Here is a 288358-nt window from a genome sequence, read left to right as displayed (position 1 = left end):
AACCACTGAGAATAAGTAAAGTAGGGGCCTATCTTTTTCCTGTGCACTATCCGAAATTCCCTTGGGTGTGAATAATTGAATTCATTTATATTTATAGTGCATAGCCTGTACTCATAATCATGCTAATGTATATGATTTAGTGTAATCAACTGTAAAGCTCTAATGGCTAGTTCTCTTCACAATACGGAAGGAGCCAAAGGTATTATCTTTCCACCCAATACTTTAAGGGTAAGGAAATCAGAGTCAAGATTGTAAGGCAGTGATTAATAGTTTGTTATCGCAGCTTCCCAAACTGATCTTTAATTAGTCAGAGTTATATCTATTGAAATACTGAACGATTGTCACCATTGAACACATCATTATGCATGTGTGTGTGTCTGTGGAGGGACACTAGTCCATTGTGCAGGGAGGAACACGGGGCTAGCTGAATAAATATATTATACATTATTATGTCATTACATGTTTAGATTGTAAATCACTTGTTGTTATATAACACTCCATTCCCCCAAAATAAATAGAGCTATTTCGGAGATCAGAACATAGTCCTGGGAAATTCTAGAAGGATTTCTGCCAATTTGACATGAACATAGTCGAACACTACATAGTGCGAGAGGGGAACGAGAGAGCCAGGAAGCCAGAGAGATCCAGCCTTGTTATTCGATTTGAACGTGTCAGCAATACATGAAGCAATTCCTCAGCTTCCAGGGTCAATCTTGAAAATATATTATGCTTGCCAGCATGCTACTTTCCAGGTTCTTTTGATCTCTTCAGCTCACAGCTTGCCATGGTGCTGTGAGATTAATCAAAGAAACCCTGCAGAACAAACACATAGAACAAACTTGCCTAATTTTCATCAAGGACATTTATCAGCAATTAGTAAGGCAGATATTAAATCACCATCAATGAAAAATAATCTGTTGTAGCTCTTTTAGGAGCAACGCCTTCAATCACTACAACTTCAATCACCTACTGTAATTCAAGTTTGATCATAGGTATCTATTCCCCTTTCCCGTAAGGGTCAGGGGTATCAGGGCTCTTCTTACCATCAGGAGTACATGGACATGTGTGTGAAAGTGTGCCTAAGTGAGTGTGTGTGAAAGGGGGAAGGGTTGTTAACACCTGCTGTTATTCTGGGGAGAGCATGTGCGGAAAAGCAGAGGACGGTGTGAAACTGAGGAGGATAGAGGAATGCAAATGGGGGGTAGGGTTTATTTCCTGCTGGCAGCATCTATCAGAAAGTCTCCCTCACACCAACATGCTGACGCTGCTCCGCCCAGCATTAGACCCTAACTTGACCACTGCGGACCCACTCTAATCTTATCGAAAGTCAATTTGAACAAAAACAGAAAACGGTTCAGGGTTTCATTTTATAAGGAAAGCCTGTTCAGGCTCCCGAGTGGCACAGCGGTCTAAGGCACTGCGTACCCAGATCTAGAGGCATCACTACAGACACCGTGGTTCGATTCCAGGCTGTATCACAACCGGCCATTATTGGGAGTCCAATAGCGCAGCACACAATTGGGCCAGCGTCGTCTGGGTTTGGCAGGTGTAGGCCGTCATTGTAAATAAGAATTTGTTCTTAACTGACTTGCCTAGTTAAATAAAAGTGTAAAAAAAATTGTAAATACATTTTGCCCTTCCTCTCTAAAAATGAACATATCCGGTTCCCTATGTGTTATTCTCCTTGTATTTGGCTCTCTGTTTTCCATAATTTGATAAGACTGGGAAGAGAAGGAAGGTTGAGCATACAAGCAGAGAAGAAAGTATTGGCACAGAGCAACTGTAAGCCGAAGCCATCATCAATCAAGTTCAGTACGATTATGTAATGTATTTTTTTTATGAAAGGGTCAGAAGGCAACGTAATAACAGATGGTGGATCTGAACACATTCAGTCATGGTGGGGATATGTGTCTGCTCAAACACACACACATGCATTGCACACACACACACACACACACGTGTTTTCTTCTGATAGGGTCGCGCAAAGGGTGGCTTCAGCAGTAAATGTTATTGCCAATAGACAAAGGGTAAAATAAGTCCCATTTCCTTGTATCTCTCATGCCATGTACTAAATAATTATTAGGTGTAATGGCTGTGCAGTTTACGCCCTCTGGACTAAGATCTACTTCACATCTATGACATTTAGGTCGGTCGGGACTTCATCCTGTAGGAATCACAACACGGGGAAACAGATGGAGACTTTGTTTGGACCAGGCTGGAGGAGTCATGAACTAATGCGCGAGAGGAAGTCCTTCATATCAAACAAGCCCTTTGAATGACTGCCACTGCTTTACAGAAACACATAGGAAACTCCTCAACGGTTGGAGTGTGCACATACATGTGAGAGCTTGATGGATACTATACCCACCATCTGCTTAACAAGATCAGCTTCCACATATGGCTCCCAGGTGGCAGCACTGAGGGCCACATCTAAGCACAGGAGGTTGGTGGCACCTTAGTTTGGGGAGGACAGGCTCGTGGTAATGGCTGGAGCGGAAGAAGTGGAATGGTATCAAATACGTCAAACATATGGTTTCCATGTGTTTGATGCCATTCGATTCGCATCTTTTCAGCCATTAATTATGAGCCGCCCTCCGCTCAGCAGCCTCCACTGCATCTTAGGATATGATTTAATTTGGTTTTATTACTACAGGTATCCCAAGCAGCTGAAGGGCAGACAGTGCTCAAGACGCGTCCTGGGGAAGGTTGAAAGCAACCTTCCCCTGGAGCTTCAGTGATAGTGGTGTGAATGAACACTAGTGCCCTTGTGAGATTAGGCTTTGAGGATCTTATCAGGGGAAGTGACAATTTATCTGGGCTCAGCATGAAAACGTGATGATATTTAGGCCTACAAGTGTTCACAGTGAATTTGGTCCCTACGACTAGTTTTAATAGATACAGATAGATGTAGGATTTTAATTTGAGTCTATTTGCTACAGCAGGAAAATAAACCCGCAGAAACAGGAAATGTGAATTGTTATGTGGATTATAACATAATGGCATTTTTTTGTAGGGGTTGATACATTTCTCATTAGGGCAAATCAAGTCTGACATTTTAAAGTGGAAATTACAAACTTCAGAAGCCTTTTTAAACCTTGAATACACTACAAGTTTGAATTTCCAACTGTGCAGGAAAATTCTCAGCAACAAAAGTGTGATCAAGATAAGATCAAGATCCTACATCTGTACATAAAGTAGATTACCGTAAATGGGCCTGCATTCAGTTTTTCAAGCAACATTTTTTTGTCGGCATACAGTGCATTTGGAAAGTATTCAGACCCCTTGACTTTTTCCACATTTTGTTAAATTACAGCCTTATTCTAAAATTGATTAAATAGTTGTTTTCCCTAATCAATCTACACACAATACCCCATAATGACAAAGCAAAAATGTTTTTATGAACTTTTTGTAAATGTAATATTACATTTACATAAGTATTCAGACCCATTACTCAGTACTTTGTTGAAGCACCTTTGGCAACGATTACAGCCTCGAGTCTTCTTAGGTATGAATCTACAAGCTTGGCACTCCTGTATTTGGGGAGTTTTTCCCATTCTTCTCTGCAGATCCTCTCAAGCTCTGTCAGGTTGCTGCATAGCTATTTTCAGGTTTCTCCAGAGATGTTCCATTCTTCACCGTATGGATGGTGCCAGGTTTCCTACAGACGTGACGCTTGGCATTCAGGCCAAAGAGTTCAATCTTGGTTTCATCCGACCAGAGAATCTTGTTTCTCATGGTCTGAGAGTCCTTTAGGTGCCTTTTGGCAAACTCCAAGCAGGCTGTCATGTGCCTTTGACTGAGGAGTGACTGCCCGCTAACGTAAAGGCCTGGTTGGTGGAGTGCTGCCGAGATGGTTGTCCTTCTGGAGGGTTCTCCCATCTCCACAGAGGAACTCTGGAGCTCTATCAGAGTGACCATCGGTTTCTTGGTCACCTCCCTGACCAAGGCTCTTCTACCCCGATTGCTCACTTTGTCCGGGAAGCCAGCTCTAGGAAGAGTCTTGGTGGTTCCAAACTTCTTCCATTTAAGAATGATATGATGGAGGCCACTGTGTTCTTGGGTACCTTCAATGCTACAGACATTTTTTGGTACCCTTCCCCAGATCTGTGCCTCGACACAATCCTGTCTCGGAGCTCTAAGGGCAATTCCTTCAACCTCATGGCTTGGTTTTTCCTCTGATATGCACTGTCAACTGTGGGACCCAATATAGACAGGTGTGTGCCTTTCTAAATCATGGCCAATCAATTGAATTTACCACAGGTGGAGTTGTAGAAACATCTCAAGGATGATCAATGGAAACAGGATGCACCTGAGCTCAATTTCAAGTCTCATAGCAAAGGGTCTGAATACTAAATACAGGGTCTGAATGTAAATAAGATATTTCTGTTTTATATTTTTAATAACTTTGCAGAAATTACCAAAAATCTTTTTGGCTTTGTCATTATGGGGTATTGTGTGTAGATTGATGAGGATTTTTTATTTATTTAATACATTTTAGAATAAGGCTGTAACATAACAAAATGTGGAAAATGAAGGGGTCTGAAGACTTTCCGAATGCACTGTAGATATACTTCCGAAGTATTGTGTTGGGCAATGCATTTCCACCACAAGTTATTGTGTAAATATATAACGTTTACACTTGGCAGAGTAAAAGGAATGCAAATCATGCTAAAACAGTAGGATAGAGAGTGTAGGAGAATGGTGTGGGAGAATGAACAATAAATAAATGCCTGCAACAATATCATAAATCACACTTCTGTTTCAATGGAAGTCCTTGAGTGACAGGACACCCACATGATTTCATTGGCATACAACCAGTCAGCCCATTTTCTCTTCTCATGGGTTGTGCCTATGGTGACAGTGTCAGAGATCACACACAGAGGTGCTGCAGGAGTGTTGGAGAAGAGAAAAGTGAAAGTAGCGTTGAGGCCAACAGCTGTTGGTTGTTGGGCTGGCAACAGGTGTCCAGAGACAGACAGCCCAGGCCCAGGGACATGTATTTTTAGCCCTGAGTTTCCACCATGTTGGCCAGAGGGTCTGGAAATACCTATCCTCAGGTTCAGAGAAGCTAGGACAGTCCCCTCAAAATACTCAAAATACTCATTCCAATGATCCACACCACCATTGATATAACCGTCTCATACTCCCAATGACAAATACCAAACATTTATAAGACAGGAAATTGCAATAAAACTTCACCAGTGAACAGCAGAACTGTTTGATTCTCAAGTCACAGATTTAGCGGCTTTAGCTAGAGGGGACTGTTTCCCCTTAAGGCGTCAGCATGCATCGGTTCAGCTGGCGCCTAGTTGAACTCGGCTAGGCGAACCAAACAGGTTTGCTCGCATACTCTCTTAAAACACCTCTTCAAAAACGAGATTAAAGCAGAAATAGTATTATTTGTCCATCTTGAGATGCCGTAGCCTGAAAAAAAATGTCAGAATTAATCCAAGATAACTCAAGAAATCTTTGTCGCACAACTCAAGGAGATCTTTGTCACACAATTTTGCATCTAACTAAGATGTTTGGTGCAGTATTTCTCAACTGAAAAAATGTACATGAAAACAATTCATCTCTTGTGGAATGACAGCAAACACTTTATTGGCCAATCGCAGACGCAAGGGCGTAGACTTCAGCTACCATCTTCGGCTTGTCTTGAGGAAACATTTATTGTGCATGAACAGCTGAAAGAAATGCTTGCTGAAGACCAAAACGAACAAAAACATCCTAAAATCTCCATATAATATATGCACAAACTGTTCCAAACTGTTTCGGGTGGGATGGCTTTTAGACAGCTCCAGAGTCCACAGTGACGCCCCTTAGGCCCTTCTGTGCAGTGCACGTGTGGAGTCCATATTGAACTGTATGTATGATGTCGGCATGAAGGTGTTAACGAAGTGTTGAAAACATCCCAGTTCATGCTGACGCCGGAATCACTGCCAAAAATCCTAATGCAAAAAAAAGTAGTAAAAAATGAATAAAGGGAAAACAGACGTAAAGGTAGTATTTGCACCTTACTGGTTTCGATTTAATATGACATTAAAATAAATATCAGTGGTCAACCAGGTTTCCAGTCATCTCCTAGATAGTTTGTGTGTATACATTGATATGTAGGCTACGTGAGCCTTTTTTAAAAACATATGTAGTTCTGTCCTTGAGCTGTTCTTGTCTATTGATGTTCTGTATTATGTCATTATGTTTCGTGTTTTGTGTGGACCCCAGAAAGAGTAGCTGCTGCTTTTGCAGCAGCTAATGGGGATCCTAATAAAATATCAAATACATTTCCACCTCTCAGAGGGGGCTTACACTCAACTCCATTACTACAACAAAGATTATGGGAACAATACGACAGCTACTACTACTTCTACTGCTACAAACAATACAACCATTCATTGTGTCCTTGCTACCATTACTCCCATGTTGTTTTGACAGGAATGGAAATATCTATAGAAACCATTCTTTAAAATGGATCCACATGTACATTTCAGTATGTGGCTCCTGTAAAACAGCCCTGCTGCCTGCTGTTAGACATTAGTAACTCTGTTGCAATCCACAGCCAACTGTCAGAGAAGGATTCCGCTATAATGTGGTGAGTGATACAAATACATTTTTACCTGCATGGCTGACTGAGGAATAATAAAGACATTTAGGTTTTCACTTTACAGTATGTTCTGTTTGATTCGTTATTCCATACCACCACCTAGTGGAGGAGCACACCACTCTGCAATGGGAACGTTTGGTGAAAGGTGACAGAGGAAAACATCTCAGAGCCCTGTGGAACGGTTAGTGTTGAGCATTAATCTAGGGTTGGACATGAAGTTAAGGTTAGGGTTAGGGTTGAGGCTTGAGTTAGGGTTGAGTCGAGATGTGGACATGAAGCTAGGGTTATGGTTACGTTTGAGGCCATGGTTAGGGTTGAGCTGGGTTGTGAAAATGAAGCTACAATAGGGTTTCTGGTTAGGGTAGGGTTGATGCTAGGGTTATGGTTGAGGCAGGATGCGGTCAAGAAATCAGACGCAACAGACTGAAACCTTGGTTTGGATTCTGGTTAAACTTTTAGAAAGACTGGTGAGAATTCCAGTTAGACTGGAATTACTGTAGGATGGTCTTAATATGAATATGAGTCAGAAACTAACCTAACCTTAACACTAATCCCATCTTGTCCGCATCCTGGCTCAACCATAACCCTAGCATCAAACCTAACCCTAAACCCTAGCTTCATGTTCACATCTCGACTCAACCCTAACCCTAGCCTCAACCCTAACCCTAACCTTAACTTCATGTCCAACCCTAGCTTAATGCTCAACCCTAACCCTTCCACAGGGCTCTGAGATGTAGAATCCAGACCAAGGTTTCAGTCTGTTGCATCTGATTTCCTACAGTGTTTTAGTGGAGGCTATACGCAGGTATATACCATGTACCCACTTTTTTTTCATTGGGCATTGCGCATACTCACTTTTTAAAACCAGTGGTGGACAGAGTACCCAATTGTCATACTTGAGTAAAAGTAAAGATACCTTAATAGAAAATGACTCAAGGAAAAGTGAAAGTCACCCAGTAAAATACTACATGAGTAAAAGTCCAAAAGTATTTGTTTTTAAATATACGTAAGTATCAAAAGTAAATGTAATTGATAAAATATACTTAAGTATCAAAAGTTGTATAAATAATTTCAAATTACTTATATTAAGCAAACCAGGTGGCACAATTTTCTTGTTTTTTCATTTATGGCGATCCAGGGGCACACTCCAACACTCAGACATAATTTACAAATTAGTCCGCCAGATGAGAGGCAATTGGATTGACCAAGGATGTTCTCTTGAGAAGTGTGTGAATTGGACCATTTTCCTGTCCTGTTAAGCATTGAAAATGTGTACTTTTGGATGTCAGAAAAAAATCTACGGAGTAAAAAGTACATATTTTCCTTAGGAATGTAGTGGAGTAAAAGTTAAAGTTGTAAAAATATAATATATGTACAGATACCCCCCAACTTAAGTAGTACTTTAAAGTATTTTTACTTACAGTGAGGGAAAAAAGTATTTGATCCCCTGCTGATTTTGTACGTTTGCCCACTGACAAAGAAATGATCAGTCTGGAATTTTAATGGTAGGTTTATTTGAACAGTGAGAGACAGAATAACAATGAAAAAATCCAGAAAAACGCATGTCAAAAATGTTATAAAATGATTTGCATTTTAATGAGGGAAATAAGTATTTGACCCCACTGCAAAACATGACTTAGTACTTGGTGGCAAAACCCTTGTTGGCAATCAGAGGTCAGACGTTTCTTGTAGTTGGCCACCAGGTTTGCACACATCTCAGGAGGGATTTTGTCCCACTCCCCTTTGCAGATCTTCTCCAAGTCATTAAGGTTTCGAGGCTGACGTTTGGCAACTCGAATCTTCAGCTCCCTCCACAGATTTTCTATGGGATTAATGTCTGGAGACTGGCTAGGCCACTCCAGGACCTTAATGTGCTTCTTCTTGAGCCACTCCTTTGTTGCCTTGGCCGTGTGTTCTGGGTCATTGTCATGCTGCAATAGCTATCCTCGACCCATTTTCAATGCCCTGGCTGAGGGAAGGAGGTTCTCACCCAAGATTTTACGGTACATGGCCCCGTCCATCGTCCCTTTGATGCGGTGAAGTTGTCCTGTCCCCTTAGCAGAAAAACACCCCCAAAGCATAATGTTTCCACCTCCATGATTGACGGTGGGGATGGTGTTCTTGGGGTCATAGGCAGCATTCCTCCTCCTCCAAACACGGCGAGTTGAGTTGATGCCAAAGAGCTCCATTTTGGTCTCATCTGACCACAACACTTTCACCCAGTTGTCCTCTGAATCATTCAGATGTTCATTGGCAAACTTCAGACAGGCATGTATATGTGCTTTCTTGAGCAGGGGGACCTTGCGGGCGTTGCAGGATTTCAGTCCTTCACGGCGTAGTGTGTTACCAATTGTTTTCTTGGTGACTACGGTCCCAGCTGCCTTGAGATCATTGACAAGATCCTCCCGTGTAGTTCTGGGCTGATTCCTCACCGTTCTCATGATCATTGCAACTCCACGAGGTGAGATCTTACATGAAGCCCCAGGCCGAGGGAGATTGACAGTTCTTTTGTGTTTCTTCCATTTGCGAATAATCGCACCAACTGTTGTCACCTTCTCACCAAGCTGCTTGGCGATGGTCTTGTAGCCCATTCCAGCCTTGTGTAGGTCTACAATCTTGTCCCTGACATCCTTGGAGAGCTCTTTGGTCTTGGCCATGGTGGAGAGTTTGGAATCTGATTGATTGATTGCTTCTGTGGACGGTGTCTTTTATACAGGTAAGCACTCCCTTTAAGAGTGTGCTCCTAATCTCAACTCGTTACCTGTATAAAAGACACATGGGAGCCAGAAATCTTTCTGATTGAGAGGGGGTCAAATACTTATTTCCCTCATTAAAATGCAAATCAATTTATAACATTTTTGACATGCGTTTTTGTTGTTGTTGTTGTTGTTGTTATTCTGTCTCTCACTGTTCAAATAAACCTACCATTAAAATTATAGACTGATCATTTCTTTGTCAGTGGGAAAACATACAAAATCAGCAGGGGATCAAATACCTTTTTCCCTCACTGTAACACCACTGCTAAAAACTTTACATCTTAGATGTAAAGTCCCCTGTTTTGGGGACCTGTGTGGTTCTGGTACCAGTTCTGACTGACATTTTCAGTTATAAATCGATATGTGGACACCATAGATCAAAATAGCTTCCATGAGCGGTAACCCTGATTCTCACAGACACAGGAGTACAGTGCATTTGGAAAGTATTCAGACCCCTTGACTTTTTCCACATTTTGTTACGTTACAGCCTTCTTCTAAAATTGAATACATTTCATTTTCCCTCATCAATCTACACACAATACCCCATAATTGACAAATTGATTGGCGGAGTGCTGCAGAGACGGTTGTCCTTCTGGAAGGTTCTCCCATCACCACAGAAGATCTCTGGAACTCTGTCAGAGTGATCATCGCGTTCTTGGTCACCTCCCTGACCAAGGCCTTTCTCCCCGATTGGTCAGTTTGGCCAGGCGCCCAGCTCTAGGAAGAGTCTTGGAGATTCCTGTCACGACTCCCGCCGAAGTCGGTCCCTCTCCTTGTTTGGGCAGCGTTCGGCGGTCGACGTCAACGGTCTTCTAGCTATCGCTGCTCCACCTTTCATTTTCCATTTGTTTTGTCTTGTTTTCCCGCACACCTGGTTTACATCCCCTCATTACTCTATGTGTATATTATCCTCTGTTCCCCCCATGTCTGAGTGTGGTATTGTTTGTTCGTTACGTGTGTGACGCTACAGGCTGGTTTTGCGCCGGGTATTGTTGTTTGTACCTATTTGTGTAATTTGTGCGCTATCGCTTTTTTCCTTGGGCCGGAGTGTTGTCTTGGGCCGGAGTGTTGTGACATAGTTGCATCCGGCTGTTTTCCTCTGCCTGAATAAAGTGTGCCTGTTCACTCATCTCTGCTCTCCTGCACCTGACTTCCTTCGACCAGTTGCGCACACTTTGACAAATCCAAATTTCTTCCGTTTAAAAATGATGTAGGCCACTGTGTTCTTGGGGATCTTCGATGCTGCAGAATGTTTTTGTACCCTTCCCCAGATCTGTGACTCAACACAATCCTGCCTCGGAGCTCTACAGACAATTCCTTCGACCTCATGGCTTGGTTTTTGCTCTGACATGCACTGTCAACTGTGGGACCCTATATAGACAGGTGTGTGCCTTTCCAAATCATGTCCAATCAATTGAGTTTACCACAGGTGGACTCCAATAAAGTTGTAGAAACATCTTAAGGATGATCAATGGAAACAGGATGAACGTGAGCTCAATTTCGAGTCTCATAGCAAAGGGTCTGAATACTTATGTAAATAAGGTATTTCTGTTTTTTATTTGTAATACATTTGCAAAAATGACTAAAAACCTGTTTTGGCTTTGGCATTAAGGGGTATTGTGTGTAGATTGATGAGAATTGTATTTTATTTAATCCATTTTAGAATAAGGCTGTAGCGTAACAAAATGTGGAAAAAATCAAGGGGTCTGAATACTTTCCGAATGCACTGTATGTATCTTCTGCCTGTTTGAAGCAGGATGTGAGATCTGACACCACTTGAAGTTGGTATGTCCCTCCCATAGCTGCAGGAAGTATCGGTGCACTGGGCCATTACTATCAGTAGCAGTGTGTAAGTAAAATCACTGGGGAAGCCAAGCCACCCCTGATTAAAAAAAGCCATATTACAACCTATGTGTTGTGATAATTGTGCTATTTGTTCTATAAATCTTGTTAATTCATATGCCTTGCAACCGTGATATATAGGCCTAAAGGCAGAGACAATAATAAGACACAATGGCAGAATAAATTCAACCACACCTTTGTTTTATCACAAAACCGGATAGCAACCTTTGTCCAGTGAAGCCCACAAATCATATTGCATGTAAAGAAACAGACAGTTACATTACCTACAGCATGATCAAGCAAGTTAATGTTTCCGACTAAACAACTATTGATTTAGAACCACAGAGTTACCTCAAATCGCAAAGAAAACAGGAGCTGCCTCCACTATTCCAGCAACTTCAACATTTCAACATCATCAAATCACCTCTGCTTAGTCTAATACAGTGACAACTAAAAGATACCAAAAATAATTTAGTCCAATCAACGTAAGCTTAATATGATGTGAATGTCCATGGTTCTTATTTCTGTGCGCGCGTGTGTGTGTGTGTGTGTGTGTGTGTGTGTGTGTGTGTGTGTGTGTGTGTGTGTGTGTGTGTGTGTGTGTGTGTGTGTGTGTGTGTGTGTGTGTGTGTGTGTGCGTGTGCGCATTCGTGCAAGTAGAAAAACTCACCCTACTTGTAGAGAAACGCCAATGCCATCCTCCTCTTTTTCATGTTGACAAAACGGTCTATCACTGTCATACAGTACACGCTTTTATTTTTTGTTGTCCTAGGCTACCTGGCTCAAATGCTTGCTCGCTAGCCTAACTTCCATTCATGGACAACGTTAGCTGGTTAACATTAGCCTTCTACGTCTAGCTACATATTGAACTTCCATCTCCTCAGGCCAGTGGCACAACAATGTATAAATTAATGGTTGGATCAGAATCGTCGTTATAATCATTGGCCAGTACGGAGAATTAAGTAAAACCACAAGTGCAAATCTCTATCTCCATCCACTGCTAATTTAGGTTAGGGGCCATTTTAGCTAGCTGGCTAGCTAGCCTCTTTGGGAAAGGCGTACCGCTAGTGCCCGGTCTCGACAACATCCGGTGAAATTGCAGAGCGCGAAATTCAAAAATACAAAATTCGTAATATTAAACATTCATGAAAATACAACTGTTATACATCAGTTAAAAGCTTAACTTCTTGTTCATCCAGCCGCTTTGTCAGATTTCAAAAAGGCTTTACGGTGAAAGCATACCATGTGATTATCTGAGGACAGCGCCCCGCATACAAAAGCATTACAAACATTTTCCAACCAAGCAGAGGCATCACGAAAGTCAGAAATAGCGATAAAATAAATCACTTACCTTTGAAGATCTTCCTCTGTTTGCAATCCAAAGGGTCCCAGCTACATCACAAATTGTCATTTTGTTCGATAAAGTCCTTCTTTATATTCCCAAAAAGTCACTTTAGTTGGCACGCTTCATTCAATAATCCACCGGTTTCCCTCGTTCAAAATCCATACAAAATGAATCCCAAACGTTACCAATAAACTTCGTCCAAACAAGTCAAACAACGTTTCTAATCAATCCTCAGGTACCCTAATATGTAAATAAACGATAAAATTTAAGACGGAGAATAGTATGTTCATTACCGGAGATAAATAACGCTACAGCCAAAATGGGAGCCACTTAGAAAAACTACAAATTCTAGCTAATTTTTCCAAAAACAAGCCTGAAACTCTTTCTAAAGACTGTTGACATCTACTGGAAGCCCTAGGAACTGTAATCTGGGAGGATTTTCATTGATTTCCCCATAGACAGGCATTTTAAATGGTGTCACCTCCAAAAAAAAAACAATTCTGGATGGATTCTCCTCGGGTTTTTGCCACAGACATTATTTTAACAGTTTTGGAAACTTTATAGAGTGTTTTCTATTCAATACTACCAAGTATATGCATATCCTAGCTTCTGGGCCTGAGTAACAGGCAGTTTACTTTGGGCACCTCATTCATCCAAACTTCCGAATACTGCCACCTATCCCTAAGAAGCAGGAACCAGAGGACAACAACACAACGAGATAAATCAATGCAAGTTTTTCTGTCAATGACGTATGCTCTTAATGTGATTTGATAGGACTGATGCCAAATCAAAGCTGGCTTTCCTCACACAGTTTAGCTCAACGCTGATTGGCAAAAATGTATACTTTTTTGTCAAGGGAGGGCAGATGCTCGCTGGCTTCCTTCCCTTGCTTTCTCTACGGGCGGCAACAATGTCATACTGTACTCATTTGGATCAGATAGAATCATACAGATGGCCTACACATAGATAGACAGAGGGGCACTGTTTTACTCACTCGGATGCTTTCTCCTGTGAGATACATTCAGCCTCTTGAGAATTGAAGGAAAATTATGAAACACAGAGAGACGAAAGATAAATAATTTTATGTTATAATTTTGTTTTTTTACAATTTTTGGGGGAAGCCTGGCTTCTCTTGGCATTCATGAATACACGCCACTGATTACTAGTCCTGTATTAGTGGACCGATACAGCTGTCTGTAGTGCAGACTAATGTTTAATTTTTTTATTTGTAATTATTTTTTCACAAAAGTAGTGCACTTGGCCATTACTTGTCCGGTATAACTGACTGTTATAGCTGTCTGTCGTGCAGGCAAATGTTTTCTTATTTAGATTTTTTTCACAAAGTAGTGCACTGCGCCTTTACTAGTCATGTAATGGCCCAGTGCACTACTTTGTTAAAAAATAATAACAAATAAATAAATAAACATCAGCCTGCACTACAGATGACTATATCTGTCCGCTAACACAGGACTAGTAAAGGCCCAGTGCACTACTTTTGTAAAATATTAATATTTTCATATTTTTATCATATTTGTACTGTGTACTTGAGCTTGTGTCCTCAAAAGTGACTAAACCTCGGCAATGTATAACTATTTTTATCAGAAATGTGATATTTGAGCCTTTATTGGAGTACGCAGCATTACTAGTTATTGTTTATGGCCCTCTCATGATAAATAATTACTTTTGGGGATTATGTAGATTACATTTTCGATTACATTTAGTTACATTTAAGAGGTTTTAATCCCCACTGATGTGTATCAAAGTAGTTTACTGGAGGTATACGCCATATACATTAATAAGGTTGATGGAACAGATCAGAATGTTTAGTTTAAAATGTTGATAAACAATTTCTTCACATTTGAAGCGCAGCAACGTGCACTGTAGGCCTACGCATGAATGTTACAAAATGCATTTTGTCGGAAAACCCTTTTCTAAAATGCGCACTGCACATGAAAGAAGTTTCATGGAAAGAGATGGAAATATCCATTACAAATTTAGAAAGAGGGGAGATCTAAAGATGCAACAACTATCATGGGTTGCTAATATGACTACGTGTGTTTGGCTGCTAGACAATGAAAGAAAGTCAATTTGCAAACCAATAAAACAGGAGAGCACATATGTTTATAAAAGTGTTTATAAAATATTTCCATCAACATTTCTATTTGTCGAATTTTGACTTGGCTACTTTGAAGCAAAGTAAGACATGCCTCATAACATGAAGTAAAACATCCAGGTTTAAAACAATTAAGGAACTGTAAAAATATGAGGATGCTAATGATAGGCCTAAACATCTTCTGGTAGACCGTCGAAGGAAATGCTTTCCCAAAAATCTTCTCAATGAAATGTTAGCTACAAACTAGCTACAAAGTAGCCTATAACTACCCGGAAGAATGATATCATGATTATTTGCCTCAATCCAGTTGCCATTTGATTTGCAAACTCTATCTCATGTAAGAAACACGGCTAACCCCAAAAAACAGTGCTAGGTGCCTGCTTGCTTGAATTAAAGGATAACTACACAAAAAAATCTACATTCTCCAGACCTCAAAAGTGATCTCGCATTGTTGTGGATTTAGAATGTCCAATTTGGTTGTTTTTCTATTTAAAAAGTGTGCCTTTGAGAGCGACAACCTGAAAATGTTGAATTTCTGACTTAGTTGACAGCCTCATTTATTAGTATAGCTTGGGTTGGCCTGACTGAGAAAGACCAACATGGCATTCATCATTTTAGTTCATTCAGAGTACTTGTCACTGTTTCTCATAGGGCAGCTTTACTTCGCCAGGCCCTGCCGTTTGGGATTTTGTTGTTGCTGCTATATTAGAGTATACCCACTTCTGAAGGGACCACTACAGCACTGGTTTCTTACCTTGTTCCATTTCTGATTGGGCTGGTTCAGTGTGTGACATTTCAAAGTGTCTTAAATGTGATGTCACTATATGCCTCTGTATAGTTGAGTTTCAACACTCCTTACACTAAGCATATAGGTACTGGCTACAGTGTTTGAAATCCCAAAGCTCAATAAAATATGAAAAGAGGGTTGGAAATCACTCTCCTTTAAAGGTCCAATGCAGCTGTTTTTATCTCAATATCAAATAATTTCTGGGTAATAATTAAGTACCTTACTATGATTGTTTTCAATTAAAATTGTCAGAAAGAAACAAAAATAGCTTCTAAGCAAAGATCAATTTCTCAAGCAAGAATTTTGCTAGGACTGTCTGAGAGTGGTCTGAGTTGGGAGGGGAAAACTGAAAACTAGCTGTTATTGGCAGAGAAGATTGGAAATCTCTTTCTTATTGGTCTAGTCGGTGTCATGGCTAAATTCCCAATCTGGCCCTCATAACATCATGGCCACCCAATCATCCCTAGCTTCCAATTGGCTCATTCATCCCCGCCCTCTTCCCTGTAACTATTCCCCAGGTTGTTGCTGTAAATAAGAACGTTTTCTCAGTCAACTTATTGGTAAAATAAGGGTCAAATAAATCAATAAAATAAAACGAATATAACTCCATCCCAACAAAACAGGGTGAAATTTCAGGTGGCCTTTTCAAACAGCTCTTACCCTAAAAGGGCATTATCAGCATTTACACATTTTAACAGTATTATTCCAACATCATAAGGCAAAAATGTATATAAAATACAAGAAAATCTCATTTTTGACTGCACTGGGTCTTTAAAAAAAAATTGTTGCCACTGACCATAGGAGCACTTGAGTAAATGACTTGGCACTGATGCTAGGTAAACTCAAAACGAATTCCTCTGGTGTGGGTGCAACCATTGCAATATTCATTTCTGTTCAGTCACGTTGCTTACATACGTACTTGTAGTTTACACACAAACAAATGTAGTGATTTGAGTGTTTGTTTGGTATCCGAGGGAAAGTGCTTGCTGGCTGCTGCTGTCGCCATCCTCTAAGGCAGATGAGGTCAGGCAGGCGGGTGGTATCCTAATTTGCCAACCGGGCTGAAATTTAAGACGACCCCCTCTTTAAGCCACCAGTTCTGGAGCCCCCACTCCATAGATCAGTTATTCTTGGTGTCCACTGAACTTGGTGACCATATTTTTCTGGAGCACTATCGCGGCCTCATATGCTCTTCTTTAAGAGCTTCTGCAACAACAGGTAAGAACCTTGAATATGACCGTGCTGTGTTTAGAATGACTGAATTCTAGGAGTGCTGTGTTTAGAATGACTGCATTCAGATCCACAGCATTGAAACAACAGGTCAGACAATGAGAAAATGTATAAACTTGCTAATGTAAAGAACAAATTACAAAGTACATTAATCTGAATGTAATAGATTCATTATAGTTCTGATGTTACAAGTTATTGTTATGCTTATTATTACATGAAATTGAAGACTATAATAGAATATAGTATGTTCCTCAATTAATGCATCAGTCATCAATGATATAGCCTATCTCGTTTTTAATGGCTACATATATAATGCCTTAGGCTACTGCTGTCGTCGTTGCTTCCAGAGCTACAATGTGGATGGAATTTAATTTCACTTTCGGTCACACCATCACACACCACTGTTCACTTTCTCTAATGGGCGGGGTTATGCATTACTCTACTCCTCTACTCCAATTCCGAGCCAATCAGACTCTTTTGCTGGTGTAACCATTGGTTACCAATGCACAAGTATTATGGGATGTGCACGTCAGCTTCCTGTACAATGGTATTCCCTTCAACTACACGTCAATATTTTCGCTAGGCTAAAGCTTCTTACTACTTCATAAATTTATTTGAACAAGCTTTCAGAGGTTTCTTCTTCACAATCGGGACTTGCTTTATCAAAGGGAAAATGAATGCAAAGAGTCAGCGGAATACCTGGACATAACGTCAGAGCAGTGGGGTAATCGGATTTGATTGCTACATAGCTGTCTGTTGAATCAGGGTGTAAGTAATCATTACTCCAAACAAAACCTTCTGTTTTGCAACGACAACAAGCGTTTCTATTGGACAGCTGTAGTAAACAAGGAGGTGCCTACCTAATTATGTCCAATAGAAACGCTAGTTTTCGTGGCAAAACGTAACGTTTTGCAACTGTTTAGGGTAATGATTACACCCCAGGTGGTGACGTCGTTGACAGTATAATGAATGGTTCAAGGCAGAAGTAGTAAGTCATTGTCATGCATAAACGTATGGTTGTCATCAGCCAACCGTTTTTGCTTATGCATGCTATCAAACATAAGTCACTTATCATTCGTTGGCAAGGTCTTGGCGTACTTTCTACTAAAGAGCCTCTACTACATTGTCAAAAACGCAAGGGGTCAGGTTTTATCCCACTAAGCTTTTAAGGATAGCAACGTGTTTTGGACGTCTTTTTTTTTATTTGTTCCTGCCTTCTTTTTTTTGGTGCAGTCCAGACTGGCTTTTATTTCAACGTCGTTGATGTTTGGTTCAGATTTTGTCCGGTCTGGACTAGACATCTTCACGGATCCACCAGCACCTGAATACCCGATAATTCCAACTAATGTCATGGGTCTATGTCAGATCTGATACGATTTTCACGAGTCTGGGGTATGTGTAATTTGAATTGTCTTGTCCGGTAGGGCCCATACAGATCCGAACACGATTGCTGCAGTGGAGAGAGGGAGATAAATTGTATAATTAATGCTGCTGCTCTTGTTTTTTACGAGAGTGGAGCGTGGCACGTGTAGATTGTTGTTGGCCAACAAAACGGCAGTAGGCTACATTCATAGAGCCTCTGTGTGTGTCAAAAGTTAGGAGCGTGGTTGGGGAGTAACGGATTACATGTAAGGGATTACAAAAACGGTAACTGTAGTCCGTTAGAGGCAAAACAAATATTGTAATCAGATTAGATACTAGATGATTACTTCGAGGTTTAGTTTTAAATTCAGAAAGGTTGTTTGCGAAAAAAAATATTTTATACTTCTGTTTTCTCAATGACATTCAAATCAGCATTGAAAAACGCAGCAAGTTTAAATTTATTCAACCTAAGCGAGTCTGACCATAAATCAGAGACCACCAAGTGAAAAATGCGCTCTTGCAACAGCTGCATAGTGTGGATCCCAGCCTATGGAATAAAAGTGAGGCTTTTTTTGCTCAATCTAATTCATGCTGATTTAAAAAAAATAAGAAAATCCATAAGCCTAATGGACACATGCTCAAACTCGCACACTTTTGATAGACTTAAAGGGGCAATCTGTAGTTGCTACATTCAGTTTTGGACTTATAATAGGCAGAGTTGCAAAGAAAAAGCCATATCTCAGATTGGCTGGTAAAAAGATTAAGATGGGCAAAATAACACAGACACTGGACAGAGGAACTCTGCCTAGAAGGCCAGCATCCCGGAGTCACCTCTTCACTGTTGACATTGAGACTGGTGTTTTGCAGGTACTATTTAATGAAGGACTTGTGAGACGTCAGTTTCTCAAACTAGACACTGTAATGTACTTGTCCTCTTGCTCAGTTGTGCACCAGGGCCTCCCACTCCTCTTTCTATTCTGGTTAGAGCCAGTTTGCCCTGTTCTGTGAAGGGAGTGGTACACAGCGTTGTACGAGATCTTCAGTTTCTTGGCAATTTCTCACATGGAATAGCCTTCATTTCTCAGAACAAGAATAGACTGACGAGTTTCAAAGAAAGTTATTTGTTTCTGGCCATTTTGAACCTGTAATCTAACCCACAAATGCTGATGCTCCAGATACTCAACTAATCTAAAGAAGGCCAGTTTTATTGCTTCTTTAATCAGAACAACAGTTTTCAGCTGTACTAACATAATTGGAAAATGGTTTTCTAATAATCAATTAGCCGTTTAAAATACTAAACTTGGATTAGCTAACACAACGTGCCATTGGAACACAGGAGTGATGGTTGCTGATAATGGGCCTCTGTACGCCTATATTCCATTAAAAAAAATCTACTGTGTCCAGCTACAATAGTCATTTACAACATTAACAATGTCTACACTATATTTCTGATCAATTTGATGTTATTTTACTGGACAGAAAATGTGCTTTTCTTTCAAAAACAAGGACATTTCTATGTGGCCCCAAACTTTTAAACGGTAGTGTAAGTGCATGTGGTAGATGGGAGCAATAATAAATATTCTGGTACATTCTTCAGTTGGCTCGTCTTTCCTATATTAAGAGGCTTGAAAAAATATTATTGTGATATAATGCTTACTAATTATGTGCAGTTGAAATTTGGCCATAAAAATCAATGACCGAAAATACTTATTTTCACCTGTAAATTACGTATTTTGAACATCCCGAAAATGTTTTTTCAACATCTGAAATAGACATCTTTTCAATGTTCTAAAATTGCATATTTTTCAAGTCCGGAAAATACGTATTTTTGATGTTCAGAGACTATATATTTTCGACATCCAGAAAAGTCTTTATTTTCACCTTTCTTTCACCCACTAAAATGCACATGACGTCAATGGCAGGAAAAGATGTCTAAAATAGGTATTTTCATCACGAGTTTGCTTACTGGGATGTTTCTGCAATGTTGCCGTCATGCTGGAGCGTGCCAATGTAAGACATATTACAATTTGCCCGATGTCACTGTATCTAGCAAGCAGGTTTGTTGTTGGTTTGGTGCATGATATGTAAGACTATTGATTACCTTTGTGTGGAACATGTTATCTCTCTTCAGTGTAAGACATCACATCCACCACCACCATGCCAGAAAGGGAGGTACACCAGAGGAAGGGGAAGTCCAAGAAGTCCAAGTCAAAGGGCAAGGGGAAAGGCCAAGGTGGCAGTGCCAGCCCCAAGGCAGGAACCTTAGATGGGCAAGATGAGCTGCCATTATTGCCCCCCATCCAGCCCGTCAAGAAGGCTGTGGAGGAGAAGGTGGCCGTGGCCAAGGTGGAAGAAGAGTCGTCCATTTTCATCGGGCTCCAGGTGCTGTTCCCTTACCTGCTGGCTGGGATGGGGATGGTGATGGCTGGGATGGTGCTGGACAGTGTCCAGGTGAGTGCTCCATGTTGTCTTGAACCCCGATATCCAGCCTTCTCATGTTCGAGTGAATGCATCACATGACTGTGAAGTATATACAGTAGACAGTCACTGACGTTTACTCTGTTGGATCATCTATCAAATAATAATGCCAACATCTTGGTGTATCTAATCTAATCAGTATTTGAGGACATAATCCATACTTCCAAAGGAATAAAAGTGTATTGACACTTCAATATTGATTCTTAAAACATAAATGACCTTCTATACATGCCACTCAAATTGGTTCAAATAAGTCATTTGTTTTGCTATAATGCTTTCATCAGTCCAAAGTAGATCCAGCTCGAAATGTGTTTAACCCTTCAAGACCTTGCTAAATATGCATTAGGTTTTTGACAGTTTTTGACAGTGTGTTTGGATGACAGGCAGCTGGTTACAGCTTTAGTTTCAAATCCTTTTTCTATTTCCTTGCTACCTTTGGGGAAATGCATTTTCAACTAATTTATTCAAAGGCTCAAGATGTCCACCCCAATTTGTGTCTAGTTAGACTGGCAAAGCCGTCTGATCTCGCGAGCTTACATATATGTAGCTAGCGAAACAGACTGTAAGCTTGCGAGATCAGGATGGTTTGTACGAGGCTACCGTCTAGTGCCCTAAAGCTCCAAAGTGCTCAAAAGCAAATGTCAGTCAGTGGCAGTGCAGTGAATCAGGAAGGAATCAACATGGGCTAGGTGTTTGTTTAGAAACACATGGGATTCAGGGACAAAACATATTGTTACTATGCAAGAAGTTGGCATGGTTTAGGTTATGCATTGTGTCCTTAAAGTTGGGCTGGGCAATATATCTTGTATTCAGGGTGGTTGCGAATGTGATGCGTATTTTATTAGATTGCAGCATTCCATGATTTCAACATGATTTGATTAGAAGAGTAAAGAGAAGCGTCAACAGGAGAGGGTTGGTATGCTGCTGAAGCATGGCTCATTGCACGTCTCTTTCGCTGAATCACTGCTGTGATGCTGCATGGCGCTGGCTTTGTCCTCTACTCTGCCCGTCGTCCCTGGCATTTGGCAGCCAGCTTACCCACCGGTGAGTAATCAGATGCTGGCTCTCTCTCCCTCTCTCTCCTTCTCTTTCCGTCCCTCCGCACCGTGCATGTGGTTTAGGGGTAACACAGTGGTGAGATCAGCTCTACGTATACTGCTGACGGCAGAGTGGTAGGATGCCCTGACATAAAGAGACAGTCACAGCATGCACAGGGATAGACAGAGGCAGCCTGAGCAGAGGGGCAGATACCAAGTGGTCACATGAAATGGAGTGACACTACACACAGAGAGGAGCAAAGCCAGCCCACCAGTTGGAGTAAAGAGCAGGTCCCTGACATATGTTTCTGACAGGACTTAAAACCTGTTAGTACAACCGAAGAGGAGAGACTGTGAGCTAGAATAGAGGGAAGTCGGAGGGGGGATAAACTGTGCGTTTAAGAGGGAGCATGGAGTGAGTGAGTCACGACACTAGAGAGAGAGAGAGAGAGGGAGGAATAGAGAGAGTGCGTCTCAGTCTGTAAGCCGGTCATCCTCCTGAATGACTGTGGCGCAGACAGACAGCCCTCCCCCTGCAGAGGCCTCCCTTGATGGTGAATGAGTCTCCAGGAACCTACTGCGTTGCCGTTTTCTCAGAGGGCACAGAGAACACTTCTCCTGTCAGTGAGCCAGCAAAGGGCCATCGAAAAAATCTAACAAATGGAACAGCAGCATCTAATGGGGCAGAAGGATCAACTGCACCTGCTGCCTCTTTCTTTTTTCTTTCAAGGACCGGGGATTGAGTGAAAGCCTCTTGGTATAGGTTAATTGTTTGTTTGTAAGGTAGTAAGATGGAGCCTGCAAGCTGTTGGTGTATCATATGATGGAGAGAGTGATCACTCTAGTGATGTCTGGACCCCTCACCAGGACTGCCGCATCAAAGGACTAGACTGTTGGGGTTTTTCTGAGTTTGTTCCATTCGCTCGCATTTCTTCTGGGGTAAAGGAGTATTCTAAGGTCAAGGACATGGCGAGGACCGAACAAGAACAACGTCTAACTTTAAGAGGACTTTAATCAAGTTCACCCACTTTTCAGGGTCCATTGTTACTACTTCATAGTCACCAGCTTTGTTGTCATGACCTTTCATGAATCACAGAAAGCAACATTGCAGTGAAGTCAAGCTCCCACCTGTGAGGTAAGCGGCAGAGACACTAGCTTGTGGTGCTTACTGGCGAAAGAACAAAGTACTTGTCTGTGGATCTCAGGCTGTGTCACTGTCCACCCCCGGCCCTTTATCCCTACCAGTCAAGAGTTTGAGTAATGGGGTAAGTGTGTACAATCATGGTGGTGACTCGGCTGGAACTGGAGCTGTGCTACCAGGGGAAGAAGTTGCGTGGCTTCACCTGTAAGCTGACCCGCTCTGCCCATGGCTTCCTGCCTGAGAGCTCCTGGCAGATCGCAGCCCAGGTGCTGCTGCCATACCTGGTGGCTGGACTGGGAATGGTCTCCGCTGGCATCATCATGGATATTGTTCAAGTATGGATCTATGTGATGGGCAGCCTATCTCCTACTTCTCTCTCTCTCTCTCTCTCTCTCTCTCTCTGTGTGTGTGTGTAACCTAATTATAGTCCTATTTTTATGTAGTTTGATAGGAATCAAAATGGTCAGGTCATTAAAAGGCCAGCAGGGACGGGACCACTTACAGCACTGTCTTTTAGAACATCTGAGAGAATTGTTTTGAGAATGGTTTCCCTCCTGTTGTAACCCCTCTGGGAAATAGCAATGCATTTTATTCACAGGGTCACTGGAAAGATGGTCAATGACTTAAAACAGAGGAGTCATCATGCCTATGATTTGCTTATCAGTTTTTCATGATAATCCAAATTGTGTTTCTGTTTATATCCTCTCTCTATTTTGGATATCCATTTTGAACTCTTTCTCCACCTTCCATTGCCATACAAATCAGATTTGAGGTGGGAAAGGTTGGTCTAGGGAGGCTTTCATTGAATAGAGCGAGTGAGTGGGCGGTTGGCTGAAAGAGGGAGGACTGATGAATCAGACTGGGAGTGAGAGAGAGAGGTTTGCATCCCCAAATGGCACCCTATTCCCTATGTAGTGCACTATATAAGGGATAGGGTGCCATTTTGGTCACAGACAGAGTCAGAGCTATGAGCTGGAGCTAGGGTTCTGGACCGCCGACCAGTGGTGGCAAAAGGAACTGGGACACTTCCCAAGATAGGGCCCTCGACATACGAGAAGAACTTGAGAGCGGCGTTTAAAAATAACCTACCCCACCCCCATCCTGGCAAACGCTGACTTATCTGTTTATTTATACATGCCTCTATTTTTAGATCTTCAGTAGGGGGTTTGTAGACACGTTGTCAAGAGGAACTCTTAGACACTCAATTAAGCTATTTTAATTTTCTGTCTGACAAAATAGTTGCCAATATATCACTGAGATTAAACTCAAGTAGGATTTGAGACTAATATTTCATTTTGAAGATCAGTTTACAAATAAAAGAAGGGCTGCTGGTGTTGGATGATTGTTTTAGCGTTGGGATGATGGTTGTATTTAAGGACAATATAAGTGTTGGGGTCCGGCTGAAAGGACACAGTTGATGATGATGTCTGTGTTTCAGCACTGGGAGGTGTTTAAGGTCATCACAGAGATTTTCATCCTGGTTCCAGCTCTGGTGGGACTGAAGGGCAACCTGGAGATGACCCTGGCTGCTCGCCTCTCCACCGCAGTGAGTCCACATTTATTTATTTTATTTTTTAATTTCACCTTTTATTTAACCAGGTAGGAAAGTTGAGAACAAGTTCTCATTTACAACTGCGACCTGGTCAAGAATAAAGCAAAGCAGTTTGACACATACAACAACACAGTTACATATGGAATAAACAAAACATACAGTTGAAGAAAATCTATATACAGTGTGTGAAAATGAGGTAAGAAAAGGGAGGTAAGGCAATAAATAGGCCATGGATGCAAAGTAATTACAATATACCAATTAGACACTAGTGATTGATGTGCAGAAGATGAATGTGCAAGTAGAAATACAGGGGTGCAAAGGAGCAAGATAAATAAATAAATAAATACAGTATGGGGATGAGGTAGTTGGATGGGCTATTTACAGATGGGCTATGCACAGGTGCAGTGATCTGTGAGCTGCTCAGACAGCTGGTGCTTAAAGCTAGTGATGGAGGTAAGAGTCTCCAGCAGTGATTTTTGCAAAAAATCCCAGTCATTGGCAGAAGTGCACTGGAAGGAAAGGCGGCCAAAGGAGGAATTGGCTTTGGGGGTGACTAGAGAGATATACCTGCTGGAGCGCGTGCTACGGGTGGGTGCTGCTATGGTGACCAGTGAGCTAAGGCGGGGCCTTACCTATCAGAGACTTGTAGATGACCTGAAGCCAGTGGGTTTGGCGACGAGTATGAAGCGAGAGCCAGCCAACGAGAGCGTACAGGTCGCACTGGTGGGTAGTATATGGGGCTTTGGTGACAAAATTGATGGCACTGTGATAGACTGCATCCAATTTGTTGAGTAAAGTGTTGGGGGCTATTTTGTAAATGACATCGTCGAGGATCGGTAGGATGGTCAGTTTTACGAGGGTATGTTTGGCAGCATGAGTGACAGATGCTTTGTTGCGAAATAGGAAGCCGATTCTAGATTTAATTTTGGATTGGAGATGCTTAATGTGAATCTGGAAGGAGAGTTTAGTCTAACCAGACACCTAGGTATTTGTAGTTGTCCACATATTATAAGTCAGAACTGTCCAGAGTAGTGATAGGTGTGGGCAGCGATCGGTTGAAGAGCATGCATTTGGTTTTACTTGCATTTAAGAGCAGTTGGAGGCCACGGAAGGAGAGTTGTAATGGCATTGAAGCTTGTCTGGAGGTTAGTTAAGTGTCCAAAGAAGGGCCAGCAGTATACAGAATGGCGTCGTCTGTGTAGAGGTGGATCAGAGAATCACCAGCAGCAAGAGCGACATCATTGATGTATACAGAGAAGAGAGTCGGCCCGAGGATTGAACCCTGTGGCACCCCCATAGACTGCCAGAGGTACGGACAACAGGCCCTCCGATTTGACACACTGAACTCTGTCAGAGAAGTAGTTGGTGAACCAGGCGAGGCAGTCATTTGAGAAACCAAGGCTGTTTAGTCTGCCGATGAGGATGTGGTGATTGACAGAGTCGAAAGCCTTGGCCAGGTCGATGAATACGGCTGCACAGTAATGTCTCTTATCGATGGCAGTTATGATATCGTTTAGGACCTTGATCGTGGCTGAGGTGCACTCATGACCAACTCTGAAACCAGATTGCATAGCGGAGAAGGTACGGTGGGATTCGAAATGTTCGGTAATCTGTTTAACTTGGCTTTCGAAGACCTTAGAAAGGCAGGGTAGGATAGATATAGGTCTGTAGCAGTTTGGGTCTAGAGTGTCTCCCCCTTTGAGGAGGGGGATGACCGTGGCAGCTTTCCAATCTTTGGGAATCTCAGACGATACGAAAGAGAGGTTGAACAGGCTAGTAATAGGGGTTGCAACAATTTTTGCAGATCATTTTAGAAAGAGAGGGTCCAGATTGTCTAGCCCGGCTGATTTGTAGGGGTCCAGATTTAGCAGCTCTTTCAGAACATCAGCTATCTGGATTTTGGTGAATGAGAAATGGTGGGGGCTTGGGCGGGTTGCTGTGGAGGGTGCCGGGCAGTTGACCGGGGTAGGGATGGCCAGGTGGAAAGCATGGCCAGACGTAGAGAAATGCTTATTGAAATTCTCAATTATAGTGGATTTATCGGTAGTGACAGTGTTTCCTATCCTCAGTGCAGTGGGCAGCTGGAAGGAGGTGCTCTTATTCTCCATGGACTTTACAGTGTCCCAGAACTTTTGAGTTTGTACTTCAGGATGCACATTTCTGTTTGAAAAAGCTAGCCTTTGCTTTCCTAACTGCCTGTGTATATTGGTTCCTAACTTCCCTGAAAAGTTGCATATCACAGGGGCTATTCGATGCTAATGCAGAACGCCACAGGATGTTTTTGTGCTGGTCAAGGGCAAACGGGTCTGGAGTGAACCAAGGGCTATGTCTATTCCTGGTTAAAAATGTTTTGAATGGAGCATGCTTATTTAAGATGGTGAGGAAGGCACTTTTGTAAAGAATAACCAGGCATCCTCTACTGACGGGATGAGGTCAACATCTTCAGCAACATCTTCAGCATCCTAATATAAATATAACAATATATACCATTTAGAATATGCTTTAATCCTAATAGTCATACTTGCATACATTTTACGTACGGAATCGAACCCACTATCCTGGCATTCGAAGCACCATGCTCTACCAGCTACTGAGCTACATAGGACCGCATCCTATTGTATATAGTACGTAGTATTAGCCAAAGTAGGATGGCAAAGTGGCCTGGTCTCTTTATGCTCTCTTGCTAACTCCTAGGGGCTAGTGTCAAAGTGTAAATAAACACACATTTCCCCACACATAATCGCATGCAAAACTCTTGTGGAAAAGCCAAAGTTTGATGTTGGTGTATGTTGTACTGATGATGAGCTCTCTTGTTTAGGCTAACACTGGACAGATGGATGATCCCAAGCATCAGTGGACGATGGTGTGCAGCAACCTGGCTCTCATTCAGGTAATCTCCAATTGATTTATTGGGAGACAGGCAGACCGGAAGATGGACATAAGTCTTCCACGGCACTACTTGGCCTTTTTATATTCAAATCTGAAAGACAGGCACTGTAACTGTAGCCCGAGGCTAACTTCACCTCGAGAACAGGATCACCATAAAAACAGCTGTGTTGGACTCGTCCAAGGTTAGGAAGAGGTCAAGATAGCCCTTGGTCACACATTATCCAAGGCATAATAATGAAGGTAGCCTAAGCCCATAAGGTACATTAGATGTGATGGATGGACCCAGGGGATGTGAAGTTCGATTCTCTCCACAGGTTCAGGCCACGGTGGTGGGCTTTCTGGCTGCCGTGGCAGCCATATCACTGGGGGCCATGTCTAGAGGTGGGGTGGAGCTGGATCAAGCTGCTGTGCTCTGTGCCAGCAGCATCATCACTGCATTCGTGGCAGCACTGTCTCTAGGTGAGTTCACCCTCAGGGTGTCTTTATTGGATTGAGATTCCAAATGTCTTGATCGTAGTATCTGTTAACAGTTGTGCTCACAGTCACCACTTCTCTCTCACTTCTCCATCCCTCGCTCTACCTCCCTCGCCCTCTTTCCTTCCTTCCTTTCTTCCTTTCTTTCTTTCTTCCTTTCTTCCTTTCTTCCTTCCTCCCTTCCCTCCCTCCATAGGTCTGGTAATGATTGGGGTGATCATTGGCGCCAGGAAAGTGGGCATCAACCCAGACAATGTGGCCACACCCATCGCTGCCAGTCTGGGAGATCTAATCACACTGTCCCTGCTGGCTGGAGTCAGTACTATACTCTACCAGTACCGAGGTATGGCTTTATAATAATGGAGGAAGGGTTTAATTAAACTTTTAATTAGAAATCAGTAATTAGGGCCTCCCGAGTTGTGCAGCGGTCTAAGGTACTGCATCGCAGTGTTGTGGCGTCACTACAGCCTGGGGTTCGATCCCAGGTACAATTTGCCCAGTGTCGTCCGGGTTAGGGGAGGGTTTGGCCAGGGGGGCTTTACTTGGCTCGTCACACTCTAGTGACTACTTGTGGTGGGCCGGGTGCCTGCAGGCTGACTTAGGTCGTCAGTTGAACGGTGTTTCCGCCGACACTTTGGTGCAGCTGGCTTCAGGGTTAAGCGAGTGGGTGTTTAAAAAGCTCGGTTTGGCGGGTCATGTTTCGGAGGACGCATGACTCGACCGACCTTCACCTCTCCCGAGCCCGTTGGGTAGTTGCAGCGATGAAAGAAGATTGTAATCACGAAATGTGGGTAAAAATTATAATAATAATACATTTTTAAAAATATAGCAGTAATAAAACAATTAATAGAGTCAGTAGAGTGCATGTTTCTGGGTAAATAACTATTTAAGCAAATTAAGACCTTCTCCACATTGTGGTAGTATTATTCAGAACCAGCAGAGGTCAGAAGTTACACTGAACAAACATATAAATGTCACATGTTAAGTGTTGGTTCCATGTTTCATAAGCTAAAATAAAAGATCCCAGACATTTTTCATACGCTCAAAAATATTATTTCTCTGAAATGTTATGCATATTTGTTTATATCCCTGTTAGTGAGCGTTTCTCCTTTTGCCTAGATAATCCATCCACCTGACAGGTGTGGCATATCAAGAAGCTGATTAAACAGCATGATCATTACACAGGTGCACCTTGTGCTGGGGACAATAAAAGGACAGTTTTGTCACACAACACAATGCCACAGATGTTTCAAGTTTTGAGGGAGCGTGCAATTGGCATGCTGACTGCGGGAATGTCCACCAGAGCAGTTTGTAGTTGTATTTATTATGGATCTATTTATTATGGATCTGCCAAGGCAGCAGCTAATCTTCCTGGGTTCCAGCAAAAATGAAGGCAGTAATATACATTATTACAATTTTTAAACATTAAAATTCATTTTTACAATAGATTTCACAATACATTAAGTGTGTGCAGTCCAGCCACAACTCTAATAGAACACACAATCCAGGTGTACGTGTGTGTATATTGTGCATGTTGTGTGTTTTTGTATGTGTGTTTGTACCTGTGTGTGACTCTTCATAGTCCTCGCTGTTCCATAAGGTGTATTTTTATCTGTTTTTTAAATCAGATTTTACTGCTTGCTTGAGTTACTTGATGTAGAATAGAGTTCCATGGCTCTATGTAGTACTGTGCGCCTGTTCTGGACTTGGGGACTGTGAAGAGACCTCTGGTGGCATGTCTTGTGGGGTATGCATGGGTGTCCGAGCTGGTTGCTAGCAGTTTAAACAGACAAAAACAAGTAGTTTCTCCTCTACTTTGAGCCATGAGAGATTGACATGCATATTATTAATGTTAGCTCTACGTGTACATTAAAGGGCCAGCCGTGCTGCAGTGTTTTGGGCCAGTTGTAATTTTCCCAAGTCCCTCTTTGTGGCACCTGACAACAAGCCTGGGCAGTAGTACAGGTGCGTCAAAACTAGGGCCTGTAGGACTTGCCTTGTTGGTATTGTTGTTTAGAAGGCAGAGCAGCACTTTATTATGGACAGACCTCTCCTATTTTTATCTACTGTTGCATCAATATTTTTTGACCATAACAGTTTACAATCCAGCATTACTCAAAGCAGTTTAGTCTCCTCAATTTGCTCAATTTCCACATTATTCATTACAATATTTAGTTGAGGTTTGTGGTTTAGTGAATGATTTGTCCCAAATACAATGCTAGGACTAACTGATTTCTTGCCGCAAATTCTGAAACTGACTTTTACTCTTTGAAGTTTTGCAGTGATTTCACTCACTGTAGTAGCTGACGTGTATAGTGTTGAGTCATCCGCATACATAGACACACAGGCTTTACTCAGACCCATTGGCAGGGCATTAGTAAATATTGAAAAAAGTAAGGGGCCTGGACAGCTTCCCTGTGGAATGCCTGATTTTTACCGCAATTATGTTGGAGAGGCTACCATTAAAGAACACCCTCAGTGTTCTGTTAGACAGGTAACTCTTCATCCACAATATAGCAGGGGGTGTAAAGCCAAAACACATGTTTTTCCAGCAGCAGACTATGATCAATAACGTCAAAAGCCGCACTGAAGTCTAACAAAACAGCTCCCACAATATTTTTATCATCAATTTCTCTCAGCCAGTCATCAGTAATTTGTCAAGTGCTGTGCTTGTTGAATGTCCTTCCCTACAAGAGTGCTGAAAGTTTATAGTTTGTTTGTTTACAGTGAAATAGCATTGTATCTAGTCAAACAAAATGTTTTCCAAAAGTTTACTAAAGGTTGGTAACAGGCTGATTGGTTGGCTATTTGAGCCAGTAAAGGGTGCTTTACTATTCTTGGGTAGCGGAATTACTTTTGTTTCCTCCAGGCCTGAGGGCGCACACTTTTTTTGTAAACTTAGATTGAAGAGATGGCAAATAGGAGTGGAAATATCATCCGCTATCATCCTCAGTAATTTTCCATCCAAGTTGTCAGACCCAGGTGGCTTGTCATTGTTGGTTGACAACAATATTTTTTTCACCTCTTCCACACTTACTTTACGGAATTCAAAATTACAATGCTTGTCTTTCATAATTTGGTCAGTATACTTGGATGCGTAGGTTCGGCGTTTGTTGCTGGCATGTCATGCCTAAGTCTGCTAATCTTGCCAATTAAAAAATGATTGAAGTTGTTGGCAGTATCAGAGGGTTTTGTGATGAATGAGCCATCTGATTCAGTGAATGATGGAGCTGAGTTTGCCTTTTTGCCCAACATTTTATTTAAGATGCTCCAAAGCTTTTTACTATAATACTTTATATAATTTATCTTTGTTTCCTAGATAGTTTCTGCTTCTTTTTTGTTTCTGTTTAGTGACATGATTTCTCAATAGGCAGTAGATTTGCCAATCAGTTATGCAGCCAGACTTATTGCCATTCTTTTGCATCATCCCTCTCAACCATAACATTTTTCAATTCCTCATTTAATCCATGGGGATTTAACAGTTTTTACAGTCATTTTCTTAATGGGTGCATGCTTATTAGTAACTGGAGTAAGCAATTTCATAAATGTGTCATGTGCTGTGTCTGAATGCACCCCATAACACACCACAGACCAGCAAATATTCTTTACATCATCAACTTAGGAATCACAACAAAACCTAATTGTAGGACCTCTTATACACAATATTAGGTCCAGAATTTGGAACATTGGTTTTCCTAGATATGGCTACCATATTGTGATGACTCTATCCAATGGATTTGGCTACTGCTTTACAGGAGAGTTCTGTAGCATTAGTAAATATGTGATCAATACATGTGGATTTCATTCCTGTGCTGTTTGTAAATACCCTGTTAGCTTGATTGATAACCTGAACCAGGTTGCAGGTACTGGTTACAGTTTGAAGCTTTTTCTTGAGTGGGCAGCTTGTATGTCTTGTATTCAAGATCCTAAATGGCCTGGCTCCCCCTCCACTCAGTATTTTTGTTAAACAGAAAACCCTAACATATGGCAGCAGATCCACAAGGTCTGCCATGAGAGGTGACTGTATAGTTCCCTTAAGGAAAAGCACCTTTAGTAAATCCGCTTTCTCTGTGAGAGCTTCCCATGTCTGGAATACACTGCCATCAGACACCAGATATCACACTTTCACAAAATGCACGAAGACATGGCTAAAGGTCAATCAGATTTGTGAACATAATCCCTAGCTGTGTTTTGCCACTTTCCATGTTGTCTGTAGCTTGTGAGGTGTGGAAACACTTTGTTGCTTTTATGGATTTTGTCTTGTTGCTTTTTGTTCTATGTTGCTCTGTCTGTATGCTACGTCTTGCTTGTCCTATGTTGCTCTGCGTGTGCTCACTGCTCAATGATATTAAGTATTGTAATTGTTTTTTAATAACCTGCCCAGGGACTGCGGTTGAAAATTAGCCGGCTGGCTAAAACCGGCACTTTTACTGAAATGTTGATTTAATGTGCACTGTCCCTATAAAAATAAACTCAAACTGTACAGTTAGCTACTTTTCCAAAGCCCAATTTAAACATGTAGAAGTAAAATGGCTTTAATGTTTAAATATCAAACAATTTCTAACAATTTTGGAGGTGCTCTTATGTCAGATGAATTGTGTTCTATTTGTGTGGGAGAGTGGTACCGGTGCATTGTGGACACTATTCTAACGTGTTTTCTCTGTTGTGTAGACGTTTGGTACCTGTCTCCCCTGTTGTGTGTGTTCTTCCTGGCTCTGATACCTCTGTGGGTGGTGGTGGCCCGGAAGAGCCCTCAAATCAAGGAGGTCCTCGTCTCTGGCTGGCAGCCTGTCATCGTAGCCATGTCTATCAGCAGGTAAGACACACATGACACCTTATCATACTTATCATAACCTTATCGTATGACTCAGTTGATAGAGCTTACAACGCCAAGATAGTGGGTTCGATTCCCGGGGCCACCCATACGTAAAATGTATGCACGCATGACTGTATGTCGCTTTGGATAAAAGTGTCTGATAAATGGCATTTATTATTTTTATTATATATTATTAAAAACATGTATCTGATCAGTAGATGTTTGACTGATGTTTTTCATTATGACTTTCAGTTTTGGGGGACTCATATTGGACAAGACTGTTAGCGACCCTAACTTTGAGGGGATGGCCGTCTTTACACCCGTCATAAATGGTGAGTGGACTCATCTTGGTTAAATGAAACTAGAAAGTGGTCTCTGAACACATTATACAAGGATGGAAAGGGGAGAGTTGAGTTATTAACTACCATGGGACATTCATGTGCCTTGCTCAGTCAGTTAGCTGTCTATAAATGACACATGCTGAGAGATCCTTTCAAATGAGACTGTTTAAGAGCACACGGCCAGATGTTCTTACCCACAAATGGCAGTGTCCCAGGCTGATATTGGCTGCCTGACGCTGAGCATTGGATAGCCTTTGGGCCTGTTAAATATCGCTCACAGTGGTTAGAATTTCCCTCTCCTGATATTATGACTATTACCCAGCACTTTGTGTTTTACCAATATCCCCTCAAGTCTCGTCAAGTCTGAGATACACATCTGTATTGGTGTTTGATTAGGATATGACAAAAACAGTATTTTAGTAGATGTTACCATAGATTCACGTCACACACCACACACACGCCTATACGCACACAAACACACATCTACTGTTTGTTTGCTGTTGCATTTGTGCTGTTAACAGTAGCCCCTGTCCACACAGGATTGCCAGGCTGTCATTGTAAATAATAATTTGTTCTTAATTGACTTACCTGGTTAAATAAAGGTAATATTTTTACATCAAAATAAGTAAGACAACTTTATCAATAGCAATTTGTTTCTCCATTTGGTGGCAACAGTGGCAAGACCTCAAGCAGGTTGAGGGCTGCACCTTTGGATCCAGACAGACAACTTTGGGATGAAAAGGGTTTTTGTCCCGCAGATTATTTGCAAACGGTCATCTTTCTGCTTCGTATGCATGTGCCTACGTATTGTAGGCATATTAAAAGCACGTATGTGTTCTTTCAAGCCCCTTCACACTTCACCCGTGCGTTCTGATGGTTTCACAGCCACTATCCCACTTATGACACCAGTGTAGCAAACTTAGGGGGCAGGAAGCTAACCCTGGTCTCTGGCATGAAAGGCAAACATCCTACGCATCACACCAATAGGGTTAACCCTCTTGGTGGAAATTGTAATGTGGATCATATAGCAAAGATTGTTACAATATGTGTGGTCTCAATCAAATGGAGTAGACTGCTTATGCATGGGCGGAGAATAGTGTGGCAGTTACACTGCATGACCAAAGTATGTGGACACCTGCTCGTCGAACATCTCAAAATCATGGGCATTAATATGGAGTTGGTCCCCCCTTTGCTGCTATAACAGCCTCTACTCTTCTGGGAAGGCTTTCCACTAGATGTTTGAACATTGCTGCGGGGACTTGCTTCCATTCAGCCGCAAGAGCATTAGTGAGGTCGGGGCACTGATGTTGGGCGATTAGGCCTGGCTCGCAATCGGCATTCCAATTCATCCCAAAGGTTGAGGTAAGGCCTCTGTGCAGGCCAGTCAAGTTCTTCCACACTGATCTCGACAAACCATTTCTGTATGGACTTGTGCACAAGGGCATTGTCTGAGACAAGGAAGGGCCTTTCCCAAACTGTTGCCACAAAGTTGGAAACACAGAATCATCTAGAATGTCATTGTATGCTGTATGTTAAGATTTCCCTTCACTGGAACTAAGGGGCCTAGCCCGAACCATGGAAAAACAGCCCCAGACCATTATTCCTCCTCCACCATACTTTACAGTTGGCACTATGCATTTGGGCAGGTAGTGTTCTCCTGGCATCTGTGAAACCAAGATTTGTCTATCCAGGAAACGCATTTCCACTGCTCTAGAGTCTAATGGCAGCGAGCTTTGCACCACTCCAGCCAACGCTTGGCATTGCGCATGGTGATCTTAGGCATTTGTGCGGCTGCTCTGCCATGGAAACTCATTTCATGAAGCTCCCGACAAACAGTTATTGTGCTGATGTTGCTTCCAGAGGCAGTTTGGAACTCTGTAGTGAGTGTTGCAACCGAGGACAGACGATTTTTACGAGCTTGAGCACTCAGCGGTCCTGTTCTGTGAGCTTGTGTGGCCTACCACTTATTGCTCCCAGACATTTCCGCTTCAAAATAACAGCACTTAGAGTTGACCGGAGCAGCTCTAGCAGAGCAGGAATTTGACAACTGACTTGTTGGAAAGGTGGCATCCTTTTTAAGTCACTGAGATCTTCAGTAAGGCCATTTCTACTGCCAATGCTCGATTTTTATTTTTTATTTGTAATTTTTTTTTTTTTTAATTGTTATACACCTGTCAACAACTGATGTGGCTGAAATAGCCAAATCCACTCATTTGATGGGGTGTCCACATACTTTTGGTGATGTAGTTTATCTTTCAAGGAAATTAACTTAAATATGATTAGGCTATATAGTTTAGTGTCGGTAAATAAATATTGATAATGGAAAGCAGTGGAGGGCCCTCAACCAACAAGAGTTGAGGCCTGCAAATCGTCCCGCTCTTAAAAGTTAGGCTGTATCCTAAATGCAAAACGTAGCTTGTGAGAAAGTGCAAGCGTCCAATTTCATTATTCTTGCAGCTTCAAGTGCAGTAGCGATACCTCTCCTAGTTGGGTGTGCGATATCAGGTGTGCTTGTGGTCTCAATTAAATAGAGTACGAGGCTATATCCTATGCAGAAGCACAGGCAGATATCTTTCCAAGGAAATTAACTTCCCAAATAACGTAGTTTGAAGAGAGCAGAGTTGGAGAGAGAGCGGACACTTGCACTTTCTCTTGAGCTACGTTTAGCATAGGCCCAATAGCCTACCTTTCAGGAGAGGGACGAGTTTCAGACGGACACAGTCAATATTTATTTCTAGGCAATGTAGTAAACTATAGCCTAATCATAATAGTTTACTACATTGCCTAGAAATAAAAATGTATCACCTATATTTGTGTCCGTCTGAAATTTGTCCAACTTCTGAAAGGTAGGCTATTAGGCCTATGCTAAACGTAGCTCAAGAGAAAGTGCAAGTGTCCGCTCTCTCTCCAACTCTGCTCTCTTCAAACTACGTCTAGTCTAGCATATTGGCTGATATAGCCCAGTAATACCGATATCCTGATATAATGGGCTACGTGAAAATCTCTGGTCATTTAACCTCACCTATTTCTTAGGTTATTTTAGAGCATTTTGATATTACCTTTTTAGTATAGGGCGCACACTTGCTGAAACCATGGCTGTCAAGCGAGCTGCCTGAAATAACATTGCAGGACTGCGGTTGGGTTCAAGACCAGGGAGCAGATGAGAGTCAGACAGAAAGCCAGCGGTAGTGGGCAGGTGCGGTATGAAAAGCTGCAGGATAAAGGGTGCAGGATGAAGAAATCAGTCCCGTGCAGACCTCTGCAAGCAGGGATCTGTCAATGTGGAATTGATGAATCAAATAAATGAAATAAATCAAAAATTCCTAAGAGTATATCCTCATGAAGTCAAAAGCATGTGGTGGGCAACATGTGTTTTACATATAGAGAGTCATATTTCAATGGAAAAGCACGTGATTATGTAATCGGAGGCTTGTGTGGTTGATATTCTTTCCATGCTCGGTGCTTCCCCTCAGGTGTCGGAGGAAACTTGGTGGCCATCCAGGCCAGTCGGATCTCAACCTACCTTCACTTCTGGAGCATGCCTGGAGTCTTGCCCTATAAGATGAGGCAGCACTGGCCCAGCCCCTTTACTACCTTCTTCACCTCAGGAAAGGCTCCTCCACTCTGTCTTTCTATAGAGGGTCATGGATTGCATGTAGATATGTCTGTGACAAAAAAAAAGGAAAATATGTGCCAGTTACTTCCTCTGTTTGTGATTTAGCAAATATGAACTTTACTATTTGGAACCCCTCTCTTGCCATTCCTGTTATATTTATCCTCTCTTTGTCATAGTATTTGTACAGATTTACATTTCAAACAGTGCTTCCACAGTAACTCACTAGAGAAGAAAGCTACCTACAGTATTCATTATTTGCCTTTGTCTCTCCAGGTGTGAACTCCAAGTCAGCGAGGGTGTTGTTCCTACTGGTGGTTCCGGGCCACATGGTGTTCCTCTATACCATCTCTCTGCTCCAAGGCGGCCACACTGCCCTCACTGTCACCTTCATCGTCTGCTACCTGTGTGCCGCCCTTCTCCAGGTACACCCTATCCCCTCGCCTGCTACCCCTCAGTCGCTGGTACACTCATGGAGTTTGGTAAAGTCTCATACAGACTTATAAGGACTTTTCATTATATAGTTATTGAAGTATAAGGACTAATGGACTTCTCATTCAGGTCTGCTATGTGATGGATTGTCTGTCTGTATGGGATGTTCCTCCAGGTGGGCATCCTCCTATATGTGGCTGACCTGATAGTCCGTCTGATGTGGAGGAGGAGTCTGGACCCAGACAACTTTTCCATCCCCTACCTGACAGCAATGGGAGACCTGCTGGGGACCGGCTTCCTGGCTTTGGTCTTCCGCTCCGTCTCACTCATGGAGGGGCTGGGACTCTGAAAGGGAGGGAGGTCATCGGTCTGCTATAGGCCTCTCTGTGCTGTGCCTTCCCAGACCAGGGGTCTGTATCATCTCCCTGCCTCTCCTCTGCCTTCACCACTGGAGGGAGTTACTCTGCTGGGCGTGGGGATGGCAGTGTGACTGACTGACTGCACGCACACTCACTCACTCGGCTTACAGTTCATCAGGAGGTGTGGGTCATTTAAAACCTCAGAAAGAATGGGTTGATGGGACAAACTGCAAACTCATCCAGGTCCTATTTCACACACCCCACATGTCACCTGTGAATGTGAGAATGGAAAAATCAACACACTAAATTGAACTTTTTCTGAAATTAGGGAACGGTTATTGATCAATAATGGGTGCATTGTATGTTGGTGTATGAAAATGAATTTTAACTTGTTTACAGTATTTCTGGATGTAGAGTGGGGCTTGGCAATATCCCTTTCATTATAGACATAACTCAAAAAACCTTACTTGACTGGTAACTACAGGAACATTCTGTTGTAGACCAAAGTAGAATCATCTTCATACGTCACCACCAATGCTTAACTTGAAACTACTGCACCCATTGAAATTGAAACTAGGGTGTGGGAGAGAACTGGACCTGTGAATGTATCAAGGATCGAACATATTTGAAGGATATCAGTATTATTTTGTGTTTTTTTTCTTTTCTTCTATAAGCAGTGTTAAGTTAAATATCTGCAAATGAAACTTTTAAGGGAGGCACATCTTAAACCAGAATTAAGTTACCATTGGCATGTCATCAGTAATGTGAGATGGGGTAAGGGCAAAACATTGAAACTGTTCTCAAATCTGGTCAAGGTGTAGGCGTCTTATCACATATGACAGGACGGGAAACAGTATCATAGCAAAGTGCCTGATAAAGTTTGACTAATGTTTTTCACATCTTAATATTCAGCAGCAATCTTAAATACAAAGACAAAACCTTAAAAGTACACCAGTATCTGTCAAGTCCATGTATCATGAATGTTACATATCGGGTGTGTTTTGTATAATCACATAATGTCTATTTAAAGAGAAGGTAGCTTTATTTAAAACATTGCAATGTCCCTATTCACATGCCTTCTGTACTTTACAACTGTAGTGCCCTCACTGCCAGCTCATGGTCAAGGGGCTTGAATAAGTAAAAATTAAACAAAAAAACTCAAATGTATTCTTTATTTTGCTTATCATCCTACTGTCATCAACATTTCATGAATTTGAATCACTTTAAAATGGACATAAATCCATAATTTCAAAGTTCACTACATTGAATCACACATTTTAAAGCCCATTTCATAGAGAATGTTACAATCTGGACTATACTGTATCTAGTAACTTACTTTGAAGAGATGGTCATTGGGTCAAAATCGGCATTTGGCAATTGATAGGCAAAATTCAGTGTACTTGTCTTTAACTGCCATTTCCCAAAAGTCAGACTTTTCACTGTCCAACTCATTTTTCTCAGCTTCAGAAGCATCTAAATTCACCAAAGTGTGTGTGGTTATCCTAAGATATATTCTCTGTAATTACTCAGAGGGAATTGTTGATTTGTCAGCTTGCCGTGCGGAAGCAGCGATAACAGTCTATGACTTGGGTGATTGGAGTCATTTTTTGGGCCTTCCTCTGACGCCACCTAGTATATAGGTCCTGGATGGCATGAAGCTTTGCCCCAGTGATGTACAGGGCTGTACGCACTACCCTCTGTAGCGCCTTACGGTTGGATGCCGAGCAGTTGCCACACCAGGCGGTGATGCAACCGGTCAGGATGCTCTCAATAGTGCAGCTGTAGAACATTTTGAGTATCTGGGGACCCATGCCAAATCTTTTCAGTCTCCTGAGGGGGGAAAAGGCGTTGTCGTGCACTCTTAATGACTTTCTTGGTGTGTTTGATAGTTTGGTGATGTGGACACCAAGGAACTTGAAACTCTCGACCCACTCCACTACAGCCACGTCGATGTGAATGGGGGCATGTTCGGCCCTCCTTTTCCTGTAGTCCACGATCATCTCCTTTGTCTTGCTCACGTTGAGGGAGAGGTTGTTGTCCTGGCACCACACTGCCAGGTCTCTGACCTCTTCCCTATAGGCTGGCTCATCGTTGTCAGTGAACAGGCCTACCACCATTGTGTCGTCAGCAAACTTAATGATGATGTTGGAGGCGCGCTTGGCCACGCAGTCGTGGGTGAACAGGGAGTACAGGAGGGGACTAAGCACGCACCCCTGAGGGACCCCATGTTGAGGATCAGTGTGGCAGATGTGTTGTTGGCTACCAGGATCCAGTTGCAGAAAGAGGTGTTTAGTCCCAGGGTCCATACTTACCCTAAATGAAGTGACTGAGCCACGAGTTGAGGACCAACGAAATCAGCTTCCCTCCCTGTGGCAAAGATTGCGTCATCATCCCCTTCATTTGAGGAAGATGACTGATAATATTTTATTAATGAAATGTTTTGTTAAAAGTTGTAATATTAAAATACCCATCACATTACACATTTAGTAATGACAGGATGCATTTGAAAGTTCACGCACAATACAACTTTTGTAGGACTTCATAAAATGATTTTATCGATAGAAGGTGCCTGTGCATTGACAAGCACGTAATAACATAAAAATGGCACTTGTAATATCCCATTTCACAGCATAGCCAGCTGAATTGGCAAGATAACTTTTCTTTCATGTTGATTTCGGCAAAAATGTAAATGTGGCACTGACATGCCCATGGATTGATGTTTCAGCATTGGGTCAATGAATAGTCATGCATTTGACTAGACATGCACAGTTACAAGCCTGCTAGAGTTAGCGGCAGGCAGATGAGCAATATCCACAGTCATAGTACGGATGAAGCCTGAGATGGAATGTGAAGCTAACTGAAGCTGGATAGCTTTAAAAATGCCTGAGTAGATCTAGCTTGCTTTGTAGTGTATACCACTCTGATCTCAACCCACTTGAACACTTATGGGTGATTCTGGAGCAGCGCTTGAGACAGCGTTTTCCACATAGAAATGAGAATGAATAGAACTGGCTTGGAACCTCTAACCCTGGCATTTGTGATGTAATAATTTCCATGGTAATGTATAATGTTCATTCAGATGATGCTAACTGGCTCATGCAATGGAATGAATTTTTTCAAATGTAATTTGAATTGAATCAGCAAATCACTGCACAGACTGATGGTTGGACTTCCTGCTTTTACTTCCTTCTTTGCTCTTATGGGTACACTCGCAATGGCCGCCAGTCCACCCATTATGCCATCATTCACTTGAATGGGGATGCCCGTTCTACTCATTCTTATTGCTATGGTTTTCCACCACCCCCAACAAAACACCAAATTATGACATTTCTCGGAAGAGTGGTGACAGATCCTTCTACAAATGTTCCAGACATTTGTAGAATCTATGCCAAGGTGTATTGAAGCTGTTCTGGCTCATAGTGGCCCAACGCCCTATTAAGACACTTTATGTTGATGTTTCATTTATTTTGGCAGTTACCTGTACATGTCTTTAATATTTTACAGATAACTTATGTTTTCATCTTTCTATCTATAATCTGGTCTAAGTAAATCCAGTCCTGGAGTGTCTTAACAAAATTAAACCAAAATATTTGGGCTGACTTCTTCCAGAAAAAAATGGATTTTGTGGTATATGAAAATATGTGCAAATTTAATGAGAACACATCATTTGCATGTTTTAGACAATATTTCAGAAATATTGTAATACGAAAAATTATTATATTTGTGTCTACATGTAAATGGAAAAAGTTGATTGTGATAGGGTGTGGTGCCTGGCCTTAACATGCCTTTTTCTACACAATTGCAGAACTATCATATTATTGAAATTACCTTTCATAGACATTTCAAATTATGGTATCAAATACTTCATAAATGTACAACAAGCATCAATATGTTTTCTGTGGTCTGTGGCTGTGGTCAGTCCCATTGTACTAAACACTGAACAGTATGTGACCGCATAACCTGTAATCTTTCTCTCTCAGCTCTCCCTGTGCTCCAGTCAGTCAGTCCCATCGGTTTAACACAACTGACCACTGGTCTGTATCAGTTAGTGTACATTTGTATTAAATTCACAGTTTGTTGGTAACACACGATGAGCACATAAAGTAGTGTTTAGAGCCTGTGCAAAATGTTCTCCAATTAATGAGTCATGCAGAAATTGCAGATTGGACTTTTGGACTTCTCAAAAGTGGAGAAAACTTTAATTCCTTCACAATAGTTGCATGGCCTCAAAATATATTTCTGTCACAGAACAACAGTCCTTCATAATGGAAAATAAGGACATGGAAAAAGGTATTCTATGATGGTTGATCCTATGATGGTCCTATGATGGTTGATAACCGGTAATGACTACTGTGTGCTTGGATGTTGAGAAATTAGTGTGTGAAAGTATAATTTATATTGAATGGTGGATATTGTTCCTATAAAATACAATTTGCCACTTGCAAAGTGTACAAACATAGAGGGCTCTAACATTAAACAACATGTACAGTAAAACAGCAAGACGACTGTGTAATACTGGTATAATAAATAGTGTAACTACCTGCTCATTTCTCTATAGGCTAAATTGGTAGCAGAAAATACCAGGTTTTACAGACCACTTGTCAACAGCAGTCAAATGTTGTGTCACTTCCCAGCTGAGGAGTTCATGAATGATGCAACTCTACTGAGTGCGACCTCTGTTCTCTCCAGACATTATTCACAGTCTACGGGTGTTTGTCTGAAACAGGCTGTCTGTACATAACTTGATGGTGGCTCCTTAACTCTCAGGGAGCTTCGCAAATTCATTCTAAAGTAACCTGCCTCAATGACTACTGCCCTGTCGCACTCACATTTGTAATCATGAAGTGCTTTGAAAGGCTGGTCATGGCACACATCAACTCCATTACTCCAGACACCCTGGACCAACTAAAATGTGTATGCCGCCACGACAGATCCACGGATGACACAATCTCAATTGCACTCCACACAGCCCTCTCACACCTAGACAAGAGGAATACCTATGTGAGAATGCTGTTCATTGACTACAGCTCAGTTTTCAACACCATAGTCCACTCCAAGCTCGTCCCTAAGATTGGGACCCCTTTGACTGAACACCTTCCTCTAATTGGATCCTGGACTTCTTGACAGGCCGACCCCAGGTGGTTAGGGAAGGCAACAACACCTCCGCCACGCTGACCCTCAACACGGGGGCCCCCTCAGCAGTGTGTGTTTAGCCCCCTCCTGTACTCCATTTACCCACAATTGCATGGCCACGCACGACTCCAACGCCATCATCAAGTTTGCTGACGACACGACAGTGCTGGGCCTGACCACCGACGGTGATGAGACAGCCTACAGAGAGGAAGTCAGAGACCTGGCAATGTGGTGCCAGCACAACAATCTCTTCCCTCAACGTCAGCAAGACCAAGAAGCTGATCATGGACTACAGGAAAGGGGGAGGGCTGAAGAGATTTGGCATGGCCCTTCAGATCCTGAATAACTTTTACAGGTGCACCATCGAGCGCATCTTGACTGGTTGCATCACCGCCTGGTATGTCAACTGCACCGGCCTCAACCGCAAGGCCCTACAAAGGGTGGTGCGGACGGCCCAGCACATCACTGGGGGCGAGCTTCCAGACATTCAGGGCATTCAAACCAGGTGGTACTGAGGAAGGCACGAAAAATTGCCAAAGACATCAGTCACACCAGCCATGGACTGATCTCTCTGCCACCGGCAGGCGGTACCGGAGCATCAGGTCTTTGACCAACAGGGTCCAAGAAAGCTTCTTTCCCCAAGCAATAAGATGATTGAATAGCTAAACAATGGCTGCCCTCCCTTTCCCGCGCACACACAAACATACACACACACAACTGAGCACCTAAGTACTCTTTCCAGGAACTCCCTTCCGCTAGGAATGTTCCCTCATGAGGATTATTGGCTATATCTTGAAGAGATACAACAAAAAGTCTTTCTCCAACCAATCATTTATTTCAGTGTCATTGTCACAGACATGCACTCCATGACATACCTTCCATCTTCTCCATGATGGTGCGTCGGGGAAAGGACATCACCAAGTGTCTTTAGCAGGTACAGTAAGCACAGTAGTAGTCAGTTCCACCCCCTTTAAATGACCAGCAAACTTAGGGAACCAGCATCAAGAACAGGGAAAAAGGTTGGCCATCTTCATAGGGAAATAGCACCACCCACAGTGGCAGGTGATACACAACAATGTACCCAGGCTGCTGTATGGGCTCAGGGGTAAGGGTAGCATGGGGCATGGAAGGTTTGGTCAGATGTGTTGCAGCAGCACAGCTCTCAGCAGGCAGCGGTGTAGTGGGCCATATCTCAGGGCCAGAAAACACTGGAGAGGTGTCTGCCTCTCCAACACACTCAGGATATGCATCAGGGAACATTGTGACCTCAGATTTGGAAAACTGCTCTGGTGACTCAGGCTCTGATCCCGATAGGCCAGATTCCTCCAGTGCCACTTCACCAACGGGCAGCTCCTCTGTACCTACGGCATCAGTAGCGATATCAGTAGCCGGCATCCCGTCAGATGGAACAGGACCACCCAGAGCTCCAGACCCAGTCTCCAGTAGCTCTGTGATGGGCACGGCCTGCATCTGGATCATGGAGTCTCTGTCTCAGCCCACATCTGATGGAACACACATGCAGAAAGGTCATGCCTTCGGCCAACTGGCCCAGTTGTGGTCAGTCTGCAGGCAGTAATTGCAGTAGTGATGGTCTGTGCACTGTAGATGACAGCTGCTGGGCTCATCAACTGGAAGAAGGTCAAACTCCAACAGCATCAGCAAAAACCGTTGGGCTCTGAAGAACCCTTCTTCCAGGGTCTTTGCTGGATACAGCTTCGCCCACCTTCGCCAGTCGTCAGGGAAACAGCCTTGTAGTTACTCTACCAGAAGAGTGGCGTTGTTCCAGTAGCGTTGATTGTGTAGCCACCCCCACAGGTAGTTGGCTTCCTTCTTGTCGCACCAGTTTGGTAGCATTGTGGTCAGTTCTTCACTGTCCATGGCATGGAATCCCACCGCTACCACCATATGTGAAGCAGAAACCGGATCGGACAGTGAGGAGACAGACAGGATGTTCTGGTGCTCACCTCTCTTAGAGGCGTTTATTTACAATAGTAACAGGTGCAGGACTAATTGGCCAATAAACTTTGTACAGAAAATAACAAACAGGAGGTTAACAAAGACTTGAATAAATCTAAGATATTCTCAGTGTAAACTATTCTGGCAACAACTCTTTGCCTGTAACCAAACTCAGGTATGGCTCTACTCTAGCCAACCTGTTACCTTCACAGCCTGCTCTCCCCCAGGCAAAGGCCAACTGAGCACCTAAGTACTCCTTCCAGGAACTCCCTCCTGCTAGGAATGTTCCATCATGAGAGCCCCAAAACACATTTCTACCATAAACGCGTAATTTCCCATGGCCATATATGATAAACAACAGTTTTACATAAACACACACTTCAATAACTTGTTCCATGACTGCTTATTCCCGTCAACCAATACATTTTTTCGATGACTCATAGACTAATTGCGAAATGTGTAATGCACACTGGCACTTCAACAAGGAAACAAACAAATCAGATAGGTTAAATTATATGATTATTCTCTACCAACATGTCACGACTCCTGCCGAAGTCGGCCCCTCTCCTTGTTCGGGCGGCGTTCGGCGGTCGACGTCACCGGCTTACTAGTTACCACCGATCGATGTTTCCCTGTTCGTTTGGTTTTGTCTTAATTATACACACCTGTTTTTGATTCCCTGATTATGTTCATTATTTAACCCTCTGCCTTTCCTGTTTGTCTTGTCCGTGATTGTTTCCTGTTTTGTGGTTGTTGGAGGTGTTTCTCCCAACCATGTTATTTTTCTGTGAGAAGTTTATTGGAAATTTGAGTAAACATGTTTTGTTTACACTTATCCCTGTGTCCTGCGCCTGACTCCGCTACTTCTCATAAGAAACCATTACACAACACTTCGATCGCTATTCTAAAAATATATTTCACATTTCTAGAGCATGTACGTTTAAATGGGGGGCTTTATACACGGTAGAAACATAGCTAACAAGTTACATTGTTTTAGTAACTGGCGTACACAACAAACACTCGACTTTAGGGCCTTATGTCAAAGTTTTTGTCAAACGGAATGCGCAACTCTATCCAACATTATCTTTTGTTTCAGGGTTCTTGGCTATACCTTGAAGAGATACAATAGTCTTTCTCCAACCAATAATTTGTTTCACTGTCATTGTCTATAAGTCACGGACATGCGCTCCATGACGGATACACACGCTCACAGATGCCACACACATATCACCATGCACACACCCACTCACCACTTACACTGCTGCTATATTGAGTATTATTTATCCTGCCATCAGTCACATTTTTACCGCTGTTTACATGTACATATCTACCTCAATTACTCTAGTACTCCTGCACATTGTCATTACGGTACTAGCACTGAACCTGTATATGACTTGCATTCTCATGTTTTTTTTATGTAGCTTTTCCATACTTCTCATGTGTTTTCTTACTTTATATTTGTACTGTATATTATTCCTTTATAATATTTCCACTCAACTCGATACTGAATACTGCATTGTTGGGAAAGAGCTTACATACAAGTAAGCATTTAACTGTACTGTTTTACACCTGCTATATCCTATGCATGTGACAAATACACTTTAAAACTTGAAACTCTTAGGAAAGGCTATTTCTATTTCAAGTCAGCAAATTTATTTCCAACATGGGAACATGTCCTCCACACCACTGCTACCTCAACACATAGCCTATAGCTTACGTTGATGCAAATAAATGCTGTTTGCAATATTTGCCAGCAAGGTAAATACAGTGCAACTATTCAGACCCCTTGACTTGTTCCAAATGTTATTAAGTTACAGCCCTAAAATGGATTAAATAAAAATGTTACCCATCAATCTACACACAATACCCGATAATGACAAAGCAAAAACAGGTTTTTAGAAAATTTTGCAAATGTATTAAAAATAAAAAACAGAGGGCCTTCCGAGTGGAGCAGTAGTCTAAGGCACTGCATCGCAGTGCTAGAGGCGTCACTACAGACCCGGGTTTGATCCCCGGCTGTATCACAACCGGCCGTGATCGGGAGTCCCATAGAGTGGCGCACAATTGACACAGCGTCGTACGGGTTAAGCGAGTGTTCGGCCGGGGAGGCAAACCCTCCCCTACTTGGCTCATCGTGCTCTAGCAACTCCTTGTGGTGGGCCAGGCGCCTGCAGGCTGATCTCGGTCGTCAGTTGAACGGTGTTTCCTAATACACATTGGTGCAATTGGCTTCAGGGTTAAGCGGGCAGGTGTTAAGAAGCACGATTTGGCGGGTCATGTTTCGGAGGACGCATGACTCGACCTTCGCCTCCCGCGCCCGTTGGGGAGAAAAGGAGAGTAAGATACAACAACAAAAAATATATACCTTATTTACATAAGTATTCAAACCCTTTGCTATGAGACTCGAAATTGAGATCAGATGCATCCTGTTTGCATTGATCATCCTTGAGATGTTTCTACAACTTGATTGGAGTCCACCTGTGGTAAATTCAATTGATTGGACATGATTTGGAAAGGCACACACCTGTCTATATAAGGTCCCACAGTTGACAGTGCATGTCAGAGCAAAAACCAAGCCATGAGATCTAAGGAATTATCTGTAGAGCTCCGAGACAGGATTATGTCGAGGCACAGATCTGGGGAAGGGTACCAAAACATTTCTGCAGCATTGAAGGTCCCCAAGAACACAGTGGCCTCCATCATACTTAAATGGAAGAAGTTTGGAACAACCAAGACTCTTCCTAGAGTTGGCCTCCTGGCCAAACAGCAATCGAGGGAGAAGGGCCTTGGTCAGAGAGGTGACCAAGAACCCGATGGACGCTCTGATAGAACCTTCCAGAAGGACAACCATCTCTGCAGCACTCCACCAATCAGGCCTATGGTAGAGCGGCCAGACAGAAGCCACTCCTCAGTAAAAGGCACATGACAGCCCGCTGGAGTTTGCCAAAAGCCCCCTAAAGACTCTCAGACCAGAAACAAGATTCTCTGGTCTGATGAAACCAAGATTGAACTCTTTGGCCTGAATGCCAAGCGTCATGTCTGGAGGAAACCTGGCACCATCCCTACAGTGAAGCATGGTGGTGGCAGCATCATACTGTGGGGGTGTTTTTCACCGGCAGGGACTGGGAGACGAGTCAGGACCGAGGGAAAGATGAACGGAGCAAGTACAGAGAGATCCTTGATGAAAACCTGCTCCAGAGTGCTCAGGACCTCAGACTGGGCCGAAGATTCACCTTCCAACAGGACAATGGCCCTAAGCACACAGCCAAGACAACGCAGGAGTGGCTTCGGGCAAGTATCTGAATGTCCTTGAGTGGCCCAGCCAGAGCCCGGACTTGAACCCGATTTAATATCTCTAGAGACCTGAAAATAGCAGTACAGCGATGCTCCCCATCCAACCTGACAGAGCTTAAGATGATTTGCAGAGATTAATGGGACAAACTCCCCAAATACAGGTATGCCAAGCTTGTTGGCTTCATACCCAAGAAGACTCAAGAATGTAATCGCTGCCAAAGGTGCTTCAACAAAGTACTGAGTAAAGGGTCTGAATACTTATATAAATGTGATAATTCAGTTATAATTTTTTATGCATTTGCAAAAATTTCTAAAACCTGTTTTTGCTTTGTCATTATGGGGTATTGTGTGTAGATTGATGAGGGAAAAAAACAATGGAATCTATTTTAGAATAAGGCTGTACCGTAACAAAATGTGGAAAAAGTGAAGCGGTCTGAATACTTTCAGAATGCACTGTACAGTGTACCGTTGTTATGGACAAACTTTGTTCCAAAAGGTTGCAATGAGGCATAACATCAACAGTCATGAAAACTAATTTTATTAACTGCTCTCATAGTCAAGAAAAATACTGCATGCTATAAATGTAATTTAATATTTGTCTTTTACCAGACGGCCTACCTGGTTTTAACATGTAGTGCCCCTGTAAGTAGGTAGTTAGCCCTAGGTGGCTATCCACAGTTCAACAAGGAGTGCTCTGATGAGGGGCTGCCTTGGCCCAAACCACAGCTATGCACCGTTTGCTCAGTCTAACGTGAGCTAAATAAAGAGGTGATTCTGCAAAGCTTGTGCCATTTCTGTAATTAACTCCCTATCTGCAGGCAATCTGCCTGCCAGGCTTTATACAACCAGCATACATTGTTGATCAGAACATATTTACTATCAACTGTGGCTTATGTAACGTCATGAACAGGTGGCAATCATTTTATAATGTGGGAAAAGTGTGACATGGTACAGTATGAATGATGACTTCACTGTGTATTAAAAAAAATATGCTACCATGTAAGATAAACCATTTAAACTGGTTCAATTCATATTGGGTCTGTGCAAGCCTCATACTTCTGTCATTAGAGAGTAAATTGCTTATTTTTATTGGTTTTTATTCTTTCTTTTTAATTGTGGACTATGCTTTCTTTTGTTTGGTGGTTTATGTAAGTTTTATGACACCCTTTGTCCCCAGAGGAACATGTTTGGCTACAGAAGATGTGCAAGAGCCAAAGAAACATGCTGTATGTGCAAGCAGAAAGAAATGCATGAATTAGAATGTCCTCGCCCAATTCGCTCTGTCCATGACTCAGTCTATATTCACAATAAATACTCTTACAATTGTATAAATAAAGAAGGAGGCATAGTCGAGGGATTCTGTGATACACACAACAAGTTCTTTACAACCCTCGACATATTCATTGTAAAAGAAGAACCTGCTTCTCTCTTATCTAGGCCACATGAGGAGGATTAAAGCAAATATAGCGACTCCAAGGTCAGCCACCTATGCCCATAAACGTCTTACATCTGACAATGCAGTGATTCCCCCCACTGGCAAGGCCCGTATAAATAACATCTGGAACATCAATTACAAGCTCTACGCACCCAGATTAATTACAAATTACAGAGCCAAACAGATTGATTACTAAATCTCCGGCTGACATGGAGAGAGCCACCCTCATCTAGTCTTCAAGTACTCTGGGTTGGAGTAATTGAAGAGCAGGAAGTCCATGCGGTAAAGGTTGTACAGCTTCTTTTGGTAAAAGGGGCTGATGTTTTGGAAGAACTGAGCTGCCATGTCCCCGTTGGTCCTGGTGCTCTTGCCTGAGGTAGGGAAGCGGACCTCCCCGTCAGCACCAGCCAGCCGCAGCACAGAGCGGGAGTCCTGTTCCAGAGTCTCATACTTCCCCACCACATCGTAGTGGACGAGGCAGGGGTGGCACAGTGAGTGGATCCGCTCCCAGTGCTCGTTGAAAGGCTCCTCTCTCTGTGTGCGGGGATCCACCAGGTAGTACACAAACTCCTGGAAGGAGACGTCGTTGCCCCGCTCCAGCGCATCCGGCTGGGGTTGGGGCCGGTGCCGGCGGATTATCTTGGTGCCGTAGCGCTTGTGGAAGGCCGTGTTGTAGCTGCGGGTGAACTTGTTGCGGTAGGCCGACACTAGCCTCTCGAAGGGCTCCCGCACAAAGATGAATTTCAGGTAGCTGCGCAGACGGCGGTTGATCTCAGAGGTGGAGTACTCTGACAGCGTGCGCAGGTTGCCAGCCACGTGGGCCTCGTTGGCAGGGATGGCTAGCGGCTCGTGGTAGCGTCCGTCCCCCGTCAGGACCATGAAGACACGTTTCCAGTTGGTGCAGGCCACCTTGGGGACGTAGCAGTACAGCAGGCCGTGCTTATCGTCCACGATGAGGTGGCGGAGGTCGTCTGGGGTCAACACCCGTCGCTTCTTGGTGTGGGTGAGACACGCCTCCTCCAGCAGCTCCCGCCGACCACGCAGAGACGTCTGCACTGCAGACAAATCCAACTACGGTCACAGAGAGAGGAGGGGACATACAAGGTCAACACTCACATTTACAATTAAACACTTATAAGTGATGAAATATTACATCTCTCCAAGTGATAACATCTTCATGTAGCCAATCCTCTGACTAAAACAATTGTGCCATCTGTCAGTGTTTTAATCTGTCTTGTCGGATTAGTAAAATGAACTGGAATTGGCATTGCAACATCAAGGTCATCCACTGTGTTTCCCAGTAGACAGCCTCTGGCACTAGTCACATGCAATTGACAAAGTGTTTAACGTTATAATAAAGAGAAGCAAAAGAGGTGGCTTGATTTCAGCAATGTGGAAGCAATAGAAGGATCAAGGATGGGCATGGTGCTTTGTGTTGCTGTGAATAATGAACAGAAGATAGAGGGGTTGCCAGGTGGACAGAGTCCAAGAGAAAAAGACACACAACAGATAAGATTAGTTGCATCAGCAGCACCAAACTAACTGCCCTCTGTGTGAGACAGAGCAAAAAAGAGAGAGAGAGCGAGAGATGCAGTATCACTCAGCATACACTGGATTCCTGAGATTTTGGATATTGGAGCTGAAAAAGAGAGCTTTGTCTCTCGGAGGAAGAGGGGGTACTGTTTTTATAGTAACCACTAAGGACCTGAGTCATAACTTCTAAGTCAAATCAAATGAACTCAACTCAGTCTTGCAGTAACGCTTGAGCCATAACCTCTGAGGAAAGTTAAAGAAAAAGGTGGTTGGTATGTAGTATGATGTAACAATATTTAATGTATAGCAGCAATAATTCAGTACAGCGACCAAAGGCAACCCATTTGTTGAGAAATCAAATGTGTCAGAGTGGTTCTCCAAGATCAATGCTTTGTCAAATTTAATTTCCTGTGTGTGACACATCCGGAAACAATTACACATCAACATCAGGTGACTAAACAGTACATAACCATGAGTGTTCACACACATTCAAGGCATGATAGAATGCGGCCATTCTAAAGCTAGTCACCTGGTCTCCGTTGTAGAGGGCCTGTAGTGGACTTCTCCTGGTCTTCCCTGGGGCGATGCCCTTCCCCCCAGACTGCTCCACAGCTACAGGCACAAAGACAGAGAGGGAGAAAAAGCAAAACAAATGAATCATCTGAAAAGGGTATTATTGTCTGTTTTCTTTAGTGATGAGTGACGGGTACTCGATGTTCTTTACTGGTTGAGCTGTCCTGAACTGTATCCAACTCTATCACCCTCACCTTGTCATGAAAATCTGACTGTGGCCAGTGCTGCACACTGTAGTACAGTAGCCCATTGAGTTCTCATTTCAGTATGTTTTACCTTATGGTGCATGATCTCACATGAGCACCAGCACCTCAGGGCTGGAGGCATGTCAATGTTGGGGCCCTGCTCACTAGTGAGAGGAAACGGATTGGATTTGCACATGTGCCAGTTGAATGCAGAGGATTGCTTTACATCTCACATGGAGGGAGGGAGGGAGGGACAGAGTCAGAAATAGAGAGAAAGAGAGAGAAAGAAACCATAGAAGAAAAAAACTCTAAAATGATGTGTGAGAGGATCGTAATCTTAATGAAATCTCATCAACCGTGCAAGTGACTGTGTGATCACGCTCGCTGTAGCCAATATGAGTCAGCCCTTTAAACAGGTTGACATTCACAAGGCCGCAGGGCAAGATGGATTACCAGGACGTGTACTCATAACATGTCGTCACTGACATATTCAACCTCTCCCTGACCCAGTCTGTAATACGTACATGTATCAAGCAGACCTCCACAGTCCAGTGCCCAAGAACGCCAAGGTAACCGGTTTACAGTTGAAGTCGGAAGTTTACATACACTTAGGTTGGAGTCATTAACACTAGAAGCTTATTACCTAAAATGTATCAATTGAAGGTGTGGGTTCACAGCTCCAATCTGGATGTGTTGGTCATTACTGAGACGTGGTTAAGAAAACGTGTTTTGAACACTGATGTTAACCTTTCTGGTTATAACCTTTTTCAACAAGACAGATCTTCCAAAGGTGGTGGTCCTAACTTATGTCACCATTGCCCTTGATTCTAAGAAATGTTGTGCTGTTATTTTTATTGACTTGGTCAAAGACCATTCCTTTCCTGTGGGTCAGCTAAGGAGTATTAGTGTCTCTGAGTGTCACGACTTCCGCCAAAGGCGCTTTCGAACGGCTAGATGTTCTTTACCATTCGGCCATCAGATTTGTCACCAATGCTCCTTTTAGGACACATCATTGCACTCTATACTCCTCTGTAAACTGTCCATTTCTTAATACCTGACACTAGACCCACTGTTTGATGCTTATTTATAAAACCCTCTTAGGCCTCACTCCCCCTTATCTTAGTAACCTACTGAATCCCTCATCCTCCACATAAAACACCCGTTCTGCCAGTCACATTCTGTTAAAGGTCCCCAAAGCACACACATCCCTGGGTCGCTCCTCTTTTCAGTTCGCAGCTAGCGACTGGAACAAGAATTAAAAACACTCAAACTGGACAGTTTTATCTCCATCTCTGCATTCAAAGACTCAATCACGGACACTCTTACTGATACTTGTGGCTGCTTCACGTGATGTAATGTTGTCTCTACCTTTTTGCCCTTTGTGCAGTTGTCTGTGCCTAACAATGTTTGGGCCATGTTGAGTTGCTACCATGCTCTGTCGTAATGTGTTGCTGCCATGCTATGTTGTTGTCTTTAGGTCTCTCTTTATGTAGTGTTGTGGTGTCTCTATTGTCGTGATGTGTTTTTTCCTACTTCACATTTGTTTTATATCCCAGCCCACGTCCTTGCTGTTCTTAATTGACTTGCCTAGTTAAAAAAAGGTTAAATAAAATAAAAAGCTACCTCGTACCCCTGCACATTGACTTGGTACCAGTACTCCTTGTATACAGTGCCTTCAGAAAGTATTCATACCCCTTGACAAATTTTGTTGTGTTACAGCCTGAATTCAAAATGGATTCAATTGATCATTTACATAAGTATTCACACCCCTGATTCAATACTTTGTAGAAGCCCCTTTAGCTGCGATTACATCTGTGAGTCTTTCTGGGTAAATTTCTAAGAGCTTTCCATACCTGGATTGTGCAACATTTACCCATTACTCTTAAAAAAATTATTCAATCTCTGTCAAATTGGTTGTTGATCATTGCTAGACAACCATGTGCAGGTATTGCCATAGATTTTCAAATAGATTTACGTCAAAACGGTAACTCGGACACTCAGGAACATTAACTGTCTTCTTGGTAAGCTACTACAGTGTAGATTTGGCCTTCTGTTTTAGGTTATTGTCCTGCTGAAATGTGAATTCATCTACCAGGATCTGGTGGAAAGAAGACTGAACCAGGTTTTCATCTAGGATTTTGCCTGTGCTTAGCTCCATTCATTTATTTTTTATCCTGAAAAACTACCCAGTCCTTAATGATTACAAGCATACCCATAACATGATGCAGCCACCACTATGCTTAAAAATATGGAGAGTGGTACTCAGTAATGTGTTGTATTGGATTTGCCCCAAACATACAGTAACACTTTGTATTCAGGACAAAAAGTGAATTGCTTTGCCACATTTTTTGCAGTATTACGTTAGTGCCTTGTTGCAAACAAGATGTATGTTTTGGAAAATCTGTATTCTGTACAGGCTTCCTTCTTTTCACTCTGTCACGCCCTGGCCATAGAGAGGGTTTTGTTCTCTATTTTGGTTAGGCCAGGGTGTGACTAGGGTGGGCATTCTATTTGCACTTTTCTATGTTTTGTGTATTTCTTTGTTTTGGCTGGGTATGGTTCTCAATCAGGGACAGCTGTCTATCGTTGTCTCTGATTGGGAACCATACTTAGGTAGCCTTTTCCCACAGGGTTTTTGTTGGCAGTTAATTTCTGTTTAGTGTTTGCACCTTACGGAACTGTTTCAGTATTCTCTTTGTTATTTTTGTTTTAGTGTTCAGTTATTAAAATAAGCATGAACACTTACTACGCTGCGTTTTGGTCCGATGATTCATCTTCTTCAGACGACAAATATTGTTACACACTCTGTCAATTAGGTTAGTATTGTGGAGTAACTACAATGTTGTTGATCCATTCTCAGTTTTCGCCTATCACAGCCATAAAACTCTGTAATTGTTTTAAAGTCACTATTGGCCTCATGGTGAAATCCCTGAGCGGTTTCCTTCCTCTCCGGCAACTGAGTTAGGAGGAACGCCTTTATCTTTGTAGTGACTACGTGTATTGATACACCATCCAAAGTGTACTTAATAACTTCACCATGCTCAAAGGGATATGCAATGTGTACATTTTTTAAATGTATTTTATCTACCAATAGGTGCCCTTCTTTGCGAGGCAATTGAAAACCTCCCCGGTCTTTGTGGCTGAATCTGTGTTTGAAATTCACATCTCGACTGTGAGACCTTACAGCTAATTGTATTTGTGAGGTACAGAGATGAGGTAGTTGTTCAAAAATCATGCTAAACACTATTATTGCACACAGAGTCCATGACACTTATGTGAATTGTTAAACAAATATTTACTCCTGAACTTATTTAGGCTTGCCATAACAAAGAGGTTGAATACCTATTGACTCAAAACATTTGACTCAAAATAAAACGTGGAAAGGTGCCACTGACCAATTATTTTTTGTGACTAGCATGTGACTTTGCATGTGACTCCTGCTCTGATAAAACACACTTCCCCCTCTACATCTCTATCATTTCATCTGCTCTACACATCAGCCTGCGTCACTGATTATGACTTCCGCTTTTGTGGAAGCCACATGCACCGTGCACAGAGAAGTGGGAGATTCAGTGTTGCGAAACAACGTCAAGATACCAAATTAAACCCTACCCACTGGATGAATCAACGTTGTTTCCTCGTCACTTCAATGAAATTATATTGAACCAACATGGAATAGATGTTGAATTAAACTGTGCCCAGTGGGTTATCACTACCCTATGCATTAGTCCAAAGATAAATCAGAAGATTTTTCTTTTTGAAAAGATAATCTTTTAGCTTCTCCTATCATTTTGGATATGTGGAGATCACAGGATGCAAGCTACAGTTTCACTATTCCCTGTATAGCTGTGTAGACCATAGCTGTATCTATATATATATACATATAGACCATTGCTGTATAGACCATAGCTATAGTGCCTTCGGAAAGTATTCATACCCCTTGACAAAAACAGTTTTCTTGAAATTTTAGCAAAAAATTCAATGAACGGTAACATTACATTTACATAAGTATTCAGACCCTTTACTCAGTACATTGTTGAAGCAACTTTGGCAGCGATTACAGCCTCGAGTCTTCTTGGGTATGACGCTACAAGCTTGGCACACCTGTATTTGGGGAGTTTCTCCCATTCTTCTCTGCAGATCCTCTCAAGCTTTCAGGTTGGATGGGGAGCGTCGATGCACAGCTATTTTCAGGTCTCTCCAGAAATGTTCGATCGGGTTCAAGCCCGGGCTCTGGCTGGGCCACTCAAGGACATTCAGAGAATTGTACCGAAGCCACTCCTGCATTGTCTTGGCTGTGTGCTTAGGGTTGTTGTGCTGTTGGAAGGTGAACCTTCAGCCCAGTCTGAGGTCCTGAGCACTGTGGAGCAGGTTTTCAACAAGGATCTCTCTGTACTTTGCTCCGTTCATCTTTCATCTTGCCCTTCTTTGGACACTGTGCTAACAAACCTCCAAACGAGCTTCAACGCCATACAACACTCCTTCCGTGGCCTCCAACTGCTTTTAAATGCTAAGTGCATGCTCTTCAACCGATTGCTGCCCGCACCCTCCCGCCCGACTAGCATCACTACTCTGGACGGTTCTGAATTAGAATATGTGGACAACTACAAATACCTAGGTGTCTGGTTAGAGTGTAAACTCTCCTTCCAGACTCACATTAAGCATCTCCAATCCAAAATTAAATCTAGAATCGGCTTCCTATTTCACAACAAAGCCTCCTTCACTCATGCCGCCAAACATACCCTCGTAAAACTGACTATCCTACCGATCCTTAACTTTGGCGATGTCATTTACAAAATAGCCCCCAACACTCTACTCAGCAAACTGGATGTAGTCTATCACAGTGCCATCCGTTGTGTCACCAAAGCCCCATATACCACCTACCACTGTGACCTGTATGCTCTCGTTGGCTGGCCCTCACTACATATCCATCGCCAAACCCACTGGCTCCAGGTCATCTATAAGTCTTTGCTAGGTAAAGCCCCGCCTTATCTCAGCTCACTGGTCACCATAGCAACACCCACCCGTAGCACGCGCTCCAGCAGGTACATTGCACTGGTCATCCCCAAAGCCAACACTTCCTTTGGCCGCCTTACCTTCCAGTTCTCTGCTGCAAATGACTGGAACAAATTGCAAAAATCTCTGAAGCTGGAGTCTTATATCTCCCTCTATAACTTTACGCATCAGCTGTCTGAGCAGCTTACCGATCACTGTACCTGTACACAGCCAATCTGTAAATAGCACACCCGACTACCTCATCCCCATATTATTACTTACCCTTTTGCTCTTTTGCACCCCAGTATCTTTACTTGCACATCATCATCTGCACACCTATCACTCCAGTATTAATGCTAAATTGTAATTAATTTCGCCTCTAGGGCCTATTTATTGCCTACCTCCCTGCTCTTCTACATTTGCACACAATGTACATAGATTTTTCTATTTTTCTTTTCTTTTGTGTTATTGACTGTACATTTGTTTATGTGTAACTCTGTGTTGTTGTTTTTGTCGCACTGCTTTGCTTTATCTTGGCCAGGTCGCAGTTGTAGTTGCAGTTGACACTTGAAACCCCACCTCTTTAAGGAATACCTGGGATAGGATTAAGTAATCCTTCTAACCCCCCCCCCCCCCCCAAATAAGATATAGATGTACTATTGTAAAGTGGTTGTTCCACTGGATATCATATGGTGAATGCACCAATTTGTAAGTCGCTTTGGATAAGAGCGTCTGCTAAATGACGTAAATGTAAATGTAAAAAAAATTGTAAATGAGAACTTGTTTTCAACTGGCCTATCTGGTTAAATAAAGGTGAAATAAAAATAAATAAATACAAATCTTTGCCTCGATCCTGACTAGTCTCCCAGTCCCTGCCGCTGAAAAACATCCCCACAGCATGATGCTGCCACCACCATGCTTCACCGTAGGGATGGTGCCAGATTTCCTCCAGACGTGACGCTTGGCATTCAGGCCAAAGAGTTTAATCTTGGTTTCATCAGACCAGAGAATCTTGTTTTAGGTGCCTTTTGGCAAACTCCAAGCGGGCTGTCATGTGCCTTTTACTGAGGAGTGGCATCCATCTGGCCACTCTACCATAAAGGCCTGATTGGTGGAGTGCTGCTGGAAGGTTCTCCCATCTCCACAGAGGAACTCTAGTGCTCTGTCAGAACGACCATCGGGTTCTTGGTCACCTACCTGACCAAGGCCCTTCTCTCCCGATTGCTCAGTTTGGCTGGATGGCCAGCTCTAGGAAGAGTCTTGGTGGTTCCTCCACAGTGTTCTTGGGACCTTCAATGCTGCAGAAATGTTTTGGTACCCTTCTCCAGATCTGTGCCTCGACACAATCACGTCTCGGAGCTCACCAGACAATTCATTTGACCTCATGGCTTGGTTTTTGCTCTGACATGCACTGTCAACTGTGGGACCTTATATAGACAGGTGTGTGCCTTTCCAAATCATGTCCAATCAATTGAATTTACCACAGGTGGACTCCAATCGGGTTGTAGAAACATCTCAATGATCATCAATGGAAACAGGATGCACTTGAACTCAATTTAGAGTCTCATAGCAAAGGTCTCTGAACATTATGTAAATAAGTTATCTGTTTTTCTATTTTAATACATTTCTAAAAATATTTAAAAAACTGTTTTTGGTATTGTGTGTAGATTGTTGAGGATTTTTTAATTTATTTAAAAGGGGTCTGAATAGTTTCCGAAGGCACTGTATATAGACCATAGCTATATAGACTAGCTGTATCTATATAGATAGACCATAACTGTATAGACTAGCTGTATAGACCATAGCTGTATAGACCATAGCTGTTTCTATACAGATAGACCACAGCTGCATAGCAAAAGCACCCCAGAAATGGAATAAACAGGCCAAACGTGTGTTAAAATAGTGAGCAATTTACTTTTAACGTCTCTAAATGGCTTATTCAGCAAGAACAAACACCCAGCAGGTGTGGCTTTTGACTGATTCAGCTTTCTATGGTGCCGTGGGCATGTGGCGGGATTGGGACACATGCCAGCCTTGTTTGTTGACTAGACAAGACCCACATGATGCCAACGTAGGAAGATGTTGCTTGTGTGTGATGGTAAAAGAGCATAGTAATGAAAGTGTGTGAGGGCCCAAACTAGTGAGCAAAATGTGTTTATCAACTAAAAATACTTACAGTATTTTCAACATCATTATCTCATAAGGAATACATTGCTGCTTAAAATTACTTTCTGTTGTAACTTCAGTAACTCAGTTACGCTGATGTCAGCTTTTCACAGAAGAAGAAGAATTTAGAATATAAATGATATCTGACAGTGAAGTATTTGAGGTTTAGAACAAGACCAGAAAAATGTAAATGTCGAAGAGTTGAGAAAGTCTGCTCTAGCAGACCTTTGATCATCATGTGCGTTTAAGTCCGTGGTACAGGGCTCACGACACGCTCAACCTAAAAGGATGTCATGACTTTAACTGTCAGGAGAGAGTATAGACAAACCAAATATTATCTGAAGGCTCAAAGGTCCTGTTTGAAAAGTAGACATTAACTATTTTCAAACAAAAATTCTCACATTTCACGTCATATTGAGCTGACTTGTAAAGCAGGCTTGGCGCATCTAGCACCTTTCAGTAACTGACAAGTGTGTACACCCACCCACACGTTTAGTCAGCTCTTTCTCAGACTGGACATAGTACTGCTAAGTCCGAGGTGTGAATCCTTCTGCCCACAGAGGAGACACTCACTATAGGGAAATACACAGATATGTTTATTCTGAAACAAGTTAGTTTCCACCTTTTTGAGTGCACTATGTCACCAAGCACTGATGTTTATCTTGTTGCAGATAAAAACTGTACTTTTTTAGCTTAAGTTTTCATGTGCTGAATAAATAAATAAATGGTCTCGCAGATACTGGTAGTCTTCATGATTAGATTATTATTGGTAAGAGCAAGAATATTTGTATTTGTCAAACGACAGTCAATCATCATGTCACCAGAATCCGACCCTCAATATTTATTTGAAAGGAGCATCAAGATCACTGTGCACTTTCCCCACCCTGTGACGTTCATCGTAACTTTCCCCACCCTGTGAAGTTCATCGTAACTTTCACCACCCTGTGAAGTTCATCATAACTTATTTCATGTGTAGCCTAATAAACTGCATTTCCCTAGTCGTAGTGTGAGTACCAGAAAACATATCATCGTGTGACTCCAAGTTTACTTCGATATAATGGCTATTATATTAATATTAATATTATATTAATATTTGCGCATAAAGGCATTTCCACCACCATTTCTCGCATAATACATTTTACCCGCACAAAAAGATCCCACCATGTCGAACGAAAGATTTATCTGTTAGCATTCATAAAATTGTACAGAAACTTCCTGTTTCCATCACAGCTGTTTTTTTATATGGTACAGTATGACTGTACTCGCATAAAAACTGTAGATGGTGACGTGGTTACAGATAAATATACCCAACCCCCGGCCTGTTCACCGAGCTATCATCTAGAAGACGGAGAAGGTACAGGTGCATCAAAGTTGGGACCGAGAGACTGAAGAACTGCTTCTATAGCCAGGCCTTCAGACTGTTAAATAATTACCACTAGCCGGCCTCCGCCTAGTACCCTGACCTGAACTTAGTCACTGTTACTACCCAGCTACCACCTGGTTCTCTACCCTGCACCTTAGAGACTGCTGCCCTATGTACAGTTGAAGTCGGAAGTTTACATACACCTTAGCCAAATACATTTAAACTCAGTTTTTCCCAATTCCTGACATTTAATCCTAGTAAAAATTCCCTGTCTTAGGTCAGTACGGATCACCACTTCATTTTAAGAATATGAAATGTCAGAATAATAGTAGAGGATGATTTATTTAAGCTTTTATTTCTTTCATCACATTCCCAATGGGTCAGACGTTTCCATACACTCAATTAGTATTTGGTAGCAGTGCCTTTAAAAATGTTTTACTTGGGTCAAACGTTTCGTGTAGCCTTCCACAAGCTTCCCACAATAAGTTGGGTGAATTTTGGCCCATTCCTCCTGACAGAGCTGGTGTTACTGAGTCAGGTTTGTAGGGCTCCTTGCTTGCAAACACTTCGTCAGTTCTGCCCACACATTTTCCATAGGACTGAGGTCAGGGCTTTGTGATGGCCACTCCAATACCTTGACTTTGTTGTCCTTAAATGGGCTAGGTGGGACGCTTGCGTCCCACCTACTCAACAGCCAGTGTAATCCCGTGGCGCGTTATTCAAATACCTCAAAAATGCAAAAACTTCAATTTTTCAAACATATGACTATTTTACACCATTTTAAAGACAAGACTCTCGTTAATCTAACCACACTGTCCGATTTCAAAAAGGCTTTACAACGAAAGCAAAACATTAGATTATGTCAGCAGAGTACCCAGCCAGAAATAATCAGACACCCATTTTTCAAGCTAGCATATAATGTCACATAAACCCAAACCACAGCTAAATGCAGCACTAACCTTTGATGATCTTCATCAGATGACAACCCTAGGACATTATGTTATACAATACATGCATGTTTTGTTCAATCAAGTTCATATTTATATCAAAAAACAGCTTTTTACATTAGCATGTGACTAGCATTCCCACCGAACACTGCCGGTGAATTTACTAAATTACTCACGATAAACATTCACAAAAAGCATAACAATTATTAAAAAAATTATAGATACAGAACTCCTCTATGCACTAGATATGTCCGATTTTAAAATAGCTTTTCGGTGAAAGCACATTTTGCAATATTCTCAGTAGATAGCCCGGCATCACAGGGCTAGCTATTTAGACACCCAGCAAGTTTAGCACTCACCATAGTCAGATTTACTATAATAAAAATGTTATTACCTTTGCTGTCTTCGTCAGAATGCACTCCCAGGACTTCTACTTCAATAACAAATGTTGGTTTGGTCCCAAATAATCCATTGTTATATCCAAATAGCGGCGTTTTGTTCGTGCGTTCAAGACACTATCCGAAAGGGTAAATAAGGGTGACAAGCATGGCGCAATTCGTGACAAAAAAATTCTAAATATTCCATTACCGTACTTCGAAGCATGTCAACCGCTGTTTAAAATCAATTTTTATGCCATTTTTCTCATAATTAAGCGATAATATTCCGACCGGGAATCTGCGTTTAGGTAAACAGACGAAAGAAAATAAAGCATGGGGTCGACTCGGGCACGCGCCTAAGCCCATAGTACTCTGATCGGCCACTTGCCAAACGCGATAGTGTGTTTCAGCCAGAGGCTGCCTCGATATCGTTCAGCTTTTTCCCGAGCTCTGAGAGCCTATGGGAGCCGTAGGAAGTGTCACGTTATAGCAAAGATCCTCAGTCTTCAATAAAAAGAGCCAAGATGAACAACAACTTGTCAGACAGGCCACTTCCTGCATGGAATCTTCTCAGGTTTTGGCCTGCCATATGAGTTCTGTTATACTCACAGACACCATTCAAACAGTTTTAGAAACTTTAGGGTGTTTTCTATCCAAAGCCAATAATTATATGCATATTCTAGTTACTGGGCAGGAGTAGTAACCAGATTAAATCGGGTACGTTTTTTATCCGGCCGTGTCAATACTGCCCCCTAGCCCTAACAGGTTAAGCCATTTTGCCACAACTTTGGAAGTATGCTTGGGGCCATTGTCCATTTGGAAGACCCATTTGCGACCAAGCTTTAACTTCCTGACTGATGTCTTGAGATGTTGCTTCACTATATCCATGTCATTTTCCTTATGATGCTCATGATGCCATCGATTTTGTGAAGTGCACCAGTCCCTCCTGCAGCAAAGCACCCCCACAACATGATGCTGCCACCCCCGTGCTTCACGGTTGGGATGGTGTTCTTCGGCTTGCAAGCCTCCCCCTTTTTCCTCCAAACATAACGACGTTCATTATGGCCAAACAGTTCTATTTTTGTTTCATCAGACCAGAGGACATTTCTCCAAAAAGTACAATCTTTGTCCCCATGTGCAGTTGCAAACCATAGTCTGGCTTTTTTATGGCTGTTTTGAAGCAGTGGCTTCTTCCTTGTTTTACTGTGGATATAGATACTTTTGTACCTGTTTCCTCCAGCATCTTCACAAGGTCCTTTGCTGTTGTTCTGGGATTGATTTGCACTTTTCGCACCAAAGTATGTTCATCTCTAGGCGATATAACGCGTCTTCTTCCTGAGCGGTATGACGGCTGCGTGGTCCCATGGTGTTTATACTTGCGTACTATCGTTTCTACAGATGAACGTGGTACCTTCAGGAGTTTGGAAATTGCTCCCAAGGATGAACCAGACTTGTGCAGGTCTACAATTGTTTTCTGAAGTCTTGGCTGATTTCTTTTGATTTTCCCATGATGTCAAGCAAAGAGGCACTGAGTTTGAAGGTAGGCCTTGAAATACATCCACAGGTACACGTCCAATTTACTCAAATGATGTAAATTAGCCTACCAGAAGCTTCTAAAGCCATGACATCATTTTCTAGAATTTTCCAAGCTGTTTAAAGACACAGTCAACTTTGTGTATGTAAACTTCTGACCCACTGGAATTGTGATACAGTGAATTATAAGTGAAATAATCTGTCTGTAAACAATTGTTGGAAAAATTACTTGTGTCATGCACAAAGTAGATGTCCTAACCGACTTGCCCAAACTGTAGTTTGTTAACAAGAAATTTGTGGAGTGGTTGAAAAACTAGTTTTAATGACTCCAAGTGTATGTAAACTTCCGACTTCAACAGTACATAGTTACTGAACACTGGTCACTTTAATAATGTTTACATACTGTTTGGCCCACTTCAAATGTATATACTGTATTCTAGTCAAGGCTCATCCTATATAACTGCTGCTGTACACATCTTTTCTATTTATATACTGTCTCTACACACCATCATATACATACAGCGCCTTCAGAAAGCATTCACACCCCTTGACTTTTTCCAAATTTTGTTATGTTACAACCTGAATTTAAAACCGATTCAATTGAGATTATTTTGTCACTGGCCTACACACAACACCCCATTATGTTAAAGTGGAATTATGTTTTTAGAAATATTTAGAAATTAATTAAGAAAATGAAAAGCTGAAAAGTCTTGAATAAATAAGTATTCAACCCCTTTGTACTGAGTAAAAATTTGCCTAACAAGTCACATAATGTGATGCATGGACTCTGAGTGCAATAATAGTGTTTAACATGATTTTTAATGACTACCTCATGTCTGTACTCCACACATACAATTATCTGTAAGGTCCCTCAGTTGAGCAGTGAATTTCAAACACAGATTCAACCACAAAAACCAGGGAGTGTTCCAATGCTTCGCAAAGAAGGGCACCTATTGGTTGATAGGATTAAAAAAAAAAGACATTGAATATGCCTTTGATCATGGTGAAGTTACTAATTACACTTTGGATGTTGTATCAATACACACAGTCCCTACAAAGATACAGGTGTCCTTCCTAACTAATTTGCTGGAGAGGAAGGAAACCGATCAGGGATTTCACAATGAGGCCAATGGTGACTTTAAAACAGTTACAGAGTTTAATGATAGGAGTGATAGGAGAAAACTGAGGATAGATCAACATTGTAGTTACTCCACAATACTAACCTAATTAACAGATTGAAAAGAAAGATGCCTGTACAGAATACAAATCTTCCAAAACATGCATCCTGTTTGCAACATGGCACTAACGTAATATTGCCAAAAATGTGGCTAAACAATGAACTTTTTGTCCTGAATAGAAAGTGTTATGTTTTAGGCTAATCTATTACAACATATTACTGAGTACCACTCTCCATATTTTTAAGCGTAATGGTGGCTGAATCATGTTGTGGGTACGCTTGTAATCAGCAAAAACTAGGGAGTTTTTCAGGATAAAAAATAAATAAATAGAATGCTAAGCACAAGCAAAATCCTAGAGTGAAACCTGGTTCAGTCTGCTTTCCACCAGACACTGGGAGATTAATTCACCTTTCAGCAGGACAATAACATAAAACACTAGGCCAAATCTACATTGGAGTTGCTTACCAAGAAAACTGTGAATGTTCCTGAGTGGCTGAGTTACCGTTTTGACGTAAATCTACTTGAAAATCTATGGCAAGACCTGAAAATGGTTGTCTAGCAATGATCAACAACCAATTTGAAAGAGCTTGAACATGTTATAATATAATAATGAGCAAATGTTGCACAATCCAGGTGTGGAAAGCTTTTAGACACTTACCCAGAAGTACTCACATCTGTAATCGCTGCCAAAGGTGCTTCAAACAAGTATTGACTCAGGGGTGTGAATACTCACAGAATGTAGATGAGATATTTCTGTATTTCATTTTCAATAAATTTGCTAAAATGTCTAAAAACATGTTTTACTTTAATAAATGTTGAATGCAGGCTGTAACGCAACAAAATGTGGAATACTGTACATATTTATTTATATTCCGGACTTCGACATTGCTCCTTCTAATATTCCTATATTTCTAAATTCCTTTTCTTTGTGTAATTGTTTTGTATTGTTAGTAGGTATTACTGCACTGTTGGAGCTAGGAACATAAGTATTTCACTACACCCGCGATAACATCTGTAAAATATGTGTACGCGACCAATAACATTTGATTTGATTCGATTTGTAGACGATATCCAAAATACATCAACATATGTTGATGTGATTTCCGGCCATCCTCACCATAGACTGTAAAAAGAATTGTCATGCACCGTTGACCAGATACAATGCTATTTTACAGTAAACGAATTGACATCAGAATTTCAGCAAGCTTATAGGGAAGAGCATTCAACATGCATGGCACTTACACTGATCATTGGCTGAGACAAAATGATGATCAAAAGATTGTGCGAGCTGTTTTGTTAGACTTCAGTGCTGCTTTTGACATTATCGTGTGTGTTATGGCTTTACAACCCCTGCTATATTGTGGATCATTTTTTACTTTACCTAGGTAAGTCAGTTAATAACAAATTCTTATTTACAACAATGGCCTACGAACAGTGGGTTAACTGCCTTGTTCAGGGGCAGAACAACAGATTTTTACCTTGTCAGCTCGGGGATTCAATCTAGCAAACTTTTGGTTACTGGCCCAACGCTCTAACCACTAGGCTACTTGGCACCCCTGTTAGAGTTACCTGTCTAACAGAACACAGAGGGTGTTCTTTAATTGAAGCCTCTCCAACATAATCCAGGTAGAATCAGGCATTCCCCAGGGCAGCTGTCTAGGCAGCTGTCTAGTCTTTGAGTGAAGTCAGTGTGTCTATGTATGCAGGTGACTCAAACAATACATGTTAGCTACTACACTGCAACACTTAACAAAAAGAGCTGCAGTCAGTTTCTGAAATAAGAAAGAAGCAAGAAATAAGTTAGTCCTAAATATTTTGAAAACTAAAAACATTGTATTTGGGGGAACCCAGCCCCGGGCCCTTAGACTGTAGGGGGATACAATACGCATTTCTTTAGTAAAGACAGGTGCTGCTGATAATACTGCCATCGTTGTCGAGGCAGAGGACATGGATGTGTAGCCCATTTATCTGATGCTGTCTGGACAAAAAGAGTATGCCAAGTCATACTCTTTTTTGGCCAGACAGCATCACATACTGTACATGGACTACATACAGTATCGTCGGACAGAGGGGGGCTATTTCACTCCCTCGGATGCTTTTTCTGGTAAGACAGTTTCAGCCACTTGTGAAGTGAAGGAAAGTTGGAGGGTGCACAGTGCACTGTCAGGATGCTGGAATTATTTTGGATGAACGTGTAAAGGTAACCTACTTTTTGAAGTGATTTGTTTGACAATCAGATGAAAACATCATGACTAGCTGTGTTAATGGCACATTAAAAGGTAATACATATTTACAGTTAAATTACATCTTTACTCCAAAACCCATTAAGAAATGTTGTGCACATGCTTGGAGCGGGGGGCCTCTGCCTGGGGCCTCAAAATCACTAAGTCTGCCCCTGGGAGATGGTTGGATAGGAAGGATGATTGTAATAAAACTGTCATGTTTAAAGAGAAAGTATCCTATGACATAATGTAATAGCATAGTAAGAGTGTCCCTTCCTTAGTTGCTCACTTACTCTTGGAGGCTCTGTAAAATGAGAAACCTGGACTTATTACATAGCTCTTTCCCCACGTGGTATAACAACAGCATACTGTGGCATAGAAATATATGGTTTCTATTTCATTCTCTCTATTGTTAAAACGTCAGACATATGTTAAAACCTCAGACATAACCTGGGAGTGAGGCTAGGTTAGGTTCTCTTCCCTCCTATCATTCTCTGTCCCTCAGTATCACTCAATCCCTTAAAGGTATATGTTTCTTCTTCCTCTGCCCTAGCACAGGGGACCACAGGAGAGCTTAGGAAACTAGTCCAAAAAGGCCCAGGAATGCTTAAGGGTCTCTCAGAGGGGGCTACCAAAACATTCCATGGTTCACACTCACAATGCTTACTCATGCCCCGCCATTTACCCTTTCCATTGTGTCTCAACTCAACACATGTTAATTTAGGGAGAAATTGTGCAACAGACATGGTAGTTAATTTCAGTTTGACATGATGTTTGTTCTAAACTATTTATTGAATATAATATTTAATAAATGAGTGGGACTAGCCTAATGAAAAACAGCCTACACTCAGTGTATGTAATACACCAAAACGTCGCCCTACAAGAACATCATAGGGCACCATCCAATAGCACCCTGATGTGTAGTGATGGTCGAAACTTACCTGGCCTTGTGATGTTCTGAAAGTACAATATGACCATAAAAAGTGACCCAACGCATGTCGCCAGAAACAGTCGTCCAACTTTGGGTTTTCTCATCCTGATTCCCCGAGCTGGCAGAGCAGAACACTCGCCCCGAGGTGGCTCATGCGAAGCAGCTCGTCTGATGCAGCTTTGCGAAAGAAGGGAAAGAACGGACCTTCATGCGGAAAAAGTTGGAGGTGGCACCGTTAGGTCAGCCTCTTCGGCAATTAGTCTATTCGCCTATGCCTATGAATATCCAACAATAAATAAACAGCCGCGAAAATATTGGAATGTGCAACAGAATGTCGATTGTCTTTGTTGGTGTGTTCCGATAAATGATGACATTTTTCAATCAATATTTTCTGCTCCGCTGAAATGTCTCATCGCAAACATGTCCTGACAACCCCAAATGATAGAACTGTTTTATCAGAGTTCTCCGATCATTCAACAGTTGTTGTTTCCTCAATTTTGTCAGACTTAAAATTCACCGAAAAATGGTCGGCGGCACTTGTGCCTTGACGTCACACCCAACCCTAATACTTTGTAACAATGACTGACACCACAGCTTTGCCTCAGAGACATACGAAACATTGACCGACATTACGTATATCTGAGCACTTCCAAGATGTATGATACTTAGGGAAGACCGGGGACCAAAGTAACCGTTTTAGGATTTTACTTAGTATGAAAATAATATTTGTGTTTACATTCATACTATTTGTATACAAACAAAATAGGGTACATATCTTAGCTACCATCAGGCCAACACATTGTAAAGAAGTTTCTATGACACCGAAAGTGGTGGAAGTCAAATGTCCCTCTGGTATTTCTCACGGGTTAATTGTAACACTGTCTACAATTGTAAAAATGAGGTGTAATTGAAAAATATTCACATTTTAAAATTATATTTGGATGAAAATACAGTAATAGTTTTTTTGTATTATTATTTCATATTTTAGGCATGGCATGTTGACACAAAACATAGTAGCCAAAATTAATATAGCCTATTTTATTTAAGATACTTTTAGCATTAAAAACAGCTGTAGCATTTTAGCTAACCCTTCCCCCTAACCCTTATTCTAAAGTTAACCCAATTTGCCCAACCTGCTCCATAAATTCATCTAACCTTTGTCGTTTTAGTTCTCATAACCCTTTAGGTAAATGATCCTAACCTTTGTCATTAGTTCCACTAACAACCAACTTAAATTCTCCTTGTAATTTAAGCAATGTGATCTCAGAAAAAGACGTATAATACCAATGTTGTTGAAATTCTTAGACAGGACACTCAAAGTCAATATTAAATGCATCACTCTTTATTGTCAGCAAGCTGGAGAGGTCACAGTCAAACTTAGATGCATAAGCACCGGTCTGAAGTGAGCATCTTAGAGGGAGTTCCTTACATAGTGTAACGGGTGTCGTAATGATTGGACCAAGGTGCAGCGGGAACGTGTATACTCATCTTCTTTAATTGGTAAAAAGAAGGAAAAACAAAACAAAACACATATACAAACACAACGAACGACACTAACAGTCCTGTCATGTCATGTCATGTCATGTCATGTCATGTCATGTCATGTGCTCAGACACTAAACAAGGAGACAACTACCCACAAACCCCCATAGCAAAACATCCCTATACATAGGACCTTCAATCAGAGGCAACGAGGAACAGCTGTCTCCAATTGAAGGTCAATCAAAAACCCTAAACATAGAAATAGAAAGACTAGACTAGAACATAGAAATATACTAACATAGAACATAGCCCAACAAACCCTGAAACACTCTAAACAAACACCCCTCTTACATAATAACATAACCCAACAAACCCCAAACCACATAAAACAAACACCCCCTGCCACGTCCTGACCAAACTACAATAACAAATAACCCCTTTACTGGTCAGAACGTGACACATAGAGCCTTATATACTGCTATCTAAACCTACATAAACATGATTCATTGGAACGGTTTCCACATATGACTAGCTCCATCTCTATCTTAACTTAAAGAATATATTCTGGGCATTCTGCCAGATGTTCCTCCGGAGCCCCTCCTCCCTTGATCAGACACAGGCAGGAACTAAGGATTGTTTATGACACCAAAGATAAGATGCACAAAGTAAATTTCATTCATTACACTAACATATGATAAGTTACATCATCCAATTGGTATGCTATTGTACGGTAGGATAAGATGTATGATATTGTATGACCGCTATTCCATTCATAATGTAACCAAATGTGACATAATATATAATACTAAATGGAGTGGAGCAGATTTACTCACAGAATAATACCAATTGCCCTAAGACCCCGTTGGTCACCAATCTTCCCTGTGACAAATGTATCCAAAAATATTTTGTGGACTACTTCTTACAATGTTTACAAAGAAAATGTACGAATTCTGTTGAATTTCTGCCATTGTTGGTATGATGGATTACAGGGATAACATTTTTGTTTTATAATTTGTTTTACTGTAAATTACAATATACTTTAAAGGTAGACTCAGCTAAAATGACATTGCCATGATCAACACCGCCGATATTGAGATGGGCGAGATGCGAGACTTCGCTTTCACACAGATTGGGTTCACAACAAGCTGTTACAGCTTGGTAGCAACGGGACCAAAATAGTGGAGAAGTTGAGCCTCGCACTTCAACGCTCTTAATTACTGCAGAAATTGACCCACTATACAATTTACTTTCTGCATCTACACCATATCGCTTCGTCTACCATTAATATTTAAGTTCTTGTAGTCAAAATATGAGTTGGTAGCTCAAGCCATAACTTTAGTTTATCGAAGAGAGTTACTGCATGTTTGAATCTACAGCATCCAGTGTATACTTTGGGGCCTTATTGGGGAGGTAGGTTTGACTGATATGGTGTGCATTTGACCTAGTAGATGTCATCACAGTAGGAGTGTGGGGAAAGTAGATTTAGCTGATAGAGCCTCTGCAGTGTTTGGGAAAGCAGTAGCCTATCTTCAAGTTATGAGGTTGGATTTACTTTCAGATTTATTTATTTAGACCAAAGAAAACAAGTGATAGACAACAACACAGAAATAAAAATGTGATAAAAAAATATGGTGTGCAGGTGTGGTTGGAAGCGCAAGAGCTTATATGAAAACCACATCACAAAAAAACAATATATAATACATAAGTACAAACATTTTAAAGGTTGGTTAAAACAGATAACAAAACCTACTAATTATAAATATATAAATTAATTGATCAGTGATGTGAATGTGTGAGAGTTAGGCTATGTGGAGGAGATTACTGAGCAGTTTGGTTCTTCAGGCTGACCCCCAGTCTTCGCTTGAAGTTATTGAGGGATGATTATGTTTTGGCAAAGTGAAGACGAGAATTCCAGAGTATGTTACCTCTGTATCTGATAGAGAATTGACTATGTGAGGTGCGGCAGTGGGATAGAGTGAAGGTGTCACACCCTGATCTGTTTCACCTGTCTTGTGATTGTCTCCAACCCCCACCAGGTGTCTCCCATTACCTCATGTGTATTTAGACCTGCGTTTTCTGTTTGTCTGTTGCCAGTTCGTCTTGTCCCGTCAAGTCCTACTAGCGTGTTCCCGTGTTTCCTGTGCTCTAGTTTTTGCTTTTCCTAGTCTTCCCAGTTCTGACCTTTCTGCCTGTCCTGACCCTGTACCTGCCTGACTCTGATTTGGATTACGACGCTTTGCCTGCCTTGACGATTGCCTGCCACTTGTACTGTAATAAACTCTGAGACTCGTACTATGGGCCTTCTGTGTCTGCATCTGGGTCTTAGCCTGAGCCGAGATAGTACGAACTGGCCATGACTGACCCAGCAGACTCGGACCAGCTCCGCAACGCTGTCTCCTTCCAAGGAGCCACCATTGGAAGACACGAGGAGTTACTGCAAAGCCTTATGGAGGGACTCCATAGACATTTACATTTACATTTTAGTCATTTAGCAGACGCTCTTATCCAGAGCGACTTACAGTAGTGAATGAATACATTTCATACCTTTTTTTTGTTGTACTGGCCCCCCGTGGGAATACGAACCCACAACCCTGGCGTTGCACACACCATGCTCTACCAACTGAGCCACAGGGAATCCCCATAGCCTGGCAGAACGCCATGAACATGCGTTCAGTACATTGCTGGAGCAATTCTGTGGATTCCCAACTAGGTAGCAAGCCACAACAGTAATCCCCCAAACTCTCAGCAACCCCGCCACCAACGGCGCTTCTTCCCAGCCTACCCCAGTGTCCTGAGAACCTTGCTTATCTCCTCCGGAGCTTTATGCTGGAGATTCTGGAACCTGCCGAGCGTTTCTCTCCCAGTGCTCCCTCATCTTCAAGCTGCAGCCTTCTTCGTTCCCCTCGGACCGCTCGAAGATAGCATACTTGATAACGCTGATGTCCGGGCGGGCACTCGCCTGAGCTATGGCGGTGTGAGATCAACAGTCCACCGTTTGCCTCAGACTGGAGGAGTTCGTGGCAGAGGTACGTAAGTGTTCCATTCTCCATTGTCCGGGAGAGAGGCTGCTCCAACTACGCCAAGACTCCTGTAGTGTGGCAGACTACGCAGTGGATTTTTGCACGTTGGCTGATGAGCTGCCTGGAAACTGGAAGGCCTGTTCGACATGTTCCTTCACGAATTATCGGAGGTGATTAAAGATGAGCTCGCAGCCCAGGAGCTGCCCATGGACGTCAACTCCCTCATAGCCTTGACGCTCTGGATCGATGGGCAGCTACGGGAACGTAGGAGGGAGAGGGGATCTGTTCCTTGTCGCCCTTGCTCATCCTCTAATCCCACCTCGCCCCCGAGGAATCCCGGAAATCCCCAAAGTCTACATTTCTGAGAGAATTCGGTGTCACCCGTGTTCCCTCTGAAATCACAGAGGCCTGTTGACTCGCCTCCTCCGGAGGCCATGCAACTGGGCAGGGCTAGACTGTCTCCTACTGAGCACTCACGCAGACGGAGCACCAAGAGCTGTCTGTATTGTGGAGCTACAGGACATTTCTTATCTACCTGCCCATTCAAAGACCAGGCTCATCAGTAGGTATGAGTACACTGGTGAGCCGTACCGGGAGTTTCCAATCTCTCACTACTCATAAATCCCTCTATGCTTCCCTGTTGTGGGGAGACCAGTCCAAATCCATCCGGGTGCTCATTGACTCTGGAGCCAATGAGAGCTTTGTGGACAATACCATGGTGTTGGAGCAGGGTATCAAGACTAAGCAGCAAGCTCTGTTACTCCCTGTTCCTCACCGCCCCTGGTCCCATATATTCTTGGACTTCATCATGGGTCTCCCTCCATCAGATGGCAACACCACCATCCTTACAGTGGTGGATAGGTTTTCCAAAGCCGCCCATCTTATCCCCCTTCCTAGGTTTCCCTCAGCTAAGGAGACGGCCCAGCTCATGGTGCAGCACATCTTCCGGATCCATGGACTTCCGGTTGACATGGTCTCCAATCGCGGTCCTCAGTTCTTATCCCGGTTCTAGAAGGCGTTCTGCACCCTCATTGGGTAGTCGGCCAGCCTGTCCTCTGGTTTTCATCCCTAGTCTAACAGCCAGTCGGAGCGAGCCAATCAGGACCTGGAGACGACTCTTTGTTGCCTCATCTCCACCAATCCCACCACCTGGAGCCAGCAACTCGTGTGGGTGGAATACATCCGCAACACCCTTCGCTGTTCTGCTACCCGCAAACTTTCCCCCCATTTTATTGGCCCTTTCCCCATCTATAAAGTCCTTAGGCCCTCTGCTGTTCGCCTTCTGTTGCCCCGCAACAGAACCCGCATCAGAATCTCTCATGGCTTCATGTTAAAAACAAATTATTTTAAAATTATTTTCTTCAGGAATGTTATATTTTTCAAAAAACCACTGTATTTTTCAGTCCAGTTAGTACATACTAGCAACACGCATAACCACCAAACCAGACAGGCAAATTCATGGCAGTTAAAACAACCCAAGCCAGGTACAAATCACCTTAAATCTATAGTTTTATATAGAGCCATAGCTGAATGGAACCAATCCATATTTCTCAGGCAAAAAGTAAATCCACCTTCAAGAAAAAAAATAAAAGAACATCTAATGTGATAGACCAGGAAATAGAAAGCATCAACTGAATGTTAAATGTGTTTCCTGTCAGGTATTTTAATTATCTGTATTGTCTATTTGTTGACTGTTTGTGAAGTCTTGATAGTGGTTGTTTGTAATGTCTTGTTAATTGGTGTTGGACCCCAGGAAGATTAGCTAGCGTTACGGCGTTAGCTAATGGGGATCCTAATAAAAATGACGAATTCTGTTGTCCCGCAGCCTCCGTATACATCCCACTTTCCATGTATCTAGAATTAAACCCGTCTCACAGCCCTCCTGTTTTATACCTACATTTTCTGTTTGTCTGTTGCCAGTTCGTCTTGTCAAGTCCTACCAGCGTGTTCCCGTGTTTCCTGTGCTCTAGTTTTTGCTATTCCTAGTCTTCCAGTTCTGACCTTTCTGCCTGTCCTGACCCTGATTCTGCCTGCCATCCTGTACCTGCCTGACTCTGATTTGGATTACGAAGCTTTGCCTGTCTTGACCTACCGATTGCCTGCCCCTTGTGCTGTAATAAACTCTGAGACTCATACTATCCGCCTCCTGTGTCTGCATCGGGGTCTTAGCCTTAGCCGTGATAGAAGGTTATCGCAGTGTCTTGTGTTGCATAGATAGATTTCAGAATTAACCTGGAAGAATCCATTGAAAGGTTTAGGTAAACTGTGCAGATGTTTTAAACAATCATTTAGATTAAATTAATTTAGCCAACTCAGTCATGGCCAAATTTCTGAATGGTTCCAGGTAAGCAAATATGTAAAAAAATCCAACTTTGTTGAAAGGCACACACCAATCTATATGAGGCCCCACAGTTGACAGTGCATGTCAGAGCAAAAAAACAAGCCATGAGGTCAAAGTAACTGTCCGTAGAGCTCTGACACAGGATTGTGTCGAGGCACAGATCTGGGGAAGGGTACCAAAACATTTCTGCAGCATTGAAGGTCCCCAAGCACACAGTGGCCTCCATCATTCTTAAATGGAAGAAGTTTGGAACCACCAAGACTCTTCCTAGAGCTGGCCGCCCGGCCAAACTGAGCAATCGGGGGAGAAGGACCTTGGTCAAGGAGGTGACCAAGAACTTATGGTCTGATGGTGGCAGCATCATGCTGTGGGGATGTTTTTCAGTGACAGGGACTGGGAGACTAGTCAAGATCGAGGAAAATGTGAATGGAGCTAAGTACAGAGAGATCCTTGATGAAAACCAAGACCTCAGACTGGGCCGAAAATCAAGACCTCAGACTGGGCCGAAGGTTCACCTTCCAAAGGGACAACGACCCTAAGCACATAGCCATAGCAGGAGTGGTTTTGAGACAAATCTCAGAATGTCTTTGAGTGGCCCAGCCAGAGCCCGGACTTAAATCCGATCGAACATCTCCGGAGAGACCTGAAAATAGCTGTGAGGCGACACTCCCCGTCCAACCTGACAGAGCATGAGAGGAAGAATGGGAGAAACTCCCCAAATACAGGTGGCCCAAGCTTGTAGCGTTACACCCAAGAAGACTAGAAGCTGTAATCGCTGCCAAAGGTGCTTCAACAAAGTACTGAGTAAAGGGTTTGACTACTTATGTAAATGTGATATTTACATTGTTTAAAAAAAAACATTTGCAAAAAATTCAAAAAAACTGTTTTTGCTTTGTCATTATGGGTTATTGTGTGTAGATTGATGAGGGAGGGAGAATTTTATGCATTTTAGAATAAGGCCTTAACATAACAAAATGTGGAAAAAGTCAAGGGGTCTGAATACTTTCCGAATGCATTGTAGATTAGGAATAACAACGGTCCAATTATCCTGGCCCTGGTAGATGCACAGCCGTTTGCATAAACACATTGTATTCTATCATAAACATAACTATATAGCCAATCATATGTATAATCATGAAAACCGTAATAATGCAATTTAGAAAGTAATATTTAATGATCAACCGTGTCCAACGCTTTGGATAAATCTAAAAAGAAGCCAAGACTGTATTCATTGTTGTTCGGGGCTGTAAAGATAAAATCTTTACAGCCCTGTAAAGAGCCATATCTGTGGAGTAGTTTTTACGAAAACTATATTGATGCTCTTATAGAATAAGTTAAATATTTTAACATTCTCTTAAAACTTCTTCAGGATCGGTGGGTCCTTCACGGGATGGTTGAGCGATAGTAGTCTAATGCGTAGTCTAATGCGATTAGCATAAGGATGTAATTATCAAGAACATTTCCCAGGACATAGACATATCTGATATAGGCAAAAAGGTTAAATTCTTGTTAATCTAACTGCACTGTCCAATTTACAGTAGCTATTACAGTGAAATAATACCATGTTATCGGTTGAGGAGAGTGCACAGTTATGAACTTGAAAAGTTATTAATAAACCAATTAGGCACATTTGGGCAGTCTTGATACAAATTTGGAACAGAATTGCAATGGTCCATTGGATCAGTCTAAAATGTTGGGCATACACTGCTGCTATCTAGTGGCCAACATCTAAATTGCGCCTGGGCTGGAATAATACATTATAGCCTTCCTCTTGCATTTCAAAGATGATGGTACAAAACAAATACAAAAAAACTGTAGTTTTTGTCTTTGTATTATCTTTTACCAGATCTGTGTTATATTCTCCTACATTCATTTCACATTTCCACAAACTTCAAAGTGTTTCCTTTCAAATGGTATCAAGAATATGCATATCCTTGCTTCAATGCCTGAGCTACAGGCAGTTAGATTTGGATATATCATTTTAGGCGAAAATTGAAATTAAAGGGCGGATCCTTAAGAAGTTTTAAACACCAATTTTTCTAGGATTTTTGAAAAACATGTTAGTACAGATATTGGGTGATAATTTGTAAAATATCTTGGATCCCCAGATTTATAGAGGGGGATAACTTTAGGAACAATACCAGTTTGCATAGATTTGGTGAAGGATTCTCACCTTCATCCCTGGATTGGTCCATGCCTGTCATTTTGCAAGCAAAGACTCATCCACTGTGGTCATATCTGGGTTTTCAGAGGGACTCAGGGACCTGACACTCCTGCCTAATACCAAGTACATATCGGTGTTAATTAAATGATGGACGGAGGTAAATCATGATTATGACTGTAAGTACACTGTAACGGAAAAACTGTCATTTACACGATAATTGTGTGTATTATCAACAGTAAAATACTCTGAAACGTTTTACTACAGCATACTCTAAATTATGGTGCATTGTGAGGAGATGTTGTGACCTGTGAAATAATTGCTGTATTTCTAATGGTACTGTAATTCCACCCCACAGAATGCAGTACTGTACCATATCTTTGGAGCACAAAAAACCTTTTGACCAGTAGTGGGTGCATGGTATTGTTGTTTCTGGCTCATTAACATATTTTGAGGCATGCCTTTTAAGAGGCTATATTTGTTGTATCTGTGAGTGAGTATGCTGTACCAATTTAACTCCTATGTGGTTATAGTGGCCCATCAATTTAACATTTATAGGGGACAGATTGGAATTGCAGCAAGTCTTAAAACTTAAACGGTTGAGAATTTGGACATGTCCTTTTGGTCTGTTTTGCATTGGAGTTGCTGCCAGTTTGGACGCCTTTGTTGAGGCCTCTAGAAAGACTGTAACACCCTGATCTGTTTCACCTGTCCTTGTGCTTGTCTCCACCCCCTCCAGGTGTCACCCATCTTCCCCCCCATTATCCCCTAGGTACTTATACCTGTGTTTTCTGTCTGTCTGTGCCAGTTCATCTTGTTTTTTCAAGTCAACCAGTGTGTTACTCCATGCGCCTGCTTTTTCCTTTTCGCTGTTTTTGCTAGTCCTTCCGGTTTTGACCCTTGCCTGCCTTGACTCTGAGCCCGCCTGCCTGACCATACTGTCTGCCCTGACCTCGAGCCTGCCTGCCACTCTGTACCACCTGGACTCTGACCTTGTTATGATATTTTAGCCTGTCCACGACCATTCTCTTGCCTGCCCCTTGGATACTAATAAATATCAGAGACTCAAACCATCTACCTCCCATGTCTGCATCTGGGTCTCGCCCTGTGCCCTTTTGAAGACAAGTGATATAAAACACAAAATATTCATTCATAGGCTGTAATGTGTAAACATATTTAACCAAACAGTCAACCTGCTTGTACCAATCCCTTGTGCAGTACAATACTGTGAAATACAAACCCCTCCTTTACAGTATAATACAGTCAATTGTATGGTATTGTACCATGTGTCATTAATACACAGTCATTACACAGCTTTGATACCATATTTATATAGGTGTACTGTAATATGAAATACCAAATTTTTCTTGCCACTGAGCTGCCTGTAAATTACTGCCAAATTCACGGCAACCCCTTTACAGTCAGTATAGTAATAATAATAATGGATTGATTTTATATAGCAGTTTTTATTACAAGTAGAATTTCAAAGTCGTTTAAAAACTACAACAAAAATGAGGGGGGGGAAACTATAGGTATCTGGCAGTTCTTGGGAAATAGTCCTGAGCTTTGACATCCTCTGACTCCACATCTAGGCAGAGAAATCGTCTGCATGATGTAGAAATACAGAAAACAAATCTCATATATCATCATATATAAATACATTATGTTTGGTCTTTTGTTTCAATGTTACAGCTGAAGCACTTGTCTAGCGTGATTAGTCATTCTATAGTGTAAACCATGGATAGATTACTGGAGTGTGAAAACTGTTTTATTGACCATTAGCAACACCATGGAAAGGATGACTCATTTTCCCTCTCTGCTGTTAAGCATTTACTGATGCAAAGTAATCGCTGAACTAAACATATCATGCACACAAGTCCCAAGACATGCTTTACATCCCCAGGTCTACTCCACTGGAGTGGGACTATTCATGTTTCAGTTTTCAATTGTTAATATGAATGTTTTGACTGAATCTATTTAACTGTATCTACTCTCTAAAACATTTTTTTGGTATTTGGTATTTTATTAGGATCCCCCATTAGCTGTTGCAAAAGCAGCAGCTACTCTTCCTGGGGTCCACACAAAATATGAAACATAATACAGAATTACATAATACAGAACACCATGAGACAAGAATAGCTCAAGGACAGAACTACATACATAAACTACCTTTGATAAAGTACACCCAGCTAGCATATCAGACTACCAACTCATGTCATTTTAGAATAATTATTGGCTGTGCTGTATATACTGTAGCTTGACCTTTTAACCTTTGGCTGCAGGTGGGCTATGAGAGCTGGCCCTCCTCTGAGGCCCCTGTGAGGGCGGCTTGCAGTCAGATGAGCTCTCTCTGGGCCTGCTCTAAAGCCCTGTTTATACCTTTGTCCTGATCTTGTCCACATTCTGATTGTGAACACATTTTTTTGTCAGGTGTAGACAATTAAAAGACACATTGTGAACTGATTTTTTGATTAAATCTTATAAGTGTAAATGGGCAAGATCAGGACAAGATCAGGACGAAGGATGCATGTTAGCAGCAGGTATAGATGGGGCTTTAGAGACAACAGCGGTCTGCCTCCCTCTGCCTGTCCATGGTGAGGTACGGGGACGAGACACCACTAGCTGCCTAGCTTTCTGAGGAACCTGACCAGATGATAGTAATGTCACTGTTACCATCTGGCAAGCGGTATCGGAGCATCGGGTCTCGGACCAACAGGCTCCGAGACAGCTTCTACCACCAGGACTTGAGACTGCTGAACAGCTTACCCTGGCTGTCTCCCTGCACAGACCTGTACCTTAGAGACTATTCGCACTGACTCTCCATACATCCAACCCTTACACACAAGCACACACACTCACACACACACACACACACACACACACACACACACACACACACACACACACACACACACACACACACACACACACACACACACACACACACACACACACACACACACACACACACCCCGTCAAAGCTGCTGTTCTATTATATACTATTTTTTCAACTGCGCCACCAAGACATTACCCTCTTTATATGTGTAAATACAGTCATACTTGACATAGCACATTCATTATTTATACTATATATCCTATTTGTACATATCAGGCTATTACTATGCATACTACCTCTTCTATTACTTGTTGTTTTTGTTTTGACTGTTTATCATTGGTTATTGTACTGCAGTGTTGAGGGAGCTAGCACACAAGCATTTTGCTGCACCTGCTCATTTTGATTTGTGAAGACCAATCTCAAAACACAATACCTGCCATAAACCGTGAACATAATGTCAATCATTAGCAACACGTTCAATGACTGTGTGTAGAGTATAATAACCATAACAAAAGACCAGGGTGTTGATTTGACCTGTGTGGCCGGGACCGGGAGATTCAGGAGGCTGCCGACTGGCTTCTGCAGCTCCTGGAGCAGAAGGAGGTGGTGGTCTGGGAAAAGCTGTGGGACAAAACAAGGACTGTATTGTTAGGACATATGTTGATGGACAGCCTTGAAACAGAGGACAACAGGCAGCAATCTTCATGTTGGGTCTGGGGATGTCAGAGATAATGATGTGGATGTCAGCAAAGCGAGAGGCAGGCAGCTGTTTGACACAAATATCAGCACAATATACTCCACTGCAACTGCTGGCGATGGAGATATCAGCTGTGGTAAGTCATGCCAAACATTACCTCAATTCTGCTCTACACACAGTCCAATGCCCCTAAGACTAGGATCTAACAGTGCCAAAAGAATTTAACATGGAGTGTGAGAAATCTGACACATCTGATTACAAAATACTCCCTCATTAAGGAATAGTTTTGTTTAATGATCATTAGTCAGTACCGTGACTGGTGGCTGGAGGAATGTGGGAGGTTATTCCTCTTTCGGACTGGCAGCGGTCTCTAACGCATTCTGATTGGACGCTCCATGCAGCAGCCATCTCTAGGATATCTGATTGGACCTCCCAGGATTCTGTTTAGGATTTAGAATTTTATATTGATCCAAGCTCTTGTACTGATAAAACACTTAGGAAAAACATATTACTTTACATACACATACAAGTTATTTAGGTCAGCTAGGGAAGAGGCATTGTGCTGTGAGGTGTTGTTTTATTTGTTTTTTAAAGCTGATTTGCTTGGGTAATTTGAGGTGGAAGGGCATTCCATGTAACCATGGCTCTAAACAATATTGTGTTGCCTTAAATTTGTTTTGGACTTGGAGACTGTGAAGAGACCCCTGGTGGCATGTCTGGTGGGGTATGTATGTTTGTCAGAACTGTATATTATTTGATACAGACAATTTGGAATTTCCAACACAATGTTTCTTATAAAAACAAGAAGTGATGCAGTCAGTTTTTCCTTAACTCTAATCCAAGAGACACTGGCAGGCATACTATTAATATTAGCCCTCTGATTACAATGAAGAGCAAGACATGACGCTCTGTTCTGGGCCAGCTGCAGCTTAATTAGGTCTTTCTTTGCAGCACTTGACCATATGATTTCCTTGGCTGTGGTTGCTGATGTTGAATCATCAGCATACATTGACACTCGCGCTTTGTTTAAGGCTAGTGGTAGATCGGTAGTAAAAATAGAGAACAGTAAAGGACCAAGACAGCTGTCTTGCGGAATAACACACTATACCTGTTTTACATGAGGGAATCTTAAATTATAGAAGACCCACTGTGTTCTATTGGAGAGATAGCTCTCAACCCATGATATCGTAGAGGAAGTAAAGTTGTTCCAATCACAGATTATGGTCAATAATATCAGAGGTTACACTAAAATCGAACAATATAGCTTCCACCATCTTCAAATTATCAATTTCAGCCGATCATCAGTCATTTGTGTCAGTGCAGTACATTTTGAATGCCCTTCTCTATAAGTATGCTGAAAGTCAGGTGTTAATTTGTTCACAGTGAAATAGCATTGTATCTGGTCAAACACCATTTTTTCCAAAAATGTATTCAGTGCCGGCAGCACGCTGATTGGTCGGCTGTTAGAACTAGTAAAGGGTGCTTTACCATTCTTGGATAGCGGAATGACTTCCCTCCAGGTCTGAGGACAAACACTTTTCTCAGATTAAAGATAATGTATGACAAACAGAAGTGGCAATTTAGTCTGCTACCATCCTCAGTAGCTTTCCATCTAAGTTGCCAATATCAGGTGGTTTCTCATTATTGATGGACAACAATCAATTTTCCACCTCTACCACACTAACTTCACGTAATTCAAAATGACAAAGTTTTTATTTTATTATTTGGTATTTTATGCATGAATATGATGGCTCACAGTTTGTTGTTGGCATTTCATGTCTGAATTTGCCCACTTTTCCAATGAAATAGTCATTAAAATAATTGGCAATATCAGAAGGTTTTCTGATGAACAAGCCTTCTGATTCAGTGAAAGATGGATTTGAATGTCTTTGTCGATAATTTCATTTAATGTACTCCAAAGCTTTTTTCCCATTGTACTTTATTTAATTTATCTTAGTTTATAATATAATACAGTTTATTCTTCTTTTTGTTCAGTTTAGTCACAATTGTTCAATTTACAGTAAGTTTGCCAATCAGCCGTGCAGCCAGACTTATTAGCCACTCCTTTTGCTTCATCTCTCTCAACCATAACATTTTTCAATACTTCATCCATACACAGAGCCTCAACAGTTCTAACAGACAGTTTCTTAATGGGTGCATGCTTACCAATAACTGGAAGAAACAATTTCCTAAATGCATCTAGTGCCGCGTCTGTATGCTCCTCATTACACACATCAGACCAACAAATATTTTTTACATCTTCAACATAGGAAGCATTACAAAACATTTTGTATGATATCTTATGCACTATTTTAGGCCCAACCTTTGGAACTTTGGCTTTTCTGGATAAAGCCACTATATTATGGTCACTACATACAATGGGTATGGATACAGCTGTAGGACAAAGTTCTGCAGCATCAGTCAAAATGTAATCAATACACGTGAATGAACACTCTGGTAGGTTGACTGGTAACTTGAGCCAGATTACAGGCACTGGTTACAGTTTGAAGCTTCTTCTTGAGTGGACAGCTTAATCAGGCATTTCACTCAAATTATCCAGATACTAACCTAACGTAGCAGGCATAAAATAAATGCCTGAAACCAGATCCCCTACATACTGGTCTTGACGAGAAGGGTAGATTGTCAGGGTAGATTCTCCTCTGCACCGTTCACCCAATCCAGTAAATGTGAAGATGGAGTGAAGATGGAGTGTTGCCTTGTTAATGTCCAAACGCGGAAGTAACGTCACAGGCTCTCTTTCCATTTCCCCCTGAAAACCAGAACATCCGGATGTTGGGCACTCAGCAGAGGCTATCCAGATACTGACTGTTAGCACTTGGTGGCCTATAGCAACACCCCAAAAGAAAAGGCTTTAGATGAGGCCGGTGAACTTGCAACCACAACACTTCAACAACATTAGACATGAGGTCTTCTCTAAGCTTTACAGGAATATGGCTCTGAACATACAGCAACAGCTCCATCATACGCATTCCTGTCTCTTCTATAGATGTTATATCCTCATGTTGCTACTGCTGTATCATCAAAGGAATTATCTAAGTGAGTTGATGCTATCAATCCTCTGATTTGATCAACTCTGGGGTGGACTCAGCAAGTTGAGGCGACTGCTGCCTCAGTAGCAGATCTGATACTACAGGGGAAAAAACACCAAAATGTCCGTAAACAAACATTCATCTTTCTCATTATTATGTTCCTTAACTTCAAAGTGCCTAACAACACAGTAAAATGTATGCTGGTGTCTTCCACAGCTCCACAGCTGTACCTACCACGCACAATTACACACCCATCTCTGACTACCTAATTGGTGTGTTGTAGATGGAGAGATGGTAGTGCTGCCAGTGGGGAGTAGTTCCACATGCTGGAGGTCTAGGAAACTTCCTGAGGTTTACTTTAATGATAGCATTGGGCTTGCGCACATGTTTTGGAAACTCTCTACTGTACCACATCAATGGTAAGGCATAGAGCTATCATTAAAGTATCCTTTTATGACTCATAAGCGGAGAGCCCCAGCGTAGTTTGACCATAGTCTAAATATGAAAAATATACATTTAAAAGATCATTTAAGCTAATTGAAATATTCGTTATACACAAACACGATCTAAATCGGAAGATTTCTTAATTCAAGATATGAATTCTTAATATTTGAATGGTTTTTACAAATGATAAATAGAATCTGCCTGCCAGTGACTGTGTGAGGTCAGTGGTGGACTGTCCAAGAGTGAGTAGCGGGCTCTGAAGGACAGGGACAACAGAGAGGTGGTGGGACTGGGCAGGAACTAGTAGGTCAGGGAGGGGGAATGAAACATCTCATCCACACTGGACTTAGAGTACTAGAGAGAAACCCAAAAATACATTGGTACACACAGACAGTTTTGGAGAGAGAGTGAAAAAAGCCTCTACCCTACCTACTGCTCATCTTCCTCAGAGAAATATGGGCTCTCTAGTGGTTGAAGAGTGAACTGGCTAGTGAAGTCAAACCTATGGTAATGCTCCTGGTAAGGCCCATACAGAATGATAGATTCATCTTCTTGTATCTGTCACATTTTGGTGTCTGTGAGCGCACGGCAGCACCATTGAGGCGATTTCCATTTTGAAGTAGTCAATTTTCATCTTCTATTACTTCTATGAGTTGCTAAACAACCTGAAAAGGTGCATTCTGCCACCTGGATTATGTTGTTTGAACAGGTATAAAGCCAAGGTTGGCAATTTACTGCCACCTGCAGTTATGGAATGTTTTCTCACAAGTATAATTCATTGTATGATCCCTCCTGATGACCTGGATGGAATTATGTTATCCTTCCTTAACACATAGGAAGTCCCAATTGTGAAAGTCCTTAATGGCGCTGCCAATGCTAAAATGGGCTTTTGGGCACTAGAGTCCTCTATCCCTCTTTATGGTAAGGCCCAAGGAAAGGCCACTCTAGATTTCTTAGTCTTATTATTATTAGATTAAGTTATCCCGTTCTAGAGCTTAGCTATGAACACAAAACCAACTTTAAAACATACGGATGGACTCATTTTTGATCGCATTTATACTTTTTGAACTACTCGGGCTCCCGAGTGGTGGAGTGGTCTAAGGCACTGCAACTCAGTGCAATAGGCCTGGTTTGAATCCAGGCTGTATCACATCCGGTGTTGATTGGGAGTCCCATAGGGCGGCGCACAATTGGCACAGCGTCGTCCGGGTTTGGCTGGAGTAGGCATCATTGTAAATAAGAATTTGTTCTTAACTGACTTGCTTAGTTAAATAAAAGGTTAAATAAAATACAACAATATTTAAATGAGCTTTCAAATGCATTTCAATGGCATAAAAATGCCATAGACTTACATGGGGAAAATGTGGGCACGCTACTCCTCTGACACCGTTTAAGCCATCAAATTTTGACGGCGAAGAAATAGAACCAATTTTCAGTAAGGCCCTTCGGACCTCGTTGAAGATTGAATGCAGCCCCCAGGCAAAATTTGTTTGACTCCCCTGGTTTAATTTATCAACACCAAACGAAGGTTGAGATATTCAGACTGACCCAACTTAGATTGTTTGCATTCAGATGTTTTATGTTATTTAGACTTTTTCAACTATAATGATTTTACATGTACATAAAATAACATGATTTTGAATGCGAACCACAGGAATACAGTGTTAGCTACTGAAAATGGTCCTTCTTTTTGGCCAACCTTCACGCTATCCTTCAGTGAATCAATGCCAAGCATAAGAACACACTGGTAAACATTTGAAATGCTAATGCTCTTTAAATATTTCAGCTACAAACATTAAGACCACATAAAGCATTTTTAAACCTTAACAATTCAAATTAGCACAAATTAGCATATAATAATGCACCAACAATAATAGTAACTCTTGAACAGTTCAAGCTAGAAACACCAAACCAACTTACTCATTTTATTTTTATTGAACCTTTATTTAATTAGGCAAGTCAGTTAAGAACAAATTCTTATTTCGAATGACGGCTTACCAAATGGCAAAAGGCCTCCTGCGGGGATGGGGGATGTGATTAAAATATATATATATATATATATATATAAAAATATAGGACAAAACATACATCACGACAAGAGAGACAACACAACACTACATAAAGAGGCATGACATAGCAGGGCATGACATAACAACACAGCATGGTAGCAACACAACATAACAACAACATGGTAGCAACACAACATGGTAGCAGCACAAAACATGGTACAAACATTATTGGGCACAGACAATAGCACAAAGGGCAAGAAGGTAGAGACAACAATACGTCACACAAAGCAGCCACAACTGTCAGTAAGGGTGTCCATGACTGAGTCTTTGAATGAAGAGTTGGAGATAAAACTGTCCAGTTTGAGTGTTTGTTGCAGCTCGTTCCAGTCGCTAGTTGCTGCGAACTGAAGAGGAGCGACCCAGGGATGTGTGTGCTTTGGGGACCTTTAACAGAATGTGACTGGCAGAATGGGTGTTGTATGTAGAGGATGAGGGCTGCAGTAGCTAACTCAGATAGGGGGGAGTGAGGCCTAAGAGGGATTTATAAATAAGCATCAACCAGTGGGTCTTGCGCTGGGTATACAGAGATGACCAGTTTACAGAGGAGTATAGAACACAGTGATGTGTCCTATAAGGAGCATTGGTGCCAAATCTGACTGCCGAATGGTAAAGAACATCTAGCCGCTCGAGAGCACCCTTACCTGCCAATCTATAAATTACATCTCTATAATCTAGCATGGGTAGGATGGTCATCTGAATCAGGGTTAGTTTGGCAGCTGGGGTGAAAGAGGAGCGATTACGATAGAGGAAACCAAGTCTAGATTTAACTTTAGCCTGCAGCGTTGATATGTGCTGAGAGAAAGACAGTGTACCGTCTAGCCATACTCCCAAGTACTTGTATGAGGTGACTACCTCAAGCTCTAAACTCTCAGAGGTAGTAATCACACCGATGGGGAGAGGGGCATTCTTCTTACCAAACCACATGACCTTTGTTTTGTAGGTGTTCAGAACAAGGTTAAGGGTAGAGAAAGCTTGTTGGACACTAAGAAAGCTTTGTTGTAGAGCATTTAACACAACTTCCAGGGAGGGGCCAGCTGAGTATAAGACTGTATCATCTGCATATAAATGGATGAGAAAGCTTCCTACTGCCTGAGCTATGTTGCCTAGGATCGAGCCTTGGGGTACTGCCTTGGTGACAGACAGTGGCTGAGACAGCAGCTTTTCTGACTTTATACACTGCACTCTTTCAGAGAGGTAGTTAGCAAACCAGGCCAAAGACCCCTCAGAGACACCAATGGTCTACCGTATCAAAAGCTTTGGCGAAGTCAATAAAAATAGCAGCACAATATTGCTTAGGGAAATAGTGACATCATTGAGGACCTTCAAGGTTGCAGTTACACATACATAACCTGAGTGGAAACCAGACTGCATACTCGAGAGAATACTATAGACCTCAAGAAAGCCAGTCAGTTGATTTTTGACAAGTTTTTCCAACACTTTTGATAAACAGGGCAAAATAGAAAAAGGCCTATAACAGTTAGGATCAGCTTGATCGCCCCCTTTAAATAAAGGACGAACCGTGGCTGCCTTCCAAGCAATGGGAACCTCCCCAGAAAAGAGAGACAGGTTAAAAAGGTTGGAGATAGGGGCAGCAACCTTAAAGAAGAAAGGTTCTAAACCATCTGACCCAGATGTTTTTTTGGGGTCAAGTTTAAGGAGCTCCTTTAGCACCTCGGACTCAGTGACTGCCTGCAGGGAGAAACTTTGTAGCGGGGCAGGGGAAAAAGAGGGAGAAGCATCAGGGATAGTCGCATTAGAAGGAGTGGGAGATGAGGAAATGTTGGACGGGCAAGGAGGCATGGCTGAGTCAAATAGGAATACTGACTTAAAGTGGTGATTAAAGAGCTCAGCCATGTGCTTCTTGTCAGTAACAACCACATGATCAACATTAAGGGACATGGGCAGCTGTGAGGAGGAGGTTTTATGCTCCAGGTCTTTAACTGTTTTCCAGAACTTCTTGGGTTAAACCCACAGAGAGAGAACCTTAAAGTAACACTGTTTAAACACTGTTTCCCATGCTTTTTCAACGAACCATAAACAATTAATGAACATGCACCTGTGGAACAATCGTTAAGACACTAACAGCTTACAGACGGTAGGCAATTAAGGTCACAGTTATGAAAACTTAGGACACTAAAGAGGCCATTCTACTGACAGAAAAAACAGAAAAAGAAAGATGCCCAAGGTCCCTGCTCATCTGCGTGAACGTGCCTTAGGCATGCATGAGGACTGCAGATGTGGCCAGGGCAATAAATTGCAATGTTCGTACTGTGAGGCGCCTAAGACAGCGCTACAGGGAGACAGGACGGACAGCTGAACGTCCTCGCAGTGGCAGACCACGTGAAACAACACCTGCACAGGATCGTTACATCCGAACATCACACCTGCAGGACAGGTACAGGATGGCAACAACAACTGCCCGAGTTACACCAGGAACGCACAATCCCTCCATCAGTGCTCAGACTGTCCGCAATAGGCTGAGAGAGGCTGGACTGAGGGCCTGTAAGCCTATTGCAAGGCAGGTCCTCCCCCAGACATCACCGGCAACAATGTCACCTATGGGCACAAACCCACCGTAGCTGGACCAGACAGGACTGTGAAAAAGTGAGAGTCGCGGTTTTGTCTCACCAGGGGTGATGGTCGAATTTGCGTTTATCGTCGAAAGAATGAGCGTTACACCGAGGCCTGTACTCTGGAGCGGGATCGATTTGGAGGTGGAGGGTCCGTCATGGTCTGGGGCGGTGTGTCACAGCACCCTCGGACTGAGCTTGTTGTCATTGCAGGCAATCTCAACTCTGTGCGTTACAGGGAAGACATCCTCCTCCCTCATGTGGTACCCTTCCCGTAGGCTTATCCTGACATGACCCTCCAGCATGACAATGCCACCAGCCATACTGCTCGTTCTGTGCGTGATTTCCTGCAAGAATAGGAACGTCAGTGTTCTGCCATGGCCAGCGAAGAGCCCAGGTCTCAATCCCATTGAGCACGTCTGGGACCTGTTGGGTGAGGGTTAGGGCCATTCCCCCCAGAAATGTCCAGGAACTTGCAAGTGCCTTGGTGGAAGAGTGGGGTAACATCTCACAGCAAGAACTGGCAAATATGGAGATGCACTGCAGTACTTAATGCATCTGGTGGCCACACCAGATACTGTTACTTTTGATTTTGACCACCCCTTTGTTCAGGGACACATTATTCCATTTCTGTTAGTCACATATCTGTGGAACTTGTTCAGTTTATGTCTCAGTTGTTGAATCTTATGTTCATACAAATATTTACACATGTTAAGTTTGCTGAAAATAAACGCAGTTGACAGTGAGAGGACGTTGCTTTTTTTGCTGAGTTTATTAATAAACCCTTTTTCAGTCATACAAGTTCACACTAATGGGTTACGAACTGCACTGTCAGCTCCTTGGTGGTCTGTAACAGAGAAATACTGCAGTTACAGTGCCTTGAGAAAGTATTCACACCCCTTGATGTTTTCCAAATGTTTTTGTGTTACAGCCTGAATTTAAAGTGGATTACATTTAAACTATTTTTGTTACTGGCCTAAATATAGTACTCCATAATGTCGAAGTTGAAATCTGTTTTAGATTTTTTTTTTGTATTCATTAAAAATTAAAAGCTGAATTATCTTTAGTCAATAAGTATTCAACCCCTTTGTTATTGCAAGCCTAAATAAGCGCATGAGTAAAATGCAACAGATTACGGAGTACCACTCTCCATATTTCCAAGCATAGTGGTGGCTGCATCATGTTATGGGTATGCTTCTAATTGTTAAAGACTGGGTAGTTTTCACAATAAAAAAAATAAACAAATGGAGCTAAGCACAGGCAACATCCTCGAGGAAACTCGGTTCAGTCTGCTTTCCACCAGACACTGGGAGATTAATTCACCTTTCAGCAAGACAGTGAATGTTCACGAGTGCTGAGTCAGTTTCAGAAATATTTTCGAAAATCTACAGCAAGACCTGAAAATGGTTGTCTAGCAATGATCAATAACCAATTTGACAGAGCTTGAAGAAGTCAGAAAATAATAAATGGGCAAATGTTGCACAATCCAGGTGTGAAAAGCTCTTAAAGACACTTACCCAGAAAGACTCACAGCTGTAATTGCTGCCAAGGGTGCTTCTACAAAGTGTTGACTCTGGGGTGTGAATTGGTAAATTAGATATCTGTTAGATATCTGTATTTATTTTGTCAATACATTTGCAAACATTTCTAAAAACATGTTTTCACTTTGTCATTATGGTGTATTGTGTGTACGTAGATGGGTGAGAAAAAAACCTATTTCATCCATTTTGAATTCAGGCTGTAACACAACAAAACGTGTAATAAGTCAAGGGGTATAAATGCTTTCTGAAGGCACTATTTGGGAAATTGTGACACAATATTGCACAGCATGTTGACACGGAGGGAAACCTTTTTTGTCTGTGTTTTAAGAGGACGGTTTGAATCTATAAAACCACTGGACTTTAAACACTGAACTAAATCAGTCAGAACAGAAGTAAGATTATCTTGTGTATGTCACTCTCAGTTTATGAAATACAGTGCTTGGAGTTATCTGAGGGGAGTAGCCTACTGGCCTACCACACAAACACGCAAGGGGGGGGGGGGGGATTTGGCAGCCCCCAACCCCCAAAATAAAAAAATACAATTGGGGGGGATTGGTGGGTCCCCTGGAAGTGGCCCCCATAGAATTAAGAATTAGAATACTAGAATGGACATGAAGCTTCTTATGATGGGATAAGTGTCAGCCATTTTGGTCAGGGAGTTTTTATTTCACCTTTATTTAACCAGGTAGGCCAGTTGAGAACAAGTTCTCATTTACAACTGCGACCTGGCCAAGACAAAGCAAAGCAGTGCGACAAAAACAACAGAGTTACACATGGGATAAACAAACATACAGTCAATAACACAATAGAAAAATCTGTACACAGTGTGTGCAAATGAAGTAAGGAGGTAAGGCAATAAATAGGCCAATAATGGTGAAGAAATTACAATTTAGCAATGTACACTGGAGTGATATATGCACAGATGAGGATGTGCAAGTAGAAATACTGGTGTGCAAAAGAGCAGAAAAACAAAAACATATGGGGATGAGGTAGGTACAGTTGAAGTCAGAAGTCTACATACACCTTAGCCAAATACATTTAAACTCAGTTTTTCACAATTCCTGACATTTAATCCTAGTAAAAATTCTCTGTCTTAGGTCAGTTAGGATCACCACTTTATTTTAAGAATGTGAAATGTCAGAATAGAGACAATTATTTATTTCAGGTTTTATTTCTTTCCTCACATTCCCAGTGGGTCAGAAGTTTACATACACTCAATTAGTATTTGGTAGCATTGCCTTTAAATTGTTTAACTTGGGTCAAACATTTCAGGTAGCCTTCCACAAGCTTCCCACAATAATCTGGTGAATTTTGGCCCATTCCTCCTGACAGAGCTGGTGTAACTGAGTCAGGTTTGTAGGCCTCCTTGCTCGCACACACTTTTTCAGTTCTGCCCACAAATTTTCTAAAGGATTGAGGTCAGGGTTTGTGATGGCCACTCCAATAATTTGACTTTGTTGTCCTTAAGCCATTTCGCCACAACTTCGGAAGTATGCTTGGGGTCATTGTCTATTTGGAAGACCCATATAAAAGTAACAAATAATTAGAGCAGCAGTAAAATAACGATAGCAAGACTATATACAGGGTGTACCAGTACAGAGTCAATGTGATGAGCTCTGAGGGCACTATGGTGTTGAACACTGAGCTGTAGTCAATGAATAGCATTCTCACATAGGTGTTCCTTTTACCCAGGTGTGAAAGGGCAGTGTGGAGTGCAATAGAGATTGCATCATCTATGGATCTGTTGGGGCGGTATGCAAATTGGAGTGGGTCTAGGGTTTTTGGGATAATCGTGTTGATGTGAGCCATGACCAGCTTTTCAAAGCACTTCATGGCTACAGACGTAAGTGCTATGGGTCGGTAGTCATTTAGGCAGGTTACCTTAGTGTTCTTGGACACAGGGACTATGGTAGTCTGCTTGAAACATGTTGGTATTACAGACACTTGCCAGTTGGTCAGCGCATGCTCGGAGTGCACGTTCTGGTAATCCGTCCCACCCTGCGGCCTTGTGAATGTTGACCTGTAAAAAGGTCTTACTCACATCGGCTGTGGAGAGCGTGATCGAACAGTCGTTCTTTTTCTCCTGCAAATGATGGGGATGAGGGCCTGTTCGGGTGTCTGAAGTAAATCCCTCTCGTCCGACTCGTTAAAGAGAAATTCTTCATCCAGTTCAAGGTGAGTAATCGCTGTTCTGATTTCCAGAAGCTCTTTTCGGTCATAGGAGACGGTAGCAGCAACATTATACACAAAATACGTTTTTTTTTAAATGCTAAAAAACTAACAAAATTGCAGTTGATTAAGAGCCCATAAAACAGCAGCCATCCCCTACTGTGCCATCTTTATGGCATATGCCTGTAAATATAAATATAATCCTTAATGTGTCACACATCATAAAACAAATCAGCCAAAAACCAATAAGAACTGGTCTTTCAAAACAATTATTTAAAATCTTTGTAAAGACCCAATCCTTTGTGAAGTGTGACCCGTTGTGGAATATTAAAGGCTGCTATTTGATGATGCTTAGTGTGGTTAAGCTGTGATACCAGCCAGATCACACCAGATCCATCCACTGCAATATTAGATGTATGTCCAGGTCCACGGGACACCTGGAGATTACTTCTTCAGCCTGGTTTGGCTCAGGTCAGGGTTGGTTCAGTAGTGTGACAAACCCCAGGTAGCCTAGTGGTTAGAGTGTTGGGCCAGTAACCGAAAGGTTGCTAGATCAAATCCAAGCTGACAAGGTAAAAATTCTGTTTTTCTGCCCCTGAACAAGGCAGTTAACCCACTGTTCCCCGGTAGGCCGTCATTGTGAATAAGAATTTGTTCTTAACTGACTTGCCTAGATAAAAGGTAAAAATAAGCCAGGGTTTCCCAAACTCAGTCCTTGGGACCCCAAGAGGTGCATTACACAGCTGATTCAAATAATCATCAAGCTTTGGTAATTTGAATCAGCTGTCAGGGCACAAAACAAAACGTGCTCCCCTGGGATCCTGTGGACCGACTTTTGGAAACGCTGCTATAAGCTATAGCCAGATAAGCATTGCCAATTCAAGCAAATGTACTTTATAGAGACTTGAGGAAACAAAGAAGATAACTGACTCTTGCGCTCTGAAAAATAACTGTCTTTATTAACCAAGGCATTAATGATACTAATAGTTGCTTTGCTGTTAAGACTGTTAGATACTTATTCTATGGGGCTTGGCTGAAATAAACAACAGTATCCCTCTCCAGTTTATAAATACCACATCAACAAAGTATAAATATATCTAAGAAATTCCCTAATTTATTTTTGACATTAATTTAATATTTCTCCGTTGTGGCTTTAAGCATGACACTTCAAAACTCCTGTAAACACACACATATTCAAAAAACACTCACATGTAAAATGATGAACATGCTGATAATGAAGATTGTTTGAATTCAATTCACTAACAAACCACAAAAAAAGTAATGAAGATTAAAAATGTAAATACAGAACAGATATGTACATACATTAGATAGATTTTGTACCCACAAACACCCTTTTTCCTGGTTTAATTAATGCCACATTATTTGGCACATTGAATGACAACCTAGTGGCTCAGAGGAACTCCATCTGGTTTTAAAGTGTAAATATTTAAAGTGGTATTCAGAATCCTTAGCCTGGTTAAACCAGACAGTTCTGTGTTCAATGGAGTGCAGCAATCAATCTGGTTCAACAGGCTAGATTTCTAGGGCCATTTTATTTAGTCAGACTGGGGCTACATCTCAATAACCTACAGTAACTTCCCTCATCTGTCTGCACTGTTCTGTTTTGAGAACAGGAGAAAGCAATATGGTTGACCCATACCAGGCCTTCACTTTCATCTACGTAGCTTCTTCAACTCAGTGCAGAAAGGACATGAGGAAGCCACTTTAAAAATCAAAACAAATGAATTAAACAACAAAAATAGTGAATCTGATAGAATTGAATCATTTGGGTATTAAATTAACGGAATAATGGTTTTAGGGTTTGTGAGCACTAAATGGTAGTAAACATCTAAACATCTTATGGTCTGGCTGCTGGCATTTAACCAAATGTCACACTGACTGAAGAGTTGTAAGACTATGGGGTGTGGGGGATTCATCTGCAATGTGGTAGATCTAAAGCCATTTTTCTTCACAACTAAAACATTTCCTAAAGCTCATAACAACGTTGAAGAATAGAAGAAATCCCTATCTGTGTCTCAAATGGCACTCTGTTCACTATATAGTGCACTACTTTTGACCAAAACCCTATGTGCCCTGCAGCATTACACTCTGCATCCCACTGCTGGCTTGACTCTGGAGCTAAGCAGGTTTGGTCCTGGTCGGTCCCTGAATGGAAGACCAAGTGGTGTTGGAGGGCCAGTAGGAGGCACTCTTTCCCTTGGTCTAAAAATGATGTGGCTGGAGACATTACCTTGTGTAAGGTGTCGTCTTTTGGAACTGACGTTAAACAGGTGTCCTGACTCTGTGGACACTAAAGAGCCAATGGCACTTATCGTAAGAGTTAACCCCGGTGTCCTGGCTAAATTCCCAATCTGGCACTCCTACCATCATGGCCACCAACCATTTTCAGCTTCCAATTGGCTCATTCATCCCCTTGTAACTACTCCCCAGGTCGTTGCTGTAAATGAGAATGTGTTCTCAGTCAACATACCTGGTTAAATAAAACTAGAAAGTCCTACACTATATTAGGTATTAAAAAAGTGCCATTTGAGACTCAGCCTGTCCAATACAGTAAAGCTGATTATTCTAATGATTTCTGAAGCGCCTGTAAATGTGTGACACTAATGCTGCGATTGGCATAGTGAGAGTGACAGTCTGTATTCCACATTTCAATTGATATACACTATTAAATGATTAAATCATATAGTACACAGCTATATTTTTCCGGACGTTTAATTCAGCATCTCATTTCTTTTGAATGTCACAGTGATAAGCCATAGAATTCTCAAAATAATAACAAAAACTTCTGAAGGAGGAATATTTAAAAAAAATACACCGAACTAAGATATAAATGCAACATGTAAAAAGTCTTGGTCCATGTTTCATGAGCTGAAGTAAAAGATCCCCCAAATGTTCCATACGCACAAAAAGCATATTTCTCTCAAATTGTGTGAACAAATTTGTTTATATCCCTGTTAGTGAGCATTTCTCCTTTGCCAAGATAATCCATCCACCTGACAGGTGTGGCATATCGAGAAGTTGACTAAACCGCATGATCATTACACAGGTGCTGGAGACAAAAGGCCACTCTCTCTAAAATGTGCCGTTTTGTCACAACACAATGCCACAGATTTCTCAAGTTGAGGGAGCGTGCAATTGGCATGATGACTGCAGGAATGTCCACCAGAGCTGTTGCCAGAGAATTTAATGTTAATTTCTCTACCATAAGCCACTCCTTCGTTTTAAAGAACTTGGCAGTGCGTCCAACTGGCCTCACAACCGCAGACCACGTGTATGGCGTTGTGTGGGCGAGCGGTTTGCTGACGTCAACGTTGTGAACAAGTGTCCCATGGTGCCGGTGGGGTTATAAACTACGGACAACAAACCCAATTGGATTTTTATCGATGGCAATTGGAATGCAGAGATACCGTGACGAGATCCTGAGGCCCATTCATCTGCCGCCATCACCTCATGTTTCAGCATAATGCACGGCCCCATGCCGCGAGGATCTGTACACAATTCCTGGAGGCTGAAAATGTCTCCGTTCTTCCATGGCCTGCATACTCAAACATGTCACCCATTGAGTATGTTAGTTATGTTCTGAATGAATGTGTATGGACAGCGTGTTCCAGTTCCCGCCAATATCAAGCAACTTCGCACAACCACTGACGAGTGAGACAATATTTCACAGGCCAAAATCAAGAACGTGATCAATTCTATGCGAAGGAGATCTGTTCGCGCTGTAGGCAAATGGTGGTCACACCGGATATTGACTGGTTCTGATCCACACCCCTACACTAAATGACCAAAAGTATGTGGACACCTGCAGGCAAATGTAGACACAATATCATTCTAAAATCATGGCCATTAATATGGAGTTGGTCCTCCCTTTGCTGCTATAAGAGCCTTCACTCTTCTGGGAAGGCTTTCCACTAGATGTTGGAGCATTTCTGCGGGGACATGCTTCCATTCAGCTACAAGAGCATTAGTGAGGTCGGGCACTGATGTTGGGCGATTAGGCCTGGTTCGTAGTTGGCGTTCCAATTAATCCCAAAGGTGGTCGATGGGGTTGAGGTCAGGGCTCTGTGCAGGGAAGTCAAGTTCTTCCACAACGATCGACAAACCAACTCTCGCTTTGTGCACGGGGCATTGTCATGCTGAAACAGGAAATGCCTTCCCCGAACTGTTGCCAAAAAGTTGGAAGCACAGAATCGTCTACAATATCATTGTATGCTGTAGTGTTAATATTTCACTTCACTGGAACTATGGGGCCTAGCTCGAACCATGAAAAACAGCCCTCAACCATTATTCCTCCTCCACCAAACTTTATAGTTGGCACTATGCATTGGGGCAGGTAGCGTCATCCTGGCATCCGCCAAACCCAGATTCGTCCGTCAGACTGTCAGGTGAAGCGTGATTCATCACTCCAGAGAATGCGTTTCCACAGCTCCAGAGTCCAATGGTGGCGAGCTTACACCACTCCAGCCGACGCTCGGCATTGCTCATGGTGATCTTAGGCTTGTGTGTGGCTGCTCGGCCATGGAAACCCATTACATGAAGCTCCTGACGAACAGTTATTGTGCTGACGTTGCTTCCAAACTCAGTTTGGAACTCATCAGTCCTGCAAGGACAGACGTTTTTTTACGCGCTACGCGCTCCAGCGGTCCCATTCTGTGAGCTTGTGTGGCCTACCACTTCGCGGCTGAGCCGTTATTGCTCCTAGACATTTCCACTTCACAATAACAGCACCTACAGTTGTACAGGGGCAGCTCTAGCAGGGCAGAAATTTTACAAACTGACTTGTTGGAAAGGTGGCACTGTTGAAAGTCACTGAGCTCTTCACTAAAGCCATTCTAGTGCCAATGTTTGACTACGGAGATTGCATGGCTGTGTGCTTGATTTTATGCAACTGTCAGCAACGGGTGTGTCCACATACACTAGAAATACAAAAGTAAGTGACTAACAGATGCATATCTGTATTCCCAGTCATGCGAAATGCATAGATAAGGGCCTAATAAATTAATTTCAATTGACTGATTTCCTTATATGAACTTTAACTCAGTAAAATCTTTCAAGTTGTTGTATGTTGCGTTTATATTTTTGATCAGTGTAGTTGAAATATAGATTTCATCCCAAATGGCACCCCATTTCCTATATAGTAAATAAGGTGCCATTTAAAAACATACATATAGACAGAATAATAACAGAAGCATGGCATTTTCCAGCAATGAACAAATAATGGTATAAGTGGTTGGTTGTTGCTTGCCTCGGTTTCTGCCTTGAAAATACATTGTAGTAAATATAGATATTCAGTCCTTGAAAATCTCCTTTCCCCCATTTTTCGTTTTTGCATGTTCCAAGACCTGTTTGTGCTGAATAGCCAACTCCCATGGCCATTGTCATGCCACAGCACAGATCTGGGACCAGGCTATTTTAGTTGCGTTTCTCTTGCAACACATTTACAAGTCAGAATGGGGGGAGAGAGCGCGCCAGCTTCAGAAATATAACAAAAGACAAACGTTTGTAGGCACTCGGATGATATTGTTTTCCCAAAAGGTCGTATGATAAGTGGGAACCTCAGTGATATAAAGTTGTAGGGGCTGAGGGGGAGGGGCTTGTAGAAATCACATTATCCAAATCACGATTCCATGTCGTCTCCATCAAAGATAGGTGGCTCAAAATCGCACACCGCCTCATAGGTCAATCCTGTGAGGAGAAGAGAGAGAGAGATAAATGTGTGTTGTGTGTGTTTCTGTTCCATCTGTGGGGTTGGGAACAGAGCAGATAAAAATACATTTATTTTGCAAGATGACAATACATTTTGTAACAGTTCACTTAAAAAGGAGAAGTTTGCTTTTTTACAACCAAATCTAAACAGAAATTAATGTAAATAGAATGTTATAGAAGGGTCCAGACACCTTTTTTGCGATTTCACTTGTTGAGAAACTCACCGCAACAGCGATTCATTTCCTCGTCCTTGTTGTGCAGTAAGTAAGCTCTGAAAAAACATGAACAAATGCTCTAAAAACACCCAAATTCATCCTTTTAGAAACAGAAACACTCTGTATAGTGATGCAGATCTTAAGATGTTGTACATATGAAATTGTGTCATTCCGAACTTATTCCGCAACAAAATGGAACATAATGTTGCGGATAAAGTTCACAATGACAATTTCATGTGTACAACATCTTAAGATCTGCATCACTATACAGAGTGTTTCCGTTTCTAAAAGGAGGTACTTGGGTGTTTTTGGAGCATTTGTTCATGTTTTCTTTAGAGCCCCCATACCGCACAATGAAGAAATGAATCGCTGGTTGGGGTACTTCTCAAAAACAAGTGAAATCGCAAAAAATAAATGTGTCTGTACCCTTCTATAACATGACATTTACATAAAACAGATGGTCCTAAAACAGCTAAATTCTCCTTCAGGTATAATGAATGCATTGTGATGCCTTCGCAATGCATTCGCTGAGCATGTATGACCCCTTTAATAATCCCATAATGATTCCTGTCCATTTAATTCTACATACGTTTCCATTCCTCGATCTCCAGCTCACGGCTCTCAAAGCTCTGGTCGTAGGGGTCAGCCTCAGGCTCGTCATCTGGGTCGTGGTACTGGGAGAAGTAGGGGTGGGCCAAAGCCTCGGCAGCCGTTATCCTCTCATCTGTGTCCAGAACCAACATCTTCTCCAGCAGGTCCACAGCTACAGGCAGCAGAACAACATCAATATTAATAGGGTCAGATCAGGATCAGCGACAGGCATTGGCTGCCCTCCGCTGGAGAGGTGTTTTTTTTTACAGAGAGACCATGAATGGAGAGCAGAAGGGCACAGATGGAACAATGAGCCAGATATTTCACCGGATGTATAAATGTGAAGCATCCGGTTGGCGTTTCCACTCACTACCAAGTAACTTTTTGATTTGTTCTCATATGCACACTATTTGCATGCGCAACGTCCCCCACGCTTCCTCGTCAATTTGCTACGCCCCCACTAAAGGTAAACAAGCCAAGCTAAAGTTGGGTAGCTAACTAAAAACTCTGAAGGCACTTTCTGAAAAGGAGATGGAGACGGCACTGCCACAGTAATGGCCAATTTAGTGATTTAATAGGAGTAACTTAAAAATGTTTGCATTTGTGCGAAGGGAGGATGTATTGGCGGTCTTGCCAAGGGGGAAAGCTTCATTTACCAGCTAGCTAGCTAGTTCTAGTCTTCAAGAACCTAGGAAAACAGCCTCCAATTCTGACAGTCGTTTCCCCGCTAAAGGCTGTGGTGGATGGAGGACCAAAACCACGAGGCAGAAGCCCTGGGTCTCAGAGCAGTGGTTTTGGAGGAAGACAAGAACGTGATATGGAATGGTGCATGCGACCTTGTCTTCAAAAGTCCAGAGAGCTGGTTGGGGAAGACAGGGAGAGATATTTTGGCCTCAGTCCTATACAACTCCAAAACCGTTGGAATTGTTGTGGATGAAGTCCATATGACCTACATATGGTATGTACAATGACCTAGAACTGTACTTCGACGGTATAGAAAGGCACTGCGATGGATACATGTAATGTCGGAATGTAAATGATAATGACGCACCAGTGAACGTTTTGTATTTGTACAAATGTAATGAGTAAGAAGTGTTTGTTTGCATGAACTGTTGGCATAACAGGCCTATAAGATATCGAATATTCTAAATAAAGTGATAGAACTGCATCATGAATGACTGGGTGACAGGAAGCATAACCGCCAAAGAGACACTACAGAAAGCACTTTTATTGGATTAAACTATGGGAACCTCACACAACATTTTCTTATACAAGAACTAGCATAGTAATTAAATGTGCTTCAAAATCTTTATATTGTTACCAACTATACATTTATTCTGAATTAAGATGGGAATTAAGAATTTATAGCCTTTTTATGACAGTCAGCGCAAACAATATATATATATATAAGCACATGATCTTCAAATGTGGTATCAGGCCACATTATTTGAGTGAGAGTTAAACATAACCCATGTCGAGAAGGCATCCCTTACACTACAGCTTACAGCACATGTCGACTGTACTTTACTAGGGGCCATCGCCACTCATTGATAGTGTCTTCAGAGTGAAACAATGTAAAACAAAAATCTTTAATGACATGGAATCACTGGTCACTTTAATAATGGAACACTAGTCACTTTAATAACGTTTACATATTGCTTTACTCATTTCATATTGTCATGATTGTCCAGTGAGGATCCAATGGATCAGATCAGCTTGGCAATGGATGACAGTAACCAGACCTCCTCTCCCCCACAGAAGAGGGGAGGGAGCTGCCCCCGGGTTGACAGCTCACACCCTATCATAAATTAAAGGAGAGGAAATCTAGGGTCTCCCTTTCCAGTATTAACCAAAGGAATGTTCCTTTGTCTACACAGACAGAGTTTCGGCGGGAAGACTAACAGTTTCTAAAGCGCATACTGGAACAATATTTCTAACATAAGAACGTGGGGAATGGCCAGAGATGACCTATAGAAAACTAATGTCATATAGGTTGTTATTTTGTGATGTCATCATTAAAAAAGGTTAAAAAGGAAATAATGTAACTTGAAAAGTTTACACTACATGTATGAAGTCTCCATCCTTAACCTGTTAGGGCTAGGGGGCAGTATTTACACGGCCGGATAAAAAAACTTACCCGATTTAATCTGGTTATTACTACTGCCCAGAAACTAGAATATGCATATAATTATTGGCTTTGGATAGAAAACACCCTAAAGTTTCTAAAACTGTTTGAATGGTGTCTGTGAGTATAACAGAACTCATATGGCAGGCAAAAACCTGAGAAGATTCTGTACAGGAAGTGCCCTCTCTGACCATTCCTTGAGCTTCTTGACTCTTTTTATTGAAAACTGAGAATCTTTGCTGTAACGTGACACTTCCTACGGCTCCCATAGGCTCTCAGAACCCGGGAAAAAGCTGAATCGTGGCTTTGCAGGCCCTGGCTGAAAAACATTAGCGCGTTTGGATAGTGGTCGGTCAGAGTACTATGAGACTGAGGCACGTGCACGAGGGGATCCCATGTTTTTATTTTCTCTCTCTTTGTACTAAAACACAGATTCCCGGTCGGAATATTATCGATTTTTTTACGAGAAAAATTGCATAAAAATTTAAACTGCGGTTGACATGCTTCGAAGTACGGTAATGGAATATTTAGAATTTTTTTGTCACGAAACGCGTCACCCTTCTTTACACTTCGGATAGTCTTGAACGCACAAACAAAACAGAGGATATTTGAACATAACTATGGATTATTTTGAACCAAACCAACATTTGTTATTGAAGTAGAAGTCCTGGGAGTGCATTCTGACGAAGAACAGCAAAGGTAATAACATTTTTCTTATAGTAAATCTGACTTTGGTGAGGGCTAAACTTGGTGGGTGTCGGGCTATCTACTTAGAATATTGCAAAATGTGCTTTCACCGAAAAGCTATTTTAAAATCGGACATAGCGAGTGCATAGAGGAGTTCTGTATCTATAATTCTTAAAATAATTGTTATGTTTTTTGTGAACGTTTATCGTGAGTAATTTAGTAAATTCACCGGATGTTTGCGGGGGGTATGCTAGTTCTGAACATCACATGCTAATGTAAAAAGCTGGTTTTTGATATAAATATGAACTTGATTGAACAAAACATGCATGTATTGTATAACATAATGTCCTAAGATTGTCATCTGATGAAGATCAAAGGTTAGTGCTGCATTTAGCTGTGGTTTGGGTTTATGTGACATTATATGCTAGCTTGAAAAATGGGTGTCTGATTATTTCTGGCTGGGTACTCTGCTGACATAATCTAATGTTTTGCTTTCGTTGTAAAGCCTTTTTGAAATCGGACAGTGTGGTTAGATTAACGAGAGTCTTGTCTTTAAAATGGTGTAAAATAGTCATATGTTTGAGAAATTGAAGTAATAGCATTTCTAAGGTATTTGAATAACGCGCCACGGGATTCCACTGGCTGTTACGTAGGTGGGACGAAATCGTCCCACTGGCCCTAGAGAAGTTAACGTTGTATATGAAATATGAAAAACTATTCAAGTATTTTTGTTAAGATATGAATGTCATTTTAGGAGCCATAAGAGAATTTGTCTCCTATAAACTGCAAAGTAGGTAGTCATGCCCAGAGTGCGGTCAGGGAGCGTGTCAGCCTGACGGAACGGTCCTTGTCTCTCAGAGTGCATAAAAGTATTGGTAAAGAAATTAACATGAGACCAGAAAAACGTGAAGCGGTAGCTACACATTTGAAATGGTTGGAACTTTGAACCTCAACACGAGGTGAAGAAAATAAACTCACCTCCCAGAACAGGAAAGACGGGGAGCTGCAGCCCATGTCTAAAGTGGTCTGAGCTATGAATATCAACACGAGGAAGAGGTGAGAGGCTCACCTCTCAGCCAATTACTGGTACAGCTGATTAGCTGTCCTAAATCAAGTATCTAGAAAAGCGAATAAGTGGGACCTCTGTACTACTCTTCTCAAATCACTGTAGTACGCTAGTTTACATTTACATTTAAGTAATTTAGCAGAGACGCTAGTCTCATCACCCAGTGGTAACCATCGACACGGCTGGCTAGCCTATCTTCCAAGGAGCATCTTCCAGAGTGAACAGACGGGAAGGGGGGACGGGACTCCTTTTGGACAATCAGAGCCTTACAAGCGTGCAGCTGAAAGGCCAACCTATCACCCTTCCTAAGGAGGGCTGGTTCCGACAGAGATAAATGGCGAACGAAGGCATTCACACGTAAATACTTTCATGATTTCTTACTTCAAACGGGTGGCGGTTCGTGTGCAAAGTACATGATAACTGTGAGAACAGTTTCTAAAAACGTATCAAGGATAAGTGTCTTTTGCCTCTCATAAAATTGGGTAACAATTAAGCACATTTAGTTGATTAGATAAACAGCCATCAGATGAATGAAAGTAAAGTCACGACAATGTATACTGTATTTTAGTCAATGCCATTCCGACATTGCTCATCCTAATATTTAATTATTTCTTAATTCCATTCTTTTACTTTTAGATGTGTGTATTGTTGTGAAATGTTAGATACACTATATAGTGTATCTATGTACAGTGCATTCGGAAAGTAGTCAGACCACTTGACTTGTTCCATATTTTGTTACGTTAGCCGTATTCTAAAATTGATCAAATTAATGTTTTCCTCATCCATCTACACACAATATCCCATAATAACAAAGCGAAAATAGGTTAACAAAAATAAATAAATACCTTATTTACATAAGTATACAGACCCTTTTCTATGAGACTCAAAATTGAGCTCAGGTGCATCCTGTTTCCTTTGAACATCCTTGAGATGTTTCTACAACTTGATTGGAGTCCTCCTGTGGTAAATTCAATTGATTGGACATGATTTGGAAAGGCACACACCTCTCTATATAAGGTCTCACAGTTGACAGTGCATGTCAGAGCAAAAATTAGGTCGAAGGAATTGTCCACAGAGCTCCAAGACAGGATTGTGTCGAGGCACAGATCTGGGAAAGGGTACCAAAACATTTCTGCAGCATTGAAGGTCACCAAGAACACAGTGTCCTCCATCATTCTTAAATGGACACAGTTTGGAACCACCAAGACTCTTCCTAAAGCTGGCCGCCGGGCCACACTAAGCAATCGGGACAGAATGGACTTGGTCAGGGAGGTGGCCAAGAACCTGATGGTCACTGACAGAGCTCCAGAGTTCCTCTGTGGAGATGGTAGAACCTTCCAGAAAGACAACCATCTCTGCAGCACTCCACCAATCAGGCCTTTATGGTAGAGTGGCCAGACAGAAGACACTCCTCTGTAAAAGGCACATGACAGCCCGCTTGGAGTTTTCCAAAAGTCACCTAAAGACTCTCAGTCCATAAGAAACAATATTCTCTGGTCTGATGAAACCAAGATTGAACTCTTTGGCCTGAATGTCAAGCAACACATCTGGAGGAACCGTGGCACCATCCCAATGGTGAAGCATGGTGGTGGCAGCATCATGCAGTGGGGATGTTTTGCAGAGGCAGGGAGACTTGTCAGGATCGAGGGAAAGATGAACAGAGCAAAGTACAGAGAGGTCCTTGATGAAAACCTGCTCCAGAGCTCCTCAGGACCTCAGACTGGACGAAGGTTCACCTTCCAACAGGACAACGACCCTAAGCACACAGCCAAGACAACGCAGGAGTGGCTTCAGGACAAGTCTCTGAATGTCCTTGAGTGGCCCAGCCAGAGCCCGGACTTGAACCCGATCGAACATCTCTGGAAAGACCTGAAAATAGCTGTGCAGCAACGCTCCCCATCCAACCTGACAGAGCTTGAGAGGATCTGCAGAGAAGAATGAATGAATGAATGAAACTCCCCAAATACAGGTGTGCCAAGCTTGTAATGTCATACTCAAGAAGACTCTAGGCTGTAATAGTTGCCAAAGGTGCTTCAACAAAGTACTGAGTAACGGGTCTGAATACTTATGTAAATGTGATATTTCAGTTCTTAATTTTTTATAAATTTGCAAAAAACTCTAAAAACTTGTTTTCGCTTTGTCATTATGGGGTATTGTGTGTAGATCGATGAGGACTTTTCATGCACGACAGTGTCCAATCAGCGGAAGTCCCGTGTGCAAAAACAGCTCGTTGATGAGAGACGTTCAAGGAGAATGGCAAGAATCATGCAAGCTAACAGGCGGGCCACAAACAGGAAGATAAAGGCGCAGTACAACAGTGGTGCCCAGAACGGCATCAACAACTACACACAACTCGTCGATGCTCCATCGTCGTTTAAAATCTCCAGTTTGGGAACATTTTGGCTTCCCAGTAGATTACAACGGCGATGGAGAGAGTGTTTAAGGATAAAATGTTAAGTATGTGGGACGAAATCGTCACACCTACTCAACAGCCAGTGGAATCCCGTGGCGCGATATTCAAATACCTTAGAAATGCTATTACTTAAATTTCTCAAACATATGACTATTTTACACCATTTTAAAGACAAGACTCTCGTTAATCTAACCACACTGTCCGATTTCAAAAAGGCTTTACAACGAAAGCAAAACATTAGATTATGTCAGCAGAGTACCCAGACAGAAATAATCAGACACCCATTTTTCAAGCTAGCATATAATGTCACAAAAACCAAGAAGCACAGCTAAATGCAGCACTAACCTTTGATGATCTTCATCAGATGACACTCCTAGGACATTATGTTATACAATACATGCATGTTTTGTTCAATCAAGTTCATATTTATATAAAAAAACAGCTTTTTACATTAGCATGTGACGTTCAGAACTAGCATACCCACCGCAAACTTCCGGTGAATTTACTAAATTACTCACGATAAACGTTCACAAAAAACATAATTATTTTAAGAATTATAGATATAGAACTCCTTTATGCAATCGCGGTGTCCGATTTTAAAATAGCTTTTCGGTGAAAGCACATTTTGCAATATTCTGAGTAGATAGCTCGCCATCACGGGCTAGCTATTTTGACACCCACCAAGTTTGGCACTCACCAAACTCAGATTTACTATAAGAAAAATTGGATTACCTTTGCTGTTCTTCGTCAGAATGCACTCCCAGGACTTCTACTTCATCCACAAATGTTGTTTTGGTTCAAAATAATCCATAGTTATGTACAAATATCCTCTGTTTTCTTCTTGCGTTCAAGACACTATCCGAACGGTGACGCGCGGACGCGTATCGTGACAAAAAAATTCAAAATATTCCATTACCGTACTTCGAAGCATGTCAAACGCTGTTTAAAATCAATTTTTATGCGATTTTTCGCGTAAAAAAGCGATAATATTCCGACCGGGAGACGTCCTTTCCGTTCAAAGACTCAAAATCTAAAATGGACTCTTCACGTGCACGCGCGCCCCCCGTCTCATTGTTCTCAGATCGACCACTTACCAAATGCGCTACTGTTTTTCAGCCTGGGACAGCAGAGTCATCATTCAACGTTCTGGTGCCTATGGGAGCCTTACAAAGTGTCACGTTACAGCAGAGATCCTTTGTTTTCAATAAAGAGAGTGTAGAAGGCCAAGAAATGGTCAGAGAGGGCACTTCCTGTACAGAATCTTCTCAGGTTTTTGCCTGCCATATGAGTTCTGTTATACTCACAGACACCATTCAAACAGTTTTAGAAACTTTAGGGTGTTTTCTATCCAAATCAAACAATTATATGCATATTCTAGTTTCTGGGCAGTAGTAATAACCAGATTAAATCGGGTACGTTTTTTATCCGGCCGTGCAAATACTGCCCCCTATCCCCAAGAGGTTAACAGTATGTCGCTACAGTCAATGAGAATAGCTTATGCAGCTGCCAACACAAATATGTTGACACATTTACGCCGACATCACCCCGCATACCGGAGCAAGAAAGAAACGCAAATTAACACATTCTCCCCACTGCATTCAAGCAGCTGATTCTGACCAGGCCAAAGAAATTACAAGAGTGATAGGTAGGCTGTTTATATTTTTTTACAGTCTTTGGTTTATAGCCACGGATATACATCCGTTCTCTATGGTTTAGAATAGGGGGTTTCAGCACCTCTTGAAAGTGATCGAGCCATGTTATGAACTTCCCTCTTGCACCCATTTCAGCAAAAAGGTAGTATATAAGCAAGACAAAGCCAAATACTTAAATGAATTGGCCAATGCACCACATTTTTTAACAGTGACAGACCATCACACCAGAGTGGGAGAAGTACCATGCTACAGACACACCCCCTTTATGAGTCACAAGTGTCCATCTGGCATTGAAGGAAAAATCCACTTGAATGGCCCTCTAACTAGTAATTACTAGTGCGCAACTCATCTATCATCCTGAGGAAATTTCTCCCACATGCCTCTGTTGTCACTAAGGAAATGATCTTTAACAGCATTTTCAGCAGTTAAAGGCAACAAAACATTATTTAGAAAAAGCAATCCATGCAAATGACCTGAATGCATCCAACTGGTATTTACTGGGAAAATCCCACCTCACACATGGTTATAAATGCGTTAGAGTGGAAACTTGAGAGGCCCAAGATAACAATCCTGTCACAACAGACAATGCGAGGAACATTGTGAATGCTGAACATTGTTATAAACCAAAACCACAATACGTACTGAATTGTGGGTTTACTGAACCGTTACACCCTAGAATGCATGGGTGATTCACATCATTGCCCTAGTATGTCAACAGAGGGCATCTAATTAGGAAAATTAAAAACTTCAGTGGAGTAAGGAAATGTAAAGCCTATAAATAGATAACTAGTTAATGTATTATTAAAACATACATTTGATTAGCTAACTGATTTCACATTGATAGCAAGCTAGCTAATGTTAGCGATACTAGCTAATAGTGATGAAAAAAAAAAAAAAATAAAATCACTAGTTACATATCGGGATAATATTTTTGACTAATATATATATATATATATAGTACCGTTTTGCCAATATCGCAATATAATTTGAGCTAGTTTGCTGTACCTGATCCAAAACGCCAGGTTGCAGTTCTCTAATATGTCATTTGTTTTAGTGTAGAAGGGTTGTTATAACATTTTGAAAATGTTTTCCAACTCCGAAGGTTTGCGTTAGCTAGCTGTGTGTTTGCTTATCCCGGAAGGGCTGACTGGAAGCGGAAGGGCTGGTGCAGTCCTATGTAAAACAATAGATTATGATTTGTTTCATTCAAAACAGTGATATCCAACCAGCGTAATAGAGTGCCGACTTGAAGTTAAAAGGTACAGCCCCTTCATTATCAACGTTTCGTGCTGACACATTAAAGCAGCCCATACAGCATCTCAAGTCAGGAAGATGTCAGCCAGACTAGAGGAAGTGTAGGAGTGCTGTTATATTCAAAGTCTCAGTGTCGGAGTGCTGTTACAGGATCAGTTTTGCCTTTTTCGATCATACTGAATAAAGATTGTAAGACGCTTTTTGAATATGGCCACAAGAGGTCATCAGGTGGTGACACCTTTCTTTCATTATCATCACAAATTGATTACATCGTCAGGTCCAACTTACATGTGACCAAGTGTTTTGAGTGTTTTGATCATGATTCCAACATTACCTTGTGGGTTGGCACCGATGAACACGTCAGAAAAATTCCTCTTGGGCATCTGTGGCAAGGAGTTGATGTAGTTCCTGGCCTGCCAACCAACGGGTGTGAAGAGATCGGAAGGAAGAGGTCAATAGAACCCTAACCTAACGTACCAAGACTAAAATAAAACGCCTGAGCAGAGTTCCCACATCCAGTTTTCAGCAGAAAAGGAAGCTAGGTTGAAGATAGCTTAAAACTGGATGCATCAGGTTGTTGGCAACTCCACTAAGGGTGATTGAACCCAAACAAGGCTGCATCCCAAAATGGCACCCCATTACCTATATAATCCACAACTTTTAAACCACGTCCCATAGGTCTCTGGTCAAAAGTAGTGCACTATGAAGGGAATAGGGAGCCACAAGATGCCCACCTTGATTTTTGGTTAATAGGACCTGTTTCCCAACCCAGATTAATGCTACTTATTCTGGGCAAAAAATCCTAATCAAGTTGTCTTAATCTTGGTTTGGGAAAGTGGCCACTCATTTTGTATTCAGAAAGTAATAATTATGATTAGCACTAGTTGGTACCATATCAGACAAGGGCATGTCCCAAATAGCACCCTATTCCCTGGGAATAGGGTGCTATTTGGGACAAGGATTAGAGAGGCCCTCATCAGAAGAAATGTGAGTAGATTTATTCAGAACCATATTGGTCCAGTCACTTGATCATGACAACATTGGCAAGTGTGGATTAATTATAAGCACCAAGGGTTTAATTGCAGATTTGAGAGAAAGCAGTAGGAGAAGAAAGAGTTTATAACTGAGTAGTGTTTATTTATTTGGTTGCAGTACTTATGTAGCACTATGTAATGTAGCTACGATATACTCAATCAGTTCCAACTTCAAAAAGAGGAACTGCAATTCTGTTATTTTCAGGTCCTTCTTCCCTTACCACTCGTCAGTTGAGTGTTTCAATTCAAACCAATTCTGGCTCAGGCAAAATGTTTGTTAGTATGCAATGTTAGGTATATTTATGCTTTATAACACTCTTATGGCAAACGAGGCAAGAGAGTAGTTGCTGCTGGACTTGCATTCACGTGCAGCAACCACTCAGTGGTTATAATAAAGGGGAGTGGGTAGTAGAAAATAGAAACCTACAACTCTAAAAAAGTGGTGACTCCAAAATATCAAATGCAACATGTATTGTATGTTTGTCTACTTCCTTATAATATGGAGGCAAATATCCTCTTAGGAGGTTTTAATATTGTGGCCCTGGGCATGTGGCTCTGCTCTCGGCTAGATGTAAGGGAAGTGGTTTGGTTTAATCAGGGTTGGGGTCAATTTGGTCAACTCATGAAGTAAAATTGCAATTTTCAGTTTACTTCCTGAATTGCCTTTGGATTTACCCCAATCCCGGAGCTAACAGTCTTGTGGCGTGCAGGTTCGAGGACCCAGGTTTGAATCCTGGGTTGGCCCCATAGAGAATGTATTGAATAATTTGGTCCTGCTCACCTCGTGGCTGGGCATCCTGCTTATTAGAGAGGCTGGGGGCGTTCCTGTCAGACGCATTATCTGCTGAAGCTGGTTTATATCTATCAGGTATGGGTCAAGGGTATCAGTAAAGACAGCAGTATAGCAGAGACATTAACAAGCAGCTAGTCAGTGGGAGACCTGAAGACTCACGTTAGCACCCCAAGCTAATGCATAGCCTAGGCTTTAGCTCAGTGGGCTAACAGTCTCCCAGTCAATAGGAGACCTGAAGACTTGCGTTTGCTCCCCGAGCTAATGTCTGGCTCTCTGGCCTAGGCTTTAGCTCAGCGGGCTAACAGTCACCCAGTCAATAGGAGACCTGAAGACTTGCGTTTGCTCCCCGAGCTAATGTCTGGCTCTCTGGCCTAGGCTTTAGCTCAGCGGGCTAACAGCCTCCCAGTCAATAGAAGACCTGAAGACTTGCGTTTGCTCCCTGAGCTAAGGCCTGGCTCTCTGGCCTAGGCTTTAGCTCAGTGGTCCAACACAGTTTCCTATAGGAGTTTTATGGTATGGCTCAACTCCTAAGAGGCTCTGCAAAAAGCTAAATAGTCCCATCTTTGGAGGGGGAAGGTAAGAAAATAAAAAAAAGAGGGTAAGATTGTATAGGCGTGTGTAAGGCAGATTGGTAACATGCTTCAGGTTATGGTAGAGAAGAGAATATTTAATTAGTCAGGAATAAGTCAAGTTAATCAATCATAGCAGTAAAACCCGAACTTTGAACATAGAGGGGTATGTTCATTTATGCAAGTGAAGAATCAGTATTCAAATCAAAATGGGTGTTGCATTTGACCCCATCTCACAAAGAAAGATTTGAGAGGATGTGAAAAACAAAAGCATGCTTTAAAAATGGTAGTTGGTGTTGAAGATTATAAGAACACACTTAATAAATAAAATGTTTTTTTTTTTTTTTGCAAATTAAGCAACAAATGACCTTGCAGTATAGTAACTGTGTGTATAACTCACAGACTCTGAAGAGATTTTCATCAAGAGCTCAGGCCCTGGCATCCCGACGAGCAGCATTATTAGCTTCAACTGATCAATGTCTAACAGGTACCATGTGTAAAGGAACAACAGGAGCTGGAAGGGGAGAGGAACCGGCAAGAACTACTGACCCGTCTTCAGGTCAGAATCTGTTGTCTTAAAAATAACTGAGCTGTGCTTGATTGAGCCTGGCACAATGGAACCAAGAACAGTCACAAAAACCAGCCTGGGACATTGAATAAATCAAATGTAACATACTTGTATAAACTACACTGAGTGTACAAAACATTAAGGACACCTGCTCTTTCCATGACAGATTGACCAGGTGAATCCAGGTGGAAGCGATGATCCCTTATTGATGTCACTTGTTAAATCCACTTCAAATCAGTGTAGATGAAGGGGAGGAGACAGGTTAAATAAGAATTTTTAAGCCTTGAGACAATTGAGAAATGGATTGTGTATGTGTGCCATTCGGAGGGTGAATGGGCAAGACAAAAGATTTAAGTGCCTTTGAACAGGGTATGGTACTAACGCATGTTAGCCATCCCACTATATCAGGTAAATGGAAAATGACAATGTATAAGTGTGATGTCAGGGAAATTTGTGTGCGCAAGTTAACGTTTCCAAAAGATAACCAAACAAAAACATCATTACTTTTATGATACGTGTTTGAGCTTTCACGTGCATTAGTAGCACAATTTCTATCTTATTTACATTCGTTTGTTGACTTCTCCATATTAATGTTGGTTTTAAATTTAGCTGACTTTTCTTAGCGGATGTAGAATCAATTGTACACTTGCAAACTATATCAAAAACGAGGGCTGAGGGTCTCATGTTGCAAACTTCCCTTGCTTGGCTAATCATTTAGACCAACGACAAAGATGGCCACAGGGATTCCCCCAAGGGCATAAGGCGAGGTAAGGTAAGTGGAGGGTGTGTCTTTTATGAGCTTGAAACGCAGCCCTGGTCTGACTTCCTGTAGTGCTCAGATGCTTGCATATAGCGTTTGATGGAACGGATTGGACACAGATTTGCTCACTCCTCCTTCGCATTCTGGAAAGGAGGGGGTGAAGGGGTGATAAAACCTTAGGCAAAAAGTCTATTGGGCCATAAGGTCACACCTAGGTCGTTTGCCTTCCTTCGTAGATGGAGCAGTGGGAAGTTTGCTCTGAGGCCAACAGGTCCACATGTGCTGTTCCAACCCACTGCCATATCATCTTCACTACTTGTGGGTGAAGTGTCCATTCCCCCAGGGCCAGTTTCTGTCGTGACAAGGAATCCGCCACCTCGTTCACCTTACCTGGGAGATGAATGGCTTGTATTTTCTGATCGTATTAGGACATGTTTGTGTTTGAGAACAAGCAGAAAGTGTTTCAGGGCGAGGTAAACTATTTGAAGTACTAGCACGTTGATGTGCTCTTTCCGCCAGCGGGGGCACCACTCTCCCCGTACAGACCTGGGTTGCCACACTGCTCCCCAGCCTGTTAGTGAAGCCTCCTTTCTTCAGAACCAGGAAACAGGTTGAGTAAAAGCTATCTTACTGTTCTGATGCTTTTACTCGTGATCGCGCCCTTCTCCAGGAGAGATGTAATCTCCTGGCTGAGGGTGCAAGCTCTCACCTTCACAGGCAGGATGGTGCAGTTAATGCAGAGGTCAGAGATTGCCTCTTGTAGGGGGCCAATGCCTAGGCAGGCGGGGCACAGATCATGACCATCTTCTACTTGAAGTTCAGAGCCACAAGAGCAACAGCCATGCATGCCCAGCATCATGGTGATGTGGTATTCTCACAGCTCAGAATGAACTCATTGAATAGTAACAGGAGACTATTACAGCAGCTACCACAATACACAGTAAAGGTAGAGGAGTAAGGATGCACGACATAATCAGAATCGGACGATATTAGCTAAAAATGCCAACACCGACCCGATGTCTAGTTTAACACCGATGTGCAAAAGAACATTTCAGTGAGACAACTCAAAGGCCAAATCCATTAACGCCAAGATAATGGAATTCATTGCCCTTGACAATCAACCATTCTCTGTCGTGGGTGATGTTGGCTTTCGCCGACTGGTCGAGCACCGGTACACACTACCAAGAGCGCTATTTTTCAGATGTTGCCCTTCCGGAGTTACACAGTAATAGCGTCACTGCTATTAGCTTCACAACTGACATTTGGACCAGCGATGTCAGCACCATGAGCATGCTGAGTCTGACAGCAGAGTGGGTCGTCGAGGATTTCGTACTGAGGAAAGTCGTTTTGCATGCTCAGGAATGTGCTGGTTGTCATACCGCTGCTGCCATTTCAATGGCATTTGAGAACATGTTTGAAACTTAGAAACATGAACACACTAGCAAGCTCCATTCGGACAACTGACTCGAAATAAGCTCATCAACAGTGTCTGCAGCAGACGTGGTACCCTCTGTCATGGCATTGAAACGCCTGCTCAACAAAACTGCCCACCCAGGCTGTGAACAAGCGATTCGGTGGCACTCTCTCTTTACTGTGTCGACACCATGCTAGATGCTACGTGAAAGAACTGCTACTTCGATGCAGACAAGAAACAGGGTTTATGTGAAATGTTACAGACACAGCTGGACAAGACGGAAAAGGACACAGTGACAGTGCGCACAGAGGAAGAGAGGCCACGGACAGACAGACAGCTGAAACTCCACTGCTTGACATGTATGATGAAATCCTGGTTGAGAATGAAATGACTGAACAAATGAAGAACGAAACAGCACAGCAAGTAAGTGAAAGAAATAGGTTTTGATTATGTTGTACTGGTAATGGGGACTTGTGGTCAGTGTGGTGTGTGTATGTAACCTTTATTTAACTAGGCAAGTCAGTTAAGAACAAATTCTTATTTACAAATGACAGCCTACACCAGCCAAACCTGGACGACACTGGGCCAATTGTGCTCCGCCCTATGGGACTCCAATCACGGCCAGATGTGATACAGTCTGGATTCGAACCAGGGACTGTAGTGACGCCTCTTGCACTGAGATGCAGTACCTTAGACCGCTGCGTCCATGTGTTAACTCTAACTGTACTAGAATGTTTAAGAGGCCGCAAATTTCTTTTATATCGGTTATCGGTCAAAAATGTCACATCGATGCATCACTAGTAGAGAGCTGTACAGCAACCGCAAAATCATTTCTGGTGAGCCGAGCTACAACCACAGGGCTGAAGCAGTCCAAATCTCACGTCGTATAGCTGGCTAGGCTAACAACCTTCCTAGACGGTGTGCGCGCTATGAGACGCGGTTATCGAGGTAAAGTGACCCATTCCAGTTTTAAATAGTCGAAGGACGACTATTGACCGGTGGCCTCGATAACGAGCACGGTAATGGAGGATATCTCGACAAGGTTAGCACCGGAGTATGATGGCCAACACACAATAGCTGGTGGGCTAAGTCAGTACATGACAAGGAAGCCCGATATCCTCCGATAAAAGGGATAGGTGGGGGAGAGCTGTCACACAGCCTTGGAGGGCGTATTTCCGTTGGTAACAGACTGACAGTACACACAAATCACACCGAGTTTAGCTTACCCTACCGGGACCCAAGAAGATCCCAAAAAAACTGAACAGCGGCTCAGTCCAACTTGCGCAATACGGCTAAGCTAACTTTGCGAGAAGAAATAATAGACAGTGTGGTCTGACCTACGGTTTAATATGAACCTCTGGGGCATGTCCTCCCATGGCGTCACGTCACCGGCGTGACTTTGTTGTTATTATTACTCGACCTGTGTGGAGCGTGAGGGATATAATCCATACTTTCAACCGTACTGACGGTCTGAAAGGTATGAAGTCGAACCAAAGGATAATTTTCCTGATAGCATATATGAAATGTATTTATTAGACTGTTAGAACGTTGACGTTTAAAAGACTCGTCATTTGCTCCAAGGTGGGTGCCTCGAGGCCAGACTTTTCTAGGGTTACTGTGTTAAAGAGGAGGAGGTGGCTGTCTGCATCTAACAGACAATGGAAGGAGGCTTGGACGCCAGAAGAAACAGAGACCAAGTTCGGAGAGGTAGAAATGAGTGTGGCTACAGAAACTGACGAACTAGGAAACCCTCTACAATACATGCTGCAGGGAGAGCGGCAAAACAGAGCTGAAAGGAGAAGAAGCACCTGAGGCACCATAGAGGGATTAGTTGTGCAGAGCAAGTTAGGAACATAAAAGAGCTTTAGCTTAGAACACAGTTTAGGACACGCACTGTCAGCAATCTTCTGCTGCTGTCTGGACCTGCAAAAAGCTGTTTGAAATGCATATGTCAAACAATCATGTGTGTACTCTGGTCCTATCCGATGTGATTCAGCAAGGACATATTATTTGTGTGGGAATCTCACCACCAACCACTAAGACTGTCAGTGACAGAAACAGTGGTTGAATGGGTAGGCCAGGCATACTCACAGAATGGAGTGGGCTTCAGCATAGGTACTCATATTAGACCCATAGTAGGGTAACTGAGGTAAGGGCAATGGAAAGGATACGGTCAGTACCGGGAAACAGCGTTCTGCCAGTGAGGAGTTCAGCCATGATGCATCCCACAGACCAAATGTCCACTGTAACATATAGAGGTGATCATTATGTCCATATACCATATAAATGAATAACAAATGTCTACTATAACATATTGGAGAGAGATGTTCAGTATGTCCATTTACAGTGTTCTGCTATTACGACATCCACATGATAGGAACGTTGGCCCAGGATCACAAGTACACCAACAATTTGTAACCTAAATGTGTAACTCGTAAGCGTGTCTGCAGTGAGCAGATGCAGGCTGTCTAAACCACTCAGAGGCTCTACCGACTGTACCTGTCATGTTGTAGTGCATCCAGTTCAGCATGATCTCTGGTGCCCGGTACCAGCGTGTGGCAACGTAACCCGTCATCTCGTCGTCGGTGTGCCTCGCCAGCCCAAAGTCCAGGATCTGAGGAGGACAGACACATCAAAACCATGTGGGTCCTGGCAAGATGGTTACCCTGAGGAAACTACACAGAAGGCACACAGTGTTCTCTCCTTGTAGAAAACGTCACCACCAATGTTACATCAGGGAGTGCTTGGTTACTCCCCTCAGGCATACTGAAAGTCTTGTCTGGACTATTCAGGATGAACCCAGTTTGAATGAGTGGACCTATAATAAACTCCCTTACCTTCAGCTCACAGTCCTCATTCACAGCCAGGTTGCTGGGTTTCAGGTCCTAAAGAGTGATGGGAGATAAGCCATGATTAGTATTCTTAGATTATTACAGCTGAGCAACATATGACGAGGCCAGAACTGAATGTGCTTTCTCAATTGCGTCTAGATTCTCTAAAACCAAACCCCCATGACCTGACTAAGTAAATCTCTAATTGATCTACTCTAATATTATTCTCAGATCAGTTCCTTCTAAACAGCAGCCCTGAATCGCCGACTCAGTCATGGTCAAAAACAGAGGTCCTGTTTATGGTTTTACTTCCTCTGCCGTTTAGAGTGTTTGCTTAAGGAGCGAGCCTGGTGCCCGAATCCTCTACGTGAAAGCGAAGCAAGCAGCCAAGTCATGAATTAAACCTTGTTTATAAACTGTACCTACTTCTGAGAAGTATGATGGATTTTTTTTACTTGTCTAAAAGCACAAGTCACTTGTCCAAAAATAAAATGGTCTGACATTCAGGTACATTTGCCAGTGGCACACCGAGCCAGTACCAAGTCAAAACTACTGGCCCGGGCCAAGATCCCAGGAAAGGGAGTTATGCATGCGGAATTTCAATCTCGGGTGATTTCATGTTTCATTTGCAGTGGGCCAGTACCTTATATTATAGCCAACCATGAACACATATTTTCACTCATTGTTAGGAAAACAAAAATAAAATCCTCCCCCTTCTTAATGATGACATACAGCCTAATTAACATACGAAACAGTTTCAAACGTAAGACTCCCCTACAGAAATGAGCCCAATAACATATTGACACGTGGTCCATATTATCAGGCTGGTGTGCTATTTAAGCAATAAGCATTATCGCCTGATGCAGCATAGTGGCTACATGGCTGAAGCGAGGGGATCCCAAATTCATCTAAAAACATGGTTGCGGCATGTGGTTGCTCATCTGCATTGTTGGCTAATCATTAGCTAGATCAGACTTTAAAATATCATCTAGTTTCTTGTTTAATGTATAAAAGAAAAACTCCCACTGACACTAATAAAATAGATTTTTACTGTGTTTTTATAAATACAGTTTAATTGTATGAATTTTACAGTGAATATAGGCCTACCGTTTATGCAATCGAATGGACGACGAGTTTCACGCAAAGCAATTTTTGTATTTATTATCGTCATGCCAGACAATCAGACTAAAACGCTGCCAATTATGCAGTTGAGAAATAAATTGTACAGCACTGGAAAGCTGGAATCCCGCTCTTTTCAAAAATTGCCATCAAAACTGTGATTGCGGACTTCTCCTGAAATTGCATTTAGGAATGTCGCGTAGTGACTGGGCTTATTATAACATATATTTTTTTACACGCAGCAATCAAAGCTGTATGAGGAGTTGCACGCTCTTGATGCCCAACAGTTGATATTCTGCTTAAACTAGGCTGTGTGTGCGTGATAAATAAACTGCATAGCTCATTAACAGCGTAGGTAATAAAAAATCTGGTTATATTATATAGGACTACAGAATAGCATTATTACAATATTTTTGCACCAGCCAAAGCGGTGCCTGTCAATACAAGGCACAAATCCACTCCGATGCGCTTTGCAGAGATTTTGAGAACAGTACACAACACATCGCATGCGGGGGACACTTTAATAAAAATCTGATGGGATTAATTGTTTGATATTGTGATTGCATTTTTGTTTACTTCAATCTATATTCTACTTGTCCAACTATATATTTTTTTACTTGGCCCGGACAAGCGCTAATGTAGAGCACGGCCCTTGCAACGGCAGGATAGTGGGTTCGATTCCCGGGACCACCCGTACGTAAAATGTATGCACGTATGACTAAGTTTCTTTGGATACAAGAGTCTACTAAATGGCATATATTTTATAATATTATATTAAATAACAAGACACAGCGTCAGTCACAGAGAAGGACTGTTTGATTGTGGGCTCAATCATAGCAGAGCGGACTGAAATAAAAAGGGAGGAGACTTACTCTGTGAATGATATCTGCTGAGTGGATATACTGAGGAGACAGAGAGAGGGGAAGAAGAGCAAAAGGCATTAGATTACATCAATAATTAGGAGACACAAATCACAAGTTTAAGCTGAGAGGTTTGTGGTTCCGAGGTACATCCCAACAGGCGAAACTGGGTAAAATGACATTGGTATGACCAGCACCTGGTTTAAATTACGTAATTATGACTTAAATTCAATAAGTTTGCCTGCTGGGAATGTACACAATACTGTGAATGGCAGTTACTTTCAGTTATTTTGAGTTAGCTGAAGCATGATTAAAAAAGTATTAGTCTGTGGTTTCACCTTTAACCCCCAGAAGATCTATCTGTCTGTGGTTTCACCTTTAACCCCCAGAGGACCTGTCTGTGTGTGTGTGTGTGTGTGTCTGTGTGTGTGTGTGTGTGTGTGTGTGTGTGTGTGTGTGTGTGTGTGCGTTTCACCTTTAATCCCCGGAGGATCTGGTATATGAGGAACTGCACGTGATCGTCTGTGAGTTTCTGACACTTGACTATGTTGTTGAGGTCTGCTCCCATCAGGTGGGTCACCAGGTACCTGCCAATCAGAACCAGACAGCAGCTCAAACAAAACTACTCCACTGTATAAGACATGCTACCATCTGTTATACACGGCTACATATTCCATATTTACATATTTCAGCCAGTTGTATGCTCTTGCTACCATCTCGTTTTGACTCGTCACAACGCTAATATGGCCAAAAGTAGCCAGCAGGCGAACAAACAACTGTAGCAATGCTGAAAAGCAAAAGGAAAAACTACAATCACAAATTGGTGCGAAGTGGCATAAACAATCCAAGTCCAGTGGGTTTGAAAGTTTAAAAAACCTTTCATGTATGGGCTAAGACATTGAAATACACCAACGCGCAGAGGCTTACGCCTTCATCAGGTCTGACATTAAAGGCATTTTAACTTTCAAACCCACGAGGGCCTGGACTTGGATTTTATGGCACTCACCACCCATTTGTGGTTGTTGTGGAATACCTGAAGCGCTCCTGCTACTTCCTCTCTTCAACTGTAACAATGTATTTGAGAGACAACGTGCTTATTGGGAACAATTTGTTTTCAATAAAACATTTGCAGACGAAATACAGCTTACAAGTTTGTAAGCCAACCCCATCAGTTTTTGCCTGGTTGCGCACCCCACCCGTCTATACATCAAGGGATTTACCACCATGTCAATGTTCTCCCGTATGTCTCCTATGAGTCAGCTGATAACGAATGAGTAGCTGTTCCTTCTCCTCGCCCCCTTCCCCACACACACACACACATCTCCTCTGGAAGCCCCAGCTGGGCGAGCCGTCCACAAATAATGTCATTAAAACACACACACACACATGTCCATTAAGTCCACTTATTGTTGTAATTCAAATCTAATCCCATAGTCGTTTAAACAGCTCCAAATAGTGGTAAGCACTTCTGGAGGGAAAAAAGATGAGCCAAAACATACAGGAGGAGCACATGGAGTCTTCACTCAGGTCTAGCTAGTTTGCTGTTCCGCTGATAGATGAATGCTGCACTGTTCCCACACAGGAGGAACGTCTTAAAATAACTCCCTGGTTAAACTGGACTTCTCCTTACGGCCCTCCTCCTATATTAGCCAACTGTTGGCAAAGACTGATCTGAGACCAGGCTACTTCAACATGACTGAGATCAAAGGCACAAACAGGGAGGGAGGGAGGGAGGGGGGGACTCTAGCTGAAGGGTTCATGTTGAGGCCTGGAAAATTAGGTATATAAATAGTGAGCTCTCATCCCTGTTAATCCACGGAACTTTCCCACTGTCTCTCCCTCCTCCATGTCCCCCCCCCTCCATCCATCTATACAGGGGTAAAGGAGGAGCTATGAACAGTCTGAGTCACATATTTTTGGCGCTGGGTTAGGGGAACCACAGCTACAGCACATGCATACTGGACAGCAGTTAGAAAACCCCTCCCTGTGCTCCTCTGTCCTGCAGGCATGTGTGCTGTGTACACAGATATGCATGAGAAGAAAATAGCCAAGATTCCCCAATTAGTCGACTGGCAGATTGTTTTTAGTCAAGCAGTAGCAAATATGTGCAGTGAATTCGTAAAGTATTCAGACCCCTTGACCTTTTCCACATTTTGTTACATTACAGCCTTATTCTAAAATGGATTGAAAAAAGTTTATTAAAAAAGACCACATTTACATAAGTATTCAGACCCTTCACTCATGATTTTTTTTGAAGCATCTTTGGCAGCAATTACAACCTTGAGTCTTCTTGGGTATGACGCTACTCCCATTCTTCTCTGCAGATCCTTTCTAGATCTGTCAGGTTGGATAGGGAGCGTCGCTGCACAGCTATTTTCAGGTCTCTCCAGAGATGTTAGATCGGGTTCAAGTCCAGGCTCTGGCTGGGCCACTCAAGGACATTGAGGTTTGTCCCTAATCCACTCCTGTGTTGTCTTGGTTGTGTGCTTAGGGTCGTTGTCCTGTTGGAAGCTGAACCTTCAGCCCAGTCTGAGGTCCTGAGCAGGTTTTCATCAAGGATTTCTCTGTACTTTGCTATGTTCATCTTTCCCTCGATCCTGACTAGTCTTCCAGACACTGCAGCTGAAAAATATCCCCACAGCATGATGCTGCCACCACCATGCTTCACCGTATGGATGGTGCCAGGTTTCCTCCAGACGTGACGCTTGGCATTCAGTCCAAAGAGTTCAATCTTGGTTTGATCAGATCAGAGAATCTTGTTTCTCATGGTCTGAAAATCCTTTAGGTGCCTTTAGGCAAACCCCAAGCTGGCTGTCATGTGCCTTTAACTGAGGAGTAGCTTCCATCTGGCCTGACTGGTGGAGTCCTGCAGAGATGTTTGTCCTTCTGGAAGGTTCTCCCATCTCCACAGAGGAACTCCGGAGCTCTGTCAGAGTGACTAAATCGGGTTCTTGGTCACCTCCCTGACCCTTCTCCCCGGATTGCTCAGTTTTGCCGGGCGGCCAGCTCTAGATAGAGTCTTGGTAGTTCCAAAGTTCTTCCATTTAAGAATGGAGGCCAGTATGTTCTTGGGGACCTTCAATGCTGAAAAAAAAAAGGTGGTACCCTTAACCAGAAATGTGCCTCGACACAATCATGTTTCGGACCTCGATGGACAATTCCTTCAATCTCATGGCTTGGTTTTTGCTCTGACGTGCACTGTCAACTGTGGGACCTTATATAGACAGGTGTGTGCCTTTCCAAATTATGTCCAAACAATTGAATTTACCACAGGTGGACTCCAATCAAGTTGTAGAAACTTTTCAAGGATGATCAATGGAAACAAGATGCACCTGAGCTCAATTGAGTCTCATAGCAAAGAGTCTGAATACTTATGTAAATAAGGTGTTTATTTTTAATACACATTTGCAACAATTTCTAAAAACCTTATTTTTACTTTGTCATTATGGGGTCTTATGTGTAGATTGATGGGAAATAAAAAAAATAAAAAGTGTATCCATTTTAGAACAAGGTTGTAACGTGATGTGGAAATCGGGAATGGGTCTGAATGCACTGAACTAATCCATTGTGGAGCCCGAGACTAATCAAATCAAATGTTATTTGTCACATGCGCCGAACACAACCTTACTGTGAAATTCTTACTTACAAGCCCTTAACCAACAATGCAGTTTTAAGAAAATACCTACAAAAGTAACAAATAAAAAAGTAACATAATTAATGAGCAGCAGTAAAATTACAATAGTGAGGCTATATACAGGGGGTACCGGTACAGAGTCAATGTGCGAGGGCACCGGTTAGTCAAGGTAATATGTACACGTAGGTAGAGTTATTAAAGTGACTATGCATAGATAATAACAGAGTAGAAGCAGTGTGGGGGGGGGGGGGGGGCAATGCAAATAGTATGGGTAGCCGTTTGATTAGATGTTGAGGGGTTTTATGGCTTCTGGGTAGAAGCTGTTTAGAAGTCTCTTGAACCTAGACTTGGCGCTCCAGTACCACTTGCCGTGCGGTAGCAGAGAGGCCAGTCTATGACTAGAGTGGCTGGAGTCTGACAATTTTAGGGCCTTCCTCTGACACCGCCTGGTATAGAGGTCCTGGATGGCAGAAAGCTTGGCCATGGTGATGCACTGGGCCATACGCACTACCCTCTGTAGTGCCTTGCAGTCGGAGGCCGAGCAGTTGCCATACCAGGCAGTGATGCAACCCAACAGGATGCTCTCGATGGTGCAGCTGTAGAACCTTTTGAGGATCTGAGAACCCATGCCAAATCTTTTCAGTCTCTTGAGGGGGAATAGGTTTTGTCGTGCCCTCTTCACGACTGCCTTGGTGTGCTTGGACCATGTTAGTTTGTTGGTGATGTGGACACCAAGGAACTTGAAGCTCTCAACCTGCTCCACTACAGACCCATTGAAAAGAATGGGGGCGTGCTCGGTCCTCCTTTTCCTGTAGTCCACAATCATTTGTCTTGATCACGTTGAGGGAGAGGTTGTTGTCTTTGCCACACACGGTCAAGTCTCTGACCTCCCCCCTACAGGCTGTCACGCCGTCGTCAGTGATCAGGCCTACCACTGTTGTCATCGCCAAACTTAAATGATAGTGTTGGGAGTCGTGCCTGGCCGTGCAGTCACGAGTGAACAGGGAGTACAGGAGGGGACTGAGCATGCACCCGAGGGGCCCCTGTGTTGAGGATCAGCAGCTCTCTCCCTTTTGATAACCCCTCACCGTGAAAAGGAAAAATGTAATGCTCTGATCCACTGCAAACATCATAAAATACCTGATTACTTCTCATCCCTTGCACAAATAGCCTACAGCTGTCTCTGTCCTGAGCTCACTGACATGGGAAACTGAGGGTCCAGAATATTTTATACAATGTTGCAAGTGTGAGCTTCCAGCTGGACCCAAGTTAACAATTGATACAATGTTTCAAGTTAGATGCAGACAAGCCATGCACACCCAACATGATTTATAGGATTTGATTATTAAAAAAATATATATATATATATATATATATATATATATATATATATATATATATATATATAAATAAAGCCTACAAATAAAAACATAGCAGCCTTCAGGTAGAATATATATATAAAAATCAGGAGATTTTCTACCTGAGGGCTGCTATGTTTTTATTTGTAGGCTTTATAGGCAATTTTTACATAGTCGGCAATGGCAATGTCAGTTACTTTTTAGGTTTGTATCATTTTCATTTAGATTTGAATAGAATTTTGATTAACATCTTTGAATCTCAAAATCGTGGTTATTATCAATTAAATGAAACAGGTTAAGGTTTTTTTTCTTCATCTCTGGCTCCCTCGAGTCATTTGTGTCTTATTTCATCAAACAGTGCCCTTAAAGCATCAAAATGCATGTATAGTTGATTTTATTAAAACACATTGGGTGTGTCTATTCATGGGAAAAATATGTTTTCTCTCGCCCTCCCCCTCTCTGTGGTACGGGGTGTTAATCTATCTGGGACAGTGGGGCAGCTGAGACCACACTTCAGTTGCCTCTTCTGATGGTGGAGCTGCCAGAGAGCTAGCCTGCCCCAGATCTGTTTGTGTTCTTCCCAACTCCGTTGCAGTCATTGTCGAGCCAAACATGGTAAATAGTAGGAAGTGTAGGAACGAGAGGCCTTTCCTGCACATTTTCCTTCAGCAGAGGCAGCAACAGGTCTAGGCTTGTGTGTCTGACACTCACTCAGCCAGGCACCCACACACAGATAGTACACACACATAGTACACAAACACGAGGAGGCAGTCGGCCAGCACTGACTCACTGAACAATCTGTCCACTTCCTCTTCTCACAAACTTTCAACATCAACAAACAGTAAATGCCTGAAGCCAAGGCACCCAGTGAGTAACTATTTCCAAGGTTGGGAAGGGAGATGTGGTAGTACTACTGAAAATAGTAACACAGGTACCCCTGGTGTTTCCTAGGCAGAGCAGGCTTTGTTGACTCTCTGCTGCCGGGAAAAGAAAAGGCACTGTGTGTCCTCATTGTGTTTCAAGCGAGGCATTGATCCTCTGTCAATAGGCATTGGCTGAGTGAATGAAGGTTATGAAAGGATAATAAAGGAACATACAGTAGATAAAAGAAAAATCGGTAGAGCTTAGATTTTTCAACTCACACGTCATTGAACTCCTCCAGACTAGTTGCAGGTGTGAAGACATCTAGAAGGCCGATCACCTGAAACACAGAGAGGGCAACGCAACAAGTAAGGAGGATTGTATCGGCTCTCCCAGATGATTTCATGACTCCACAATGAATTGGTTTGAGCAGAGTAGAGCATTGAAATACTTGGAACTGGAGCATTGGAACTAGAGTAGTGGAAATACTTCAGCCAACACATTCCTACAGTTGATATCTCAGTCCGCAGCACAGTCGCATACTATGATTAATATAGCCAACATACTTCCACTGCTTTTAAGAGAGAGAGGGTACTGAGCTCCAGAGAGAGGGGCAAAGAGAAAGAGAGGGAAGTGGAACTAGAGCAGAGGAATCGCAGCAGCAACATAAAACAGTTCTGCAGCTTTTTAAGAGAGATGAAACTCACGTTCTCATGTTTCATGTGCTTGAGCAGACGTAGCTCTCTGTAGGTCCTCTTGGCGTGGATAATGGACTGGAATGGCCGGGAGAGCTTCTTCACTGCGATCTTCAGACCGGTCTTCTCATCATATGACGAGCTGCAGGAGACAAGATAGGGGTTTAAGTTACTGTAACAACTAGGCTACAACAATAGGATAAGATACTAGTCATCACTCCCAAAATGTTCCATCTGAAAATAAATACAATCCTTACTGATAATATGCAATATTTGAAATTACTGATCAGCAGCATGTGACAAAACATAACCCTGGTCTAAAGCCTACAGAAGAAGATGAGTTATTTAATTATGGTCCTGGAGTGCCAAAACCGTTCTGTTTTTCATCCTCTCATTCCAATCAGGGACTAATTCAGACCTGGGACATCAAGTGAGTGCAATTAAGTACCAGGTAGAAACAAAAAACAGAAATGTTTCGGGCCTCCAGGAACAGAATTGAACACCCCTGCTTTAGACATAGGCTACAGCCTAAAACAAGTTGTTGCAGCCAGGTTGTCATTTTCCAAGAAGACACAGGAAAAACACATTTTAAAATGGCTCACTAAAAGGCTGAGTTTGCATGAAACAAGATAAAGTGATGTAAGAGGTGCTGACGTAAGGAGGAAAAACAGACATCAGCTAAACAGAAAATGTCATCCCTCAGACTAAGGCAGCATCCCACCATGGCATTTTTTTGCCTTTACCTCCCTTATCTCACATCATTTGCTCACATTGTATATAGTCTTATTTTAATTTTTTTCTTCTACTGCATCATTGATTGTATGTTGTTTTACTCCATGTGTAACTCTGTGTTTTTGTATGTTGTCGAACTGCTTTGCTTTATCTTGGCCAGGTCGCAATTGTAAATGAGAACTTGTTCTCAACTTGCCTACCTGGTTAAATAAAGGTGAAAAAAAAACAATAAAAAAACAAACATCCCAAATGAAAAAAAAGAAAAAGAAATCACCAGGGTCCATGGGTAGTAGTGCACTATGAAGGGTAACGGGTGACATTTGGGACCCAGCCTGAAACACAGCTGTGCTGTCTGGCTATGGCGAGTCTGGCTGAAAGGCTGGGGGAGAAAGAGCATCTCTGGGGATATCTCAATAGGTGTTTCCAAGTGTCCTGATGTCCCTTCTCCTTGCCCCCTTCTTAATATGATAGCAAAATGAAAACACAGCCGTTCCGTTAAGATGGCTGACAGGCTGAGGGTCAAATGTCTCTCTCCGGGGGAGATCTCAATAGTCTTTCCCCCGATTCCTTGCGACGTCGATCTCTCCTCGCAACCATCCAAAAAAGTCAAGATGGAAGTGAGGAATACATTGGAGGAGAGCATCACCTTGGATCTCATATCTTCTCCTCCAATGCTCTACTTTCTTCCTCTGACATCTTGAGGAGGCGAGGAGAGGATTGACCGAAAGAATTATGGATAAGACTTTTGAGATTCACCCTGGCTGAATGACATACTGGGGGAGGGAAGCCTACCTCTCACTTCCTCTTCCTTTGAATTTCTGCTAACCAGTCATGAGCTGCTATAATGGATATGCGCGTTCTTATGTGCTCTCTTGCCAACGCCATAGCTGTCATTGACAATTCCATAAGAAGTTGGCAAGAGGGCAGAAACAGACTGGCACCCAATATAGTCAGCTGCTGTACACACTTAATAGTACAAAGCAGAGGGGCACAAACACTTGTGGCCAAGGAGGTCAGGAGTCCCAGTGCCGCAACAAGCAAAACATTTAGATAAAGTTGTATGTATGTGAGCTGTGGTGCCCACATAACAGGAGGAAATCGTTCTGAAGCAAAATTTCGATGTAATATAAAAATGTGCCTTGGTCTGATATCCGGGTGACTTTTTTTTTTAACCCAACAGCACTAATCCGACCGTCAACAGTTAATCCTTTCTGCCTAGCAGCAGCACAGTAGTCGCCACCTGCTGTGGGGAGCACAACAGAATCAACAACCAGATGTTTGCTTAGACAACAACAACCCAGCAGAAGATACTAATGCCATAGCAGGTTCTAGGAGGTAATACTGGGTACGACTAGGCCCATTTTAAAAGTAAAGGAAACCTTTGAATATATTATCCTTGACGGATTATGCTGTCCTGTTGTTGCATAGCAGCAGCAGTAACACAATTGTGTAAAAACTTTTTTTTTGTAACTAGGCCAACATTAGTTTAGTAATTTAGAAGATTAGACCTAATGCCATGTGCTCACCTGGCCCTACCAAGGTAAAATAAACCTCAACACAAGACATGTCATCATTTACATTTCAGTCATTTAGCAGACGCTCGTATGCAGAGCGAGTTACAGTAAGTGCAATCATCTTAAGATAGCTAGGTGGGACAACCACATATCTCAGTCATAGTAAGTAAATTGTTGTTCAAGTAAACAGCATATGCCTACCAGTACTTAACCTGTTAGGGCTAGGGGGCAGTATTGACACGGCTGGATAAAAAACATACCCGATTTAATCTGGTTACCACTCCTACCCAGTAACTAGAATATGCATATACTTATTACATATGGATAGAAAACACCCTAAAGTTTCTAAAACTGTTTGAATGGTGTCTGTGAGTATAACAGAACTCAAATGGCAGGTCAAAACCTGAGAGATTCCTTTACAGGAAGTGGCCTGTCTGACCATTTCTTGAACTTCTTTTCCATCTCTATCTTTTACTAAGGATCTCTGCTCTAACGTGACACTTCCCACGTCTTCCATAGGCGCTCAGAGCCCGGGAAAAAACAGAATGTCGTCATTCCAGCCCCAGGCTGAAACACATTATCGCCTTTCTCAAGTGGCCGATCAAGGGACTCTGGGCTTATGCGCGTGACCCGACCGCCCCCGCCTTTGTGATTTTTTCCTCTGTTTACCGAAAAGGAGATTCCCTGTCAGAATATTATCGCTTTTCTACGAGAAAAATGGCGTAAAAATTGATTTTAAACAGCGGTTGACATGCTTCGAAGTACGGTAATGGAATATTTAGAATTTTATTGTCACGAATTGCGCCATGCGCGCGACAGTTCTTTACCATTTCGGATAGTGTCTGGAACGCACGAACAAAACGCCGCTATTCGGATATAACGATGGATTATTTTGGACCAAACCAACATTTGTTATTGAAGTAGCAGACCTGGGAGTGCATTCTGACAAAGACAACAAAAGGTAATCAAACTTTTATAATAGTAAATATGATTATGGTGAGTGCTAAACTTGCCGGGTGTCTAAATAGCGAGCCCGTGATGCCTGGGCTATGTACTTAGAATATTGCAAAATGTGCTTTCACCAAAAAGCTATTTTAAAATCGGACATATCGAGTGCATAGAGGAGGTCTGTATCTATAATTCTTAAAATAATTGTTATGCTTTTTGTGAACGTTTATCGTGAGTAATTTAGTAAAATGTTAGCGAATTCCCCGGAAGTTTGCGGGGGGTATGCTAGTTCTGAACGTCACATGCTAAAGTAAAAAGCTGGTTTTTGATATAAATATGAACTTGATTGAACAAAACATGCATGTATTGTATAACATAATGTCCTAGGGTTGTCATCTGATGAAGATCATCAAAGGTGAGTGCTGCATTTAGCTGTCTTCTGGGTTTTGGTGACATTATATGCTGGCTTGAAAAATGGGTGTCTGATTATTTCTGGCTTGGTACTCTGCTGACATAATCTAATGTTTTGCTTTCGTTGTAAAGCCTTTTTGAAATCGGACAGTGTGGTTAGATTAACGAGAGTCTTGTCTTTAAATAGCTGTAAAATAGTCATATGTTTGAGAAATTGAAGTAATAGGATTTTTAAGGTTTTGAAAATCGCGCCACAGGCTGCAAGTGGCTGTTACGTAGGTGGGACGAATTCGTCCCGCCTAGCCCAGAGAGGTTAACAGGACTGGGTTCCAGTCTGTTTCTTCTCTCTTGCCAACGCCTTATGGAATTGTCACGCCAATGCTTTGTTTGACAGCGGAGTAGGCAAAAGCACAAACAGATCTGAGAACAGGCTGGCACTTCAGTAAAAGTGAATTCAAATGGTAAAACATAGATGTCAAAAGTGTAAAGAAGGGCAAGAGAACTTTGATGTCATTCAAACGGATCCCCCACACACACACTCCTATTTCCAACTGACTGGCTTTCTTGACATCTATAGTATTCTCCAGGGTATGCAATCTGGTTTCCACTCAGGTTATGGATCAGGTTATGGATGTGTCACTGCAACCTTAAAGGTCCTCAATGATGTCACCATTGCCCTTGATTCTAAGCAATATTGTGCTGCTATTTTTATTGACTTGGCCAAAGCTTTTGATACGGTAGACTATTCCATTCTTGTGGGCCGGCTAAGGAGTATTGGTGTCTCTGAGGGTTCTTTGGGCTGGTTTGCTAACTACCTCTCTCAACGAGCGCAATGTATAATGTCAGAAAATCTGCTGTCTCAGCCACTGCCTGTCACCAAGGGAGTACACCAAGGCTCGATCCTAGGCTCCACGCCTTTCTCAATTTACATCAACAACTTAGCTCAGTCTGTAGGAAGCTCTCTCATCCATTTATATGCAGATGATACAGTCTTATACTCAGCTGGCCCCTCCCTGGAAGTTGTGTTAAATGCTCTACAACAAAGCTTTCTTAGTGTCCAACAAGCTTTCTCTACCCTTAACCTTGTTCTGAACACATCCAAAACAAAGGTCATGTGGTTTGGTAAGAAGAATGCCCCTCTCCCCACAGGTGTGATTACTACCTCTGAGAGTTTAGAGCTTGAGGTAGTCACCTCATACAAGTACTTGGGAGCATGGCTAGATGGTACAGTCTTTCTCTCAGCACATATCAAAACTGCAGGCTAAAGTTAAATCTAGACTTGGTTTTCTCTATTGTAATCGCTCCTCTTTCACCCCAGCTGCCAAACTAACCCTGATTCAGATGACCATCCTACCCATGCACTCTATACTCCTCTGTAAACTGGTCATCTCTGTATACCCAGCGCAAGACCCACTGGTTGATGCTTATTTATAAAACCCTCTTAGGCCTCACCCCCCCTATCCGAGGTATCTACTGCAGCCCTCATTCTCCACATACAACACCCGTTCTGCCAGTCACATTCTGTTAAAGGTCCCGAAAGCACACACATCCGTAGGTCACTCCTCAACAGTTCGCTGCAGCTAGCGACTGGAACGAGCTGCAACAAACACTCAAACTGGACCGTTTTATCTCCATCTCTTCATTCAAAGACCCAATCATGGAGACTCTTACTGACAGTTGTGGCTGCTTTGTGTGATGTATGGTTGTCTCTACCTTCTTGCCCTTTGTGCTGTTGTCTGAGCCCAATAATGTTTGTACCATGTTTTGTGCTGTTGCCATTTTGTGTTGCTACAATGTTGTTGTCATGTTGTGTTGCTACCATGCTGTGTTGTCATGTGTTGCTGCCTTGCAATGTTGTCGCCTTAGGGCTCTCTTAATGTAGTGTTGTCTCTCTTGTTGTGATGTGTGTTTTGTCCTATATTTATATTGTATTTATTTTTTATTTTTAATCCTGGGCCCCCGTCCCCACAGGAGGCCTTTTGGTAGGCCATTTTTGTAAACAATTATTGGTTCATAACTGACTTGCCTAGTTAAAGAAAGATGAAATAAATACAACATTTTCTCATCTAAGAAGAAAGTCAAGACAGACACATTTCCTCAATATCTAAGGAGCAAGAGAGAGTTATCACATATCTGGCATACAATCTATAGCTATGTTTTCAATACTTGGCGTTACAGGTTAGCTATACAAAACGCTGCATAGATGTCTCAACTGGCCTGCTCTTGGCGATACCGTCTCCATTCTCGATTTGGGGAAATGTCAGTGTCCAGTTGCAGGTCCGTCTACAAAAGCCAAAGAAAACTACAAAAGATTTGAAATCTGTGTTTTATATAGCTAGAGGTGGTGCCTCCCATTTTATCTGCTGCAGATCTAGCATTTCTCACATCTTTGCAGGAACTAGTCGTTTCTATGCACACTGCCACGTGAAGAAGTAGATGACAGTACATCATACAATGCAACCAAAAAAGATCTACACACGCAAGAGGCATTTCTCACTAGATACAAAACATTGATTTAATATCTTAGTAGTTTCCTCTGGTTTTTGTAGACCCACCTGCAATGGACCTTTATAAGATGCCCTTTTCCCCAAATCAAGAATTTAGACAGCATTGCCAAGACCAGGTTATAGTTGAGACATCTATGCAGCGTTTTGTATAAGGTAACCTGCAACGCCCATTAATGGAAACATAGTTATCAGATATCTAGCGTACAATATGCACCTAGTCAAGACAGTAAATCAATTAGCCATATATCCTGCTTAAAGTAATTTGGTTTGACCTGTTCTGGGCATATGAGTCACCATGTCATGCAGAATTAAGTGGTATCACCGTGTGGAAGTTTAACAATAGAAGTAAGTTAGCCACAACGAGTAAGTTAGCTACAACGAGATCCACTACAAAACTGCAAACTTTGTGTCTAAATGCATTTCCCAACCAATTGGATGAAGTAGAATATAACCTAACAGAAACACTCGGTACACATCAGAGAGAAAACAATTGGATGTTAGATGGCAACAATTAACTGTTAGTTCCCAACTCTTTGTGGCTATCAATTTGCATAATATTTTGAATACTTCAATACGTTTCAAATGGACGTTGCTATTCGGATAACGTTACAATGTCAGCCTATAAAAGTGGCTGGACACATTTAAACCGTGCACGTAACAGTTAGCTAGTAAACGTGGCTGGGGACATGGCAACATTTCATACCGCAACATATGCGTCTGACTAATGTTATTCTATTGTGTGAACACAGACTGGTTGGGGCATGCTCGCTCTCGCTGACACGGTTCGAGAATCGAGAGGGCCCGTGGTCGCGCGGCGTTCTGTTCCGAATGTAACTACCTAACTGGCATGCTAACGTCAGCGTCTATGCAGGCCTCGTACAAATCAATAGCTAACTCTGCGTAGACATAGGACAAAAACCGTGTAAATTACCAAACTGATCCGTAGGCCCCGGACCCGACTGGAGACAACGTCTGGTAGCGTTCTGGTACCTCCCAAATCGTCTTGTTCACCTCCTGTCGATAAAACGTGGGTCTTTCTTTCAGCGACATTCCTGCAGAACAACCCTCAAACTGCAAGTTGTGACTTCTTCTTTTTGTTGGTCAAAGGTGTCAACTAGACTCGTGCAACTAACGTAAGTTCGCTAACTACTGCACTAGCTTGTTTAAAAAACTGCTCGGAAACTCGTATCAACTTTAGTAGATGCGGTTTGTAATGTTCGTTCGTAGCGAGGTGCACAATTATTTAAATGACGGTGAGAAAGCGTTTCTACTCCGATTTGTGTTCAGGCTACCGGGATTTCACTATGTTACATACACCTCGCTCCTATGCTGCAACAACAAAATGTCGCGAAATGAGATCTAAATCCTTCTAGTCGCTCAAAGGACAAACCACGGAGTTTCTAACCCCAGAGGCGCAACATCACGAGACTTCCGGGAACGCTTGTGAAACAAACCAAGCGGACCAGTTTGGGCTTTGAGAAGTGAAAAATGATTCCTTAGTTGTTCATTTTGTCGAAATCTAAAGGCACAACTTAGATTCGAGCCAATGCCTTAAGTAGTGGAGCATTTTATTACTCCAACCTCTTGAAAGTTATAAACTGACACATTTAATTTTTGTGTCGAGAAAATAAAGTGCCGTTGATTTGACGGCCTACACATGCGTAGTTCGGCGCGAGACCGTTAGACGGTGACGTCTTTCTGCGCATGAGCTTAGCTAGCCAACGTCGCCATGACATCGCTTACATGCGTTATCGGGGAGATGGAGTTTCTGCATATCTTCATACTGTAATGTCTTTGGACAAATCTTTTTTTCACAGAACCTTTTTCAGAAGTTTATTTAAGAGCATAGACAAACAGTGAATTTAATGCTAAGAAAATTACTTTCAAGAGTCAATAAATGAAACATATCAAACATTAAGTAAATGGCTCCATTTCCAAATCAAATAAAACTATACCCCAGTACTGGAGTAGAAATAAGATACAGTAATGCTTTTTAACCAAATAATTTTGGCAACAGACAGTTGGATTTCTTTTTAAATACATATATTTTAAAGATGTATTGCCACAAGGAAGACCCATAATGGCCTTTAATAATGAAAATGCACACGTTACTGTAAGACATAATTAATTCAACAAAAGCACAGGTTCACATGTTTTGTGAAAATACATCAAAAATATTGTTGAAAATAAATCTCACCATAAAAGATCAGGTACCCATTAAGGTTTCTACATGGCTGCAAACTGTATTGCTATTAGCAGAGCAACAAAACACCAACACGATTTCATAGGAAATGTATTCTCCTTCTGGAAACATGCGTTTGTTTTGATATGACCAAATACATAAAAAACTTCAGATGAAAAAAATAATCCCATTATCTAGTCCTTGCAACATCCCAGAGATGTTGAGGGTTTAAATTGAGAGTGTTTCTGAACAAAAGGTTTGCTCTGTTCATCTCTCTGTGAACTTATAAAGACTTCCATCATGTTCCGGCTGTTCCATTCATTCCTTTCTGTTTGGTTTAGAATATATGCTTCTTGTCCATTGGTGCTATGCAGTCAGGGGAGCAACATTCATACTGTTCAGGACGGTGCAACATTGCAGAACGTTCCCATAGAAATGTATAGGGTTGCAGAATTCCGGTAACTTTCCTCAAGTTTTCTAGAAATCCTGGTTGGAGGAATCCCAGATTTCCCGCTTATTCCCTCCTGATTCCAGGAATCTTCCACCTGGGATTTCTGGAAAACCTGGGAATTTTGAAACCCTACTTGTGTAGAACAGGTAGAATGGGGTCCAGGAAATCGTCAACTCTATTTAATACATTTCTATCTGCAAGGCTCTTTACATTTCAACTCGATGAATAATTAATACATCCCATATGTGTTCCTTCATCCAGAGGTTGAAGGAGGTTTCGGGTACTCTTCTAGCTCAGGGGTTTCCAAACTGGGGGGGGTCCATCAGAGGCTTATCATTTTTAGGGCGCTGCAGCATAAAAAAACATTTGGGAATCCTCGCTCTAGCTCATCTCCATCTCCAAACCTGATGATGACTTCAGGGGAACAGAGTCAAATCCATCTGACGATCTCTGTGGAAACACATCAAATACAGTTGTTCTCATTTTAGAGTTATCAAAACATTCATGGATAAGATAGTAACTATTTTATGTACTACTTTCCATTGCAATTTCAATGGGAAACGTCTCTTGGAGTTTTGAGTTACAGTATTACAGACACAGGTCAGAAATTTTATAACAAAAATATCTTTGCAATGCAAAATATGTATACAAACCACATACAGTGATACAGATATTGTGTCCAGTTCCCTGTATAAGGAGGACTCATGTCTTTTTGGCCTCACCTCTCTGGAGAAGGACTTGATCTTCGTGAAGAAGGATTTCTTGGTGAGGTAGATGAGGTCGTCCTCTGCATCTTCTCCCTCCATGATGGCACAGCTGTCTGCAGCAGGCAGCTCACACTCCTTATCTCCAGCAGTCATCATCAGTTTGGAGTACTTATATTCCAGTCTGCACATGGAGGGGAGGAAAAACACACACTGTCACTGGTGCACCAATATACACACACACACAAATGCACACAAGTGCATGCACACAGTCCACAAAGACTCCTGTCACTCCTCAAATGCATGCACAGGTGTACACACACACACACCCCACCAGTCCTCAAAAAGGCTACAGTCATGTTTACACACGTGCACACACACACACACATAGACAAACTATATCTTACTTGCGAGTTCTCTTCCAGAAGTAGCAGCTGATGCTGATGAGCAGTACGGCAGCGACCGTCCCTGTGGACACTCCGACCTTCAGCCAGAAGTCCAGGGTCACACAGGCACTGACCGTCTGGGCAGGAAGGGACACACCACCAGTACACTGCAGGGGCTGCTGCCACACGTAGGTGGTTCTCTGAAAGAGAGAGACACACATACACACATGAGTATAATTTGGCTGTTTTGATAGTGTTATCGTAAGTACATTAGACAACGTCCCTAGTTAAGAATCAAAAAGCTGCAAAGGACTGTCTGGCATGATGTAGAAGCTTTTTGGAGCCGTATGCGCCAAAGCCAGAATAGAAGAGTATAAGGAAGCAGGACTCTGTACTAATGTAATATCTTACCTGTATTCCCTGAATGCAGGCGCTGACTATCTCTCTGTAGTGGCTCTCTGTACAGAGTGGACAGGCATACGGAGACCGCCACAGGAAATGGAAGGAGCAACCGTCACACGTCCCCTCTGAACATTTACTGGACAGGGCAACAAAGACCGAATCAAATGTTAAGGTTCCCCTAGCAACTGCTGGCGCTCTGCTCTTATTCGGCACGCTGTAGTCTACCAGACATCACACAGTACAGCTGGGGTCAAGGCTAAGCTGTAATAGCAAGTCTTTATTTGAGGTGGTGTAGTACTTGTAGTTCCACCATTATTCCACAGGAAGTCACTCTCTGTACTAGTATCAGTGTGTCTGTCAGTTCAGCCACAGTCTCTATAGCTTCCTTCAGTCAGTTAGTCATGTACAGTAGTCCATACCCTGGGAGTGTAATCTGGTCTTTGCCTGTCACTGTAGGATCACATCTCAGTCTGATGGTGGTTGTCCTTCCTTTTTTACACGCCTGTGTTGTTTCACTGGACCTGTGGTGGACATAATATGACTTCTAAATACAGAGTCCAGTGGCAGATAAAGAGAGGTTGTATTGTACCGAGTTGGGATAGTACTCTATTATAGAACAACAAAATAGCCACCACTAGAACATCTAGAATGTCTCTGCATTACAATTTCAAAACTACTGGCTTAAAAGTATTCAAAACCCCCTGGAACACTAACAGATTTGTTTTATTTGAAAACCCAGATTGATGATGATGATGATGATGATACCTGTAGTAGAAAATGACATCAGGCAGGTTGGACTTGGTAATGAAAGAGCTCTCAAGAGAGGCAATGCTATCCAGAGATGTGTCAGAGGTAACCCCTTCAGACAGAAACAGAACATGTTAAAGAGAGGAGAAACATCGACACAGCAATGGTGACAGGCTTTTCTGTACACCACCCTGTTGATCATGATCAGTTGGTAAAGTTACCCAACAAAGAAAATGGACAATAATGTGCATGCTTGGCTTCATGCAAAGCCGTCCCCAAGCCCCTTTACCAGCTAGGTGATTTTTTGGTGTGTATCCATTGCTATTTGAGAGGGATGCGCCATGGAGTAAAGCTTGATCTCTTACCAATGAGTGTGTCCCCGATAGTGAAGGGTTGTGATGACACCACACTCTGACCTCTAACCTCAGAGGGCACCACAGTGGACTGGCAGGCGTAACCTCTGACCTCCTTCCTGCTCTCTGTCACGTTGTCCACGCACACCGCCACCTCTCTGCCCTACATGGGTCACAACAGAGAATCACCATTAATGTGAGTTTCTGTGTAACCATCGTTACTGTTTTCAAGGGGTAAATCTCAAAGGTATTTTTCTTGATTCCTTGCGTCCTATTTCCTTGCATCAGAGGGAAGCGAGAAGAGCCTTCGAGGAGATAGAAAGAGGAGATCTTCTCCAATGCTCTCCTCTGACATGTTGATGAGGTATGAAGAGAGGATGCAAGGACGCGAGGAAAATACTTTCGAGATTGACCAAAGGTCTATTCTAAATGTAACATCCATCAGCCCGTACCTCTTCTCCACAGAGACCGACCCTGAACTGGTGGAAGTATCGGAGGCCTTTACTGGTGAAGCGTGGACTGCTCTGGAAGCTGGTGATGTTAGCCAGGGGGGTGAAGTCATATTGGAGGACCTCTCCTCCGCCGGTGGACTGCAGGTCCAGTCTACAGTCGCTAACACAGGCTGAGTGGGCCTGTGAGGGGATGGGGGGGAGAAACAGAATGACCATACATTATCATGGACACAAATGTATTATCATTATCGTGGAAACAATGGCTTTAAAAATGCAACAATGATGCATTGATCTTTATTAGTACTTTGATTTGTGTTCCGTTCCCAGCTGTAAACCTTTACGCGCAGGCCTACATTATCTGATCAATGCACGAATACAACAGTTCTTCAGTTCGTCGCCGATCCCTTTCCTTACCTTGTTGCTGTGCGTATTGGGTCCACAGTGGATACAGGCTGCCTCCCCTACGGTCTGATCAGCCCTGATGAAGGTGTTGGGAGGGCAGCTCTTACACACGCCTGTCCCGTTGACCATGTAGTGGCCTGGAGGGCAGGGGACGCATTCTGAGGCCGACCCGGAGCCCAAGGCACAGTGGCGACACTGAGAGGCCACACCACCCACCACGTTGGTGATTTGGACAGTGTACATCTTGGCAAAGTCACCGCTGTACTGCCTCACCTGAGGAGAAGTTAGGGACAGTTAGGGACAGTACTCAGAGTACGGAAGGCTATGCCACACTAGTCAAACACACATCACTCCTTCATAAGGGGCTGAAATGTTATTGTGGAGTTGAGTCATGCAGAGATGCATTGTTGGCGGAGATGTGTTAGTGTTTCGTATGACATGGGGCGTGTTGACCCTCGGGTAAAGGTCCACTTTCTGTGATGGAAAGCTCGGCAATGAAATGGCTAAAATTTCCATGTGTTGAGTGTGTCTGTGTCCATCAATCTCACCTCACTGTAGGCTTGGGTGCGTTGGAAGCCCCAGGTAAAGCTGACGGTGCTGTTGCTCTTCACTAGGTAGGAGTAGGACTGTTTCCTGGTCGTGCCACTCCAGTGCTCCACCATGTCATTGGTCCTCTCACTGTAACCCTGGGAAAAGAACAAGAAGAACACTTATATTTCATCCATTTTCCTTACGGGCCACAGAATATGTATTTTTGTTTCCATCAATATTACAACTCTGTAGGTCTTGAATACGGATAAACCAAATGCACTATGTGACTACAAATACTTTAAATAGTTGCATGAAGTGTGGCATGAGATATTCTCTCTCACGGCCATAAAGTAGAGGGTACAATCAGCGGTGCACTGGGTCTCAAAGACAAAGGAGATCCGCGACAGTTCACTCCTCTCATCATCTTTAGCCACCGAGTGAGGCAACCTAGGGATACAGAAAATATTTAAGGTAACATCTATTTTACTACAGCCACATCAATACATGACACCTACTGTACAACACATATACTGTAACATTACACATACAGTAATTATGCAAATATGTTACATTCAAGGGTAACCCTTTTCTAGAAGGGTACCTATCTAAAGGACTTTATAACACATTCATAACTCCTACATAACTCAATCATAAGCAGTTTCATTCAGGTGTTTGTTGTAACTTCCACAGATTGATCCTGTGAGCCCTACCTGTATCCAGGGACAGTGAGTGAGAGCATCATGTAGTCAGAGTCCAGATCCCCTTGGGTGGTGTAGATGTACTCTCCTGCCACCTCCCATCCTGTCAGTCACAACAACAGATCAACAATCAATAACTTCACAGACCACCAACAGAGAGTGCACATCACGTCGAATGCAACACTCAGGATGAAGTAAATTACTGTATGACTGCTCATTCAAAAGTAGGCCTTTTTCACACTGCTGAATTTAGCCAAACCCGAGCCAAGCAGAGCTGTACCAGCTGTCCTGGTTACACATCCAAATCACCACTGTGCGGTTCGGGTCAGCGCGACAGTGTAAAAAGGGTATTTGAGTCCTTTACATATGTACCAGTGCTCCTGAGTCACTGTAACTATTACCTATTCATAACCAGGCCAGCCCATTACAACTTGGTTTGGTTTGCCTCAGTAGAGTGAAAAAGGTATTAGAGTCCCTTACCCGTGCTCCTGACTGAGTCGCTGTACTCCCGGCTGTAGACAGAGCTCCTCATGTTGTCGGGCATCTTGTTCCACCACTTGTACTCAAAGCCCACCACCGGCTCTGTTCCGACAGGACACTCTGCACAGGCTGCACATAGAGTATGGATAGAGAGTGTTCGATAAAGAGACAATAGATAGGGTTTGTTGCCCACCAGCGGCCCTCAAGCAATCAGCACAGGTTGGATAAGGACATGAGGGATTGAGAGCTACTGTTAAAATGGGTTTACATTTGTGCCAAAGTGGTCTTATGTCCCAAAGGGGACATAGAGGATTAAGTAAATAATTAATGTGACAAAAGATCTGACAGCATAAAAACATTGGCATAAGTTGTTGCGGAATGTTCCTCGTATAGCACCTAGCACAAAACATAGCACAATAATGTCTATTTCCATGAATACATTTTGATCAATCGTTACGTTGAGGAGGGGTTTTTCCACCTGTTCCATTGGAGTAGGATCCGTGAGGACAGGGCTCGCAGCCTGAGGTGTTGGTGACAGAGAAGCCAGGGTTACAGGGAGGGCAGGTCTCCATCTGTCCAGAGGCTGGTAGCTTCACCGCTCCTCCAGTACTGTTATCCACTGCCCCTTCAACGATCTCACTACAGATCTTTGGCTCGATCCACTTGTACATCAGCTGGGTCTAAGAAACACAGCAAGAGAGGTATGAATTACATTTACATTTTAGACATTTAGCAGACACTCTTATTAAGGTATAATAGGTGCAATCAACTAAGGGAGGTAAAATAACCACATATCACATCACTGTACAGTACCAGTCAAAAGTTTGGACACACCTACTCAGTCAAGGGTTTTTCTTTATTTTTACTATTTTCTACATTATAGAATAATAGTGAAGACATAAAAACAATGAAATAACACATATGGAATCATGTAGTAACCAAAAAAGTGATGAACAAATCAAAATATATTTTATATTTGAGATTCTTCAAAGTATCCACCCTTTACCTTGATGACAGCTTTGCACACTCTTGGCATTCTCTCAACCAGCTTCATGAGGTAGTCACCTGGAATTATTTTCCAAGAGTCTTGAAGGAGTTCCCACATATGCTGAGCACGTGTTGGCTGCTTTTCCTTCACTCTGCGGTCCAACTCATCCCAAACCATCTCAATTGGGTTGAGGTCGGGTGATTGTGGAGGCCAGGTCATCTGATGCAGCACTCCATCACTCTCCTTCTTCGTCAAATAGCCCGTACACAGCCTTGAGATGTGTTTTGGGTCATTGTCCTATTGAAAAATAAATGGGATGGCGTACCGCTGCAGACTGCTGTGGTAGCCATTAAGTGTGCCTTGCATTCTAAATAAATCACTGCCAGTGTCACCAGCAAAGCACTCCCACAGCATCCCACCTCCTCCTCCTCCATGCTTCACAGTGGGAACCATACATGCAGAAATCATCTGTTCACCTACTCTGCGTCTCACAAAGGCAGAGGTTGGAACCAAAAATCTCAAATTTGGACTCATAAGACCAAAGGACAGCTTTCCACTGGTCTAATGTCCATTGCTCATGTTTCTTGGACCAAGCAAGTCTCCTCTTTTTATTGGTGTCCTTTAGTAGTGCGTTCTTTGCAGCAAATCGACCATGAAGGCCTGATTCACACAGTCTCCTCTGAACAGTTGATGTTGAGATGTGTCTGTTACTTGAACTCTGTGACGCATTAATTTGGGCTGCAATCTGAGTTGCAGTTAATTGCCAATTTCTGAGGCTGGTAACTCTAATGAACTTATCCTCTGCAGCAGAGGTAACTCTGTGTCTTCCTTTCCTGTGGCGGTCATCATGAGAGCCAGTTTCATCATAGCGCTTGACGGTTCTTGTGACTGCAATTGAAGAAACTTTCAAGTTTTTTGACATTTTCAGGATTGACTGACCATGTCTTAAAGTAATGATGGACTGTCATTTCTCTTTGCTTATTTGAGCTGTTCTTGCCATTATATGGACTTGGTCTTTTACCAAATAGGGTTATACATTTTACATTTTAGTCATTTAGCAGACACTCTTATCCAGAGCGACTTACAGTAGTGAATGCATACATTTCATACATTTTTTTTCTTCGTACTGGTCCCCCGTGGGAATCGAACCCACAACCCTGGCGTTGCAAACACCATGCTCTACCAACTGAGCCACACGGGACCCATCTTCTGTATACAACCCCTACCTTGTCACAACCCAACTGATTGGCTCAAAAGCATTAAGGAAAGAAATTCCACAAATTCACTTTTAACAAAGCAGACATGTTAATTGAAATGCATTCCAGGTGACTATCTCATGAAGCTGGTTGAGAGAATGCCAAGACTGTACAAAGCTGTCATCAAGGCAAAAGGTGGCTACTTTGAAGAATCTCAAATATAAAATATATTTTGATTTGTTGAACACTTGTTTTGGTTATTACATGATTCCATATGTGTTATTTCATAGTTTTGATGTCTTCACTCTTATTCTACAATTTAGAAACAAATTTAAATAAAGAAAAACCCTGGAATGAGAAGGTGTGTCCAAACTTTTGACTGGTACTGTATATATGCTACATTATGGCTAATCATCATGACTGAGTACATACTGGTTGAATAGAACCTGTCAGGACTAAACAGGAAATCAATATGTAAGGAAAGCTGATACCAACTCCAGCTGGTGGTCACTGCAGTGACCTGAGCCATGAAAAAACAACTGACTGCTCACATAAGAACAGCATTGTCAGTCAGCTTCATTTACTTTCTCATTTACTTATCCCATATTACCTGTCCTTTGGAGTCACATGGGGTGTGTGTGTAGAAGTAGTCACTGGTGGTACATGCAGGCCTCTGCTTGCAGCTCCCTGATCCGGCCTCTGGAAGAAGAGTTTGAACAAGGAAACCAGGGTTGTGTTCAGTAGGTTGTGTTCAGTCACATTTTGAAACAGAGTGGTAGTGCACGAACTTGTCCAATAACAAAACAGATTTTTGTTGTCTGTTGCTAAACATTTTGTTACGGTGTACCCAACTGAACACGACTCAGGGAAAAACCGCCAGGAGGCAGGAGAAAAACACAACCACCATTAAGATCCAGAGATACCACACACACTTAGACTAAGTCAACTAACCACACAGCCTGTGCATTTCATTGAACCAAGAGCATATACAGTATATTTGCATACATTACATACGTGTGTGGTGACTTGCAAATGAGCAATCCACTATTCAAGCGGTTGTAACAGGGAGAACTATCTAGTTTACATACACTTAGGTTGGAGTCATTAAAACTCGTTTTTCAACCACTCCACAATTTCTTGTTAACAAACTATAGTTTTGGAAAGTCGGTTAAGACATCTACTTTGTGCATGACACAAGTATTTGTTCCAACAATTGTTTACAGACAGATTATTTCACTTATAATTCACTGTATCACAATTCCAGTGGGTCAGAAGTTTACATACACTAAGTTGACTGTGCCTTTGAACAGCTTGGAAAATTCCAGAAAATGATGTCATGGCTTTAGAAGCTTCTGATAGGCTAATTGACATAATTTGAGTCAATTAGAGGTGTACCTGTGGATGTATTTCAAGGCGTACCTTCAAACTCAGTGCCTCTTAGCTTGACATCATGGGAAAATCAAAAGAAATCAGCCAAGACCTGAGAAAAATAATTGTAGACCTCCACAAGTCTGGTTCATCCTTGGGAGCAATTTCCAAACACCTGAATGTACCACGTTCATCTGTACAAACAATAGTACGCAAGTATAAACACCATGGGACCATGCAGCCGTCATACCGCTCAGTAAGGAGACGCGTTCTGTCTCCTAGAGATAAACGTACTTTGGTGCGAAAAGTGCAAATCAAATCCCAGAACAACAGCAAAGGACCTTGTGAAGATGCTGGAGGAAACAGGTACAAAAGTATCTATATCCACAGTAAAATGAGTCCTATATCGACATAACCTGAAAGGCCGCTCAGCAAGGAAGAAGCCACTGCTCCAAAACCGCCATAAAAAAGCCAGACTACGGTTTGCAACTGCACATGGGGAAAAAGATAGTACTTTTTGGAGAAATGTCTTCTGGTCTAATGAAACAAAAATAGAACTGTTTGGCCATACTGACCATCATTATGTTTGGAGGGAAAAGGGAGAGGCTTGCAAGCCGAAGAACACCATCCCAACCGTGAAGCACGGGTGTGGCAGCATCATGTTGTGGGGGTGCTTTGCTGCAGGAGGGACTGGTGCACTTCACAAAAAAAATGATGAGGATATATTAAAGCAACATCTCAAGACGTCAGTCAGAAAGTTAAAGCTTGGTCGCAAATGGGTCTTCCAAATGGACAATGACCACAAGCATACTTCCAAAGTTGTGGCAAAATGGCTTAAGGACAACAAAGTCAAGGTATTGGAGTGGCCATCACAAAGCCCTGACCTCAATCCTATAGAAAATTTGTGGGCAGAACTGAAAAAGCGTGTGCGAGCAAGGATGCCTACAAACCTGACTCAGTTACACCAGCTCTGTCAGGAGGAATGGGCCAAAATTCACCCAACTTATTGTGAGAAGCTTGTGGAAGGCTACCCAAAACGTTTGAACCAAGTTAAACAATTTAAAGGCAATGCTACCAAATACTAATTGAGTGTATGTAAAATTCTGACCCACTAGGAATGTGATGAATGAAATAAAAGCTGAAATAAATCATTCTCTCAACTATTATTCTGACATTTCACATTCTTAAAATAAAGTGTTGATCCAAACTGACCTAAGACAGAGAATTTTTACTAGGATTAAATGTCAGGAATTGTGAAAAACGGAGTTTAAATGTATTTGGCTAAGGTGTATGTAGACTTCTGACTTCAACTGTATGTAGTACCAGTCAAAAGTTTGGACACACCTACTCATTCCAGGGTTTATCTTTATTTGAAAAAATGTGTTTGAGACAAATAAGTTGTGTTGTGACAAGGTAGGGTTGTTATACAGAAGATAGCCCTATTTGGAAAAAAACAAATCCATATTATGTCAATAACAGCTCAAATAAGCAAAGAGAAATGACAGTCCATCATTACTTTAAGACATGAAGGTCAATCAATCCTGAAAATGTCAAGAACTTTGAAAGTTTCTTCAAGTGCAGTCGCAAAAACATAAAGTGCTATGATGAAACTGGCTCTCATGAGGACCGCCACAGGAAAGGAAGACCCAGAGGATAAGTTCATTAGTTACCAGCCTCAGATTGCAGAATGTTTCACAGAGTTCAAGTAACAGACACATTTCAACATCAACTGTTCAGAGGAGACTGTGTGACAAGCAGGCCTTCATGGTCGAATTGCTGCAAAGAAACCACTACTAAAGGACACCAATAAGAAGAAGGGACTTGATTGGGTCAAGAAACACGAGCAATGGACATTAGACCGGTGGAAATCCGTCCTTTGCTCTGATGAGTCCAAATTTGAGATATGTGGTTCCAACCGCCGTGTCTTTGTGAGACGCAGAGTAGGTGAACGGTTGATCTCCGCATGTGTGGTTCCCACCGTGAAGCATGGAGGAAGAGGTGTGATAGTGTGGGCGTGCTTTGCTGGTGACACTGTCAGTGATTTATTTAGAATTCAAGGCACACTTAACCAGCATGGCTACCACAGTATTCTGCAGCGATACTTCATCCCATCTGTTTTGCACTTAGTGGGACTATCATTTGTTTTTCAACAGGACAATGACCCAAAACCCACCTCCAGGCTGTGTAAGGGCTATTTGACCAAGAAAGAGAGTGTTGGAGTGCTGCATCAGATGACCTGGCCTCCACAATCACCTGGCCTCAACCCAATTGAGATGGTTTGGGATGAGTTGGACCGCAGAGTGAAGGAAAAGCAGCCAACAAGTGCGCAGCATATGTGGGAACTCCTTCAAGACTGTTGGAAAAACATTCCTCATGAAGCTGGTTGAGAGAATGCCAAGAGTGTGCAAAGCTGTCATCAAGGGAAAGGGTGGCTATTTGAAGAATCTCAAATATAAAATATATTTAATTTGTTTAACGCTTTTCTGGTTACTACATGACTCAATGTGTTATTTCATAGTTTTTATGTCTTCACTATTATTCTACAATGTAGAAAATTGTAAAAAAAAATATATTTTTAAAAATACAAAAAACTTTAATGAGTAGGCGTGTCCAAACGTTTGGACTGGTACTGTAGTTGGTGCTAGAATGCAAACATACCTGCATATTTGTCTACTTCACACTGCTGGCACACCGTGGCTCCCTTGTTGGAGTAGGAGTCAGCAGGGCAGGGGGTACAGTGAGCAGAGCCTGGCTTGGCGCTGTAGGTCCCAGGTTTACAATGGAAACACTCTGACGTATAGGCAACCCCTGGAGGAGCAGGACGATTATCAATCAGTAATGATTAACAGAAACGTGAGTAAGAAGAGGTGTGCATCTTAGCTTTTCAGTTTTTCACATTGCAGCACTTTTGAGGGGTGGCCCCAACCGGACGTAAACCTAGGTTCAGCGACTGTCAAACCGTTACACCAAGAGATCTGAATCTCTTGACGAGTTTGCTAGGTGTTGGGTCTACAAATTGCTCAAATGTTTTGAATAATGATTACAATATTCCTGCCGGGGTATCATAATCAAGCCTAAATAAACAAGGGAGGGCAATCTGCAAACAATTCAGGATAAAAAAATGATGACATTGATGACTGCTGTATAGTACCTGAGATAGCAATGTTGCGAAGCAGTACAGGTTTGACAGCACTGCCCACCAGTGCAAAAGACGTGGTCCTCCAGTAGAGCACGTTGTTGCCTCGATTCAGCTTCAACTGGACAGAGACAGAGAGCGAGAGAAACCTTTGGGGTCATACATAAACTCTCTTAATAGACATTAGCATAGCTCACGCAGACAAGATTTGGTTTAAGGTTCTGAGATTAGGGTCACCACCCCACCATGCTCAGTGTACGGACATGTGGTGGCTATATTAGTAAGACTCACATTGTGGGGAGTCCAGTCTTTCTCTGAGGTACTCATCCAGCGACCCTCAGAGTCTGTGGACTCGCACTGGTCATTCTGAACCTGGATGGAGGACAAGACAGTGCGAGGAGATCAATACAACATGGCTGCCTGACACACACAGTTGAGTTCATTACAGTTACTCGTTTAGATAGCATGGAGACGATGGAGATCGATTGAGGAGCACATCACGTAGCCCTGTCCATTGGAATGAATTAAGAGTATCATCATGGAACACTCACATAGAACACTTAGAACATGGAACACTCACATAGAACACTTAAAACATAGAACATGCAACACTCACATAGAATTCAAAGAAGATGGTGTTGTCTGGGTAGAAGTACTCAAAGGACACAGTGCCTGCTTTCTTCAGGCTCACCGCGTAGGACAAGGTAGAGGTGCACTCATCTATGTTAGAGGCAATGTAGTCGCCTTTCGGTATCCAGGTCGAGCTATAGGGGAAGACAAAAGAGACAAATGCTGTTAGAAATAGACAGTAGCTCTAAAGGTTGAGATAAATAGTAACCAAAATAACGGTGTCTTCCAATGCACTAAACAGTATGCCGCTGTGTAGAAAGGTAGCCTGGTCCCAGATCGGTTTGTACTGTCTTGCCAACAGGAGTCGGCTACACAGATCTGGGACCAAGCTGATGTAAATGGCCATAAAATAACCGAAGCTTGAGATGGAGAGTTACTACTCTCTTCCCACACCCGCTGTAAGCAAGACAGAGAGAGATACTGACTTTGAGCAGTTGGTGTAGATGTCAGCTATGTTCATGTTCATCCCGTGTGAGATGAAGCCAGCCGGCATGCTGTCCCACTCATCGAAGGCCACGCCCGTTCCCAGAGAGTAGGTCCCACCAGAACACTTCTGACACTCCTGGCTTCCCATGTCCAGGAACTCCCCCTCGCTGCAGGAGAACGCTGGGGGGGAGGGGGAGGAGGATGAGACTAGAGCAGGCCAAGAAGACACTGTGGGTGCATCTCAATAGTCCTTTCTTTGATTCCTCACATCCTCTCTCCCCGCCTCTTCAAAACGTCAAAGGATCTGAAGAGAAGATGTCCTCCAATGGTCTCCTCACTTACCTCCGACGTTTTGAAAAGGAGGTGAGGAGAGAGAAGGTGAAGTATCAAGAGAAAGACTGAAACTTACCTTGGAACTGTGTACTGTATGTAGAGTTGTAATAAGGGTATACTTATGACTGTGATATTGGATCGTGTGTAGGGTGTTATATAGTGTAGTTAGTACATGGTATGAAAGTAGAGGAAGGTAGGGTAGGGCAGGAGGGAGGGAGGGAGGGAGGGAGGGAGGGAGGGAGGGAGGGAGGTAGGTAGGTGAGGTAGGTAGGTAGGTAGGTAGGTAGGTAGGTAGGTAGGTAGGTAGGTAGGTAGGTAGGTAGGTAGGTAGGTAGGTAGGTAGGTAGGTAGGTAGGTAGGTAGGTAGGTAGGTAGGTAGGTAGGTAGGTAGGTAGGTAGGTAGGTAGGTAGGTAGGTAACTCACTACACTGTGTGCCCTTGACAGGGTCAGGAAGGCCTGTGCACGTGTCTGGTTTGTTGGGCACCGCCACCCTCCATCGAGACCCCAGCACATCGCAGTCTGTGTACTCAAAGTGGTAGTCGGACTGCAAGAAAAAACACACACAGACTCACACTTCTCAGGTATTTATATATACAGTGTGTATAGAGCCTGAACAATGGATGAAATGCTCACAAGGTAGTCCTCTAATGGTGACATTCGTTTTTTGAAAAGTATGTGGAGTGTACTAGTTTGAGATCAGTGTATTGGGACTGTTTGGAACATGACATCACACAGGTTATGACCTAATTCACAGATATCCATTCAGAGTATATTCAAGTCAACTCCTAAATAAACTCACATTCATTTTGATGGACCATTTTACGATTGTAATCATGCTCGGAGAGTCTAAAATATGTGAAATAATACATTTTGACTGATGTAACTGACTTAAAAATGTAATAACTGGCCAATACACATGATTTCTCAACATAATGCATCACCTTCAGCCGAATTTCCCTCTTAACGAGACCAACCCCCTTTCCAAATAGAAGGATCGGATCAATATTTGCGCAGTCAAGAGGCTGCTACCTCACCTGTTGTCTTAATCTCCCTCACCTTGGGGTTATTGACTTATTTAGTAGCCAAGGAAAAAGCTGGAAAAGCTGCAGACTGGGCCAACCCTTCTGTCAACAACTCATCGCAATCATCTCTTAGCAAGTCATTACAACTACAGACTGAGGACAGGCGACATAGGATGTCTTGTTTGTTTCAAGTGGCTTTGCTATAGGTGTGGCAGAGAGCGAACAAGAAACAGTAACCGTTAAGTCTTCCTTCGACAAAGGTTGCTGTGGGTGCAGCCCTCCCATCATAATGTCATCGTAGGAGTACTCTTTACTTAGAAGATGTAAGCAGTGAGTCGGTAAGCAGAATATAAAATGCATACTGAGAATATACAGAAGAGTGCAGTCTCTTCCAGGCCTGGTCCCAGATACAGTATGTTTGTACTATCATTCCAACTCCTTATCACTCGCTGACATGATAATTCCATAAGGGGTTGGCAAGACAGCAGAAACGGACTGGCACTCAGGCTCTTCTCACAGCTGCTGTGGAGTGCCGTGAGTCCTGACAAGCAAGGCTGGTACAGAGGTGAAAGTCAAGGCATCTACATAGGCTATTGGGCCATGTATGTCAAGAATTACTGGGCTGCGTCCCAAATGGCACCCTACTCCCAACCTAGTGCACTACTTTCAACCAGGGCCCAGAGGACTCTGTTCAATAGTATTGCACTGTAGAACAAGACCACTTTGCAGAGTAAACCTAACCCCCACTCTGGACCATGTAGGATTAATAGTTAACAACCAGCAGACAAATGTTCCCTCTAACACACTTCTGTTTTTTATTAGTGCAGCTTCATTAGCTTTTGTTTTAGAGATAAGGGGAGTGGGTGGGAAGAGAAGAGAGGGGGAGGGAGACAGAGAGGTAAAAGGAGACAGAGAGAGGGAGGGAGTGAAAGTGAACCGTTGACGGATCAAATGAAAATTCATAAATTGAAGATGTGCTCTGCCTGGCTCGAATCTGATACTCCTTGTTCATAAAAACATGAGTAAACCGTGGCAACGGGACATTGTGACCCTGTCTCCTCATGGTCTCACAGGCACACACACAGGTTCTGTCAGAAAACAAATCATTCTGATGAATCAGTCAGCCATGGTGTCCCTTCAACTTAATCTGCCTCTAAGCTCTCTCACCTTGAGGTAAAGGTGGCTGAAGGGTTTCCTGGAACACATTGTCCTTACATGGGCCTAATCATGATGCCAAGTCACTTGGGGATGTTAGTTCTACTATAAACTGTTTTTTTTTGCTCCAGCTGATTTTGCTAAGCATTCACGAAATGTGTACAGTTTATGAATGTGTTACGTATGACTTAAGAATGTGTTATGAAGTCTTTATGTAACCTTGTTAACCCAAACAAGGAATAATGAACGGGTCATAAATATGGCGACAACTTCCAATGCTAGCAAGCATGGTGCATATCAGCTCTCCATTCCCAACCCCAGCAACAACGTTATTGATACAAGAAATGCCTGGGCATTATCAAACGCCACAGTAGTTATGCAAATATTAAGAAGAGAAAGTAGATTACAGCCAGGAGAGTTGTTAACTGGAGAACTAAGGACTTGCTTAAGGCAGAAAACGGTTGCACACACACAGGCACCTGACTATGACTAATGAAGGCTATGTAAGCAACACCAAACTAACTGACGCCATACCAGTGTAACACATGTCCATTTAACACAGGCATCACCGTAATGTGTGCGTAGGAGACCAGTTCAGAGTGTGGTTAACAACTCTCGATAAAGAGAAATGCTGCTAGCAGAAGCCTCTACAGCAGGGGTACTCAAGTACTATTCGAGACGGTCCGGTCTCACAGATTTCCTAGGTGGAAAAGAAAGGTCTGAATGGATATTGTCATTTGTCAGCGTGGTAACAAACCCCCACCTCACAACCCATGCGACCCCAAACTGTTCACACCCCTCTTGTTGACAGAGAGAACATTTTGTAGTTTTAATGCTAATTTCCTTAAATTCTACACATTTTGCCATGGGGCAGAGAGAAAGTTTTGCCGTTTTAAAGCTAATTTCCTACAATTCTACACATTTTGCCATGTCTTATGTGTGTTCATATGATACTGGGGTGGAAGCGTGACTGAGTTCGCCCCCCAAAACAAACATTTCCCTACACCCGCAATAACATCTGCTAAATACGAATAAATGTTTTTATTTGATTTCTTTAAATGTTTTATTTGGGACCCATGGTCCGTATTGACCCCGTTCTTGGTCCGGATCCGGCCTGCAGTCTGTCTGTTGAGTACGGGAGCTCTGCAGTACTGAATTCAGTTAACATGACATTGACAAACTCTTTAGGAAAGTAGAAAATTAGGCATCTATTGTTTTTTTACGGTTAATTTCTGTATAGGCTACCTCAGAGTGAATGTGTATATGGGGTTGATGATGGTTCAACAGAGTTTTAAAATGATTACATTTGACCTCAGCGCTTAAAATAAAATAAATAGAGAACAGTTGGGCTGTTGATTAGGTCTAGGGGTACAGTTCAGCACCTCTTACCACCCAGACTCCTTCTCCCACCACCCCCCATGCTGAAAAGTGTGATACAACAGTTAAAAAACCCACCTGACCCCCACTATCTTGAAATACCATAATATTACATCAGAATTCTAAGACTTCAACAGCTCTGCATTTATATAGTCCTATAAGTGGCCATTCAGCCATGTGTGACTGTTTTGAATTCTATGGTTCTGATAACTCATTGCATCATATTTCCATAAAGCCTACAATAGCAAACGTCTATTACTCATAAAACATTCCTACTAATTGTGTGAAGGATACTTCTTCAAATACGATCAGGTTTCTAGATCATCTTCACTTATGATGGCTCGTTGTTTACAGTGTAGTGCTTTTATGGAGGTCAAATTCAGAGGTTTCTAACTGAGACATAGGCTGCATCAGACAACGTGTATGTACGTCAATATGAATGAGTTCTGCTCCAACTGATCAGTCAATATGCTTTTCATAATGGACCAGAAAAGGATGGATCATGTATTTTTAAAAGACTGCATTGAAAACTACAGGAAAATGTTTGCAATTATTTTTGTTGAAATTCCCAGCTAATTAATAGAAACTTTACAGTTTAGTTATCTGAAATCTGAGTTATACAAAATAAATGTAAAATGATGTGAAGCAATAAGATAGGTTTTGTTTAGGTTACCTAATGAAGTGCACTTTATGTTATTGTTATGCCATATGGGTGAAAATACAGTCAATTAGTCACAATTATGTTAAAAGGCAACTTATCATTCCATGCTCCTTACCTCTTTGCATATGGGCAAATCACTGGACGCATAAATTTGAACAAAAAATAGCCAAAGAAGGTGAAGAAAACGGTGTGAAGCTCGGCGCATCATCTTTCTTGAGCAGCAGGTAGGCTACAATTAACCGCTTGCAGGTCCGCTCCACGCTGGAGGTGAAACTCATGCGGGGTGGAGGGTTGAACTTATGCCACGACAGCTGACACAGCATCCTCTAGCAGTCTACCTGAGGCGCAGGCGCTTTCACTCTCTAGCTAGCGCCCTGAAAATAATTAAATAAAATACTCGTTTTTACATTTTTATTATTCAATGAATGGTCAGCATGATTGTGTATATTTTACTGACACAATCAATTATCTTTCGCATTCAAACATTCCGGGGTTTTTGCAGGCATTACCGCAGTCCACAGGTGCTTTTTGACAAGATTAGTGCTATCTGGGATCCTTGGGACGTCCATATCCTAAACCCCTACCCTTATCAAACTCTAACCTTAACGGCTTAACCCTCACCTTAACCATTTTAAACGTCAACCTCAATGGGAGGTATGGACGTCCCAATGATTCCGGATAGCACGCCCCCTTTTGACAAGGGATATAGCCAATTTTGACTTTGTGGCTGTTGTAACTAGTGGACTGGAAACCCCTGGCAAGACATGGCAATTGGTTGGGTTTACATAACAGGAAACATGAACGTGATATTACAGGGTACACTCATTGTTGTATATTTATTTTTCATTACAATATTGTTTTCCATAAATAATATCCTAGTCATTAATCATCAATTCATTATCAATTATGTTGTTTTTAAAATGCTTGTTTTTTTGTTAATGCTTGTTAATGGCATAGCGCTTGCTATATATGTTCAATAAATTACATTCGTCAAAATTGGCAAATCTAAACATTTCGTAAACTCACATTTCTGCAGAGGATGAGGAATAGGTAAATATTTGTAATAAATTATATATGTGGATGTGGTGTCACAATGAATCGCCTAGCAACCATGGTGAGTTAGTAAACATTCTAGTGCGACAAACAAGGGGATACAATTTGGCGGCAAAAGCATGTGTTTATCATCCTCAACATTGTAACATTTCCAGCTTTTATAATGCCACTAACGAGAGATCCCTTTCCTTTTCCTAAAACTGAGAACGACTACTCATTGACTGGGGCAAGGCAATGTCAGGTAGGCCTAAATTGCAGCTCTAGTACTGATGATATTTAGCTTCTTTTTTTTGCCTAAAATATATATTGTTTTACTTTTAAGTAGGCCTACATGATTTCCGCTATTTGATCAGCCTATGCATTCTTCTTTCCAAATGAACAGAAAGAGCCATTTGATAAACCAACTCACATAGCTCAAAATGACGAACCGTGGAGTCGCCTAAATGACAGGGCTACTCTAGCCAGCATCAGAAGGACTGTCCGGTATCATGACCGGCAGGTAGGCTAATAGTATTTCTCTATAATAGGCCTATGCCTATTATTAGCTTGACTCAAAGGACAACATGAAAATAAGTTGTACTAGCCAAATTCAGATAGCTAGTACAATATAAACTTATTTGACTTGACTGATTCATGCACACAGACAGAAACTGAAGAAATTCTGAATTTACATCACAAAATGACATACAAACAGAGCGATCACCTATCACATTACTGTACTCTCTCCCAACCAAGGCACCTAAAGACAGCCTAGACTTCCATCTGAAATCAACCTATGACCACCACCAGGAGTTCCTCAGTAGTAAGAACCAGACCTTATACCAGAGGGAGACTTTTACTGACGACCATGGGTGAGTGTGATGGAACGGGGAATGCTCAACTGTGGTGCTGCCGTAGTCGAGAGCTCTGGTCAAAAGTAGTGCACTATATAGGGAATAGGGTGCCAAACAGCAGCTACGGGAAGAGATTGACTCAACTAATGTAAAACTAACTCTGTAGGAGGACTCTGAAGAACCGTGGGAAACATGAAGCGGCCTTGTGTGAAACCAAGAAAGAAGTCAAAGTATGGATGAACTCACAGAAGTCTTCCATCTACAGCATTGAGGGAACAATTGGTAAGATTTCAATACAACCCTAATGACTTGTTCAATAAATAATTGATTAGCGAATACTTAGCGAATACACGCAGGCAAGAAGAGGATGAGCATGACTGAAATCCAATCTATAATCAGGAAGTCTGTGAAAGGAACATCTATCGTCACCTCAGCTCCTTCTAGTGACTGGTATATAAAGAGCTTTTTGAACATAACTACTGGGACTTCTAAAAGATTCTCCTAGTTCTGAGCTAATTGTAAAAGCCCTGGGCCTGGCCAGGTATGAGTGAAATCGGTTCTCTACTGGCCTAGGCAGGGCATTTTCCCTAACAATATATGCTAAGATTTTTTTTGTTTTTGTCTCCACAGAATCTCATCACAACGCCTCTACTAACAGGGGATACTCCAGGAAGCACGATGGGGGATTCTACTCCACCTAATAATACTGTCACACAACTCACTCAGTGGGCAATGGACATCACTCAACTTCCAGTGAACTACCCCCTACACAAGATCATTACTATATTACAGTATTCAAGTCGCTGAAACATCTTAAAATAAGCATTCCTTAACTTTGACAGCATATTTGTTGAGTGGTGGTTGCATTTTCAGCACACAAGCCAACCGTTGTGTGAAAGTATGAACCTTAGAACATCAAAATGTTTGTTTGGTTGCACATTGATCAAATGTTTGTTGCCACCTAGGCTTTTTTGTTTTAATGGGGAGGAAGCAGTAGGGCCACTGAATTTCTGCTATAAAACTAACCTGGCACACGTGTTTCCCTTCTCTCCATAAACGCTCACTACTTTTGTCCTTAACCCCATTATCTGGCTAAAATAATTGTGATCTAGCTTGTCTGGACAAGGGGTGGCTGGCGAGCTAGCCAGAAAACGTTGGCTAAGTAGCAAGCTAGCCACCTACAACAGTGTTAATTACCGTCTCAGGGGAACCATTTTTTAATTTATAGCAGATCAGAATCGCTGTTATACTCATTTGCCAGTGTGGAGAATGAGGTAAAACTACAAATCTCCTAGGCACTAGTATATCTGATCGAGTCATCACTTCTGACCATAATTTATTGTGGAGCCCTGAAGTTCATGGAAGCTTCATGCTCATCGCCTCAGGAGCTCGCATGTCGGGTACTATCATTTCAGAATCGGGGCAAGGTCAAACCCCAACCAGATCAAATAAGATCACTGTGTAGAACTATAAACAAAACAATCACACACTCATTCAGTCGTACAGGCACATCACACGCTCATACATACCACCATTCAAACAAAACAAAACTGACCGTACTGCCGCGTTGTTGAATTTATACAGCGCAGAGAATCATGGGAACTCTCGGAGGGAAGAAAGGTTGGAGTAAAATAATAGCGTGCCCTCGTGTGGCCATCAATGGTAATGTGGGCATGCCTTGTAATGAGTAGGCCTACATATAGAGTACCAGTCAAACATTTGCACACACCTACTCATTCAAGGGTTTTTCTTTATGGAATCATGTAGTAACTAAGAAAAGTGTTAAACAAATCAAAATAGATTTTATACTCTTCAAAGTAGTCACCCTTTGCCTTGACGACAGCTTTGCACACTATTGACATTCTCTCAACCAGCTTTATGAGGTAGTCACCTGGAATGAATTTCAATTGACAGGTGTGTCTTCTTAAAAGTTAATTTGTGGAATTTCTTTCCTTCTTAATGAGTTTGAGCCAATCAGTTGTGTTGTGACAAGATAGGGGTGGTATACAGATGATAGCCCTATTTGGTAAAAGACCAAGTCTATATTATGGTTCAAATATGCAAAGAGAAATGACAGTCCATCATTACCTTAAGACATGAAGTTCAGTCAATCCGGAAAATGTCAAGAACTTTTAAAGTTTCTTCAAGTACAGTAGCCTTCATTTAAGTTTTTTCTGTATTTTTACATTGTAGAATAATAGTGATGACATCAAAACTATGAAATAACACTTTTTTGGTTACTTCATGATTCCATGTGTTATTTCATAGCTTTGATGTCATCACTATTCTTCTACAATGTAGAAAATTGTAAGAATAAAGAAAAAACTAAAATAAAGGCTTTGTCCTGTCTAAACGTTTGGTACTGTACATATGTATAAATACCTTATAAGAGTTGTTAAAATGCATTTATTTACTGTGATATATTTGAAACAGTTTGTTTCCATGTTCACCCTCATCCACATCTTAGAAAATCACACTTATAAAAACATACACTTTGCATCACTGTAACAAGGGACAAAGTACGGGCAAATGTTAAGATGTCGTTCAGATCATTAGTGTCATGTTTCATGTCAAATTAATGGCTATATTATACATTGGTCCTGTGTAGGTACATTAGTCCAAAGTCCTGAACCCCAACAGCACTAGTCACACAATGGCGAAGCCTCACTCTTCACTCAAGTAACTGCCAGTAAATTCAACAAGACAGGCACTTGGAATATATTTACACCAGTACCATTTGTCTTGCAGAACCCCCCCCCCCCCCCATAAAATCTCGAAACTCCTTAATTTGAATTAACAGAAAGAGATAAATCAACCACCCCATTTTGACCACTAACTGCACACAGGGGGACACTCGTGTTATTGATCTCTGTGTCAGTCAGTGTCTTTTTCATCACCGTTCCCAATAAAATAAACATCTCACTTCAGAAAGTCAAGGGTGTGTGGCGTGTTGACAGACAGAAGACCACATTTCAGAAGTGTGTAGCCCCATCCTCTTTTCTCGCCACATTGTTCATTGGTTCCAAGCTCAGCGGCAGTGTCCATGTGGCCTCGTCCCAGATCTGTTTGTGCGGTCTTGCCAAATCCATTGTTGTCATTGTCAAACAAATCTGGGACCAGACTAGACAGTCCAGTCTCCTAGCTGGTCACTTTAGAAAGAGAACGTAGAACGCCATGGTCACACAGGATAGAGCCACTGTCAGGTGAAGCCTGGTCCCAATCACAGATGCTGTTGAGCCAATAACAAAGACAATCAAGGTGATATCAAGTTGTAAAAAACATCACATTTCACACTCATTAGAAAAGCCAGTGGAGGTGTTTGTTCAAAATGCACAAGTGATATGCATTAACTTCTAATGAAATCCTGCTTAACTTTCCCCTTTAGAAAGCATATGTTTAGGGGTGCCTGATTTAACGCTGTTGACTAATTATCAATCTCTGGCATGTTATTTTGGGCGGCACCATCTTATTCCCATTAAATACCTTTGTAGAACACCCCCCAGACCCCTCTCTTCTCTGCCAGCAGCCAGCCCTTCACTCGAGGCACTTTCTTCAGGTAGGCACAAGTGCAGATAAACAGCAAGCCGAACACCAGTAAACCATCGAATGAATACACTGTTCAGAGAAATATATTAGGCATTATAGCAAATTGATGTATACATTTCACAGATTTGTTTTGTACAGTTTATGAAATTAGCTAAAAGTTAACGAATTGTGCATTTCAAGTAAGTTTGACTATAATTTAGGGCTTCATTAGGCTTTTGACATGAATGGCTTGTGCTGTGAGCCACGTCTCCACATTTGCTAGTTGGCTTGCTAACAACACCCGAACTTCCTGGTGGCTAAACTTAGTTAGCTAACTACGTTAGTAAGCAAATGTACTTCCATTTGTTTCATGATGCAGAAATAAGCGTCGCATACCGTTTGCCATTTTCACAGGTTATGGTTACTGCCAAAGATTTTAAAATCAGTAACGTATCTGTATGCTTCTTGTCGTTTGTTTAGTAGTTATACATGAGCGACTTCTGTAAACAGGCTGATCAGTGGAGCTACGTCGATTTGAGTGCTACTGGAAAGGAAGGACTAATGGATCGACGAGCAAGAAGCATCACAGGAACAGAAGGAATGCTGGAAGCAAAGGCAGGCAGCTCTACTACATTTGTATTTGTTTGACCAGATAAACATTTACATGTATCTGAGTAGTAGTAGGACAATCTGAGGGCTTTTGAGACACACGAGTACATGAAAGCCAGTTGCAGAACCATTCTATTCCATATCTGGTACAATAAGGGTGCATCTCTAAGTGGAATCTTTTCCTTTTCTACTTCCATCTGCATTCTGCACTGATTTGAAGAGCTAAACTGGACCTATGTGATGTTTTCACATCTGTGAGGAAAGGAGACAATAAGAGGAAGCCACTTTAGACTATTGAAATGCACCCCATGTGTGGGAAAATCCACCTCTTTCTATTCACATTTAGGGCTGGTTTTCCTAACAGAGATTGGTCCTAGTCCTCTCAATTTGTGATGGTTTTTTAGTCCAAGATTAGGCTTAATCTGTGTCTGGGAAACTGAATGTCTAATCCTATATATCATCTAAAGTAGCAAGCAAGCATACTCTATCACTCTTTTACTCCCCCGGCCTGTTGGTTCATGTAACATTCCAGTATTGGACTTATTGAAAACACCCTACAGTAATAGCACGCATATATTAATTCATTTACTTGAAAGCATAAAGGCCTTTGTCCTTAGACCATGTTGTCAGATTTACTAGACAGCATTAAAGGGCTCAGCTGTCAAGGAGTAGATTCCCAAAGATGCTGAGAGGACTGCCATGTTATCTTGGTTTAAAAGCAGCATAGCAACTCCGCTTGTTTATTCTGCATTACATTACATTTGTAATTTGGAGTGGTTAAAAGCAGCATTGATGTCCACGACAATTAGCTAATCTGACGTCCCAATCCCTGGGGCTTGTGGTTTGTGGTGAGGCTTAGTTTGCATCTCAAATGGTGCCCTATTCCTTATGTAGTGCACTACTTTTGACAAGAGCCCTGGTCAAAAGGAATGCACTATATAGAGAATAAGGGTGTCATTTGGGATGCAACCATAATCTTGAATAGCGTAACAGGATTACAGGGGTTGTCTACTACCACTGTGTGTTGACAACTGGTAGGTTAAGTCATTGAACTGTAACCTACAGACTGTCTTCTACTCAGCGACCGCACTACTATGTTGGATTCGGAAGCCAGAAAGAAGCAGACACCTGTCTGTGTCGAGGTGTGTGGCATTTGACAATGGACTATTGAATAAGAGAGAGGGGGATCTTGTAGCTTGATAGAAATGGGGGACTGTGGCGATCGTGCCATGGAAGGGTCATACAGCGCAAAGAAAGTGAGTCTATTTATTATCGTATGAACTCCTGTCTGAACTGGAGGCTCAACGGTCATGTCAACAGGTGGTGACCATAGAAATATAATTATGTTATATTTCTATGGTTGACAGGTGATTCTGTTCAACACAGAAAAGTATCTGATCTGTGATGATGATTGATAATGTCCTTTAAAGATGGGATTCAATGTTCATTATGCATTAGTCCAATGGATGGACCGCAGTGCTTTCTGGATTTGAGATGTTTTATGGGGTTATATTCAAGGCAGAGCAACAACTTTACAGTTTATATTTAATCAGTAATAGACCATTACAGACAGTGTGTGGAAGGACAATTGGCCTAGCATCATCTGGGATAGGGGAAGGTTTGGCCAGGGTAGGCCGTCATTGTAAATAGGGTTTGTTCTTAATTAACTGGCTTGTCTAGTTAAATAAAACAATACAATAAAAAATTGTTACTACTAATGGCCACAAGGTGGCCAGGTGGGCTGTCAAAGATGGGTCATCTGAATCTAGCAAGAAGGGACGACCTTCTTATTGAACTGGTTTGACCATAAACTGATGATATAGTGATACAAATTCAATCTAAGAGGTTGTCCCCTCAAGAAATGAATACATAGTTGTGGTTTAGCACGATGAAATGGAATGATGTGTGTCAGAGTTTGATGTAGCGGTCTAATCTCCCAACTCCAGAACACATATGCCCCCTCGGCAACTGTGCCTGAATGGTTTGGGAGAAAACAAGCCAGTAGACCAGATTGGACTGGTCTGGATGGCGACTGGCACTCACGCAGTCCTTAACTTTGGATCTGTCCCAGTCTCCGTCCCCCGGCTTTGTCCTGGGCTAAAAGTGAGTCACCCTGTTCCCTGTCTGTCCCTCTTAATCCTCCATTTCCAGATCAACACCCTGCTGGGAGCTGGCTCCAAGAGGGAGGGAGGGAGGGAGGGAGGGAGGGAGGGAGGGGGAGTGAGGGAGAGGGCACCAGGACAGCATAGTTTATACACCCAGTGCCATAGATAGCGGATAGTTCTTGGCACCATACTGTCTTTAATATAGAGTGACATGTCTTATATGGCACATTTCCATACAGGATTTACCCCAGTGTTTTACCCAAAAAGCTCAGACTTTTCTATTTCCATCTACGTGGACCGGCACCCGTGTCTCACTGGGCCATCGCTCCGGCGGACATGCTCTCACTTGGGGCAAAAGCCAGGCCACTGGTACTTTTCCAGCTGGAATTTACATAACAATGACTGTGAACTTTAACACCTCACAAAGCAACTGTTTTGATTATGCGGAGGTTGATTCTTCTCTTCACAAGTCCTCACTGTCAGCCCTAGCTATGGAAACACAATTTCCGTAGTATAACATAAGGGTGTATACGCTATTGTAACACCGATGTTAGTCGAAAAGCAGCAATAGACAGACATGCAGGCACAACTTGGCACAGCACAGGGCGTGCTGGGTAGTTGATGGACTGCAGGACCAATAGCGGTCACTTCCCACAGCCTCCTTGTCTCCAACATATTATGTGTGCAGCGCCATCAGTCCAGCACGCAAGACAATCTAGACCTGTAGTAGATCTGCAGTGTTGACATTACTTGTGGCCTGGAACAAGATGGGTTTTGACTTTGTCTGTCTTAGTGAAAGGCCAGTCACAACAACTGCAGTCTGCCATCTGCCCGCTGGTTAATATGATACTATCCATGAGACTTACTTCCAAACAAGAGTTGATTTCAACTACTGGGTGTGGCTGGCAGAGGCATGTGCTCTGCTGTGTGCGGACTAGAAAGGACAGTCTGTTATGATGAGTTGATTCTCTCTCACCAGCTGTGGTAGCCATTTCTGTACTTCCAATCGTAACACTTTACAATACATTCACCTTCATAAAGGCTTATACAAGTTTTATAATAAGGCTATTACATGGTTTTAAAAATGTGCAGAAGTTGTTCAGTTCTAATAGCGTGGTGTTTTCTTTTCAACGGCCTCCAGGGTATAATGAGAAGGACGAAACATGCATCGTTATGTACCACGATCTCTCATATTTGTTGATTCTTTTTTTTTAATTTTAATTTTATTTTTATTTTTTGTTGTTGCCATCAAATAGTTAACATGGCATTGTTATCACGATGACATTAAAGCTCCTGTGGTGATGATGAGCTTGATAATGGACCAGGGAAACCTTGGCAACCTTGAGGGTGGAGCCAAACATTTTGATAACGCCTGACGATCTGAAAGGGTGATAAGGCGCGTTGCATAATTCAGTCGTCAGCCATCAGCTCCCTCTGTGCGGCAGCACTTTGAGTAAATACAGACGACATGCGTTAATAGCCTAGCCAGGGATGGCACTTCCTCTTGTAGCACCTATATAATTACACAACCTAGATCACACAGGGCAAATCAACAAGCAGCTTGATTAACAAAGGGACGACTTGATTGCATAGCATATTGTTTGATTAAAAGGTGTTCTGTGATGGATATTGTTTTGCACTATAGGAAAATAACACACACACATCTACTGTTTCTTAGCAGATTCTGGAGATGGTGATCAAATAGCATGTGGAGCAAAAGTTGAGAGATTCCACTATGTGGGTTCATTGACAGTGTTTCAACCGTGAGGTCTTCATCAGTTCTCTGTTTTACACTGTATCCTTGGTACCATGTGGTGCGGATGTGTTGTTCCCAACTGCTTCATGTTACAGGACCACATGCAGTGCAGTGTTTGTTATACTCTGCTTGAGTTAATTAATGATTTCCTCTCTTTTCTCTCTCACCTTTCAGGTGCTTCCTCAGCGGCCAGGATTTCGACACCACCGAAAAGGTATATCTGTAGTAAAAACCTAGTACTGATTAAATTCATGAATTATGTGATCTAGATTTGATGGTACAAGTTGACTTGTGCTAACCTGAGTGCCTGTTCGTTTTTGCTCTCTTGTCAATTCCTTATGGAATTTTCTGACAGCAACAGAGCTGGCAAGAATCAGGCTAGACTTGTGCCAAATCCTCTGAAAAATAATGAACCTTTTCCTCTCCTGGAGAGAACTATGTGTGCCGCGAGCCCCCGTCCCGGCAGTCTACAGAGTTTAGTGAGGTCCCGGAAGGGACTCAGACCCAGTCCCAGCAGCCGCCCAGGGTGAAACTGAACGGCTCCACTGTGGAGACACCCAGCCACCACGACCTGCACCGCGAACTACTGCTCAGCACCAAACGGTTGGTTAATAATATATAATATATGCCATTTAACAGACACTTTAATTCAAAGCGACAGTCATGCGTGCATACATTTTACGATTGGGTGGTCATGGGAATCAAACCCGCTACCCTGGCATTACAAGCACCATGCTCTACCAACTGAGTTACAAAGGACCAACTTGAAATAAAGACTCACATATACTTACAATATACACAGAAATAGACTAAAGGTTCTATTATACAGTGCATTTGGAAAATATTCAGACCCCTTCCCTTTATTCACATTTTCTTACATTACAGTTCGAAAATAGATTAAATTGTCCCCCCCCCCATCAATCTACACAATACCCCATAACGACAAAGCAAAACAGGGTTTTAGACATTTTTTATTTACATAAGTATTCAGACCCTTCGCTCTGAGTCTCGGAATTGAGCTCAGGTGCATCCTGTTTCAATTGATCATCCTTGAGATGTTTCTACAACTTGATTGGAGTCCACCTGTGGTAAATTCAATTGATTGAACATGATTTGGAAAGGCACACACCTGTCTATATAAGGTCCCACAGTTGACAGTGCATGTCAGAGCAAAAACCAAGCCATGAGGTCGAAGGAATTCTCCATAGAGCTCCAAGACAGGATTGTGTCGAGGCAAAAATCTGAGGAAGGGATCCAAAAATGTCTGCAGAATTGAAGGTCCCCAAGAACACAGCAGCCTCTATCGTTCTTAAATTGAAGAAGTTGGAACCACCAAGACTCTTCTTAGAGCTGGCCACCCGGCCAAACTGAGCAGTCGCGGGAGAAGGGCCTTGGTCAGGGAGGTGACCAAGAATCCGATAGTCACCATCTCTGCAGCACTCCACCAATCAGGCCTTTATGGTAGAGTGGCCAGATGGAAGCCACTCCTCAGTAAAAGGCACATGACAGTCCACTTGGAGTTTGCCAAAAGATACCTAAATTACTCTGACCATGAAAAACAAGATTCTCTGGTCTGATGAAACCAAGATTGAATTATTTGGCCTGAATGCCAAGCGTCACGTCTGGAGGAAACCTGGCACCATCCCTACGGTGAAGCATGGTGGTGGTGGCAGCATCATGCTGTGGGGATGTTTTTCAGTGGCAGGGACAGGGAAACTAGGCAGGATTGAGGCAAAGATGAATGGAGAAAAGTACAGAGAGAACCTTGATGAAAACCTACTCCAGAGCGCTCAGGACCTGAGACTGGGATGATGGTTCACTTTCACTTTCCAACAGGACAACGACCCTGAGTACACAGCCAAGACAACACAGGAGTATCTTCGGGACAAGTCTCTGAATGTCCTTGAGTGGCGCAGCCAGAGCCTGGACTTGAACTCGATCGAACATCTCTGGAGAGACCTGAAAATAGCTGTGCAGCGACGCTGCTTTATAATTATGGGGGTATTGTGTGTAGATTGAAAAGAAACAAAAAAAACATTGAATCAATTTTAGGATAAGGCTGTAACGTAACAAAATGTGGAAAAAGTCAAGGGGTCTGAATACTTTCTGAATGCACTGTATGTCTCAAAAGTTTTAAGAAAGATCACATCTGCCAACGCATAAACAGAATTAATGGTGCAGATACACTACATAGCCAAATTAGTGGATTCTGCTATTTCAGCCACACCCGTTGCTGACAGTTGTATAAAATCGAGCACACAGCCATGACAAACATTGGCAGTAGAATGGCCTGTACTGAAGAGGTCAGTGACTTTCAACGTGGCACTGTCATATTGCCACCTTTCCAAAAAGTCAGTTAGTCAAATATCTTCCCTGCTAGAGCTGCCCCAGTCAATTGTAAGTGCTGTTATTGTGAAGTGGAAACGTCTAGGAGCAACAATGACTCAGCTGCAAAGTGGTAGGCCACACAAGCTCACAGAACAGGACTGCCGAGTGCTGAAGCGCGTAAAAAATCGTCCTCGATTGCAACACTCACTACCGAGTTCCAAACTTCCTCTAGAAGCAATGTCAGCACAATAACTGTTTGTCGTGAGCTTCATGAAATGGGTTTACATGGCCGAGCAGCCACACACAAGCCTAAGATCACCATGCGCAATGCCAAGCATCGGCTGGATGCTTGGCCGCCATTGGACTCTGGAGCAGTGGAAACGCGTTCTCTGGAGTGATGAATCACGCTTCAACATCTCGTAGTCCGAAGGAGGAATCTGGGTTTGGCGGATGCCAGAAGAATGCTACTTGCACCAATGCATAGTGCCAACTGTAAAGTTTGGTGGAGGAGGAATAATGGTCTGCGGCTGTTGTTCATGGTTTCGGGCTAGGCCCCTTAGTTCAAGTGAAGGGAAATCTAAACACTTCAGCATACAATGACATTCTAGACAATTCTGTGCTTCCAACTTTGTGTCAACAGTTTGGGGAAGGCCCTTTCCTGTTTTAGCATGAAAATGCCCCCGTACACAAAGCAAGTTCCATCCAGAAATGGTTTGAGATTGGTGTGGAAGAACTTGACAGGCCTGCACCAGAGCCCTGACGTCAACCCCATCGAACACCTTTGAGATGAATTAGAACGCCGACTGAAAGCCAGGCCTAATCGTCCAACATCAGTGCCCGACCTCACGAATGCTCTTGTGACTGCTGCGGGGACTTGCTTCCATTCAATCTTCCAACATCTAGTGGAAAGCCTTCCCAGAAGAGTGGAGGTTGTTAGAGTAGCAAAGGGGGGGACCAACTCCATTTTAATGCCCCTCATTTTGGAATGAGATGTTCGAAGAGCAATTGTCCATATACATTTGGCCGTGTGTGTGTGTGTGGGATAAACCGTATTGGTAACTAAATGATGGTGCTTTTATTCCCAGTTGTAGTGTGTGTATTCATTTTCATTTATATTTATGGCTCTGTCTGCCTCATGGCATGGCACATACATACTTGTAATGACATTACAGTTAACGTGTTATACACTGAGGCCTGAGGACGGTGTATGTCATACCCTTTTCACACAACCATGCCAACTCGATCCGTCCTCTTCTGGCTTTGATATTTTCTTTTCACATTGTAGACAGACATGCAGGCACCGCTTGGCACAGCGCAGAGCAAGCTGTGCCTGCATGGTCTCGCAACTATGGTGGATGCAAACCAGGCCGGCACAGTACAGCTCTGCTTGGCTCAGTAGTGTGAATATGTCTGAAAATGTTGTCTGTTGTACCCCTTTTAGAGGCCTGTTGCCGGGAGAGAAGCCTGAGCTGAAGCGAGTCCTGGAACAGAGGAGGCTGGAGCAGCATAGAGAGCAGGAACTGGCTCTACGGCCTCCTTTAGAACTGGAGACTGAACTACGCAAGAGACAGCAGATACTGCTGGAGGTAGTACTCAGAAACACACCCAGAAACACACACAGAAACACACACACACTATGTTGTTAACAGTAAGAGGATAAACAAATTGTGTATTTACAAAAATAGGCTATGACCATGTTTGAGAAAAAAAAAAAGAAGTTATTGCATCCAGTGTGGCTCAGTTGGTAGAGCATGGCGCTTGCAACGCCAGGATTGTGGGTTCGATTCTCATGGGGGACCAGTATGAAAAAGTTTTGAAAAAATGTATGAACTCACTACTGTAAGTTGCTCTAGATAAGAGCATCTGCTAAATGAATCAAATGTAAAATGAAGTGTCTGAAATGAATCTACTGTTGTGTTTCAGTATGAGCAGGAGGAGATCAGGCGTCGAGAGGAGCAGGAGAAGGGTGTCCCTGAGTTTGTTCGCGTGAAGGACAACCTGAGGCGCACACAGGTGTCTGGGCAATGAAGGCCACATGATGCTCTGTCCCTTCCCATCACCCCCCGCAGCCTCCCACCACAAAGGCTCTGGCTGCGGCCCGTTTCTACACCCAGGAGTCCAAAGACTGCACTTCTACGCCTCCGTCACCACAATGGTTCTGCCATTACAATGAGACCACCCTCCTGTTTTGCCCTCCACCAGCCTCCACTGTGCACCATAACCTACAGCTATATGATGAGGGTCAACTTCACTGCAGCAAGTTACTGAAAAGACTACTACTGGGACTGATATGCATCTCTTGCTGGACTGTTTCTACTTTGTGAAAAAAGCAAATAAAGAATCAAATTAGAAAATGTGTGATGAATATAAAGCAATGTAGGAACTGGTCAATAGGTTTCAACGTAGGAACTGGTCAATAGGTTTCAATGTAGAGAATGTGAGTGAAAGTGCATAGGTCTACTGTAAATTATGTGTATGTTCAGGACAAATATTTTGTTCTTTATGAATAGATTCATTATTTTTCTAAGTATTTTTTTATTATTTACTAGAAACACTTTTTGTTTTGAAGTCTGCATTCAAGTCAATCACTTGGTTTACAGCCGCATAGTGTCAATGTGTAAGTGGATTCATTTTTGGGTTTGTTTATTTCTTTCAAAGTCCATAAATTAAGTATAGGTTACTCCACTATTGGACACATGACAGTGACTGGAACCCTGGATTTTGTCGTTAAAGCATCAGTTGTCACTCATAGCTAAACCACCAATGACAGATGGTATGTGTATTAGTCCTATTCGTTGAATTTAATTGTTTGCCTGTTCTTGTTGCTCCTTTTCTTTTTAAGCAATGTGTTTATCAAGAAGACAATAAAGATTTCCAGGATTACAATGATTCCTTTTTCAGTATCCCTTGTGTTCTAGAATCTACAGGGACAACAACTTGAGAATCGATACTTGGGTAGCTCTCCTGGCCTCAACAGTTCCCTCTCACTGCGGTCTTTCACATGGCTATAGGACTTAATTAGCTGATCTTTTCATTCCATCACGGGATGAGCAAAAAAGCTGGCCATCTGGAAGGATGGGAGGTGGGGGAGGGGTAGCTATAACGATATGCTCTCCCTCTCCGCTCCCGGCCCCGACCAGGCATTTAAGGGATGTCCGCGGGTCTGGGGGTGGGGTAACATGGGTTGCTTAACATGGGTTGCTTATTTAATTTAAATGTTTTCTACAATCCATAATTCTCCTTGGGTGACTAAGTAAATGCTTATATTACTAATTTATAACTGTAGGGCTGGGTAATAGTCTATCTGAGAAAAGAACTATAGTCAAAATTCATCATTGTAACATTTTGGATGCATGTCACGCATTCAAGTCAGTGGGCTGTAAGTCTACTGCTATTATTCATCACACTCCTACCAGCCAGCTGTCCACCGGCACTCGCCTCTGCCTCTTCCCCCAAACTTTTCTTTCCTCCAGCTATCATTCTCTACTATAATGTCCCCCCTCCGGGTGTCGTGTGCTGTGTCAATGGGGCAGAGCGTGTCTGGAGAAAAAAAAATGCTCTCGATTGAAAATGTTCCTTGTAGATAGGGGAAATTAACCAACATAAAGTTACATTTCTTTTCATCTTTTTTTAATCGTTCCGAAACTATACCACGTAAAATAAAAAAAAGTCTGTCAAATTCACAACTCACAACAGTTGATCCGCGTAAAACTCATTTGCATTTGGGAAACTAAACCCACAGCTCAAGTGAGACAACCCTCTCGCTTTCCAGATAATGGTATGATCTGAGGACAGATGTCCCACCAGAGAACGGAACGCCGCCCCCCCCCACAATGCCCATCACACATCTGACTTGAGAAAGACTCAGCATGCTGTGAAGTCCTCAGGATTGCTGGACCGACGCGTTTTAAAAGGTAAAAACATTCGAATTTTATGAAGGTATTGTTGTTATATGGGAAAATGAGAATACAGTTACAGTGACAGGGTATTGCACTCTGGATGTTACAATGTAGACAGGGATAAACTATGGGCAACTGATACAAAGTATAATTCGATGTTATATTGCAGCTATATGAGTTCTGTGTGACTGAGGATGACTTTTTCAACTCTGAAAAGTATGCTTTATTTCAGACATCAAATATTTTTGTTACTTTAGATGAGTCACTCTCAGACATCCTGTTACTTTACATGGTTATTATTTGTCTGATAAACTGTGAGTCATGACAATTGCTGAACGTTTACTTCCCAGAATTAAAATTGCAATAGTCCTGGCATATTACTCAGCGAGAGTGTCGAGTCTAAACACACTAGTCATTTCAATGACACAACAATGACTAGATCCTGCCACATGTTGAAAGCGATTTAACACACGAAGATGAGACACAAGTAGCTAATGTAATGGTCTCACATAACATACCTTTTGTCTTTGAACCCAAAAAAGTTTAATGGGGTTATTTTCATCCATTGCCACTACACAAGATAAGTGGTCCATTTGAAATTGTTGACAAACAACTCCCACTGACCTGTAACACCTCAGTGTTAATTCTGCTTCAGTATTTGCAAAGCTGAATTGTTTACTTGTGACAAGCACATAGATGATTTGACAATTGACCTGTAGGGTAAAGGAAAAGAACCAGAGATACTATGAAAGGGCGAAGAAGCTGTCAGTCAGTCACGCATCCTGTTACCATAATTTACAGGGGTTGACCACTATTAAGTCGTCTTGAGGCCCGGAGAGTCAAAGAAAGCCATGTGTCTTGATCTTGGAGAACAATGGAGGATCTCTTCTTAGGTCTCTGTATTTATATTGTCTTTGGTCTGCATCAGAGGTGCTGTGTCTGGCTAGGATATGGCCTCCACCGCCAGGGACCAGGAAAGTATGTGTTTGCTCATTACTGCAACTTTTATTATTGTCTCCATTGGAAAACTAAGCCTCTAATAATGATGACACCGTTCTGAATGGAAGTTGACATAGTTAACATGTTCCTAGTATAGGGCTCCCGAGTGGCGCAGCGGTCTAAGGCACTGCATCTCAATGCAAGTGGCTTCACTACAGTCCCTTGTTCAGATCCAGGCTGTATCACATCCTGCCGTGATTGGGAGTCCCATAGGACGGCGCACAATTGGCCCAGCGTCGCCTGGGTTTGGCCTGGGGTAGGCCACCATTGTAAATAAGAATTTGTTCTTAACTATATATAGTATTGATGGGCTTTGGATTGGATTGGAGTTTCATTTAGATCAATGATGATCAATAATCAGTCTGCTGATTCATTCTCTCCATTCCCTCTGTATATATACAGACAGAACAGAATGGATCCATTTTGCTGAATGGATGTTGGCTGTTGACCAGCCTCTGAAATCAGACATACTGTAAAGTCGTTTGGTTTCTTCCATAGTATCAGCATACCCTAGAGAATCTTAATTACAGGCTTCACATAGGCCTGGTTTGGTTTCAGTAGAACACACATGCACACGTACACACACACCCATACACACACAGGCATCCCTCACTGTTTCCTAGGGTAGCTAGCCCCCGTTGGTAATTCCAGCAGCCTAGACCCGACCACAGTGGTAATGCAATGGTGGTGGTGGGCTACATTCCAGGAGAATCCCAGAGGCACACACACACACACACACACACACACACACACACACACACACACACACACACACACACACACACACACACACACACACACACACCTCTTCCAGGGGCTCATGGGAATGGATGGTGGATAACAGGGAAAGTCTGGGAGACAGACAGTGAATCCTCACCATCATCCTCTCCTCCTATAAACAAACCGTTTCCCGTTAGATGCTTCGTTTTCATGGTCCGGCGAGCAGAGGGGAATGAGGATGGGTGTAACCGTAAGCTACTATCCTGAGAAACCCTCCTTAGATGGCTGTCATCGTTTGCTGTGATCATCATCACAGGACTGGTGTAATTAGCTTGTTATGACAACAGCAATGAAGTCATGTGCTATATATAGGGTGGAGCATAAGGTAATGGCAATACTTCTGCAGGAAATGCTGAGCTAATTGGCTATTCTTGACCCAATGGAGTGATTTGTTGATTTTCAAATTCACCCCTCCTCAGTCCTCACCCTATGTTTTCAACAATCATACTTGTATACAGTATGAAGACTATAATATTAAATGTCAATATGATGATGTCAATGCCCTGGGAAAAGGCTACCTACATGAGAATGCTGTTAACTGACTACAGCTCAGGGTTCAGCACCATAGTTCCTTCCAAGCTCATCACTAAGCGAAAGGCACTGGGACTGGACACCTCCCTCTGCAACTGGATCCTGGACTTCCTGACGGGCCGCCCCCAGGGCGTGAGGGTAGGCAACAACACATCCGCCACGATGGCCCTCAACACGAGGGCCCCTCAGAGATGTGTGCTTTGTCCCCTCCTGTACTCCCTGTTTACCCACGACTGCGTGGCCCACACAATTCCCAACACAATCATTAAGTTTGCAGACGACACGACAGTGGTAGTAGGCCTGATCACCAACTACGATGAGACAGCCTATAGGGAGGAGGACAGAGACTTGGCAATGTGGTGCCAGGACAATACTCTCTCCCTCAACGTGAGCAAGACAAAGGAGCTGATAGTGGACTACAGGAAATGGAGGGCCGAGCATACCACATTCACATCGACAGGGCTGTAATAGAGCGGGTCGAGAGCTTCATGTTTCTCGGTGACCACATCACTAAAGACCTATCATGGTCCAGACATGCCAACACAGTAGTGAAGGGGGCACTACAATGCCTCTTCCCCATCAGGAGACTGAAAAGATTTGGCAAATCGTCAAAAAGTTATACAGCTGCACCATTGAGAGCATATTGACTGCTCGGCATCCGACCGCAAGGCGCTACAGAGGGTAGTGCGTATGGCCCAGTACATCACTGGGGTCGAGCTCCTTGCAATCCAGCACCTCTATGCCAGGCGGTGTCATCAGAAGGCCCTAAAAATTGTCAAAGACCAACCACCCAAGTCATATACGGTTCTCTCTGCTACCGCACGGCAAGCGGTACCAGAGCGCCAGGTCTAGGACCCAAAGGCTCCTGAACAGCTTCTATCCACAAGCCATAAGACTGCTGAACAGTAAATCAAATGGCCACCCAGACTATTTACATTGATCCCTGTTTATTATCTATCCTGATTGCCTTGTCACTTTTACCCCTACCTACATGTAGGGGTATTATCTTAATTACCTATACTACCTCATGCCCCTGCACATTGACTTGGTACCGGTACTCCTTGTATATAGCCTCATTATTGTTATTTTATTGTGTTACTATTTCCTTTTTTATATTTAGCACATTTTTATTAAAAACATTCTTACTTTTTAACTCTGCATTGTTGGGAAAGGGCTCTTAAGTAATTATTTTACGGGAAAGTCTACGCCTGTTTTATTCGGTGCATGTGACAAAAAAAAGTTCTGATGTTTTGCCCTCTTTCCCCACCCTATGTTGTCAGTGCTCACATACAAAGACTATATGGAACATGTTGTATGTTTTGGCATACGTTTACAGCTTCTAGAAGGTCCTGACTGATGCTGTATCCCAACCCAACTCTTCCACCCACCCACTCAGTAGATATAGGCTCCAGGTAACCACAGACATTGTGAAAGTCTTAGGAGAGTTATGGGGTGTAAGTGGGCAAAATACCACATTAGCCTCTGCCTGCGTCTGATTAGCCAGTTCCTGTGTTCCTCTTGTCGTCTCAGTTTTATATTAATCATGTGGCTGCGCCAGGGAGTCTAAATTCTCCTACCTCAATCCACTCCACTTCACCCACTCAGACTCAGACCTGTTCATTTCCTCTCTTTGAGAGGAGGTATTCTAGCCTGGAATCGAAAATGATATGCTCTGAATGTGCTCTGTTTCTGCTCGTATCAGTTTTTATTCCAAGCTAGAGTTCCTCTTCCTTCCACTGTCTCACTGTATGCCCCTATCTCAGCCACAGCTCTGTTCCTTCCCCCCCTCCTCCTGCTCTGTTGTCTCAATGTTGGGCCAAGCTACCACCACTCCTCCTCGGCTGGAGCTGGATCCAGCCCATCCAGAGGTGTCAGCAGTTATTGAACCCACAGTAGATTATGCAGACTGGTGGCTGGATACAGGGGATATAGAGCCTTTGTTTGCCTCTGTGTTTTCAGCCAACAGCGGTAGACTATAGCATGCTGTTCACTCTTTGTGCTGCTCTGGCTTTCTCAAAGCTGCATCAGTCCACATGGGTTACTCTGCTGAATGGACAGAGGATGGGCCGATATAGGCCGACCCAGCCAGTGGGACTCAACACAATAACATCCTGGCCAGGGGTTTCTCATGATCCCTACAGGAACAGGCCTGATACCCATCTCTAAACATCACTGCTCTAGATAGGACCAGTGGATTACTTGGACTTGGTCACCCACAGCGGCTAAGGCTACATGACCTGAATGTGAATAGAGACATGAGCTACATGAGCTCCTTCTGTCCGTTGACATACTGAAGTTGTGTTTTTAGACAGAGATACAGAAGATACATGTCAGCAGCCCCAATAGCTGCCCGGTCTGAAGGAAGTTATTTCCTGTGTTGTAAAAGTCTCCTGGTGTGTCCGAAATGGTATCCTATTCCCTAGATAGCACATGACTTTTGACCAGAGTTATGGTCAAAAGATGTGCACTATATAGGGAGTACGGTGCCATTTCTTACACATACTTGTACTACTGATCTGTTACAAGGGATGGTAATGATATCTGATAATCTCGTTAGCTGCCATAAAGAAGTCCTTTGTGATCTGCTGAAATGTGGAGTAGAGGAGAATGACAGCTTCAACTGATGACAGACATGTGAATGAAAATAAAGTTATTCACCTAGAAACTAAATATAGATTTTTCGAGTCTTATCCTTAGTTGACTTCCTCAACTCCCCCCAACTCATGTCAGATGACATGAGAATCAAGTCTCTCAATGAGTCAGCCTTCACTTCCTCTCCTGCTATACAGATGTAAGATCTCCATTTGAGCCAGTTTGCTACAGCAGGAAAATAATCCTGCAGCAACTGGAAATTATGTGGATTATAATTAATGGACATTTTTTGTAGTTGATCCATTTGTCATTAGGGAATATCAAGTCTGACATTTTAAAGTGAAAATTACAAACTTTAGAAGCTTTTTTAAACCTTGTTTTCATTTCCTGATGTGCAGGAAAATGATCGGAAACAAAAGAGTGATCAAATCAAGATCCTACATCTGTAGAACCCAAACATGATTTTCAACGTGCTGTTCTGTCCCCTATGCTGGGCTTTATAAGTCACTTTTAGACTCTTGGGTTAGCTTCAAGGACGACCTACAGTATATAAAGTGGCAGATTATTGAATAGTCCATAAACATGAGTTGCACACATACACATTATTTATGTGTTCTACAGTGTGAGAATGTGTCAGTGAAATCAGAGATGTGCCAAATCATGAATCTCCGGTGGCTTTAAGTGAGCTGTCTGATGCTACAGAGACAGGCTAAGCACTGAGACATTCTTCCACTTCAAAAGCCCCTTGAAGGTTGTTTCTCTGGACACCGATTGAATGGAGAGCTGGTGTGTGTGCGTCTGTGTGTGTGTGTGAGACTTTGGGAGGGGGAACAGGTGCAGTCCACAAGAGGGGTAATTTCTTTGCCTTGCAGCCATCTGCTTTCTTCTGGGTCTTTTTGCGGGTCCGTCCCTTTAAACACCCTCTGACACACCTCACGGCGACACACAACACACACACACACCCTTCCGGAGAATGGTGGTGTGCCCTGTGACCGTCGCCATGGCGCCCGGTTGTGGATTAACCCCTGGTCCCCTCGCACATGTGCCGACTCAAGCGTGGAGGCTGCTGCCTATTGTAATAGGAGAACAGGGGAGAAGAGGATGGAAGCGGGGGGAAGAGGGAGATGGGGGTAGCACTAGTGGGGACTAAATCAGTGTTTAAAGAGACATTTGGCATCAGGGGTGGAAACTGATGATTGTGCAATATTTTGTAATAGTTTTTTTAGGTGAAGCAGTTTTTCACTTTCCTGAGTGATCTAAACGTTGGATATGTTTTTTGTGTGAATAATGATGATTTATACAATCTGATTAAAACTATTTAACTATTTTCCAACAGGTATTGTTCTAACACTGTAAAGAAGACCTTCCAACAGCCATGATGGATAAAGAGGATATGCATAAAGAGGAGATCAGTGACACTGACAGTGGGATCATACTCAACTCAGGTAGGAGCACACTCAACAATGCTGAACTTTAGATCTAGGTGCAGATATAAAACTTTATAGAAAGCACTGAACATATTATTAATGCTGTTAGGCTGTTAGGCTGTTTTTACAATTGTATGTGCAAATATTGAACTTTAGAGATAAATTCAGGAGCTAGAAGTTTAATGATAGTATAGTTTCATAAGGACTTTAAGCGAGGCGACCATCTCTGTCGGCGCCATCTTGCATCTAGTAGGGTAGCTACAGATGTAGGATCTTAATTTGAGCCAGTTTGCTACAGCAGGAAAATAATCCTGCAGCAACAGAAAATGTGAATTATTATGTGGATTATAATGAATGAACATTTTTTGAAGAGGTTGACACATTTTTCACAAGGTAAAATATCAAAATGGAAATTACAAACTTTAGAAGCCTTTTTTAACCTCAAATACACTATACATTGTACATTTCCTGCATTGCATAAAAATTACCCAGCAACAGTGATCAAATTAAGATCCTACATCTGTAGAAAAAAATATATAATCCATAATGATCGTTCATTTTGTGATAAAAGCTCCAAATGTGGCACCATGTGATGCCTATAATGGGGGCCTGTGCTCTGTTTTAAACGCTCCATTAACATCATCTCCTATGTGCGATGCAGGTCCTGACAGCCCCACGTCGCCGGTCAAGGACTTGACCACTCACACCCGGGCCATGAGGCTGAAGCATCAGGTTCTGGAGGAGAAACTGGAACAGTGTCTACTGGAAATAAAAAAACTCTGCATCAGAGAGGCTGTGAGTAGTCACACTGGAATTAGGGATCTAGTCAACACAGCGTCTTACCCATTAGACCAAGAGGACATCCTCAGAGTTTGAGGTGACATTTAGGAACGTGATCATGAGAACGTGATTCCAAATCACCTCTTCTACATTTAGAGTTGATGGTTAAGATATAAGAAGTGTGTGTTTACAAACAAATCAACTTGATTTGGGATTTGCTTTATTTACAGGAGCTGACAGGAAAACTGCCGTCAGACTACCCTTTACTGCCTGATGAGAAGCCCCCTCGCGTTCGCAGGAGAATAGGAGCGTCCTTCAAACTGGACGACAGACTCATACACCAGGATGGAGAGGTACAGTATAGGCTACTCAGTTTGGTTTTGTTTCGTTTGAAATTCAGCCAGGTGTAGCAACATCTCTCAATTTCTTGTGGTTCAGTGCGAAGTTCTCTTAATGTATTGTGGTTCAGTGCGAAGTTCTCTTAATGTATTGTGGTTCAGTGCGAAGTTCATCTATTGCAATTTCCACAAAGTGTTTTGTAAAATGTGAAATAATTGCTCTTCCTGCACCTCCCGAGTGGCGCAGCGGTCTAAGGCACTGCATCGCAGTGCTAGGGGCATCACTACAGACCCGGGTTTGATCCCAGGCTGTATCACAACAGGCCGTGATTGGGAGTCCCATAGGGCGGCGCACAATTGGCCCAGCGTCGTCCGGGTTAATGGAGGGTTTGGCCGGGGGGCTTTACTTGACTCATCGCGCTCTAGCGACCCTTGTGGCGGGCTGGGCACCTGCAGGCTGACCTCGGTCGTCAGTTGAACGGTGTTTCCTCTGACACATTGGTGCGGCTGGCTTCCGGGTTAAGCGTGCGGGTGTTAAGAAACACGGTTTGGCGGGTCTGAGTACGCATGACTCGACCTTCGCCTCCCGAGACCATTGGAGGAGACAAGATCGAAATTGGGGAGATAAAGTGGATTTTTTTAAAATCCTGTTATTTGGGTTCTTGACCCCTGATCGAAGCTAAAAACCCTCTCCACAGGATTCAGAACTCCACTCCCTAGAAGCTGACCTGGCCTTGCAGCTCCAGATCGTTGAGGCGGCTCGTAGACTCTCAGTGGAGGATCACCTGTCCAAACCACAGAAGAAGAGCAGGCTGCAGCAGTGCAAGAGGGAGGAGAAGAAAGTCAAGGATCTACAGGAAGCTGTGTTTCAGCACAGGATCAGGAAGGAGTGCTCCTCTCCACCAATTAACAAGAAGAATAACTCAGCCAAACACAGAGGTGAGTGCGGTGCATTTGCTACTTCTGCCCCCATCTGGACACGTTGGGCTCTGCAATCTGCAGGGAGGTTAGGCACCGTTCTCACTCAGTCCGAAAGGAGGTTGGATGGATTGTCTTTTTTTATACACAATTGTTTTGTTATTAAATCACATAAGCAGTACATTTCATAAGAATTACACTACAATGTTTGATCATTTGCCCAACCCCTTCCCCTAATTGAATAAAGTCTTGAATAAAGCCTCTTTCTGTCGCCAGATCTGTGCATGTCTGATGACAGCTCCCTGTCTGATGCAGTGGCCTTGGACGATGGTGAGTTATCAACTAACACAGTAGAAATGCCAATACAGTTCAACACCTCCAAAGTGTCATCATGTCTGACTCTTACTATTATGTCTCCTCTGTCTATCCATAGACGTCGACTCTGGCCCTCTCTCTCCCTCAGCGTCTGTAGACCCACTCCTGCAATCCTCTGTGGGCTCCCTGTCCCTCCAGTCCTCCTCCTCCCAGGGCAGTCTCCAACACTCCTCCGGCCAGAGCCTCGTCTCCAGCTGCAGTGTGGAGCAGACCCAGACCCAGAGCTTCAGTATGGGCTCCAGCTGCAGTGTGGAGCAGACCCAGACCCAGAGCTTCAGTATGGGCTCCAACTGCAGTGTGGAGTACCCTGAACGCTCCCCCATCCAGAACTCCCCCTGGAGAGAGTCTAGCCTGGATCAGCCCTACCTAAGACCTAACAAACCCCTCTCTGCCTGCAGCAGCAGGTCCAGGTAAGAGTCCACGTCCTTTTTGGATTGAAACCCTGTGGACTAATAACCCAGGTAGCACAGTGGATCTGGGCCGATTCCGCCTGAGAGTTGGGGCACTCGCCTGAGAGTCAGACTCGGCCGACGTCATGTGGCCCAAGTCTGGGCCGTCTTCGGCAGTATTACTAATGGCTGGCATGCCGGGATTGAGCTCGGAACGATTCCTGTGTGAGTTATCATCTGGCCCAAATGTATTACTTGGGGCTCGGGCCAATTGTGACTACTCTCTGGCAGATGATAACACGGGCTGCTTTATATAACTAACATTTCATTATTTATTTTTCCATATCTTCTCATTGTTTCTGTGATCAAAAAATTGAATTAACATTTAAATGACATTCTTTAAGAGTTCTATTTAAGTGGTATTTTAGTATTTTGATACTTTGTGCAAGGCAATTGATGAGCATGAAAAACTGGATGGGGCCTCACGAGTGGCGCAGACGTCTAAGACACTGCATCACAGTGCAAACTGCGTTGCTACAGATGCTGGTTCGATACCCACGCCGGCCGCGAACGGGAGACCCATGAGGCGACGTACAATTGGCCCAGGGTTGTCTGGGTTAGGGGAGGGTTTGGCCGGCCTGGATGTCCTTGTCCCATCGCGCTGTAGCGACTCCTGTGGCTGGCCAAGCACATGCACGCTGACACGGTCACCAGCTGTACGGTGTTTCCTCCGACACATTGGTGTGGCTGGCTTCCAGGTTAAGCGTGCATTGTGTCAAGAAGCAGTGCAGCTTAGTACGGGAGTTGCAGCGAAGGGACAAGACAGTTGTAAAAACAAAATGTGTGGATGGGTAAAATTTGTATGTATAATAGTCATATTTAAAATGACTGAATTGGGAAATTCTGTATACATTTATTTAAATTAGCATCAGGCCGCTTCTGGGGGGATTCTGGTAAGATCCCGGCAAAGTCGGCTAAATTCCGGTAGACAGCAACGGCCCGATGTACTTGGGCCGATTCTGGGCAGTCATTCATTTTGATTCTGGGCCGAGTTCAACACCTGATTCCGGGCCGATTCAATCAGTTCCGACCCCGCGGAAGAGGGACGCTTCTGGGCCAATTCCTCATTGCTAGCTGGGAAAGGTGTAGCAGCTGACTGTGCAGGCCCGACTTCACTACTAAAATATTTATTCTGCTCAGAACCCCATAAAAAGTGATTTGCTTTTGACTACATATACTGCATGACTCTAACTTTTGAACTAGCAGTTGTTATACTCCTGCCCTGCCCACTCTCTATCTCCTTCTTTCTCGGAGCAGCAGTCCAGTAGGGACCCCAGTGTTTCCTGCAGACAGTAGAGTCCTGCCCTCCCACTTCCCCTCCATCAAGAACCTGGCTCTGAGACATGGACAAACCCACTCCTCCAGTGCCCCCTCTACTCCAGAGCTGCACGTACGCAGACAGTACTCACAGTCCTTCAGGTAAACAACCAATGCTTCAGAACGTCAACACCATAACACAGAATGTCAAAACCATAGCAACATGACTGTGTTGATTAGCTTTATTGTGTCTTCTTATGTGTCTGTTGTTGTGGACTTTGGTTGTGGATTTGTCATAAGTAACATCAATTATATTCATAAAATACAATGACTAATACATGTAATAATGAAGTTGCTGTATTAATGCACGTTATAGGGAGAGAGACTTTGCAACACAGTAGTTCACTTTTTTCTCCCCTGTCTATTTTCTTCTCAGACTTCCCAAAAGTAAGCCCGCTCATGACCTGGGTGAAGGACGTGGGCGTGCCAGGTTGCCACGCAGACGGCCGGAGTTCCTGGTTCGGTCTCCACAGTACTCTCCCCAGCGCTTGTACCAGTCCAGCTCTGAGGACAGCAGCTCTGAACACTCTGTCCCCTCCTACACCAGCTCCCCCAGCCGGGACAATCACATAGACAGGGAAGGCCCCGCACCCACCGAGATCCCCAAGCTCTGCCCTCCTCCCTACGGCTTCCACTACGGAGCTAAAAGTCCCACCAGCCCTGCGTTCAATGGCTCCAACAGCCCCAGCTTTTACAAGAACAACAACCAGCACCAGTCCTCTCCCAGCTTGAGAAGGAGAATGGTGGAGGAAGGCCACTGTTCCCCTCTTTCCCCGCAGGACCTGCACAGTCCCCCGGGGAGGGATCTCTACCTTTCCCCCTCCAAGGCCCCCCAGCCCCAGCACAGGCACTGGCAGCAGGAGGGACAGGGGCCCCCACCGTTATCCCCCAGGAGAGTTCTGAAGCTCCCAATCCCCTACACCCACCTCGTACGTACCCCGTCACTGAGGGAGTACCCCGAACACCTCGCCCGGGTGCTGCCCAGAGAGATTGTGTCAGAGGAGCTCAATTCCTGGCACCAGCGGAACCAGTTCCAAAATCAGTCCCAGAAGTCACGCCCGGGTTCCCTGGAGCGCCAGGGGTCGTTCAGAGTAAAGAGCCCCACGTCCCCTCACCTCCCGCCCTACATGCAGGTGACAATGCCCTCTAACACTCACCAGCATAACACACATTTATCTTAGCATAACTAGCATCCCCCATTTATATATTAAAACATATAGATATGGAACTAAAGGAACGTGAATGTGTTGTTGTGTTTCAGGGTCCCCACCAAAAGGTGATCCTCCAGAGGGCTGCAGATGGAACTCCAGTGCAGTGGTTTGTTGAAGAGGACTCAGAGATTGTTAGCCAGGTGTAACCACAGCCATATATACTGTATACGGTACATAATTATATGTGTATATCTATACAGTATATGACTCTGTCTGTAACCAGGGGGAGTCGCCCTACTGCAGTATGCTATGCTACACATGAGGAGCGAAGGACCCTCTCTAAACTATTGAGTATGTCTGTATTTATTGAATCTATGGACTCTGTGAGATTATACTGTATGTCCCTGGTGAGGGACAACTGTCCTTGACAAAATGCAGAAGACGACCTTGGTTCCATGGGTAGTTGGGTACCATGATAAGCACCTAGCTCTACCACTGGTGACGTATGTATTTTATCTTTATGTAAAGCAAGTTTGTAATTTCTATGTAAGGCTCTTTGCCAGTTTATTTATTTTATTTTGAAAAGAAAGTTGATATTGTGAGTCAATTTGATTATTTTCTACAGGTTAAATATGCTATGTTTTTGTAACAAGTTTCATACATTTTTAACTGGCTATAACATTTCAAGATTACTGCTTACTGTAGACTCTCTTTGTGTGTGGTACACATATTTGCACAACAAGGTTCACCTAGGTTCCAAATGAAGTTACGGCCTTCCTAATATAATCATTTATTTCTTTAATAAAATGTCTAGACTGTATCTGTTTTATTTCTCTATCTATTAACTTAAGAGGTTTCCTCAAGCAGTATAGGCACAATAAACAGGTAACTCCCCAAAATAAAGGAAACACCAACATAGTGTCTTAATAGGACGTTGGGGCACCACGAGCCGCTAGAACAGCTTCAATGCGTTTTGGCATAGATTTTTTGGGGGGCAGTTACCTGTAACTCTCACTAGAATTTTATTATATCATTTTTCATATTATTTTTCAAAATAGTGTTAGAAAATGCTAGAAAGTTGCTGTTTCTCCTTAAGCTGTAGTACACTAACAATAACACGAAATAAGCTGAATGTTAACCTGTTAAACTATTCATTTATATTAATCTAAGATGCCTTTGTTTCTAACTGGTTGGTTTGAAGCATGATTGTGTTGGATGTTTTCACTGCATTGCGGTTTTGTTGTGGTACTAACCAGTTGATTATATCAGTTTTGATATTGTTTGTATATTTATAATAAAAAGGCTTTATATTACTGATTCTCAAAGTGCAATTTCTTTTTAGAGAGATTCATTTGCAGAGGCATTTGTTTCTAGTCAATATAAAATATCATAATAACAATATCATTAACCTTTTTTAAAACTCAGGCACACACCATGTGAAAGTTTGCACACAAAAAGGACAACACAGTGACATTGTCATACTTAAATGGATTAATCACAGAATTGAGACGTGATTCTTTCAGGAATGTTTATTGGGTGAAGCTGTTCAATGACCAATCAGAAGCCAGGTCAGAACCAGGAAGTGCTTTGTCTGTCTGTCTCCTTCAGGAAGTGTTTGTGTTAAATCTCATCAGCTCACAGCAGACGTTCAGGACCGAGCCAGAAGAGGATGATCAGTAGTATCACACAGCAGAGCACTACCAGATACACACTGAGGACAACCCAGCGGCAGTGCCACATCCAATGGGCCAGGGGGTGCTCTCTGCACATAGGGCCACACCTAAAAAGAGAAGCTGGGTGTCACTGTCATGGCAATAAGGTATGGAAGAATAAATGTTGAACTGCAATATACTTCCATAGTAGTGACATCAGAGAAAGTCAAAGTATAGCCCCCCACACATTGACTCTGTACCGGTACCCCCTGTATATAGCCTCGCCATTGTTATTTTACTGCTGCACTTAAATTTTTTAATAATGTTTTACTTATCTATTTTTTTACTTTGTCTTAAAACTGCATTGATGGTTAATAGGGATCCCTTAACGCTCAAATCCCATTAGCGGGATATATTTGACAACATCCGGTGAAATTGCAGAGCGCCAAATTCAAACTACAGAAATATATTTAACATTCATATAAATACAAGTGTAATACATCAAAATAAAGCTTAACTTCTTGTTAATCCAGCCTCTGTGTCAGATTTCAAAAAGGCTTTACGGCGAAAGAACACCATGCGATTATCTGAGGACAGCGCCCCGCATACAAAAACATGAAAACCATTTTTCAACCAGGCTAATGTGACACGAAAGTCAGAAATAACGATATAATAAATGCCTTACCTTTGAAGATCTTCATCTTTTTGCAATCCCAAATGTCTCAGTGACACAATGAATGGTCGTTTTGTTCGATACATTTCTTCTTTATATCCCCAAAATGTCAATTTATATGGCGCGTTTGATTCAGAAATACACCGGTTCCAACTCGCCCAACATGACTACAAAGTATCTGATAAGTTACCTGTAAACTTGGTCCAAACATTTCAAACAACTTTTCTAATCCAACCTCAGGTACCCTAAAATGTAAATAATCGATCAAATTTAAGACGGAATAAACGGTTTCCAATACCGGAGAAAAATAACGAGGAGCGCGCTCCTTTTCACGCGCACCAAAAGACTTGAGTCCATCTGAGTGACACATGGAAAGAATAGGACTACTTCTTAATTTCTCAAAAGAAAAACATCGAACAATTTCTAAAGACTGTTGACATATAGTGAGGAACTGCAATCTGGGCCCTAATAAATCAGGTTTCCCATAGAAAAGCATTGGAAAACACAATGACCTCAAAAAAAAATCCCTGGATGGATTGTGCTCGGGGTTTCGCCTGACAAATCAGTTCTGTTCTACTCACAGACATTATTTTAACAGTTGTCGAAACTTTAGAGTGTTTTGTATCCAATACTACCATGCATATGCATATCCAAGCTCCTGGGCCTGAGTAACAGGCAGTTTACTTTGGGCACGCTTTTCATCCGGATGTGAAAATACTGCCCCCTATCCCGAAGAAGTTTTTAAGGGCTTGTTAGTAAGCATTTCACTGTAAGGTCTACACCTGTTGTATTCGGCGCACGTGACAAATACAATTTGATTTGATTTGATTATAAGTGACTTACGTTCCAGTGATGCATTGGTCGGTGTGTGTCATCATTGTTTTCTCTCTGTTCCCTTTCCTCCTCTCCGTCCTCTCCAGTGCGGACTTGCCTTTATGGCTGTACCTTATTAAAGTATCCAAAGGTGAACTTTCACAGACACACATGCCATGTTAGAATACAACAACAAGGCCCTTGTTAAGCCAATTCCTTGTTGTGTTATTGTGCCATTGTCGTGTTATTATTGTACCTCTGAACATGTGTATAACAGGGTCGAACTGTTGATGTGTTAAAACGCTGTCTCTCTCAGGGCTAGGTGTAGGCAATTGTCAATTAATGGCATGGCTGCCATGCCCAGGTATAAAAGCTGTGCTTTACCCTTTGTTTTGGGGGATCCCTTCACAATTGTACAGGCTAGTGTGCCTTGGGAGGACAGGGGCAGTTGCTGTGGTGTAATCCAAATTCTACTGTGACCCAAATTGTAACCATCTATGGCAAGGTGTGCCCCTCTTCGCTGGTAGCTGTTCTCCTCCCTTGGCACGCCTTCCTCGATATTGGTTTGGTATGTATTTATTGTGTGTTGGCCAGATAATCGGAATGTAAATATATTATGAGACTTAAACGTGATTTTTGAATACTCGGACAATGATTATTGCAATAACTAAACTCAGTAAAAAAAAGAAATGTCCTCTCACTGTCAACTGCGTTTATTTTCAGCAAACTTAACATGTGTAAATATTTGTATGAACATAACAAAATTCAACAAATGAGAGATAAACTGAACGAGTTCTACAGACATGTGACTAACCCTGGGCATCTTTCTTTTGGTGTTTTTCAGAGTCAGTAGAAAGGCCTCTTTAGTGTCCTAAGTTGTCATAACTGTGACCTTAATTGCCTACCGTCTGTAAGCTGTTAGTGTCTTAACGACCTTTCCAGATGCATGTTCATTAATTGTTTATGGTTCATTGAACAAGCATGGGAAACAGTGTTTAAGCCCTTTACAATGAAGATCTGTGAAGTTATTTGGATTTTAACTAATTATCTTTGAAAGACAGGGTCCTGGAAAAGGGAGGTTTCTTTTCTTGCTGAGTTTATGATTTGTTTGTCAGCAGACACTGTGCCGAGCGCTAGGCGCTGAAGATATTGTCCAAATCTAACATCTTGATCACACTTAAAGCGTCATTGGGCAAAATGTTACGCAGCTGGATATATGTGCAACAAAAGTTCAACATTCACATTCTGCTACCATTTCTGTCAAGCCGTCTACGCATACAGTTTGACTCATGAACATACTTCTGGTGAACCAAAATGCAATGACGCTGTCGATGTGATCGGTGTTTTATGCAACAATTTCAAAGACTTTCCTGAGTTATAGTTCATATAAGGGGGAAAAAGTCAATCGAAATAAATTCATTAAGCCCTAATCTATGGATATCACATGACTGGGATATGCATCTGTTTGTCACAGAAACCTTTAAAAAAAAACGATAGGGGCATGGATCGGAAAACCAGTCAGTATCTGCGACACATCTCCTTTGCATAGAGTGGATCAGGCTGTTGATTGTGATCTGTGGAATGTTGTCCCACTCCTCTTCAATGGCTGTGCGAAGTTGCTGTATATTGGCGGGAACTGGAACAGGCTGTCGTACACATCTATCCAGAACATCCTAAACATGCTCAATTGCTGAAATGGTGAGTAAGCAAGCCATGGAAGAATTGGGACATTTTCAGCTTCCAGGAATCGTGTACAGATCCTTGTGACATGGGGCCGTGTATTTATCATGCTGAAACATGAGGTGATGGCGGCAGATGAATGGCATGACAATGGACCTCAGGATCTCATTACTGTATCTCTGTGCATGCAAATTGCCATCGATAAAATGCAATTGTGTTTGCTGTCCGTAGCTTATGCCTGCCCATACCATAGCCCCACTGCCACCATGGGGCACTCTGTTCACAAGGTTGATATCAGCAAACCAATCGGCCACACGACGCCATACACGTGGTCTTAGGTTGTGAGGCCAGTTGGACGTACTGCTAAATTCTCTAAAATGATGTTGGAGGCGGCTTAAGGTAGAGAAATTAACATTCAATTCACTAGCAACGGCTCTGATGGACATTCCTGCAGTCAGCATGCCAATTGCACGCTCCCTCAAAACATCTTCAGTATTGTGTTGTGTGACAAAACTGCATATTCTAGAATGGCCTTTGTTTAATGATCATGCTGTTTAATCATATCAAGCTTCTTGATACGTCACACCTGTCAGGTGGATGGATTATCTTGGCAAAGAAGAAATGCTCACTAACAGGGATGTAAACAAATTTGGGCACAACATTTGTGCGTATGGAACATTTCTGGGATCTTTTAACATGGGTCCAATACTTTACATGTTGCGTTTATATTTTTGTTCAGTATAATTTCGTCCTGAGAACTTCCCCTTGCATATAAAAAAGGTGTCGTATTGGCTACAGGAAATGTTATTTATGTCTAAATTCTATACTGTACCTCATGCTGTTTTTCTTGGTGTCCACTTCGTTTGGCTTGTGTGTGAGAGTGGGACAGGTTGCTATATAGACTGGAGAAAGGTCTGGTTCCGGTGGTGACTGGACAACAGCAGCGACTTCTTGTTTGTTATCATCATGGGCTTCATGTGGTCTTGAATCAGCAAAAAGGTTTGGTTGGTGGCAGGTTTAGGGTCAATTCCAATTTAATTTGAAATTTCAATTAAATTCTTGAATTCACTCATGAAGTGGAGAATTTGTTAAATTCAATTTGAATTTCAACAATCTTCATGTCATGGAATTAGAATTGTAAAACATTTAATCTTTGGAATTTAATTGGAATTTAGTATTTCTACATATCCCAGGTAGTGGAATTAATGCATCAAACATTGACTATAGTATTTATTTTAAATAATTTGAATTTGTATTTCTATATTTCATTTCCAGTATAGCTAGGCTGTCTGAACAGTGACTTGATCAGCCTGAAAGCCTGACGGAATTACATTTGAATTTGTGGAATTGTTGGGGATAATACTGAATTGGGAATTGAAGTCTTGGATTTGACCTAACATTGGAATTGAATGGAATTGAATTCTCTGAATTCAAAGACTGACTTGGAATTTGAATTAAATGAAATGAAAATTACAGCGAGAAAATTGAAGTAAATTCTAATTTCCTTTAACCCTTGCATGTAGATACTGTATATGCCTATGTAGCACATGGGGATGTGTGAAATGTACTCCTCAGCCTGAAGTGTCCCGCTTGCGTCCCCTCATTGCTAGCTTTTGAGGTGGCGCGATCGGGCTAATATGCTTGAGGGAGGACGTTCATGTGTGTTTGTGAGGCAGGGGTTCCGAGTTTGCGCCAGGTATGGGCCGAATCGGGAGGAAGTGGTACTCGCTAAGCAAGCAGCGTGAAGTCCTTTACACCTACATTACCTGCCATCCAGTAAGGGAACATCCATCTCTTCTGTCTTGACCATGACTGAAGGGTTGGACTCTGTGATGGAGTCCATTGATGGAGATGGGGTTGAGAGTGACTTCTTGCCTATCCCAAGATCTAATGAGAATGACTTCTGCAGCCCTCTTTCCCGTTTTCTCTTTTCCTGAAGCAAAAGAAAAGGCAGATAGTTGGTGTGGGTGGGTGCGTGCATGTCTTTGCAGAGGAAGGACTTGAACTGCACAGACCTGGGCTTGTTTGGTGACCACTGCTATGCTGACCCTTCGACGACTTGCACCAATGTGCAACTAGAAGAACGAGAGGAAGGAAGAGAGACAGGAAAGGGATTGGAGGTTAAAACAAGACAAAAACAATTATGACACGATGTTATACATAGTGAATATCCTCTGCATGAAGACAGGGAAGTGCTCCTACCTGCTGAGAGGTTTTATTGTCCCTCTGCCTGAACTCTCCTTCATCTGCAGCGAGAGACCCACCAGTCAGATAACAGCATCTGTGCCTATTACATACCAAGCCATGTTCAGGTAGACCTATGATGGTTCAGTGAACCATGCTTACGTGATAAGTAACCTCACCGACGACCTAGACCTGAAATCTAGGTCTAGGCTTTAGCTCAGCGGGCTAACACAGTCTTGTGGCGTGCGGGACATCCGAGTCTGAACCCAGACAGTTACACTGGTGGTACTTACCTCTCGGGTCGCTGTAGTTCCTACAGAGGGTTTTCCTGTTGAGTTTCTTGGTCTCGTCCAGCTCCGTGATGTCTCTCTCATAACGCCTCTTCAGGTTGTCAACGTGGCTCACCATCAGCTCCACCGCTCGACTCACACGAGCCTCCTACCATACAGAGTACAGCTACATTGAGTATGTATACGGTATGTGTAGGCAGAGTATATAAACATGTACTGAACCACAAAGAATAGCAGCTCCATTCTACTCAAGTGTGATGATGTGTGATGATTGTGTCCTTCCCCATTGATTCAGTCATTGGCGTGTAATGTGTAGCTGATCCAATCCATAATCAAAGTCTTGAGCTAGATAGACTGTACAGTAATGTCTGCGTGAGAGAGACTACCTGATGTACAGCTCCCAACACCTCTGCTGTGTTGGAGATTCTCTCCACTGTTCCTCCCAGTATATCCAGACACAGCTCTAGTCTCTGGAGGATCTTACTGCGCGTACTGTCCAGACACAGATCCTTTAGAGTCTGACAACACAGTGAGACAGGTCAAAACTCTGTTACAAAAACCCTCATATACAATACACACATTGTATGCTATAGGCCTTATATTCCCCCCCATGACAAGCTGAAGCTTGTCATCATATTCATTAGAAAAAATAAGGTCACTCATAGGTACTAACTCACACTTTCACTCTGGCTCAAACATCATTTATTACGATTAAGGGTCTCAGAGATTGGTGAGTGGAACAGGCTAGAGGGGAAACGTCCAATACTTCTCTTCCTTCATTGCAGTGACCCTATCAACCCTCCTCCTCCAATACCTCCAGTGTCTCCCGGCCTCTCATCAACTCCAGCTGGATGTTCTCCTCAGCCAGGTTCCTTGCATGCTCCTCTGCCTGCAGCCTCTGCTTCAGGGTGTACTGGTCACTACGAAAGGCCAGCGCAATCTGGGAGAATACATTCTGGATAGAATAGAATGGAATAGAACAGAATGGAATAGAATAGAAGAGAATATAGTAGAATAGAATACAATAGAGTAGAATACAAAATAATATAATAAATTACAATAGAACTGTATAGATCCTTAATGGGAAATGAAGGTGTTACAGGCTTACCATACAACATCATAAGGGGGGACAGGGGTTGGGGGAATCAGATAGTACACACAATACCCAAGGTGTATCCCTATGATTGCAATGCATCATAACATAATGTTAATGAGGACTACTGATGGATTGCCTTACCTCCACTTGTTCCTCTGACATCTTAGCACTGTGATTAGAGGGAGGGAGGGACAGACAGATGAAGAGGGAGAGTGAGAGAGGGAGAGAGACACAGAGAAAGAAAGAGTAAGAAAGAGAAAGAGAGATGCCCAATGAGCCAGCTCAAGACAACAAAGAACCAAACACATTACCAAACACATATCTGGGACAATGGCAGGACTTCAACACTTTAACAACAAGTCTGGATTAGGGATGAGACGATCTGTTCTTGATCATTACCAATATAGTGATGGTTATCGTCAGTCACACAGAGGATAAAACCTGACCTGTTGAAGCCTACGCGATCTATAATACACAGGTCATTCCATGGCGTAACCGGCTGCTGTTCTTCAATGGACTCTATGAATGAAAGACAACAACATGCCAAGTTATTCTTCCTAACTGGACTCTGTATGAAAGACACCAACATGCCAAGTTATTATTCACGTCAGATCAGAGCCTTGTGGTTCACAGTGCTACTACATTAGGATGGTCCCCATAGATCTGTTGATGCTCAAACTATCATTCATATCGCGTCACTATTTTTACAAAAACACTGGTTTCCACTAAAAGTATTCTTTGATAATTGCACACACGATATCCGCCCCAAAAACAACAATGAAATAATGACTCCGTTATTGCTAGAGAGGGCATACTAGGGTACTATACCTTCCTCACTGTCCTCACTGTCTAGCACGATTAGCATCTTGGTCGGCTGATCACTTTGTTTAGGTGTCCCCTCATCAGGCTGGAAGAATAGAAACCCTGACTCACTCGGACATTATGAGCCCACTGTATTAGGTACAGTCTGAATCATTAGCAGAGGGTTTGTATAGCCAGAGGAAAGACGGTCTGACTCACCTGAGGGTGCAGAGTATGGATCGGCACCATAGCAGCAGAACGATGCTACTAGAGAATGGGGACCAAAGACAACTGCTACCTGTCCCTTGGACCAAAGCCAGAGTAAGAAAGTAGAATAAAGGTAAAATAATCAAGAAGGCAAGAATAAGACCACAATAAGATCTGCATATCACTCTGAGAAAAAAAAGAGATTCCTTACCATCTGTCTTACTCCTTTGATCTCTTCACTCGCTCTGTCAGTCTCAGAGGACTGCGCTCAGGACGTCAGTAATCCTATTATGAGATCCTCAGTCAGGGAAGTAGACCAGGATAAGTACAGTACCTATTAGGTACTACCTAAACCAGCTCAGTGTGTGTGTGTGTGTGTGTGTGTGTGTGTGTGTGTGTGTGTGTGTGTGTGTGTGTGTGTGTGTGTGTGTGTGTGTGTGTGTGTGTGTGTGTCAGCTCACACCATCACTGCTTAGGCGTGTGTTGTTACGTAACAACAAACAATCAGGGCTGTCTAGGCAGTAGTTAGAGCCGGAGGTTAAGTTGGAAGCAGTCAGCCCACCACCATCGTCTGTTGTCCGTTCATCTAGACGCCTAGACTGACTTCCTCCCACCTCCTTACTTACAATAATCCTCTTGAAACAACTTGTGTTTTAGACAAGTGAATGCATTTTTGTTATTGACACTGAGGAATTGTATGTGGCTTCTGCTGTATATTTCCAGATCTACACTATCATAAGAGTTCCCTCTGTCTCTAAGGTGTTTGAGGGAAACGGTCTCAACTAGAACACAAACAAGACAGAACAGAAGATTGTAGGATCTTGGCAGGTCAATTCGTAGAAAAGAAAGGCAGTTTGACAGGTAGCTGATGGGCCGACAATAACCAAAGGAGGTGGCAAGACAACACAAACAGATCTGGAACCATGCTAGTTTGGTTCTCTCATAACGAGAGGTTTTTCTATAGTGATCTTGATATACAAGGTAGTTTGAGTCTCTAGTAGAGACCAGTGTTAATTTCGTAAACAAAAACAGTGACTAAAATATTTGTCAAACACCAATTTTTTTTGTGCCAAGTGACGAGACTATAACGGACTAAATAATAGACCCAGAAAAAACTGTAACTAAACGGGATGAGACTAAATTATCTCTGCACAATTGATATTAGCAGCACAGATACGCAGTATTGTTCAGCAGTGGGTTGGATGTGCCACACCCGGCACACACAGCTTAGATCAGCTGGTGAGCTGCAGGTGAGCAAGCAATGAGTGTGGGCATTGCAGCCTGGTCTCATAGACTAGACGTAACATAGTAAATGTAAATCCAAGACACTCAAATTAGTATATGTTGTTGGGCAGACAAGCTTCGCCCTGGCCCCACCTCCGATTATGCACATCACAATGGCAACTCTCTTGCTTACCCGTAGCTAACCAGTCACCACCAGCCTTCTAGTTAGTTACTCTTTGCCTGGTTAAGAAACACAAGTTGCTTTACAAAATTAAAAACAATAGCAGCATTGAGTTTAATGATAAAACAACAGTCAAGCTATGTTTTTCTCTACCTTGAGTATAGAAAAGTAGGCGGTCCTTGAATTTGTAGTCTCGCTCAACCCTTCCACTTTCCCCACTGCATTTTATATCCAGGTTCTGTAGCTAAACGGCTAGAGAGATTACCGTTCAAAAGATATGATCCATAATACAGGCACTATGTTTTTTTCTTTCTATCATGCATTGGCAGGCCGAATTTTACATTCATAAAGCATATCGCGGACCGGACCGTTGACTGACATTGTTTAGTCATGTTACCTCATTAGCTAGCTATAGCTAACAACCTGGGGAGCGTTCAGCAGGATGCAATGTCTTGGAACGTTCAGATAGAAATATGCTATGTAGAACAAACATGCCTCTCTGACATGTAGAGTAAGGAATAACATTGGCTCCATTCATGGAATTTCTATATGCAACATTCGAGAATGTTTTGCAACGAACGTGGCCCTTTTAACATTACCATTTGTCGGCACAGAAAGAAAGGAAAAGGGACACCAAAAAATGTATTTACTAAATTCCTCTTGCCACTACACTATATCCGACTTTATTTTGAGTTAATGTGGACCCAGTGACTGAGACATAAGCACTTGGACCAGGACTCGAGCACTGGGACTCGGACTTCTGCCGTAGGTACTTGTGACTCGACCATTGGTGACTCGGAGACGAGCACAGGGGACTCAAGGTTTAGTGACTGACACCTCTCCCTCTCTCTTTGTGCAAAGGTGTCATAAAGGCAAAGTGTGGCTACTTTGAAGAATCTCAAATATAAAATTGATTTTGCTTGTTTAACACTTTTTCTGGTTACTACATGATTCCATATGTGTCATTTCAGAGTTTTGATGTCTTCACTATTATTCTACAATGTAGAAACTAGTAAAAATAAAGAAAAACCCTGGAATGAGTTGGTGTCCAAACGTTTGACTGGTACTGTATGTCTATATACATATATAGTTTATTAGGTACACCACCCCAACTGGTTTTCTCCTACAGACAGTGAGTCACGTGGCCGTGGCTTGCTATATAAAGCAGGCAGACGGGCATCGAGGTATTCAGTTACTGTTCGATTGAACGTTAGAAATGTGCAAATCGAGTGACCTAAGAGACTTTGAGCGTGGTATGATTGTCGGTGCTAGGCGTGCAGGTTCCAGTATCTCAGAAACGTCTGGCCTTCTGGGCTTTTCAAGGACGACAGTGTCAAGGGTTTACCGAGAATGGGGCGACAAACAAAAACAAAGTCAGCGGCAGCGGCAGTCCTGAGATCAAAAACAGCTCATTGATGATAGATCAAAGGAAAATGGCAAGAATCATGCAAGCTAACAGGCGGGCCACAAACAGGCCAATAACTGTGCAGTACAACAGTGGTGTGCAGAATGACATCTCGGAACGCACAACTCGGCAGTCCTTGTCGCGGATGGGCTATTGCAGCAGACAAACACACCGGGTTCCACTCATATCAGCTAAAAACAAGAAGAAGCAGCTCCAGTGGGCACGTGATCACAAACACTGGACAACTGAGGACTGGAAAAACATTGTCTTGTCCCACGAATCCCAGTTCCTGTTGTGTCATGCTGATGGCAGAGTCAGGATTTGGCGTAAGCAGCATGAGTCCATGGCCCCATCCTGCTTGGTGTCAACGGTACAGGCTGGGTGGTGTAATGGTGTGGGGAATGTTTTCCTGGCACACATTAGGTCCCTTGATACCAATTGAGCAATGTTTCCATGCCCCAAAGAATTCAGGTTGTTCTGAAGGCTAAGGGGGTCTGACCCGTTTCTAGATTGGTGTACCTAATAAAAAATTACAGAGAACCGAGGCAGGTAGGCCTGGAGTAGCGATTGCATAGCGACGTTACAGCTGTGACTAGACAGCGTGAGGCGGGTTCAGAGAGGGAAAAGACATGCTGGGGGAAACAGTATGGGAGAAGTAGTCTGACACAGGAGGGACAGCACCTCAAACATAGAGGACGTGTACTCCGAGAATGCGCAGACCAACTGGCAAGTGTCTTCACTGATATTTTCAACCTGTCCTCGACTGAGTCTGTAATACCAACATGTTTCAAGCAGACCACTATAGTCCCTGTGCCCAAGAACTACCGACCCGTAGCACTCACGTCTGTAGCCATGAAGTGCTTTGAAAGGCTGGTCAAGGCTCACATCAACACCATTATCCTAAAAACCCTAGAACCACTCCAATTTGCATACCACCCCAACAGATCCACAGATGATGCAATCTCTATTGCACTCAACACTGCCCTTTCTCATCTGGACAAAAGGAACACCTATGTGAGAATGCAATTCATTGACTACAGCTCAGCGTTCAACACCATAGTTCCCTCAAAGCTCATCACTAAGCTAAGGACCCTGGGACTAAACACCTCCCTCTGCAACTGGATCCTGGACTTCCTGACGCCCGCCCCCAGGTGGTAAGGGTAGGTAACAACACATCCGCCACGCTGATCCTCAACACAGGTGCCCCTCAGGGGTGCATGCTCAGTCCCCTCCTGTACTCCCTGTTCACCCATGACTGCAAAGCCAAGCACGACTCCAAAACCATCACCAAGTTTGCCAATGATGCAACAGTGGTAGGCCTGATCATCGACAACGACGAGACAGCCTATAGGGAGGAGGTCAGAGACCTGGCCGTGTGGTGCCAGGACAACAACCTCTCCCTCAACGTGATCAAGACAAAGGAGTTGATTGTGGACTACAGGAAAAGGAGGACCGATCATGCCCCCATTCTCATCAACGGGGCTGTAGTGGAGCAGGTTGAGAGCTTCAAGTTCCTTGGTGTCCACATCACCAACAAACTATCGTGATCCAAACACACTAAGACAGTCGTGAAGAGGGCACGGCAAAACCTATTCCTGCTCAGGAAACTGAATGATTTGGCATGGGTCCTCAGATCCTCAAAAGGTTCTACAGCTGCACCATCGAGAGCATCCTGACTGGTTGCATCACTGCCTGGTATGGCAACTGCTCGGCCTCCGACTGCAAGGCACTTCAGAGGGTACTGTGTACGGCCCAGTATATCACTGGGGCCAAGCTTCCTGCCATCCAGGACCTCTATAACAGGCGGTGTTAGAGGAAGGCCCTAAAAATTGTGAAAGACTCCAGCCACCCTAGTCATCAACAGATTCTACCCCCAAGCCAAAAGATTCCTGAACAGCTAACCAAAGGAGTACCCAGACCCTTCTTTTACGCTGCTGCTACTCTCTGTTTATTATCTATGCATAATCACTTTAACTCTACCTACATGTACATATTACCTCAATTACCTCGACTAACCGGTGCCCCCGCACATTGACTCTGTACCGGTACCCCGTGTACTCGCTATTGATATTTTACTGCTGCTGTTTAATTATTTGTTACCTTTATTTTCTATTTTTTTCTTAAAACTGCATTGTTGGTTAAGGGCTTATAAGAAAGCATTTCACTTTAAGGTCTACACCTGTTGTATTCAGCACATGTGACAAATAGAATTGGATTGGATTTGATTTGAGACATACAGTACATATTCACAGTACCCCCCTTCTCTGTTTTATCTTTTTTCTTACTGCTGATTAGTCTGCCGTTGTTTTGACCTCTGGTTGTTTGTGTTTTATTGTAAAGCAACTTTAGGTCCTTGAAAAACGTTATTTAAGTCCCATGTATTATCATTATTATATACAGAATTCGCATCAGCTAATGTGATTCGAGGTGCAGTCCAAAACTCTAAATTACAGGTGCAACTCTCTCAGACACAATTACAAAGCTGTAGAATTGTATTAGTTCAGAGTTTAAAACATTACATTTTGCCAGCCATTGGCCTTCATCAGAAAAGCGTCTTAAGTCTGACATGCAGCTATGAGGCGAACTCCGCTCGACACCCCATGTTGAATGAACTGTGAGGTGAGGAACATGACTTTTTTCATCGGGAAGTTCTTGAGTGCGGCTGCTGTGCTGTGACTGAGATCAGGAGTGGGCGCCAGCACACAGCTACACAGCTGAGGTAAGGCCTTACATTTTTTTTAAAAAAAAGCATCGTTTATGAACTAAGAAAATTCTCTCAACGTCAGTTAATCCGTGATTTCTATTTCCTACGATAACAATATAACGCTGATGTGACTGAATATAGCCTACAACGGTGTAATGCCCTTTAATTCCCTCACCTTCACATGCTCAGGCAGGGCACCGCATGGACTCACTGCTACTGCTGGCTTCTGTGATGAGATTGTCGACTCTGTCTAACTGTCTGGTCTTTCAAACCCTCCGTTCCTACTGCCGACCCCACACTGCTGCTTCAGCTCCTCGCTCTCTACAGCAGGGAAGAGAGACTCATCTTCATCCTCGTACTCTGCTGTCCAGAGTCCTCAGGTTAAGATTTAGTGGAACAAACTCTGACATGTAATTTCTCCAGTGGTGTAAAGTACTTTGAAGTATTTTTACCTAAGTCGTTTTTGGGGATATCTGTACGTTACTGTTAATATTGGACAACTTTTACTTCACTACATTCCAAAAGAAAACAATGTACTTTTTACTCCATACATTTGTCCTGACACCCAAAAGCACTGGTTACATTGAATGGCTAGCAGGACAGGGAAAAGCTCCAATTCATGCACTTATGACAACCCTTGTCATCCCTACTGCCTCTGCTCTGACTGACTCACTAAACACAAATGCTTGGTTTGTAAATTATGTCTGAGTGATGTTGTGGCCCTGACAGTACATCATTTTTTTGATACACTTTACAATAGTGCCATCTGGTTTGCTTAAGAGGGAATTTGAAATTCTGTACTTTTAAATACATTTTAGCAATTACATTTACTTTTTATACATAAGTATATTTAAAACCAAATACTTTTACTCAAGTAGTATTTTATTGGGTGACTTTCACATTAGTAATGTTCTGTTAGGGCATTACTTTTACTCAAGTATGACAATTGGGAACTTATTCTATCACCACATTTCTCCAACTTACCATCGTTTCGGCATATTTCCAACTGCCAAAGTGTCTCGAGACAAGTGTGGATGCAGCGGTCCGGGTCTGACCATCGCTGGAACACCCACAAAGCCTGGAGGGCACTGGTAGCCCACCGTGAGGAGTGAACAGAGCAACAACCGAGAGCATCCCTCAAACCCTTGCTGGATCTACAGAACCATTTAACTGTAGGTATTGGAAGTGATTCACTCAGTCACAATACTTTTTGAAAACATGCAAGTCATCCACACCAAGCTGTTTTGATGACAACCACTATAGGATTGTGGCTTTAGTATGAAAAGGTTAAAATAGTCAACCCAGTAACTAAGTTTGACATGAAGACAGCAATGGCTGTGTTTAGACAGGCAGCTCAACAGTGATGTTTTTTTTTTTTTTTTAACCAAGTCACATCTTTTCAAAATCAGATCAGTCAAAACATCAAAATTGGGCAGCCTGTGTTAAACTTTATTGGCTTCAAGTCAAACTTGGTTACTGGGGGGGGGGGGGGGGGGGGGTGTTCAACATTCATACTGAAGCCAAAACAGTATACAGTGGTGGTCATCTAACCCTGAAGCAGGTTAGACACAGCCATTCCCCGAAGCAGGTTAGACAGAATGAGCAAAACAATAAAAACAGGCGAACTGTGAAACTATGTTTAATTCTCTTTTCTGTGCGTGCAAATACAAACAGGTTAGAAGTAATAAAAAGACATTAGGGTCTTCAATCAGCATGTCAACAAGAGTGTCATGCCCTGTCAACAGTACAGTAAAGCATCTCAAGTACAGTGGAGACTGCTGAGGGGAGAATGGCTCATAATGGCTGGAATGGTATCAAAAACATGGTTTTCATATGTTTGATTCTAATTCATTCCGGACATTATTATTAGCCATCCTCTCCTCAGCAGCCTCCACTGTCAAATACGTCATAGACGGGTGACAAATAGCAGGGCAAGGTATTGCCCTGAGGCATGGCAAGATTTGTAAGATGCTATAGGAGTATCGCCATGTCTTAGGGCAAGGCAAAGTATACCTCCAATTTAGACATAAAATATATAAACTACACATTCTTTAAAAAAAAAAAAATAATAACTTTCTAAATGGTGCAAATGGCAACAGTGACACAGCATTGGCACAAGTAACACTTTTTTTTTTAACAGGACCAACCAATGGAACAGAGGGCAATCTAAAGCAGAGCACCACATCAATTGACCAACTAATCAATTAACCCAGCCTCTACTTGCAATGAACCAACACCATCAACAGCAAGAGAAGAACCAATCTTCCTGTCTAACAACCAGCCCTGGATCCAACCAAAAGTTGGTTAGGATTGTTCATCAAGTGTGGGAGGCTTAAATCCTAGCCTTCGGTACAGTTCTTCAAGCAACAGGTCTGCAAGTGCTGGACCTATACCTCAAACAATTATTTTCCCCACCAGGTGAGCAGATATATGCAGCATATATAGGGACTTCAGTTCTGAGAGACAGTGAGTGAGTGGAAGTCTTCTTTAATGGGGTTAGAATAGAGGCCCTAGCCAACCATTGCATACCAAATCCTTGGAGCAGGGTGGTGCTCAGTATAGGTCATAATCGTCATATTCACTCGGGTACAGGGGGAGCTCATTGTCATCCTCATCATCCAGCAAGTCATCCAGCAGAGTCATAGCAATGACATAGTCAAGAAGTTGTAGGCTGCCCAAGTCATCCAGACTCATTGCATGGTGCTATTGGATAAGAGCAACAAACAAAAAAATCTCCTGCAATTTAGAAATGCATTGAGTGGTCACAATATCAAATGTATGTTCCCGTATATATTTATCCATGTTAAAAATGTGTGTGAAGCTAAAGTGATGTCAAATACTTACAGAATGTGCTGATCTGCGTCGGCGAGGTGGTCTGTAGCCATGAGGCAGGTCATGCCAATAGAGACACTCAGTCTTGAAGGGACAGCATCCATGACGCATAAAGAAACTACATCTTCTTTTACTGGAAAAACAGATGTGACCAGGACAACAGAAAACCTGAGTTTTGGCTAGGGGACAGGGACATTTCAATAACATCAATGGAGGAAAAGCAGGAATTCTTGATTAATCAGGAAGAATCACATTCCTTTAAAGCCAATATCCCAGAAAGAACACCATTTGACAATTCTAGACAAAATGACAAAAGCTAACCTGCATTTCTCTTTGAAGTTACGGATAAGGGTTTCCTTTGGTTGTCCCTCCACCCAGTACTTGTTAGGGACGTAAAACGCGGACTTCACTCTGCACTGTGGGCAGCTCCTTTGGCAAAAACAACAAAATTAGCCCTTCCAGGCAAGTAAAATAAATAATTGAAAACCCCTAGTAAAACAAGACTTTATTTTTATTTTTTATTCTGCCATACACTACACTGCCCTGCCATCTTACTTTATAACTTCTTCATGGAAGTTTTTGGTTTTCCTCCAAGTGACGATGCAGCTCAGGCAGAAAGGATGGCTGCAGTTGGGCAGGATGCCAAAGCGCCTCTCAGCACTGGTCTTCTCGTACACAGTCTCCATGCAGATGCCACAGGTCACATCTTTACTTTGGTTGAAGGATTCCGTATGCTCCTGAGCCGTCTGGAAGGCAGCAGTGGCAGAGGAGGCACCATGCTCTGCTGCTACCTCCAGGGAGGAAGGCTCCTGCTAACAACAAATGTAACAGGCTTCATTGTGCTACTTAGCAGTATTGCTTCCATGCTCAACATCCTAACCAGTAGGTGAACTTGTGTGTTGGCGAGGCAGAGGGCACATGGTCGCTCTGCTTGACAATGTATTAACCAGCTGCGCCACCGAAAATTATCAAATTCAGCAGCAGTGACCTTTCAAGCTGTGGCACAAGCATCTAGGACAATCTTGAATCCCTTAAAGAATAAACACTAAATATTTCCATGTGCTATCAGGGTATATTCTACATCTTGAATTTGAGAATGCATTAAAAAAAATCCTTGAGGTAGCAGAGAAAGTAACCTCATTTCCATAACAATGACAAACCTTCTGATTGACTGGAGGCCTCCATTCGCCTGCTTGAGCCGACAGTGTGCTGGATGGAACTGTAGTTTGGGCCGATGTCTCAGGACACTGTTGGACTGAAGCTTGGGGCTCTGTGACATTAGCATGTGATGACGTCGCTGCAAATAAAAGGTACATTGTTACAACCAAGAGCTACTTCACACACACAAACTCAGCAAAACAAGAAACATCCCTTTTTCAGGACCCTGTCTTTTAAAGATACGTAAAAATCCAAATAACTTCAGATCTTCATTGTAAAGGGTTTCCCATGCTTGTTCAATGAACCATAAACAATTAATGAACATGCACTTGTGGAATGGTCGTTAAGACACTAACAGCTTACAGACGGTAGGCATTTAAGGTCACAGTTATGAAAATGTAGGACACTAAAAGAGGCCTTTCTACTGACTCTGAAAAACACCAAAAGAAAGATGCCCAGGGTTCTTGCTCATCTGCGTCAACGTGCCTTAGGCATGCTGCAAGGACGCATGAGGACTGCAGATGTGGCCAGGGCAATAAATTGCAATGTTGGTACTGAGAGACGCCTAACACAGCTCTACAGGGAGACAGGACGGACAGCTGATCGTCCTCACAGTGGCAGATCACGTGCAACACCTGCACAGGTTCGGTACAGCCAAACATCACAACTGCGGGATAGGTAAAGGATGGCAACAACAACTGCCCGAGTTACACCAGAAACACACAATCCCTCAATCAGTGCTCAGACTGTCCACAATAGGCTGAGAGGCTGGAATGAGGGCTTGTAGGCCTGTTGTAAGGCAGGTCCTCACCAGACATCACCGGCAACAACGTCGCCGGACCAGACAGGACTGGCAAAAAGTGCTCTTCACTGACGAGTCACGGTTTTGTCTCACCAGCGGTGATTGTCGGATTTGCGTTTATCGTCAAAGGAATGAGCGTTACACCGAGGCCTGTACTCTGGAGCGGGATCGATTGGGAGGTGGAGGGTCCGTCATGGTCTGGGGCGGTGTGTCACAGCATCATTGGACTGAGCTTGTCGTCACTGCAGGCAATCTCAATGCTGTGCTTTACAGGGAAGACATCCTCCATGTGGTACCCTTCCTGCAGGCTCATCCTGACATGACCCTCCAGCATGACAATGCAACCAGCCATACTGCTCGTTCTGTGCGTGATTTCCTGCAAGACAGGAATGTCAGTGTTCTGCCATGCCCAGCAAAGAGCCCAGGTCTCAATCCCATTGAGCACATCTGGGACCTGTTGGATCAGAGGGTGAGGGCTAGGGCCATTCCCCCCAGAAATGTCCAGGAACCTTGGTGGAAAAGTGGGGTAACATCTCACAGCAAGAACTGGCAAATCTGGTGCAGTCCATGAGGAGATGCACTACAGTACTTAATGCAGCTGGTGGCCACACCAGATACCGACTGACTTTGATCCCCACCCCCTTTGTTCAGGGAGACATTATTCAAGTTGTGTTAGTCACATGTCTGTGGAACTTGTTCAGTTTATGTCTCAGTTGTTGAATCTTGTTATGTTCATACAAAATATTTACACAAGTTAAGTTTGAAAATAAAACGCAGTTGACGTTTCTTTTTTTTGCTGAGTTTACATGCAGTCAAATTCCTCTGTACAGTACTACAATACACCATCCTAGTCCCAGATCCATTTGAGCGACCTTGCTAACCCCTACGGTCATTGTAACGGCAAACATTTGAGTTTGCAAGACTGGACAAACAGATCAGGAAACAGGTCAACAGTTCACCCCGATGCCAGGTTAAAACATAGCTAACGGGACCAATTGAGGTCATACTCTGTCGTTGCGGTGAAGTTTGCGATGAACCGTCGGCTACATCCTCTTCTGTGATATCAGTGTTCTGACGGCCAAAGTTGTGCTGGAGGTGTGCTACATAGGTCTGCATGGACTCTGAGCCCCGACGTCCTTGGCTGTAAAAGCCCTGTGCCTGTAGTAGAGATGGCTCTGACCCTCTACGTTCTGGTAGTGCATGGCCAACCCACGGGGTGTGAACCACAGGTGCTGAACCCCTCCTACTCAACCCCGCACTGGCTGCCTCAGGATCAGTGATGTGGAGATATCTGTGGAATAGGCAAAACATAATTAAATGACTCAGAAAGTAGGTAGTGTAAAGGTTTATAAGGTAGTCGGATTAGTAAGTCAGGTCATTATGAATGTAATGTCTCACCTGCAGCCATCTCCAAACCAGCATCCACCTTTCTGGAAGTACCTGCATATTTGGGACGTCGGCGGCAACACTGATGGCAACTCGTGTACATAATGACAGCTCGAACCGAATCTGCATGAACCGTTCAAAAATTGCCTGTAAAACAGATGTCAGGGACCAATCACATTCACTGTAGATTTGAGACTGAGCACACACAAAAAAATTAAAATAAAAAACCTGTCAAGACTGCAAGGCTCATGCTCTTCTCGATGTGGGTGTGTAGTGACCGGGGTTCGAACCCTTTTAACCGAACATGTTAGTTACGCGTTAGCAACTAGAGGCAATGAAGTCCATAGCAACGACATTTCAATAGTGTAGTTATAACGATTTTCAATTAACGTTAAATCAATAACTGCTCCTAAAAGAGTCATTATGCTTTAGTAGCACAAGTTGACCAAAATCGCTTTTGTGCGCTACAACCGGATGTAAACATCATTGCAACAGATCAAGACACGCCTGGTGCGCGTTAGGTTAGTCGAAGACTAAACAAAGTTTTCAGAATAGATGGGCTGTGTTTGCGAATCCCGACCCAGTTCTCAAAACAAAACCATACCTGCAAATCCTTCTATTAATTGAAGGACGTTCATAGGAGTCATGGTACGGAAACCCATATTGTTCCATTATTGTTTGTCAAATAAAAGTCGTCTTTGTTTTTCCAAGAACAGACTACAGCAAATGGCACATAAGCGGTTAATATATTACGTCACATACACTATGCCTCGTGCTCCAACACAACTTCACGTTTGTTCATGTTATTCAAATATAACAAGTCAGCAAACAATAGTCAAGGACCTGTGCAGCAGCCATCGACAAAAAAAAGTGCCCTGTGCTGCAGAACATTTTCAGAGGAAGATGAATTGCATTTAGTCACACAGTTATTTCAAACAAATCGCATTCAAGGCCATATGAAACAAGTTACTTTTGGGATGCATACCTACAAGTAACACCACTACGAAAATACGAAGTTCGACCTATATCTGACTCCATTTTCGGCCCTGCGTCTGGTTGATGTTATTGCACACAAAAACTTTTCAACTAAATAGAGAGTGGGCGTTACTTTCACCACCTATCCAATTAGGAAAGGAACCAATGGGATTGAGGTTAGCAATGGGATTCGATTAATCTGGCCCGGGTAGACGTGTTTTGCACCGGGAGAAGGAACCGGGCAGCATCCGGTCGTGAGCCAGGTGCCCCGTTCAAAGTCCACTGCGAAGTCAGCTCAAAACAAAAGTGACGTAATTCGTACGTGGAGTAATGAGTAGGATTCTGTTTTCACACGCAACATGGATAGCTTTTCAAAAGATGTATCTGCCTCCCCGATGAAAACTAGTTTGAAACGGCAAACATATTTTAAATGGAAAAGAGAGATATGGCTCTGGACGATGCACCATGCCGCCTTGTTGACATGACCAAGCAGCACAGATCACTGAGAATGACATTCCTTTCCTCGCTGCTTTTGCCAGTTGACGTCACGGGTAATAGACCGGCGCCCTGCAGCTCAGCATAATCGAATCCGCCCATTGAAAAGCCATGATCAAACATCACATCTGACCAATAGGAACACCACCATAATTAAGCATAAATGTATCAATAACTGTATATGTCTCATTACAATATTGTATATGTTCATTTACTGGAACGTACTAGTCTTTGATATTACCTTTGTAATAAAAAGCAGTATATCAAAAAATATTATTAAATACAAAATTTGAGACAATCATGTACACAAACTATTAAAGTGCTGAAACTTGTATCTGTTCATTATTTGGGCGAAGTACAGTTACTCACAAAAATAACTGTTGCCTTCACAGAGTTTTTGCCATTCTGATTTCTTGAAAAACAACTGTTTCAACTGGAGATAGAATATTCTATTGTTCCCAATTTATCTCATGTGCCTCTCTAAGAAAATTTGGCCCCACAAAAGGACACTCCCCTATAGACTTATAAAACTTACAAGATATTCTTTTTGGGGAAATTTTGTGAATACATACTGCAATTGGAAAACATTTTAGTCTCACTTTATGTACAATGCACTTCCACTATGCAGAGCCTTCATAGGTGTCACCAATTTCATGAGGTAGTTGAGTTCTACAACTTTATATAAAACACTTTATTTGCTATTTTGCATTTATTAAGGTCCCAAACCCAGAGAGTGCAAACCTAGAAACAATAAAGAAATTGTAGATAAAATCCTTGAAAAAGTAGTTTGTTCAGTGTTGTACATTATAGTCCTGAGTGGATGCAGAGTTCAAAGGTGTGATTTTGGTAGTCTTGATATTCATCTCTCATCATTCAAATGTATTATGCCAGACATTTCTTTAATCCACAAAGCAGCCACATTGTCTGATCCTGAGTCGTGATAAGATAGGCAGACACCACTACATTACATGTACTAGTAACGTGAGTAATACACTAAGGTTTAAGGACTGGTCCTTTGCTGGTTCTCCATTCATCTAGATTAGATACAGAATCACACCTCTCAAAGTAAAAAGCCAAACTCATCTAGAAAATATTTCAGTATTTTAGAAAACATGTTGGGGGTAGTCACATCTCACAGTGGTACCTGTCCATAACCGATGATCATTGAAAGATGACAGCCTCAAAAATTAACGTAAGACTTTGTGTCATTAGTTGTCATAATTATCTATACATTTATAATTTGTGTACCCAGGTATATTATAACATTACAACTCACCACTTAGGTACCTTAGATAAACCAAAGCACACACATCTGTACAATCTAACAAAATTACCATCATTATTCTGGTGAACATTATTCATTAACTTTTTTTTATTCCCTAACTACAATTAAATTCCCTAAAACAATTGCGCTACTGCTAACAGTACCAGTAGTGTATGAAACGATTCTGAGAAGTATGAAAATGTTAACAAATATTCAGTTGAATACAGTATAACCAAGGAAGGGTAGAGGCTCAAGTTTATGTTGTGTTAGAGAAATAACTTGTTTTTCGAACTCTAACACTATCCATATTGATTAACACCCGTTTCCCGTTTGACCTGCACCATCTCGTTTTCCTTTTGACCTGCACCATGTTGTTAAGCAACTTCTATATAGTCTCTTTAGAACTTCTAAAGTGCTTTGAGAGACTAGTCAAGGACCACATCACATATCACCTCCACCCTACCTGACACCCTAGACCAACTCCAATCATTTTATCACTAACCACTTTATATAATGCTTACATACCCTACATTACTCATCTCATATGTATATACTGTACTCTATACCATCTACTGCATCTTGCCTATGCCGTTCGGCCATCACTCATTCATATATTTTTATGTACATATTCATATTCATTCCTTTACACTTGTGTGTATAAGGTGTTGTTGTGAAATTGTTAGGTTATATTACTTGTTAGATATTACTGCATGGTCGGAACTAGAAGCACAAGCATCTCGCTACACTCGCATTAACATCTGCTAACCATGTGTATGTGACCAATAAATTTGATTTGAAATACTTTGTAACCTGAATAAACAATTTCCTTAACAGCAAACCTCCAAATGCATTCATGAGACGACAAAATTTTACTCATAATGTGAAGTGAAACCTGTTAAAAAAAAAAGGTCTGCCAGGTTTTGGCAATAGACTCATTTAGGGCAGTAGTACCCATTCACAACATTACTCTGGAAGAAGAGCTCTACATAATTGGTTTCGTACCTCCATTCGTGTTACTGCTGTAATGAAATCCCTACAGCAGTTTGAACACACCTACTCATTAATGGGTTTTCTTGATTTGTACTATTTTCTACATTGTAGAATAATAGTGAAGATATCAAAACTATGAAATAACACATGGAATCATGTAGTAACCAAAAAAACTGTACTGTATGAAACGATAAATCAATTTATATTTTATATTCTTCAAAGTAGCCACCCTTTGCCTTGATGACAGCTTGCACTCTTGGCATTATCGCAACCAGCTTTATGGAGGAATGCTTTTCCAACAGTCATGAAAGAGTTCCCACATATGCTGAGCACTTGTTGGCTGCTTTTCCTTCACTCTGCGATCCAACTCATCCCAAACCATCTCAATTTGGTTGAGGTCGGGGGATTGTGGAGATCAGGTCATCTGATGCAGCACTCCATCACTCTCCTTCTTGGTCAAATAGCCCTTACACAGCCTGGAGGTGTGTTTTGGGTCATTGTCCTGTTGAAAACAAATGATAGTCCCACTAAGCCTAAACCAGATGGGATGGCGTATCGCTGCAGAATGCTTTGGTAGCCATGCTGGTTAACTGGGCACTGAATTCTAAATAAATCACTGAGCGTCACCAGTAAAGCACCTTCTCCTCCATGCTTCACGGTTGGAACCACACATGCGGAGCTCATCCGTTCACCTACTCCGCGTCTCACAAACACACGGCAGTTGGAACCAAAAATATCAAATTTGGACTCAGACCAAAAGGACAGATTTCAACCCATCTATTGTCCACTGCTCGTGTTCTTGCCCCAAGAAAGTATCTTGTTATTGGTATCCTTTAGTAGTGGTTTCTTTGCAGCAATTCGGCCATGATGTGTCTGTTACTTGAACTCTGTGAAGCATTTATTTGGTCTGCAATCTGAGATGCAGTTAACTCTAATGAACTTATCCTCTGCAGCAGAGGTAACTCTGGGTCTTCCTTTCCTGTGGCGGTCCTCATGAGAACCAGTTTTATCATAGCACTTGATGGTTTTTGCGACTGCACTTGAAGAAACATTCAAAGCTCTTGAAATGTTCTGGATTGACTGACCTTCATGTCTTAAAGTAATGATGGACTGTTGTGTCTCTTTGCTTATTTGAGCTGTTCATGCCACTCCTACCTTGTCACAACACAACTGATTAGCTCAAACGCATTAAGGAAAGAAATTCCACAAATTAACTTTTAACAAGGCACACCTGTTAATCGCAATGTATTCCAGGTGACTACATCATGAAGCTGTTTGAGAGAATGCCAAGAGTGTGCAAAGTTGTCAAAGGGTGGCTACTTTGAAGAATCTCAAATCTAAAACATATTTTGATTTGTTTAACACTTTTTTGGTTACTACATGATTCCATGTGTGTTATTTCATTTTTGATGTCTAAACTATTATTCTACAATATAGAAAATAGTAAAAAATAAAATAAAAACCCTGGAATGAGTAGGTGTTTCCAAACTTTTGACTGGTATTGTACATTAATATATACATAACATCATTATGTAAACATATTGCTGTCAACAACAGTATTTGCTCTAAGGGGACAATAAAGTATTGAATTGAACAGCATGGCTCTGCTTATGAGGAGGACTAGTACATGAATGTCTTTATAGATCTCCTACAGTAGAGAGTGCAGCAAAGTACGGTCCCATCCTGTTAAATCTGGTTTAGTCCCATTCCTGTAGTAGCAGATGCAGCAAAGTCTAGTCCGAGTTGGTCGGGTTTAGGCCACTGTGTCCAGTCATGTTCTTGTTGAGCTCCTGCAGTAGCGGGAGCAATGAGGTCTCAGACTCGGGGTGTGTCCGAAATGGCACCCTATTCCCTATGTTGTGCACTATTTTGAGGAGACTAGTACATGTCCTTGTTGAAATCCTGCACTAGCGGGTGCAGCAAGTCCCAGTACATGTTCAGTCCGGTTTAGTTCAGTCAGTACATGTTCAGTCTGGTTTAGTCCAGTCAGTACATGTCCTTATAGATCTCCTGTAGTAGAGGGTGCAGAGAGGTCTCCGACTCTGTCTTCTTGATCTTCTGCACCAGCAGGGCGTTCTCTGTGACCAGCTGTCTGAGGTCGGCCATCTTGTTCAGCAGCTTGGGGAAGAGGTAGAGGGAGTCCTGGTGGTTGGCCTGCAGGTGCTGGTCCAAGGCCTGGAGAATACCGTCCTGACTCTGTTCTACCTGCTTCACGTTCATTAGCCCCGGGCGGTCTGCAGATAGATCGAGAATAGTTAGATGAGTAGACCACAGACGTGACAGAGCTGCCAACTCACAGCACAACCTCACTAAAAGCTTTCCGTGACTCCACGCATCCTATCTCCTCACCTTCTCAACCATATTGGATCATATCTTATTCTCCAATGTGTTTTGCGAAAGAGGTGAGGAGAGAGGATACCAGGAATCGAGGGAAAGATGAATTGAGAAAGAGCTCCCCCTCAACTCCAGACAGGATAATAGCGGCTACGAACAACATTAGAGCCAGGGTTATTAGGGGAGAACAGTACTAATGTCAGAGTTACTGTGATACTACTAGTACAAAAGTATACCATACCTCCACACAGGATGATAATGGCCACAAACAGAGCCAGGTCACTGTCATCCAGCTCCAGAGCATTGAACTTCACAGCAAACTCAAACTTCGGCTCCATGATCTCACTGAAGGGTTTACGGAGGCTCCTCAGGAACTCCCTGGTCACAAAGCCCTTCCCGTTGGCCACCAGGAGGCCATCTTTGTTCATGAGGGAGGGCAGCATGGCAAAGATGGCCTCATGGACGCCATACTTCAGTAGTGTCACCTGATGGAAGCAGGCAGGTAAATAGGGGAGAAATTAGAATTCAACACCAAAGTAAACAGCAGTTTGAACAGTTGACAAAAGAAAATGCATGATGATTTCATCGTATAACTATGGGAGATATTTCTACATTACTGTCAGTACATTTCACCGAGTGTGACAAGAAATGAAGTTGATAATCAATAAGTGAAAAGACAAGGATGCTTTTTTTTGTTTTTTCACCCGACATAACATAGGTGCAACAGATCCCCTTTTTGTATGGGACACTTTTAAAATGTGCCTTTAGAGGCCATGCAATTCAGTACTCATCTATAAAACAAAAGCAATTAGATCAAGAGTCCATATTAACAAAGGAAATTGAAGGACTAACAGTACAGGTAGATAGCAATAAAAACTGTACCAGAGGCACAGAGTAAATGAGAGGAAAAACAAAAAGAACTGGAGGAACTTATTCAAGAAAGATCCAGTGTAATATATTATAAAAATAAAGTGAACTGGATAGAAATGTGGAAAAATGCACCAAATTATATTTTTTTATCTTCAACATATGAGTCACGCATGATTCACCGAATGATATTTTGAAAGAGGAAGTACTTTAAGAATGGTTTCATTTCAGTCTCCTCCATCTCTACTAACCAAAGATAATTATAATATTTTTTCCCCAATTAATAATTTAAAATTAACATCTGTACAGAAAGACTCATGTGAAGGCCAAATTAGAGGAGGAACTTCTAGATGCAATTAAAGCCTTTAAGGCTGGGAAAACTCCAGGGCTGGATGGCATACCAGTGGAAGTGTACCAAACTTGTTTTGATATACTCAGAGGACCATTATTAGCATGTTTTAACCACTCTTATATAAAACGGTCTGATTTCATTATTACTGAAACAGGATCCAAATGGTATGTATGTATGTATGTATGTATGTATGTATGTATGTAAAGATCCAGTCCATTTAAAAAAAATTGAAGGTGTCTTACACTTCAGAGTTGTGATAATTTTTTTAGCTAAATGCTTGGCGCAGAGAATTAAAAAGGTATTGTCAGATATTATTCATCCTAGGCAGACAGGTTTTTTACATGGACAATACAATGGAGATAATATAAGACAAGTACTGGAAACAATAGAATACTATGAAATATCAGGGAAACCATGCCTGGTTTTCATTGCTGATTTTGAAAAGGCTTTTGAAAGAGTACGACTGGAGTTTATATATAAATGCCTAGAATATTTCAATTTTGGAGAATCTCTTATAAAATGTGTTAAAGTTACGTTTTGTAACCCTAGGTGTAAAATAGTAAATAATGGCTACATCTCAGAAAGTTTTAAACTGCCAAGAGGAGTAAAACAAGGGTTGTCCACTATCGGCATATCTATTTATTATTCCCATCGAAATTAGCTGTTAAAATTAGATCCGACAATAATATTAAGGGATTAGAAATCCGTGGCTTAAAAACAAAAGGTGTCCTTGTACGCTGATGATTCATGTTGTTTTCTTTCAAATCCACAATTTGGATCCCTCCACAGCCTCAGAGGATCTGGATACTTTTGCTAATTTCTCTGGATTAAAACCAAATTATGATATTACGTATTGGGTCACTAAAAAAATGCAACTTTTACATTACCGTGTAGTTTACCAATAAATGGTCTGACAGGGATGATCTCAAAAAAAGGACTGGTGGAGTTGTCACACATGCAGCTAAAACAGAAATATGGAAATGTCTGCTCTACCCAAAATTACAACCAACTAATCACAGCATTACCACAAAAATGGAAGAGGCAAATGGAAGCGGGAAAAAGTAAGGAACTTGTCTGTCAGCCCTGCATTAAAGAACATAAATGGTTAAAGAAAATTGTGATAAATAAAAACATATACCAATTTCATTTAAGGACCAAAAAAATGGACAGCTTCGCCAAATAAATTGCAAAATAGTTGGGAAGAGATTTGTGATGTACAGATTCCATGGCACATGGTTTTTGAATTGACACGCAAAACGCCGGATTCAAAACTTCGAATTTTCCCATTTAAATTATACAAAATTCTTGCAACCAATAGAATGTTACATACATACACACACATATACATATGTGTGTGTGTGTGTGTGTGTACGTACGTACACAAACAATCTTCCCAGCTCTGCAGATTTTGCTGTGAGGAGGCAGAGTCATTAGATCATTTATTTTGGTACTGTCTATATGTTGCTCATTTTTTTGTCAATAGGTCCAGTTATGGCTGAAGAATTGCAACATTTACCTAGAACTAAAGCAGCAGATATCAATACTGGGTGATTTGAAAAGACAGTCAATCAATCAATAATATAATAATTTTTGCAAAAATGTTTCTTTGAGTTAGAATGTGGAAACTATGAGAATAGAAAGGTTCAGTACTTTTGTGAAGGATCACAGTACAGTTGAAAAATATATGGCAAATAGAAATACAAAATGGATGGTGTTAAGAGATAGATGGGAGGGGTTGAATGGAGCTGAAGGGGGGGACTAATAACAACAAGATAACAAATGTAAAACATGCAAGGTCTGTAAAAAATAAATTTAGTCAAATAGCACAGTTACAAATAGAAATCAAACTGACATTAGAAATAGAGGAAGGACGAAAAACAAACGAATTATATAACTATTGTATAATAGATTGTGTCTGCAAAATGTGTATAATAAACTCAGCAAAAAAAGAAATGCCCTCTCACGGTCAACTGCGTTTATTTTCAGCAAACTTAACTTGTGTAAATATTTGTAAGAACATAACAAGATTCAACAACTGAGACAAACTGAACAAATTCCACTGACACGTGACTAACATAAATGGAATAACGTGTCTCTGAACAAAGAGGGTGGGGGGGGGTCAAAATCAAAAGATAGTCAGTATCTGGTGTGACCACCAGCTGTATTAAGTACTGCAGTGCATCTCCTCCTCATGGACTGCACCAGATTTGCCAGTTCTTGCTGTGAGATGTTGTTACCCCACTCTTCCACCAAGGTTCCCAGACATTTCTGGAGGGGAAATGGCCCTAGCCCTCACCCTCTGATCCAACAGGTCCCAGATGTGCTCAATGGGATTGAGATCAGGGCTCTTTGCTGGCCATGGCAGAACACTGACATTCCTGTCTTGCAGGAAATCACGCACAGAACGAGCAGTATGGTTGATGGCATTGTCATGCTGGAGGGTCATGTCAGGATGAGCCTGCAGGAAGGGTACCACATGAGGGAGGAGGATGTCTTCTCTTAAGCACAGCGTTGAGATTGCCTGCAATGACAACAAGCTCAGTCTGATGATGCTGTGACACACCACCCCAGACCATGATGGACCTTCCACCTCCAAATCGATCCTGCTCCAGAGTACAGGCCATGGTGTAATGCTCATTCCTTCGACGATAAACACGAATCCGACCATCACCCCTGGTGAGACAAAACCGGGACTCGTCAGAGAAGAACACTTTTTGCCAGTCCTGTCTGGTCCAGCGACGGTGGGTTTGTGCCCATAGGCAACTTTGTTGCCGGTGATGTCTGGTGAGGACCTGCCTTACAACAGGCCTACAAGCCCTTAGTCCAGCCTCTCTCAGCCTATTGCGGACAGTCTGAGCACTGATGGAGGGATTGTGCGTTCCTGGTGTAACTCAGGCAGTTGTTGTTACCATCCTGTACCTGTCCCGCAGGTGTGATGTTCGGATGTACCGATCCTGTGCAGGTGTTGTTACACGTGCTCTGCCACTGTGAGGACGACAGCTGTCTGGCCTGTCTCCCTATAGTGCTGTCATAAGCGTCTCACAGTACGGACATTGCAATTTATTGCCCTGGCCACATCTGCAGTCCTCATGCCTCCTTGCAGCATGAATAAGGCACGTTCATGCAGATGAGCAGGAACCCTGGACATCTTTCTTTTGGTGTTTTTCAGAGTCAGTAGAAAGGCCTCATTAGTGTCCTACGTTTTCAAAACTGTGACCTTGATTGCCTACCGTCTGTAAGCTGTTAGTGTCTTAACGATCGTTCCACAGGTGCATGTTCATTAATTGTTTATGGTTCATTGAACAAGCATGGGAAACAGTGTTTAAACCCTTTACAATGAAGATCTGTGAAGTTATTTGGATTTTTACAAATTATCTTTTGAAAGACAGGGTCCTGAAAAAGGGATGTTTCTTTTTTTGCTGAGTTTATGTATAAACTGAAGTTAGAAGCCTAAATGCTTTTGTTGATTAGTTTACTCCAATTGGGGGAGGGGTGGTAGGTTTTGCGGGGAATAAATGTATATTAAAAAAAAAAAGTGTGTATATATGTATGAATTGTGTGTGTGTGTGTGTATGTATATATACACATACATACATACATACACACACACACACACACACACACACACACACACACACACACACGTGTATGTATGTACAGTTGAAGTCAGAAGTTTACATTGCCTTTAAATTGTTTAACTTGGGTCAAACGTTTTGAGTAGCCTCCCACAATAAGTTGGGTGAATTTTGTCCCATTCCTCCTGACAGAGCTGGTGTAACTGAGTCAGGTTTATAGGCCTCCTTGCTCGCACATGCTTTTTCAGTTCTGCCCACAAATTTTCTACAGGTTTGAGGTCAGGGTTTGTGATGGCCACTCCAATACCTTGACTTTGTTGTCCTTAAGCCATTTTGCCACAACTTTCAAAGTATGCTTGGGGTCATTGTTCATTTGGAAGACCCATTTGCGACCAAGCTTTTACTTCTTGACTGATGTCTTGAGATGTTGCTTCAATATATCCACATAATTTTCCTACCTCATGATGCCATCTATTTTGTGAAGTGCACCAGTCCCTCCTGCAGCAAAGCACCCCCACAACATGATGCTGCCACCCCCGTACTTCATGGTTGGGATGGTTTTCTTCGGCTTGCAAGCCTCCCCCTTTTCCTCCAAACATAACCATCGTCATTATGGCCAAACAGTTATATTTTTGTTTCATCAGATCAGAGGACATTTCTCCAAAAATACGATCTTTGTCCCCATGTGCAGTTGCAAACCGTAGTCTGGCTTTTTTTTTTATGGCGGTTTTGGAGCAGTGGCTTCTTCCTTGCTGAGCGGCCTTCAGGTTATATCAATATAGGACTGGTTTTACTGTGGATATAGATACTTTTGTACCTGTTTCCTCCAGCATCTTCACAAGGTCCTTTGCTGTTGTTGATTTGATTTGCACTTTTCACACCACAGTATGTTCATCTCTAGGAGACAGAACGAGTCTCCTTCCTGAGCGGTATGACGGCTGCGTGGTCACATGGTGTTTATACTTGTGTACTATTGTTTGTACAGATGAACGTGGTACCTTCAGGCGTTTGGAAATTGCTCCCAAGGATGAACCAGACTTGTGGAGGTCTACAATTTATTTTCTGAGGTCTTGGCTAATTTCTTTTGATTTTCTCATGATGTCAGGCAAAGAGGGACTGAGTTTGAAGGTAGGCCTTGAAATACATCCACAGGTACACCTCCAATTGACTCAAATTATGTCAATTAGCCTATCAGAAGCTTCTAAAGCCATGACAGCATTTTCGGGAATTTTCCAAGCTGTTTAAAAGGCAGAGTCAACTTAGTGTATGTAAACTTCTGACCCACTGGAATTGTGATATTATATGTTAAATAATCTGTCTGTAAACAATTGTTGGAAAAATTATTTGTGTCATGCACAAAGTAGATGTCCTAACCGACTTGCCAAAACTATTGTTTGTTAACAAGAAATTTGAGAGGGAGACCGTGGTCCATGCCATACCTGGTCGTTGAGGAAGAGATCCACAAACCCTGGGATGTTCTTGGCGAACTCAGTTAGCTCTCGTACCGTCTCCACCGTGGTGCACTGACAGCGGTAAAACACGTGTACCCCTATCTCCTTTGTGAGGGGCGCGCCCGGGATTAACTGGTTCCACACTAGACCACTCTCTGCTTGCCACAGGGTGTCCACATCATGGATCACAAACGGCTGCCGGGGGAGAGAGAGAGAAAGCATTAATCTTTTAATAGTCTGGTCTTCCTTTTCTTTAAAAATGATTCAGCTAAACAAAAACCCTTGCTCTTATAGGTCTCGGGAGACAAAACAGCTATATGTAATTGTTAATGACAAGTTAAAACTCATTACCAAAAACAGATTGATAAGAGGCTAATTAAAAACTAAAGAGCTCTACAAATAATCAGCCACTAAATTTTTCCATGAGGAGATTACTAGTAATATGCATCTACATTGGTGCAACCAGAAAAGCCTACCCCTCATCCAAGCTCAGAGGGGTTGTTGTGAGTTATGACCATAAACATACACATCATTGGTTCAGCTTGGAAGGCGAATCCCCGAGCTGACATGGTAAAAATCTGTTTTTCTGCCCCTGAACAAGGCAGTTAACCCACTGTTCCTAGGCCATTGTTGTAAATAAGAATGTGTTATTAACTGACTTCCCTAGTTAAATTAAGGCAGAGGCAACCAGGTTTTTGGCAGAAACGTCCTGGTACTTGGTAAAGTTCATGATGCCTTTGACCGTGACAGGAACCCCAGGACCAGTGGAAGCAAAATAGCCCCATAACATAAAATATCCACAACCATCTTTTACTGTAGGTATGAGGTACGAGGACAAAGGATATCAAGGACCAGGAAAGATTCTGTGTGGAGGAATGTTCTAAGATCTCTCCCAATGTGTTCTCCAATCTCATAAAACATAATAGAAAAGGGCTCAGTGTCATTATCCTCACAAGGGTAGTGTGATGGAGTACTGAAAACGGGTGCCAATCATTTTAACCCTTATCTTTTTGGGTATTTGTATTTTTAGTATAAAATAATATATGCACGTAATGTACCTGTATTTGTATTATTTATTTTATACAGTCTTTTTTGCTAATCTTTATCAACGGTGCCAATAATTTTGGACCTGACTGTGCATGGGTATTGGTAACACCTCCGGTTAGAAACTTTAGAACACACCCTCTGAGCTTCATTATGAGGAAGACTTTTCTGGTTGCACCAAGGTAGGATACGCCTTCATAAAAACATTATAGAAAAAGTCTGTCATTATCCTCGCCAGGGAAGGATGCTGGAGTATTGAAAACAGGGGTGACAATAATTTTGACCACCATCCTTTTATTTTAAAAAACTGAGCAATTGTATTAGTATTATTTATTTTATAGTCTTTTTTTCTCATCTTTATCAAGGGCGTCAACACTGAGTGTACAAAATATTAGTTACACCTTCCTAATATTGACTTGCACCCCCCTTTTGCCCTCAGAACAGCCTCAAAATGTCGGGCATGGACTCTACAAGGTGTCGAAAGCGTTCCACAGGGATACTGGCCCATGTTGACTCCAATGCTTCCTACAGTTGTGTCAAGATGGCTTGATGTCCTTTGGGTAGTGGACCATTCTTGATACACACGGGAAACTGTTGAGCGTGAAAAACCCAGCAACGTTGCTGTTCTTGACACTCAAACAGGTGCGCCTGGCACCTACAACCACACCTCGTTCAAAGGCACTTTAATCTTTTGTCTTGCCCATTCACCTTCTGAATAACACACATACACAATCCATGTCTCACTTGTCACAAGGTTTTAAAATCCTTCTTTAACCTGTCTCCTCCCCTTCATCTACACTGATTAAAGTGGATTTAACAGGTGACGTCAATAAGGGATCATAGCATTCACCTGGTCAGTCTGTAACGGAAAGAGCAGGTGTTCCCAATGTTTTGCACACTCAGTGTATATTTACATAACAGTGAGCGTACCGATGTGCAGCTGGTCTTGCCGGTGAGGATGCTGCGGGCTTTCTTCTTGGTCATAATGAGGTTCTTCAGGTAGGCTTGGTACACCTGTTTAGCCAGGGTCTTGAGGTCTGAGCCACCAAGATGGTGGGGGTCCAGCTCCTCCGCTAGCAGGCCAGCCACTAGCTTCTTCTTCTCAGCCCCCGGCATACGCCCATACCGGATCGCTGCCGGGCGAACAGGCAGAGTAGCGTTAGCATTGAAGGTGAAACAGACAGGTTAGCATCATGCATACAGCCATATTGGAACGCTGGGTAGACAGTAGCATTTGCATCGAAAGCTGTACAGTGCATTTGGAAAGTATTCAGACCCCTTGACTTTTCCCACATTTTGTTATTCTAAAATGAAATGTATTGTTTTCCTCATCAACCTACACACAATACCCCATAATGACAAAGCAAAATCAGGTTTTTAGAAATATGTGAAAATATATTAAAATAACAAAAAAACAGAAATACCTTATTGGCATAAGTATTCAGACCCTTTGCTATGATACTCTAAATAGAGCTCAGGTGCATCTTGTTTCCATTGATCATCCTTGAGATGTTTCTACAACTTGATTGGAGTCCACCTGTGGTAAATTCAATTGATTGGACATGATTTGGAAATGGCACACACCTATCTATATAAGGTCCCACAGTTGACAGTGCATGTCAGAGCAAAAACCAAGCCATGAGGTCAAAGGAATTGTCCGTAGAGCTCCAAGACAGGATTGTGTCGAGGAACAGATCTGGGGAAGGGTACCAAAACATTTCTGCAGCATTGAAGGTCCCCAAGAACACAGTGGCCTCCATCATACTTAAATGGAAGAAGTTTGGAACAACCAAGACTCTTCCTAGAGCTGGACGCCCGGCCAAACTGAGCAATCGGGGGAGAAGGGCCTTGGTCAGGGAGGTGATCAAGAACCCGATGGTCACTCCGGCAGAGCTCCAGAGTTCCTCTGTGGAGAATCTTCCAGAAGGACAACCATCTCGACCAATCAGGCCTTTATGGTAGAGTGGTCAGACGGAAGCCACTCCTCAGTAGAAGGCAAATGACAGCCCACTTGTAGTTAGCCAAAAGGTACCTAGACTCTCAGACCATGAGAAACAAGAGTCTCTGGTCTAATAAAATCAAGACTGAACTGAATGCCAAGCATCACATCTGTTAGAAACCTGGCACCATCCCTACGGTGAAGCATGGTGGTGGCAACATCATGCTGTGGGGATGTTTTTCAGCGGCAGGGACTGGGAGACTAGTCAGGATCGAGAGAGAGATCAATGAAGCAAAGTACAGAGACATCATTGATGAAAATCTGCTCCAGAGCGCTGAGGACCTCAGACTGGGGGTGAAGGTTCACCTTCCAACAGGACAACGACCCTAAGCACACAGCCAAAACAACGCAGGAGTGGCTTCAGGACAAGTCTCTGAATGACCTCGAGTGGCCCAGCCAGAGGCCAGACTTAAACCAGATTAATCATCTCTGGATTGACCTAAAAATAGCTGTGCTCTGACGCTCCCCATCTAACCTGACAAAACTTGAGGATCTGCAGAGAATGGGAAAAACTCCCCAAATGCTGGTGCGCCTAGCTTGTAGCATCATACCCAAGAACACTCGAGGCTTTAATCGCTGCCAAAGTTGCTTCAACAAAGTACTGAGTAAAGGGTCTGAATACCTATGTAAATGTGATAGCAGTTTTTATTTTTAATACATTTCGAAAAACATGTTTTTCTTTGTCATTATGGGGTATTTAAAAAAATAAAAATAATTTTAGAATAAGGCTGTACTTTTCGAATGCACTGTATAGCCCCACCAAAATGAGATTCAAGAGTTTCATAAATGATTATTGTTAATATCGAAACACATTATCAGTAGTTCTTAGGGACAGTTTTCAAAACACAGATTAAGATCCTCCATTCAGTCCAGGGCTTTATCTGCATCTGGGAAACTGGCCCTTAACCTGTAAAAGGATCAAGTATTTCCAGACCCTGAAAGACCCATTAACGGTCTCCTCTCACCGTCATGGGACATGCCCAGGGCCAGGCACTTCTGGAAGCGGCAGTATTGGCACTTATTGCGGTTCTTTTTCAGGATCTTACAGGCTCTCTCACAGCGCTCGTACTCCAGCTTCATCCGAATGGTCCGCCGGAAGAAGCCCTAGACCACATGATACGCACAGGAGAGAGCGAGCGAGCGAGTTCAGTTTATTTACAATTGAAGGCATTACAGGGAAGACAGATTTAACACTGCATTCACCACAAGTCACACATTAAGGCCATTGAACTTGAGTTGCAGGTTAATAACATTTTACTGCAGTGGGCTAAATTAGGGTCACACAGAGTGGTAGTCTTAAACAAATCTACTTTGAAACAAAAGTATACACCTCCGACACATGGTTATGGGTTTAAAAAAAAGAAGACACCTGTACCATGTCAGATATAGTTGAAATGTATTCAATATTAAGTTTGCATCCCAATATTACACTTTATATACACATCACAGAAAACTGAAACATAACAAAACTGTTAGACTGGATTTGACAGGTGATTTAAAATAATGTTTAATTATGAAGAATATGAATAACATTCCACCCATGAGGCCACTAGGTCATTTGACTACAGGAAAGGGCTACCGGACTGGAATGCTGCCACATAGGACACAAACTAAACTCAAGCTAAGCTCAGGTCAGGTTGAGGCTGTTAGCAGCCATTACAAAACCTCCATGATTTAAGACTTAAGAACATTAAGCAAATATGTTTTCTGATTATTAAGACCCATTGGTAGAATTGCGAAATCGCTCACCTTGCAGCCCTCGCAGGCATGCACACCGTAGTGGAACCCTGAAGCTTTGTCAGCACAGATCCTACACTCCACGTTGATACCAGGGCCTGTGGCCTCATCCCGTCCCAGACGCAGCTGCTCCGACAGCGAGGGAGACGACGTGTGAGACAGGTCTGGCACACAGAGAGACAACACCCATCTGATCACACAATCATCACAACGAATAACAGTTTGTCGTACGAGAGACTCGTATTACCAGCTCAAACTGATCTGGGACCAGGCCATACCCATATGCTCTGGTCTGCTGATGTATTCACTATAAGTCCAAAATATTACAGTGAAGCATATCACATCCCACTTAGCGTATTATTTCAAATATAACCAATGACATGTATTTAATTTACTCTCTTTTACCTGTATAGTTGTCATCAGTAGCAGGACTGTCTTGTCTGCTGTAGCTAGTCTTGTCCTTCTCCAGTCTCTCCTCTTCCCCTCCTCCATTCTCTCCATTCTGTTGGCTACCATTCCATGATACCCTTGAGATGGGGGACCTCGGCATCTCCGCCCCACTGCCTTCACCCTCCTCAACCCCCAGCTCCTGCAGGTCCGTCAACCCTCCAAAGTCAGGGGCCACTGCCTCCACCTCCCTTGCAGTCCATATATCATCAGCTGCTGTATTCAGGGGATGTGGAAAGTTTGGGCCACATAGGGGCTGCGGGCCTGTCCTAGTCTCCCCATTCACCTGTTCAAGGTGCTCAGGGGAAGGTAGCTGCTGTAACACATCCATGGCTCCTTACCTTGTGGTCAGGGTGCTAAAGCGCCTCTTCCCTGTCTGTCATGATGTTGCTGACATGGTCTCCCCTGTTGCTGTAAGGAACAGCGTAATTATGCAACAACATTTAAAGACCTATTACGTCTCTATATACTTGACATATGACTGAATGGATCACTAGGTTCTTATCAAAAGGAAACCCAGGTAAAGTTATTATGGCAAACTGTAGCAAAACATTTGAAACAAAAAAAAATTGCAATACTTATTGGACAAGTCCTGGTAGGCCCTCCCTGTTTCAGACAGTTTTCTTCTGTTTTGGTGCCTAATGAACATGACCTAGTTATTAGGGTTCTTTGTTGTAGGATTAGAGAGAGGGTGAGAGAGCAAGAGTGAGCTCAACTGTCTCTGCTAGTGCAGCAATCAAACACTAGTCTCATAACCAACCTCAGCCTCTTTTAGAATCCAAGAGTAAAATACATACACTCGTCTCTAACATGTCAGCTCAGCATTCCCAAACAGTCCCATTACAAGTCAGAATGTTGAACAAACTTCATTTCAACGTACTTTACCTGATATTGTCCCTATGGTCTGTATATCTTTTGTATTTCCGGTTTCTTTTTTTTTCAATACTGAAGCAATTCGCACATGACAAACACTTGCACGATATGGCCGAGCCTAACCGAACCACAGACCAAATGTTGTCCCACGCTATCAGCTGGCAAATTTCACAGCTGATTGCGAGTTAACTTGCTTAGGTCCTCTACTTTTGGTAACATTAAGCTATTGTTAACATATTGTGCATCACATGCATGTGTCAGGAGATTGAAAATGCAAGCAACAGAACCTACTGGAGCAGCAAAAAGCAGAGTAAACAAGACTTTCCTGTGGATACCCAATATCCACTTCCTACTGCCAAAAGGACCAACAGCATGTACAACCAGTAAAGTATGTGTAAATATCATTTTAAAATCAACTTTGACTGACTTGTAGAGACTTCTTTTAGGCAAACTTCTTTCAGACTGAAAAGCAATTTGGTAATTATGGTAACAGTCTGAGGTTTCAGCAAAACCAACCTGCGTGCCACACTTGTCAAAACATTTCCTTTTCTTTGACTCTGTGAAGAGACAACAAATGTTTCCTTTAATACCAATTCTAGGCTATTACTCAATAGAACAAGTCTAGTACAGAAGAAAAAAAAACTGTAGGAAATGACTGTTCAAACACTCGTTCAGACTTGTCACCTAGCTAATAACCTGTCATGCTGGTTCTCAGAATATCTGAGTCATTCTAAAGGGCTTGGCACCATTGATTGGTACAGACAGGGTCGAAAATAGCACAACATAAGTATACATGACACACAAAAAAGTGTTTTTTGAGTGAGTGCATCACAAACATCTCTGATTCATCCTCTTCCCAATGCAGCCTCTTCCAACACCAAATGTTGCTTTGATTTCTAGTCAGCTCATATGGTCAGTTGGTCAGCAATATAGGCTTATCATGAGACTTTTCTGTTAAAATCATGACTGGTTGATTTGATTGAATCCAAATTCCATATCCCAAAACATGCATTCAAAAAGCACATTGACAGAAGATGCAAACATGAATTGAAAGAAATCTATAGACTTAACTATAGTGACGTGAAAGCAATCATCCTAAATAAACAATGTGTGTAAGTTTCGAGTACAGACCAGAGGCAGAAGACAAGCTAGTGAATAAGTTGAACTGTTGTTTTTGTCTTGGTGAATATAGCTAACTAGCTAGCCTAGCATGGCAGCTAACCGTAACTCCATTCTTACCTTTCTCAATGGTGTTGCTTGCTTTTCCAAAGAATGTGTACCGGTGAAGTTACCAAGTCGTGTCCATTAGCACTTGATTCGATTCGCTGGCTGTGCTGTTTGCTAGCAGCTAGCTAACGCTAGCTAGCTTACGTTAGCTAGCTCTGAACTTGTAAAAAAAAATCCCAATTCATCTGTCAATACGGTCAAATAGTCTGTACTGTATGCTTGCAGTACAGTCTCCGTGTCTGGTAGCTGGCTGGTTAAAGTACATTTTGTATTAAACTTTTCAGTGAGCTCTTGCTAACTACTGTTAGCCCAGTGTGAATCATACACCTCACTCAGTCAACCTTCTCCACGCACCGCTGTTGCCCTCTGAGTGTCTGCTTCCACTAATTAACGTTACAGAATCACAAAGGCAAAATTGTCTATATCGTAAAAATTCATGAAAACAAAAATGTGCTTTTTAGTCTTAATTTAAGGTTTGGGTTAGCATTATATTAGCAGTGTGATTAAGGTTATGGTTAGGTTTAAAATCAAATTTGAAGAATATAAATGTTAGAAAATAGGCGGGTTTAATGACTTTGTGGCTGTGGTAACTAGTGACTACCCTGAGTTCCCCTCATTTTCATTTTAGTAATTTAGCAGACCTACAGTTAGTGCATTCCTTTTAAGATAGCAAGGTGAGACAACACATCACAAGCATATCAAGTACATTTTACCTCAACAAAATATTTATCAGCAAAGTCAATGCTAGTGAAAAAAATAGAGGGGTGACATGGGAGAACTTTGGAAGGTTGAACACCGGTGGTCACGGTGGAGGACAGGCCGCAAGCAATGTTGGGAGAACAGGAGTAAGAGGTTGAAGAGAATAAGGAAAGCAGAGATTTGAATTTGTGGAAGAGGGCGATTTTTTTTTCTCAGATGGGGTGCCGAAGAAGATTGGTGTCAAGTGCAAAATGAGTGAGCCATGTGCAAGACCGAGACCAGGACGGTTGAGCTAACGGGCGCTAATGTGATTAGCATGATGTTGTAAGTAACAGGCAATTTTCCAGGACATAGACATGTCTTATATGGGCAGAAAGTTTAAATTCTTGTTAATCTAACTGAACCGTCCAATTTACAGTAACTATTACAGTGAAATGTTATGCTATTGTTTGAGGAGAGCGCACAACAACAACAACAAAAATGTATCTCAGCAACTGGTTTGATACATTCACCTCTGAAGGTAAATAATGTATTTACATTCAGTAATCTTGCTTTGATTTGTCATCCTGAAGGTCCCAGAGATAAAATGTAGCCGTTTTGTTTGATAAAATAAATGTTTATAATTCAAATGTAGGAACTGGATTCTACAGTTTGAACCCCTGCTGTCTCTGGCTCCACACCCACCCCGCCTGGCCATTTAGATGTGTGAAATTTAGTGTATAAGCTAATGATCCATCATGTATGACATTCCTGGGAGTGTGAACTTAAATGTTGTGTTACCATATCATTTTTGTATGTTCTCTATGTACATGAAATTAAATCAATTGACCAATTTGGCACATTTGGGCAGACTTGATAAGAAATATTGTCCAGTATTGCAATGCTTTACTGGATCTATCTGAAACTTTGCGCGCACACTGCATCATCTAAATTTCACCTAAACTGCAATATTATATTATGGTCTTTATCTTGCATTTCAAAGATGATGGAACAATTTTTTTTTTTTAAATGCATGTTTTTTTGTTTGTATTATCTTTTACCATATGTAATGTGTTATATTCTACTACATTCATTTCACATATCCACAAACTTCAAAGTGTTTCCTTTCAAATGGTATCAAGCATATGCATATCCTTGCTTCAGGTCCTGAGCTACAGGCAGTTAGATTTGGTATGTCATTTTAGGTGAAAATCCTTGCCTTTTGGCAGATCCATGTGGCTTCAGGGTGGCTAGGAAAGAAGTTGGGAGCAGTTGAATCAGTGAAGGTAACCTTAAGTGGACTTGTGATATTTTCTTCGGCCCAGAGGTAGCGGGCGCTCCATGTCACGCAACTTGGGCCAATATCTGTTTCTTGCTTTGTGCTTAAGAATAGGGTATCATTGAATGGAGTGATTTCTGGGGTAGTATTAAGTGTGCAGGTGGAGAAGTTGAAGATTCCTGGTGTTTGTGATGCCTGCCGTTTGCCTGCCGTTTCCTAGCCACCGGTGGTGAAAAAGAGGAGTCACTGTCAGACCTTTTTGAGTTTTGAGTCTTTTTACCTGACAAAGTCTTGTTAGGATATATCAGTTATCCCGTTAGAGCTTTTGTGCCGAATCCATTGCGGCGTTTCAGGTGCAACGTCTATAGTCGTGTCACAGCAGTGTGTAGGAGGGAGATTCCAAGATGTGGGAAGTGTGCAGGAGTGCATGAGATAGAGGATTGTGTAGTTTCGGTGAATAAAGTTGTGTGTCAACTGTAGGGGTGCCCTTGTTGCTGGGGATCGGAAGTGTCCGGTGCGAGAGAGGCAGGTGGAGCTGGCCAGCGTCAGAGTAGTGCAGAATGTGTTGAATGCTGAGGCAGTGAAGAAAGTAGAGGAGGATGCGTCAAGAGTGAGAGATCCTGAGAGGATCCATGTGAGGAGTGGATCTGTGCCAGCACAGAGGGATAGGCCATCGAATGATACACTGTATGCTTTAGTACGGTTGGCTTCTTAGCGTTCATATCAATGGTTATCCACTGTACCACAGAAATGGAACGTAAATCACAAAAAATAGATGTGGTGGCAGCTGCAGAGAAGTATTTGCGTATACAAGATTTGACTTCAGAAGAGTTACAGGGTGTGTGAAGTGGTGGTGTCTCGTCCTCCCAGGCAATTGACCAGATACGGTCAAAATAGTGGAATGGGGTGGTGATTAAAAAAAAATTAAATAGTGATATATAGGTGTAGGGTTAGTTGGTGGTGCATATTATTATTTCTTTTTCCCCCTTTTTATTTTTGTATAACAAAATGTAAGGTGATTGAACACACACTACAGTAGGTGGCGGCATGCACAAACAAAATGTGTGAACAACATGATACCAAAGAAGAAGAATGTCGAACGCCAGGCGGCTGCGGCATTCTGGGTAATTTGCAGGGGTTTGATGGCACAAGCGGGGAGCCCATCCAACAGAGTTCCAGTAGTCTGGATGGGAGATGGCAAGTGCCTGGATTAGGTCCTGCACCGCTTCCTGTATGAGGAAAGGTCATACTCTACGGATGTTGCTGAGCATGAACCTGCAGGAGCGAGTCACTGCTTTGATGTTTGCTGAGAACAACAGAGTGTTTCCCAGGGTCATGCCAAGGTTCTTTGCACTCTGGGAGGGGTCACCGTGGAGTTGTCAACCATGATGGAGAGGTCTTGGAAGCGGGCAGGCCTTCCCCTGGGAGGAAGAGCAGCTCCGTTTTGTTGATGTTGAGATTGAGGTGGTGGGCCGATATCCAAGCTGAGATGTCTGCCAGGCACGCAGAGATGCGTGTCGCCTCCTAGGTGTCAGAAGGGGGGAAGGAGAAGAGTAGTTGAGTGCCATCGGCATAGCAATGATAGGATTTTGTAGGGTCTTTTATAATGAACAAAAATATAAATGCAACAATTTCAAATATTGTACAGTTACAGTTCATATAAGAAAATCTGAAATAAATTCATTTGGCCCTACTCTATGGATTTCATGACTGGGCTGTGGTGCAGCCATGGGTGGGCATAGGCCCACCCACTGGGGAGCCAGGCCCATCCAATCAGAATGAGTTTTTCCCCTCAAAAGGGCTTTATTACAAACAGAAATACTCCTCAGTACCCCCTCAGACGAAACCGCAGGTGAAGAAGCTGGATGTGGACCTGGGCTTGCTTGGTGACACATGGTCTGCGGTTTTGAGGCTGGTTGGACTTCCTGCCAAATTCTCTAAAATTACATTGAAGGCAGCTAAAGGTAGAGAAATTAACATAAAATTCTCTGGCAACAGCTCTGGTGGACATTCCAACAGTCAGCATGCCAATTGCATGCTCCCTCAAAACCTGCACATTTTAAAGTGGCCTTTTATTGTACCCAGCACAAGGTGCACCTGTGTAATGATCACGCTGTTTAATCAGCTTCTTGGTATGCCACACCGGTCAGGTGGATGGATTATATTGGCAAAGGAGAAATGCTCACTAAGAATGCTTTTTAAGCCTTGAGATAGTTGAGACATGGCTTGTGTATATCTGTCATTCAGAGGGTGAAAGGGCAAGACAAAATATTGAAGTGCCTTTTAAACCGGGTGTGGTACTAGGTGCCAGGCACACCGGTTTGTGTCAAGAACTGCAACGCTGCTGGGTCTTTCATGCTCAACAGTTTCCTGTGTGTATTCAAGAAATGTCCACCACCCAAAGGACATCCAGTCAACTTGACACAACAGTTGGAAAGCATTCAGAGTCAACATGGGCCAGCATCCCTGTGGAACGCTTTCGACACCTTGTAGAGTCCATGCCCCGACGAATTGAGGCTGTTGAGGGCAAAAGGGAGTGCAACTGAATATTAGGAAGGTGTTCCAAATATTTTGTACACTCAGTGTAAATAATGCAATGGATGCACTCAAATAAAAAGCAAGAGAATACCCTGGATTAGACACGAACATTGAGAAACTGCCACGTCAACGTTGCATAATATGTAGGTAAGGCAGGCACCCCAGAAAGTGCCTTGATCTCTACATGTCTGTTGACTTACAACAGAAACAGGAAATAGAGACCACAGAAGCAGTTTGCATTAGTTTCCCTCTACAAATCAGTCTTCTCTGTTTGCATATTGAGCCCAACCTGTTATCATTTGATAACACTTTTTAATGGAGACACACAGAGGCGAGCAAAAACTAGATTCCAAACCATTTAATCTGGTCCACCAGCCAGCTCAATTGAGCCTGGGGACAAGGTTACAAACTACTTAGTAAATATATCTACAAAATTCATAGTGGTGCATTATGGTTCTTTCATTCTTCATTAAAACATGGAGATATGTTATAACATACTGTGAGATAAGGTGAGAGAATAATACAAACTACTAAAAAGTTAATACAATTACAAAAATGTTTTTGTGGGAGAACATTTGAACAGCTGTAAACAGAGTTTACTTTTCCTTTATCCTACTCAGCAATCCCATTGACAGAAAGTTCACCTAAATATATGATTTCATACTAAAAGGTTCTCCAGCTTGCTTTTCCATTCGAAAAAAAAACTAACAAAATAAACAGTTGATTAGTTAGGCTTTGAAGGGAAGCACCATATGATCCTCAGGGAATGTCCATGTCTCCGTTAGAGGCCTGAGAGAGACGCCTCTCAACTCTCTCTCCTTCACACCCCGACCCTGCACTGCTGCTGTTGTCCACGTTTTCCTTGCTCTCCTCGTCCTGCTCCTCAGACCTCTGTCTCAGACGCAGGCCTGGATCTCTCTGGGATGGGATCTGGAAGCTGGAGAAAGAGCCCCCTCCTGATGGTCTCTTCTCTAGAACCATGGGAGGGAGATCAGGAGACAGAACAACAAACATTTATTTTAACATTTATGGCGCTGAAGAAACAATGTCATCAAAGAGAACCAGGGTTGTCTGCAGCTAAAATATCAGTCACCCCCTGAAATGTCATTTGTCCTACTTGAAGCTGTCTAACTTTGGCAAAGATAGGAGACAGATCCCTGTGATTCTGTGTCTGCCATGCAGGGAGAGTGGTGGCATGTCACCTGGTAAGGGTGAAATGAATAGAGCCAGTGGGTTTCGGTTCAAAATATGATTAAGATCAATAAAATAGAAATGCACGAACGCGTCTTGTCTACACTATGTTTGAGGAAGATGTCTTCTAAAACGAGCTTGACAAACCCCAGCTGCAACCACAGTGATAAAGAGCGACACTTCTGAAGACCTTTGGCATACTATACACCTTCTACTGTAGGTCTTATCCACTACATGCTCTTTGTGCATAGTTAAAAGCCACCCAAACCACAAGGCAATGTAGGCTTATTCTAGTGACCTGATTGCATAAGTCATGGCTGAGCACTTAGCAGCAGGCACTTGGCAGTGTACGCATCCCAAATGGCACCTGATTCCATTTATAGTGCAGTATTTTTGACCGGTCAAATTAAGTGTTCTATAAAGGGAATAGGGAGCCATTTGGGACACGACCAGTGTTTCTTGCCGATTGTGACTAGTCCTCTTTTGCTTTTTCTGCGCCTCAAACATGATAATATATCAAACCTAAGCTTTCTGTGTATGTTTTTCGTTGTCAATGAAGATACTGGTGTGGTGTGACGTAGCCTACCTCCTGGTCCAATAGGACGCATCAGTCGGTTCATCTGAACATTCCAGTGTTTGACATTGGTGCTGGCCTGGCGAAGCTTCCTCTGGGCAGCCTATTAGAACACAAGACGGATTGAAACACCCCACGCAAACACAGTAAAACTTACTTAATTCTCTCACTATCTCCCGCAATCCAATCCCTGATCACATCCCACTTGGCAAAAACTGGTTGAATCAACGTTGTTTCCACTTGATTTCAACCCAGAAAATCTGTGTCGACGTTGAATCAATATGGAAAACTAATTGGATCAACCAGGGCATTTCGTATTTTTTTTCTCCCAACTTTTAACCTAAAGCCAATGACATGGTGAATATTTTTAATTTCATGTTAAATTCACCATAGTTGACAACTCAACCAAATGTAAATCAAAACTAGACTGACGTCTGTGCCCAGTGGGATGTGATACCCAAATAGCCAGAGCTGTTTTGAAGTACCATTAACGGTGTGTTGATAGGCTACTCATCACTATATAACTACCGTATAACATTATGCACAGGTATTTATATTATATAGTGTATCTCTGTACTTACCACAACGTCCTGGTCGACCCTGTAGCGGTTGGCCCTGACCTCCTCCAGCTGCCTTTGGGCCTCCTCAAGAGCGCGGGACTTGTTTTCCATCTCTTGCCTTAGCTCCTGCTTCTCCCTCTGGGTCTTCAGGATGTACTCCTCCTGCTCCTCTTGCAGCGCCATCAGGGCCTTCATCTTGTCCTCCTCCTCAGACAGCAAACTGTACAATAAACATATATGAGAAATAGAAAATCTTTAACTGGAAGACATACAGTAGATATGGCATTGTGTGGTAAGAAGTTGGACGAGACACATTTAATGTTTTTAGAAACGTGACACATGCAAACTCTTGACCTCGCAATCATCTCTCAAAAAGTGTCCAGTTAAACACAGGCGCCCCCCAAGGCTGTTGCTTATCTCCATTACTTTTCATTATATACTGTACAATGTTATGTACATTTTTTTAAGCATATATGAGCCTTTGTAATGTCTTATTACTTTATATTTGTATGCTATATTTGCCTTGTCTGTGAGTGTTTGGGATCTTTGAGACAAGCAGAGAGCTTGGCGCTTGGTATTTGCAGTCACAAAATTAAATAGAACCGGTTAGGATCTGTATGTTTCCCATCGAGTCAGTGAATAAATGCATCAAAGCACACTGCTTCTTCTTACATGTAAGATTGTGACAGACACACCATGAACACCCTGTCAGTGTCAACAGATCCTACAGATTGTAGCTAGACAACTTCCTCTGTTAAACTCAACTTCCTCAGGAACCTAACTAATGCAACAGCCTCTCTTCAACAGCAATCGGCTTCTCTTAACACCATCTGTCTCTGCTGTGTACGGTGCTCTGTAAAAAGACATGCAGCTTTTACGTGCCAACTTGGTGCCTTCTCACACGATGACAGCAAGCCCTAAGATGAACCTGTGTCAATGTAAGCAAAGTAGTGAGGGTACTAGGTTTGTGAGTCAGTGTGAGCGAAACAATGTCTGAGTGTGTCCAGCACCCTGCCCTTAGCCTGTGTGTGTATGTGAGAGTGCGTTTGCATGGGTAACTGCCTACCTGCGTGTGTGTGCCTCCATGTCTGTGTGTGTGTATATCCCTTTACCCAGTCTGTGCATATCGAAAGACCTCTTCGTCCTGCCGAGCTTTGATCTCCTGCTGTAGAGCCTCCTCCAGACTTGTCTGCATCTCCTCCAGCTCCTTGATCCTCTTCCTCTGCCGCTCCGCCTCCTCCTCCTTCAGAACCATCTCTGCCTGCATGGTGGCCCGTGACTGGAAGAGGAGACCCACATCAGCATGGAACATCTAAACACCCACTCCTCCTGTCTGAATCAACCTGCACCCTTCTCCTGCGCGACGCAGGTAAACATTGTGCGGTCGTCACTCTTCTCCATTCATCAGCACTCCTCCACCTTTCTCCTCCATGCAACCACACTCCTCCCTTCCACCCTCTCCTCCCCCGTACACTTCCTCCACCCCTCCCAGTCTTCACCTCCTTTGCCTCGCGGAGCTGCACCTCCAGGGCCTGTTGCATCTCCTCATGATGCTGGCGCCGCCTCATCTCGTCCTGCTCCAGGAGGGCTTGGGCCTGCCTCTGCGCCTCCTTTAGGAGCTCCAGCTCGGCCAGCTTATGCTCCTTCTCCTCCTGCAGGGCCTGAAAACGTTGCTGCTCCTCCTCCTTAGCCAGCCGCCTCTTCTCCCGCTGCTCCCTCTGCTCCCTCCTCTTCAGCTTCAGGTCCTTGTGGAGAGAGGTCTTCCCTTCACTGTGTAGACGGATGGCTGTCTGAATGGCTGGGGGTGAAGGGAGGGACAGGATGTCAGTACTCAGTATATGCTTACTGCTTGACTTCGAATAATCAACCCAGTAATCAACCCAACATATAGGGCAGGGGGAATCGTTGCCTTCACTACTTTTGTCATCAGTATGATAGTTGTTACAAGCTTGGTAATTCATCATATCCCTAAATAATTGTGTCAACAATGTGTAAATGCTCAATTAGCAATTTATTGATCATGGTACCTGCAGTCCATTCCTGTCTCTGCTTGGTGTCTGAGGCACTCATCTCGTAGGTCTTGGACAGAGTTTTCAGACAGAACATACACCTCTTCCCATCCCGGTCTGGCAGCACCTGATCAACAGGAGAAGTACTCATTGTGACACATTAGCACAATGTATGTATATATATTTGTTGTACATTCATTGTAAATTCCTTTCTATTTTCAGCTATTTCAAATGACACATATGAGGGAGGGATGTGTTAACCCTGTAGCTCTGATTGAATAAGTTATTAAATCTGTCACCCATTCTCAAAAAGGAGCAGGCCTAGCTCAGCTGTGCCTGTCCCCACTGCCCCACCCCAGGTCCCACCCCACCTCAAGCCCAGCCTACCTCCACACAGCAGTTCCCATCCAGAGCAATGCTTCCCTGGCGCTCCTTGCGGTCCTCACTGGTGTAGTAATCCAGGGTAATGGGCCTCAGGGTGAACCAGCGCTCCTTCCAGTTCCTCCTCAGCTGACTCTTCTTCCACAGGTACCCCTGTAGGCAACACAGTCAACCCACACAGAACTGACACAATCAACACACGTCACTGAAACAGAATTGGAGGTCACAAGCATGTAGGCAGATAGCAAGAAATTCAGACAGGCAGACAGTATAGAGATGTTGTTCTGTTGTTTTTAAGTACCCTACCTCTTTGAGGACATCAGCAACTATCTCCCTGTAGACCTCCTCTATGGCCATGCTGGTGATTTCCTGGCCCATGCCTCTGGTTATCTTCCCAGTGTTCATCATCTCCAGGAAGGACCAGACAGTGAAACCATTCTGCTGCACTGCATCCTGGGAGATGAAGTCTTCCAGCTCCACACAGTTGAGCTCAACACTCATGGCCATGCAAATCTTTTTCAGGAGGTATTCCACCTGAATAATTCAAAAACACAAATATTTTGTTTGTAAAAGGGATGCAATTGGTATATGGGGGGAATGGTTGCCTTTCAATTGTTTTGTAATTGGTTAATAACCAGAGTCTCAATCTCTATCTTGTTTATTTTAATAGTCCGTCACGACTCACAAAATAATATTTGGATGATAATGTATCCTATGCTTTTGTTTTCAGTGAAACCACCCCGACTGCTAGTTGTTACTGAGGCACTGTAGTGCCCTGCTCTAAAATCTGTGGCTTATCACAATCACACTGCCAACAGCGGTTGTGAAAAACAGACAGAAACCAAAAGCCATGCTACAAGTGACATACAAGCCCATATTTAGGTACTGAAAGATTCACAGCAATCAGTAGGAAGAAAAACATTCCTCACGGGTTTGCTATATTTAGCAACCTGCTCTCAGAGCATTTCGTATTATTCTATATGTAATTCTGACACTATTTAGTATGATACTGTATGTTACGTTTTGTATGTTATGTATTCATTTGTGGATGTCCATCACGCATTACGTATGTTATGTTACAAATTACAATTCGTATTATATGTTACGAATTTGCAAAACATATAATATGTTACAAATTCTAGCTGGATGGCTAGGTCGCTAACGTTAGTAATCTTGCTAACATTAGCGAGACTAGGGGTTAGGTTAGGGGTTAAGTTTAGGAGTTAGGTTAAAGGGTTAGGGGAAGGGTTAGCTAAAAGGGTTAAGGTTAGCTAACATGCTAAGTAGTTGCAAAGTAATAAGTAGTTAAAAAGTTGCTAAAATGCTAAAGTTGTCCATGATGAGACACAAATTCAAACTTTGGGTTGCTAGATGTTCGCGTTACGCGCACGCCCAACCACCCTACTTTCGTTTTTGACTTAAGTAACCATACCAAATGTAACATATCATACTGATTTACATTTACTATGTTACGTCTAGTCTATGAGAGCAGGCTGTATAGAGGTTTGGCAGATAAATACTACATTTTACATTTAAATAATTTAGCAGACGCTCTTATCCAGAGTGACTTACAGGAGCAATTAGGGTTAAGTGCCTTGCTCAAGGGCACAGACAGATTTTTCACCTAACGTTAGTCTGCGATTTGAACCAGAGACCTTTCGGTTACTGGCCCAATGAGCTTAACTGCTAGGCTACCTGCTGCCTCTACAATTAAATACTACAATTACAGTGAGTGTTTGGATTTGGTTATAGCGGTATTGAAAGTTAGTGATGGACCTTTTCCCTTTTTAAGTGACTAAATGTATTAGGATTATTTAGCATCCATCCACTGTATTCTAGGTGAATTTGTAGTATAATATGCTACAGAACCCAGCATGCTTTGTATACATAACTCACCTCATCAGGAACCATAACGAGAGGGTATTTATCCTCTGACAGAAAGTTAAACAGACTCCAGAGATGAAAGGCATCTTTCCCTGGCAACACATTGTTATTGTCCTTCGCCGGTTTGTAGTTCTTCTTAGCAGTGAGAGTCCAGCACAGTTCATCAACCTGTTCTTTCACAAAACAGCCCTCTTCTACCTGTGAGGCATAATAAGCAGCACTGAGTAAGGAAAATGTACCTAGCATTTTTTAGCTCTCTTTTCCTTCTTTATAAACCAAGTGGTGGCATCTGGGTACACAAACAACATAATTACTTTTTATAGTCATGACTCTATATGCATTTATAGATACATACAATGTTTATAAGGGTGTGTTTGTGGAATGAGTATGTGGGCATTCACAAGTAATTCCATCCCAAACCCAAAGGGCTCATAAATCCAATAAAAAGGAAAGACTGAGGCAAAAATGTAAGGTGACTTGGGTGTGTTTGTGTACATGACTTTACCTTGTCCAGTATGTATTTGTTGAGGTAAGGCATGTACCCTTGGCTGGAGACCGGTCCATCGTCATCATCCCTGAAATGTTCTTCCAGAGCCACCGGGTCGTGAGGGATGGACAGAACCGTACACAAGTTATGTGATAGGACCTAGAACACACAAACGACAGGGTTGTGAGGGCTGTTCACTCCCTTATCGTCGGGCAAACCGTATCGGAACATGAGGTCTGATACCAACAGGCACAGAGACAATTTCTATCTACAAGCCATCAGATTGCTGAATTACATTTACATTTACGTCATTTAGCAGACGCTCTTATCCAGAGCGACTTACAAATTGGTGCATTCACCATATGATATCCAGTGGAACAACCACTTTACAATAGTGCATCGATATCTTTTTTTTTGGGGGGGGGGGGGGGGGTTAGAAGGATTACTTTATCCTATACCAGGTATTCCTTAAAGAGGTGGGGTTTCAGGTGTCTCCAGAAACCCCACCTCTGAATAATTGAACTGGACTGACCACCTGCTCTGATTCTCTGCACCTTAGCACACACATTCATGGTTCCTTCTATTAAGGCAAGTTGTCCAGGTCCTGAGGCAGCAAAGCATCACCAAACCATCATACTACCACCACCACCATGCTTGACTGTTGGTTAAAGGTTCTTACTGTGGAATGCAGTGTTTGGTTTTCGGCAGGCAAAAAAGTTACACTTTTGACTGATCTGTCTATAAAACATTCTTCAGAGAGTCTTGATGATCATCCAGGTGCTTTTTGCTCAACTTGAGTCAACTTTTTGGAGTCAACCAAAGACTGCATTCCACAGTAAGAACTTAATACCAATCGTCAAGCATGGTGGTGGTACTGTAGTGTGATGGTTTGGGGAATGTCAGGCCATCCGTCTGTGAGCTGAAGTGGAAGCACAGCTGGGTCATGCAGCAAGACAATGATCCAAAACACAATCAAGTCTACATGAAAATGGTTAAAAATATTTTAAAAAGTGACATTTTAGAATGGCGTAGTCAAAGTCCAGACCTAATCCCGATTGAGATGTTGTGGCAGGGCTTGAAAGCCCACAGATGTTGCTGAGTTAAAGCAGTTCTGCATTCAAGAGTGGGCAGAAATTCCTCCACAGTGATGTGAGAGACTGATCAACAACTACAGGAAGCATTTGGTTGCAGTCATTGCAGCTAAAGGTGGTACAACCAGTTATTGAGTGTAAGGGGGCAATTACTTTTAAACACAGGGAAATTGAGTGTTGAATAAGTATCCTTTTTTTATTATTTGTAAACTCAGGTTCCTTTTATCTAATATTAGGTTTTTGGTTGAAGATCTGAAAGCAATCAGTATCAAAAATATGCAAAAAGAGTTTCGCAGCACTGTAGATGAGATACAGCAAAATGTATATTGAAAATAAGGTTCAAATCAAGTTTAAATCTTTGGTAGATCCTTTTAAAAATGGTGACTTGTCTCTGTCAGACAGAGATGTGGCGCGCAGTAAAAAAGAGAAATACTTTGACGGTTTATGAAGGAACTGAAACATAAAAGCTGAATCATTAAAGTATTTTAGTCTTCTATAAAAAGCCAAAAAGTTAGTTTACATATTGTAGGGAATTTGGCGGTGTAGCCCCGACCAGAACTCAAACCCTGGTCCCGCGACTGTCAAGCCAACACCTTAGGCATTACAACAAGAGATCTGAACCCTTTGACAAGATTGCTAAATGTTGGGTTAGGGTTGCTACAATATCTTTGATTTACCCATAAAAATATGTCATTCAAGAGTGTTGTGCACGTGAGAACCAATGTTTCAACTGCCATTTAGACCTCAGAGAAAATACAATGCTATTTCTGTGAAGTTTATACGTCTTTCAAGAGAGCATCATCAATAAATAACTGGAGGCTTACTGAAATAGAAGTTGAGATAATCCTTTTTTTAAGGGGGGGTGAGTCAGTGCACCCAGCCCACTGCTTCTGAAACATCATCACATCCTGTCTTCCTCTCCTCCTCCCTCCCACTATGAAACCAAGTGTATGTGACCTGTGTGACCTGCTGGCTTCTGAGCCTCTATTACCCTTTCACAATATCATTCCAACCTGAACCATACTGTGCTGGCTGGCTCTTTTTTCATTTTTCCAGCACGGTTCCATCACCTATGGTTGATGGTAGGTGTACTGTAACCAACATGATACAGCTCAGCTCAGCTTGGCTAAGTAGATTTTAAAAAGGGTATATGACTGCCTGGTCTCTGGACTGACTGGGCCATACTCCAGACCAGAGTACTTAGCCTCGATAAACCTGACTGCATGGTTCTGGTCTGGACAATACTCTAGACTAGAGCCTGCCCCACCACCAGTATGACGGGATAGGCTTTGTCACGAGGTTCTAGTAGTAAAAGCCAGTAGCACATGGCTGAACGTAGGGCCGAATGGATAGATGGAGGGTGATGTAATGATTATATATCCAACTTTCTACAGCACTACTTTGTCAATAACAATAAGCACTGAAGATGTACATGACCATAGTATTGAAGACAATGTGTGACACGTTCTATTCCATTCACCACCTCTTTGGTCATGTTCGTGCCACAGTACCAATTGCACTGTATGTGGTGACATCATGGACCAGTCTGGGTACAACTTGGTGATAAGGGCTCTTATTCATAGAAACACTGAGAGCAAACTGTTACTTGTCAGCTCCACACTCGCAGTGCCTCTAAAACACAAGCACACATTGTTCACTATCATTACTGTTTTGCTCCCCATAGGAAACATCTTCATCACTGAGTCAGCCATCTACACTACATGACCAAAAGTATGTGGACACCTGCTTGTCGAACATCTCAAACCACCTTTTTACTGCTATAACAGCCTCCACTCTTCAGGGAAGGCTTTCCACTAGATGTTGGAACATTGCTGCAGGGACTTGCTTCCATTCAGCCACAACAGGTCTAGCATGGATGTTGGGCGATTAGACCTGGTGCGCAGTTGGCGTTCCAATTCATCTCAAAGGTGTTTGAAAGGGTTGAGGACAGGACTCTATGCAGGCCAGTCAAGTTCTTCCACACCGATCTCGACAAACCATTTCTGTATGGACCTCACTTTGTGAATGGGGGCAGTGGCGGATTTAGGTAAAGGCGACATGGGCTTCCCATCTTGCCTGGGGCAGCACAGGGCGCCCGCACAAAAAAAAAAAAAAAAATGAATGGTGACATTTGTACGATCTGTTTTCTATCGCTCATTTTCACGTCATGTCAATGATATCATGTCATCGTGTGGTTGCCCTGGGAGCCATACAAGCTAGAACTGCCACTGCACGGGGGCATTTTCATGATGAAACAGGAAAGGACCTTCTCCAAACTGTTGCCACAAAGTTGGAAACACATTATCGTCTAGAATGTCATTGTATGCTGTAGCATTAAGATTTCCCTTCACTGGAACTAAGTGGCCAAGCCCGAACCATGAAAAACAGCCCCAGACAATTATTCCTCTTCCACCAAACTTTACAGTTGGCACTTTGCATTCAGGCAGGTAGTGTTTTCTGGCATCCGCCAAACCCAAATTCATCCGTAGGACTACCAGATGGTGAAGCGTAATTCATCACTCCAGAGAATGCGTTTCCACTGCTCCAATGGCGCTGAGCTTTACACCACGCCAGCTGACGCTTGGCATTGCTCATAGTGATTTTAGTTGTGTGCGGCTGCTCGGCCATGGAAACCCATTTCATGATGCTCCCGACGAACAGTTCTTGTGTTGACATTGCTTCCAGAGGCAGTTTGGAACTCGGTAGTGAGTGTTGCAACTGAGGCCTGACGATTTTTACACACTTCAGCACTCGACAGTCCCGTTCTGTGAGCTTGTGTAGCCTACCACTTCGTGGTTGAGCCGTTGTTGCGCCTAGATGTTTCCACTTCACAATAACAGCACTTACAGTTGACCACGGCAGAAATTTGACGAACTGATTTGTTGGAAAGGTGGCATCCTATGGTGGTGCCACGTTGAAAGTAACTGAGCTCTTCAGTAAGGCCCTTCTACTGCCTGTGTGCTCAATTTTATACACCTGTCAAAAATGGGTGTGGCTGAAACAGCAGAATCCACACATTTTAATGGGTGTTCACATACTTTTATATACAGTTCCTTTGGAAATTATTCAGACCCCTTGACTTTTTCCACATTTGTTACATTACAGCAAAATTAAAACAGGTTTTTAGATTTTTTTGCAAAAGTATTAATGATAAAACAGGAATACCTTATTTACTTAAGTATTCAGACCCTTTGCTATGAGACTCAAAATTTAGGTCAGGTGCATCCTGGTTTCCATTGACCATCCTTGAGATGTTTCTACAAATTGATACGAGTCCACCTGTGGTAAATTCAATTGACTGGATTTTTTTTTTAAAAATCTTTATTTAACTAGGCAAGTCAGTTAAGAACAAACTCTTATTTTCAATGACGGCCTAGGAACAGTGGGTTAACTGCCTTGTTCAGGGGCAGAACGACAGATTTCAACTTGCAAACTTTCGGTTACTAGACCAACACTCTAACCACTAGGCTACCCTGCCGCCCCATGATATGATTTGGAAAGGCACACACCTGTCTATTTAAGGTCCCACAGTTGACAGTGCATGTAAGAGCAAAAACCAAGCCATGAGGTCAAAGGAATTGTCTGTAGAGCTCCGAGACAGGATTATGTCGAGGCACAGATCTGGAGAAGGGTACCAAAACATTTCTGCAGCATTGAAGGTCCCCAAGAACACAGTGGCCTCCATCATTCTTAAATGGAAGTTTGGAACCACCAAGACTCTTCCTAGAACTGGCCGCCCAGCCAAACTGATCAACCAAGGGAGAAGGGCCTTGGTCAGGGAGGTGACCAAGAACTTACGGTCACTTTGACAGAGCTCTAGAGTTCCTCTGTGGAGATGGGAAAACCTTCCAGAAAGACAACCATCTCCACCAATCAGGCCTTTATGGTAGTGGCCAGGTGGAAGCCACTCCTCAGTAGAAGGCACGTGACAGCCCGCTTGGAGTTAGCCAAAAGGCACCTAAAGGACTCTCAGACCATGATAAACAAGATTCTCTGGTCTGATAAATTAAGATTGACCTTTTTGGCCTGAATGCCAAGTGTCACGTCTGGCGGAAACCTGGCACCTTCCCTACAGTGAAGCATGGTGGTGGCAGCATCATGCTGTGGGGATGTTTTTCAACAGCAGGGACTGGGAAACTAGTCAGGATCGAGGGAAAGATGAACGGAACAAAGTACAAAGAGATCCTTGATGGAAACCTGCTCCAGAGTGCTCATGACCTCAGAATGGGCTGAAGGTTCACTTTCCAACAGGACAATGACCCTAAGCACACAGCCAAGACAACACAGGAGTCGCTTCCGGACAACTATCTGAATGTCCTTGAGTGACCCAGCCAGAGCCCGGACTTGAACCCGATCGAACATCTCTGGAGAGACCTGAAAATAGCTGTGCAGCGACACTCCCCCTCCAACCTGACAGAGCTTGAGAGGATCTGCAGAGAAGAATAGAAGAAACTCCCAAAATACAGATGTGCCAAGCTTCTAGCTGTCATACCCAAGAAGACTCAATGTTGTAATCGCTGCCAAAGGTGCTTCAACAAAGTACTGCATAAAGGGTCTGAATACTTATGTAAATGTGACATTTCCAGGGGAGGTTTATATGTCCACATTAGCAAAAAAAAATTGCTTTGTCATTATGGCGTATTATGTGTAGATTGATAAGGTAAAAAATATATATTTTAGAATAAGGCTGTAATGTCGAAAAATGTAGAAAAAGTCAATGTTTCGGAATTCTTTCTGAAGGCACTGAATATAGTATATACTAGTATGGTCACAGATCTGTTGCCAATGACCATAGGAGTTGGTAAGACAACACAAACGATTTCGGCAAATATACTTATGAAATCTGCAAATATCTTGTCACCATAACAGAGCATGTGGCATGAAGGCTCAACCAGGAAATACATATAATCAGATAAAGATCAGCACAAAATCTACCACATATCTTTCAAACTCCTACGGAATTATGTCAAGTTATTCTCCAGCTAGCACAATTTGGTTCATTGGAAGTTATGGGAACATACGTTTTTGGTTTCCCATTGGTTCTGGGAACGAAGCCATTCGTTTTCTGACTGGTAAAACTGAACGTTTTTTAAACGTTCTGATAACAGAAGTGAAACTTTTACCTGATCTAGATGTACATTTTTAGTTTACAGGGAGATTCTGAGAACATTTTACTATGGTTCCCTGAAAGTTATTAATCGAAGGTTTCATTAATGACAGGTTATTTGAAGGTAATTAAATAATGTTCTGAGAACATGTTTCAATAATGCTTTTAATAACACTGCTAGCTTAGTTTGGGTTAACTGTTTTGCACACATAGGACACATGGAAATTATTTTGTTTAGGCTAACGAGTGGCACAGCAGTGTAAGGCACTGCATCTTGGTGCAAAAGGCTTCACTATAGTACCTGGTTTGAATCCAGGCTGTATGACATCCGGCTGTGATTGTGAGTCCCATAGAGCGGCGCACAATTGGCCCAGCGTCATTGTAAATAAGAATTTGTTCTTAACTGACTTGCCTAGTTAAATAAAAATATTCATACATATGTTTCTTTTTTATGGCACAGCATCAGTGAGATTGAAACCTATGATCTTCTCTTCTCTCTGTGGAACAGCTAGCAAACATGTTCAACAGACCCCATTTCAAAGGAAACAAGCACTCATTAAGATCAGGTGTGGCCAATTAGTGGGCAAGGCCAACAACCCAGAGGTGCGTTTAGTTCGCTTGAATGTTTGTTATGTTTCGGAACAGTTTGTACTGAATCACACATTAATCCAAAACTTTATTGTATGTTTTTGAACAGACTTTGAGGTACGTTTCCTCCTGTTTGGTGGGTGTCGTGAGTTGTGGCTTGAAGCAACGAGTGGCGTATTTAAAGGGCAGTTGCCATGCTGACAGTGTTCCCCAACCCCTCCCAGTTTTCAACTGGTCATTCAATACAGCACCGTTTCCGTTCAATTGAACATTCTAGAACGTAGAAACATACTGAACACAGCTCTGAACACACTTAAGATAGAGGATAGAGAGAGTTTTGTTAATAATGAGAACGGAATCTTTATGTTTTTAAATAACATTCTTAGATCGTTCTCTGAAAGTTACTAAAGTTTTCTTGGAGTTTTTATGTAAAGTTTTCTTAACGTTCTGGGAACCATTTAAGAACATTACTTAGAATAGAATCATGAGGAAACCTGTAATAAACGTTAAGCTGAAGTACTGAAATTCCCGCAGAAGAATGTTGTTTCTTAGCGTTCTCGGAACAATGTGAGAACATGACTTTAAATAGAACCATGAGGAAAGATGTAGGAAACGCTATGCTGAAGCACTGAAATTCGCACAGAAGAACAATGTTTCTTAACATTCTCTGAACTATTTGAGAACATATCCAATGTCAAACCAGTTGGAGAATGTTCCGTGAACATTAACAAAATTTAAATTAAATGTAACCATTTTAGGAAACGTTCTGTTAAAGTAATGAAATACCAAGAAAATAACGCTTTTTTGTCAAGTTCCTTAAATGTGCTATGAATGTTCCAAAGCAAAGCAACTATCCTGCACCATTCCCAGAAAGTTCTGGGAAGGTAAACATATGGTTCCCAGAACGTTATGTGCTAGCTGGGTCAGGACCTGTTTTGCTCATCATCCAATGTCAATAAATGTATATTTTTGTGGATCCAGTTCACTTTATATATTGTTGGCCGACTCCAGATACCTTAAGAAGAGAAGATTAATATGATGTTCCTGAGGTCGGAAATGAGACAGCAAGCGTGCCTGGATAGAAGAAAGAGCCCCAAAGCATTGGTAAAAAAAAAATCATAAAATCTACCTTTACCTAATGTAACCAGGTACTTACCTTAAGTTGAGACTTTGAGACTTTCCCACTCTTCTCTAGATCCAAGGCTGTGAAACCATACCAAATGGACTTGAGGAGCTCTGAGCGTAGGTCCATGTCTGCAGCAGCATAACTTTCCGTTTTGCTCCTTCTTTCACAGCTTTTTTTTCTCTCTCCTCTCCCCTCCTCTTGATACGTGGCCCTATGTGTGACAGCCAGCAGTCACCCACACCCTGTACTGTGGCTTGTGAGGACCTGTGCTGACAGCACTACAATCCAATCAGTCTCAGCTACCCCACCTGTTGGTGGGGCAGGACACTGCAGGTAGGGGCCCACTATCATATCAAATCAAATTGTATTTGTCACATGCGCCGAATACAACAGGTGTAGACCTTACCGTGAAATGCTTACTTACAAGCCCTTAACCAACAATGGAGTTCAAGAAATAGAGTTAAGAGCACAGTTGGTTAGGAGCCTGTAAAACGGCAGCCATCCCCTCCTGCGCCATTATTATGCTTTCCAAAAAGTATTCAGACCCCTTGAATTTCTTCACGTTTTATTGTGTTACAAAGTGGGATTAAAAACAAGTAATTGTACATTTTTTGTCAACAATCTACACAAAATACTCTGTAGTGTCAAAGTGGAAGATTCTTTTTTTTAAAGATAAATAAAGAATAACCCAAATATAATCGCTGCTTAAGTATTCAGCCCCTCTGTTTAGCAAGCTTAAATTAGTTCATCTGTAAAATGTGTCTCAACAAATCACATAATAAGATACATGGACTCACTCTGTGTGAAATAACAGGGGTTGACATGATTTTTGAATGACTAACCCTTCCTCTGTCCTCCATACATACAGCATCTGTAAGGTGCCTCAGTCAATTATTGCATTTCAAGCACAGATTCAACTACAAAGACCAGGGAGCTTTTCAAACGTCTCATAAAGAAGGGCAATGCTTGGTAGATTGGGTAACAATAACAAATCAGACATTGAACATCTCTTTAAGCATGTTCAAGTTAATAATTATGCTGTGGATTATGTATTAAACCACCCAGACACATAAAAAATACAGTTGTCCTTCTGATCTTAGCTGCAGGATAGGAATGCAACTGCTCAGGGATGTTACCATGAGGCCATTGGTAATTTTAAAACAGCTACAGAGTTCAATGGCTGTGATGGGAGAAAACTGAGGCGAGATCAACAACATTGTAGTGACTCCAAAATAGTAATCCTGGATTGTAAACTGTTATGGTCAAAACATATTGATGCAACAGTAGCTAAGATGGGGAGAGGTCTGTCCGTAATAAAGCACCGCTTTGCCTTCTGAACAACAAATCCCCAAGGCAGGCCCTTACAGGCCCTAGTTTTGTCGCACCTGAACTACTGTCCAGTCGTGTAGTCAGGTGCCACAAAGAGGGACTTGGGAAAATTACAACTGGCCCAAAACACTGCAGCACGGCTGGCCCTTTAATGTACACGTAGAGCTAACATTAATAATATGCATGTCAATCTCTCCTGACTCAAAGTAGAGGAGAGATTGACTTCATCTCTACTTGTTTTTGTAAAAAGTATTGACATGTTGAATGCACCAAGCTGTCTGTTTAAACTACTAGCACACAGCTCGTACACTTATGCATACCCCACACGACATGCCACCAGAGGTCCCTTCACAGTCCCCAAGTCCAGAACAGACTATGGGAGGCGCACAGTACTACATAGAGCCATGGCTACATGGAACTCTATTCCACATCAAGTAACTCACGCAAGTAATAAAATCAGATTTAAAAATCTTATGACAATATACCTTATGGAACAGCGAGGACTGTGAAGAGTCACACACACAAGCACAAACACACACATTTTTATTTGTTTTATTTTATTTCACTTTATACATACAAACATACATAACATGCACACTATACACACACATACACAGTTGTGGCCGGTGGGCACACACTTAATGTATTGTGAAATCTGTTGTAAAATGTATTTGAATGTTTAAAATGTTTATTATAATGTATACTACTGCCTTAATTTGTGCTGAATAAGAGGAAGAGTAGCTGCTGCCTTGGGGAGGGACTCATTGGATCACGTGGTGAAGCATCGTGCGTCGTTTCCATGGAGTTGTTTTTGCACGCTTGATGCTGATTGGTCAAAGGAACTACGGCTGTTGAAAAAACTAGCGCAACGATTGGCTTATGGCGTTTCTGGTTTAACCAATGAAAATACTTGCTTTTTACAAACTGGAGCATGTTCAGGAAGTTTTGAGCTTGTCTTCTTCTCATGCCTCTTTTGTGTTGAAAACAGAGGAAAGTCTGGGATATATTCATTATTTTGTTCGAAAACATTTTGTGAAGCAAGTAAACAATTCCCTATTTTGAAGTGTGCATGTGAGTACAGTCAGATTTTCTCTCTTGTCACGGTCAGATACCCAGAGAGCAAGCTGCCCTTACTCTCAGTAGCTCGCTTGAAGCTAGCAGTAACAGTACCGTTTAAATTGTTCAAAGTTTTGTGGTGTTTCCTAAGGGATCCGAATATTTCAGTGGGTTATTTGCTTTATAAGACAGCTATTAAGCGAGTCATTAAACAAGTTAACTAGCTAACTGTAGCAAAGCAATTAAGCAATGTGTTTGCTGTTTTCGTCTCTAAAAAGCATATGCTCTTGCCAACTGTGTTAGCTAGCATGCTGAATTATGTTAACTAACATTTGGTTCAGTGTTTGTTTTTTACAGAATTCTGTTGAACCTCTCTGACTGAGCGAAGATGGATTCCTCTCCGATTCTGCGTCAGCATAGTCGGAACAAAATCCTGAACAACCATTCAAGGTAGGTCTACAGAGTATGAACAACTAACGAGACAATTGTGCTTTATGTTGGTGGTCGCCACTCCCTAATGATGCATGGCCACTGTTTATCATGTACTGTTGATACGTAAACCTGAATTAAACACACTGTATACACTGCCTGGAAAGTATATATATGTCTGTCTACATTGACTGTCAATCTTCAGTCCAAACAGAATGAAGATCAACAGAATGACAGCAGACCCCAAACCAGGTTCTAAACACCCGTCTGCACCCCACCCTTGCAAACACCCCTCTGTACCCCACGGCCACCATTCCAAACGAGGGACTGAGAACAAAGTCCCAGCAGCAACCTCAGACAAAGACCCTAAGCCCCCTGTAAGACCACTGGGCATCAGCAGGCTGCCAGTGCTTGCTAAATCCCTGCCCCTTCAGACGCCCTCTGACTTCACCCAGTCACACAAGAGATGGGAGGAGAACTCTCTAGCGGTAAGAACTATAGATTCTAAATACACAACCCAATTATATTTATATGGTAAACCCATCGCTTCAAATTAAATATATCGCTGATTCTGGTCCCATATTAAGCCTAATTTCTGCATTAAAAAGCATGTGCGATGGGGAGTCAACATTGAAAGTGTTTCTTAACCAGGAACAGCCCTAACTTTGTTGAGAAACTGGCCCTGAATGTGTATCTTACTAGCATTGCTGTCAGTGCTAAGGGATGTCATTTATATTTTTTGTCCTTATCTCTTTTCCTAAAGGGTAAAGCAAAGAGGAAGAAGCCGAACACCAAGCCTGTACCTTTCAACTTCACACATCCCAGAGCCAACCGAATGGGGGCCAAGAACCAGAGGAGGCCGCTGGTTGCTCAAACCACCCAACCTGAAAATACTTTTAGCGCTGCTGCCAGCCCTAAAACAAGACCCACAACGACAGCTAAACTACCCAGTTCCGTCCCACAAACTCATAACAAGGCCCGAACAAAGTCAACAGTAGAACTTGCTGCTCGACTCCCAACACTCGCACAACACTTGGCGGCCAGAAAAGAAGGTCCAGGGCTAGCATGCATCTTGTCACATCACGATGGAGAAGAATGGAAGACTCATTTGCCCCAGGCTACCAGTGCTGCCACCTCCATGTCTTTGTCTCAACGTCAGAAACCAAAGGCACAGTCTTCTTCAGACAATCCATTTCACGGCTCTGGATCGGGACAGCTTGGTCTTTCCAGACCTCCCATTTCATTTGGTCCTGGCTCAGGTCTTTCGTCCACTGCTTTCTCATTTAGCAGTGACTCCTCCACTACCTCAGCCAAGCCCACTGCCCTCAGTACGGAAGCCTGCAGGGGCCATTTGGACACACTCAGCATCAAAGATCTTTCCGAGCCTGGCCAGTTACTAAGTAGCACCGCTGGTGAGTTCAGAGCACATCATATAGCTGCAGTGTCATGGTGTTTGTTTGTTCTCTCTCTCTCTCTCTCTCTCTCTCTCTCTCTCTCTCTCTCTCTCTCTCTCTCTCTCTCTCTCTCTCTCTCTCGTCTCTAGATTTTCTATGTTTTCGTCATCTTTAGATTTATATTTAGTTTTTGAAATTGTGTTCCATTGTCCTTTGTGTGTGTTCCAGGGCGTGTGGAGGCCTTCTCCTCTGACCCCTTTGCCCTACGTAGTATCCTGCAGAATATCGGAGTCAATGCTGCTGGGGCTTCTATGTCTAGCCGTCCCTCTACAAAAGCCTATAACAACATGGTGAGTTGACCTATGGTTCCTTTACACAGCAGACCTGGTACTCTATTAGATTTAGAGACACAGGAGGGGAGCGCTTCTTTGGTTTATATACTGAACAAAAATATAAACGCAACAAAATCAAAATTTTTCCATATGCACAAAAACCTTCTCAAATTTTGTGCACAAATTTGTTTACCTCCCTGTTAGTGAACATTTCTCCCTTGCCATGATAGTCCATCCAACTGACAGGTGTGGCATTTCAAGAAGCTGATTAAACAGCATGATTATTACACAGGTGCACCTTGTGCTGGGGACAATAAAAGGGAACTCTAAAAGGGAGAGTTTGGGCTACCATTACCTGTCTGTAATGTTTAGCCTTAGGATACTTATCGTTAGCAGTCCTTATAGCATAGGCATGTTCAGACACCCTGTCCTTGAGCCTTCTCTTAGTATGTCCTATGTAAAAGCACCCACGTGGCCACTCCAGCTTGTACACCACATAGGTAGTGTTGCAGTTGACAAATGATTGAACTTTAGGTTCCAGGTCCACAAGTCTCCCTGAATGTATTTTTTTTTTTTACAATGTGATTGTAGTTACCACGTGGGAAGTTGCCTCTAGGCTTGGGGAGCCAACTTGGTTTAGTTACTGGGATGAGTTTGCTGCACACCAACTTAGTTTCTCAATTCTCATTGAGGGAATTGACAGAGTTTAGAATACAGTCAAACGGAAACTAACTTTTTGGATCTTAAAATCTCACTCCACACCACCATTTGCAGGAAAAGTATGGACCACAATACTATCCTTGGGGAGGGTAAGTTTTCACCCCGCTAGTCTAAGAACACTCCCTTCGGACAATTTCAAAGGCTCTCTGGAAAGAGAAAGTTTTCTCAAACACACTCAGACCTCAACCCCAAAACAATCTATTTTGTGACCCGCCACAGCCAGGAGGCAGCCAGGGACATCATCAAACGCAATTGGAGCATAACTGAAAGTGATCCTACTCTGTGTGACGTGTTCACTGAACCCCCAGCATTCTCTTGCAGAAGGGCCCCTACCCTCAAGGATAAGTTGGTGCACAGCGACCTCACGCCAGTAACTAAGCCAAGTTGGCTTCCCAACCCCAGAGGGAACTTCCCATGTGGTAACTACATTCACTGCCATCACATTGTAAAAACAAATACATTCAGGGACACTTGTGGACCTGGAACCTATAAAGTAAAATAATTTGTCAACTGCAACACTACCTATGTGGTGTACAGGCTGGAGTGGCCACGTGGGTGCTTTTACATAGGACATACTAAGAGAAGGCTCAAGGACAGGGTGTCTGAGCATGCCTATGCTATAAGGACTGCTAACGACAAGTATCCTATGGCTAAACATTACAAAAAATTCTAAAAAATTTAAAACGGAAAAGTGGTGCGTGCATATGCATTCACCCCCTTTGCTATGAAGCCCCTAAATAGGATCTGGTGCAACCAATTACCTTCAGAAGTCACATAATTAGTTAGATTGCACACAGGTGGACTTTATTTAAGTGTCACATGATCTGTCACATGATCTCAGTATATATACGCTTGTTCTAAAAGGCCCCAGAGTCTGCAACACCACTAAGCAAGGGGCACCACCAAGCAAGCGGCACCATGAAGACCAAGGAGCTCTCCAAAAAGGTCAGGGACAAAGTTGTGGAGAAGTACAGATCAGGGTTGGGTTATATCAAAAAATCTGAAACTGTGAACATCCCACAGAGCACCATTAAATCCATTATTAAAAAATGGAAAGAATATGGCACCACAACAAACCTGCCAAGAGTGGGCCGCCCACTAAAACAAACAGACCAGGCATGGAGGGCATTAATCAGAGTCAACAAAGAGACCAAGGATAACCCTGAAGGAGCTGCAAAGCTCCACAGCGGAGATTGGAGTATCTGTCCATAGGACCACTTTAAGCCGTACACTCCACAGAGCTGGGCTTTACGGAAGAGTGGCCAGAAAAAAGCCATTGCTTAAAGAAAAAAAAATAAGTCAACATTTAGTGTTTGCCAAAAGGCATGTGGGAGACTCCCCAAACATATGGAAGAAGGTACTCTGGTCAGATGAGACTAAAATTGAGCTTTTTGGCCATCAAGGAAAACGCTATGTCCGGCACAAACCCAACACGTCATCACCCCGAGAATACCATCCCCACAGTGAAGCGTGGTGGCAGCATCATGCTGAGGGGATAATTTTCATCGGCAGGGACTGGGAAACTGGTCAGAATTGAAGGAATGATAGAGGGCACTAAATACATGGCAATCCTTGAGGGAAACCTGTTTGTCTTCCAGAGATTTGAGACTGGGACGAAGGTTCACCTTCCAGCAGGACAATGATCCTAAGCATACTGCTAAAGCAACACTCGAGTGGTTTAAGGGGAAACATTTAAATGTCTTGGAATGGCCTAGTCAAAGCCCAGACCTCAATCAAAATGAGAATCTGTGGTATGACTTAAAGATTGCTGTACACCAGTGGAACCCATCCAACTTGAAGGAGCTGAAGCAGTTTTGTCTTTAAGAATGGGCAAAAATTCCAGTGGCTAGATGTGCCAAGCTTATAGAGACATACCCCAAGAGACTTGCAGCTGTAATTGCTGGAAAAGGTGGCTCTACAAAGTATTGACTTCAGGGGTGAATAGTTATGCACGCTCAAGTTCTGTTTTTTTGTTTTGTTTGTTTCACAAGAAAATAATATTTTCTTCATCTTCAAAGCGGTAGGCATGTTGTGTAAATCAAATGATACAAACTCCCCAAAAATTTATTTTGATTCCAGGTTGTAAGGAGACAAAATAGGAAAAAATGCCAAGGAGGTCAATACTTTTCGCAAGCCACTGTATTATTCTCCCTTCCTGTAAGAGATATGTGGTTTATACATTTTTGTTTTCCAATCTTACTTAAGTTTAGTAGCAAGAGCTCGTGTACACAGTTTATTTTCCTTTTATGATATTGCATTTCTTTTGTGGTGTTCAATTCTCCTTTATGCCATGTTTATCTTTATCTTGAATGTTTTTTATCCTCCATTTTTTTATATATTTTTTGCTTTATCAACTACATATGGTAATGAATTGAGTCACTTCCTGTGAGAGTTGGGATATACAACAGTTTGTCCACCACTATTCTTTGTCACCATGATGAAGGCTGTTGTAGCTGCAAGGCATCGGTGGGTTTTATTCTTACCATACATTAGGCTTATTTTTCCACTACATGAGAGTTCCTTGATTACTTCTGGAAGTTTGTTTGCACAAAGGCTGTTCCGGCATTTACTATCTGGCATAAACTTATTTTCTTTCTATTAGATTGTTGCCTGGCGCAATGGAACCAATAGAATAGCCATAGTAATCAAACACTCAACATATTTGAAAGAAAACAAATACCAATTGAAGTGAACCCAGATCTGCAGAGTACTTATTGACTGATGATCTTTCTGAGTTTGTGTGTCCAATATCAGTCTGTGAACTAACTTGAAGTGATCTTTCCTCTGCAGCCCCAGAGAGTGTCCATCATGAAGAGTCAACAGAAGACTGCACCCTCTGCAGGTCAGTGGTAGTAGTACTGGACATTTCCTAGCTGCATATAATGGTCTATGTACTGCTGATATAAACTCAGCAACAACAAAAAAAAGTCCCTTTTTCAGGACCCTGTCTTTCAAAAGATAATTCGTAAAAATCCAAATAACTTCACAGATCTTCATTGTAAAGGGATTAAACACTGTTTCCCATGCTTGTTCAATGAACCATAAACAATTCATGAACATGCACCTGTGGAACGGTCGTTAAGACACAAACAGCTTACAGACGGTAGGCAATTAAGGTCACAGTTATGAAAACTTAGGACACTAAAGAGGCAATTCTACTGACTATGAAAAACACTTGCATGCTGCAAGGAGGCATGAGGACTACAAATGTGGCCAGGGCAATAAATTGCAATGTCTGTACTGTGAGACGCCTAAGACAGCGCTACAGGGAGACAGGATGGACAGCTGATCGTCCTCGCAGTGGCAGACCACATGTAACAACACCTGCACAGGATCGGTACATCCGAACATCACACCTGCGGGACAGGTACAGGATGGCAACAACAACTGCACGAGTTACACCAGGAACACATAATCCCTCTATCAGTGCTCAGACTGTCCGCAATAGGCTGAGAGAGGCTGGACTGAGGGCTTGTAGGCCTGTTGTAATGCAGGTCCCCACCAGACCTCAACCTCAACAGCGTCGCCTATGGGCACAAACCCATCATTGCTGGATCAGACAGGACTGGCAAAAATTGTCTGTGACCTGTTGGATCGGAGGGTGAGGGCTAGGGCCATTCCCCCCAGAAATGTCTGGGAACTTGCAGGTGCCTTGGTGGAAGAGTAGGGTAACATCTCACAGCAAGAACAGGCAAATATGGTGCCGTCCATGAGGAGGAAATGCACTGCAGTACTTAATGCAGCAGGTGGCCACACCAGATACTGACTGTTGGTTTTGATTTTGACCCCCCCCCCCTTTGTTCAGGGGCACATTATTCAATTTCTGTTTGTCACATGTCTGTGGAACTTGTTCAGTTTGTCTCAGTTGTAGAATCTTATGTTCATACAAATATTTACACATGTTAACTTTGCTGAAAATAAACGCAAGTTGACAGTGAGAGGACGTGTCTTTTTTTGCTATGTTTAGCATTGACATTGAAGGCTATTTCCGTGTGGAAATGTTGCATGTAGCACCCCTTTAAAAACAGAATTTGCACTGAGCTGTTTGATTAGCCAGCCTATTCAAACTCCTACTCCAGCTCAATCTAAGGGCCTAGGATAGGCTAGCAAGTCTGTAACCTTGTATGTGCTTGAATTGTTTATAGGTCCCGTAAGATCTGTTCAGTTCTCCCCTGAGCCTTCAGCCCTCAACAGCATCCTTCAGAATGAAGGGGTCACCTACCCTTTGCAGCCCCAGAGAGTGTCCGTCATGAAGAGTCACCAGAAGACTGCAGCCTCGGCAGGTCCGTGGTAGTACTACTTGGAATTGTTCCATCTTTGAGCACGTTTTGAAGAACAAAGCTTAGAAATGCCTGCAATAGCTTACTACTGCTTCATTATCATGATGCAAAAATATTAATTGTAAAGAAGCTTTCTAGCTTCAACCAGTGCTAAAAAAAAAATGAAAAAAAGTTTGTAACCTTGTATGTGCTTTTGTTCCAGGTCCAGGACGGAGTGTCCCGTTCACCCCAGACCCCACGGCCCTGAGCAGCATCCTGCAGAATGAAGGGGTGATGGCTGGGGGAATGCTGGGGGCCACACCACAACGCACCTCTGTCTGCCCCTCTGGCAGGGGAACCTCTATCTACACTGTGAGTTAATGTTTGGACCGATACATTTATTTATTAAAATGTATGATTTGATGATGCATATAAAGCCGCTCCAGCCAGGGTGAAAACAACTTTATATGCATTTCAATTAAGATTTAAAAGTCATTGCCGTAGTACTGCCTCATGTCCCTTTTTCTCATGTCATGTCTCCTTAGTGCTGCATGAAACAGGCAGCCACAGTTTACTGATGAGTATAGAGAGGCTTTAGGAATATAAACAGAATATTCACTGTGGTGCTTTACCTTTCCAGGCTCAGAGAGTACCTGTCACAAAGAGTTGCACTGAAGCATCTGGAGGACCTCTGGGTAAGTTATACTGAACAAAAATATAAACGCAACATTTAACAATTTCAAAGATTTTACTCAGTTACAGTTCATAGAAGGAAATCGGTCAATTGAAATAAATTCAGTAGGCCCTAATCTATGGATTTCACATGACTGGGTTGGGGTGCAGCCATGGGTGGGCCTGGGAGGGCATAGGCCCACCCGCTTAGTTGGATGTACTGCCAAATTCTTAAAAATGACGTCGGAGGCGTCTTTTGGTTAAGTTCTCTGGCAACAGCTCTGTTGGACATTCCTGTAGTCAGCATGCCAATTGCACGCTCCCTCAACTAGAGACATCTGTGGCACATTTTAGAGCGGCCTTTTATTGTCTCCAGGACAAGGTTCACCTGTGTAATGATCTTGCTGTTTAATCAGCTTCTTGATATGCCACGCCTGTCAGGTGGATGGATTATCTTGGCAAATGAGAAATGCTCGCTAACAGGGATGTAAACAATTTTGTGCACAGAATTTGAGATAAAGATGCTTTTTGTGCATATGGAACATTTCTGGGATCTTTTATTTCAGCTCATGAAAAATGGGACCAACACTACCTGTTGCGTTTTATATTTTTGTTCAGTATAGTTACAGTGCATTGGGAAAGCATTCAGACCTTTTCCACATTTTGTTACGTTACAGCCTTTTCCTCATCAATCTACACACAATATCCCGTAATGACAAAGCAAAAACGATTTATACATTTTTGCAAATGTATTAAATAAAAAACAGATGTCTTATTTACATAAGTATTCAGACCCTTTCCTCTGAGACTTGAAATTGAGCACATGTGCATCCTGTTTCCATTGATCATTTTTGAGATGTTTCTACAATTTGATTGGAGTCCACCTGTGGTAAATTCAAATGACTGGAAATTATTTGGAAAAGCACACACCTGTCTATGTAAGGTCCCACAGTCAACAGTGCATGTCAGAGCAAAAACCAAGCCATGAGGTCGAAGGAATTGTCCGTAGAGCTCCGAGACAGGATTGTGTCGAGGCACAGATCTGGGAAGGGTACCAAAACATTTTCTGCAGCATTGAAGAAGGTCCCCAAGAACACAGTGGCCTCCATTATTCTTAAATGGAACCATTTATGGTCACTCTGACAGAGCTCCCGATTTCCTCTGTGGAGATGGGAGAACCTTTCAGAAGAACAACCATCTCTGCAGCACTCCACCAGTCAGGCCTTTATGGTAGAGTGGCCAGACGGAAGCCACTCCTCAGTAAAAGGCACATGACAGCCTCCTTGGAGTTTGCCAAAAGGCTCCTAAAGGACTCTGACCATGAGAAAAAATATTATCTTTGGTCTGAATGCTGAACGTCACGTTCGGCGGAAACCTGGCACCATCCCCACTGTGAAGCATGGTGGTGGCAACATCATGCTGTGGGGATGTTTTTCAGTGGCAGGGACTGGGAGACTAGTCAGGATCAAGGGAAAGATGAACAGAGAAAAGTAAAGAGATCCTTGATGAAAACCTGCTCCAGAGTGCTCAGGACTTCAGACTGGGGCAGAGGTTCACCTTCCAACAGGACAACAACCCTAAGCACACAGCCAAGATAACGCAGGAGTGGCTTCAGGGCAAGTCTCTGAATGTTCTTGAGTGGCCCAGCCAGAGCCCGGACTTGCACCCGATCAAACATTTCTGGAGACTTAAATAGCTGTGCAGCATCGCTCCCCATACAACCTAACAGAGTATGAGATGATCTGCAGAGAAGAATTGGAGAAACTCCCCAAATACAGGTGTGCCAAGCCTGTAAGCGGCATACACAAGACTGTAATCGCTGGCAAAGGTGCTTCAACAAAGCACTGAGTAAATGGTCTAAATACTTTAGTTTTCTACAAACTGTTTTGCTTTGTCATTATGGGGTATTGATAAGGAAAACTGTTTTATCAATTTTAGAATAAGGCTGTAAAGTAATAAAACGTGGAAAAAGTGAAGGGGTCTGAATACTTCCCGAATGCACTGTATATGCTACCGTTTCTATCGCCAGATATTCACCGGTTTGCCCCTCTCCTCTTGGGTCTGTATTACTCAGGGGTCAGGGGCCTTGAGGGAAAAATGTATTTGCTACGACTGTAATATGTGGTTGTCTTACCCAGCTATCTTAAGAGGAACGCACCAAATTGTAAGTCGCTCTGGATAAGAACGTATGCTAAATGAGAAAAAATGTAAATGTTCTGTCTATCTTATAACTTGATCTGAGCCCAATACTACATACCTGGTTTGAGGAGTTAGAGAGGTATCTTTGGTCAACTGGTACCATCAAAGTGGCTCACCTTTTAGCCAGGTACATTTCTATGGAAACGAATCCTTAAGAATTAACTTGCACCAGGGCAGGCTAACTACTTTTATCCTGAATGAAATGTGAGCTGTGAGTTGAGGACCAATGAAATCCGATTCCCTCCCTATCTCAAAGATTGCTTCATTATCCCCTTCATTTAAGGAAGACGACTGCTTTGAGTATTCTCTTTTTTGTGTGTGTAAAATGTTAAAATACCTATCACATTTAGTAATGACAGAATGCATTTGAATCTTCACGCACAGTAAAACTTTTATATGACTTAAGTTACAAGCCTGCTAGAGTTGGTGGTCCTCTGAGGGGTATCCTATAAAGCCAGTCAGATCTACTGAGGGTTTTCTAAAGCTAACCAGCTTCAGTTCGTTTCACATTCCAGCTCAGGCTGCCGCTGACTCTCGCAGGCTTGTAATTGCTCGTGCACGTGGCTAGTCGACGTCGCACGTGGCTAGTCGAACGCCAAACTCTTTGAGGCAATGCTGAAACGTCAATCCATGGGCGAGTCAGTGTCACATTTTAATTTGTGCCGAACTCAAAAGAAAAGAAAATGTATCATGCAAATTCAGCAGGCTATGGTGTGAAATAGAATTGTTCTTGTGCCATCTTCATTGTATTACTTATCGTTAATGCTGTCTTTGGGGGTGCTTATCAATGCACAAGCATCTTTTTCCCCCCCCCACTCCTATCGATATTTGTATTACATTGCGTGAAGTTTTTAAATGGATTCTGTTATGTGTAATGTGATATATTTTAACATTTTTTTTTGCACACAAAAACACATTTGAGTAATAAAATATTGAATAATTCATCTTCCTCAAATGAAGAAGGGGATGATGACTCAATCTTTGCAACAGGGAGTGAATCTGATTGGTCTTCAATTTGTGTTTGTCATCTCATTCAGGGTAAGTAGAATTAGTTAGCCAGCCCCAGAGCAGGTTAGCTCTGAAGGATTCGTTTCCATAGACATGTACCTGGCTAAAACGTTAGCCACTTTCGTATGACCTATTATTTTATTTATTTGTTTAATCCTGATTTGAACTCTGAGTTGACCACAGTTACCTTGCTAACTCCTCAAACCTGCTTCGTAGGATACCCCTCTGCTCTGTCTTTGTGTTATGAAGTAGTCTGCCACTGCCACTGTCCGTCTGTCAATATGATCTATCTGTCTGTCCCTCTCGTCAGTGATGCCAGTCGGCCAGAAGTGGACACCCCAGCGGGTCCCTGACACCAGGCATCAGCCCATGTCCATGGTAAGTATGTTACAGCACACTTTCACTCATATGTCCATGGTCTGTATGTAGAGTTTTTTTTTTGATTTTGAACTGACAACAGTAAAGTGGCATCTTCTCAGCATATGTTGCCCATGGTGGAATCAAACTGACAACCCTAATATTGCCAGCACCATAGATGCTCTAAGTCACTGAGCCATCTTCTTTCAGGGGAGGCACCTGTCTGCGCACCGGACCCCCTACGCATGCTCTCCTAGACTCTGGGGCCTCCAGGGCCACAACCGAGATCTGGAGACACACAAGGAGGTGAGGATGAAGGCTTACTAATGGAATATATATATCCTACACCACATGACTGAATTAGGTTGCTAACGTCTATTTCATAGTGTTGAGTCAGTTAAGTCATTGAGTGCGTGTTTGTGGCAGGAGGTTGTTCAGAGATTATTCATGGAGACGGACCAAGAGGATGAAGATCGGATAGACAACAGGGAGCTGGTCGAAGACCCTGCTGAGACCCGAGCAGACAAGGACCAGGAGGAGGAGGAAGAGCAAAATAACAAGGGAAGAGGACCTCAGACCTTCTTTCAAGCCCCACACAGGGAATCTGTAATTTTCTTCTCAACAGGGAAGAAGCTGCTCAGAGCAGCTCCAGCACAAGAACAGGAGAGCCCTGTGGCTGGATTTCTGGAGCGAGGTGGGCCCTTGGAGAGAAGTGGGCCACTGGAGAAGTGTTGGCCTGAGGCCAGAGCTTCAGCACAGGGGACTGTCCTCGAGCTCCTGCTCCATCCAGTCAGACCCTCGTCTGGACCAGAAACTCTATCCAGGGTTGCTACTGCAGCCATAGCATCAGGCTTGACCAGGCTAGCCAAACCCTCAGCCTTTGTCCCCCTGAGTCATCCCAGAGGTAGGACTGCTGAGACAATTTACCTTTTGATACTACTTGTAGCTGGGCTGACTCAGTAGATTAGGCAGGATCCATTGATAGATCAACATTTGATGGTTCTTATCCCATTGATGCAAAAAGTGCTTAATAAATACATTTGATTGACTGACCTCGGTGCTCTGAATGTCTAACCAGTAACCTGTGTCGTTGCAGGTAGTATCATTATCCCAAAGAGCGGTGCTCTGAGTTCTGCTGCAGCCTTGCTCCGCCTGCGCCTCCCCCCTCTGCAGGAGCTACGTCTGGATGAGGAGGTGGCTACCTACACCACCACCTCCCCAGCCCCTCCCTGCTCCTCCATTGCCACCTCCTCCTGGCCTGTGCAGACCCGCTGTGGAAACCCTGTGGCAGCAGCCCTGTATCTGCAGGACTACACTGTGAGTTTGGTATCATCGTTTAATTTACATATTAGTCCTACAGGCATTTAGCCCATCTATAGCATCGGTTTCGAAGATTCCTCCCAGTAGTCGAGTGATGAACAAGACTTGGTAGGATGGCATCGTGAGACTTTCCTACCTATTGATGAGGATTTATGTTCATTGTCCAATAATCAGAAGAGCATCATTGATCATTTTGTGATAGTTAAAAGTAAGTTGAAACTCTTTTCCTGTTCTTCCTTTTCTTTCTCCCCTTCAGAGTTTTCGGTCAATCATCTTGGACCCCTCGTCTGCTCTTTCCTCCCCCTGCTCCTCTCCTCTACAGGAGAGATGATGGCTGTTGCACTGAGAATGTTTCTCTTCTTTTTTTTGTCTGGTCTAGTTTACTGGTAAGACACTGTAAAAATGACGGATTGTTAAGCAAAGACTTGAAGGAGTGTATGTATGTACAGGTAACTGCCAAAATAAAGGAAACACCAACATAATGTGTACATTGGCATACTGTAGATTCTACAAGTGTCTGGAACTCTGTTAGAAGGTTGCAACACCATTCTTCCACGAGAAGTTCTGTCATTTAGTATTTTGTTTTTGATGCTGGTGGAAAACGCAGTCTCAGATGCCACTCCAGAAGCTCCTGTAAGTTTTCAATTGTGGTGAGATCTGATGACTGAGATGGCGTATGGTTTACAGGCTCAACAAACCATTCAGTGACCACTCGTGCTCTGTGGATGGGGGCATTGTCATCCTATGGGGGCATAGCCATGGTAGCCAAAATGACCTGCCCAGAAGTTTTTACAGTGCAGTCAGATAGTATTCAGACCCCTTGACTTTTCCCACATTTTGTTACGTTACAGCCTTATTCTAAAATTGATACAATATTTTTTTTTTCTCATCAATCTACACACAATACCCCATAATGACAAAGCAAAAACTGTTTTTTTGAAAATGTATTACAAATAAAAATCGCTACCTTTTATTTACATAAGTATTCAGCCCCATTGCTATGAGACTTGAAATGGAGCTCAGGTGCATCCTGTTTCCATTGATCATCCTTGAGATGTTTCTACAACTTGATTAGAGTTCACCTGTGGTAAATTCAATTGATTGTACATGATTTGGAAAGGCACACACCTGTTTATATAAGGTCCCACAGTTGACAGTGCATGTCAGAGCAAAAACCAAACCATGAGGTTGAAGGAATTGTCCGTAGAGCTCCGAGACAGCATTGTGACGAGGCAGAGGTCTGAGGAAGGGTACTAAAAATGTTATGCAGCATTGAAGGTCCCAAAGAACACAGTGGCCTCCATCATTCTTAAATGGAAGAAGTTTGGAATCACCAAGATTCTTCCTAGAGCTGGCTGCCCGGCCAAATTGAGCAGTCAGGGAGGTGACCAAGAACCCGATGGTTACTCTGACAGTTCCTCTGTGGAGATGGGAGAACCTTCCAGAAGGACAACCATCTCTGCAGCACTCCACCAGTCAGGCTTTTATGGTACAGTGGCAAGATGGATGCCACCCCTCAGTAAAAGGCTCTGACCACGAGAAACAAGATTCTCTGGTCTGATGAAACCAAAATTGAACTCTGGCCTGAATGCCAAGCGTCACGTCTGGAGGAAACATGGCACCATCCCTACAGTGAAGCATGGTGGTGGCAGCATCATGCTGTGGGGATGTTTTTCAGCGGCAGGACCTGGGAGACTAGTCAGGATCGAGGCAAAGATGAACAGAGCAAAGTAGAGAGAGGTCCTTGATGATAACCTGCTCCACAGTGCTCAGGGCCTCCAAACTGGGGCAGAGGTTCACCTTCCAACAGGAATACGACCCTAAGCACACAGCCCAGACAACACAGGAGTGGCTTCGGGACAAGTCTCTGAATGTCCTTAAATGGCCCAGCCAGAGCACGGACTTGAACCTGATATAACATTTCTGGAGAGACCTGAAAATAGCTGTGCAGCAATGCTCCCCATCCAACCTGACAGAGTTTGAGAGGATCTGCAGATAAGAATGGGAGAAACTCCCCAAATACAGGTGTGCCAAGCTTGTAGCATTATACCCAAGAAGACTCAAGGCTGTAATCGCTGCCAAAGTTAAATAAATCATTTTATTTTTGCCAGTATTTACAGTATCCAAGAATGTGACATTAAAAGTGTTTCATTTGAATCAAACACAGAAAATGAATTGTCAAATCAATGTTGATATTTTCTAGACTACTGAACCCATTTGGACACTGTTGGGAATCTGTGGCTTGATCAATGTTACAAATATTTAAATTAAATGATCTTCTGGAAATGATAAGGGCAATATGTAGATTTAATTGATTTAGTAATTTTTCATAAATCTGAGTCAATATCGATGTCAGCATTGTTTCATGTTAAACACTAAACAAATGAGGCCAAAATCAGATTGTGTAGATTTCAGTATGTGTAAAACTGTCGTAAGATGCATGTTTTGTGAGTTTTATTATGACATGGTCGTAAAGCTCGTTGGAAACTATACTTACTGTAATAGAGCTTTTTAGGTTCTAATGCACAGTGTCAACTACAGCAATCTCGCAAGAGCCAGACTAGTGTCTCTTCATTTTTATTTAACCAGTCTTATTTACAATGATGACCAAGAAGATCCGCGTTAAAATGTAAAGGTAATTTCAGATTGAGCCGACGCTGCGTTTACCGTGAATGCAGTCCACGAAGGCGGGATCATTGCCTCTACATTTCAATCGAGCTATAACCTGAATTGAATCCAGCTCTCTGTGTCAACTGACTCTTTCTAGCGCTGTGTATGAAATGCCATCTGGAATCTGAAGCCTTTAGCGGGGGAGTATGTTGTTCCTCAAGACAGTCCCTTTAACTGGGCTATACCGCATAACAGATGAATAAATACTCTGGCCTGTGCTACCACTTCTGAAGAAGAGCAAGACTGGTCGCGTTCCAGACATCACACACCAGACATCTGAAAAATAGTCACGGTACACACGTTTACCAATTATTTAATGGTACGTCATCTACGTTGCAGTCTACATTGCAGTCATGTCATATTGATTCAGTTAGTAACATGTAAAACACAACAAAAGTATTTGGGAGATTTAGTGTGCGACTGCAATGTTGTACGCGACCTGTAGCTCATACCATTGGCTTTGGCTACTGTACCGCTTGGCATGTTAAAAGATTTCGTGTGTCTTCATCTGAATTTTTCTGCCCCACAACCTCATGACAGATTACAATTTATGTGTGTCTACGGGTGATTGACAAATAACTTAACATTCCCTGAATTTCTACTGGGCCATACTAAAGTTAAAGTATCTGTCTAGTGAAAATCTCACTTAAAAGTGTATATTATGTTAACTCATACTCATAATGTTGTTGACTCGTCCTATACTTGTATTTGTGGCCAAAGCATAAATTGGAGAGAAAAAGCTAAAAAAATAAATAAAATGTTTTAAACTTGTATGTCAAACTGGGACCGGTTTCCAAAAAGCATCTTAAGGCTACGTTCATTGTTACAGGTCTACTCGCATGAATATTTTTAATGACTGGTATACCCATTATGTCGTTGGGGTACGCCCACACCATTCCAACACATAAAAGCTGCTTTTAAACATACTTAATTAAAACATTTTTGGAAGGAAAACAATTTCATGCATATTGTAATAAATTATAGGTCATATTTAACAGAAATCTGGAAACACTGGACAGTTACTTTAAAGACAGTGTTTTCAGGAAGCAAGTAATCTCTTCCCACAGCCACTGTATCTCTGAGACTGGGGGTGGTGGAGACCAGCAAGACTATAGTATATGTAACACATACTGGGTGAGGAATACATGATGATCACGTAAGCATTCTTCTACTGCTGGTTATCTGAAATGTACCCTGTCTGTTGCTGAAACAGAGAGATGTACAGTAGAGATAGTGTGCTGGGTCATCTCTATCTGTGGCCAGTGTCTTTTGATTGCCACATTCATGTAGGTGGGCTTACCTAGCCTGGTCCCAGATCTGTTTGTGTGTCTTACCAACTCTAAGGCTATGGCCTTTGTCCTTACTTTGGGACCAGTCTTACGCATATCAATGTCAATTTTGACCTAATGGTGACTTACAGTTTCTATGTTATCATGGTTCTCTCATATCATCTGTGCTGGGTGTACCAAAACATAACAGACATGCAGTCTACTAGCAGTATCCTGATGTGGGTAGAGTCGCATTTGTTATTTCTTTGGAACACAGGGGCCGTTCAAGGTCTCTGGTCTCAGAGATAAATTATATGATTATAATGTATTATAATTTATTACAGTTTTAAATGTTCACATTTTAATCCCTCAAGCATGTTTAAATGTAGCCTACATTCTATCATATGTTCTGTTACTGTGCCCTCTAGGAGGTGACAGTCACTGTGATGTATATTTAGTTCAGTCATGAGGTGTGTGTGCGGATGTGTTTAACTATACTTGTGGGGACCAGAATAGTAAACAAACAAAAATTGACCAACTGGAGACATTTTTAGTCCCCGCAAGGTCAAATGTTATTTCTAGAGGGTTAAGGTTAGAATTAGGGTTAGGAGCTAGGGTTAGGAATAGGTTAGGGGTGAGGGAAAATATGATTTTGATGGGACTGAATTGTGTGTCCCCACAAGGTCAGTTATACAAGTGTGTGTGTGTGTGTGTGTGTGTGTGTGTGAGTGATTCGGGGCAGGGCTATGGGGCAGTGTCCTTATAAAGCCAGTGGCCTTACCATTCTCTCTTGAGAAACAGGGTAGCAGCCAATCTATCCTTTTTCTTTCCTTCCTTAGTGCCACCACCTAGTTGGTGTGGAGCCCTGTGGACACCATGTCACATACAAGCATGGATCCAACCAAGATGGGCATCGGCCGGTCTATAGCCGTGCTGACGTCTGGTGGTGATGCCCAAGGTAAGAAGTGTTGGTGACGTCAGAGAGGCAGTGTGTGTGTGTGCCTGTAACTGTTTGTGTACCTGTAACTGTGTGTGTAGGTTTTTGTGTGTGGTGTGTGTCAGTGTTAGTACTGAAATAGTCTGGATTTGACTGTGAGGACCTCCAGCTCTGTAGGTGATATCAAATCATCCCAGTTTATATTAACTCAACACCCCGAGTTGAATTATTGAGTTAGGGCTGGAGTTAGGGCTGGAGTTATCTCTGAAGAACATCCAAAGCAAGCTAAAAGCAGCCAAAGAAGTGTTGGGCGACTGAGCGATCAGTTATGCCAGTTAGATTCTGGAAGTATGTGTCTTCATGGTCACTTAGTCCCAGAGGCCAGGTGTCAGGAGTTGATGAATGTCTTTAGCTTTTAGGTTTTAACTTTACTGTGGTGGGCAGGGCAGTGAGGACGACGTGATGAGTACAGCGTGATAGCTTTCCTGTACCCTTAGAGCCCCGGGACCTTTTAAGCTGACACCCGATACATAACTTAACTACCCAACTTGACCAGGATCTGAAATTGGCAATATCTACACAAACATTGTTGTCCTGCATCTTTTCCTAGCAGAGTATACTTCTTATCTTGAAGTTGCATAACTTATGCTTCAAATTGCTGTACTACTCCATGATTGTTGAGAGACAAAAAAAAGTAGAGTAAAGTGAGACTGTAGTTTACTGGCAATGTCATATAACTACATTTCAGTAGTGCTGACTGTGTTTATACTTTAAATTCACAGAATACCTTAGCTGGCCCACCAGTAAATATCATTACATTGTATTTATTTGGACAGATCTCTACTAAGTTGTTGCAAGAGACATTGCCAGTGTGGCTAGGTATAGGGTGTAGTGGCTATAAAACAATATATATTATGACTGATGTTGTATCATTGTAAATAAGAATTTGTTCTTTAACTGACTTGCCTAGTTAAATAAAGGTTAAATCAATTTAAAAATTAAAAACATTGCTAGATAGATGATTCCAAATGTGTCCCATAACCTTTTCTCTAACCCGCTGTTATCTCCTGCCTATTCCCCGTCCGTCTCCCCCTCTAATTTGGTGTTAATTTTAGACCCTCTGACCTTTTTTTGTGGAACGTCATGGTATGGAGGCTATGGCCACGCTCTTCTCTCAGCTGCTCTACTGTAACAAGAGACGGTCCCGTACCATGCTTGTCTACCAACCAACCAATCACAACACGCACCCACACATCTTGGCCTTTAGTGTTCTGAACATGGAGAGAAGATAGAGTACAGTCTACAGATATGTTTACAGACATGACACCTCTCTATTCCAATTCTGAAAATAAGTTCATGAGCCATTTTGGATGTGTCAGCCGGATGTTGTATCCAAAATACTCTGAGCACAAAACAGAAATATCAAGGGACTTGATACCCATATGTCAATGCTTGATATACATAAAATATATGTGTATAAAGCATCGATATATGGGTATCAAGCCACTTATGGGCTATAAAAGTCATATTAATGTGTTTGATGACAATGCTGAAATTCAAATGTAAACTTGATTTAGTCTTAATGTTAGTATTCGTTAAAGGGGTTGTTTTACGCCTTAACTACTGTACTGCCACTGTGAGATGTGGCCCTTTGTATGTCACAGTTTGGCTTTGACAAGCTGCTCGTTATTGTGCATTGCACTTTACTGAAAGCCTGCAGGTGTAAGACTTTATAACTTGTTATAAGCATGTATAAGCCTTCAGTCAATCCTGTAAACCCATGTTTGTCTGTCTATCTGTGACTATCAGGTATGAACGCGGCCGTGAGGGCCACAGTCAGAGTTGGTATCTACACCGGAGCCAAGGTCTACTTTGTTCATGAGGTAAAGTCATACAGTAGAATGATAGAATCACAGTTCTGTTATCCAAGTTTATTCACTTGATAATGTGTTGCCTGTCATTGCTGATCACCCATAGAGTCCTCTACTATCCATTCTATCCCGATTACCATTGTGATTTATCTGACTGAAGTTTTAAGAAATACCCCCAAAAATGGATTCTATCACAACCCACATTGAGAGAGAAGATGTGTGGCTGCAGTAGCATGGTGTTTCCCATTTCAGAAGATAATGGAGTTTGTATTTGTGTGCATGATGTGTGCAGGGTTACCAGGGTCTGGTGGATGGAGGAGACAACATCAAACTGGCCACCTGGGAGAGTGTGTCCATGATGCTGCAACTGGTGAGTCCTGTTATCACACACTCACAAGCACTGATGCCAATACAGTACACAACTGTCATAAGCTGTCATTGTCTAGAGAGGGTATTACAGTAAATGAATGGCAAGAAACCAAGAGTACTGGTGTATTTTAATATTAGAGACGGATACAAACACACAACCAAAAGTGTTCATAGATGGATAGATGATGTCTACTGTAACTAAGGGAGAGCAGGGGCCGGCTCCAGTAATACAAGCTGACATCCACGTACACAGGGTGTTTTAAGTTGAGTTTGGATGTGACCAGACACCATGGAAAGATCCCAGCAGGGTGTGATTACAGAGCTGCCTCTCTTTAATGACAGCCTGACATATTCTCAGTGCTCAAACCGACCTAGAGTTGAGCTGCAGATGAGATGCAAGATTCACATGCATCACTAAAGATCACGTTTCACGTTTAGAAAAGTTTAAAAAACACTGTTGTTTCGGCCATCTGGGTCTTCAATGATTTTTAACAGGCTCCACCAAATTGCAGTCCACAACTTTGTCCATTATTTATTGTAATTCTATGAGTCTCTCTCTACCAGGGTGGCACGGTCATCGGCAGTGCCCGCTGCATGGACTTCAGAGCCAGGGAGGGCCGCATGAAGGCTGCCCTGAACCTGGTCAAGCTGGGCATCACCAACCTGTGTGTGATTGGGGGTGACGGTAGCTTGACCGGAGCTAACCAGTTCAGGAAGGAGTGGGCCACTCTGCTGGTCGACCTGGTCAAAGCCGGTAAGACTGAGCCCCCGAACCCTGGGAACCATAGGAAAGCCCTAAGAACTGAGTGTATTGCAGACATGGGTTCAAACAGTATTTGTTTTCTTCCAAAATTCTTTGAGCATTTGATTGAGTCTGCCTGGAGTGCCAGATTGGCAAGTTTGCACTTTTTAGGCTATTCCATTGGTTCCATGGTGCCATGAAAACTCAGTCAAGCACAATGAAAGTATTTGAAAGAAAACATACAGTTGAAGTCTGAAGTTTACATACAGTTAGGTTGGAGTCATTAAAACTCGTTTTTCAACCACTCCACAAATTTCTTGTTAATAAACTATAGTTTTGGCAAGTCGGTTAGGACATCTACTTTGTGCGTGACACAAGTAATTGTTTACAGACAGATTATTTCAGTTATAATTCACTGAATCACAATTCTAGTGGGTCAGAAGTTTACATACATTAAGTTCACTGTGCCTTTAAACAGCTTGGAAAATTCCAGAAAATGATGTCATGGCTTTAGAAGCTTCTGATAGGCTAATTGACATCATTTGAGTCAATTGGAGGTGTACCTGTGGATGTATTTCAAGGCCTACCTTCAAACTCAGTGCCTCTTCGCTTGACATCATGGGAAAATCAAAAGAAATCAGCCAAGACCTCAGAAAAAAAATTGTAGACCTCCACAAGTCTGGTTCATCCTTGGGAGCAATTTCCAAATGCCTGAAGGTACCACGTTCATCTGTACAACCAAAGTACGCAAGTATAAACACCATGGGACCACGCAGCCGTAATACAGCTCAGGAAGGAGACGCGTTCTGTCTCCTAGAGATGAACGTACTTTGGTGCGAAAAGTGCAAATCAATCCCAGAACAACAGCAAAGGACCTTGTGAAGATGCTGGAGGAAACGGGTACAAAATAATCTATATCCACAGTAAAAACGAGTCCTGTATTGATGTAGCAGTGTAGGTTCCGTCCCTCTCTTCGCCCCAACCCGGGCTCGAACCAGGGACCCTTGCACACATCAACAACTGACACCCACGAAGCACCGTTACCCATCGCGCCACAAAAGCCGCGGCCCTTGCAACGCAAGGGGAAACCCTACTTCAAGTCTCAGAGCGAGTGAAGTCACTGATTGAAATGCTATTAGCGCGCACCACCGCTAACTAACTAGCCATTTCACATCGGTTACATTGACATAACCTGAAAGGCCGCTCAGCAAGGAAGAAGCCACTGCTCTAAAACCGCCATAAAAAATCCATACTAGGTTTGCAACTGCACATGGTGACAAAGATCATACTTTTTGGAGAAATGTCCTCTCGTCTGATGAAACAAAAATAGAACTGTTTGGCCATAATGACCATCGTTATGTTTGGAGGAAAAAGGGGGAGGCTTGCAAGCCGACGAACACCATCCCAACCATGAAGTACGGGGGTGGCAGCATCATGTTGTGGGGGTGCTTTGCTGCAGGAGGGACTGGTGCACTTCACAAAATAGATGGCATCATGAGGTAGGAAAATTATGTGGATATATTGAAGCAACATCTCAAGACATCAGTCAGGAAGTAAAAGCTTGGTCGCAAATGGGTCTTCCAAATGGATAATGACCCCAAGCATACTTCCAAAGTTGTGGCAAAATGGCTTAAGGACAACAAAGTCAAGGTATTGGAGTGGCCATCACAAAGCCCTGACCTCATCCTTAGAAAATGTGTGGGCAGAACTGAAAAAGCGTGTGCGAGCAAGGAGGCCTGCAATCCTGACTCAGTTACACCAGCTCTGTCAGGAGGAATGAGCCAAAATTCACCCAACTTATTGTGGGAAGCTTGTGGAAGGCTACTCGAAACGTTTGACCCAAGTTAAACAATTTAAAGGCAATGATACCAAATACTAATTGAGTGTATGTAAACTTCTGACCCACTGGGAATGTGATGAAAGAAATAAAAGCTGAAATAAATCATTCTCTCTAATATTATTCTGACATTTCACATTTTTAAAATTAAAGTGGTGATCCTAACTGACCTAAGACAGGGAAATTTTACTAGGATTAAATGTCAGGAATTGTGAAAAACTGAGTTTAAATGTATTTGGCTAAGGTGTATGTAAACTTCCGACTTCAACTGTATACTATTTAAGCCAAGGTCTGGTTACTTTGCTGGAACGGCTGCTGAATATGACTGACAGTGTATGACTGACTACTATGTTACCATGGTTGCTCTCCAGGTAAAATTACAGATGACGAGGCCCGTAAATCGTCCCACCTGAACATCGTAGGCATGGTGGGTTCTATCGACAATGACTTCTGTGGGACAGACATGACCATCGGGACTGACTCTGCTCTGCACCGCATCATAGAGGTGGTGGATGCCATCACCACTACCGCACAGAGGTGAGGAGAGGTCATCACTGTCACGCAAATTTGCAACTGTGCGCACACAATGGGCTTAATTACTGTAAGTAACAACTTGGACACACTCCATAAACGGCAGCCTGACACACACGCATGCACAATCTAGTGCTGAGCGAATAGTGCTTTTTAAAGGTTGGTTCGGTTTCAGTTGGATTATAAAAAAAGAATCATGGTTTTCTATTTCCATTTCAATCATTTTTTTAAACACTAAATGCATTATGATATAATGACATTAAAATTATTTTAGAGGTTTTTCAATTGCTAAAACATAGAAAATATCCCATTGTCTCTGTCAGGTCCATTGGGTATAAATCAATAGAAAAATAGGAAATTACTATGAAATAATGAAATATTTCAGTTGTGTATATTACTTAGTTTTTATTTGATGACTTTATTTTTTTGTATTCCTTATAGTCATCATCTCATCTCTGCTAAGGCAGTAGCAGCCAGCCAGCCAGCCAGCCAGACATCCATCTAACGTTATCTCTGTACTGTTTTTAGTCGTCCTATTTATGCTGCAGAGCTGTCGACCCTAAATCATTTGAACTGTTATTCAAAGTAGATAAGCCAAGGCATACTTTCACGAACTATCTCTATCCCTCTCATTGTTCTGTTGTGTACGTTCCTCTCTCATGCGGTCTGTGTGTATCTAACCTAATTTAGCAGGCATAAGAGTGTATCCGTCTCTGTTCAAGCCGGAAGGAACAGGGGCAATGGATTATGGTCATTGTAGTTAATTACCATGTTTCTGCACTGAACTAGGTTGAGTATTTGCTTAATGAAAATTACAACTCCCTTCAGCCCAGCATCTCACATAGTTCTTGACTTGATTTCTTTAGTGAATGATTTGATTTCTCTCTAGAGCAAACGACACTGTTGGGCTCACAAAAAAATAAACAGAACTAAATGGAATTCAAGTACTTGAACCTACACTACAGGTCAAAAGTTTTAGAACAACTACTCACTCAAGGGTTTTTCTTTATTTTCTAAATTGTAGAATAATAGTGAAGACATCAAAACTATGAAATAACACATATGGAATCATGTAGTAACCAAAAAAGTGTTAACCTGTTGGGTCTAGGGGGCAGCATTTGCACGTCTGGATAAAAAAAATGTACCCGATTTAATCTGGTTACTAATCCTACCCAGTAACTAGAATATGCATATACTTATTATATATGGATAGAAAACACTCTAAAGTTTCTAAAACTGTTTGAATGGTGTCTGTGAGTATAACAGAACTCATTTGGCAGGCAAAACCCTGAGACATTTTCTGACAGGAAGTGGATACCTGATGTGTTGTATTGACTTTAAACCTATCCCATTGAAAAACACAGGGGCTTAGGAATATTTTGGCACTTCCTATTGCTTCCACTAGATGTCACCAGCCTTTACAAAGTGTTTTGAGTCTTCTGGAGGGAGATCTGACCGAACAAGAGCCATGGAACGATGATGTCCCATTAGACACCTGGCGCGCGAGTTCATGATGGGTACCCTCGTTCCAATACGTTATAAAAGAGTATGCATTCGTCCACCTTGAATATTATTCATGTTCTGGTTAAAAAAGGCCCTAATGATTTATGCTATACAACGTTTGACATGTTTGAACGAACGGAAATATATTTTTTCCCCTCGTTCATGACGAGAAGTCCGGCTGGCTTACATCATGTGCTAACGAGACGGAGATTTTTGGACATAAATGATGAGCTTTTTTGAACAAAACTACATTCGTTATGGACCTGTGATACCTGGAAGTGACATCTGATGAAGAGAATCAAAGGTAATGGATTATTTACATAGTATTTTCGATTTTAGATCTCCCCAACATGACGTCTAGTCTGTATCGCAACGCGTATTTTTCTGGGCGCAGTGCTCAGATTATTGCAAAGTGTGATTTCCCAGTAAGGTTATTTTTAAATCTGGCAAGTTGATTGCGTTCAAGAGATGTAAATCTATAATTCTTTAAATGACAATATAATATTTTACCAATGTTTTCTAATTTTAATTATTTAATTTGTGACGCTGACTTGACTGCCGGTTATTGGAGGGAAACGATTTCCTCAACATCAATGCCATAGTAAAACGCTGTTTTTGGATATAAATATGAACTTGATAGAACTAAAAATGCATGCATTGTCTAACATGATGTCCTAGGAGTGTCATCTGATGGAGATTGTAAAAGGTTAGTGCATCATTTTAGCTGGTTTTATGGTTTTGGTGACCCTGTCTTTGACTTGACAAAACATTACACACAACTCTTGTAAATGTACTGTCCTAACATACTCTAAATTTATGCTTTCGCCGTAAAACCTTTTTGAAATCGTAAAACGTGGTTAGATTAAGGAGATGTTTATCTTTCAAATGGTGTAAAATAGTTGTATTTTTGAAAAATTTGAATTTTGACATTTATTTGGATTCAAATTTGCCGCTCTTGAAATGCACCTGCTGTTGATGGAGTGCACCACGGGTGGCACGCTAGCGTCCCACCTAGCCCCAAGAGGTTAAACAAAGCATATTTTATGTTCTTCAAATAGCCACCCTTTGCCTTGATAACAGCTTTGCACACTCTTGGCATTCTATCAACCAGCTTCACCTGTCTTGAAGGAGTTCCCACATATGCTGAGCACTCGTTGGCTGCTTTTCCTTCACTCTGCAGTCCGACTCATCCCAAACCATCTCAATTGGGTTGAGGTCGGATGATTTTGGAGACCAGGTCATCTGATGCAGCACTCCATCACTCTCCTTCTTGGTAAAATAGCCCTTACACAGCCTGGAGGTGTGTGTTGGGTCATTGTCCTGCTGAAAAACAAATCATAGTCCAACTAAGCGCAAAGCAGATGGGATGGCGTATCGCTGCAGAATGCAGTGGTAGCCATGCTGGTTAAGTGCGCCTTGAATTCTAAATAAATGAGAAATGTCCATTGGCCCAAGCAAGTCTCTTCTTCTTATTGGTGTCCTTTACTAGTGGTTTCTCTGCAGGAATTCAAACATGAAGGCCTGTTTCACACAGTCTCCTGTGAACAGTTGATGTGGAGATGTGTCTGTTACTTGAACTCTGTGAAACATTTATTTGGGCTGCAAGTTCTGAGGCTTGTAACTCTAATGAATGTATTCTCTGCAGCAGAGCTAACTCTGGGTCTTCCATTCCTGTGGCGGTCCTCATGAGAGCCAGTTTCATCATAGCGCTTGATGGTTTATGTGACTGCACTTGAAGAAACTTTAAAAGTTCTTGAAGTTTTCCGTATTGACTGACCTTCATGTCTTAAAGTAATGATGGACTGTCGTTTCTCTTTACTTATTTGAGCTGTTCTTGCCATAATATTACATTTACATTTTAGTCATTTAGCAGACGCTCTTACCCAGAGCGACTTACAGTAGTGAATGCATACAGTTCATATATTTCATAATTTTTATTTATTTATTTATTTTCCCCCCGTACTGGTCCCCCGTGGGAAACAAACCCACAACCCTGGCGTTGCAAACACCATGCTCTACCAACTGAGCCACACGGGACCAGTGTAATATGGACTTGGTCTTTTATCACATAGGGCTATCTTCTGTTTTACCCCCCTACCTTGTAACAACACAACTGATTGGCTCAAACGCATTAAGAAGGAAAGAAATTCCACAAATTAACTTTTAACAAGGCACACCTGTTAATTGAAATGTATTCCAGGTGACTACCTCATGAAGCTGGTTGAGAGAATGCCAAGAGTGTGCAAAGCTGTCATCAAGGAAAAGGGTGGCTATTTGAAGAATCTCAAATATAAAATATATTTTGATTTGTTTAACACTTTTTTGATTACTACATGATTCAATATGTATTATTTCATAGTTTTGATGTGTTCACTATTATTCTCCGATGTAGAAAATAGTAAAAATAAAGAAAAACCTTTTGAATGAGTAGGTGTTCAAAAACTTTTCTTTTTATGTCTGTCAGTTGTTTAATAACAATAAATAAATACATGTTGGTTAATCACTCAGCACTATGTCGCTCACACACCCCGTTTCAGTTTTCTCCTCTGAACCTGGTTTATAACAAAGATGGTTATTCTGTTGTTCGCCTCAGTCACCAGAGGACCTTCATCCTGGAGGTGATGGGTAGACACTGTGGCTACCTGGCCCTGGTGACTGCTCTAGCCTGCGGTGCTGACTGGGTGTTCATCCCAGAGATGCCCCCAGATGAGGGATGGGAGGGGCATCTGTGCAGAAGACTGGCTGATGTAGGTTTACATGCACAGACTGACTTCTGACCTGAAAGATTCCTTTATCCATATTGAATTACTTGTTAAACACACCACATTACAACATCATTTTTAATCCCACTCATCGGTTTCCATCGTTGGTAGCTAATCATCAAGCTGACATCTTGTGTCTTTGGTCTCTGACAGCAAAGAGCCAGAGGATCTCGTCTGAATGTGATTATTGTGGCTGAGGGTGCTATGGACAGAGACGGAAACCCCATTAGCTCTGAAGACATCAAGAAGGCAAGCTCTCCCTCATATTACTGGACCTCACAGTTGAAATTAGTTTGTTTGCTTGTTATTTTAGAACCTCTTTTAGTGTTGCTTCATCCACCAACCGGCTCACTCTCTTGGAACGAGGTTACTTCAAATCAAAGTTAATTGGTCACGTACACAGATTTGCAGGTGTTTTTAACAGCTGCAGCGAAATGCTTACGTTACTAGCTCCAAAAGTGCAGTAGAACGTCTCGCAACTACAATACAATTCCTGCAAAACAAGAAAAATCTAAACAAGAAATAACAATCCAGATATATAGCTATATTAGAGTGAGCATGTGTGAGAATCCAGAATATAAATCCGTGATGTGTATAGATGGTATATAATTTGGAAAAGGAAATGGTACGTACAGTAATAGTATTAGGATGAGAACAGTGCCTTCGGAAAGTATACAGACCCCTTGACTTTTTCCACATTTTGTTACGTTACAGCCTTATTCTAAAATTGATAAAATTGTTTTTTCCCCCTCAATCTACACACAATACCCCATAATGACAAAGCAAAAACTGTTTTTTAGAAATGAATAACAAAAAAACCCAGGAAATATCACATTTACATAAGTATTTTACTCAGTACTTTGTTGAAGCACCTTTGGCAGCGATTACAGCCTCGAGTCTTCTTGGGTATAACACTACAAGCTTGGCACACCTGTATTTGGGGAGTTTCTCCCATTCTTCTCTGCAGATCCTCTCAAGCTCTGTCAGGTTGGATGGGGAGTGTCACTGCACAGCTATTTTCAAGTCTCTCCTGTCGTGACCTGACTTACATTAACGTGATGACCGTTATATATCGAATCAACTAACTATATAATTGTCATCCGATTTAAATTAATCATGTAACAATTAACTTATTAGGAATTTGGGGCACCACGGGAAAAGTTGTTTAACGAGTTACCATCTCCCGAATTAAATTCTAAAGATATATAGATATCTCTTACATCAATAACTTAATAATCATTACCTCATATCAGTCTCATTCTGAACGTCGCCGACCTCTTGAATCCGCAAGAACCCCAGCCTTTTCTGATCATTCAATACTACACCAGTTGATTTAATTATTTATTTACTAACTAACTAAATAATAACACAGAATACACATATTAAAGGCCCTAGTGGACTGACATGATATGACACCTTGTTACATAAAGAGAGGAGGAGACAAAGAGAGACAACACTTACATTTGGAAGTACATTTGGAAACTATGCTCACAATAATTTGAATAATTAGCACCCTAACCACCGCCCATTCGGATAAGAAATGCAATGTACATATTTACGCGTAGATGTCTTTGTTTGTCCTCTCTCTGTTGAACCAATCAACCCTTCTATGGGGATGGGGTAGTTGTAGTTCACGCTTTGGTGTAAGGCTTGGCTTGTCCACCAGAGATCACAATGTCCTTCTTAGTTGTAGAGCTTCTCTGGTAGTGGAGGGTTCAAATAGAACAGACGAAGATGCACCAGTGATTGTCTGAGATGGGATTTCTTCCTTCCCACCTCGTGTCTTTAGTTAAAGTTGTAGGACCACTTTTACATGCACAGCTGCAGACTGTGAATGTTTCTGTTCTTGTAGCGGAGGTCATCTTCTCCCCTCGTCTGTTTTTCAGAGTTTCCAACCACTCCTGTTGGAAAGGTGGTTCCATCACTGATATGCTCTTCTGACCTCATTAGGGGCGTGGCTAAGTTAATGTGCAACGGACATGAAAAAATATTATCTCATTACAAAACCAAAATCACATTCATATCTTAACAAAAATAGTTTCATCAATCTTCATATTGTATTAACATCATATTGGATGGAAACTTGAAAGCTAGAATGTGTTTCCTTCCTAAGTTACAGTATTTTCGTTATATAGTTTGGAAAGCAATATGACAGGATTATTCTTTGGTCCATAGGGATCTAATCTTAACATTCGTTCCAAACTTCACTCTTTGGGTGTTATAGTTTTGGCGGCAAAATCTTCTCTCTAACAAAGTCATTCCAATCTTGCTACTAGAGAGCCAGAAGGAGAGTTCTCTCTCACTTGATTTACGACAGGGTGTGAAAGTGTCATAAAACTGGCCAAGCCCCCCCGGCTATCTGTCGGCCATTTGCCAAGCTGATCTGAGGCCTTCGATCCTCGACCAGGAGAGTCATGACATTCCAGAGATGTTCGATCAGGTTCATGTCTGGGCTCTGGCTGGGCCACTCAATGACATTCAGAGACTTGTCCCGAAGCCACTCCTGTGTTGTCTTGGCTGTGTGCTTAAGGTCGTTGTCCTGTTGGAAGATGAACCTTCGCCCCAGTCTGAGGTCCTGAGCACTCTGGAGCAGGTTTTTATCAAGGATCTCTCTGTACTTTGCTCCGTTCATCTTTCCCTCGATCCTGACTAGTCTCACAGTCCCTGCCGCTGAGGAGTGGCTTCCGTCTGGCCACTCTACCATAAAGGCCTGACTGGTGGAGTGCTGCAGAGATGGTTGTCCTTCTGGAAGGTTCTCCCATCTCCACAGAGGAACTCTGGAGCTCTGACATAGTGACCATCGAGTTCTTGGTTACCTCCCTGACCAATGCCCTTCTCAGTTTGGCCAGGCGACCAGCTCTAGGAAGAGTCTTGGGGGTTCCAAACCTCTTCCATTTAAGAATGATGGAGGCCACTGTGTTCTTGGGAACTTTTAATGCTGCAGAAATGTTTTGCTACCCTTCCCCAGATCTGTGCCTCGACACAATCCTGTCTTGGAGCTCTACAGACAATTCCTTTGACCTCATGGCTTGGTTTTTGCTCTGACATGCACTGTCAACTGTGGGACCTTATATAGACAGGTGTGTGCCTTTCCAAATCCTGACCAATCAACTGAATTTACCACACGTGGACTCCAATCAAGAAGAAGCATCTCAAGGATGATCAATGGAAACTGGATGCACCTGAGCTCAATTTTGAGTCTCATAGCAAAGGGTCTGAATACTCATGTAAATAAGGTATTTCTGTTTTTTATTTTTAATAAATTTCAAAAATGTCAAATCTGGTTTCACTTTATCTTTATGGGGTGTTGTTTAAGATGTTTTATTTATTTCAACCATTTTAGAATAAGGCTGTAACGTAACAAAATGTGGAAAAGGTTCAGGGGTCTGAATACTTTCCGAATGCACTGTACATACACAGTGAGTAAACAACAGTATATAAACAGAATATGAGGTGACCAGCGTTCAATGACTCTATACATGAGCCATTAGTCTCACGGTGCAGGGCTGAGTGTCTGGCAGGTAGCCAGCTAGTGATGGCTGTTCAATAGTCTGATGGCCTGGTATAGAAGCAGTTTCTCGGTCTCTCGTCCCGGCTCTGATGCACCTGTACCGTCTCTGTCTGCTAGGTGGTAGCAAAGTAAACATACCGTGGCTTGAGTGTCTGAGGTCCTTAATTAATGATCTTTTTGGGCAGGCAGCGTGCCCCCGGTGATGTGTTTGGCTGACCGCACCACCCTCTAGAGAGCCATGTGGTTGAAGGTGGTGCAGTTGCCGTACCAGGCCGTGTTGCAGCCCGACAGAATGCACTCAATGGTGCATCTGTCGAAGTTTGTGAAGGGCTAGGTGTGTGACTGTTAAAACGTTTGAACGAAATTGGGATCCTTAACGTTAAGAAAAATTCCTAACCGGAAAACAATGTTTTTTATTACAATTTTTACATAGATGCAGAAAATAAACAGCATAGTGGGTCAATTTCTGCAGCAACTAAGAGTGTTCAGGTCCTCAGTGATGTGCACGCCAAGGAACTTGAAGCTTTTGACCCTCTCCACTGCGGGCCCTGTCGATGTGGATGGCTTTTCCTGGTACCACTCCGCCAGGGCTCTAACCTCCTCCCCTGTAGGCTGTCTCATTGTTGTTGGTAATCAGGCCTACCACTAATGTCGTCAGCAAATTTGATGATTGAGTTGGAGTCGTGCAAAGCCATGCAGTCATGGGTGAACAGGGAGTATAGGAGGGGTCTGGGCACACACCTCTGTTGGGCCCCTGTGTTGAGGATCAGCGTGGCATAGGTGTTGTTGCCTAGCCTCACCACCTGGGGTCGGTACGTCAGGAAGTCTAGGACCCTGTTGCACAGGGCGGAGTTCAGAACCAGGGCCCTGAGCATAGTGTTGAGCTTGGAGGGCACTATGGTGTTGAAGGCAGCGCTGTAGTCGATGAACAGCATTCTCACATAGGTATCCCTTTTGTCCAGGTGGGATAGGGCAGTGTGCTGTGCAACGGCGATTGCGTCGTCCGCAGATCTGTTGGGGCGGTATGCAAATTGTAGTGGGTCTAGGGTGTTGGGTAAGGTGGAGTTGATATGATCCTTGACTAGCCTTTTAAAGCACTTCATGATGACAGAGGTGAGTGCTACAGGGCGATAGTTATTTAGTTCAATTACCCTAGCTTGCTTGGGTACAGGAACAATGGTGGATATCTTGAAGCAAGTGGGGACAAAAGACTGGGATAGGGAGAGGTTGAATATGTCCGTAAACACTCCAGCATCAAGAAGGCAACACACACACATACAAAAAGATGGCTTTGAAAACAACTGGAAGACACACAAGATGCTAGCCCACAACAACCCTCTAGATACCAAGGGGGGACAACAGCTACACAATTAACACATTAAATTACTTAAAAGACTATAAAACTGACAGAACAATGTGTCAGCATATTTTAGCCCACAATAGGGCCGATTTCCCAAATAATACCTCAGAGTTAAAGTGCTAAGATTCTACTGCATTGTCAGTGTTGAATACGGTTAAACTGCCAGTTGCTAACAGCTCTTTGTGTGTGCTTCTTACATTTGTAGCTGGTGGAGAAGAATTTGGGCTTTGACACCCGTACCACTGTCCTGGGACACGTGCAGAGAGGCGGCACTCCCTCAGCCTTCGACAGAATCCTGGTAGGTCTCTCTGTCTCTGTGCGTATGAACATGTCTAAATGTGTGATGTGTGTGTTCTCCCTCCTCCCCATGGCAGCAGGATGGGTGTGGAAGTGGTCATGGTGATGTCACACCGTGATGTGTGTCTAACCCTGGTGTGTGTTCTCCCCTAGGGCAGCAGGATGGGTGTGGAGGCTGTGATGGCCCTGTTGGAGGCCACTCCAGAGACCCCGGCCTGTGTGGTCAGTCTGTCCGGTAACCAGGCCGTCAGGCTGCCCCTCATGGAGTGTGTCCAAGTGGTCAGTATCAGTCACTAAGCCACATCAAATGTTGTATGTGTGCCATTCAAATGGGTTCATCATAGATCTGAGCACTTTTGCCGTTAAATTTCAACAAGAATTCAATTGACTACTAAAGGGTTTTGATTATTATATGGCAGAGAAAAACAATGACATGGACTGAGACGGCAGATGATTCAACTTCTATGTAAATTTGCATTAATGATCTCTCGCTCCTCCCCCCCCCCCCCCCCCCCCCCCCCCCGCAGACTAAGGATGTGACCACTGCCATGGCTGAGAAGAGATGGGAGGATGCAATCAAGCTCAGAGGAAAGTAAGAACAACACTACCCTACTTTTACCACTCTTACAATGGCTTCACTATTACTGAAACTACTCACTCGGATGTCACATATGAACTTTATCACAGTCTACTAACACATCACTGTTTTGTTGGCCGTGTCCAGGAGCTTTGAAAACAACTGGAACACATACAAGATGCTGGCCCACATCAACCCTCCAGATACCAAGGTGGGGAACAACAGCTACACAATGAACACATGAGTTTTGTTAAATTAGTTAAGACTCTAGCACTGACAGAAATGTGTCACCATTCTCTTCTTGTCACCTCTCCTCTCTACCTCTCCTCCTCTTCAGAGCAACATTAACGTGGCTATAGTAAACATTGGTGCTCCATGTGCTGGTATGAACGCTGCCGTGCGTTCTGCAGTGAGGATCGGCATCATTCAGGGACACAACATGTTGGCCGTTCATGACGGGTTCGAGGGTCTCGCTCAAGGAAAGGTATATACACCCTACGTGCTACACATTGCGAACTAAGCAGAGCCCATTCCTCTCAGCCAAAACTCCTCTTTTTATCAGGGCCCATATTCATAAAGCGTCTCAGAGTCGGAGTGCTGATCTAGGATCAGGTCCCTTTTGTCCATGCAACATCTAAAAGGCTCAACTGATCCTAGATCAACACTCTTGGATGCTTTGTGAGTACAGATCCAGGTCATCTCTTATCTAAATATAGAATAAGTGTGGCCTGGTACCAGAAGAGGCTGGCAGGAGGAGCTATAGGTGGACGGTATCAAACATATGGAAACCACACGTTTGACTCCGTTCCATGTATTCCATTCTAGTCATTACAATGAGCCCGTTCTCCTATATCTCCTCCCAGCAGCCTCCTCTGCCTGGTACAGTAACTCTTGTCCAGTGAATCTGGAAACCTCACTTCCTTGACCCCTTGACTTTGTTGTCTTCCACAGATCGAGCCTATCACCTGGACTGGAGTGTCAGGCTGGACTGGAAAGGGGGGCTCTGAGTTGGGCACCAAGAGGTACTACTCAGAATGATTATTAGGATGCAGGATGAATACAGTGCAATAGTTTGTGTTGTCAGCAGGAGTGGAACTGAGGGGCACACAAAACTCATTTTGACATGTAAAATCATTTTTGGGGCAGTGATACGGTAAATCACTGATATTTCACACAACTAACTAAATCGTCCTTTATTTGAAGAGTCCTTCCTTCTGAGTACATTGAGGAAATCAGCTTGACTATCGCTAAATTCAATATCCACTCTCTGGTGATTATTGGAGGGTTCGAGGTAAGAGTCGGAAGATTATCTCATCACATGCATGTCTTCTTTAATGTGTGGTTGTCTTACAATCACCAGTCAATGTTCTAAACGTAGGTAAGTCATCCTGGATGAGAGAATTTGATAAATGACTAAAATGTAAATGTAATGTCTATGTGGAATCTCACATGTAACTACAAAAGACACATAAGCCCGGTACCTCAGTATTGTAACCCCTGCTGCTCTTCTCCCTCCTCTCGCCTCTCCTTCCCTCCCCTTTTTCCACTCCTCTCTCCTCCTGTCCCCTCTCCCAGGCGTATATGGGTGGTCTGGAGCTGGTGCAGGGCAGAGATAAGTATGAAGAGCTGTGCATTCCCATGGTGGTCATCCCCGCCACTGTCTCCAACAACGTCCCCGGCTCAGACTTCAGTATCGGCGCTGACACAGCCCTCAACACCATCACCTCGGTCAGTACTGTAATACATCAACACCATCACCTCGGTCAGTACTGTAATACATCAACACCATCGCCTCGGTCAGCACTGTAATACATCAACACCATCGCCTCGGTCAGCACTGTAATACATCAACACCATCGCCTCGGTCGGTACTGTAATACATCAACACCATCACCCCGGTCAGCACTGTAATACATCAACACCATCGCCTCGGTCGGTACTGTAATACATCAACACCATCGCCTCGGTCGGTACTGTAATACATCAACACCATCGCCTCGGTCAGCACTGTAATACATCAACACCATCGCGTTCTTCAGTACTGTAATACATCAACACCATCGCCTCGGTCAGCACTGTAATACATCAACACCATCGCCTCGGTCAGCACTGTAATACATCAACACCATCGCCTCGGTCAGCACTGTAATACATCAACACCATCGCCTCGGTCAGCACTGTAATACATCAACACCATCGCCTCGGTCAGCACTGTAATACATCAACACCATCGCCTCGGTCAGCACTGTAATACATCAACACCATCGCCTCGGTCAGCACTGTAATACATCAACACCATCGCCTCGGTCGGCACTGTAATACATCAACACCATCGCCTCGGTCGGCACTGTAATACATCAACACCATCGCCTCGGTCGGCACTGTAATACATCAACACCATCGCCTCGGTCGGTACTGTAATACATCAACACCATCGCCTTGTTCAGTACTGTAATACATCAACACCATCGCCTCGGTCGGTACCGTAATACATCAACACCATCGCCTCGGTCAGTACTGTAATACATCAACACCATCGCCTCGGTCAGCACTGTAATACATCATCACCTCGGTCAGTACTGTAATACATCAACACCATCACCTCGGTCAGTACTGTAATACATCAACACCATCACCTCGGTCCGTACTGTAATACATCAACGCCATCGCCTCGGTCAGCACTGTAATACATCAACACCATCGCCTCGGTCAGCACTGTAATACATCAACACCATCGTCTCGGTCGGTACCATAATACATCAACACCATCACCACGATCAGAAATGTAACATATCAACACCATCGCCGTGGTCAGTACCGTAATACATGAACACCATCACCATAAGTAACACCAACACCTGGGTCATGTTCAGTAGGGTGAAAACGTTTTAAACTGGAACAGGGAGGTGCTGCTGTAACTGAAATTGTCCCATAAAAACAAAGATGTTAATGGCCCAGCTCAATAACAGTTAGGGCACATGGTCTACTCTAAACCATAACCTCCATATTCTGAATGTGAGCATTGAGTGGTTGGAAATCCTGCTCATCAGCTCCTGCGCTCCATTTCAAATAGGCTACATGTCATGTTAACCGCATATAAACAGTCTAAATGGGTCAGGAGCCTAAGAAGGAACGAAAATGAATTATTTAGGCTGTAGTATTTCAATTATTTCAAGGCTCTAGCCTACAAAGAAAAACATTGTGAAGCATTTGCAACAGTAGGCTGGTAGGGACATAAAGCGCTCAGCATTTAAACAACATTTCGTTGTATTAAATCATTATAGTCTATAAATTACGCATATAGGCTTTGACTTACTTAGAATTAAATACAAATTAAATGAAAAATGACTTATTATTGCCTTTTGAATTCATTTTTAGAAACACAAGTTTGGCCAGTCTGTGGCTTCAGGCTCATGTGATGTTGCCTGGAGAGCAGTCCAGCAGTAGAGAATATCCTCTCTACACTTGCAGAGCCACTGGGGATGATAAACACCCTTTTGGCCTCTTTTTGCCAGACTGGGCACGGATACAGAGTTTATTTTTAATTTTTCTATAGGTAGGCCTAAAAGTTTTTAGGCAAAATAACCCGATCAAAACGGAAAGCTCATTAAACGTGGGAACATGCCAGGCCTATTGGGCCAAAATCAATTATGGCCTATTGTATAGAAAATAGAACAAAAATTAACGAAACGTTTAAGAGATCAGATTTTTTGTTTAGAAATACTTTGCTACAATGACCACCTTAGTTATCTATCGGCTTCGTTCCTTTCTTTTAGCATGTGCACGCAGTAAGTACACCATCATGTTTTCAGTATACATGTCTTTTCAGATTCCACTATGATTCTTTAGTTGTGGACCCTACATCACCGCACTCCCTCTCTTGCTCTTGGTCCTCATCTTTGTAAGTCACCTTGATTTAGCACCTGTGTGTTTTATCAGTTTCTTTATGAAAATATTTAGCGAACTCCATGACAGTGGATAAAGCAAAGGGCTATAGCAGCACACAAGTAGACTACGAATTAATGCTGGCACGGGCATACCCTGAGCTCGTGAAGTGAGCGCTACTTGGAGCGAAATTGGAGCAGGCGAGAAGGCTCCACGCTCCAGTGACAAATTGGGCACGTTCCACTCCTCACTCCGCTCAGCTCACATACTCTGATGCTGTAAAACTGTCAGTCTCCCCCTTACTCCGTCTCCTCTCTATTCCCTGTCCCCTCAGACCTGTGACAGGATCAAGCAGTCAGCAGCAGGCACCAAGCGTCGTGTGTTCATCATTGAGACCGCAGGAGGGTACTGTGGTTACCTGGCTACCATGGCAGGTCTGGCTGCTGGGGCTGATGCCGCATACATCTATGAGGACAAATTTGGTATTAGAGACCTGGAGGTGAGCTGAAGCAGGATACACACTTTCTTGCAGTTTCTCTCTCGCTCTCTCTCTCTCTCTCTGTCTCTCTTTGTCTCTATCATGACATAGAGAGCTTTAGACACATACATAGACTACACCAGTCTGTCAGCTTGTGAAAATCTTTGGTCCAGTTTCCCGGACACAGATTAAGCTTAGTCATGGACACTATTCCTGGAGAGGCGCTGTCAGTGGAGAATCTTCATTGAACATGCTTTCTAGTCCAGGACTAGGCTTAAGTTTCTCCTCTATATAAAAGTATACATGGTACATACCGGCCTCTATATAGTTTACATGGTACAAATGTGTGCTGACCGACTGGCTCTGGTTTACAGATGAATGTAGAGCATCTCGTGCAGAAGATGAAGACAGACGTGAAGAGAGGTTTGATTCTCAGGTGGGGTTCATTCATTCATTCATTCATTTCATGATCTACCATGCTTGTACCTTTTCCAAAAACCCAAAACTGCCATACCACTTCAACAGTGTATATACACATTACATTCATGTTTAGATCTCATCTGTACACCTTTTGATTATTCCTCTGTGTGTCAGGAATGAGAACTGCAATGCCAACTACACCACAGACTTTATCTTCGCCCTCTACTCTGAGGAGGGCAAGGGCATCTTTGACTGCCGCAAGAACGTCCTGGGACACATGCAACAGGTCTGTTAACAGTAACAAGGCTGCATCCCCAAATGGCACCCTATTAGAAATAGTCGAAGAGTGTCCCTAATATTATAGCTTTACCAGAACATACAGCACGTCGACTTCAGATGCAGTAATACAACCTTCCCTCTCCCCAGGGAGGCACCCCAACACCTTTCGACAGGAACTTTGGCACCAAGATGGGTTCCAAGGCTGTTTTGTGGATAACAGAGAAACTCAAGGAGGTCTATAGACACGGTAAGACAGACAGGCTTGTGGAATGTCTCCAAATAGCCCATGTGTCTTAGTGGCAATTGTAATGTACACATACGTAGCAGATAGGACGTAAAAAATAAATGTGTCCATTGATAATACATTTTGTGTCCGTTGTATCCCTTGCTTTAATCTCGGAAACCCAGAACTAAAATCTGCTCGATGCTCGATTAAGTTCTGGGGGCAGACGTCTTAGAAAATATACTAGAATGAGGAGCTGAAGCAGGATGGTAGCTCCACCCCCCTCTCACTGCATATTTCGGGCAAGTCTATGGGCCAAATGTCCCCTCTTCCGAAATTCGAAAGCCTGTGAAATCGTGATTTGTCCAAATGATCAGTGATGTAGAAAATCTGCCAGACAGACGCTACGATACCATCCTCTGTTATGTGCGTTTGTCCACGTGAGATTACCCCTGCTTTAACCTCCCAAATTCGTATACTTGGTTTTAAATCTCTGTCTCTGTGACAGTTAATCTTCTTCTCCTGTTCTCCAGGTCGTATCTTCGCTAACACCCCTGACTCTGCCTGTGTGCTGGGCATGAAGAAGAGAGCACTGACTTTCCAGCCTCTTGCTGAGCTGAAGGAACAGACAGACTTTGTGTAAGATCCTTTAAATCATATATATTTAAAAAAAAAATATATATATATATATATATATATATGACGCATAACTTGAAAATAAGTGGCAGTTGCTGATTATTCTATAATAATATTTGCCATTTAGCAGACACACAACTGAGCTACAAAGGACCACTTTTTATTTTGGCCTTGTCCAGACATGAACCCTAGCACCTGTATCACCATATTGCTATCCACTCCTCTCAGATCTCCACAAGTGTCTAGGGGTAAGGGCTAGTGGTTGTTCCTGGACAGGGCCAAAATCTCCCTAACATTCCTATTAAGGCTTCTCTACCCCCCTCTGCTGTCCTGTCCAGGCACCGCATCCCCAAAACATCGTGGTGGCTGAAACTGAGGCCAATCATGAAGATCCTTGCTAAATACAACATCAGCCTGGACACATCTGAGCATGCCCACATGGAACATGTTATCAAGAAGAGGGTGTCGATGCACTGATGAAGAAGGCATCTCCTCCCACGAAACACGAGGAGGAAGAGTAATTGTTCTAAGTTACATGTATGTCAGTGGAGGGCTGGTGGGAGGAGCTATAGGAGGATGGGCTCATTGTAATGACAGCAATGGAATTAATGAAACAGTATCAAACGCAAATATATTGAAACCACATGTTTGACTCCATTCCAGCCACTACAATGAGCAGTCCACCTATAGCTACTCAAACCAGTCGCCTCTGATGTATGTCTATATCAGGGTTCTCCAACAGGTCAATTGGAGCAGCCCACCAAATAGTAATGAAAAATACATGCACTTCCCAAATTGTTTAAAGTCAGTCTTGTGTGTTCATTTCATCACTGTTTTGATTGTGACTGCCCCGTTGCGCTCTTTTTGCGAGAAGTGTGGGGGGACTCGTCTTGATGAATCAATGTCAGATGTTTGTTTTCACCGAATCTCCGTTTGGATATTTGGTAATAATTAGACTGGGAAAATGTTAGCTAAATTGAGGTGAGTGCTCGTGATCATCTTTATTCTAGTTTGCTCATATTCGCTGATTAGAACATTTTGCTAGTATGTTATGTAGCCTAACAAGTGTATTTTGCTCTTCACTCGGCAGTAGCCTGTCTTACACCCGACCTAATGCCTGTGACTTGACTGATAAATCAATATGGTTTTGTTTCACTGAATTTCTGTCTGTGTATTGCTTAATTGATCTCTGGCTGGGCAAGTGGAGGTGGTGGTTCATTTTATTTGTTAGCTCATCCATCACTAATCAGAAACATTTAGCAAGCAACAATATAGCCTAAATAATGTGTATTATTTTTGCTCGACCCACCTCGTAGTAGCCTTGTATAATCAATCCATCAAGCTGTGAGCGCGCGTTGTCTTAACTTAGCCTACTAAAATATAATCAATCATGTCATTAATGCCTTTAAATACAATCAAGCATTTTATTATTATTATTATTATGTAGGACTAAAAGACTGGGCCGACCGCGGTTGGATTCGGGCTGAGAATGAGAACTCTGCAGACTGTCAAGTATCACACACCAAGCTTCCGGCTACTATCCAATCAAATCCACATTACCCCTAGTTAGTCACAACTGGCTTAAAACCCAAACGTGTCAATACATTTCCGGCAATATTGCCCCTGTATGTCTGTGTGGTGTGCGCGTTTGCCTTATCATTCACTTCGTATACCAGTTAGCGGAAATAACAATTGTCTTCTCGGTAGACAGACTTACCCCCAAACTTTCTCATTTTAATGTCAACCGCAAACCAGGCTTACCTGGCAGAATTATATCATGATTATTTGTCTCAATTGGGTTGGCTTTTATTCTGCAAACTGTTATGACAAATGCAGTGGCAAAAACATCGCTAAACCAGCACGTTCCTTCGGTCGCAAAATGTGCATTTAAAGTGGTATTACACTCAAATCAGAATTAGGTTTTTTTCCAGCCCGAAAGAATGGTCTTCTGATGTGATTTAAGTATTGACATTGATTCAGAACATAAAATTGCATTGTTTCTCTATGAATAATTGTAATTTTTAGTTCCCAAACCACAAAATATAAAACAGAGAAAACAGAATTCGGGAAAATACAAGGATTTCAAAGCTAGGAAAGCAATTATGATCAGCTCACATGTTTCATGATTTAACAGTAGCTCTCATGCTAGAAAAGGTTGGAGACCCCTGGTCTATATGGAGGAGGAAGAGATGGATGAAGAGGAAGAGTAATTTTTTTTATGTTACATGTATGTCTGTTTTGCATGTATGTTTCTGGTTTAATGAATCATCTGATTCATAAACTAAACAAGAGCTACATTCTTTCTTACCGTTGTCTTCTTTTTGGACTTGCATATCCTCTTCTTTTTGATCTTCTCAAACATTTTTCCTTGCACTTTTTCATTTCTCAATCAGTGAACCCTGTGTGTGCTGCCCTGATCTGGGAACCAGTTTTACTGCTTCAAGAATTAAACACGTTACAATTTTGGCTCTTCTGATTTACTTTGTGCATGATTTACAGGTCACTAATTGTCATGTGTTTCCTCTAAAATACAAATAAATGCATTGTCAAGATGTAAGAATCATAACCTAATCTTTTTTAAACGGGTTAAATGCTTATTGCTTAAGTGAAGTACTGGCTTGCAGTCACCTCGTGAAAGTGATAACTCTTTCGGGCATTCGTAAGCTAAATGTTATGCAAAATGTGATGTTATGCATAGGAAAGACATCCAAAGTTGCAAATGTTCTCACTTCTTCTCGAGCAAACTTGTCAAAACTTGACCTCCCTCCAATACACAGACAAAACGTCTGGACTGTTTCTTCATCACCCCTGACTACTGTCACATTGGTCTCTTCCATAGGGCTACATTCATAACATCACCATTCCTATGATGTTGACTCAATGCTCAAGACTACTAATACTGGGATCCCCCAGGAGGAGACCACGACAAAGAAGGTAATGTGTTTTGGTCACCTTGTACAGTAAATGTCAATAAGCAAATAACTTGCATGGACTCACCTAAATAAGTTCAGGAGTAAAAATTGCATAGACTCATTCTGTGTGCAATAATATTGTTAAATATGATTATTGAATGACTACCTCATCTCTCTACTCCACACATACAATTATTTGTAAGGTCCCTCAGTCGAACAGTGAATTTCAAACACAGATTCAACCACAAAGACCAGGGAGGTTTTCCAATACATGGCAAAGAAGGACACCTATTGGTAAATGTTTTTTTTTTTTAAAGCAGACATTGAATATCCCTTTGAGCATGGTGAAGTTATTAATACACTTTGGATGGTGTATCAATACACCCAGTCACTACAAAGATACAGGCGTCCTTCCTAACTCAGTTGCCGGAGAGGAAGGAAATCACTCTGGAATTTTACCATGAGGACAATGGTGACTTTAAAACAGAGTTTAATGGCTGTGGTAGGAGAAAACTGAGGATGGATCAACAACATTGTAGTTACTCCATAATACTACCCTAAATGACAGAATGAGAAGAAGTAAGCCTGTACAGAATAAACATATTCCAAAATATGCATCCTGTTTGCAATAAGGCACTATAGCAAAACTGCAAAAAAAATGTGTGGCTGGTGTCTGACAATTTTTAGGGCCTTCCTCTGACACGGGCTGGTATAGAAGTCCTGGATGGCAGGGAGTTCTGCCCCAGTGATGTACTGGGCTGTACGCCCTACCCTCTTTAGCGCGGCTACCAAGAAGTTGCCATACCAAGCGGTGATGCAGCCAGTCAAGATCCTATCAATGGTGCAGTTGTGGACCATGATAGATCCTTAGTTATGTGGACACCCAGGAACGTTAAACTCTCAACCTGCTCCAATAGTGCCCCATCAATGTGAATGGGGGAGTGCTCAGCCCTCCATTTCCTGTTGTCCATGATCAGCTCCTTTGTCTTGCTGACGTTGAGGGAGAGGTTGTTGTCCTAGCAGGTCTCTGACCTCCTCCATATAGGCTGTCTCATCATCGTCAGTAATCAGGCCTACCACAGTCGTGTCGTCAGCAAACTTAATGATGGTGTTGGGAGTTGTGCGTGGCCACGCAGTTGTGGGTGAACAGGTAGTACAGGAGGGGACTAAGCACATACCCCTGAGGGGCCCCCGTGTTGAGGGTCAGCGTGGCGGATGTGTTGTTGCCTACCCTCACTACCTGGGGGCGGCCCGACAGGAAGTCCAGGATCCAGTTGCAGAGGGAGGTTTTCCGTCCCAGGGTCCTTCGCTTATTGATGAGCTTGGAGGGCACTATGGTGTTGAACGCTGAGCTGTAGTCAATGAACAGCATTCTCACATAGGTGTTCATCTTGTCCAGGTGGGAGAGGGCAGTGTGGAGCGCAATATAGATTGCCTCATCTGTAGATCTGTTGGGGTGGTATGCGAATTGGTGTGGGTCCACGGTGTCTGGGATGATGGTGTTGAGGTGAGCCATGACTAGCTTTTCAAAGCATTTCATGGCTACAGACGTGTGCTATGGGGCGATAGTCATTTAGATAGGTTACCTTATCCAATCATGGTATATTAGGGTTTTATTTTTCATTAATCTTAAAAAAAAATGTGTTAACTGTTACTGGCCAGCGATGTGAATGTGAGGCCGAGTAGGACATGGGTATCAGCCTGGTTCTAGAGGCCTTGTGTTTAGCCACACAGACTGTCACAGCACAGGCACACAGCTGTGCAGGGACCACGGAAACTGTGTGTGTCTCCGATGCTTCTGCTGGGGCAAACACAGGGGCCAGTACTGCCAGTGTGATGACCTTCACAACAACAGGGGAAGGAGAGGTCCAAAAAACATCTCACTTCAGGACACTTCACGTTGTGAGTTTCTAAAATAAGTGGTGTATAGAATGTGGGTCTGCAAAGGATGTTGTAGGGTCTTACTCAGTCGTTTCTCTTTCATCATTTATTTTCTGTGACTGTTGGGGAAGAGCTAAAGGAACTGTAATCCTTAGATCGCTGGTTCAAATCCGTCTCAAAGGACCTATCCACAGCCTTTCACATAGTGACCAATGTTCCCTCTAAGCTGCATACATGCGCAGGCGCGCAGCTCCCCTCGGACTGCCATGCAGAAGCAATATCCACTGCACAGAGAAGCAGGAGACTGAACTTCACTTAACTAAAAGGGAAAACTCCAGAAAGTTAACACTATAAACGTTTTGCTCTACTGTTGGAAATGTGATCGAATCAACACAATATTAGCCACTTTCAATGTAATATACCTGAAACAAAACGAACTATGCAAGACTTCGTATGTAAAATGAATTGTGTAAGAGATTTTCTTGTAGGCAGAGTGTATTGGAGTAGGATGCTATTGCATTGACAGGTAGACTCAGGCCCATGCTCTACACAGCGCCATGACCAATCAGAGCTGCAGTAGGTCTATATGCAAATAGCCATTGCCATATATGGATCTGTGCCATTCATTTTGAACTGGACTATGTTTAGGATACGGTATGTGCGGTCCTTGTTTTGAGATCAAAGTCGAGAACTGCATGGAGCCACCTGTGCACATTTGTTCCTATTCTTTGCTAGTTAGTGAGTTATGAGCCCAGTTATAGCTACTTTCTAGTCAACAATGGGGGAGTGGTTGCTTCTTACAAGAGCACAAAATTCAAATAAATCTTTGAAAAGCGAGTCTGTTAAAGAGCTTTTTTTTATGTCTTAAAGGGCCAGTGTTGTATTTTGAGACGGTCTTAAAAAAGCTAAGTACCCAATAGTCAGAGCGTAATATTTGTCTGATTCTCTGTAATAATGGTATGAGAATATAAATATATTTTATTTTGTAAAGTGGTTTCTTGCATCAAACAACAACATTTTCAGTCACCTTCTTGTCTGAAGTACAAGTGGATGAACAGGTTAAAATTCAAGCCCTGCATATTTTTTCCAAAAATATAATTGAATGTAGGCCAACATTAAACACCACTCATTGGCTGCTACTGTAGGCTTAATGATATAACAGCTAATTCCATGTTAAAATGTTATGGGATGCATTTTTCTACTTGGCTACTGTTAAAACTATAACTTAAAGCGGGTACAGCCTCAGTCTTCACAGTAAACGTGCTGGAAGTTGCACAGAATTTTCCCCACATTCAAGTTTGCGCTCAGCAGACCTGAAATTTGCTCCGTGCCAAAAAAAATTAGAGAACATTGAGAGTGACCACTTTAAATCTGTGAACTTGATCACATTTCTAATTGTTCTATATGCTAGAATAGATGCTAAAAGAAGTGGCCAGGTTATTGGTTGATTGTATGTCTATGTACAAAAAAAAAACTATGCCTCCACTGGTCAATATCCGTCTCGAAAGACCATGAAAAAAAGCTTGATAGGGTTTTAGTAGAAGTCTACGTTGAGTTGGATGATGAGTAATGTCCCTATATTTGTTCCGTCTCTGTCTTTACTGGTAATGGGAGGTGTGACTTTGGTACCTGTGAGTGTTACCAGAACTACAAAGGCCCTGCGTGTGAATGCTCTACTCTCACAGACCAGTGCCAGACCACCAATGGTGGAATCTGCTCTCACCACGGACACTCTGAATGTAATCAATTCCAGTGTCACCCTGGTTTCCTTGGAAAGCACTGCACCAGGTCAATGGCACCATGTCACACATACCGGTGAGATAAAACCCATATACAGTGCATTCGGAAAGTATTTAGACCCCTTGACTTTTCTCCACATTTTGTTACGTTACAGCCTTATTCTAAAATGGATAAAATAAATAAAAATCTAACTAAACACAATACCCCATAATGACAAAGCGAAAACAGGTTTTTATGTTTACCTTAACCACACTGCTAACCTTATGCCTAATCTGAAATGAAGACCAAAAATAACAAACCTTTAGCGAATTTTGTCTTTGTGGCTTTGTTATCTGACTTTGGGACTTTGGAATCTAACTTTGTGGCTGTAGAAGCTAGTGGGAACCAGAAAAAAAGGTAGAATTTCTGGAAGGAAACTAAAGCGACACAGAGAGGAAGAAGGCCCCCTCTCAGCACTCTCACACAATAAATTAAATCAAATCAAATTGTATTAGTCACATGCGCCAAATACAACCGGTATAGACCTTACAGTGAAATGCTTACTTACGAGCCCTTAACCAACAATGCAGTTGAAAAAAATACAGATAAAGAGCAGCACTAAAATAACAATAGCGAGGCTATATACAGGGGGGTACCGGTACAGAGTCAATGTGCGGGGGCACCGGTTAGTTGAGGTAATATGTACATGTAGGTAGAGTTATTCAAGTGACTATGCATAGATGATAACAACAGAGAGTAGCAGCGGTGTAAAAGAGGGGGAGAGAGGGGGCAATGCAAATAGCCTTGGTAGCCATTTTATTAGGTGTTCAGAAGTCTTATTGCTTTGGGGTAGAAGCTATTTAGAAGCCTCCTGGACCTGGACTTGGCGCTACGGTACCACTTGACATGCAGTAGCAGAGAGAACAGTCTATTACTAGGGTGGCTGGAGTCTTTGACAATTTTTAGGGCCCTCCTCTGACACCACCTGGTATAGAGGTCCTGGATGGCAGGAAGCTAGGCCCCAGTGATGTACTGGGCCGATTGCACTACCCTCTGTAGTGCCTTGCAGTTGCCATACCAGGCAGTGATGCAACCAGTCATACTCTCGATGGTGCACTCCTTCCTTAAAAACTGTACAATACAGTAGTTATCATTCACTCACATCTGTTCAATGTCTGGATTTTTCTGCTATAAAATTTGTTCTACTGTTCATTTTCAAACCTACTGTACATTTCTACTACTCTACTTTATTCTACATTTTTCAAACCTTAAATACAGTGCATTCTGAAAGTATTCAGACCCCTTGACTTTTTCCCCAAAAAAATTACGTTACAGCCTTATTCTAAAATGTATTAAAATAATGTTTTCCTCTGCCATCTACACACAATACCCCATAATGACAAAGCGAAAACAGGTTTTAGAATTTTTAGCAAATGTATTAACAAATAAAAACAGAAATACCTTTATTTACATAAGTATTCAGACCCTTTGCTATGAGACTCGAAATTGAGCTCAAGTGCATCCTGTTTCCATTGATCATCCTTGAGATGTTTCTACAACTTGATTGGAGTCCACCTGTGGTGAATGCAACTGATTGGACATGATTTGGAAAGGCACACACCTGTCTATATAAGGTCCCACAGTTGACAGTGCATGTCAGAGCAAAAACAAAGCCATGAGGTCGAAGGAATTTTCCATAGAGCTCCGAGATAGGATTGTCTCGAGGCACAGATCTGGGGAAGGGTACCAAAACATTTCTGCAGCATTGAAGGTCCCCAAGAACACTGTGCCCTCCATCATTCTTAAATGGAAGAACTTTGGAATCGAGGGAGAAGGGCCTTGGTCAGGGAGGTAAACCAAGAACCCGATGGTCACTCTGACAGAGCTCCAGAGTTCCTCTGTGGAGATGGGAGAACCTTCCAGAGTGACAACCACCTCTGCAGCACTCCACCAATCAGGCCTTTATGGTAGATTGGCCAGCTAGAAGCCACTCCTCAGTAAAAGGCACATGGCAGCCCGCTTGAATTTTTCCAAAAGGCACCTAAAGACTCTCAGACCATGAGAAACAATCTGTGGGGATGATTTTCAGCAGCAGGGACAGGGAGACTAGTCAGGATCAAGGGAAAGGTTAATGAAACAAAGTACAGAGAGATTCTTGATGAAAACCTGCCCTAGAGCGCTCAGGACCGCAGACTGGGGCGAAGGTTCACCTTCGAGCAGGACAACGACCCAAAGCACACAGCCAAGACAACGCAGGAGTGGCTTTGGGACAAGTCTCTTAATGTCCTTGAGTGGCCCAGCCAGAGCCCAGACTTGAACATCTCTGGAGAGACCTGAACATAGCTGTGCAGCAGCGCTCCCCATCCAACCTGACAGAGCTTGAGAGAATCTGCAGAGAAGAATGGGAGAAACTCCTCAAATACAGGTGTGCCAAGCTTGTAGCACCATACCCAAGAAGACTCGAGGCTGTCAAAGGTGCTTCAACAAAGTACTGAGTAAAGGGTCTGAATACTTATGCAAATGTGATATCAGATTTTTTTGTATACATTTCGAAAACCTGTTTTTGCTTTGTCATTATGGGGTATTGTGTGTAGATTGATAAGTAAAAAAATACACTGCTCAAAAAAATAAAGGGAACACTTAAACAACACAATGTAACTCCAAGTCAATCACACTTCTGTGAAATCAAACTGTCCACTTAGGAAGCAACACTGATTGACAATACATTTCACATGCTGTTGTGCAAATGGAATAGAAAACAGGTGGAAATTATAGGCAATTACCAAGACACCCCCAATAAAGGAGTGGTTCTGCAGGTGGGGACCACAGACCACTTCTCAGTTTCTATGCTT

The 288358-nt window shown here is 42.6% G+C and overlaps 14 protein-coding genes and 1 non-coding gene across 29 annotated transcripts; 6 read left to right on the top strand and 9 right to left on the bottom strand.

The window, feature by feature from the left end:
• The first annotated feature begins 17502 nt into the window (after positions 1-17502).
• On the top strand, positions 17503-38331 carry LOC106566981 (solute carrier family 41 member 1). The gene is made up of 11 exons (XM_082960163.1): positions 17503-18066; positions 20168-20487; positions 24131-24238; positions 27063-27134; positions 27448-27592; positions 27804-27950; positions 32279-32423; positions 32676-32755; positions 36238-36373; positions 36655-36802; positions 36985-38331. The coding sequence occupies exons 2-11, from the start codon at positions 20194-20196 to the stop codon at positions 37156-37158; spliced, it is 1449 nt and encodes a 482-aa protein (XP_082816289.1). The 5' UTR covers positions 17503-18066; positions 20168-20193; the 3' UTR covers positions 37159-38331.
• Positions 38332-48072: 9741 nt separating this feature from the next.
• Positions 48073-67555, bottom strand: LOC106566982 (carbohydrate sulfotransferase 11). Its single transcript, XM_014135701.3, has 3 exons — positions 67000-67555; positions 51049-51131; positions 48073-50057 (listed from the first exon to the last, which is right to left on the bottom strand). Exons 1-3 carry the CDS (start codon positions 67091-67093, stop codon positions 49212-49214), a joined length of 1023 nt encoding a protein of 340 aa, XP_013991176.1. The 5' UTR covers positions 67094-67555; the 3' UTR covers positions 48073-49211.
• Positions 67556-92305: 24750 nt separating this feature from the next.
• Positions 92306-131098, bottom strand: mapk14a (mitogen-activated protein kinase 14a). Of its 2 annotated transcripts, none has more exons than XM_014135703.3 (12): positions 130638-131098; positions 123607-123736; positions 123181-123239; positions 117522-117633; positions 117059-117088; positions 115074-115121; positions 114736-114850; positions 114408-114479; positions 109895-109974; positions 107433-107511; positions 97900-98073; positions 92306-97074 (listed from the first exon to the last, which is right to left on the bottom strand). In XM_014135703.3, the coding sequence occupies exons 1-12, from the start codon at positions 130754-130756 to the stop codon at positions 97007-97009; spliced, it is 1086 nt and encodes a 361-aa protein (XP_013991178.1). In that variant the 5' UTR covers positions 130757-131098; the 3' UTR covers positions 92306-97006. The 2 variants fall into 2 exon arrangements, with proteins under 2 accessions (XP_013991178.1, XP_013991177.1); XM_014135702.3 differs by lacking the exon at positions 109895-109974 and adding an exon at positions 108914-108993.
• Positions 131099-131525: 427 nt separating this feature from the next.
• elapor1 (endosome-lysosome associated apoptosis and autophagy regulator 1) lies at positions 131526-153247 on the bottom strand. Of its 2 annotated transcripts, none has more exons than XM_014135706.2 (22): positions 153229-153247; positions 145996-146116; positions 145238-145418; positions 144799-144946; positions 144474-144554; positions 144198-144303; positions 143705-143854; positions 140289-140377; positions 137973-138174; positions 137495-137623; positions 137027-137117; positions 136658-136763; positions 136334-136471; positions 135798-136058; positions 135384-135563; positions 134944-135094; positions 134597-134690; positions 134251-134352; positions 133841-133967; positions 133451-133629; positions 133062-133227; positions 131526-132789 (listed from the first exon to the last, which is right to left on the bottom strand). In XM_014135706.2, the coding sequence occupies exons 3-22, from the start codon at positions 145384-145386 to the stop codon at positions 132721-132723; spliced, it is 2718 nt and encodes a 905-aa protein (XP_013991181.1). In that variant the 5' UTR covers positions 145387-145418; positions 145996-146116; positions 153229-153247; the 3' UTR covers positions 131526-132720. The 2 variants fall into 2 exon arrangements, with proteins under 2 accessions (XP_013991181.1, XP_013991179.1); XM_014135704.2 differs by lacking the exon at positions 153229-153247 and adding an exon at positions 149903-150182.
• cfap276 (cilia and flagella associated protein 276) lies at positions 150943-152705 on the top strand. Its single transcript, XM_014135707.3, has 5 exons — positions 150943-151081; positions 151223-151339; positions 151576-151691; positions 151840-151955; positions 152304-152705. The coding sequence occupies exons 1-5, from the start codon at positions 151004-151006 to the stop codon at positions 152372-152374; spliced, it is 498 nt and encodes a 165-aa protein (XP_013991182.1). The 5' UTR covers positions 150943-151003; the 3' UTR covers positions 152375-152705.
• LOC123726272 (small Cajal body-specific RNA 2) lies at positions 152901-153200 on the bottom strand. Its single transcript, XR_006758662.1, has one exon.
• An 809-nt stretch (positions 153248-154056) lies between the features above and the next one.
• Positions 154057-155737, bottom strand: LOC106566988 (protein kish-B). The gene is made up of 3 exons (XM_014135716.3): positions 155595-155737; positions 155157-155288; positions 154057-154902 (listed from the first exon to the last, which is right to left on the bottom strand). The coding sequence occupies exons 1-3, from the start codon at positions 155602-155604 to the stop codon at positions 154820-154822; spliced, it is 225 nt and encodes a 74-aa protein (XP_013991191.1). The 5' UTR covers positions 155605-155737; the 3' UTR covers positions 154057-154819.
• zgc:195245 (protein FAM107B) lies at positions 155123-164885 on the top strand. 2 transcript variants are annotated; one of them, XM_014135710.3, is made up of 6 exons: positions 155123-155229; positions 155679-155813; positions 159843-159882; positions 160100-160271; positions 163438-163582; positions 163920-164885. In XM_014135710.3, exons 2-6 carry the CDS (start codon positions 155688-155690, stop codon positions 164022-164024), a joined length of 588 nt encoding a protein of 195 aa, XP_013991185.1. In that variant the 5' UTR covers positions 155123-155229; positions 155679-155687; the 3' UTR covers positions 164025-164885. The 2 variants fall into 2 exon arrangements, with proteins under 2 accessions (XP_013991185.1, XP_013991187.1); XM_014135712.3 differs by lacking the exons at positions 155123-155229; positions 155679-155813 and adding an exon at positions 156860-157063.
• An 840-nt stretch (positions 164886-165725) lies between these two features.
• On the top strand, positions 165726-178865 carry inavaa (innate immunity activator a). The gene is made up of 10 exons (XM_014135717.3): positions 165726-165910; positions 172134-172242; positions 172886-173019; positions 173235-173357; positions 174041-174281; positions 174537-174590; positions 174694-175045; positions 176342-176503; positions 176778-177534; positions 177663-178865. The coding sequence occupies exons 2-10, from the start codon at positions 172173-172175 to the stop codon at positions 177756-177758; spliced, it is 1989 nt and encodes a 662-aa protein (XP_013991192.1). The 5' UTR covers positions 165726-165910; positions 172134-172172; the 3' UTR covers positions 177759-178865.
• A 201-nt stretch (positions 178866-179066) lies between these two features.
• irag3a (inositol 1,4,5-triphosphate receptor associated 3a) lies at positions 179067-187040 on the bottom strand. The gene is made up of 13 exons (XM_014135718.3): positions 186961-187040; positions 186769-186847; positions 186387-186459; positions 186082-186109; positions 185659-185799; positions 185231-185362; positions 184848-184992; positions 184573-184616; positions 184386-184445; positions 184137-184303; positions 183203-183352; positions 180721-180822; positions 179067-179332 (listed from the first exon to the last, which is right to left on the bottom strand). The coding sequence occupies exons 1-13, from the start codon at positions 186988-186990 to the stop codon at positions 179188-179190; spliced, it is 1296 nt and encodes a 431-aa protein (XP_013991193.1). The 5' UTR covers positions 186991-187040; the 3' UTR covers positions 179067-179187.
• A 7045-nt stretch (positions 187041-194085) lies between these two features.
• On the bottom strand, positions 194086-199781 carry mkrn4 (makorin, ring finger protein, 4). Of its 4 annotated transcripts, none has more exons than XM_014135722.3 (8): positions 199626-199781; positions 198653-198787; positions 198262-198545; positions 196455-196591; positions 195850-196106; positions 195616-195723; positions 195307-195427; positions 194086-195165 (listed from the first exon to the last, which is right to left on the bottom strand). In XM_014135722.3, exons 1-8 carry the CDS (start codon positions 199676-199678, stop codon positions 195016-195018), a joined length of 1245 nt encoding a protein of 414 aa, XP_013991197.3. In that variant the 5' UTR covers positions 199679-199781; the 3' UTR covers positions 194086-195015. The 4 variants fall into 4 exon arrangements, with proteins under 4 accessions (XP_013991197.3, XP_013991198.3, XP_013991195.3 ...); XM_014135723.3 differs by lacking the exon at positions 199626-199781 and adding an exon at positions 199245-199394 and having other exon boundaries at positions 194086-195198; XM_014135720.3 differs by lacking the exon at positions 199626-199781 and adding an exon at positions 199245-199392.
• A 1209-nt stretch (positions 199782-200990) lies between these two features.
• Positions 200991-218795, bottom strand: ppardb (peroxisome proliferator-activated receptor delta b). 6 transcript variants are annotated; one of them, XM_014135729.3, is made up of 9 exons: positions 218283-218794; positions 216512-216581; positions 216129-216386; positions 215736-215887; positions 214952-215090; positions 212918-213120; positions 210932-211138; positions 204940-205183; positions 200991-204598 (listed from the first exon to the last, which is right to left on the bottom strand). In XM_014135729.3, the coding sequence occupies exons 3-9, from the start codon at positions 216271-216273 to the stop codon at positions 204351-204353; spliced, it is 1338 nt and encodes a 445-aa protein (XP_013991204.1). In that variant the 5' UTR covers positions 216274-216386; positions 216512-216581; positions 218283-218794; the 3' UTR covers positions 200991-204350. The 6 variants fall into 6 exon arrangements, with proteins under 6 accessions (XP_013991204.1, XP_082815795.1, XP_013991201.1 ...); XM_082959669.1 differs by lacking the exon at positions 218283-218794 and adding an exon at positions 217560-218271; XM_014135726.3 differs by having other exon boundaries at positions 216129-216581; positions 218283-218795.
• A 2362-nt stretch (positions 218796-221157) lies between these two features.
• Positions 221158-238017, bottom strand: LOC106566993 (differentially expressed in FDCP 6 homolog). 2 transcript variants are annotated; one of them, XM_082960161.1, is made up of 12 exons: positions 237794-238017; positions 229870-230010; positions 229377-229562; positions 227787-228014; positions 227487-227633; positions 227118-227226; positions 226590-226888; positions 226203-226369; positions 225112-225310; positions 224543-224633; positions 223515-223736; positions 221158-221751 (listed from the first exon to the last, which is right to left on the bottom strand). In XM_082960161.1, the coding sequence occupies exons 1-11, from the start codon at positions 237887-237889 to the stop codon at positions 223525-223527; spliced, it is 1875 nt and encodes a 624-aa protein (XP_082816287.1). In that variant the 5' UTR covers positions 237890-238017; the 3' UTR covers positions 221158-221751; positions 223515-223524. The 2 variants fall into 2 exon arrangements, with proteins under 2 accessions (XP_082816287.1, XP_013991200.1); XM_014135725.3 differs by lacking the exon at positions 221158-221751 and having other exon boundaries at positions 223109-223736.
• A 1974-nt stretch (positions 238018-239991) lies between these two features.
• On the top strand, positions 239992-253326 carry troap (trophinin associated protein). Of its 2 annotated transcripts, none has more exons than XM_014135730.3 (14): positions 239992-240163; positions 240490-240598; positions 240783-241065; positions 241341-241989; positions 242200-242321; positions 245814-245865; positions 247169-247306; positions 247506-247654; positions 247923-247977; positions 251472-251539; positions 251729-251824; positions 251945-252422; positions 252615-252835; positions 253095-253326. In XM_014135730.3, the coding sequence occupies exons 2-14, from the start codon at positions 240537-240539 to the stop codon at positions 253167-253169; spliced, it is 2448 nt and encodes an 815-aa protein (XP_013991205.1). In that variant the 5' UTR covers positions 239992-240163; positions 240490-240536; the 3' UTR covers positions 253170-253326. The 2 variants fall into 2 exon arrangements, with proteins under 2 accessions (XP_013991205.1, XP_045549262.1); XM_045693306.2 differs by having other exon boundaries at positions 239997-240163; positions 240506-240598.
• Positions 253327-255577: 2251 nt separating this feature from the next.
• On the top strand, positions 255578-280154 carry pfkma (phosphofructokinase, muscle a). Of its 2 annotated transcripts, none has more exons than XM_014135735.3 (22): positions 255578-255800; positions 257616-257734; positions 259523-259596; positions 259877-259954; positions 260518-260707; positions 262904-263069; positions 267160-267313; positions 267482-267577; positions 272405-272497; positions 272650-272775; positions 273024-273088; positions 273221-273284; positions 273411-273557; positions 274025-274095; positions 274277-274364; positions 274649-274801; positions 277293-277457; positions 277811-277872; positions 278031-278142; positions 278283-278382; positions 278892-278997; positions 279333-280154. In XM_014135735.3, the coding sequence occupies exons 2-22, from the start codon at positions 257653-257655 to the stop codon at positions 279469-279471; spliced, it is 2331 nt and encodes a 776-aa protein (XP_013991210.1). In that variant the 5' UTR covers positions 255578-255800; positions 257616-257652; the 3' UTR covers positions 279472-280154. The 2 variants fall into 2 exon arrangements, with proteins under 2 accessions (XP_013991210.1, XP_013991211.1); XM_014135736.2 differs by lacking the exon at positions 255578-255800 and adding an exon at positions 255809-255827.
• Positions 280155-288358: the final 8204 nt, after the last annotated feature.

This window comes from Salmo salar, chromosome 13, assembly GCF_965601325.2.
Source record: "Salmo salar chromosome 13, fSalSal1, whole genome shotgun sequence".
Taxonomy (NCBI): Eukaryota; Metazoa; Chordata; class Actinopteri; order Salmoniformes; family Salmonidae; genus Salmo; species Salmo salar.
Note: the sequence above shows the minus strand (reverse complement) of the source record. Positions and strands in the feature narration are given on the sequence as shown.

Excerpts from the sequence above, each read along its gene's own strand:
- LOC106566981 (XM_082960163.1), top strand. The coding sequence starts at position 20,194 with ATGCCAGAAAGGGAGGTACACCAGAGGAAGGGGAAGTCCAAGAAGTCC. Across the intron at positions 20,488-24,130 it reads TGGTGCTGGACAGTGTCCAG|CACTGGGAGGTGTTTAAGGT; the intron begins GTGAGTGCTCCA and ends TCTGTGTTTCAG. Across the intron at positions 32,424-32,675 it reads GTAGCCATGTCTATCAGCAG|TTTTGGGGGACTCATATTGG; the intron begins GTAAGACACACA and ends TATGACTTTCAG.
- LOC106566982 (XM_014135701.3), bottom strand. The coding sequence starts at position 67,093 with ATGAGAAAACCCAAAGTTGGACGACTGTTTCTGGCGACATGCGTTGGG. Across the intron at positions 51,132-66,999 it reads TCAGAACATCACAAGGCCAG|CTGTGGAGCAGTCTGGGGGG; the intron begins GTAAGTTTCGAC and ends TTGTGCCTGTAG. Across the intron at positions 50,058-51,048 it reads CCCTCTACAACGGAGACCAG|TTGGATTTGTCTGCAGTGCA; the intron begins GTGACTAGCTTT and ends CTGTGACCGTAG.
- mapk14a (XM_014135703.3), bottom strand. The coding sequence starts at position 130,756 with ATGTCGCTGAAAGAAAGACCCACGTTTTATCGACAGGAGGTGAACAAG. Across the intron at positions 117,634-123,180 it reads CTGGAGGAGTTCAATGACGT|GTACCTGGTGACCCACCTGA; the intron begins GTGAGTTGAAAA and ends TCTGATTGGCAG. Across the intron at positions 115,122-117,058 it reads CAGCAGATATCATTCACAGA|GACCTGAAACCCAGCAACCT; the intron begins GTAAGTCTCCTC and ends ATCACTCTTTAG.
- elapor1 (XM_014135704.2), bottom strand. The coding sequence starts at position 149,995 with ATGATGCGCCGAGCTTCACACCGTTTTCTTCACCTTCTTTGGCTATTT. Across the intron at positions 133,968-134,250 it reads GACCAGATTACACTCCCAGG|TAAATGTTCAGAGGGGACGT; the intron begins GTATGGACTACT and ends TGCCCTGTCCAG. Across the intron at positions 132,790-133,061 it reads TCAAGTCCTTCTCCAGAGAG|AGATCGTCAGATGGATTTGA; the intron begins GTGAGGCCAAAA and ends GTGTTTCCACAG.
- cfap276 (XM_014135707.3), top strand. The coding sequence starts at position 151,004 with ATGCCACTAACGAGAGATCCCTTTCCTTTTCCTAAAACTGAGAACGAC. Across the intron at positions 151,692-151,839 it reads ACTTTTACTGACGACCATGG|GAGGACTCTGAAGAACCGTG; the intron begins GTGAGTGTGATG and ends CTAACTCTGTAG. Across the intron at positions 151,956-152,303 it reads CAGCATTGAGGGAACAATTG|AATCTCATCACAACGCCTCT; the intron begins GTAAGATTTCAA and ends TTGTCTCCACAG.
- LOC106566988 (XM_014135716.3), bottom strand. Across the intron at positions 154,903-155,156 it reads CTGGGGGGTGTTCTACAAAG|CATCTGTGATTGGGACCAGG; the intron begins GTATTTAATGGG and ends TTGGCTCAACAG.
- zgc:195245 (XM_014135710.3), top strand. The coding sequence starts at position 155,688 with ATGAGCGACTTCTGTAAACAGGCTGATCAGTGGAGCTACGTCGATTTG. Across the intron at positions 155,814-159,842 it reads AAGGAATGCTGGAAGCAAAG|GTGCTTCCTCAGCGGCCAGG; the intron begins GCAGGCAGCTCT and ends CTCACCTTTCAG. Across the intron at positions 159,883-160,099 it reads ATTTCGACACCACCGAAAAG|AGAACTATGTGTGCCGCGAG; the intron begins GTATATCTGTAG and ends CCTCTCCTGGAG.
- inavaa (XM_014135717.3), top strand. The coding sequence starts at position 172,173 with ATGATGGATAAAGAGGATATGCATAAAGAGGAGATCAGTGACACTGAC. Across the intron at positions 175,046-176,341 it reads GCCTGCAGCAGCAGGTCCAG|CAGTCCAGTAGGGACCCCAG; the intron begins GTAAGAGTCCAC and ends TTCTCGGAGCAG. Across the intron at positions 177,535-177,662 it reads ACCTCCCGCCCTACATGCAG|GGTCCCCACCAAAAGGTGAT; the intron begins GTGACAATGCCC and ends GTTGTGTTTCAG.
- irag3a (XM_014135718.3), bottom strand. The coding sequence starts at position 186,990 with ATGGTGCCGATCCATACTCTGCACCCTCAG. Across the intron at positions 186,110-186,386 it reads GATCGCGTAGGCTTCAACAG|TGCTAAGATGTCAGAGGAAC; the intron begins GTCAGGTTTTAT and ends CTCTAATCACAG. Across the intron at positions 184,617-184,847 it reads GAACTACAGCGACCCGAGAG|ATGAAGGAGAGTTCAGGCAG; the intron begins GTAAGTACCACC and ends CTCTCGCTGCAG.
- mkrn4 (XM_014135720.3), bottom strand. The coding sequence starts at position 199,312 with ATGGAACAATATGGGTTTCCGTACCATGACTCCTATGAACGTCCTTCA. Across the intron at positions 198,788-199,244 it reads ATTAATAGAAGGATTTGCAG|GCAATTTTTGAACGGTTCAT; the intron begins GTATGGTTTTGT and ends TCTGTTTTACAG. Across the intron at positions 198,546-198,652 it reads TGGTTTGGAGATGGCTGCAG|ATATCTCCACATCACTGATC; the intron begins GTGAGACATTAC and ends CCTATTCCACAG.
- ppardb (XM_014135726.3), bottom strand. The coding sequence starts at position 216,501 with ATGGATGTGTTACAGCAGCTACCTTCCCCTGAGCACCTTGAACAGGTG. Across the intron at positions 213,121-214,951 it reads CCTGGGCATGTCCCATGACG|CGATCCGGTATGGGCGTATG; the intron begins GTGAGAGGAGAC and ends TTCGCCCGGCAG. Across the intron at positions 211,139-212,917 it reads GCAAGACCAGCTGCACATCG|CCGTTTGTGATCCATGATGT; the intron begins GTACGCTCACTG and ends CTCCCCCGGCAG.
- LOC106566993 (XM_082960161.1), bottom strand. The coding sequence starts at position 237,889 with ATGGACCTACGCTCAGAGCTCCTCAAGTCCATTTGGTATGGTTTCACA. Across the intron at positions 228,015-229,376 it reads TCGTTATGGTTCCTGATGAG|GTGGAATACCTCCTGAAAAA; the intron begins GTGAGTTATGTA and ends TGAATTATTCAG. Across the intron at positions 224,634-225,111 it reads GGGTCGACCAGGACGTTGTG|GCTGCCCAGAGGAAGCTTCG; the intron begins GTAAGTACAGAG and ends GTGTTCTAATAG.
- troap (XM_014135730.3), top strand. The coding sequence starts at position 240,537 with ATGGATTCCTCTCCGATTCTGCGTCAGCATAGTCGGAACAAAATCCTG. Across the intron at positions 247,655-247,922 it reads GGGGAACCTCTATCTACACT|GCTCAGAGAGTACCTGTCAC; the intron begins GTGAGTTAATGT and ends TTACCTTTCCAG. Across the intron at positions 251,825-251,944 it reads ATCTGGAGACACACAAGGAG|GAGGTTGTTCAGAGATTATT; the intron begins GTGAGGATGAAG and ends TGTTTGTGGCAG.
- pfkma (XM_014135735.3), top strand. The coding sequence starts at position 257,653 with ATGTCACATACAAGCATGGATCCAACCAAGATGGGCATCGGCCGGTCT. Across the intron at positions 277,873-278,030 it reads AAGAGAGGTTTGATTCTCAG|GAATGAGAACTGCAATGCCA; the intron begins GTGGGGTTCATT and ends TCTGTGTGTCAG. Across the intron at positions 278,998-279,332 it reads AAGGAACAGACAGACTTTGT|GCACCGCATCCCCAAAACAT; the intron begins GTAAGATCCTTT and ends TGTCCTGTCCAG.